Source organism: Bos grunniens, chromosome 26 (assembly GCF_055505025.1).
Source record: "Bos grunniens cultivar Pamir isolate PY7600 chromosome 26, Bosgru_T2T1.0, whole genome shotgun sequence".
Taxonomy (NCBI): Eukaryota; Metazoa; Chordata; class Mammalia; order Artiodactyla; family Bovidae; genus Bos; species Bos grunniens.
Genome location: NC_141190.1, coordinates 22,217,314 through 22,471,841, shown reverse-complemented (window position 1 = coordinate 22,471,841; position 254,528 = coordinate 22,217,314). Strand labels below are relative to the sequence as shown.

At 41.2% G+C, this 254,528-nt stretch overlaps 1 protein-coding gene, 2 long non-coding RNA genes and 1 pseudogene across 31 annotated transcripts; all 4 read right to left on the bottom strand.

Moving 5' to 3' along the window:
* Window positions 1-11,943: 11,943 nt before the first annotated feature.
* BTRC (beta-transducin repeat containing E3 ubiquitin protein ligase) lies at window positions 11,944-182,314 on the bottom strand. Of its 29 annotated transcripts, none has more exons than XM_086377338.1 (17): window positions 182,142-182,314; window positions 177,116-177,223; window positions 125,271-125,378; window positions 106,363-106,424; window positions 88,118-88,195; window positions 70,207-70,296; window positions 35,945-36,176; window positions 30,160-30,346; window positions 25,183-25,279; window positions 24,397-24,534; window positions 23,802-23,920; window positions 21,877-22,126; window positions 21,272-21,390; window positions 19,954-20,064; window positions 18,475-18,553; window positions 14,174-14,366; window positions 11,944-12,277 (listed from the first exon to the last, which is right to left on the bottom strand). In XM_086377338.1, exons 4-16 carry the CDS (start codon window positions 106,384-106,386, stop codon window positions 14,205-14,207), a joined length of 1,686 nt encoding a protein of 561 aa, XP_086233464.1. In that variant the 5' UTR covers window positions 106,387-106,424; window positions 125,271-125,378; window positions 177,116-177,223; window positions 182,142-182,314; the 3' UTR covers window positions 11,944-12,277; window positions 14,174-14,204. The 29 variants fall into 29 exon arrangements, with proteins under 29 accessions (XP_086233464.1, XP_086233460.1, XP_086233465.1 ...); XM_086377334.1 differs by lacking the exon at window positions 182,142-182,314 and adding an exon at window positions 181,756-181,850; XM_086377339.1 differs by lacking the exon at window positions 177,116-177,223 and having other exon boundaries at window positions 181,979-182,314.
* On the bottom strand, window positions 41,146-41,975 carry LOC147344202 (large ribosomal subunit protein uL6 pseudogene; annotated as a pseudogene).
* A 32,213-nt stretch (window positions 182,315-214,527) lies between the features above and the next one.
* LOC147344200 (uncharacterized) lies at window positions 214,528-226,768 on the bottom strand. Its single transcript, XR_015155209.1, has 4 exons — window positions 226,636-226,768; window positions 225,521-225,607; window positions 216,996-217,142; window positions 214,528-215,638 (listed from the first exon to the last, which is right to left on the bottom strand). It is a non-coding gene; the product is annotated as an uncharacterized LOC147344200 (long non-coding RNA).
* A 12,321-nt stretch (window positions 226,769-239,089) lies between these two features.
* On the bottom strand, window positions 239,090-240,297 carry LOC147344199 (uncharacterized). Its single transcript, XR_015155208.1, has 2 exons — window positions 240,032-240,297; window positions 239,090-239,573 (listed from the first exon to the last, which is right to left on the bottom strand). It is a non-coding gene; the product is annotated as an uncharacterized LOC147344199 (long non-coding RNA).
* Window positions 240,298-254,528: the final 14,231 nt, after the last annotated feature.

The following is a 254,528-nucleotide window of genomic DNA, read 5'->3' as shown; positions in this document are numbered from 1 at the left end:
CACTCCTGCACATACACACAGGCACACCGAACCTGGGGAGACACATGTCCCTGTGTGTGGATTGAGGCTCCCTGGAGACGGACACACAGGCAGACACACGCTCAGAACAGCCTCATCTGTCAAGCAGATACTCCCAGCTGGAGATCCTCTTCCCCACTTGAGGAGGCGAGTGCTGGGGGGAGGGGCTGGTGTTCGTGGTTAATGGCAGCTCGAGTGCAGGTGGCCCTCTGCCAGCTCCCTGCGTGCACACGTGTGAAAGGAGCCACCAACATTTATCGAGCCCCCACAGGCTCTACAGGCTTACATGTGACTGTGCGTCCCAGTGGCAGAGTGTAGAGCGCAGGGAAAGCCAAATGGTCACACTCAGGCCTCCCAGGCCTCTCAGACACGGGACCTTGAGCAAGTCAGCAGGGCTGAGTGGTGGGGTCATGGGGTGGTAAGGGTGGTGAGTAGTGGGGTGATGAGTAGTGATCCCCACCATGCCTGCCTCCCAACCTTCCAGAGACAGTGTAGCCTGGGAATCTCCCTTCCACTCCTGACCCTACTCAGGCTCTGAGCCCAGGATGATCTGAAGCAAGAGGGACTCAGGAAAGACTTCAGAAAGAACTTCCTGCCTGGAAAGAGTATGAAGCAATTTGGGGTAGGGATGGCACTAGTAGCCAAGAGGGGAACTTGGAAGAAAGAGAAGATCCCTTGTTAGTGGAGTGTCCTGAGCCCCTTGGGCTGAGCGAGGTACCAGCCCCCCCGGGGCATGCATGACATGTCTTCCTGATGTTGCTTTCCAGCACATTCACTTCAGATGGCAAAGGGGACTCCGGTAGCCCTTATTATGGAGGAAGATCCCCCCAGCCCCACCCCGCTCAATCTGTTTATGGCTATCTGGCACTTATTAGGTGCTCAATAAATAACTGTTGAATGAATAAATGATTGATGACAGGGTGTGTGGAGGAGGGACAGGGTGGGTCTTTCTAGTCCCTCCCTGAACGGCCATCAGCCACTGATGGCCCAGATCTCTTGTCCTCCCCCAACTCCCTTCCTTCCTCCTTTGTAGTCCCCCAAATTCCTCTTCTCCCCCAGCCTCTCCCTCCTGGGCTGAGGGGGGATGGGTGGGGGAAGGTCCCCTGGCAGAGCGGGGCTCGCTTGTTCCTTGTAAATGAAGACCATAATTAACATTAAATTAAGGTAATACAAATGAAGGCAACATAGAGGCTGACAAGATGAGCGTTTGGGGAGGCAGTGGGGAGAAGTGATTCATATTTTTAATTTACTGTACGGATGGGCCGTGTGGCTGGGGAGCGGGCGGCTTGCATGGAGGGGGTGTCGCCCCGCGATGTTTGCTGGGCTCTGAGCGAGCACACAATGACTATTAAACTCAACTGTCCATATAATGGGACAGATTTGACATGACGCCCACCAGAGCACCAGGAGCTTGGCCGGCCAGGCTGTAAATCCTGTCCACACAGCACCCGCCTGCCCACCTGCCCAGCTAGTCCATTTGGTCTAGGACTAGGGTAGGGTAGGCACAATCCCCAAGGGGTCCATGAAGAGCCTTGGACTTCGGAAATGGGGGGCAACAAGAGGGTCCAGGCTTTTTGCCGCAGCTGAGCTCAGGATTGGGGGCCTTTGGAAGGTCAGGTCTCACACATGTAAGGGTGAGACGGGTCCTGGTCAGTGCAGGACCTCGGTACCAAGATAAGGAACTCTGTGACCCCACGTGTGGTGTGTTCTAGGAGTTGAAGACACTGGTGTCCCATTCCAAAGAGGGGACTGTCATCTTCATCATCATCACAGCTCCCACTTACCAAGGACTTGCTCTACACCAGACCCCACTTGTGACCCATTAAACTGAGTCCTCACAACGAGCCTAGGAGGAAGCTATTATCATCCCCATTTGCAGATGGGGAAACTGAAGCTAAAAGATAGGGAGTAGCTTGGTCACAGAGCTTGTAAGGGTATAGTGATCCACCCCGCTTCCATGCCCCAGGGCCTGGGGTGACCCCTTGATCCTATAAACTCTGTACATGAAATGAAGGGCCAGCACCCCAGGTGGCCTTCACACACTGGACCCTGAAGCCTTAGACACAAAGTTCTCTAGGGAACTTGGTGTATGTGTGTGTGTGCATGTACAGGCATGCGTGTGTACATCCTCGCTCCCTCCCTCCAATCTAAGAAAGGTGCCAACAAATCCCAGGCAGGCAGGGAGGGATCCCTGCTTACTCACTCTGCAATTGGAGCCGAAAGATGCTCATCCCTGGGATGAGAGACGCAAGTGTAATTTAGGTTTTGATATTATGAAAGTCTCGCTGCTCTAAAACAGCAGGGCACTCGGTGCCTCATTAATAAAGGATAAACTTGGAGTCTATTTACAAGGCGCTTTTTGGGGTTATTTACTCTCCAATATACATATGTAATGTTGCGCATACTTACCGCTAGGTACGGCTCATCCTTTCAGCCTGGGCCTTGGAGTCACCCTGGGGAAGGTGGGCCCGGTAGGGTGGAGAGGGTCACTGGGGAAGAGGGAATGCAGACGAGGTGAGCCCTGGAAGTGGGGAAGCTCTGTGGGAGATGACAGGGCCCCAAGGGGGGATCATAGAATTTTAGAGCTAAAAGGTAGAAGGGATAGAGGCCCCACCCTAGCTGTCTCCCATTTCCACCTTTCTGAAGCGCAGTTCCCTTAAAGATTAGGTACAGGCTAAGCTCCCCTGCTGGGCCTGCAGTCTCAGCCTCTCTGGCTATCAGGCTCTGAAAGGAGGTCAGCCAGTTCCTATCAGTATGCATGTCCTGTGAAACTACCGGGCACCTAATCTTACACCAGCCTCCTCACAGCCCTGCCCACCCCCGCCATTGTGCCCAACAGTGCCTGGAATGGGCAAGGCCTTCCTCAAACCAAGATGGAGGCGACCTCCCAGCTCCCAGTGCCGTTAGCCTGCCACAGTCAAGAGGGGTTCCCCTCAGCTGCTCAGCCCCTACCTTTCCCTGCAGCTGCCACCACCTTATCCCGGGCTCTTCACTTTACATGCAGTGTCTCTGGGAATCCGCAGACATCACACGAGGTAGGTACCACCCTCATATCTGTTCTATAAATGAGGAAACTGAGACTTAAGTGAGGAGACTCACCCCATGTCATACAGTCAGTCAGGAGGTGCCAAGCTGGGATTTGAACCCACATAAGGGTCTTACCCATAAGGCTTCCTAGAGGGTCCTGGGCCTTCACTGTCCATGCTGGCCCCTCTGCTCACCAAGGACTCCCACCAGCCCATGGCCTCCAGTGAGGAGCTCTGAGCCCCACCCTCTCAGAGCACATCTCCCTTCACTGATGGACCTGTTCATTCACTGAACACTGTCATGGAACAGCCACCACATGCGGATTTGGACCTGGGCCTGCAGCCTGAGTGGGTGCAAGTGTATGGGAGTGGAGATCTTGCCAGAGACCCTGGTTAATGCACCGGGAGCTTGGAGTTAGGGCCGCCCACTCAGACGTCGTACACTTAAAGTTGTGAGATTTTCTGTGCTTGTCAGCTCCTTGGATGAGGAGTGTGTGGCTCAGGGCCCAGCTTGGGGTGGTGATGGTGGCATGTGTGTGTATGGGGGCAACATTGGCCTGCCCGCCCTCCCCCTCCCCCAGCCACTTTGGGCCAAGGAGACATCTGGTGGTCCCTAGGAGAGGGCAGGTTCTTGTGCATCCTTCTCGGCCCCAGCACTGGGGGAGAGCTGACCTGGAGGGTGCTGGACAGAGGGAGGAAGGCAAGCAGGAGGATCTGATCCATCATTGTTGGTGAACAATGAGCCATCATCACCCTAATTAAAGATGTAATTACAGCAAATACATTCTGGGCTGAGAATGAATGACGGATAACAGGAAGGCACCTTGTAGGCATCAGTGAGGAGATGATGCTCTCTAAAGTTCCCACTCGGAGCTGGGGAACCCAGCATCCGGTCACAGGGCGCCTTGGTGCCTCCCAATAGGATGGTGACAGACAGGCGCTGGGCCTGTGGGGGCAGCAAAGGGCCAGGGCCTGAGGCTTTGCTGGAGGAAAGGGTGGGAAGGAGGCAGGGAGGCCAGAGTAAGAAGGACGGGCTGTTGTGTCTGTGTCAGGCGGGGGAGCAGGGCCAGTACAGAGTAGGTATCCCTGTGACTATATCACCAGAGCACAAGGCAAGGTTTCATAATACAACTGCTTTGGGAGTAACCAGGCTCCTGTGAAGGCCAGGACTGACTGACCTTTGGCCATAGAGGGTGAGTACAAGGGCCAGGCTGAGGTAGCTCAGTCTGCAGAGGGTAACCATAGCAGGCGTCTGGTGGAGATATGGGCTTTTAGGCCTGGCTCAGGCTCCAGGGATTGGGATTGTCCTGAGCGCTGGTTTGTCTTTACCTGGGGATTAGGGTACATGGCAGGGCACCGACCACATGAAGGGAAGAGAGATGGACCCTTCCCACCACCCTGGCTTCTGCTGCTCCCGCCTTCAGCAGGAAAGGCTCTCAGCCACCCCCATCCCTGTCCTGGACCCCCTCAAAGGTTGTGGGCTCTGGTTGTTCAGGGAGGCCTGAGCTTGGGACATCTTCCTCTACTTGAGATCTGAGCATCTGGATTCCAAGGACTGTTTGCCAGGGGCCCCCACCTCCACTTACCTTCAGAGACTAGGAAACCCTGAGCACAGCGTCAGGTCACTCTGAGGCCAGCCTGAGCTGTGATAATTCCAGGGCCAAGGCAAGAAGGCGAGCCTGGATGGGGAGCTTGGTGGCCTTAGCCTCTTGGCTTCATCTGCCATGGTGGCCTCTGGTGGTCCCTCAGGGTGTATGGGATGACCCCAGGGGAGAGAGGGCTGGGTGAGGGGCGGTGGGGAGCCCAGGCAGGCAGGCAGAGGGGAGGGAGGGAAGGCTACTGACAGCAGAACAAATGCTTGTAATTTTATAACCAATCTCAGTGTGTCCATGGGGGGCCGTTTGTGCCTCCACTCAGGACCAATCAGCCTGACAGAGCTATGAGTCTGCCTGAGTGAATGTGAGCAGCTCCCCTCCACCCCCAGCACCACTTACTGCAATCTCATTACCCACCCAGCCCAAGACCAGCCAGAGCTGAGGTGCTGCAACGAAAGAAGACTCAGCCCACGCTGAAGACGACCCAGGCCAGAACCAGGGCTGGGCTTGTGGCCAGGAGGGCAGCATGGGCACACCTTAGAGACTCAGGGACTCAGATGGAGGAGGCAAGGAGATGGGCCCAAAAAACGATAAACATTAAGCACCCTGGTTGCTAGGCATGCTGGATACAGGTAGGACACAAACCCCTGCCCTCAAGAGGCTTGTGGTCTGCTAGGGGCCAACAGAAAGGTTGCAGAGGGATGGGCCCTTGGGAAGGCAGAGGAAATAAATGTGATTGGAGGTGAGGAGGGGCAGAGCCCCAGAGCTGAGCTGGAGGGGTGGGAAGGAGAGGGTAAGAAATGCAGGGAGAATGAACCAGAGAAACCTCTGGAGTACATTTAGAGCCTGGGCAGGGAGATACAGGGCATGGGAGAGAAACACCCAACAGGGGAGAGAGGAGGGTGACCAGGGAAGGGCTGGCTGGCCAGTGGTGGATATTAAAGGATGGCCTTGCTGGATATCTGGCTCTGGGGATGGCTATGTGCCCATTAGTCTCTCTAATTGTCAAAAATCTAATTTAGTGTCTGAAGCCCGGGCAGGCCTGGGGTTAAATGGAAGGAGGCAGGCCCAGCCATAAATCTGCCCTCCCAGCTGAGGCTCGTGCTAATTCTGCAGTTAAGTGAGGGGGTGAGGAGGGCAGCAAGATGGGACAGGGAAGGTCCTGGCTAGGGGGTAACTCTGACCCTGCACACCAGCCCCTAGGTGCTAAGTCATAGCCAGGCCCTCCTCCTTTACTGGAGGAAGGAGACTTTCCTGGCACTGAGCTGGGCCAGGCAGGGTTAAGTGTCTCAGACCAGGAGTCTCAGGGTCTGCATGGCTAGGCTGGAAAAATCCTCAGCCCCTCTTCCTGGACCCACTCTGGGTCTAAGTGGGCTCAGCACTTGCAAAGTGATAGGAAGGTCACATTTCCTAGCCACCTGCTGAGACTTTGGTGAGGAAGAGGGCATAGAGAGTCACACCATGTGACCAAGTTAGCAGTAGTCTTGAGTGATGGGGACCCACGGGCCACTCCTCAGTGGGGAGAACAAACACAATCTGTGGGCTTCTCCTTTCTTGGGCCCTGACTCCAAAGCACCAAAGGAGGTACACAGGCACGTGGGGACTGGGACAGCCTCCCCTACCCAAGGCCTATTTGGCCTGAGGCAGGGGAGGGCTCTCCACCTGGGCTTGGTAATGACCTCACTCCCCTCAGAGCCACTAATTGAAAGCAAAGGGTGTGGCGGGCGCAGCGGGAGAGGCTGGGGGACCGAGAGGGTTCCCTGAGAGGCTCTGCTTCCGTCGGGGTGGGGAGGAAAAACGATTTCTCCTGGCTTCTGCTTCGTCTCACCAGGCACCCACCCGGCCTCTCCTGCTGCTAACAAAGTACCTTTAATTAGCAGCCTAAAAAAACGCTCTTAATTGGCAAGAGCCAATCAGGATGAAGAGAGGTCTCCTCTCTAGTCATTGCTGATGGTGGCAGAGCTTTACGTTTTGAAGGGGAGAGGGAGTCCAGACCCAGCACTGCTTTAGGAAACTGTGATTTCAGGGTGTTTTCCAAAGTGTGCCCTAGACCCGTCTTCCTGTGGGGAATGATCTGACACTGGCTTTCAGGGTGAGACCCATAATCCTCGAGGCCCAGCCTCTGCCTAATTCTGGGCTCAGAAGTCCAGCCTACAAGCGACCACTGAGCCAATGCCAGTGGCCCCAGTGGTCTCTGCTGACTCCTCCCCTTCTCTCTTCACCCTCAGGGAGGAGACTCCAGTGTGGTCTCGGCAGTGTGGAGAGCCCCTTTTCTTGTTCCTCACATTCCTCATCTGCACAATGTCAAGGTGCACCTGATGCTCTGTTCTAGCTCCTGACGTGCTCCTGTTCTAGCAAGGATAGTTCGGCACCAGGGTCCTGTCATCTAACAGCCCGAGAAGGCTGTAATGACCGCAGCTGTCAATCCAGGGACCACAAGCCAGGGAGCCTGGTCAGGCAGGAAGGATCACTACTAAGAGCCCATAGATAGCAAACAAGGATGGGTTAATTTTGCCAAGGTTCTTGCTTGTGACACCAGAAGGGAGGGGTCTAGTTGCAACCTGGTACCCACTCCCCTAGGTTTGATTCAAGCAGGGAAGAAGGGTGAGTTTCCTCCCTTCATTTTTATAGCTTGTTGGAATCTCTCTGGAAATTGGTCCCAAATGTGAGCTCTCCCATCTCAAAATTGATCAAATGGGATGCAGGGGAAACCCAAGTCTTTTCACCTGATAAGGAGGCAGAAGAAAACTTAAGCTCTGGGCTCAGGTTGGTTGGGCAAGGCTATGGTGACCAGTTCCCAAATTAGACATCACCTTGGCTTTAATTCAACATGGAACACTTAATTGTACGCCTGGGTCCCCACATTTACTCATATCATTTGGCCCTGACTCTTCTCAATGTTGTTTTTTCATATCAGATTTTCTTTAAAAGGTCTCTGTTTACTCCCTCAATTTCTATATTGAAAAAGTCATTGTCCTCTTGATGTTGGGGTAAAGAGACAAGACACCCAGAAAATTCACTTTAATCTTATATTTGTAATTAAGTTACCTTTTTTTTCTGAACAGTTAAAAAAAAACACACTATATTATCATGATTCTAGGTTGTGAACATATCGGTACATTGACTACACATCACCATGACATAATCACAAAAGTCAAAGCAGTCGTTACTGAAGAGTCTAGAGAACAAAGGCTGAGCAAAAGCTCTCAGGGAGGCTCCCACTTGTTGCCAGGCCTGCCCCACAGCTGGAGTCAAGTGAACATCCCTCAGAACAGTCTGCATTGGGCTTGAGTGATCACTGATTTGGGAAAGTGTTAGTGTCCTTAGTACCCAGAGATCTAACCTTGTATTTCCGCCCCCCCCCCCATCAACGTTCAAGAAAGGGAAAGGGACAGAGGGGAGGTGATGCTTTATAATGCTGTTTACTGCACTGACCTTTGAACACACAACCACAGAACCAATCGGAAGCTAAGGGTGGGCTGGAGAGATGCTGGCAGATGTCATCCACCTCCAGGAAACTTTAGATCATAGGTACTCAATTTCCAACAGAAGAGGTTTCTGGATATCAATGCATTAAGTTCCACCTGAAATCAGGTAGCCATAATCACACTTTTTTGGTTTCTCTCCTCAATTTCAAGGATTCTGAAGTCACAAATGAACTACAGGTAAAAACAACAAGAAGCAAAACTCAGCTTTATTCTACTAAGAGACGGCTGTCTTTTTGGCACAGATTATGTTGAGTCTATGGATAATGGAAGGGGCTTGTGGTCTGTCAGCGATCAGCTGTGTGGATGAAGTCTGGGGAGATGAACTCAGCCTGCAGGTTTGGGTACATTTGATAGAAGTGAGGGTTACTCTAGAAGGGAAGAGAGGAAGGCAAAGAAAAGCAAGGGCACCCTTTCATGTTGTCCAGATCGTGGGAAGTCTGTTGAACTCAGAGAAATGGAGGAGGAGATCAGAAATGTGGATTAAAGTCATATGGCAAACCTGATCATCAGACAGGTGGTGGGCATCTAAACAGCCCCTTTTACACCTGAAGTACCTTGGATTCCTCCAGAACCAAGTTTGCAGCCTAGCCTCTCTGGCCTGCACTATTCTAGGCAGGAAGGTGTTACCATGTAAGATGCCAAGAAGTTCAGCAGTACCAAAGTGTATAATTCTAGGGAAGAAAACGTTGCCCTAGTTATTAATATTCTATCTCCCCGACCACTCCACCCAAAGCCCTGAATTTCCACATATGACCAAGTGCTAAGTAACCACAGCTGTTCAGACCAGTGGGTACCAGGAAATGGCAGAGTGCATATTTTCTTCTCTTCAACTTTTGGTTTTACAAAATAAAAATAAAAAGGAGTTTTCTTACTCAAGCAGAAAACAGAATGATTTAGGGGTCCCAGGATCCTTCCCCAAAACAAGTTATGAGGGCCAGACTTTATTACTTGTCAGTAGAATTCCAGAGAGTCTGTCTCTGAAATTTCTGGTAAAGAGTCGTTGGAAAGAATTTTGCTAAGAGACAAGTGTAAAAGGCCTCCCATTCACAATTCATGTCCACTTTCAAACTGCACATAGGGAAGTAAAAGGATGTTCTCAGCAGTGGAAATACACACACGTAGCAAGGCATGCTGGTTTTGTCCAAGAAGCCCCAGTGTGAACAGAGAACTCACAAGTGCCCATAGAGCAACCGGGTGCAGGGGCATGCACATGCTCCTCACCTGCTTTTGAACACGATTCCTCTATCTTTATGAAATGTTTCTGGCAGGCCCACACTGGAATTTTAGTGAGAAGAGACTAATCTACAATGGGGAAGAGCCCAGAGACACCTTCACTTCCTTTTCTACCATTTCTTTGGAGGTGTTAAGACTTCTTTGTTTCTCTTTTCTTTTTAAAAAGGTCAAACTTTACATTTATTCTAGCCCAGTTGGGGATTAGTGATAATCAATTCCCACTGAAATCATGCAGAGATGGTAAGTGGGATTTACCTTCTCTGGAAATGAACTTCTACTTACCTGATTATTTCTTCTACAATGAACTGGTAAATGACCCCCAGAGCTGAGAAATGTGACTGACTCAAGTTTTTCAGACCACTTAACTCCATTCCCATTTCCAACAGGAGCAGAGGACAACTTGCAGAATATCCTTGATGGAGCTGATGGGCTTCAGACTGCAGGGTCCACTCTTGATCTCATTTATGATGTACTGGACAAGCTCTCAAAATGGTCTTAGAAACAACACAGCTTACACTGAACCTCTAGGGGCGAGCAAAACCCCGGGCACCAATGACTATTCTGCAGTTCCACTTCTGAATAGCAGCATATAAGAGAAGGGCTGGTAAAGTTATGGCTACTGGACAATATTTTGAAACAGTTCAAAATCCATTGCCTCTTTAGTGCCTGACCTGGGTGTTTTTCAGGGTGGTCAACCCTCTGCCTCATCTATAGAAAATCCTTAACCAATCAAAATCCATTAAGTCAAGACAATAGACAAGGAACCCTGATAGTGGCTAAATAGAAGACATTTCTCTAGCATGTGGGTAGTTGGTAAGGGTATTATACTCAGAAAATATTTCCCTGGCAATGACATATCATTACATTGGAAAATATTTTCTCTCTATAACCTGTTACTAAAAGCTTAAAAGCACTCATAAAGCAGGAAAGGACAAATGCATATGCACAGTCTGCCTCTCACTACACAAAAACATTCAGTCTGAGCACATTTTGGAAAGAGGATTCCTTCTGGCAAAGCAGAGGGAAGAGTGAGGATGGCTTTCTCTCTCCCCACCTCCCTTGCTGAACTAAAGTGGCCTGGCTTTGAGGTCACCTGCTACAGGCTCCCACTGAAATTTTACACCAGCTGGTTAAGAGAGGCTTTTCTTTTACTCAACTGCGTTGATTAGTATGGAAACAATGGGCCTGTCAACTCAGCTTCCAAGGGACCCTTGAGACTGCCCTGGGCCTTGCGGCTACTGATGGGTGTGTCTGTGTCCCATGAGATGGCTGGTGCAGGCCCACTCCTGACCTGGAAAACAAGTGGGGCACACGTGGATAGTACTCCCTGTGCTCCCAGGTTGGGGCACACATGCCCTCACCTGAAGCTCCTACTGGTCAGCCTTGGCCCTTGCTGAAGTTCATTTGTTTATGTTGTTCACCAACTGCCAGAGAAATTTTATTGGCTGGGGAGAGTGGAGAGTAAAATAAGGCCAGGAGGAGGAAGAAAAATAAAGAGAAGGCAGTTTCTGCACCATTAATAAACCCTGTATGCCAAACTTCACCCTGATTCTCTCTCTCTGGCAGCTTTGCCTTTTATATATACCAGGTTTGGAAAAGCAGAAGGAAAGTTCTGCAGTGCAAGGCTGAGATGATTAGCTTGGTTTTTGAGGGACGATATTTACTGGCCTAAGTGAAAAAGACATCACCTTTTAGTCCTGACCACCTGGTAAGCTAGTCTGATCATGGTCTTGGCAAAGAGACAGGTGCTTTGGGTACTCGCAGGCCCTGATGAAGAAATCAGAGACGCGAACCATTATGCAAAGTACCGAGCAACTGGCTCCGGCCATTTCAGTTCTTTCTGTAGGCTGAGCCTTAGCAGTGATTTAAGATGAAGTACAATGCTTTTTATTACACATCTAATTGTTAATGAGAGGAAATGCAATCAGCAACTCCTTTCCACACTCTACATGGAATCCAGGAGACTGCTGAGTCCAGAAAAGATGTGGCCATTGATGGAGCCCAGGAAATTTCTGCCGCCTCCCTTCTGGGGGTAGGGGTGGGCTGTGTAACAAGGGGAAGAGAGAAGAGTTGCAAATATGATGAGTCCCATGTTTGAGAATCCATTGCTGCCACAAAGGGTCACTTGCGGCCAAAGCCTAGGTTTGAAATTTTGACTGAAGAGGATTTTAACTCTTCTAAGTATTGCATTTCCTCATTTGCCTCATGATAACTGAGGATACTTTCTTCATAGTTGTTCTTCTCAGGTGGAGCAGAGAAACATGTTGAAGGCGAGTGGGGCAGCAAGGGGCAAGAGGGACAGAAACAGAGAAAGAGATGGAAGGAAAGAGGCCCAGATCTTCCAGGGCATATATTCTTGTTTTCTTTCTTTCTTGCCCCAGAGGCTAAACAGACAGTTGCCTCCTCCTAAGCACAGTGGGGCTGGGGCAGGTCCTGCTGGGTGCTGGGCATGCCTGCAGTTTACAGGGAGACACTGGGTGCTGTCTGGCTTGAAGCTGCGTTTCCTGTCCCCTAGAAGTGGCTCTCTCCCAGTAGGCTACACAGGGAAACTAGTTCTTCTGCTTAACAGCAAAGCAAGAGAGATTCTGGCAAAACACTAAATATATTTATAAGTCATCTTTGTCTGGAACCAAATGAGGAAAAAACAGGTGTGGAGGGGAGAGGAGGAGGGGAGGTGAGGTTTAAAAGTTCCAATCATTCACAAAAGATAAAAGACATCTTCTGATAGCAGCACGGAAGCAGTCAGCTGTGCTGAGTAGACCATCCTGGGTCGACTGCAGACCAACTGTGTCCCAATAGGAGTCTTAAAGCCCCGCTCCTCGGCTAGTCCGGGGAAAGTGGGTGGTGGTTTGATTGTTACTGTTGTTGCTCATCCTGGTATTGGCAGATATGTTAAATACCGCAACTTTAATGAGTCCTGTGTGAAAACAGAGCACAGAGTCATTAGTCCCTTTTCCTGTATTTCTCACTTTCTCTAAGAGAATATTAAAATAGCTGTCAATTGGGAGAAAGGCTCAGAGGTCCTTCCTAATACCTGCTCTCTGTCCATGCCACACAGGAGTTTCTGTCAAAGGCTACATGGCCTGTTTGGGGGCTCAGCAGGGCTCACTGACATGCTTAGGACTCTAAGTGCTCATGCAGAGTGACTCTGATGTCTAGAGATTAACAATGACTATGGTGGGTGTAGCACTGAGCTTTCACCTGATTCTTATAATGGTAGAGCAGGTGAGGACAGCTCTGAGTTTCTGGCCTTAGTGGCCATGAAAGCAGTATGCCACTGAAAAAAAGTGAGGGAGTAGGGGGAGGCTCTCTGGCTGCTTGGCTGGAGGGCACTGGTAGTGTAGATGAGGGGAGAGCCTGAGTGTTAAATGTGTGCTCCAGAAGAGCCCCTGGTACCGTCAAGGACAGGTGTGTAGGGAGTGATTGGAAATGTGGCCTAGAGATTAAGGCAGAGGTTGGGACTACACATACAAATTGGAGATGAGAGCTGAAGCTTTGGGGAGAGATAAGGAAGCCAAAGAAAGGAACTCAGATAAGGAAGAAAAGCCTGAGACAGACTCTTAGTGGATGTCTAAGTTTCAGGAGTGAGACAAAGAAGAAAATGTAAACAATCAGAGAGCCAAAATGCCATTGAAATCTGAGGAGGACAACATTTTGGCAAAAGGAGGGGATACCTATATGACAATTTCAATATTGATACTAATTAATGGTTACTTTTTTTTTATTGAGGGTCTGTTATGTGCTAGGCGCTGTGCTAAGCACTAAGATTTCTACGCATAACGTTTGATTCTCACAACAGCTCTGCGTCGTAGGTATTACAATTCTCAAAGAAACTAAGGCTCGGGGAAGTTGTTTGCCCAAGGGCACATGGCTAGGATTCTCATCAAGCCTGTCTCTGTGCCTTGGCTGAGGAAGCAGCACATCCTCTGTGAGAGAAGTGAGTGCTGAAGCTTGCCCAACAACACCCTATTCAGAAGAACCACTGCAGAAAGATACGCAGAAGAGTGTACCGAATGTGTGCTCCTGCCACAAGAACAGAGGCAAGTATAGGAAATGAGAAATCACAATAATGGCAATATTTCCCAGTAGCTGGTACAGTTTTTCCAAACTAGTGTTGACCTATATCTGATCTGCTCAGGACCATCAGGTATGATCTGAGTATCCCAGGGATATAGGTTAAGATGAATATTAGGATCTTCTTCTGCCCTAGAGACAGGATGGAGATTTGAGTGGGAGGGTATCGGAGTTCTCACCAACTCGAGCTACTTTCAAGGTCAAAAAACAGTTGGAGGGGGCAGGGAATGCAGATAAGGGGGACAGAGAAAAGCTACCTTTTATAATCAAATGATACTGATAAGAGCTATGAGAATGCAGCCTTGTGTGCTATTTTGCCAAGAGATTTTTTTCTTTCCAACATCAGATTATCTACTTGGGTTAAAGGGTCTCCATTGTAGGTACTAGTTTGATCTGGGAATTACAAAGCCACAGGCTTTGGGGTCAATACTCTTAGTTTTGAAACTGATTTAAATCTCATTTCCTTAACAATCCGACTAGGTGACTGAGGCAGGAATATTAGTTCTACTACACAAGGATCATCGAGACCTAGCTCAAGAATTATCTAAGGACTGAGGCTGGTTACCTCAGTCAAGGGCAGCATCCAGGGTGCAGCCCAGCCCTGTCTCGTGGTGTAAGTTTCTGTATCACAGGACTTGGAGTTATAAAGGGCATGAGAAGGCTCCATGAACTCACAATACCTTACCACCAGTGTTCCATCGCTTACCCTCAGTGCTATGTACACAATTCTTTTTCATACCTGGGTGAGTCTGAGGTCAGTGTATGAGTATTTATCTGGAGATATAGGTGTATGTTCGAGAAGGGGAGTGGGGGGGTTCAGCTTGGGCAGCTGGATCATTTAGGAAGTCCCAGATGAGGATTGTGTCATCATGTGAACTACTGACAATCTGGAATTCATCAAACTGGAGTCGGAAAACTCTTCCAGAATGCTCCTAAAGAAGCAGAAACAGAACTTTTGAACTATTCAAAATCAAAAGAACACAAATTCAGCAACATGTCAAAAGGACTCTATGGAAAGGCTAAAGCTGATAGTCTTCTTGACCATTTCAAGAATACAGATAAAAATCTTAATCTGGATTAAAGGCAGGATATAAAAGCCAAATAATGGGTAGTTGATTTCATATACAGTCAAAGTAATATTCCCCGGAGCTGACACATGTCAAACAGTACACGAGTTTCTCATTGCTAACTCTCCTAGACTTAGCCTCAATGAGAACATTCCTCAGTACCTCTCAGGCTTTATCCTCTTCTATGTATCTCTAGGATTCTATTACAATCATAGGCCAAGGGCTGATGAGCAATAAGCAGTACTGTGCTGGTATATATTTATCAATTAACTATCCCCAATTTGTAAAAGCATTTCCACATTTTATAGTTTAAAATTTTCTATCCTAGCCAATTTCAAGCTATCCATCTGAGTTCAACCAGCTTGCAGAATTCATGAAAATCTAACAACTGGTTCTAAAAAGCAGGTATAAACCTGTTTCACTTAAATAATGTCAAGTTTCATCTATGTTGTAGTGTGTGACAGCATTTCCTTTCTTTTAAGCCTGGATAATATTCTATTCTATTCTATTCTCTCTCCTCTCTCTCTCTCTCTCTCTCTCTCTATATATATATATATATACACATACACACACACACAGGAACTGGGCTTCCCTGGTGGCTCAAATAGTAAAGAATCTGCCTGCAATGCAAGAGACCCAGGTTCGATCCCTGGGTTGGGAAGATCCCCTGCAGAAGGGAATGGCTACCCACTCCAGTATTCCTGCCTGGAGAAGCCCATGGACAGAGGAGCCTGGTGAGCTATATAGTCCATGGGGTCACAAAGAGTCGGACACGACTGAGCCACTAAGCATACATACACATACTGTTTTCCATTGAGGCTGCACTATTTTACATTCTTTACAAGATGTAAATGAGCTCATTAGATACATGATCATCTGTGTTCATAAGACATATTGGTAGACATATCTGTAGTTTTCTTATCTTTGTTTGGTTTCAGGATTACTGTAATGCCAGCCTCACATAATTAGGTAGGAAATATTCACACCGCTTTTATCTTCTGGAGGAAAGGATAGAGCATTGGTATAATTTCTTCCTTAAACATTTGGTAGAATTCATCAGTGAGCCCATATGGGCTTGGTGCTTCCTGTTTTGGACAGTTATTAATTATTTATTCTATTTCTTTAATAAGGTTAGGTCTATTCAGAATGTTTATTTCTTCCTAAGTTGTGGAATATTGTATCTTTCAAGGGATTGGTCCATTTCATCTGGGTTATCAGTTTGGAAGGCACAGAATTGTTCATAGCATTCCTTTATTATAATCCTTTTAATGTCTATGGGATCTGTACAGTTTAATATTCAAAACTCAATGTATTCAAAAACATAACAATTAACAGAATAAAGGTGAAAACCACACTGACCAACTTGACAGATGCAGATAAGAGCATTTAACTAAACCCTAATAAAAGCTCTCTATTCTAGGAACTGAAAGGAATCTCCTAATCCTAGCTAACATGTATCTATATAAAATGGTAAAAGACCAATAAGGATATCCATTCTTACCAACTGTTTTGAGCACTGTACTGATGGTCAGTACAACAAAATAAAAAAGAAAAAAGAAAAGTATGCAGATTGGAAAAGAAGTGTATCTATATATCTTGCAATGAACAATCCAGAAATGAAAAATCTTAAATATAATTTATAATAGCATTAAAAATAAGAAATACTTATGGATAAATATGACAGAAGACATATAAAATCTTTACATTGAAAGCTATAAAACATTGCTGAGAAATTTAAAAAGGCCTAAATAAGTGGTCTTTATTTAGAAGAAGATTCAGTGTTGTTAAGGGAAGGAGGGATTACTATGTAATTGTGGGCATGAGGATATAGTCACTCTTTGGTTGGCATGATGTCGCTGTTTTGTATATATGTCAAAATTTATTAAGTTGCATTTTACTTTAAATATGTCCATGTTATTGTATGTCAATTATATCACAATTAATCTATTAAAAAAAACAGACAATTCAATAAATAAATGAGGATGAGATTTGAAGACACTTCAAAAGAAGATAAGCACAGGAAACGATGTTCTATACCATTAGGTATCACAGAAATTCAAATTAAAACTACATACCCACCCAAGTAGCTGTAATGTTTTTAAAAACAGATAAAACCAAGTCCTGTCAGGGATGTGGAAAAATAGGTCATTCACACATTGTTAGTGGAAATGTGAAATGGGTTTACATTTGCAAACTCCCCAAGTGCTACTTTGGGAAATAGCTTGGTAGTTCCTTTTAAATTTCAATGTATATTCAGAAATCATACTTCTAGGTATTCACCCAAGAGAAATGAAAGAAAAAAATGTACACACAAAAGCCTATATTGGGATGTTTTCAGTATCACAAAGACTGAAAACATTCCAAAAATGTCCTTAAACTGGTAAATGAAGAAAGAAACTGGTTCATCTACACAAGGGAATACCACTCAGCAATAAAAAGGAACAAAGTATTAGCACATGCAACAATGTGAATCAATCTCAAAAGAAGTGAAAAAAAAAAAGAAAAATGCAAAAAGCTACATAAATATGGGCTTCCCTGGTAGCTCAGCAGGAAAGAATCCACCTGCCAATGTAGGAGACATGGGTTTGATCCCTGGTCTAGGAGATCCTACCTGCGGTGGAGCTACTAAGCCTGTGTGCTGCAACCACTGAGTCTGTGCCCTAGGGCCTGGGATCCGCAACTACTGAGCCTGCGCATGGCGACTACTGAAGCCCACCTGCCTAGAGTCCATGCTCCACACAAGAGAATCCACAGCAATGAGAAGCCTGAGCACCGCAACTGGAGAGCAGCCCCACTCGCTGCAACTAGAGAAAAAGCCCACGCAGCAGTGAAGACCCAGCACAGCCAAGATTAAATATAAATAGAAGTTTTTTCAAAAGCTACATTAATATAATTTTATATGACACTTATAAAACAGCAAAACTACAGGGATAGTAGCTAGGGGTTGAGGAGAGGGGATTAATATGAAGGGGTATCATTTTTAAGGTGATGAAACTGTTCTATATCTTGAGTGTGGGGTTTACAAAACTGCAAATTTCTATGCAAAATATATAGAAGTACATGAAAAAAAGGAACAAATTTTCCTGTATGTAAATTATAGTTCATATACATTAAAAAAAACCGTGTGTGAAACATGCAGGTAAAACAGGTCTAGAGCTAAAAGAATGAGCTTTACATCCAACAAGGAAGACAAAAGTACAGCTCTCTTCTCCAGAGCAGAGGCTGCCTAAAGTGCTGAGAGGCAGGATTCAGGATAGGCTTCAAATCCTTGCTCTCATCTTTTCCTGAGATGTGCAGAAGATTCTGTCCTCCATGATACCCCACCTACCTTTCTGTCATGGAAGCAGCTTTCAAACCTTTGGGCCATTTTCTGATCTGGGCCTTTGGCTAACACCATGATAAAGAATTTGGTGCTTTCGAGATGACATTCTTCCTTCTAAGTCATGTCTTTCCCCAAATGTCAAGATGTTTGGGCCACGGGGTATAACAGAATAAAAGAGACAGGATTCGAATTGCTGGAGGCAGCATTCCTTAAATAGGAAGCGAACTCAGGGGCGGAGCAGGGGGTTCATGCAGGCTCCCGTGGCACTTTTTGCAGGCACAGGTGTGCAGGTCCTCAGATTCTGGACAGGTTCCAATTTGAGTCATTATGTTCTCTCTCCCCAAGTACCCCCTACTGTTTCTAGTGGATACAGAATTCTTATTCACTTCCTGTACTAAACTGTTGTGTAGAGTTGCTGTGCAGCTGCTGAACAGCTGCCACATTCTTCTCCATATACAGTCTCTAAAGCACTTTTGGATGAAAGGCAGCTATATAAACATATTTTATTGTCAAGTACTGGTTGCCTTTCCACTTAGTAGTAGACTTTGTGAGGTTCTAACTATCAAATCCAGATCTGTATTCCACAGCACATCAATGTTAATTTCTTCCCCTTCCTGCTCCTCAAACCCCTCTAAACAATAAGGCTCTTACCACAAGGGTCCGTAGACAAAGAGTTCCTGCAGGCGCACGAGGGTCCAAGGCAGCTACAAGATCCCACACTTTAATTTTTCTAAAGATCAAAAAGGGGACCAAAATCTTAGTAAAAAGCAAAATTAAGGGGACACAAGAAAAATAGCAAGAAGTCACGGTAATAAATATATATGGTGTAGATAGTTTTATGATAAATGCAGCTCACAAGATATATAAAAACGTTTTTGATTTGGAGACTCAGTTCATGTATTCATCCTTGGGTAGAGGTTATTAGTCTTAAAAGGGGAAAATGTATGTGATTAACCTAAAAACAAGAAATAGGTTAGCTTTAAACAAACTGAAGAGAGTGAACAGTGAAGTCACACCATACGTTGGGGTCAAAAGGGGTTCTTATATATTAGAACTCTTAATGGTAGATGAGATCACTTAGACCTAGAAACCTGTAACTCTGAGGCATTTTTTTTCTGGTCAATTCTGACAGTGGCGCAGGTCACACATATCAGAGGACTGGGGTCCATGTAAGACTCTGAGTTTATATAAACAATATTTAAATAAGAAAAGTTTAGCCCTTCTATGAATCAATTGTATGTCCTGTCTCCTCAAGGTAAGTAACAGACAAAACCCAAGAAAAGGGTACATCAAAACCAGGGCAGTAAGAAAAATACAACCTTGGACTTAGCTGAAACATGTCGTCATACCCCCAACAACTTCCCAAGGGTCTGACAGTGATGGGTGACTCAAAGCAGAGGAAATGGGTCTGTTAACACTTACTGCTGCTTGAGTTGTCTTAATGAATCAAGTACAGCCAGCTCGTAAACTAAGAAAAAGTTGTAAGTTAGTTTCTCATATTTTTAAAAAGTTGCCAATATTTGAACTATGGCCTTCCCGTCCTCCACATCAGGCACCCTGATGAGAAGAAATGGCAGAGAGAATTTCATAAGCGAGTTCACTCTTGTAAGAATATACGATGTGCTTATTAGCGTCACTGGATGTGGGATCCATCCACAACATGAACGGAGTCTGTAACCACTGGAAAGTAGACTGAAGGAAAGTAAAGATTATTTAACGCACTGTGACTGAAATGCCAACAGTGAAGACAAGACCCTCCCATACTAAGCCCCCTCCAAAGATACTATCCTCCAACATTTCAATTTTATTAACAAGTCACTATTTTATATCCATATCCTGATATACTAGGGTTTATCCAGTTCTCTGCTTTATAGGGAAAAAATAAATATATGAACAAAAATCCAAAATACTAATGAAAATCATGAGCAAACAAGTATAATTAAATGACTGGAAGATTATTTGGAAAAGGGTGAACAAAAGAGATGTGAATATATGGATTAGACACAAGAATACTGTATCAGATTCTTTCTGTGATATCTATAATCTTATGGAGACAAGGAAAAGCTATGTTTAACATTCTAAGGCAGGGGGGATTAAGAGAACTTTTAAAAACCCTGTCAGCACGCTCACCCATCATAGGCTCCACTGACTATCCTCTTGTTATCAAATCGAATACAGCGCACCAATTCCTCATGGCCTTCTAACACTCGTAAGCATGCACCACATTCTATGTCCCATAATCTGAAAGAGAACATTGAGTTGAGTGAATTTCCATGCATTCTTTCCTAAGCTTGGAATGTTATAACATATATCATATGTCTTTTAAAATATCCAAAATATAAAAACCAATCAACACTCATATACAAATGTATTACTTTCAGTGTAATTTATTTACTTTCTGCCATATAAGCAGAAAAATGTACGATTTAAGTTCAAATATGTTGTGAATATTTTTAAAGCATCAAGCTTCATATAAACCTGTAATCAGGGTCACCAAGGAATATAAAAGATGAATTTAATGTACACAGTTGCCTAAGAAGGAAAGGGCCAAGCCAAGAAACACAATGTTTTCGGAAACCACAATTGAGTAAGAATGAGATGCAGGAACGGTGACATCCTGCTCTCACAAAATATGTGTACCTCTGTCACTGAGGACACCCTCAGCTTTCACCCCACTGTTCCGGACAGTTTTCTCATATAATAGAAATGCAAAGTAAGTTCTCAAACATTTTTATATACTAATTTGAATTATGTATGCCTTCTGACTAATCCACATGATTTCTAGGAATGCTAATCTTAGATATGACAATATCTGTCTGTCGTTATTTCAATGGCTTTTTCATTCCTTTAGTACTTGCTTTGAAGGAGGGGAGAGGGTTGATAAATCTTTCAAATTCTATGCATTTGTGCATCATTCATTTTCATGAAGGGAAAACACAACAAAAAGTACTTCAATTTATGGATTCTTCATAATTTGTTCATAATTTCAAAGACTGGTAGCTCCCTGGCCCATTATGTAATGCTAAAAAACCCAAAATTGTACAACTTCTAGTAGGGGAACAAATCTTTTTTCTTTTTTTTAAAACACTGGCAAAGAGAAAAGCCCTTTAGCTATTTATTAGCACTTATCAACTGCAGACAGGAGAAATTTAGGGAAGAGCCTTCAACCTCCATTTTTATTTCTCTCGCTCACTTCCTCATTCAAGCAGTTCATTTTAAATAGGTCTATCTGGTGATAAAACTATTACAGGAAGGAAACACATCAACAAAAGACTTTGCTGTGCTGTCTCTCTGCTTGGGGCAAACTTTTAACCTGTAAGAAGCCACAGAAAACTAAAAAATGTTTTATTATAAACAGAACACAGTCGACAATTCGTTTGGTCTGTGCACAAACAATAAACGGCAGGATAACAGTGATCCCTTCTGGGCAAGGGCACCTGCTGCTCACCTGATTGTGTTGTCAGATGAGCCACTCACGACCAGCCTGTCTCTGTACTGCAAACAGGCGATTCCACGTTTGTGTCCGTTTAAGGTCCGTACAAATTCACAAGTACTTGTGTTCCACACCTGAAACAGAAATGGCATTGGCTGTTGATTTGGTGCTTTTATTAGTAAAATCTATGGCAAGTGCAGTTTTAGGGAAGCAGGAAATGGGACTGAACTAGTAGGGGAAATTCAACGTCTTAAACCAATCCAAATCAAACCCCAAATGACAAGTTTAATTCACAGTAATATAGGGCTAATTTATAGCTGGTTGCTATCATATGAGAAATCCTCAGATTGATGTACTCTTATGGGGTTAGTCTCGCCTTGCAGACAAATCTTGAACCTAAAATTACCCCTGCCTTTTTCATACTCACCATTATTTACAGGAATAAAAACCTAACCCAAATTGTCACATGATCTATCTCATTCATTACATAAACTAGTATCTGATTTAAATAAATATTAAGTATTCTACAGTGAGGGTTAAATATAAAATTGTCCTTGAGAAGATATCCATATGAACTCCCCTATTCTAAGGTGGGGACTTACTGAAAAATGCCTCATTACCTTTATAGTCCTATCCCCAGATGCAGAAACGATGTACTTATCATCAAAGTCTACAACATTGACTGCAGCTCGGTGTCCGACAAGCACCCTGCGGAGGGTGATGTCAGTTGGGGAGGCCATATCCCATACTGCAATGGAACGGTCTTTGGAGCAGGTCACCATCATGCCATTATTGAAACGCAAGTGCAGAACTGCTTCACAATGGTGAATCAATGTGTTCAGCATTTCACCTGTATTTACATCCCACACCCTGGAACAAAAATATTACGGTTATCTGAGATTGTGGTGAAATTCATGCTACAATCTATTTTAAGTACTGGATTACCTCACTGCCCACCCCTTCCACCCTATTTCTCACAGTTAATGGTATACCTTACTCTCCTTTTGTAGCTCTAAAGTTGAGCTGAGGTAAAGTCTACTGATGGGCCATGGGGAAGTGGTAGTTAGAGGACTGGACTGGGAAAGCAGGAAGAGGAAGGGGATGGGATACTGCCAGTATGCCATCCTTAAGACACAGAACTTGAAATCTGGGCTAGTTGCAGGGTGCTGAAATGAGGGTGCAGCGACCATCACCAGCAAATTGGTCCCAAACTGCAAGATTATCATAAACCTTCTGACATTTAATCTGATACATTTTAAACCGGTGGGAATTTTGCTAATAACTGCAGCGTTGGTGGTCCCACAGATAGCCCTCGGGTCCTAGAACTGATTCAGGCCAAGAATTTTCTGTAATAGACTGACTTAGTACTGTGGATTTGAGCTTGATGATCTTGGGCCTTAGTATTCACCACACAGATCAAGGCGTAAAATTACCTAGACTCTAAACATAAGGCCCGATTTCTGTGCTCTGAATGAGTGTAGGGATCAAGACCAGCCACCCCAATATAAATACGGGCTTCACAGCAGAGTGCAGGACCCTTAGATAGCTTGAGAAATTTTTGTGAAGGTGTATTTTACTTTCATCACTCATTTTGTATACTTACTTTGTTTTTTTACAACATATTTTATTTTTTTCCAATTTAACCCTCTCTCTTTAAAAATAATTTTTTCCCTTGTCCAATAAATGATATTAGCCTCTACAATCTTTAAGCTTCCTTGAGGCACTCCACAAGCACCAATAAATGTTAAATGCTGATAACTCTATGAACTGAATTTGCTATGTCTTTAAGTCAAAAGACAAGAAAACGCGAATAGCCTTTTCTATTCACAGAGGATAATTCGGAATGGTAAACATTTAACTTCAGAGAATCTAACAATGCAGTTAACTGCTTTTTTTCTCCCTATTTTTTTAAAGTTACTTTTGATGCATTATGTTTGCTAAATCCTTTAGCTCAAGGCAAAATTCCTAACAGAGGTTTCCAGCAGTTCTGCTGGTACCCAGAACTCAAGCTACACTGGACTCCAGCAGCATAATGGCTGTGTCATCAAATCACTAACGCCTCTGGAAATTGAAGGCCCCTCCCAGAGTGAAGCTTGCAATTAAAAACTGCAGGGACAGCAGGGGAGGGGCTGGCAAGAGAAAGTATTGCTCACCTGTACACATTTTAAAGGAGATAATGCATGCCTGTACTACAGTTATAACCACCTGAAAGGAAGGCTTCATTCCATTCATGTCATTCCCCTGTGAGGTAGTTTTTGTAAAAAATGCAAAGTTTACCAAGTTTCTATAATACATAATTCCCCCAAACTAAAACAGAATATGTAGTTTCTTAAATGTACAAAAATGTAAACTTACCATAACCATTCCTAAATCAAGTCTTCCAGTTCTAGACTGACACAGTGATGGGGGGAGCTGATTGCTTATTCTTCTTTGGTTATGAAGTTTCATAATTGTGTTCATGCAGATACAAACAAAATCACTATCTAAGGCAGAACAGAGTGAATCTGATATTTCAGAGTTCAAAAGATCATTTGAAAGTTTCTACCTGACCGTGGAATCCGACGACCCAGTTATGATCACTCTCTCGTCATACTGGAGACACAGGACAGAACCTGTGTGGCCTGTGAGAATCCGCTTGCATTCCAGTGTGCTTTTATCCCAGATCTAGGATGGCAAACAAGATCCTTTTGATCACCATGATAATGGGGTGGTGCAGAGACTTGCAGGCCCTATTATGTATTTGATTCCCCCAAAGAATCAAAGCCCAGAGTAGTGTGGAATGCACTCTTTTCTGCAGGTAGAGCTAAACACTTCTACATATGTGGCTTCAGTATAATGCAGACTTGATCCTTTTCATTCAGGAACAGGGTTGGCCTATAATTATGTGAGGGCCCAAAAGAGTAACAGCCCATTCAGTGCACTTCAAGGAGAGAATTTAACCCTAGCACTATCCATATGTATGAGCTTCTGGGGAGAAGCAGGCATTTTTCTCTTAAGGAAATGATTTTGGCTTTCGGACTAGAAACAATCTAAAACTTTCACTTTCTGGAAATATCGTTTAGAGTTTTTGCTTTGGGTTGCTTTACACTGTGGTCATCCTTACCCCTTCAGCTACCTCCCCATAACTGAAGAGACCTCACCTTGATTGTGTTGTCTCGAAGGCCGCTTACTATCTTCTGATCATCATACTGTAAACAGTAAACTCCTTTGCTTGTTTCACTTCGGCAGTGGATTCTCTGTAAGCTATGTCTTCCACATCTCCAATTAGATTCTATTGTCTGAGAAGAAGGAATGGTAAAGAAGTAGTAATTAGGAAAGGACTAGAACTAAACTCTTTTCTGATTTTCATGGCAACCAATGATAAATGCTCAGTGCTTTACTGGATAAACAGAACTTAAGGCATTTTTTTAAAAAAGCTTCTATTTAATGTTTTAAAACATTTTTTCATTTGCAAAGTAATTAAAGATTTATTTCCTAGAACTCTCCTGTATGTAACTCGTTCGACTAAATAATAAACCTTCTGGAGAGAGACTGTTCACCAACAGAGGAGAAGCTATGAACCACATGAGGTTACCTACTCAGTGCTCATCTTACATCTGAGGTGGCATTTCTACCAGTGAACTTCCACAGAGACTCAATTCAGAAGATATTTGAATAATGGTTTATAAGTGCAACTTTTAAACATTTCCACTTCTGTTATCATATTTTCTCTCTTACCTATTTATCTATCAATAAACAATTTTCAAAAGCTTTAAATTTCTTTGCCTGGTTATTTACTATATTTTACCTACCCTATTCACTTGTAAAGAAATTGATTTTTAACCCACATCAATAAACCCTAATGGATTTGTTGTAACAATGCTGTTACTGAAGAATGTTGATGATTCTCTAGTATTTGGCAAATACCCAAATATACAGATTCTTACCTCAATGTCTTGTATAATTTTAGGATAAAGTGCTCTATAAAAAGAGTTGGGAGGCGCATTTCCATCAGGAGGTTTGTTTTTGAACAAATACTGTCTCCTAAAAAATAACAAATATTTCTCAGTAAAAATCATATCCAACCCCCCCCCAATACATTTACAAGGAACCTCCTATTTCTTCAAAGCATTTTCACAATTACCATTCCATATAATCTCCATAACTAGCCTAGAGAAGTGCGAAGTTAAACCTGATTTCAGGAGCAACTCCCTGAAAGTTGCTCCCATGTTAACGAGCAACTTTCTGGGCTAAACGAATTCTGCCAACACTGATTTGCTTTTGAGTAAAACATGATGATTTCTAGTGTAGGACATCAAAGTGTCAGGCCTTCAGGAATATTATGTCAATAGACAAATGGAATGTGTATAGTCACAATTCTGACTAACTGACTAACAGACCTCTGCAGAGACAGACTTATTGGCCTTACCTTATGAAAATTTTGTTAGTGGTGATAACTACAAACTCTGAACTAGGCACATGCCCCACAGACTTCCCTTCATTGAGTAAAGCTGTGCCAGTGTAGTGGAGCCTAGCATTGTGGGCAGCAGGAATGCCTCTGTCACAGAGTTAACTTTTACCAGTCTCCAGTTATATGTGGAAAGGTGTATTGGCGACTCAGGCACCCAGGCTGCTGGTATGTTTTAAAAGGAGCAATTTCAACAGAAAACAAAGGGATCACAGGAGTGTCCAGCAGCAAGTACGAAAGCAGAAAAAAAAAATAAAAGAAATGCCTGACAGCACTGTGCTGTCAAATCTAAGGCATAAAATCGACTTTCACAGGTGTGTTCCTGGCTATGTACATACATACATGGATTTTATTGCCTTTCCTTGACTCCAGTGAGCAACATTTGTTAGGATCTCCTTCCTTATGACAGCACATCTCTGGAATACTCATATCCCAAGCTAGATCTTTACTACAAAAAAAAAATCAGTAAATGGCAATCACTTCCTGCTGGGTAAAAAATTTAATTCCTCATCCTGAAGTTAAGAACCCACCAAACACGGTGTGGAAGCTAGTAAACCCCACTATGGGTGTACTAACTGCTGTTCTCACTGGCACTGTGCCTTGCAAAGTGGAGACAGGCAGAAATGCCTCTGAGTGTAATCCTGGCACCAGAGAAATCATGTTTTCTCTGGGCCAGTCATCCACGCCTCCCTCTATAGCTCCATTACAATATAATTAATTGTTCAATGTCTCCAGGAGCACTTCTCCCCTGCCCTCTTCCTATTATACACCTTGAAAATTAGTTGAGAAAATTTCCTATCAGGAAGGTAGCTGGCTCTGACTTCTGTGTTGATACAGAAAGGGAAATCCACAGCAGAGAGGCTAAAATAACTGTCTTTTTAAAGGGACTATAATAGGAGCAAGAAGCATGATACACCAACACAAAGAAAGGGACAAACAAGACACATTTGGAAATAATTCGGGCTTAAAGATACAGTTTTCTAAACAATAATTATTCTATAAATACATTGTAGGCAAACAAATTTTCAATGAAGAGGTCCTAAATCTGGTTATTAGGGAACTCCTTGGTGGTCTAGTGGTTAGGACTCAGTGCTTCCACAGCCAGAGGCCCAGGTTCAATCCCTGGACAGGGAACTAAGATCCCATAAGCCACCATAGCAAGGCCCCCCCCCGCTCCCCCAAAAGATCTGGTTAATAATTAAATTTAATAGTTTCAATGTTGACATCCTTTAATGAGGTTAGGAATAACTATATTCATTTGGCAGGTGAAGAAATCAAATGTCAGGGAAGCTAAGCAACTTGTCCAAGGTCACACAGCTAGTGAGAAGACCTAGGGTTTGAATCTAAGTCTGACTTCAGAGGTCACACTCTTAACTACTGTATTGTCTCTCAAAGCTCACCATTCCTCATTCTTATCCTCTTTTTAACCTCTGGCAATTGCACACAGGGACCCCAGGACTTTTTTTTCCACATACAATGAAACTATCTCTACATTCTAAGGAAAGAGAAATCATGTAAACCTCTGATCTCATTTTCTATCCCACAGTATTTATCTTGCCATGCTAAAGCATCTGAATTTCTTCAAGTTACAGGTGCTACAAAAAAGGATGGCTAAGTGTTGAAAACTGGTTTTTCAGTCTGTATCTATTTTATAAGTCAAAACCTTTCACGATAGAAGCTCTCTGACAACAGGGACCACTTCTATGTGAAATGCCTAGTACTTTTAAGAGTGTGAGGACATGATAAATGCTAAATATTAAATTCAGAATGTTATCATAAAATGTGATCTGCTGATTAAGAAAATGGACTTATCCCAAGTGGTCTTTTATTACACTTTAAGAGTTACCATTACTAAGCGGAGAGAGCATCTTCAGTATTATTCAAGAGAGAAAATAAGAGTTCATGTCCTAGGGGCAGACTGTCAAATTCATCTAGATATAAAATACAACTGTAGAGTGGAAATTAAACTCAAAGCTTTTTTAGAAAACTGTATTTATTTATTTTTGGTTGAAGGAAATGGAAGAAGTTCTCAAAGACAGCATTTGGGGAGAGGCAGTATAACAGAAAGGCTTTATTGACAAAGGAGACTTAGTAAGACAACTTGCAAGAGAAAAATGAAAAAGTGATTACAGACTATTGTTTTTTAAAGTGAGGAAGAACTACTAACACAGGAAGAAAGGCAACACGTAAACATAAGCAGCCACATACTGTCAAGGGGATAATAAAGGCAGTCTTCATGGGGTGAACAAATATTTGAAATCTCAGGGATCTGTATCAAGCTAAGGTGATATATATGGCCAAAGACAAAGGAATACAGTCAGAACTCTAAAGGATACTCAAAAGGGCAGGAATGGGTTTCTGTAGTTGAAGAAATAGGAGAAAGAGTGATAATTAGTGCTGATCCTAAATTATTTCTCAGCTATACCTTCACATACCCTTTTAAAAGGCCAAGAAGCCACCTGTTCGATGATCTTTTTTTTTTCTTCTGTGTAACTAATACAAGAGATCTTTAACCCTCTTTAAGGATTTAAACCCTCTTTTAGGGTTTAATTAACCCTAAGCATAATTCTGGAGCCTTTTATCTTTGGTATTTTCATACATATCTGTCAAGATTTGCCCATCTACTTCTTACTCTCCCTGCCTTCAAAAAGAGACTGTAAAGTCCCAACATCTGATAAAGGTTTATTGTCATTTACAGTCCAAATGGGAACAAAGTACATTTTAACAGGGAACAAAACCTTTATAAGCTATGAGAATGCATCTCTACAAGTGAAATTTTGGGTCAGGAGTTATTTGGAGAAGATTTTCTTTTCTTTTTCCCCCCCCTGAAGGGTAGAGGAATATTCCTAGCTGCCCTAAAATTTTCCCAAGCAAGCAACTGCCTCCTCTATTTCTAAGGCTAGTCCTAACATGCTTAAGAAAATGATGGACTTTGAATTCCATATATCTATATAATCTTTTACTTTATTATACAATATAGTTTATTTCCAAAGTATGAAATAAGTTATCAAAGATCAGGTTTCCATTCTTCCATACAGTGAAATTAGTGAAAGTAAGGGAAACATACTTGGAAGAAGAAATAATAATATATTTTCATTTATGCAATTTTTTATAGCCAAAAATTCCCTGGTATTTGCTTCCTAATTTAATTGAATTTGGGAGAAATTTTAAAGACCTTCTAATAGCCAGAATAACAGAAATCTCTTGAGTTGCTTGGTATAATATTTGGAGGTCATTATATTTATTGTACATTAATGAATTGAAAAGATGCAAAAAAAGGGAGCCAACTATGCTTTTATGAAAAATTGTTAAGAAAAGCTGATCCTCCATTCTTAACTGTTCTGTATCTCTTCATGATCCAAGAAAAATGATTCATGAAATTAATTGCTCAGGATATCACTGAGCATACACATGCCTGCTGGTGCATCACTATCAACTAAAATATTTAATATGTCACCACCTTTATTTTATTTATGAAGTATTCACACCCAACTTTTTAAAAATGACATTATAGAGAATCATCCAAGAGAAAATTATATATAGAAGACCTCTTCCAGATGTTCTAAAGAAATGGTACCATTACATTAAAAGAATAAGAACAAAACTGGTAAATTCTGTTGCTCTCAGGCTGGTAACTACATAATGTCTTACAGGATTCAGGATTAAGCAGTAAAAAAATCTTGAGAAAATTTTAGAGTCTTAAAAAGAAACAATGATTTATACTAAATTCCAATTTCTTCTCTTTCTGAAGGCTTGAGTTCTTATTCTAGATGGGCATAAAAATAATTTTGATTAAAAAGTTGATAGAACACCACAGGCTAAGGCTAAAGACAAAAAAATCTGAAAAAGAAAATAGTCAAAGAGGAGGGCTGGTAGTATTTTTTTTTAATCATTGTTTGCAAAGCAGCATTAACACATTATTATATCACTTATGCAAGGAGATCCAACCAGTCCATTCTGAAGGAGATCAGCCCTGGGATTTCTTTGGAAGGAATGATGCTAAAGCTGAAACTCCAGTACTTTGGCCACCTCATGCGAAGAGGTGACTCATTGGAAAAGACTCTGATGCTGGGAGGGATTGGGGGCAGGAGGAGAAGGGGACGACAGAGGATGAGATGGCTGGATGGCATCACTGACTCGATGGACGTGACTCTGAGTGAACTCTGGGAGTTGGTGATGGACAGGGAGGCCTGACGTGCTGAGATTCATGGGGTCGCAAAGAGTCGGACACGACTGAGCGACTGAACTGAACTGAACTGGTATCACTTATGAGTGAGTGGTCAGAAGAAAAACTGCCAAGTACATGAACAACTATTTAACACTTTTTGCTATAAAAGAGCAAAATCAGTGTATCAAAAGATAAGTGGTCTTGCTGGTTCCCAATAATACTGTATTCCAGAGAGTGAAAGGCCAGATCCTGCAGCTCTCTAAAGAGTTAGAATGTTAAAAGGCTCACCAGCCTCTTCGTTCTGCCAGGCCTCTCCACAGAGAATCTGTCCTGACCATTCTTTCAATGAGCTTCTTCCATAACATGCCATCAGACGTCACTCGGTACCATTCTTTGCACACAAGTTCAGCAGCACATAGTGATCTGGCATCCAAGTATGACAGGATGTTCTCAGCAATGTGATCTAAACCCCGAGCTTTTGGTGGGGAGAGGAGGCAAAGAAAAAAAAAAAAAAGACATGGATGGTGGTGAATGATTTTTTTTTTTAACAGAAAGTCCTTTAAACAGGAACAGCATTTATTCCGCTATGAAGGCACATCACTGTCCCTAGTGTGGTCCAGTTTCTTTTTCAAACAGACTTGGCTAAAATGAGTGTCAATAATTTTTCTATAAGGTTACAGAAATGAACAGTATTTTCCATCTTCCTTTAGATAAGGAAGTGAAAACTAACAACCAGCAAACCCCCCAAGACATTAAAAATAAAAAGGATTCCAGAAAACAATTCACATCTATCTATATGGATTTCAGCACTAGGGGATGTTCTATGGATGGCATCTCAAACTCTGTGATTCAGACCCCCCCATCTCTACCCCAATTCTTTATATTAGGTCCATTTCTCATTCTGTTTCTATTACTGCTGCAGTTCCAAAGCTGTTCGGTAAAAGAAATATCCTTTAAATGTACTGTGGGAGAGGCACTAAGTCAGAATGTTCTGGACTATAGAATTCTGGGCATGCAGAAAGGAGAGAAAAAGAAAATATAGGTTGGTATAGGAACATCCCAAGAGGAATGACTGAGAGGTATATTCAAGTTCGAGTTTAATTTTAGATGTTTAAAAAAGTATATTTGAGAACAGTTGCGGCTATAAAGCCTAAATGACAGTTGGCCAAAAATGAAAAAAAACAAAACAAAACAAAACAAACCCCAGACCAATAGACAACTTAGAATTTCAGAGACTATTTTTGTAGGATATACAGAGAAAAACAGGGTAAGTAGATCTTGGATTGTGTAAACTGGGTGGGCTTCCCAATTAAAATTCTCTATCACCCAAATCTGTACTGGGGCCTCAGAGGAACAGATCCCATAAAATAGGATGTTCATATTAACAGACCTTTTGGCTGCTGTTTTAATTCACAGTGAGACAAAAAATATTCAAAGTCATTTCTCTTTACAGGTAACGTATCAGAGATTTGCTAAAGACTTAAATAGTGCAGAAAGATTCCTTGATACTCTGATTACCTTAGGCACAAACTTAACAAGCAAGAGAGATAATATCACATTTCATTTTGTTTCTTTCCCCTGAATCATACAAAGATACATTTGGACGCCATTAGCAACAATCTAAATGTGCTTAAACATTATTTTAATTATAAAAATTATATGGATGTCAGTCACATTCTTCAACAGATTTGGAAAAGAAAGCATTAAATGGATCTTGTTTGGCTGGCATCACATGTTCATATTTAAGCACAAGCAGATGGAGGCATTCATCACCTAATTCTTATTAAAGAAACATGACTATAAGCCAATTAAAGATATAATAATTAGTTTGTCATACAAAGTACAGTAATGGTTCAATTTCTCCATCTTTATACTGAACTTTCTATACTATCAGAAGTTCCCAAAATGCATTCCTGTGTTTTTAGTGGCCAGCATCAAATTGCTCCTGATCTTTCACTATGTCCCTATAATAAGTCTTTGGAAGTAATTTCACCTAACACTCCAAACAAACCCATTACATTAATGGATTACAGGCATTTTTTGAAGTAGTTTGGTTTACTAAATGTAGCCAGATGGTGTAGGTTCATAAGTTAAAGTGGCCATAAAGCATTAGACTGATGATTTAGTATCTTATAAAGTGGTCAGCAGATATACATCAGAGATCAGTATTAGGCAAAGAATACACAAGTCTAATCATCTCCTGCTCAATTCTTAGTGGTATATGCTAGAGATTGTAACATGTCTCAGTGATTGGGGAGAGCACAATAATGAGGTACACACAGATTGCACAAAGAAAACTGCTTGCCTATGGCTAAAATAAAATCCAATGAGTGAAGAATGGGCAGAAATCTATTCTATTTAACAAAAGATGTAAGTACAAATTCAGCTTAAAAATGTTTATTTCAAAGATATAAATAGGCATTTCTTTTGTTTTAAAGGGCAATTTAAATTCCAATTTTGGAAAAACAAATTTTTAAAAAGATATAATTGGCAAAGATTAAAAAAAGTGGTAAAATGCTTTGAGGGAGGGTTTAAGTTGGTATAGTTTTCTTAGAGGACAGTGTAGCACATGTATTAGAAGCCTTAAAAATGTTCGTAATTCTTTAACATAGGAATCCCACTTGTGGTATTTTTTTTCCTAGAATGCCCAAAAGATGAATAAGAATGTCCACTGCTGCTGCTGCTGCTAAGTCGCTTCAGTCGTGTCCAACTCTGTGCGACCCCACAGATGGCAGCCCACCAGGCTCCTCTGTCCCTGGGATTCTCCAGGCAAGAACACCACCACAGCATAGTTTATAATGGAAAAAACATTTTAAACTACCTAAATGCTCCAAAATCAGATTGATTATATTCTTTGCAGCCAAAGATGGAGACTGTATAGAGCAGTCTCCATACAGTCAGCAAAAACAAGACCAGGAGCTGACTGTGGCTCAGATCATGAACGCCCTATTGCCAAATTCAGGCTGAAAATGAAGAAAGTGGAGAAAACCACTAGACCATTCAGGTATGATCTAAATCAGATCCCTTATGACTATACAGTGGAAGTGAGAAATAGATTTAAGGGACTAGATCTGATAGACAGAGTGCCTGATGAACTATGGACGGAGGTTCGTGACACTGTACAGGAGACAGGAATCAAGACCATTCCCAATAAAAAGAAATGCAAAAAAGCAAAATGGCTGTCTGAGGAGGCCTTACAAATAGCTGTGAAAAGAAGAGAAGCAAAAAGCAAGGGAGAAAAGGAAAGATATACCCATTTGAATGCAGAGTTGCAAAGAATAGCAAGGAGAGATAAGAAAGCCTTCCTCAGCGATCAATGCAAAGAAATAGAGGAAAACAACAGAATGGGAAAGACTAGATATCTCTTCAAGAAAGTTAGAGATGCCAAGGGAACACTGTATGCTCAATAAAGAACAGAAATGGTAGGGACCTAAAAGAAGCAGAAGATATTAAGAAGAGGTGGCAAGAATAAAAAGAACTGTACAAAAAAGATCTTCATGACCCGGATAATCATGATGGTGTGATCACTCACCTAGAGCCAGACATCCTGGAATGTGAAGTCAAGTGGGCCTTAGAAAGCATCACTACGAACAAAGCTAGTGGAGGTGATGGAATTCCAGTTGAGCTATTTCAAATCCTGAAAGATGATGCTGTGAAAGTGCTGCACTCAATATGCCAGCAAATTTGGAAAACTCAGCAGTGGCCACAGGACTGGAAAAGGTCAATTTTCATTCCAATCCCAAAGAATGCTCAAACTACCGCACAATTGCACTCATCTCACACGCTAGTAAAGTAACGCTCAAAATTCTCCAAGCCAGGCTTCAGCAATACGTGAACCGTGAAATTCCAGATGTTCAAGCTGGTTTTAGAAAAGGCAGACGAACCAGAGATCAAATTGCCAACATCCGCTGGATCATGGAAAAAGCAAGAGAGTTCCAGAAAAACATCTATTTCTGCTTTATTGACTATGCCAAAGCCTTCGACTGTGTGGATCACCATAAACTGTGGAAAATTCTGAAAGAGATGGGAATACCAGACCACCTGACCTGCCTCTTGAGAAATCTGTATGCAGGTCAGGAAGTAACAGAACTGGACATGGAACAACACACTGGTTCCAAATTGGAAAAGGAGTATTTCAAGGCTGTACATTGTCACCCTGCTTATTTAACTTCTATGCAGAGTACATCATGAGAAACGCTGGGCTGGATGAAGCACAAGATGGAATCAAGATTGCCGGGAGAAATATCAATAACCTCAGATATGCAGATGACACCACTCTTATGGCAGAAAGTGAAGAAGAACTAAAAAGCCTCTTGATGAAAGTGAAAGAGGAGAGTGAAAAAGTTGGCTTAAAGCTCAACATTCAGAAAACTAGGATCATGGCATCCGGTCCCATCATTTCATGGCAAATAGATGGGGAAACAGTGGTAACAGTAGCTGACTTTATTTTTCTGGGCTCCAAAATCACTGCAGATGGTGACTGCAGCCATGAAATTAAAAGATGCTTACTCCTTGGAAGGAAAGTTATGACCAACCTACACAGCATATTAAAAAGTAGAGACATTACTTTGCCAACAAAGGTCCATCTAGTCAAGGCTATGGTTTTTCCAGTGGTCATGTCTGGATGTGAAAGTTGGACTATAAAGAAAGCTGAGTGCAGAAGAATGATGCATTTGAACTGTGATGTTGGAGAAGACTCTTGAGAGTCCCTTGGACTGCAAGGAGATCCAACCAGTCCATCCTAAAGGAGACCAGTCCTGGGTGTTCATTGGAAGGACTGATGTTGAAGCTGATACTCCAATACTTTGGCCACCTGATGCAAAGAGCTGACTCATTGGAAAAGACCCTGATGCTGGGAAGGATTGAGGGCAGAAGAAGGGGACGACAGAGGATGAGATGGTTGGATGGCATCACCAACTCAACGGACATGGGTTTGGGCGGACTCTGGGAGTTGGTGGCGTGCTGCAGTTCATGGGGTCGCAAAGAGTTGGACACGACTGAGTGACTGAACTGAACTGTTCAATAAAGGGTTTAAATAATATGTGTTTCAACCATCATAAATAATATACAATACTATAAAAAATTGTTTTTTAAAAGAACCAACACTTAGGAAAACACATTAAGAGGATATAGTAAGAATAAAAATGTTGCAAACACTTATGAGGGAAATATATACACCTAGGAAAAATATTAAGAACACACTAGTAGTTCTCTCTGAATGGCAGGGTTCTGGAAAATGTTTTTACATTTTGAACATTTTTGAATTTTATAAATTTCTGGTAAGTGCTACAATCAGGAAACTACTGAAAAAAAAAAAAAAGATAGACTATATTTTAGAAATTCACTCATTTTTGTACTACTTTTTTAAAAAACCAGACTTTTAACATGGGTGAGAATCTTGTATTTTCCTGATACATCATTTTCCCCAAATACTGATGCCTACGGAGTATCCCAAATCACCATTAAGCATTCAGTGAAACAACCACGGCACTCTCAAAAGTGTGTGTGTGTGTGTGTGTGTGTGTGTGTATGCACAAATACATTTTAAAAAACATACAATAAAAAATATGCAATAGTTTATAACAGCTATTTAGTTACTGAGCAGTGAGATTGTAAAGCCTGGAATTTACATACTTAATATCACAACAAGGCTCCTGAGATACACTTCTTTCTAAAATATTCAATAAAAAATGCTTCTTATTCATTCATGCAAAGTAAATATTCTATTGATAAATTCCCAAAGAAATTCAAATATGTTAACATACCTTAAAACTAAGACACTATAAAAGACACATCTCAAACCAGATAACACCTCAGAAAAGATGTTATTTAAACCTACATGTGAGTAAAAATAGGGTGAATAGAGACAGGGAGAAGAAAGGGGGAAAAGGAGTCTCTTTACAGACTTGGATTTTTTTGTACTTATATCCCAAGAAGGTATGATTAAAATAGTTCATAAAAATCAAGCCAACAAAGATTTTTTAAAGAGAAACAGAACTGAAGATTCAGTATGATTACTAGTGTAACATATCTTTCAGGCAAATTAACGCCTTACAAACACCTGTACACATACCTGGCAGAGCAGTTATGAAATCCCTCTGCAACATAGGTTTAAGATATGAGTTTATGTGCCCATGTTGGTAATGACACATTTGGGATATAAGATGTTCCACAAATTCCACTTGATCGGATTCTGACCACTGCTCAAAATATTTGACACACAGTTCCTTTTCCTTCTCATAGCTTGCTGAGAGTTTCCGTTGCTTGGGCACAATCATACTGGAAGTGCCATTGGCAAGTTTTGTCTGCAGAAGAGGTGGATTGAAAGAAACATATAACAGTCAGTATTGAAATAAGGGAAATTATATGATTTTCCAGTCTGGCATGCTATGTTATGTATGTCTGTTTGATGGAGCTCACTCTGTTATTTTATTAGTAACTGGATGTTTGCAAACAGCAATTATATGGAAAAAGCCACAGAAATAACCACAGTAAATTGGTAAATCAGGAATACTGTTGGATGACAAGGCATCCATTTCCAAAAGTTCATAGGAAAACATTATTTGGAGATATATAGATGAAAACCAATGAAAGCATGTTATGACTAGCAAGCAAAAAAGCTAATTTGCTTATCTTGTATATACCCGTTACTGTGCATTTATACAATTACTTACTCACAACTTATTTTTTAATAGTTAAGTAAGAAATCCTCCATGCAAAGAAAAGCCAATGAATAATTTGAGACCCGGGTACCTTTAGAGATAAAGCTTAAATAACATCAATACTCAACATACCCTTTTCTTCTCCCCACTCCTCCCAAATCCTGTTGTCATCAAAATTATATGCCATAAAGTCTTTAATATTAACTGGTTCATTCAATAAATATTAGTTGAGCATCTATAATGTTCTAAACATTGTCCCAGGTGCTAGGAATACAACACTTAACAAAAATAACATAGTTTCTACCACCAGTTATTCACAATACAGTAGGTATAGCAAGCTAAAAACATTACCATACAAATAATGAAGAAAAATAACACAGGAAAAAGGGATAGAAAAGATAATGCCATTTTGACAGGCAAAGAAATTCTTCTCTGTTATTCAAACCAAACATGTAGGTACTGCTGTGATTTAATTAAGGTCCCAAATCAGGACCTTAAGAGGGAGATTACCCCAGTGGGCGTGACCTAATGATATCAGTCCTTTAAAAGCAGACTTTTTTTTTTTCCCCACAATTGGTTGCAGAAGAGAAGGGGACCACCAGACTAGGAATTCGATCACCCTTAGGGGCTGAGAGCATCTCCCAGCAGACAGCCAACAAGAAAATGGTGACCTCAATCCTACAAAGGCAAGGAGCTGAATTTGCCAACAACAACCTGAGATTTCTTTCCCTAAATGAGAACTCAGCTCAGACCAACACATTGATTTCCGCCTTGTGATATTCTGAGCAGAGAACCCAGTCTTGCTATATCAGATTTCTGACCTAGAGAACAGTGAGCTAATGAACAGGTATTATTTTAAATTGTTAAGTTTGTGGTAATTTGTTATGTAGCACTTAAAAAAACCACAATGTAACAATTTGGTCACAAAGGACTCCATTCCTCCCTGAACATGAATTCTGTTTCTACCCCCATCAAGAAATAGTTTGTCCCAGCCTTTGAATCTGGGCTTTGACTAAAAGAATGCAGAGAAAGTTAACATTCTGGGACTTCTAGGCTTAGGCAACTTCTGCTTACTCTGCCTTAGACCCTTGAGCCACTGTGTAAAAACTGAGGCTACTCTCCTGGAGACGATGAGAAGCTATGCAGGAAGAGATCACATGGAGAAGCGCCTAGAAGCCTGAGCATTTTATGATCTGAAACCTTTTAAAAGGATCATTGCTATGTGGAGAACAGACTGTAGAGGACATGAATAGAAATCAGGAGACTAATTAATTACCTGGCTACGTCACAGTAGTCCACGGAAGAGACAACAATCTTTTGGACTAAGTGGTAGCTATAGATGTGGTGAGAAATAATTGGGATTCAATGTATATTTTGAAGGCAGAGTCAAGTGAATTTGCTGATCAACTGGATATATAGGGTATGAGGTTGGGGTGGGGGGAGAGACAAAGATTATATTCAAGTTTGAAGCTGGGGAACACTAGGAGAAGATTCAGAAATCAACTGAAAATTTTGCTACTCTAAAGAAAGTTGATTTTCTTTAGAGGATAACCACAAAGTGGCAGGTACAGCTAGGTACTTATACTTTTCAAACTAACTTGATGGATCTTTGGCATATTTGTCTGAAGAAGTCCCAATGTGGCAAGAAGACCTGAGTTACTAGGGAGTTCTTGCCATATTGAATATGCCATCAAACTGTACCAAATTTGGAGAATCAACTTCTGCTATTAAAGGCACAGATTTGGTTTAATTTCTACAGGTTAACTCCTACACGTAGGCCTCTCTACAAATGATTCCCAATATATAGCTGAAAGTATATTTCCTTTTTTGGGGGGTCTAGATTATATTACTGATATATTTTAATAAACCACAAAGAACCACCACAGATTCTAGAAGCTGTCTGTCTGTGCTTAAATAAACATCTCCTGTAGCATCTGTTTTATTTTTAAATTTATTTATTTTTAATAAAAAACTTTTTTTTTTAAATTGGGATACAGCCAGTTGACAATATTGTGATAGTTCAGTTGAAAGTATATTTTCAAGAATGGCATTAGCAGGATTTCCCCGGTGGTTAAGTGGTTAAGACTCCACATTCCCAATGCAAGGGGCCCAGGTTCAATCCCTGGTCAGGGAACTAGATACGACATGTTGCAACCAAGAGTTCCCATGCCGCAACTAACGATGCTATACACTGCAACAAAGATTGAAGATCTCTGAGTGCCACAACTAAGGCCCAGCCCAGCCAAATAAATAGAAAAATGTCTTTTTAAAAAAGGAATGGCATGAGCCATTCTATTTATACAGAAGGAACAGACACTATGAACAGCAAGCCCTGGTGTAGACAGAGCTGGATGTTTTCTAGCATAAATACCATTTTTATCTATGATATAAGACCAAAAATGATTAATAACAACCTTGTTGGACACAGGCATTGGGGGACTTCTGGGCTGTTTTGTGTAGGCTATTTGTTTGCATCTCAGAAAAGGAAAACTTGACCAAACACCACTTCTCATTCCAACAACCAAAACTTCTCATCATCTTTTATATATTTGTCTTTTAAAGGAAGAAATAGACTGGAGTTGGATGCCAGAGTATTGTATCCTGGATAAAGACCAGAAATGTCAGTCACAGAGAACAATAATCAAAAAGGTAATGAAAGTGTTCTATTTATACTGTAAACAAATCAGATATTACTAAAATAAGGGGATTCAGGCTTTGATCAGTGGCTATTAGACTATTAACAGATAAAAGTGCTGAAGGATTTCACAAATTGATTATCCCACTGCAGGAGTTAAAGCTCAGTCAAGACTTTCTCATACTTTCAATGATTCAATCATATACAGGAGATAAAACACTATTAGAAATGAACCATAAACTGAGAGTTCATGTATTTGCAAACTGTCCACTGGTAATACACTCCAGTCACCACCCCTCAAAACAGAGTATTTCATTGCAGGCAGGCATATACCTTAGATCCATCATCACTTCAAATGAGTTACCCTTTACCACTACACCATACCACATTGTTTTAAGAGCACTGGCCTTAGAGTAGAAAGACGTGGCTTCAATTTAGCTCCCCAATTACCAGTTATGTGACATAGAGTAAATAACTTGATTTTTTCTCTGAGTCTCTGTTTCACTCATCTGTAAAGTGGGGCTAATTACAGAATCTATTCCATTGGGATTTTGTGAAGTTCAAAATCATCTACGAAAAGTAAGCTTAGTTCACCACATGGCACAGAGTAAAGTGCTCAGTAAATCGACACTCTTCATGAATTTATGACACTGCTGGACTTATGCTTTCTCTTTTTTGAAAATATATCATTCTATTTCACTGGGTAGTATATCTTTTCTATTTTAATTTTCAGTGAAGTATAATATATAATATACATAGAAGTACATAACCTTAAGTGTATAGCTTGATGAATTTCCACAAGGTGAGCATACTGTGTAACTAGTGCCTTGGTCACAAACTCTGCCTTGTGCTCCTTTTTTCAAGTCACTAGCCCCTCTAAGGGTAGCCACTATACTAATTTCATTAATATATATATATATTTTAAAAAACTGCCTATACAATTTATAGTAGCATTAAAAAATGTGTAATTCTCAGGAATAAATCTGACAACATACGTGTTGCTGCTGCTGTTGTTCAGTCGCTCAGTTGTGTCCAATTCTTTGCAACCCCATGAACTGGAGCATGCCAAGCTTCCCTGTCCTTCACTATCTCCTGGAGTTTGCTCAAACTCATGTCGCAAAGAGTCAGACATGACTGAGCGACTGAACTGAACTGAATGTCCATTGAATCCATGATGCCATCCAACCATCTCATCCTCTGTTGTCCCCTTCTCCTCCTGCCTTCAACATATCCCAGCATCAGGGTCTTTTCCAATGAGTCGGCTCTTTGCATCAGCTTCAGCATGGGTCCTTCCAATGAATATTCAGGGTTGATTCCTTTAGGACTGACTGGTTTGATCTCCTTGCTGTCCAAGGGACTCTCAAGAGTCTTCTCCAACACCACAGTTTAAAAGCATCAATTTTTCAGTGCTCTGCCTTCTTTATAGTCCAACTCTCACATCTGTACATGACTACTGGAAAAACCATAACTTTGACGATATGGACCTTTGTCAGCAAAGTAATGTCTCTGCTTTTTAATACACTGTCTACGTTTCTCACAGCTTTTCTTCCAAGGAGCAAGCATCTTCTAATTTCATAGTTGCAGTCACTGTCCTCAGTGATTTTGAAGCCCAAGGAAGTAAAAGTCTGTCACTATTTCCATTGTTTTCCCATCTATTTGCCAGAAAGTGATGGGACTGGATGCCAGTTTTCTGAATGTTGAGTTTTAAGCCTGCTTTTTCACTCTCCTTTTTCACCTGCATCAAGAGGCTCTTTAGGTCCTCTTCGCTTTCTGCCATTAGGGTGGTGTCATCTGCATATCTGAAGTTATTGCTGTTTCTCCCATCAATCTTGATTCTACCTTGAGCTTCACCCAGGCTGGCATTTCGCATGATGTACTCTGCATATAAGTTAAATAAGTAGGGTGACAATATACAGCCTTGATGTCCTCTTTTCCCAATTTGGAACCAGTCAGTTGTTCCATGTCTGGTTCTAACTCTTTTTTTTTCTTTTTCCAAATCAAGAGTTTTTATTGCCTCTTTAAAATATCACAACGGAGTCCACAGAACCATTTGCCATCTTTGTGGTTTCTGCAGCAGGATCACTGAGATCTTATTCATCAGCCTGCTGAACTGTTCCTTTTTCAGAAACATAGACACCATCCAAAATTTTTCTGATATCCTTGTTTTTAACTGTGGTGGCTTGCTGAATCAAAGCAGCTGAATTTGACACAAATGCAATGTCATTTCCTTCAAGAATCAACTCATCTTTCTGGGCTTGAGATACTGAATAGGCAACCCCTGATCTCATTCAAACCCTGCGTATGTATTTTTCACCCCCAAAATTTTGGATTTCCAAAAGAGAACCGTTTTCCTGAACAACAACATCGATGGGGAAGTGGGCATACACCGACCTCATCTTGTAACGGAAGCCCAGTGTAACACCTTGATCATGTTCTGTACGTGACTACAGATTGTGCGAACAGTGGCCAGTTCCTTTCTGTTTCCCCACCGTTTGTCAACATGGAGCCTCTTCTTTTTCTTTCCAAGGAGACTGAGTTCTACATTGATGTGATTGAAGTCCCCCTGCAGGGTGCCTCTGGGGCCCTTCACAATAATTGTCCGTCCCTTCAAGGTAATGTCAACATTTTCTGGGATGTCAACAGTCCGATTGCTGAGAATGGTCTTCATTCTCACAGTTGACGTGGCAAAGACTGGTTCTAACTCTTGCTTCTTGACCTCTATACAGGTTTCTCAGAAGGCAGGTAAGGTGGTCTGGTATCCCCATCTCTTTAAGAATTTTCCACAGTTTGTTGTGATCCATACAGTCAAAGGCTTTAGCGTAGTAAAAGAAGCAGATGTTTTTTCTGGAATTCCCTTGCTTTTTCTATTATCCAACAAATGTTGGAAATTTGATCTCTGGTTCCTCTGCCTTTTCTAAATCCAGCTTGAATCTGGAAGTTCTTGGTTCACATATTGTTGAAGCCTAGCTTGAAGAATTTTCAGCATGACATTGCAAGCATGTGAAATGAGAGCACCTGTGTGATAATGCCACACAATTCTCTGCCAACATTCTTTGGCAATGCCCTTCTTTGGGATTGGAATGAAAATTGACTTTTTCCAGTCTGTGACCACTCCTGAGTTTTCCAAAGTTGTTGACATATTAAGTACAACACTTCAACAGCATCATCTTTTAGGATCTTAAATAGCTCAACTAGAATTCTGTCACCTCCACTAGCTTTGCTCATAGTAATGCTTCCCACAGCCCACTTGACTTCACAATCCAGGATGTCCAGTTCTAGGTAAGTGACCACACATCTGTGGTTACCTGGGCCATTAAGACCTTTTCTATATAGTTCTGTGTATTCTTACCACCTCTTCTTCATGTCTTCTGCTTCTGTTAGGTCCTTACCATTTCTATCTTTATCATGCCCATTCTTGCATGAAATGCTCCCTTGATACCTCCAATTTTCTCAAAGCGATCTATAGTCTTTCCTATTCTACTGTTTTCCTCTATTTCTTTGCATTATTCATTTAAGAAGTCCTTCTTATCTCTCCCTGCTACTCTCTGGAACTCCGCATTCAGTTGAGTGTATCTTTCCCTTTCTCCCTTGCCTTTTACTTCTCTACTTTCCTCAGCTATTTGTAAAGCCTCCTGAGACAACCACTTTGCTTTCTTGCACTTCTTTTTGTCTGGGATAGTTTTGGTCACTGCCTCCCATACAATATTATGAACCTTCGTCCACAGTTCTTCAGGCACTCTACCACATCTAATCCCATGAATCTATTCGTCACCTCCACTGTATAATCATAAAGGATTTAATTTAGCTCATACCTGAAAGGCTTAGTGGTTTTCCCTACTTCCTTCAATTTAAGCCTGAATTCTGCAGTAAGGAGCTCATGATCTGAGTCACAGTCAGCTCCAGGTATTGTTTTTGCTGACTGTATAGAGCTTCTCCATCTTCTGCTGCAAAGAATATAATCATTCTGATTTTGGTACTGACTCTGATTTTGCTACTGACTCTACGGATGTCCACGTGTACAGGCATCCCTTGTGTTGTTGGAAAAGGGTATTTGCTCTAACCAGTTTGTTCTCTTAACAAAACTCTGTTGGCCTTTGCCCTGCTTCATTTTGTACTCCAAGGCCTAACTTGCCTGTTACTCTGGGTATCTCTTGACTTCCTACTTTTATATTCCAATCCCCTGGGATCAAAAGGAAATCTTATTGTGTGTGTGTGTGTTAGTTCTAGACAGTGTTCTATGTCTTCATAGAATCAGTCAGCTTCAGTTTCTTTAGCATCAGTGGCTGGGACTGATAGACTTAAGGATTACTATAATGTTGAATGGTTTGTCTTGGAAACAACTCTGAGATCATTCTGTCGCTTTTGTGGCTGCACCCAAGTACTGCATTTCAGACTCTCTTGTTGACTATGAGGGTTAGTTAGTTAGTTAAGTCGCTCAGTCGTGTCCGACTCTTTGCGACCCCATGGACTGTAGCCCACCAGGCTCCTCCGTCCATGGGATTCTCCAGGCAAGGATACTGGAGTGGGTTGCCATTTCCTTCTCCAGGGAATCTTCCCGACCCAGGGATCGAACCCAGGTCTCCCACATGAGAGGCAGACGCTTTAACCTCTGAGCCACCAGGGAAGCCCATGAGGGTTACTCCATTTCTTCTAAAAGATCCTTGCCCACAGTAATAAATATACTGGTCATCTGAATTAAATCTGCCCATTCCCATCCATTATAGTTCAGTTTAATTCAGTTCAGTTGCTCAGTTGTGTCCGACTCTCTGTGACCCCATGGACTACAGCACGCCAGGCTTCCCTGTCTGTCACCAGCTCCCAGAGCTTGCTCAAACCCATGTCCATTGAGTCGGTGATGCCATCCAACCATCTCATCCTCTGCTGTCCCCTCCTCCTCCTGCCTTCAATCTTTCCCAGCATCAGGGTCTTTTCTAATGAGTCAGCTCTTTGCATCAGGTGGCCAAAGTATTGAAGCTTCAGCTTCAGCATCAATCCTTTCAATTAATATTCAGGACTGATTTCCTTCAGTATTGACTAGTTTGATGTCCTTGCAGTCCAAGGGACTCTCAAGAGTCTTCTCCAAAACCACAGTTCAAAAGCATCAATTCTTCGGCATTCAGCTTTCATTATAGTTCACTGATTCCTAAAGATGTCAGTGTTCAATCTTGCCATCTCCTGCTTGACCACGGCCAATTTACCTTGATTCATGGACCTAACATTCCAGGTTCCTTTGCAATATTGCTCTTTACAGCATCGGACTTTACTTTTACCACCAGATACATCTACCATCAGATACATCCACAACTGAGCATCATTTCTGTTTTCATCCAGCCACTTCATTCTTTTTGGAGCTATTAATAATTGCCCTCTGCTCTTCCCCAGTAACATATTGGACACCTTTCCTGGGGGGCTCATCTTTTGGTGTCATATCTTTTTGCCTTTTTGTGCTGCCCATGGGGTTCTCCAGGCCAGAATACTGGAGTGGGGTTGCCATTTCCTCCTCCAGAGGACCATGTTTTGTCAGAACTCTTCACTCTGACCCATCAGTCTCGGGTGTCCCTGCGTGGCGTGGCTCGTAGTTTCACTGAGTTACACAAGCCCCTTCATCAGGACAAGGCTGTGATCCATGAAGGGGACAAAGGAACAGTACTCAATGATAAAAGGAGCAAACTACAGATATACCAAATGACAAGGATGTATCTCAAAAACATGCTGAATGAAAGAAATCAGACACAAAAAGAGTATATACTTTACATTTCTACTTATATGAAACTCTAGGATTAACAAACCTAATTTATAATGATAAAAACAGAACAGTGGTTGCTTGGGACTGGATTTGGGGATGGGATTGACTGGGTAACGGCACCAGTAAAGTTTTGAATGGAATGAAAATGTTCCATAGATTGACTGTTACACAGGTGTATACATTCACCAAAATTCATCAAACTGATTATTTAATATGAAAATAGACTTTTAAAACTTCTAAGTATAGGGTATTCCTAAGGATAAATGCCATTGTAATATTAACTTAATTCATAATGAAGGTATTATATTTGTAGAGAATTCTGGAGATAAAGGCCTTTGTTATCAAGCCTCCTCTCTCTCTATCACTCTCCCTTACAGATTTTTCTACTAATGCCTAAAGTAAATGCAGCAAAATTTCAATTTGGGAACCTCAGAAAATCCACAAGGGTACAGTGAAAAAGTTCAATTATTAAAAAATCAAAAGGTTGTATATTAGAGTGGGAGAGAGGGCAATGGTTACTTGTGGCAATAGAATTGATTTGGCTTTCCCAGCAAAAGCCTGATGACTCAACCACTACTGTTCAAATGTCTAAGAAAGCTGACAAACAATCTCAGTTTAATGGTAATACTAACTTTCTGCCAACCCTGCACATCTCCTGTTCTGCTATTCTGTTCACAATGAACAGTTATCTCCAAAAGAAAGAAAGAAAGAAGCTGTCAGGTGACAAGCACACAAAATGAAAGGACTTAAGTATTTATACGACTGTTCTCAGCTTAGTCCTCAAAGGCCAAGGGCTAACATTTCCTTCCCTGAAAATATATTAAAGCATCACTTTCAAAATTACCATGAATTTCTCTGAAGCTTCTGCCTGGGCCAGGAAGGAAAAATACACACTTGCAGATACCAACTAGCCTAACCACTGCCTTGGCAACATTAAGTGTGCTGACTTTGCTAACTGCACTGGGTGTGTGCTGGAAGATACAGCAGACTGGCTGAACTTAATGGTAAGATGACAGATGTTTTTAGTTTGCATGTAAACTAAACTGCTTTAATCACAAGGGAGGGTGTATATTAAGTAGAGAAAAGAAAATGTTTCAGTTATAGGACAACATTTGGAATTGTGGGTACAAGGACTAGATAAAGAGAATAACATTGACGACTAGAGAGATGCAAATGATATTTAAGGATTCTGTTTGGTCTTCAGAAGGACTCCAAGGACAGACTCTGGTATTGAAACCCTGGGAACCCTGGGTGGAGGGGTGGGTGGAGTGAGGGAGGGATATAATGATTAAGATGATGAATGAATGAATATAAGTATAAAGTGGGCAACAGTTGTGCTTGGGTTCAGGCTATAGCCTAAGAGGGACAGGACAAGAATTTTGACTAAGGCTGGAACTTCAGAGTTATCAATCAATCAACAACCTTTAAAAAAACAAAAACAAAAACAGAAAATGTTTAAAATTTATTGCTTTACACTTAAAACATAAAGAACAGAGTACCGTACTAGAGTTCCCTGTGCTATATGGTTAGGTCCTTATTAGTAATCTATTTTATATATAGTAGTATGCATGTATCGATCCCAATCTTGCAATTTATCTCTTTCCTCCTTTACCCCCCAATAACCGTAATTTAAACAACCATTTATTGGGTGACTGGTCTGTGCTGGGCACTTTTCTAGGTGCTAGCAAAACCAGTGAACAGGTAGACAAAATTTTTCTTTACTTTCTCTGGCAAGAAGTAGAGGGAGAATATGTAATACATATTTTAATCTTGAAACCAGTTAGTATTGTGAAGAAAACAAAACAAAGTAACAAAAAATACCCTAACTGAGGTGTTTATGCAATGACACTGAAGTAGGTAATGTCTGAACTGTGATTTGAAAGATGAGAGTCAAATCTTACGAAGATATAGGGAAAAAACCTTCCAGACAGAAGGAAGAACAAGTCAATGGTGTGTTCAAATGAAAGAAAGAAAGGCAGCTGGTATGGATGGGACAAACTGAATGAGGGAGAAAGTGGTGGGAAATGAGGTTAGTGAGGTGACCTGGGGCCAGATCATGTAAGGACTTCTGGGTCACAGGTAAGGAGTTTGGACTTCTTGTTAAGTGTAAAGGAGAGCCCCTGGCAGTTTTGAGGTAGTTAAATATGGCATCATCTGATTTACCCTTTAGAAATACACTTGGAGAAGGCAATGGCAACCCACTCCAGTACTCTTGCCTGGAAAATCCCACGGGCAGAGGAGCCTGGTAGGCTGCAGTTCATGGGGTTGCTAAGAGTTGGACGTGACTGAGCGACTTCACTTTCACTTTTCACTTTCACGCATTGGAGAAGGAAATGGCAACCCACTCCAGTATTCTTGCCTGGAGAATCCCAGAGACGGAGGAGCCTGGTGGGCTGCCGTCTATGGGGTCGCACAGAGTCGGACACGACTGAAGCGACTTAGCAGCAGCAGGTACCACACAGAGAAGGGGGCGGGGCATCTGGGGCAGTGAGGAGAGACTAAGAAGAGCAAGTTGAAAGCAGAGGAAGGAAGACCAATTAGAGCTGATAACATAATCAAGGCAAGAAGCAGTCATGGCTAAGGTTAGAAAAGGCAGATTAGGAAGTGCTTAGAAGAAAGCTATTTTACCCTTACAAGAGAGGAAGAAGGAGAAAAGCCCTGTTGAGAATTATAAATCTGGGTTATAATACACATTTACTTCAGTATAGTGATTTACTTCTTCAGTAGGGCCAATCCTTCAAATATTTAATCTGGTACATCAACCTGGATAGGAACAAAACCAGGGTTCTTGCTCCTTGTGGGCAGAAGAAACAAGATAAAAATAAAATAAATTCAAGAGTTTTGCAGGGGATGGTGGAGAGCGGGGGAGGATTTTTTTTTTTTTAAAGATCTATACTATTCTCTATTGGCTATTGCCAGGCTTTAGTTAATAAGGATATAAAAACATTGGTTTAAAGTTCTTTTTCTTATTGTTTTCCCTTGATTTCTCTGTAAAAACAGCTCTTAAAAAAGTCAACACTGTCTTGGTTAAGTTAAGAGGAAATGATATTGTCTACATTTTGATTAGAACTGAAAGAATAAGTAAGTATACCTAAGGATGGAGATGGTGACAACACAGAGATCCACAACAGTTCTAGAATTTACAAAGAGCTAGGGTAGAAAACAGAAAGGGACCCTTAGAAGGCTCAGTAGAGCTCTCTGGCACTTGAGCATCTTTTAACAAAGAGTTTCAAGTGAAACGGAGAGAATCTGGCCATAAATTGAACATGCAGAGTAAAAGATAATGAATGCTCAAAAGTAGAACCATCACTTTGAACATTTCCACTTAAAAAAAAAAATCTCTATAACTTTCAGTGACCAAAGAAGTAGTCTACTATCTTTTGGGGCAAGGGGTAAGAGTGCAAATGAAAAGAAAATGGTGACTATAGGTACAGAATGGGACAAACATTTCAGCAGGAGTAAACATCACATTTCTCAGTAGGATTATTGCATTAATACTTTAACAGCTTCTACTAAATATGATTACATATTGGGTGAACTCATAAATATGTCAGATCTGATTAGTGAACATGGAAGACAGGAAGGGGCAGATTTGTCAGCAGAAGGAAGTTCACATTATGAATTCGACTGGTTTCTAATAACCAACAAGAAAAGCTTGCAATCACTCCAATTCTTTTAAATAAAACTCACCAGAAAATGAACTCACAAATGCCCCAGTATAAACGATTAAAGACTGGACACTTAGCAGTCTTTTTTTTCCCTATTAATTATAGGAAAAGCCATATAAAAAAATCTACCAAAACCACAACAAAGCCATTTTTATTATTTCTGGATTTCTGAGGAAGTTAAAGGGATAGGATAGTCACTTAACATCTTTAGGTTTCAAACAGGGGCTCTTGTTTCTGCAGTGGGTTCTCTCATGGAACTTCATAGCTTCCAGGGTGATAGGTTCTTTTGTTCTAAACCAAGAAGCTCACAGCAGTTTAATTTACAGCTGCATTATTATAGCTACTAACTACGCACACCTCCAAGGCTGGTAAACCCACTGATGTAGATAGTGCCACCTTAAAAGGATTTTTGGATGGGTCTTAGTGATGAGAGGGAAAAAAGGACATAATGTTTAATTATAAGAAATGATTGAAATAGGCACAGACATACCCCGGGTGCCTCTGCACTGCAGCAAGCTCTAAACTTGTTATCGTTAATGGTTTAAATTTCACTGTGCTAATCATTTCAGGACACAAGCCTTTCTTGATAATCTAATGAATTATTCCAACATCCTTCAGCAAAAAAAAAAAAAAAACCTCCATGACAGCACTAATTACAAGACGTTTTCCCAGTGCTTATGTAAAATATGACAGAGCAGCAGCTTAGGGAATTGCAGAAAACTGCTTCTAATTTCCACTGAGAAACTGACAAACACCTCTCTTTCATCTCTCCCAGCTCTCAAGTAAGATTTAACTTTCTCATTTAGTTAATTACCGAGTGAGGATCATCATTTCCCCGGATCGGAGCGGCACAGAGCCTTTATCGTGTTAACTTGTGAACTTGATCGATGGCTGCTGCTAAAACTTAATAACTTCACCCCCTGGCAAATTGTAAGATAAATATAATAGGAGAAACTCTGACAGTAAAAACCTGCCAGAAATGAGCGCTGTGTTTATGTTTCTTCGCAGGCAGCAAAAAAAAAAAAAAAAAACCCACAACAACCGACAGCTTATTACTGGTTGCGTGTTACTTATATTTAAAAGACTCCAGGCAGTTAACTTTCTACATACTGTTAAAACTTTGCTCACAAGATGGGGAAAAATGAGAAAAAGCCCCAGTGATGCAGACTTGGGGAAATGAGGAAAGAAGAAAAAAATAGGGAGAAGGGCAAAGCAAGGGAATATACTGTGTAAAATCTTTTAAAATGTCATGTTTATCATATAAAATGTTCAACCAGCACAAATAGGCATAAAATTCTTAAAAAATAATAAAACACTATATGAACTATATCTAGGAGCAAAGCGAGAGAATTTCATTCACTCAAATTTTTTCAATGACCATAAGTCCATGCCTGAAGAATCCAATTAACTGTAGAATTCCTAGATCTCTTCTCAAAAACCCCTGCAGCTAGAAAACCATTTACTAAATACACCATTTAACCCTTTCTGAAACAAGTACACTATAGCTAGGAAATGCATAACTCTGTCTAGAGCACTTCATCTAGTCTTATTCACCTTCCATACCTCAGCTAGCCAATTGAGAAGCAAACAGTCTGGATTTTTTTTTCCCCTTTTGGTCCAGTTTGAATTTGAATTTGGAATTTTAACATTTAACTGAGCAAATTGGTACCATGGCCTAGTACAGTATGAATTTTAAGCCTTTTATAACCAACAGTAGCAAGGAAAATAGACAAGGTATAACAATGAGGTATAACAATAATAGAATACCTGCTCATGAATGTCAGTCCCCTCTATCCCTCAAGACTGAAAACAAATCTGTATGTAAATTGCTAAGTCTATTATACTGACCACCCTCACATTACAAAAATATTACCAATAAAACAAAATATGAACTAAATTCTGGGAAAAGTAGAGAAAGGCACAAAAGGTCTTATAGAACTTATGAGTTTAAGCCTAACTTGTGAGATAGTTTTTAAAATCCATTATCTGATATGTTATCGCCAAGAGTTGAAGGCTACATGCTGCAATCAAGGGGCCACCATTTTGAAAGTTGAAAGGAAGACTGACATTAAAACGGCAAATTCACATTCAGCAGAGGATCAAATTTGATTCCTTTTTTTTTTTTGGTTTTTACTTTCTTTAAATAAGGATTATTGGGGTCAAGCAAAGAAAGACTGATTTTTTTTTAAAAAACAGCATTTATAACAACTTTAGAAAATATGAAAAATACAGAAGCACAGAGAACATAAAAACTGCCTATAGTTTCCATCATCAACAAATAAACAATATGCACATTTTGGTGGGTATGTATCTTTTCAGTCTAAAAAATTATTAGTGCATTATTTGATTGAGAGAGTGTTTCTATGTCACCTAGAGAATTCTTTGTCTATAACATCAAATCAATCAGAGTAGGCAAAATTTATCTCCTTTGCTGAACACCTCAGAGAAGTCAAGATCTGATCCCATAGGATACAGAATTGTAGTGACTACAAGTGTGGGAAGCAGGGGAGAGGAGAAAGAGGAGGCGAGAGGAGGGAGGGGTGAGGAGGAGTGAGAAGGATGGGGAAGGGTGAGAAGAAAGGGAAGGGAAGGAGGGAGACGAGCAAGCAAGGAAGAGAGGAAAGGTGAGAAAGGAGAGGAATGAAAGTGACTGGGGATGGGTAGAGAGTGGGTAGGAGAGAGGAAAGAAAAGGAAAGGTTAGGCATGGGTAGGAAGAAATGGCTAAGGGGAAAGAGATGAGGGGCTAGGGAAGATGGAGGGAGAGATGGAAGGTAGGGATGAGATGAAGAGAGATGAGGGGAAAAGGAATGAATATAACTAAATGCAAAAGGGGCCTAGCATTACCAAGTTCACCTGCCCTAAGAAAAACAATATGTCTATCAGGCAAAAAGGTCCTCTCCCACACAATAAAAATCAAGAGGCAGAGGGGATGAAAAACTATTTTTCTAAACCGCTACTTAATGTTTCAGGCAGAGTAATAAAGTTTAACTGTCTGGAATCTTGTTGCTCTTTCTGTAAACTTCCTCAGATAGAGGTTGCTTATCTGGATGTTAAATAATGTTAATAGTACCAAAACAAAATTTATGTGATGGAGAAAGTTTTAACTAAGAGTCTTCTCCCTGACTTTCCCCTCATATCCTCCCTTTATTTTAGCATCAGAAAGCTAAGTTCTACCAATAAATAACAGGGAATGACAGAGGCACTGGCTGCCAGAGAGAAACACAGAAACACACTTAAAATGCAATTAAAAAGGACACAGGGAAATACAGTTAATTTAAAATAAAGAAGAAAAAACTATCCTCCTCCTCTTTGTGCACTAATCCTTACATTTTTTTTGTCCAATAAAAAGGTCTCAATGACTTGGTAAAACTTGCTCCTGAAGAAAGCCTTTGAGAAGCTACATCTAAAACCTGGATTAAGAAAATACAAGGCTTTTGGGGATAGGATCTCAAGAAGCCAACTCAGCTTTCTAGAAGAAATTCAACTCCTTCCAAATGCTTGTTAATGCACGTTAAATGCAGCAAGAAATAATCCTATGAGGCAGCAGCACAGGCCTCTCTTAGCTGCAGTGAATGAAGTAAATGACTTGTAACTTCTGGAAGTCTTGGTTATCTGCAGGTAAAACTTTAATAACCCTTGGAGCATCAAGGGACAAAAGACATTTCTCTCTGGAATATGTGGGTAATTGTCTTCTTAATTTATCCAGAAAAAGCTTAGTTTGGATGTAGCATCTGCTTTTTTTTTTTTTAAGCAGAGGTGATCAAAATAACTTGCTCAAATTCACAGAAGTTATTAGATTTCAGATCAGACTGCAAAATGCAGTTGTTAAGTGTATAGTTTTTCTAAACTGATATTTTGGACCTGCTCTTACCAATAAGAATGCTACTATCACTACACTGATGCTTTGCTGTAAGTACTCTAACTTTAATCCACTATTTTCTAAGATTAGTTTCAATATTTTTAATGTAAAAAAATACATAAAATATAACTGTAAAAATTCAAGAATGAGAGTAAAATTGAACTTACAATGAGTGACATTTAACAATTGGAGAAGACTGGAAAGAGCAAAGGAAAGACTTCGAAATATGTTTCATGATATGAAATAAAAGACATTTGAACATTTGACTTTTTTTTTCATTTTCAATCTTTCAGAGCAATTGCCAAAACATACTCCCACAACACTCAAATCTAGTGAGGGAAAAACAATAAGGAAGTTATTAGCATGGTAACAAGATTCTCAACACAGTACCCTAATTTTGAAAATCCACTTTTCTGATTTTTAAATACAGGATGATTCCTCCAATCTGTAAAGTATAGAGTACATTTTGCTTCCTTCAGACTTTGTACTTCATTTTAGTTATCAGCAAAGGCAGGGCAGAAACCAGATTGAAATTCCAGCTGTCATCAGCATTCACCCTCCTTTTCTTTCAAAAATTAGCAGAAAAACAATTACTCTTGTGATTTTGTCTGAAGGTTATTTATATTTCTCCCACATGGGCACTATTTTTATGGTGTTTCATGGGCCAGAGACTGCAGACTTTTGGTGTTCTGGAGAAAATACTGAATCTTGAGTGTCCCAAAAAATTCTCTTTTTCTAAATGGAACAACCCTCTACCAGGAATTTTGTGTTTGTTTACTAAGAGTGAAGGTGGGATGAGAAAATGAAAATCAGGAAGATAGTTACTTCCATACTGTTTACGAGCTTGTTTAAGAAATAGAACTGTGGTCTTTTCTTCGCAGAACTTGGCTTTTCTTAAAGGATGAAACAGTTTCTGTAAAGACACTTCCTGGTTTACTACCCAGTTTTTCACTTCACCTAGGTGTGGCTTAAGCTCACATGTAGCACCATAAATATGAAAACAACTTTTTACAGTGAAGTTTTCCTATGAGCCAAATACACTCTACTTCCATTTTCTGTTTAAGGAATAAACAGAGGCTTTGGAAATTTCATGCTTTGGAAACAAACCACTACAAAAAGTTCTCTTATAGTTGAGTCACATGTAAACAGCTCTACAGCAAAAGTTAGACAGCACGGTGGCCTAGTCCCATCACTAATTAGCTATGTAATCTTGGCTAAGTCTCTACTATTTGGGATCTCCTCTATAAAATGAGTGGGTGGATGGAATAATCTGAGGCTCAGTCTGGCTTTTATATTTTGAGTTTATGGTTCAGTTCCATGTAAATTAAAATAGAGCTGAGGGAATACATTTACAAAGAGAATCATTCTCCACATTTTCTTACTAGAAAATGAACATATTAGAGTTTAAGAAAACACACCTCAAGCAAAAAGAAGTATTTTTCATAATATTATTTGGTCAAGCAATATATTCCAAAATCCCAAGAGTAAGTCAAATTTTCCTGCAACAATTGAGCTTTTAATGCAAAGAAATGCTATCATTCTGACTGTAACTGTTACACAGGTAACATTACTATTCTTTTACTTTACTTAACCATAGTTAAGAATTTAAAACTTTATGGTATAACTTTTCTCAGGGCTGACACAGATCTGAAGACTTAATGATACCGTGACACTTTGTGTCTCAATGTGCCTCACTTCTTTCATAATTTACTCTCGTATTTCCCCATCCATCTTCCTCTATGCTGCTGCTAAGTCGCTTCAGTTGTGTCCGACTCTGTGCGACCCCACAGACGGCAGCCCTCCAGGCTCCTCTGTCCCTGGGATTCTCCAGGCAAGAACACTGGAGCGGGTTGCCATTTCCTTCTCCACTGCATGCATGCATGCTGAGTTGCTTCAGTTGTGTCCGACTCTGTGCGACCCCATGGACAGCAGCTCACCAGGCTCCTCTGATCCCGGGATTCTCCAGGCAAGAATACTGGAATGGGTTGCCATTTCCTTCTCCATCTTCCTCTATAGTTCCCGGTATTTACGGTGTTCAAGAAAATTGTAAATAAATAAATGTATCTATTAAAAATTCCTTTATTTCACAAGGAGATAAAATCGTTTATCAATTTAATATATCAATTTGTCTTATTTAGGGCCAAATCAAAATAGTAGGGCTACATGAAGAGTCTGCAAATAGATATGAAAAAATTACTGGGATCCTCTTAATGCTTTCTATCCAGATTATAGTGGTCATGATCTGATGGCTGCTGCTCTCTGCTGGTTTAATTTTCACCCTTATAGCCCACAGCCAGTTCTATCTTAGAGACCTTTTTCTGTTGGATTCCAAAGGCCATCAAGTGTCCTCAAGGACAAAGTGATATATTAGCTACTGTAATAAAGGAGACTATGTATAAAACACTAAGCACAGGGTCTGGTACATAAACGCCTAATAAAGGTAATCATTATCATTTGCTGGTATGTAGAAACCATCTCAGCAATTCAGCCTGTATCAGGACCCGCCCATTAAACTTTCAAAGTAAAATTTTAACTGAAACTCCATACCAAATTCCCCAGGAAAGGGAAATATGAATAAGAATATTTTAAAATATGCTAACTTGTCTGGCCACCATTAGCTGATGTGATTGGGGATAGAACTGTGAAGAAAAAAAAGAAAATTTAAGATGTGATTAGACTGTAAGAACAGCTCAAAGGCTCTGGGTGAGAAAACTACAACTTAGGGAATTTTTGTGTGTACTGAGTTATCTCATTTAAACAAATATATTGAGGACTTCCTATGTGTAAGTGCCTAACGGAACTCTCATTAACTGCTGGAGAGAATATAAATTGGTACCACCAGTCAGGAAATTCTAATTTCCCTACTAGTGACACATGCAACAGAATACATGTATTCATTGCACATACTGACCAAAAGATATACACCAAAAAATTTTGTAGTTATCAAAATCTGAATGGACATATATATTTGGTATATTTACATAATGACATACTACACATCAATGAAAATAAATAAATTACAGCTATAAGCAATAATATGATTCTCAAAAACATTATGTTGAGGGAAGTAAGTTAGATAGCAAAGAATATACACTGTATGATTCCATTCACACAAAGCTCAAAGCCAGGCAAAACTAACACATGATGTTAAGCAGTGAGGAGAATGGCTAGCCTTGGGAGGGGAATGACAAAGAAGGCAGGAGTGGGTTTCTGGTATGGGTTTTTTCCTTTCCTCCTCCTTTTTTTAATCTTGCTAGTGGTTACACAGATACATTCACTTTGTGAAAATTAGCTGAGCCAAACTCAGGGTCTCCTGAATACTGTATTGGAAACAGCTTATTGTATTCATAAAAAGAGAAATAAGAGTGGATAAAGTCCTGTTTGGTTACAGATACATAGTCCTAACCCTTATTTTCTGATGTAAAGGAAACAGGGAGTTCTATAAAAAAGATTTAAAATTTTGCCACGGCACAGCTTTAGCCTCTATTTTCACTTACGACCCTTTGGCCACATACAGACAACTGTTCCCATATGCCACTACTCTGAACAAGGTTAGAGCTCCCTCTAGCACTTTTAACTAAGTAAACATCACAGGCCCTTACAGAGCTGACACAGTTTGGTGCTGCCCACGGTTAAATGCAATATGGCGATTTTTATTTTTAATTTGCTTTAATTGTTGCTATGGTATGAATAATTAATAGGCTGCCTAAGCCAGTTTTGTAAAGTTCACAATACAGAAAGCCAGGAGAGAAATATCTACTTAGAAAGGAGGCTTAAAAATGGTTATAACTGCTATAATATTAGAGAATTTGGAGCATTTATTCATAATTTGTGGCAACATTTATGTCTCACCAACAAAGAAGCATGCTACCAAGCACTTCCTACTAAAAAATTCTTCTAATTTTCATCAATTTTTCTCTTCATGGCTTCACAACCATTGTATGTATAGTACCAAATAAGAGCAAAGTAGGTCAGTGTTAGGAGAACCTTGCTCTTCAGTGGAGGAGAAGAGTAAACAGAGTAAACAGTAAAAAGAGTTAAGTGTAAACACTTAACCTAGTTCCATCCATTCTAAAACAAGTATTTATTAGCATTAAATAACCCCCTGGACAATAGAGGCTATTCAAATTAGCCTGTATTCTTTTCCCATGCTTGTAAATTCCCTTCTCCACTGAGACCTTAACCAATGGAAATTATGTTATCAATGTTTCCACTCAGGAATGTCTGTTTCATGTTTGGATATGCCAGAAAGTATAATTTAGTTATGATGTTGCAATCCTACACATTTCAGGAGGAATTTGAGCAGTCTCTGAAAGTTCAATGATTATAATACACACCATCTGGGAATGTAGCCAGAAATAAAAGGGGCTTCGTTTTTCATTGTTGGATTTTAAATCTTCCCCTCCCTGAAAGAAACACTGCTTATCAACACTCTGGTTAAAATTAATACACATATAAAACCAGTTAATAAGTTCCTTGAATCAAGGACAGAGAATTAAAAAGAAGAGAATATAAAGAATTAGAGTAAACTCATTTTAGCCAAGACTATTATGTGTTATTCATTATTTTGCATACTAAAGTTAAGAAATAACATTTTTGAGCTATAATAAATAAATATTTCCTAGCAACCTTTTTTTAGCATACAGATCCCTCAAAAAGTATGTCTAAAGTCATAGGAAACTTTAGCAATTTCCAAGGGAAATTTTTATCATTTTTTTGGTTAGCATTTTAAATGGAGATTAATACAAGTCAGTACGACTTCCTCTCTCATGCTCTGGTTACACACAAGCACTGCTCTGCCAAAGACAGTAGTGCGGCATGGATGTCAGCACTGGATCTTTCCTGCACATACCACCACAAAGCCACGATGCCAAGTTACCACTTACTTTGGTTTTGCATCATGTCTGCTGGTCACATAACACGGCCACATTCACTCCAAGGGCAGCTCAAACTAGGGGTGAAATATTATCTGAAAACAGTGATTCATTAAGCTACTGAGAGCTTCAATCATGAGTTGTGTTTTTCCTAAGATAGGATCCACTACTGCTTCTCTTTTAATTCACCTAGTATCTGCTGGGAGCCATGTATCATGAACTAGAACAAGAATGACAGATCTAAATTAACACAACAGAAAAGCTATTTGATGCTGCCTCCTGGTTTCTGTGCTTCACTCTCTTTCGTGGCATCCAAAGGCTTCAGAACCCTGGCATTAATTAAGCCACAGTTTTATTACACACAATCAAAAGCCTGAAAAGAAAAGCTCAGATAGTAAGAGGAGATTACAAGGTTCACTTAATAGTTTTATTTTTTTTGTGGTTGCTAATTGATGTATTTTAAATTTTTATCTCATATGGAATGCTGAAAAGGAAAGTATCAGTACTGTAAGTGTAAGAGGAGAACACAAACCTAAAATGTATTACCGTATCATGATTTTACAGAACCAATTTGCATAGTTGTGTTTTCCAAATCATGGCTACTTGCTAATAAATTGCTAATACTTAGTAGGCACCACAGAGAACTTTTTAGAAAATCCCCACACATTTGCTTCATCTGGCCTAATTTCTATGTACTAAAACGCTAAACACAGTGACTGAAAACACACAGATATGGGGTCAGATAGTCTGGGTTCAAATTCTAGTTTTGCAACATATCTTGGGCAAATTGCTTAATACCGCTCAGTTATAGTTAATCTGTATATAAAATGGGGTTGTGTATGCTTAATGAGATCGTCATCTGGATTTGAGTTAGAGTGTATATAAAACCCTTAACCCTTAGTGTCTGGCACATCGTAAACATTCAATAAACAATGGTGCAAAAGGCTGTCAAATCTGACGACATAATATCTGGATTTTAATACTTTAAATAATATATATCAGACTCAACAAATATAAGTTGAGAATCTACCTTCCGCAAGTTAAAATTAGTTCTACTCAAACTCTACACCGATGGCAATTGATTTTTGCATACAATTTGCCTTTTATAGGTAACTTCTACCATATATTTTCAACCGAGGAGAAGCAGAGTAAAAGCCCTAAAATTCAAACTTCTAAAGTTTCAAGAGAACTAAATAATAGCATTAATTGGAAACCAAGAGTAGCCTAAATAGCTGACTAAAAGATTATTTGCATAAGCAAACAATTATATATAGAATGAATAAACAAGGTCCTTCCATATAGCACAAGGAACTATATTCAGTATCCTGTGATAACCATAATGGAAAAGAATATGAAAAAGAATGTATATTTATGTATAACTGGATCACTTTGCTATCGAGCAGAAATGAACACAAACTTGTAAATAAACTGTACTTCAATAAAACAAATTTAAAATATTAGTTATATAAAGCTCTCACTTGGATCTACTTTTATTGCATGTTCTCATGTTATAATGTTGAGAAAGTGGCTCCTACAGTGTACAAGCTAGATGTATTCAAATTTACATTTCTCAGTACTCAAATCTTTGTAAAACATCCCATATCCTTTTATTATTGCAAATGGAATCTACTATAATCTGTAATATGATGTCTACACCTATTCCTTATCAAAATGTAAAACATAATAAATAGTTGTATTTCTTGGACTTATATTCAGAACCTACCTCTTCTCTAGAATTACCTAGAGGAAAAAGAAAATTCCTTCAACCTATCAAATTTAAAGTAAAAAAAACAAAAACAAAAAAACACTATACTAATCCTACCAAAAAAAAAGCCCCAAACCCACACATATTAAGATTCAAGGAAACTGTTTTTAAGTTCCCTAATCCATCAGGTTTTAAGTATGCCAACTATAAGAATAAGAAAAAATACACAAACTGGAAATGAACCTCACACATAGATGTAAATAAAGCCACTCTTTAGGTTGCCCATTAATCCACAAGTGGCATATTCATCTTATTTACAGTATTATACCCCCTGCCATGATATTCCATTACAGAGTCACGCTACACACTCCATAGTTAACACTGTAGGAACCATCTCTCTTTAAACACGGTTTTCTCTCTATATTTCCCTTTAGGCTTGCTCCCAAGTTTTGTTTCTTCCTTCTTTTAATCTTTACAATTAAATTTCTTATGTTACTCGATATTCCAAGAAAATGTGGATAAAGTTAAAGAAGTGCTGTCCGAGGTATAAAACATAATTAAATTTATGTTCATTCTTCTAAAAGTATTTCAACATTTCTGTTTATCATGGCCCTAGTGCTCCACGTGACCAAGTGCTTCTTATATATATTTATATGTCAATCTTAACTATCAAAAACTTCTATCCTTTCCATCAGAGAATACCTAGGGAGATTTTATATACACATACACACACAGAATAATAGTCACGTTTGTTTGCTTTTTGCTTCATTTGCTTTTGATGAACCTGTTTCTTAATTACTCACTGTCCCAAGCCTCCTCTTTACTGTCTGAAACATACAAGAGATTCAAAGTCCAACTATTAATTCATATACCCTCATCCTGTCTTTATAATCACCCAACTGTCTAAAAGCATGCATGCTTACAAAAAAAAATTTACTGAAGTATAATTACACAAAGCCTGGCTTTGAAGGGACATTTTTTTTCTAAAACTGATTAAACTAATTACCAAGTTTAACCAGGAAAAATAAGTTCTTGGTGTAAAAGGACTGCCAATATATGTTTACACTGTAAATCCTGACGCAGAGATTTGGATGAGATTTGTATTCCAAAACAACTTCTATTGATAAAACAATTACTAAGGTAAGGTTACCACCTTCAACTGATTGTATCGGACTCATACTAAGGTTACCACACCGATACTAAGTCCAATGACATGAGCTCATCTTCAGTCCTTTAAAGACCAGTATTTATAAGGTAGGTGATTATTACTGAGTAATAAGCATTTACATTTGCATAGAGTAGTACAAAAGTAAAAATATCTTCATTCTGAAGACATAAGAAAAAGAAAATGTATCTTTAAAAACTCCTTATGTAGGAATAAATCCCAAACTAATAACTGAGGGTGATGAGGAATTCAGAAAAGCTTATCGTAGCATCAGAGATACAACTGGTTCCATACATAAGAATTTTAAATAAGGGTGTATCAGGTGAGCTCCAAAGGACTAGACTAATGAAATTTTCTCTAAAGCAAACCCTACTGATGAGATTTGGGATTAGTAGAATTTAAGGTGACTTGGCAACTCTCTGTAAGGAAATTAAAAGAGAGTTTCTTGGTCATTCAGTCAGTTAGAAATTTCTGTTATTACCAGTATAAACAAACAAAACAAGATGCTCTCAAAAAAAAAAATCTATTTTAACACTGATCTTAAATAAATCTTACTGGAAAAGAGCTCTAACAACAAGAACAAATATGGCAAGATCATTAGGTCAGATGGAATTCCACAATTGTAGGAAAATGGAAAAATACAATTTAATTTTTGTAGAAACTTAGTACAGTCATTTAAATTCATAGCTCATTTGCCTTACAAGAAACTGAAGTCATGACACAAGAATAAAATTTTGCATGTATGAATACTGAGCTCATGAGTACTGGAAGGTTCAAAAGGAGAGCTCGAGTTTCACAAGCTTTATAAGTGATCTATTTACACCATATGACTAAGAACATACTTATTCATGGAGAGCTTATGAACCTAAGGCTTCTGGAACTGTCAAACTAGGAGAAAGGAGAATGAAAAGCCACAAAAATCCATAAAACTATAATAAAAATCTCTCTTCTAGATTAAGGAATGCAGAAAAGTTATCACGCAAAATTCTAACAAGTGGGCTGGACATGAGTCTGGGTGAACTCCGGGAGTTGGTGACGGACAGGGAGGCCTGCCGTGCTGCGATTCATGGGGTCGCAAAGAGTCGGACAGGACTGAGCGACTGAACTGAACTGAACTGAACTGATACAGAGTAGCAAAGATCTCTTAGACAGTGAAGGGGGGAAGTTCTAAAGACTATTTAAATATTAAGCGACTAATCCTAAAATACTGATACATTTAAGTCTTACTGAATATGTTCAGGAATAGCTCATTATTGGTTAAAAAAATAAAACAAAAAACCAAGTTTCTGACAGAATTGCAAGAGCAGTACTGAAGATTTTTAGAGGGGGAAAGAAGGTAGGGAGATGGGTACTAGGAGGAAGTGAAGGGCCTTGTTTCATGAGTTTTGCAAAGAAGTAGAATATCAGGGACTCATTCTGCAAGTACAGTATTACAGGGCTGCAATAATGAATTTCCATTAGTTATATATATATTTTTAAAAGTCCTATTAACTACGTCCTAAAAAAAATTGTTTACGCCTAACCTGAATATTTCATACTATAGGCTCTTTTCTGTAAATTCTATACTCAGACGGGTACCTGTTAACTTGTTAACTAGTTTTTACGTATTATTACTTTAAATAAATCCCTAAAACAACTGACTATTACTATCAAGAAAACAAATTTATGTATCTTTGGGAGATATCTGGATTCATCTATATCGACTATATTACTTGCTTTTTACAGTAAACCACTAAACTTAAGATACAAATTCTAAAATACTGCAAATCCTGGTTGCCTTGTTTATTTTCCCAAAGTCAAAGCCTACCAAAGGCGCCAAGAAAATGGGCGCTGATTTGGTAGAGAAAATATGGCTCATTAATGTCTTCTGTAGTCTTATACCATATTTCCTAATATTTCAGGGATGATTAGCAAGGTTACTATTTTAGTAAAAGTGAGAATTAAGTGGATGAACTAGCCTTTAGTTTCAGTTACTACCTGGATTTTTTTCTCCCTCTTCCTCTTATAAACACCATTCATTGATATTCAATTCTCAATTATATACATTGAAGTAACACAGTCCCCTACACGAAGATGTCAATGGCATAGTGAAAAAAACCAAATAGTGAATTTCCTAATAAACAGAATCAGGAAAGGAATAAAAATTTAAACATTCCATAGCTTACACCTGGATAAGGGTCCTCTCATAAACAATTAAAAATGACAAGTCCTCTAAATCAGAAAACCCATATGCTACTTGCAAAGAAAACTCTATATTGGAGGGGTGGAATGTTGGGAGGCTGACAAGGTAGACCTTTTAAGTTTTAATTTCTCTGGTTACTTGATTTTTTTTAAAAAAATCAAAGGTTAAAAGTCAGAGTGAAATGCCAGAGAAAGTGTACTGGTAATCAAAGTTCTCAACGACCCCTGATAGAATTACCATCTATAAATCATTAATATAGCAACCATATTTGTGACAATACTTTGGAAAGTAGGCAGCCTTTTCGTTCTTTCTTGGAGTTGAAGTAAAATTGGCATATACTATTATATTAGTTTCACATGTATAGGTAGTATTTCTTTAAGTTTGTAAACCAGCTCTAGAGTAGAAACACAACGCCTCTATATACTGCAACAAATGTGTGATGTAAAACCCAAAGTTTTTTTTTCATTTCCTCTTCAGGAATTGTGCCTGGCACTGTGAAGCTGTGGTGTTGCCTTCATCACTCCCTCGGTTTCCAGTCTTGCTAATTAAAAGGTTGATCACAGAACAATGCTCTTCTCATTAATTTCAGTGTTCCGATTGGGCAGGATCCCTGCTTACCCCACCTGATCTTTTCACACTGCTGAAGTTAATGTGACAGGAACCCGAAGATGGATTACCTGCTGCCATATTGCCCATCGCCTCCAATCAGGAGCTATCTGTGTAAACTGATTGTTCTAATTTGCTCTCATTATTTTTACAATATCAGGAGAAAATAACGCACACAGCTCACTGTCAAAGCCATGAAAATCAGCCATTAGTTAAACTCAGACACTGAGTGGCTTTATTAGAGGCACTGCAGTTTATTGATGTAGCTCCATTCAAACACGGCAGCATTTGCTTCACTAGAAGGAAGTGTTTATACTGAAAGTAAATATTTATTGTAATAATACCCACAGCAACATGATATTTTGAAGAATCCTGTACTTATTTCATAAGCTTGGTTTTGACACAAATTAACAACAGTGAAGAGTTGGGCTGGCACAAGAAAGTAGATAACATTTAATACACACACAGTATGAAAATCTATTAACTCGAATATGTGAGCACTCTTCACCCTCCTATACCCTGTATAATAAGAAACTCTATTCTGTGACTACAAATGCTCATCAATCAATAAATAATAGAGCTTCTACTTTGCACAACACAACAACAAATATTTTTCTAAAACAGTAATTTTATCACTTAGGAATCAAAATGATTTCTATAATGATCATCCAGGTATAGGTCTAAACAATAAAAACTATTCTTACACAATGTAAGTGTTCAACAAGAAAGATTACTAATCCTAGTATCACAGAAATTCACAATATATTTCAGAATTAGAAAATAAGAAGCATAATAAAGCCAGCTAAGCAAACAATTATCTGTGTTTTAAACCCTTCATTAAGAGATGTTTCTTAAAGCAGAAGACAGAATTCTGTACAAAGGTTTGATAGTCAATGAGATAATATCTTTAAAAGATTTGTCCTGGACATAAAGAAAATATATTTTCTGTTGTAAAGAAAATGCTAAACTCTAGAAGAAAATATATTTTAATTTGGCATTTCTAGGCTTGCCTAGCTAAGAACATTTTGTAAAAATGTTATCTAAATGCTGCCTGAAAGGCATTTGGTGGGGGGAGGTGCTAGAGAAGGAGCGTTTAAATAACAGAAACTGATGCCTTTTAAATAAAGGAATTTAATCCACACATTCTACCCCCCTCTCCCCCATTTAGTATTAGAAGGAAACATGGCCTCCTCCTGTTTTCTTTCTATACCAAGATTCCTAGGTAATGTGAAGGCAGGAGTATGCCCTTCTTGCTGCTCCCCTTTTAATGGCCACTTTTCTTTTTCTAAGAAGCGTGTGCCATGCTTTTCTCCTTAAAATTCCTGCACTAAAAGACTGCACCATACTGCACTCCGCAAAACGTGCTGATGGCGCCAATTACAAGCCCCCAGCCGAACGCTCCAGCCCCCACCATTCGGGCAGATTTATGCGGACTCTTGCCGACGTTATTACAAGTCAGAGTTTATTGGGAAATTGTTACATTATGCGGAGTGTCTAACAAATTGCTTATGCTGCTATAATTGGATTACAACAGCCGCTTGCTCCCACCGGTAAGATTAGGCAAGTAGGACTCCTGCCGATCTCTGAGCGTTAGCAGTAATTTTATTTGCCTTGCCTCTCTCTTTCCTAACAACATGCCTCTCTCCCTGCCAGCTGTCTGCTGAAAAGGCACAGGCTTGTTCCTTGGCCCTAACAATGCAATTACAGCCCCGCAGATCGCACTGTTTGTGCATTAAGTACAGAGCCAAAACGAGGCGAATTGATCGTTTGACTTTTGGAGAAGCCATGTGATCTCTCGGTGCGGGTGATCCGACATGCATCAGCAGGCAATACTGCAGTCAGTTCTTGATGAAAAACTTCCTTCCTTCCTCCTGCTCTCTCCCAACCTTTCCTTCTTCACTGAGGGAGACACTGACTGGGCTCATCTCATGCTAATCTAGATCAACCCACAAAGACAAACTCAATCTTATTAGCACCCTGGCTAGATAGAAATGTGAATACGTTCTAGCATCTTGAAGTGCCTCAGTCAGATATATCAGTGGTTCCCAACAGTTGAGCCACTGCTGCTATCTAAAAAATGGTTCATAAACAATTCACTGAAGGGAAAAAGTTTACAGAAACACTCTACTTCAAAAGAACTACAGAAAGCTTAAGTTCTGGCAAACAAAACTGCCTTGGAAAAGCTCTGTTATAAGTTCTGTCTATTCAAGGAGCCATCAAGAAATCGGCTCTTGAAACCCCTATCCTGCTTTTCTCTGCAGCTCTGCTCTGCTGAAGATGCTGGTGGCCGATGTGCAGAATCAACGCCTCTGCCTTCAGGCTTAAAAACAATCAGGCTGATCCACAGTCAGGGCAAAGTTTAACATATTTTGTTGACAGCTTTCAGTTTCTTTTTCTTGTGTGTGTAACAATGAGTCCAGGTAGCAAGTAGCTACTGTTACTCTAGACCATAATGCATGAAGATTCTCACTGGGGTCTTGACTTTTTTTCTTAATTAACTTTCTTGAAATGGTTGAAAATGACTTAGAATTTTACCAATTTTAATACAGATCAGGATTCCTGTTTACAGTTTCTCCTCCAGTGGCATATGCTACTTAGGATTCCTAAAGCTGATTACACAGCAAATGCGCAGTCAATCTGCTGATCCATTTTGGTGCCCTCTGTTTGTATTCTTAAATATCATGCACATCTAGAAGGTTACATATTCTCATATCTTTAGTCAGACCAAATACACACACTCTTTATCTATAATGAGGGTCCTTGATATCATTATTACTTCAAAGTGAGCTTGGAAAAGTCACTGTACTAGTATTTCTCAGCACTTCTCTGTCACCCCCATTAGCATTCATTAAGTTCATATAAATATTTAAAGACAAAAAAATATTACTTCTGAACATAATTCCTGCCTCTTTAAAACAGCAATGAGCCTAATGTGTAATGCTTATCCTTTACTTTATAATACTTCACTTATATGTATATCTTATACTTTTTCCAATCACATCAGCCTCAGTGATATGGTTAAATCTTAATATATTCTCCACAAAGCTACTCTTTAGACCCAACAGAGGAGCTTGTGCATAGAACAAACCATCTGACATGCTACTTGTGGAACAGTATATTAAAGAAGCCTGTTAACATGTAGTTTAAAACTCAAAAGAAACTCTGAACAGCTGAAATGCCTTATAAATAGCACAGACCCAGAGGAAGTGCAAACGTCTGCATTGTGAATTGTAGATCTTAATTACCGACAATGGCTGGTACAGCAAGTAGCACAGAAAAAAAGTGAAACAGTTGCACTGTTCATGGTTGGCAATAATTCTTCAGGAAAATATTTACTATCAATCAGTTATGAGAAAAGGGACTCGGTGCTCGTAAAACAGCACGTTGCTTCTCATACCAGGACCATTTTGCTTCAGCATAATCTGAATTTAAACAGCTTGTTTCCTGCGGATATAATTTTGGAAATAAATAAAACAAGTCTTCTATCAAAATCTGGAGTGAGTGGAAAGGAACATCACATTTTTCTGTCTCAGTCAGTTGCAAAAAGATTATTAGTCTGAAGTAAAAACAGTAACAAGAAACAACAACTACTATAATACAGAACACATCTACAAAGGACTGTGAAAGGGTTTATTTTCTAAATACAGAGGCAGAACTTCTCTGACCTAGGCAGAAATCTAGGCAGATGGTTCAAAACAATTCAGTTTTAACTGTATGTGTGTGTGGAAGGGTGTATTATGGAAAAGCCTGAAACCAAAAAATTTCAATAATTAAATAAAGTCAATAAAAAGATAAAAATTAATGCTCTTTATTTTTCCAGTCAGCTTTCTTTACCAATTAAAAAACACCACAAAGGCTGACAATTAGGTACAACATGATTATTGATTTTAAAGACTAAGTTGGCAGTCAATAATGACTGTCCATTTAAAGCTACAATAAATACAGAGCTTATCATGTTCCAAACACAAATCTCATGAACTACAGGGCTATAATTAGTAAGAAGGAAGGCTATGGAAGAAATAAAAAACATCTCAATGCCTCCAAATATTACTTGGATTGTTATACTATGAAATGTCTCTTTCCCCATTTTTATCTTAAAATATTTTCTTAAGACTCATTCTTAAGAGATTCAAAGATTATGATTAACCCAAAGTAGCTGTAGTTTGCCTTACAACTTTACTTTCTTGTATTCTAAAGAAGACTAAGGGTCTCTTTTCATAGACCTATTATAAAACATGTATTTTAAGATAGCCCTGGCAAAGAAGAGTCGCATACATAGGTTAGGTTAGGGGTCCAAACCTAACAGTATTGCTATATTTAAAGGGACTAACTGGTATTAATATCTTCTCTAAAACTCATATAAACAGTATTCAATAAGATCTTAGACTTCAATTACCATCTCCACCCAAACCAAAGTCACTCCTATCAGAATTAGTTGTTTTGAACTAGAGGACAAAAATGGTTAATATCACTGTGTTATAGCTGCTCTCCATGGAGATGACTGGACATTCAAGGCCACTGTGGAGCACAGTCTGAATCAATAATAGATACCAGTACCAAGTTAAAAACCACAGCCATATGAAGTACAGCAGGTGAAACTATCCAGTTAAGGGCTAAAGGTGAAGAGCATGAAATAGGGACAAGCTTACAGACCTACAAAAATAATGGTAACTCATTATTTTTCAAAGGGCAAGCAATAAATGAGGCCAAGAGCAGCAGCACAGAATCATGAGATACACATAATATATGTAAATAAAAAAGGGAAAACTCTTTTCCTATTCCCATGTTATTGCACCTCACTGGAAACTGCTGCAAGAAAGAAATTTTTTCAGCTACATGTTTTTATTTGCCTTGACCAACTGATTATTTGGTTCAAATCTGAAGCAATGAAACAAAAGATGAAGATGTGTGTCAATAAAAGGAACCAGAAAGTTAAGTGGGTTCCATCAGGAAATAAAGAAACCATTATTAAACCAGTATATTTAAGGAGATGATGAAAGGATATAGGTGGCAGAATAATGTTAAGAACAAGCAAGAATGGGATGAGAGGGTCACCATCTGGGAGCAACAAAAACAGACTGATGAGAAGCAATGAGCAAACTTATTTCCTCACCCAAGAGCATAGAAGAAATTATGCCATTGTGCCTATATGCACCACTGAAGTAGAGGATAGGAGTTGGGGGGAAAAACCATCATACAGACATACACCAACATAACTATGTAGCTTAGAGATCCTGGCTTACAAAGTAGTGAGAAAACAAAAGGAACAGATGCTCACTTGGCCAGCTCTCAATGAAACTCATTAAAATCATGACCCTGTCCTTGGATCATTGCTCATGCTAAGATTTTACCTTGTTTAGCCAGAAGTCACCCAGTTGTGATGAAAACTGAAAACACCATGGCCCAAAGATAAAAAGATTATTTTCAAAGGCCCAAATTATTGGTCCCCCATCTCAATGTACAAATGCTGGATATAAAACAGGGTCAATCAGCACTTGATGGCTGTGACTATATGACCAAAAAAATAAATATGTTAAACCGTAATATTCAGATTTTGAGGTAAATCATTAAGATGTTCTAATTTATGAACTTAACTGATTAATTCTACCTATTTCACCATAATTTTTAATAAATTTTGACATTTCTCTATGGATCATTCTCAAAGGTTATATTTTGTATGATATATTTCCAGTTGATAAAGTAGGTCCTTTACCAACTGAAACTACTTCATGTTTTAAGAAATAAAACAAAATAAAAAATATTGCCATCCTTCGAGTTTTGTAGCAAAGAATGCAGACACATGATACAAAGCCTGGCTCTAATAATAACAGTAACAGACAGCCTGAATGCGTAACACAATAGATTAAACTAGTTAAAGTTGGGAGTGTTGTAAAAGTGACAAATTCCTGAATAGTTATAAAAGGCAGTAATTTTGCAGATATACAGAGTAAAAGTCTGGAAACAGGGCCCATATGGGAATTTCACTTAACTTCTGGAATAAGCAAAATGGTTGATACCTAAATTTAGGTCAAAGTTCCTGAGTAATTAGAGATGGAAAACTTGAGGCAAAGTTGTTACAATTATTAGATTGTAAGATCTCTAATACCTAAGATTATTTTTTGTATCTAGTCTATTGATACAGCAAACATTTATACATGAGAAACAAGTGGTTCCATATGCATGATTAAACATACTTGTCCAGTCAGATCAAGACCTCCAAAGCAATATATTTATCAATAGCTACTCAATAAATATTAATAGTCAAATAAAATAACTAGATTTTCTATAGTATATTTCACAATCCTACAAAGGTATACTCTATACTCAATTACATTTTAAAACCACCAATGGACTTATGAAAATAATTGTATTTTTTTAAACACAAGTCTTTTTTTTTTTCTGGCCAAAGGTCCATCTAGTCAAAGCTATGGTTTTTCCAGTATTCATGTATGGATGTGAGAGGTGGACTATAAAGAAAGTTCAGTGCTGAAGAATTGATGCTTTTGAACTGTGGTGTTGGAGAAGACTCTTGAGAGTCCCTTGGACTGCAAGGAGATCCAACCAGTCCATCCTAAAGGAGATCAGTCCTAGGTGTTCATTGGAAGGACTGATGCTGAAGCTGAAACTCCAATACTTTGCCCACCCGATGTGAAGAGCTGACTCATTTGAAAAGACCCTGATGCTGGAAAAGACTGAAGGCAGGAGAAGGGGACGACAGAGGAGGAGATGGCTGGATGGCATCACTGACTCGATGGACGTGAGTTTGAGCGAGCTGCAGGAGTTGGTGACAGACAGGGAGGCCTGGTGTGCTGCAGTCCATGGGGTCTCAAAGAGTTGGACATGACTGAGTGACCAAACTGAACTGAACTGACACACAGAATGTTTAGTTCCCCAACTAGCGATCGAACCTGTGCCCCTTCAGTTGAAGCTTGGAGTCTTAAACACTGGACTGCTAGGGATATCCCACACAAATCTTATTTGTAATAAACCGTAATTAGTGTCAAGCAACAAATGTGAATTAGACTAAAGTGTGACCAGAGAACACAATCAAAAAATTCTGCTGCGACTGAAGAGATAGAAACTCCAACTTGCAATCTGCTTTGAACATAATGATGCCTGCTGTATTCTTTTTAACAATTCTATAATACTCTTTAGTTATTGAGTAAAGATATCTATAGATAAACCATTGTTATGATGTGACATAACATATATTAATGTGTAATATTACTTACTTTGGCCACACAATTTTCAGTCTTCATAGCAGTGCTTGCTAGACATACTGTCTCTTGATTTAAGCAGAGTCTGGCACAGCTGTTGTATGTCTGCAAAGAGAATTTTTTTGAAATAAGTTTAGGTACTGAAATACTGTCATGCAGTTTTCAAATTCTGCCCCATTTCTAAAAATCAACACACAAATAGATCCTATGTGTAAATTCTACATTTATGGGAGCTGAGGGACAAGGCAGACATGGGGAAGAAAGCGACAGCCCAAAAGTGCCACTGATGTGCCATGAACAAGTGTGTGAGCAGTAGTGACTTCACCGTATATATGAAAGGTAGAGGTGTCAACTATTCAGAATGGGCAAAGGACTTGAACAGAGATTGTGCTGTGCTTAGTCAGACCCCCATGGACTGTAGCCTACCAGGCTCCTCTGTCCATGGGGATTCTCCAGGCTAGAATACTAGAGTGGGTTGCCATGCCCCCCTCCAGGGGATCTTCCCAACCCAGAGATCAAACCCGGGTCTCCTGCATTGCAAGCAGATTCTTTACCATGTGAACCACCAGGGAAGCAAAATAGAGATTATCTGAGAAGATATACATATGGTTAAAAAGCACATGAAACGATGCTCAACATGACTGATCATGAGAGGAATGCAAATCAAAACTACAATATGTTACCACCTTATATCCATCAGGATAGTTACTAATAACAAAACAAAACCAGAAAACAAGTGTTAGTGAAAATGTGGAGAAACTGGAACCCCTGTGCACTGTTAGTGGGAATGCAAAATGGTATAGCCAAGGTGGAAAAAAAAAACAACAACAATACAGTAGCGATTCCTCAAAAAATTAAAAACAGAATTACCATATGATCCAGTAATTACAATTCTGGGTATATGAAGAACTGAAAGTGGAGTCTTTATGAGATATTTGTACACCCACATTCATGGCAGCATTATCCACAATAGCTAATATCCACAAATGTCCACTAACAGATAAATGCATAAGCAAAATGTGGTACATACATATAGTGGAACAGTATTCAGTCTTAAAAAGAAATTCTGACATACACTATAACATGGATGAAACCTAAGGACAGTATGCTATGTGAAATAACCCAGTCACAAAAAGACAAATACTGCATGATTCCACTTAGTCAAAATCATAGAGACAGAAAGTAAAATAGTGGTTTCAACTAGCTGGGAGAAGGAGGGAATAAGGAGTTACTGTTTAGTGAGTACAGCATTTCAGTTTTACAAGATGTTAAAAGTTATGAGGATGGGTGGTGCTGGCTATTATACAACAATGTGAATGTATTTAATACCGTGAACTGCATATTTAAAACTAATTAAAGTGGTAAATGTTACATGTAGTTTACCATAATTAAAAAAAAGCAAAAACGTTGGTTAGCAAAGCTTCAATAGTACATGAACCGAAAACTTTCAGATGTTCAAGCTGGACTTAGAAAAGGCAGAGGAACCAGAGATCAAATTGCCAACATCCGTTGGGTCATAGAAAAAAACGAGAGTTCCAGAAAGACATCTACTTCTGCTTTATTGACTATGCCAAAGCTTTTGACTATGTGGATCATAACAAACTGTGGAATATTCTTAAAAGAGGTGGGAATACCAGACCATCTTACCTGTCTCCTGAGAAATTTGTATGCAGGTCAAGAAGCAAGTTAGAACTGGACATGGAACGATGGACTGGTTCCAAATAGGGAAAGGAGTATGTCAAGACTGTATATTGTTACCCTGCTTATTTAACTTATATGCAGAATACACCATGTGAAATGCCGGGCTGGATGAAGCACAAGCTGGAATCAAGATTGCCGGGAGAAATATCAATAACCTCAGAAATGCAGATGACACCACCTTTATGGCAGAAACCAAAGAGGAACTGAAGAGCCTCTTGATGAAAATGATAGAGGAAAGTGAAAAAAACTGGCTTAAAATTCAACATTCAAAAAATGAAGATCATGGCATCTGGTCCCATCACATCATGGCAAATAGATGGGGAAACAACGGAAACAGTGAGAGACCTTTTTTCTTGGGCTCCAAAATCACTGCAGATGGTGACTGCAGCCATGAAATTAAAAGACGCTTGCCCCTTGGAAGAAAAGCTATGACCAACCTAGACAGCATATTAAAAAGCAGAGACATTACTTTGCTGACAAAGGTCCGTCTGGTCAAAGCTATGGTTTTTCCAGTAGTCATGTATGGATGTGAGAATTGGACCATAAAGAAGGCTGAGCACCAAAGAACTGATGCTTTTGAACTGTGGTGATGGAAAGGATTTTTGAGAGTCCCCTGGACTGCAGGGAGATCCAACCAGTTCATCCTAAAGGAAATTAGTCCTGAGTATTCATTGGAAGGACTGATGTTGAAGCTGAAACTCCAATACTTTAGCCATCTGATGCAAAGAACTGACTCATTGGAAAAGACCCTGATGCTGGGAAAGATTGAAGGCAGGAAAAGAAGACGACGACAGAGGATGAGATGGTTGGATGGCATCACTGATTCAATGAACATTAGTTTGAGCAAGCTCCGGGAGTGGTGATGGACAGGGAGGTCTGGCATGCTGCAGTCCATGGGGTCTAAAAGAGTTGGACAGGACTGAGCAACTGAATTGAACTGATACTTTATTGTAATACAACTGGCCAATATATTGATTAAAATGTTTCCTTCTAGTCTTATGTTTTTACTGAAAGTATAAGTCACAGCTCTCAAACATTAGTGCCCATGGGAATCATCTGGAGGACTTCTTAAAATACAGATTGCCGGGTCCCATCCCCGGAGCTTCTGAGAACTTGCATTTTTAACAAGTCCCCAGCTGATGTTAACGTTACTGGTCTAAGAATACTCTTTGAGAACTCTTGATATACACATATGTGTTGAAATTAAAGAGAAAAGTCTTAAGACACAGGTGATCTCATAACCAATAATAAGAAAATATCAATTTTCTAAAATTCTAGATTTATAGAACAGTTGCAAAATAGATATGAGTTCCTGTACAGCCTTTCCCAGCTTCCCTTTACATTGAAGACTTACACAACCAGAGAATATTTATCAAAATAAACCAATTAACCTTGGTACAATACAAAGTTAAGAACTTACTTGACTTTCACCAGTTTTTTCACTAACATTCTTCTTCCGTTCAGGATCTAATTCAAGATCCCATATTGCATTTAGTTGCCAGGTATCCTTAGTCTCCTCTAATCTGTGACAATTTCCCCGTCTTTGTTTATCTTTCATGATTCTGACACTGCTGAAGAGTACTGATTAATCTATAGAATGTCCCTCAGTTTGGGCTTGTCTCATGTTTCCTCAAGATCAGAATGAGGTTGTACATTATTGGGAAGGATACCATAGAGGTGAGGTACTGTTCTCAATGCACCAAACTGCTGAGTATTCAGAAATACTGATGTTAACCTTGACCATTTGCCTAAGATTGTGTCTAACAAGATTCTCTATCATTAGCTTAACATTTTTCGTCTAGAAATTACTAAATATACTGAGGAAAATACTTTAAGACTATGCAAATATTTTGCTTCAATTTTTGCTGCTTCAATTTTTGCATACTAATATTAGCATATTGTTAGATCTTGCCTATGGTCATTTTTACTGTTGCGTCCTAATGGTGTTCTCTTTCCTTCTACATTAATTAATTGGGATTCTTCTGAAGGGAGAGCTATGAGTTCTTCCGTTTATCTGCTTATTCATTTATGTACTTATTTATATTTGCAATGGACACAGATATTTTAAATAATTCATTTTTGGTCAACTATCATTCTTTGGAAAAGAGCAGATAGATAAGAATAAAATTTAAGAAAATAGAGAAAATGACATTATAAATTTGAGTTTCCATTTAAACAAGTTAAATTTTTAAAAATTTATCCACTTAATTGTTTTATTCTTATATTATTTAAGTTGAAATTATTTCAAACACATATTTTAAAAGAATAAACTGGATCATTTGACATTAGTGTACAGGCACTATTGGCACATGTACATCTGGACTCAGGGTTCAGTACTTTTTCACAATTGCTAATACCACAAACTATTCATGTACAGACAATACAATTTTTAAACTGTGTTCTTAAGACATTTATGAAGCAATTGGTATATACTAAATAAAATAAAACTTTAAGCCAAAGAGTACTAGTTCCAATAATGGCAGAGATGTTTGTTTGTATTAAATTAACTCTTCTCAGATAACAATTATAAACCATGGAAAAAATATTCAAAAAAAAACAAAAACAAAAAACAAAAGCACTACAGGTTCACCAAAAGTAGGCAGAAATTGGGGGAAGAATAGGACTGAGAAAGAGGAGAATCACACTTAGTAAGATCCATGTTTACGTGCTTTTTCCATGAGGGTACTCACTAGGCTATTTGATGCAGGATGGCTAAAACTTCAATTAGAAAGACAGTCTATTGGCTTGGGGAGTTCAGGGCAGCCGCAGTGGCTCGAAATTGAGAAGAAAAATAGAAAACAGAAAGAGCCAGTCCTTCCTCTGGCAAGGAGGAAGCATCAAAACATGCATATAAATTTCTCTCAAATCTACGGCTAACCTTCAAATTACTTACACGAATGAGAGACTCCAAATATTCCAAAATAAAGTAATAGCTAGAAGACTGAAAGATATGAAAAGAGATTCCAGCTGCTGCCCATGAGGAGACACAGGGTTTTGAATGTGAGTTTAGAGGAGCTTCATAAGCACATCAAACTTTCTAATGAAAGCTTAGAAAGACCCTGCATTCAGACTAAAGAGTAAGTCTTGAGGACTAAGGGATAATGCCTCAGGACTAAGGGCAAAACCAAAACACACCTGCCCTAACAAACATAAAACCAGACTCTATGAAGTCACAGTGATCAGCCAGTAAGATAAACAGAGGAAGATAAAAGAAACCAGAGTCTCCACAATGTATTGTTTATAATGTCCGGTAAACAATAAAAACTACTAGACATGAGAAGAAGAAAAGGGAGCCATAGTAAAGAGAAAAAGAAATCAACAGAAAATGACCACGAGATGATCTAGTGATGGCAATCAGTTCATAAAGGTTCTACAGAAGCTATAACAAATATGTTCAACAACTTAAGGAAAAATACAATCACAGTGAGTAAACAGATGGAAATTTTCACCATTAAAATAAAATAAAATAAGCCAAACAAATTCTAGAATGGATGAATATGTTACCTGAAATTAAAAATTTACTGGATGAGCTTAAAAGCAGGTTGGAGATGGCACAAAAAAAGGCCAATGAACTTAAAAAACAGATCAACTGAAATAATGTGAAGCATAGAAAGGGTAAAAGCAAAAAAAAGAACAGAGTCTCAGTCACCTGTGGGGCAATTTTCAATGATCTAATATCATGGAATTGGAGACCCAGAAGAGAGGCAAAAATGGGGCACAGAAAGTTATAAAAATAGTGACCAACTATTTCTCAAATTTTGGTGAAAACCATTGGCTTGCTACTATAAGAACAGTAAACCCCAAAAGATTAAATACAAAAACCCCTAAATATCAGAAAATAAAACCTAGGTCCAAGACAGTCAAAACTGCTGAAAATCAGTAACAAAAACAAAACCTTAAAAGCAGCCAAAGAAAAAGGGGATGCCATATATATGGGAGCAACAATGTAAATAATGGCAGATTTTTCACCCAAAACAGTGAAGTCTAGAAGACAAAGGAATAAATTTTTTTTTTTTTTGCAGGGGGTGCTGCACCTCGTGGCAGGGATTGAACTGAACCCTTGGCAGTGAAAGTGCCAAGTGCTAACCACTGGACCACCAGGGAGCTCCCAAGGAACAGGATTTTTTAAAGTGCTAAGAGGAAAAAACTCAAACCGGGTTTCTTATCATTAAAGGAGAATTACAAATATGAAAAGGGAAAAACCTAAAACAAACCCTGTTGACACTGTATTGGAACTGGAGCTATCAATGTGAACTCATGATTTTCAAAATATATAATACAGATATAAAATAAAAGTTAACATTTAAATCCTGGCTTCTAAATACAATTCTGCACTACAAGGAGCCATAGCTCCCTGGAGAAATGGTTGATTACTGGAATGGACAGAATAAATACAAAACAAACCTGGAAATACTCAGGAAACGATGGACATATATCATAGGGGCACAGATGCCAGCCTAAATGGGCTCTCATTTGACAAAATGGATGAGTATTAAAATAAAATAAAAGATATTAATAGATTACAATCTGTTGAATAAAATAGGATACATTTCTTGAAAGATACAAATGACCAAAACTGACAGAATAAGAAACAGAAAATCTAGACAGTTCTATAGGGGCTTCCCTGGTGGCTCACTGGTAAAGACTCTGCCTACCAATGCAGGAGACGCAGTTCAATCCCTGGGTCAGGAAGATCCCCTGGGGAAGGAAATGGCAACCCACTCCAGTCACAGACAGAGGAACCTAGTGGGCTATGGGGTTGTAAAAGAGTTGGACATGACTTAGCGACTAAATTAACAACAGACAGCTCTATAACTATTAAGGAAGTTGAAATTATTAGAAACTATTACACATAAATGGCTTCCCTGGTGGCTCAGGCAGTAAAGAATCAGCCTGCAATGTGGGAGTCCTGGGTTTGATTCCTGGCTTGGGAAGATCCCAAGGAGGAGGGCATGGCAACCCATTCCAGCATTCTTACCTGGAGAATCCCCGTGGACATAGGAGCCTGACAGACTGTAGTCCATGGTGTTGCAAAGAGCTGGACATGACTGAGCAATTAAGCACAGTACACTACACATAAAATTTAAAAAAAAAAATCTTCCCACAAAGAAAACTTCTGGGCCAGACAGTGTTACTGGTGAATTCTATTAAACAGTAAGGAAGAAGAACATCACAACAAAGATATCAGAAAAAAAAACAAAAAAACTACAAACTAATATCCCTTATGGACAGAGACACAAAACTTCTTAACAAAGTCAACTGATGTCATTCTCCATATTAACAGAATGGGAGGTGCATTTAACAAAATTAAACACCAATTTATAATTAAAAAAAAAATACCTCAGCAAGCTAGAAATAAATGGGAACTTCTTCAATCCCATAAAGGGCATGTAAAAAATTTCAACTAACATCATTCTTAGTGGTGAAAGACTATTTAAAACTCTCACGCCTGGGAACAAAGCAAAGATGTCCTTTACCACATCTATTTGACATTATATGGAGGCCTTAGCAATTCAAATAAAGAAAAAAGAAACAAAAGGCAAGTTGGAAAAGAAAAAAATTCTCTTTATTCATAAATGATAGGAAACAAAGACAACTGTCAAAAACCAACTGCATTTATATACTCTAACAACAATCAGAGAACGAGAAAAGTTTATAATAGCACTGAAAAACATTAAATACTTAGGAATAAATCTAACAAACTACATACACAAAATGTACACTGAAAACCGAAAAAAAAAGGCTTAGAAAAATTTTAAAAGACAAATGGAGATACAGACCATGTCTGCACACTGGAAGACTCTTATTATTGAGCAGTTAATTCTATGCAAATAGATATTTGAGTTTCAAAAAAAATCCAAATCAACACCCCACAGACTTCTTTTTAATAGAAATTCTAACGATTCTAAAATTTATATAGAAGTGTAAAGTAACTATAGCCAAAACCATATTAAAAATAAAAATGTGGAGGACTCACACTACCTGATTCCAACAAAGCTACAATAATCAAGACAGTGCAGAGTTCAGTGCAAGGATAGACACCTCTAAAAAACAGAAGACCTTGAACTCATCTTCTGTGTCAAGCAGGGACATGAAGTAGGAGTTGGTCAGGGCCTCAGCCACTGATACCCTTTGCTCTGCATACAGCAGCAAGCAGCCTCCTTTCCAGGAGGTTCAGAAATAGACTACATTTGTTCAGCCAACTGATTTCTGACAAAGGCACCCATGTAATTCAATGGAGGAAAGGAAAGTCTTTTCAACAATGGTTCCAAAACAAGTGAATAAAAAAAGTATGGGGATTGTACAACACAGGGAATATAGCCAAAATTTTATAGTAAGTATAAATGTAGTATAACCTTTAAAAACTGTGAATCACTATACTGTACACCTGTAACTTATTATAGTATGGTATGAAATACATCAACTGTATTTTAATAAAAATATAAATAATAATTAAACAAATAAATACTAAAATCACTAGCCAAGCAAACAAATCAGAAAGTAAGTACACTAAAATGTTAATAATAAACTGAAGGAAGAAATAAACTATCTTAATAATTTTCAGTCCAAAAAAAGTATGGGAAAATAATGAGCCTCAAACTTTATCTCACAGCACACTTAAGAATTAATTTGAAATGGGCCAGAATTCAAGGTAAAAGCTAAATTTTATAAAGCTTCTGGAGTAAAATCTAGAAGGTACGGGTTAACTGACTGAACTTCATTCAAAAATCAGAAACTTCTCATCAAAAACACACCATGAATAAACAGGCAACATACAGATTGTGAGAAGATATTCAGAACACATATCTGACAAAGGTCTGTTATCTAGAACTAAGATAGACAAAAAAGATCTTCATGACCCAGATAATCACGATGGTTTGAACCTAGAGCCAGACATCCTGGAATGCGAAGTCAAGTGGGCCTAAGAAGCATCACTACAAACAAAGCTAGTGGAGGTGATGGAATTCCAAGTTGAACTATTTCAAATCCTAAAAGATGATGCTGTGAAAATGCAGCACTCAATATGCCAGCAAATTTGGAAAACTCAGCAGTGTCCACAGGACTGGAAAAGGTCATTTTTCACTCCAATCCCAAAGAAAGGCAATGCCAAAGAATGCTCAACTGCTACTGCTGCTAAGTCGCTTCAGTCGTGTGCAACTCTGTGCGACCCCATAGATGGCAGCCCACCAGACTCCTGTCCCTGGGATTCTCCAGGCAAGAATACTGGAGTGGGTTGCCATTTCCTTCTCCAATGCGTGAAAGTGAAAGCGAAGTCACTCAGTCATGTCCAACTCTTCGCAACCCCGTAGACTGTAACCTAACCAAGCTCCTCCATCCATGGGACTTCCCAGGCAAGAGTACTGGAGTGGGTTGCCATTGCCTTTTCTGAAGAATGCTCAAACTACAGCACAATAGCACTCATCTCACACGCTAGCAAAGTAATGCTCAAAATTCTCCAAGCTAGGCTTCAACAGTACGTGAACTGTGAACTTTCAGGTGTTCAAGCTGGTTTTAGAAAGGGCAGAGGAACCAGAGATCAAATTGCCAACATCCGCTGGATCATCGAAAAAGCAAGAGAATTCCAGAAAAACATCTATTTCTGCTTTATTGACTATGCCAAAGCTTTTGACTGTGTGGATCACCATAAACTATGGAAAATTCTTAAAGAGATGGGAATATCAGACTACCTGACCTGCCTCTTGAGAAACCTATACGCAGATCAGGAAGCAAATTAGAACTGGACATGGAACAAGAGACTGGCTCCAAATCAGGAAAGGAGTATGTCAAGGCTGTATATTGTCACCCTGCTTATTTAACTTATATGCAGAGTACATCATGAGAAACACTGGGCTGGATGAAGCACAAGCTGGAATCAAGATTGCAGGGAGAAACATCAATAACCTCAGATATGCAGATGACACCACACTTATGGCAGAAAGCGAAGAACTAAAGAGCCTCTTGATGAAAGTGAAAGAGGAGAGTGAAAAAGCTGGCTTAAAGCTCAATATTCAGAAAACTAAGATCATGGCATCTGGTCCCATCACATCATGGCAAATAGATGGGGAAATGATGCAAACAGTGACAGATTTTACTCTTGGGGGGTCCAAAATCACTGCAGATGGTGACTGCAGCCATGAAATTAAAAGACGTTTACTCCTTGGAAGGAAAGTTATGACCAACCTAGATGGCATATTAAAAAGCAGAGACATTACTTTGCCAACAAAGGTCCATCTAGTTAAGGTTATGGTTTTTCCAGTAGTCACGTATAGATGTGAGAGTTGGACTATAAAGAAAGCTGAGCACTGAAGAACTGATGCTTTTGAACTGTGGTGTTGGATAAGACTCTTGAGAGTCCCTTGGACTGCAAGGAGATCCAACCAGACCATCCTAAAGGAAATCATTCCTGAATATTCATTGGAAGGATTGATGTTGAAGCTGAAACTCCAGTATTTTGGCCACCTGATGCGAAGAACTGACTCATTGGAAAAGACCCTGATTCTGGGAAAGTTTGAAGGCGGAGGAGAAGGGGACGACAGAGGATGAGATGGTTGGATGGCATCACCCACTCAATCAATGGACATGAGTTTGAGCAAGCTCTGGGAGTTGGTGATGGACAGGGAGGCCTGGTGTGCTGCAGTCCGTGGGGTCACAAAGAGTCAGACACAACTGAGCAACTGAAGACAGACAATGCAATTTGTTTAATGCAAAAAAACCCCCAGATACTTAAGAAAATATATTAATAGCCAATAAATACATGAAAAAGTATTTAACACATGCTCACCAAAAAAACTTAAAGGACATTCATAACAACTTCATTTTAAAAAAATGAAAATAGCTCAAGTGTCTATCAAACGAAGAAAACAAAGTGTAGTATATTTATTCAATGGAATATATTGTACAGTAAAAGAGAATGAACAACTGGATAAACACAGCAGTATAGTGAATCTCATAAACATTATGCTGAGTGAGAGTGAGACCCCAACATGTATGATTCTATTATACACAATTCAAGCAAGGTGAAACTAATCTATGACAGGAAGCTGATCAATGTTTGATTCATTGTGGACAGGGAAACTGGTTGGAAAGGAGAATGAGGGAACTTTCTTGGGTAATGAAAATGTCCTATAGCTTGATTGGGGTGGTGGTTACATAGTTGAAAAGATGTCAAAAATTCAGTGACTTATGCAATTAATATATATGTAATTCTCTGTATGACATCTTTATTTCAATGAAAATATAAAAGTATGCAGTTAACATTTCGGGGATAAAGCACCAGAGGTTTGAACAGTTAATAAAAATGTTATTTTATTTTTCTGAAGAAGAAAAAAAAAAAGTCATGGCAGGTAGAAAACGAATTTTTCTCCAAAATTTTTTTACCCTCAGAAATGAGTATAATACAACTCAGGGGAACATTAGTTAGATTCAGGAACTTGTAGGAGTTTCCAGAGTAGGGATGTGCATGCATGCTAAGTCGCTTCAGTCATGTCTTACTCTATGCGACCGTATGGATTGTAGCCTGAGAGATTCCTTTGTCCATGGGATTCTCCAGGCAAGAATACTGGAATCTTCCTACTTCAGGGAATCTTCCCAACCCAGGGATTGAACCCATGTCTCTTAAGTCTCCTTCACTGGCAGGCAGGTTCTTTACCACTAGCGCGACCTGGGAAGCCCAAGGATATATACAGGTTTTTATTTTTTAGACATTTCATCTGTAAAATGGGTATATGATCTTCTTTTTCTCCAAAGGAAGTCACCTAGATTAGTAAACTAAAACTGGTCAGAGTCCTTAGATCAGTATGAAACAAAAAGGCCAAAGAATCAAATATTTTACTTTCAGTATTTTACTATTGTAAGACTCCTTTCAGCTAAAACAAACTAGTAAGTATAACAGCCACAGGCAAGATAGGTTCTATCTCCACACAACATCTGAAAAGGTAGCTTCATTGCTAAACCAGAGGCAGAGAGCTTTGCGTTGGAGTACTTTAATACGTTTTTATATAGCATATAAAGCACATAAGCATAAACCAGTAAGATGCCTTGCTGAAAACTACCTGCTTTGTAAAAGCAGGCTGTAATTCTGAACAAGTTTTCAATTTTCACACTGCTGCTAGGGTAAAACATTTTAAAGAGTTTAATTTTTTACAATGGATTCAATGACATAGGATTATCTAACAAAGTAATGGCTAATCAATAGAAGGTTTAGTTGTCAGGTGAAACATATAACACACTAAAAGGGATTGATTGCCAGACTTCTCCTTATTTACTAGAAGGTATATATTTAAAATGACACAAACTTGTTACCAGGCTGCATTTTTTTTAACCTTGCAAAAAGCTGCTTAAGAAATCTGTTCAGCAGCCCTATAGCAAAACAAGATATACTATAATGAACATGGCTAGTGACTGGGGGGTGGGAAGGAGTATACAGGGACCTTCAGATATATATATAGAAATATATATATATATATAGCACAGAGAAAGCAAACTAAAAGCAACATCTAGGAAAGGTGAAACTGAGCTTTAAAAATGCCACAATGATGCTATCAAATCTCATTCAATAGATGCAAAGCTGTATCTGATCTCATTCCATGTTGCTCTTATGGCAGATTTTTTTTTAAGGACTCATGCAACTGGGTACAATAGCCCCTCCTACCTTTTTAATGGTACATCCAGATTAAGCACTGAACACAAAATAAATTGGGCCCATATGGACTTCAACCAGCATATAAACTGTTTCCTTTATAATTTATTCACAGTATCTTATGTCTCTATATGAAAATATACTTTTTATGGTCATTGCAACCCAGGAGTTCAATAATATTTTTTCTACTAAGTCAGTGATTACACAATTTATCAAAGAATGATTACACTGAAATAAAAATAAAACAAAATGCCAACCCCCTATACAGTCTTCCTTCCTCAAAGTAATTTTAAGACTGCTGATTATTAAATTGCTTCTTTTTGAAAACGGGTTTTTGTAGCGAGACACAAATTGCAAAAGCCATGTTTAAAAAACAAAAAAGTTATTAGACTCTAAAGGATTCAGCCAAAGTGGGAAGTTAAATAAACAAATCACTTCATCAGACTTGGAAAGATGACTTTTGTCTTACTTAAGAGACCTACATTAATTACCTTTAAGGTCTTTTACATGGACTATTTAAAAGAAGTACAATTTATTTATTTATTTCAAATGAGGTGCTTCTTCTGAAGTATTAAATAATGTCTACAAATGCAAAAGCATTTTTATAAATAGGTAATTAAAACAGATGACTAAAATTAAGTCAAGCTGCAAAACATTACCCAGGATGCACTATGTTTTTGTGTTGTTTTTTTTTAATAAACATCTCAGGCAATTTTTTTCCATCCGAAGCCCAAAGCACTTCAGGAGAAAAAAAAGAAGTAGGAATTTCATAGGGGAAAAAACATACATATATAATGAAATAATGCCAAACCCCAAACTAAAGTATTTACAAGATAGTCCCTGAAGCACAGTTTGTCATATTGCAATTACACCTTGCCTACTGCCAAGCCAAAGTGCTTACTATTTCCACTAGGGGGAGAAATATCTTAACACAAAACAGCGGCAGATATGGAATGGGTTTTCTTGAGCAATTATCAGAACAAAGCTCCCTTGGCTGTGTGTACCTTCTAATTACTCAATACAATTAAAATGACTAACCTAAAACAAATAGGAAAAAAAAACCTGCCAGCCTGATATGGGGGACTTCATTAAACCTTTCCCCCTCATCAATCAAATCAGAAAGAAGGGAATGCCATTACATATTATACAAACACTACAGAGCTATTAAAGGAAGTAAATTCAGTGAGTTTCTCTCTCTTTTTTTTTTATAAAGGAAGTGGCTCTCTCGAAAAAGAAATGTCGTGGTATTTACCCATCTGGATGCTGCTTGAAAACAAATTGTCCTCCTAAGAGCAGAAATACAGTATGTTTTCTCTCAGTTCACTGGCTTATGAATGACTTTTTGTTGTTGTTGTTGTTTTGTTCAAACACATGATAATGTCATTTTCTGTGTCAGTGATGTGCTTGTTCCTCCTACTCATCCAACTGTATAAAGGAGCTATGCCAATCAGACCTCCATGCTTACACTGGATTGTTTTAAGTTCTTTACCGCTGGTTTCTGTGCATCTACTCCAAGTTAATGTTTAGAACAGCATAGGAATTTAGGGGAGGGGTGGGGTGGTAGGAAAGGAAAACAGCTACTTATTCCTTCTAAAAGGCTTATGCAGTTCCTTTTATAAGGCCCAGTCATTAACAGAAAATGACAACAGAGTCATTTTTCTTCAGCTGACAATTGCGACATTTTTCCAGCAGCATGCAAGGTGTTGAAAACCTGGCAGCTGTTACCTCCTGGGATGAAGATACTTTTTTATCCTCCCTTGACAGTTTAACTCAGTGGGTCAGCACCTTTAAAGACTGCAAAGTATCCTTGAAGAGGATGGAAGCTTGAATTACTGCTCCCTCCCTAATCAATGTAAACCCTCACTGCAGGTGAAGCCTCCATCTATAGAGGTGCATGGGGGAGGAAAATGTAATGCCCTGAGCCAGATGGTTTTTATCTTGTTTTTAAAGAATAAAGGAACAAGCTAACAAGGGAGACAGCTACTTTGTTAGCTTCTTGGCCTCTCTCATGGCTTTGCATCCCCAGGGTTCCAGCTACACAAGAGAAAGAATACCGAAAAACGTAAACACTTAAAGAAATATAACTAGAGGGCTGGCATCATGCTGCTTTCAAAGAGTTGAGACGGCTCTACTCAATGCTTTATTTATCACTACCCACGTTCTCAGGATGGTAAGTGGACACATACACAAAAGGAATGGGGGATGGGGGAGGGATTAGACCGAGGTCACAATTTACTCAATTACAGAGAAAGGCAGGGTTGACAGATCCTATTAGCACCAATGTGAAGCTAAGAAGGAGTATGCATGTTGTAAGGCTATGTTTTCAAAAAGCAATGAGTACTTTCATGTATCCTCTCAGGCCTTTGCCCTTGTTTGCAGATATGGGTACTATGAACACAGTTGCTATGGTTTTCTGGGCTTCACATTCTAGGAATAAAAGTAAAAAGAAAATTGTAGCTACTCTGTACAACTTTTAAATAAAAGTTTACACTTAAAAATAACAAGAGATCAGAAGATTATTCAGAAATTTAGAAAATTAAAAGAATAATTACATCCCCCCACCCACCCCCCCACCTCCCAACTCTACTGCCTTCTGATGTTGGATATAAAATGGAAAAGCAGGTATACAAAACAACTTGGTGACACAGGGAGTAATGTCTTCCGACTTTCTCTTTCAATATTTTTTCTGCTAATGTCTTTCTCAAGTCTTAGAATTACGGTTATGGTAACCTCATAATACAAGTCAGGGAGTGTTCTTTTCTACTCTGTTTTCTATTTTGGTGTTATTTATTCCTTAAATGTTTGATAGAGTTCACCAGAAAACTATGTGGGCCTTTTGATAATTCAGTTTTTTCAACAGACATAGGGCTCTTCAAATTTTGTTTCACCTTGTTTTGGTATCAGTAAGTTGTGTTTTTCAAGGAATTGGTCCATATCATCAAAGATGCCAAATTTTTGGTATAAAGCTATTTATAATATTCCCTTTTACCTTTTTAATTTAAGAACTGTAGTGATAATACTTCTTCCAGTTCCTCTAACAGTTAAATAACTCTAAATTAACAGGCGTGTTCATATCCTATCAACAATGATTAAACTATACTTTAGAATATATAAGCTCTAAAATTAGTTTAAAACAACACTAAATTTATTAGAACATAACAGTATTTTAAAATCAGTGGTTAAAGAGTGGTAAACCCCATTAGAAATAGTATGCAAAAGAATGTCACGTTAAGGGACTAGGCCACATGATGCAAATCCTGCTTATATAGACCTGAGGTAAAAGGCAGCTCTGACATCTTTTTATCTATATAACTTGACTAAAGGTGGGGTAGGGAGAGCAAATGGCATTTCATTATTGTCCTATGCATGGAGAAAAGAGGGTGTTTAAACAGCTTCTATACTATACCCTACATTAAAAAACTCGGTGATGGGGTAATCAAGTTCAGAGTAGTCCTGGACAGCTGCCCTGTGACCCGCTTGTATTGACCCCTGTTATTCATCACTCATCCCTAAGATTGAGAGGGCAAGCTCCTAGGGAGTGACCACCACAATAGACAGACACAAGCCAACAGTAATCTGGTTCCAGCAAAAAACCAGATGGCACTGCAATAAATTTACAAATCTGCATTCATGGGGCTGTTAAAACACCCAGAAGCTAAAAGACTCTGAGGGCCCCAGGAGGATCTCTTACTTCCCCATTTCTAAAGGCCATTTCTCTTTCCAAGAACAGAGTTCATGCTCTTCACAAAGAGAATAGAGATAAAACCCTTTACAAAGAAAGAAGGGGGGAAAGCCTCATGACCTAATTAATCTCCAGAGCTTGGATCTCAACACTGAATGACATATATTAGAAAAATAATTTTGGAGTACTAGGAGGATAAAAACAAACCTAAAAAACGGTTGTTAAATTAAAGCAGATGGGGTAAAGAGAACCTGCTAAAAAAGCAATGAAAAAAAAATTAATTTTTTTTCAAACACTGCACAAAACAGATCTTGCAAGTAGAAAATGATTCAATAATGTATGCATTTATTTTTTAAATGAATCAGATTAGTCCCATGTGTGACCTGCTGGTCCATCTGTATGTGCTGGACTTAATAGGCACGATTCTCTCTCTTGCTTCAGTTTGAAGTATGAGAGAGATAAATTTAGTTTAATTTTCAACAGATCAGCCTATCCATTTTCCAAATGGACCATCTGGATCAGCCTATTAAAATTAATTTATAACTTTGCAGAGTGAAAATTCGTTTGTTAGCTTAAATAAAGTTGCCAAAACTTTTTGTCATGTCATTGTTTTCTGACAGTTGTTTCTGTATAGTGGGCAGAGTGTTTCCACTTCCAAATTTATCTTATTCAGTTTCATCCTATATATTTAGATTTACAGATCAGGTGTTTATCTCCAAGAGTTAACGCTCTAACTAAACAATATCAATGCTTGATGATCATCTGGCTATTTACCAAGGCTTCCTGAACTGATTCAATTCTACTTACAATTATTTTTATAAAAAAATTTTGCATCCAAAATTGTTTTAACATAAATAAAAGAACGATGTGTCACGATTTCAAATACTTTTCCCCTAAATTTACATTGTCTACAGATTAGAGGTAGAGGGCTGAAGTAAAAATGCTTTGGCAACACTGAGATCTTTCAAATCACTGACTTGCTAATTAAACAAGTCATCAAATCTTTCTCGGCCTCCATTTTCTTCATCTATAAACTGGAACTCATATCTAGCAACTTTACACGGTTCTTGCGAGGGTTAAGTAAAATTAAGTATCAGGTTCACAGTGGGCACGCAACAAATATTCAATCTCTTCTTTTTCTTAGAATAATGCCATAGATGCAAGTAAATTAAAACTATTTTTACTACTGCTGGTGCTCATCTACTCCAATTTTATATTTAAAATAAATATTTGTGCATACCTATTCTTTGGCAACACTATAAGAACTTGTTTTTGCTGCCAGTGGGAGATGGAAGATGTTAGAGGTTGCTACAGGCAGTGAGAAGAACCTATTTTTTGACCAAATGTTTTTTAACATTTTAGTTTTTAAAAACAGAGCACCACAGAATTGAACTTTCAAAGAATGTATGACCTTTGAGGAGTCGGGGCACTGTGGTGAGTAAAAATTATTTTAAAGTTGTCATTAATATTGTCCTTTACTTCCAGAAAAAGCAAACAAATTTGCTCAGACTTTAGGAGCTAACTTAATTACCGGTAGATCCCTTTTGGTTTTTATTATTTTTTAGCGTATGAAGAATCTTAATAAAAAAGTAAGGTTTAAACTATCTACTATCTGCATTTAAGATACATTTCAAGTTATTTTTCCCTGAATAAGAAAACTTTCCTTTGATTTTGTTTTCACTATGTGTAAACAAATGACTGCCCTGTACTTGTACAACTAGGATATTTTTTAAATGACTGGGAAAACAATGTTAACTGATTGAAATTGATGGCTTGAGAGCCAGACCAACTTCAGAGTATTCTTAATTTAAGCTCCAGTACTTAACAAATGGCAAATTGAGGGTTTCCTGTCTTTTGTTTTGTTGTTGGTAGCTTTTTATTTTAAGTAAGACTGAATTTCATACCTGTCTAAGTGAATTCTTCTCTGGTATTATCTTCCTAGGGGGTTCGCCATTATTACAGTCTTCTCTCTCTGAGGAATTCTGTGAAAGAAAGTAAGCTTTAATTCAGTTCTCATTATCTTCAATCTTATTCTGTGGGAGTAAACTGAATTACATTTCTAATTCTGTAAGCTAGAATACCGTGTATATTTATGTATTTGTTCATATGAAGATTTATATACATATAGACATACACTTATGTAAAGGAAAACATATGCCCATGTATATAAATAAATGTATGTAGGGACCTAGGTGGGAAAGTATTTCATCTATATTTAAGCACTGCCCAGCAGATCATATTCATTATAAGTCTAGTTTATCGTTCTTTAGAAATGCAGGTTGGCACTGGACACAAAAAAGCTCCAGAGGGTAAAGCATCTGCCTGCAATCCCGGAGACCTGGGTTTTATCCCTGGGTCAGGAAGACTCCCTGGAAAAGGAAATGGCAACCCACTCTAGTACTCTTGTCTGGAAAATTCCATGGACGGAGAAGCCTGGTAGGCTACAGTCCATGGGGTTGCAAAGAGTCGGACACGACTGGGTGACTTCACTCATACTTAGCTGGTAACAACTTAAGCCAGGATTACTGCCTCCTCTTAATTAGTTTTAAACCATAGTAAAGTTTGATTGATCCAAGTTCTCAAAGTCAGATCCTAGAAAAAATTTAGTTATTTCTCTTCCTCTCTTCTCAGATTTGATTTTATTAAAAATAGTGCTTAGTTAGCTCAAAGCAATAAAATTTAATCAGGGTTTAACAGTTAAAATCCACTCTTGCCACTATAAACTCAAAAAGCAGTTAGAAGACCCTAAAATGTCAATGAGATGTTTAATACTTAAAAAGAGGGAAATAGATGCACGATACTGATACTGGATGCTTGGGGCTGGTGCACTGGGACGACCTAGAGGGAGGGTATGGGGAGAGAGGAGGGAGGAGGGTTCAGGATGGGGAACACAGGTATACGTGTGGCAGATTCATTTCGATATTTGGCAAAACTAATACAATATTGTAAAGTTTAAAAATAAAATAAAATTAAAAAAATTTTTTTTATTTAGTTCTAAGTATTTAAAAAAAAAAGAGGGAAATACTAATTCAGTTAGAAGCAAGTTCAGAGTTCTAAATATCAACAGAGTAAAAAGGCAACCCATAAAATGGGGCGAAGATTGCAAATTATTTATCTGATAAGGAATTAACATCCAGAATATAGACAGATGTTGTAAAAACTCAACAACAAAAAACAGAACCACCTGATTCAAAAGTGGATGAAGGACTTGAATAGACATTTACCCAAGAATATATACAAATGGTCAACAAGCACATGAAAGGATGTTCAGTATCACTACTCATTTCATAAATGAACAGCAAAACTACAAGGTACCATACATTCATTAGGTAGGCTACTATCAAAAACAAACAAGCAAAAAAACAGGTATTGATGAGGCTGTTGAAAAACTGGAACTTTTGTGCATCTCTGGGGGGAATGTAAAATGGTATATCTGCTATGGGAAACATTATGGTTTCTCAAAGAATTAAAAAAGGAATTACTACATGATCCAACAATTCCATCTCTGAGTACATACTCAAAAGAACTGAAAGGGGAGTTTTAAAGAGATATTTGTACATCTGTGTTTGTGGCAGCATTATCCACAACAGCTAAAACATGGAAGCAATGCAAGTGTATGCTGATGGATGAATGGTTAAGTAAAATGCAGTATATACTTACAATGGAATAATATTCAGCCTTAAAAAGGAAGGAAATTCTGACACATATCACAAAATTGTTGAATCTTTAAGACATTATACTAAGTGAAATAAGCTAGTCATAAAAAGATAAATACAGTATGATTCCACTGACATAACACACTTAGGAGTATTCAAAATCATACATACAGAAGATACAATGTTGGTTACCAGGGCTATGAGAAGGAAGGAATGAGGAATTATTGTTCAATGGGTAGAGTTTCAGTTTAACCAGATGAAAAGAGTTATGGAGATGAATGGGGGTGATGGTTGCACAACATTATGAATGTATTTAATATCACTGAACTCTATACTTTTAAAATGGTTAAGATGATAAATTTTATGTGTATTTTACCACATTAAAAAACAACTGAAAAAAATCTGGTAATCAACACATGTAAATCACTATCTGCAAGGCAAAATACAGAAAACTGAAATACACACTATTTGGGCTCTATTTTCCACAATTACATGTATGAGTGTGTGCTAAGTCACTTCAGTCATGTCTGACTGTTTGTGACCCTGTGGACATAGCCCGCCTGGCTCCTCTGTCCATGGGATTCTCCAGACAAGAATACTGGAGTGGGTTGCCATACTCTCATCCAGTTACGTGTGTAATGTTAGTATTTTAGAAAGTGCAGCTGATTTACTCATTATATTACATATATTCATCATATTCTAACTGAGGAGTTACTTTCAGATCCAAAAATTATATCCAACATGAGTTTATCTGAAAAATTTCATACAAGTATGAAATTGAATACAGGATCATAATGGTGTTTTAAACTTAGATAGTATACATTTTTTGCATTTTGTATCAAGAAGCCCTCTATGGCTAACATCTGTGTGCCTTCTGTGTCACACCTTGATAGGCCAGCACACTAAGGTGTTCCTTCTGGCCAGAAATCTCCCATGAGGTTTAACTTGATATTTTACATTTGTAATGATCACTTTACATTTAAGGTCCCTAAAATCAATACAAAGAAAAAGAAAAAAAATGTTATGTTACAAGCTAGGGATAGAGGCTCAATAACTTCAGAATTCTAACTGCTTTAACTCTCCTATACAAATGAACTGTATTCAATTAAGCCAGTATTCAATTTTAAACTTATAATCTGTTAAGTAATTACTTCCCAGTCCATGAAGTTACACACCCTCCTTTAAATAAAATACCATTTCAGATAACCTAAACCTGTTTAATTCAACGTAAGGTCCTATATTTAAAATTAATTTTTTTTTTAAATGTCATCATAATAAAGTTGGAAGCTTAATTACTTTCTGGTGAAAGTCTGTTATACTGAAGACATTATAAATCACATTTTTACTCTACAGGTGCTTTGGATGAAACAAAATTGATGGCAAACTCTCTACACTAAATTACATAGCAAAAAAACCTGTGATCTTAACCTAATACGATGAGTCAGTTCAGTTCAGTTGCTCAGTTGTGTCCGACTCTCTGAGATCCCACAGACTGCAGGACGCCAGGCTTCCCTGTCCATCAGTGAAGCCATCCAACCATCTCATCCTTTGTCGTCCCCTTTTCCTCCTGCCTTCAATCTTTCCCAGCATCCGGGTTTTTTCCAAGGAGTCAGTTCTTCCAATCAGGTGGCCAAAGTATTGGAGCTTCAGCTTCAGCATAGTCCTTCCAATGGATATTCAGGACTGATTTCCTTTAGGATTGACTGGTTGGATCTCCTTGCAGGCCAAGGGACTCCCAAGAGTACTGTCCAACACCACAGTTCAAAAGCATCAATTCTTCAGTGCTCAGTGGCTATCTAGCCCAAATCAGCAATTTTCTTCCTCCTGACCCTCTATTTTTTTTCTGATTTAGATGGGAAACTATTGAGTGAGCATTATAAGAATGTCTAAGGTATTAAAAGATAAAGGGAGCTAAAGGATGATTACTACCTTAGAGCAGAACACAGAGCTGAAGAGGAGCTCCTTTCCCTTCTCCATTCAATCAGGGCAAAGGATATACATATTATTTATTTTGTTGTCTAAAAAAAAAGGTAACTTTAACATTAACAAGCAAGAAAAGGAGAAAAACACTGTTACAGCTAGTTCTTTTTTACATAGTTTAATAACCCAACATTTTTTGCTCTTTTTCCCGACTTCTTTTAATCATTTTTTACTTTTACTAGACCATCCACCATGAGAAAACAAATCAACTGAATTCAGTCAATTCAAAAAATTCAATTATGTTGTTGCTTAAAACAGAGGTAGTGACATTAAACAGTCATGTTATCAGGAGCAAGGAGTAAGGTACCCTCCTCAAAGTGAAGAGGAGAGCCAGAAAGCCAGTGAATAAGAAATTAATATCTCTACAGTCTTGAGGATGGCCGGGAATGATTAAACAGCCAACATACCTGATAGTCACTTTGGTGGTTCTCAAAGACTGTGCTCTCCAACACCACCCAGTTCAGTAGCACAGTTATTCCTTGTATCTTTAACTATGATGCATTCCAATAAGCAATATTCACAACTGCCCTTGGTCATATCAAGCTAAATTATGTCCAATTCTAAATTATGTCCAAGTGTAAATTATGTCCAATCAAGCTAAATTAAGTTCTACTTATGGGTAACTAAAAGATGTGGGTAAGACTCATGATACAAATTCAGTTCAGTTCAGTTCAGTCGCTCAGTCGTGTCCGACTCTGTGACCCCATGAATCGCAGCACGCCAGGCCTCCCTGTCCATCACCAACTCCCGGAGTTTACCCAAACTCGATGATGCCATCCAGCCATCTCATCCTCTGTCGCCCTTCTCCTCCTGCCCCCAATCCCTCCCAGCATCAGGGTTTTTTCCAATGAGTCAACTCTTTGCATGAGGTGGCCAAAGTATTGGAGTTTCAGCTTCAGCATCAGCCCTTCCAATGAACACCCAGGACTGATCTCCTTTAGGATAGACTGGTTGAATCTCCTTGCAGTCCAAGGGACTCTCAAGAGTCTTCTCCAACACCACAGTTCAAAAGCATAATTCTTCAGTGTTCAGCTTTCTTCACAGTCCAACTCTCACCTTGCCCAAAACATATAACCTCAATCTGCTCATGAGAAACAACAGACTAGCCGGAATTGAGGGAAATCTTAGAAAATTTCTAGTCTGTACCTAACAAAAAAGCGTCAAGGTCATAAAATACAAAGAGAGACTAAGAAACTGTTACAGGTTAAAGAAAACTAAACAGACAAAACTGAATGCAGCCTGTGATCTGAAGTTATTTGGTGGGGGGAGGAGCTGAAACAAAATTGATGGTAAACTCCTCTGCACTGAATTATATAGTGAAAAATAAGTGATCTGAGCCTAACGGGGTAAGGACTATCGAGCCCATATCCACAATTTTCTTCTCCACCCTTTACTTCATCTGTTCTTGATAGGCAATTATTGAGTGGGCATTATGATATAAGGTTTGTATAAAGAACAATATCAGAATTATTGGAAAAATTTGAAACAAGTCTATAGATGAACTAATAACATTGTATCAATGTTAATTTCCTGACTGTTTCTCTACTTTTAAAATTAACATGTGGAAAAACAAATTTTTGGGAGGGTATAGTTCTATTGAGTTTTGAGAAAACCATAAAGTTATATAACCACTACCACAATCAAGATGTAAAGCAGTTACATTACCTTCCAAAATTCCCCTTGATAGAGTAAACTCCTTTCCCTAGGGATCACTGATTTATTTTTTGTCTCAATAATTCTGTCTTTTCTAAGGCGTCATACAATGAATCATATAGTATGTAACCGTTTGAGTCTGTCTTCTCATCTAACATAAAAAATACATTCATTTGTGAGATTCATTTGTGTTCTTTCGTATTTCAGCAGTTCTTTCCTTTTTATTGGCAAGTAGTAGCACTGTATGGATGTACCAAAGTCTATTTATACACTCAACTTCCTGACTTCGACAGTCTGTACTGGGTTTTTTTTTTTTTTTTTTAAACTGAAGTATAGTTCATTTACAGTGTTTCAGGTATACAGCAAAGTGATTCAGCTATACATTTATATTTACTCTTTTTCAGATTCTTTTCCATTACAAGTTATTATAAGATATTAACTATAGTTCCTTGTGCTATATAGTAGGTCCTTATGTTTATCTATTGTATATACGGTAGTAGTGTTAATCCCAAATTCCAAATTTACCCCTCCCCCTTTCCCCTTTGGTAACCCTAGGTTAGGTTTGTTTTCTATGTCTGTGAGTTTATTTTTGTCTTGTAAATAAGTTCATTTGTGTCATTTGTACTGTGGTTATTTAAAAGAATGTCCTTGGTCTTAGAAACATACAATGAAAATATTTAGGGGTAAAAGGACATGTGTCTGCAACTAACTTTAAAAGAGCTCAGAAAAAGTAATAAATAAATTGATGTTAATATATAAATGTGCATGCTAAGTTGTTTCAGTCGTGTTTGACTCTTTGGAACCCTATGGACTGTAGCCTGCCAAGTTCCTCTGTCCATGGGATTTAGCAGGCAAGAATACTGGAGTGAGCTGCCATGCCGTCGTCCAGGGGATCTTCCCAACTCAGGGGTTGAACCTGCACCTCCTGCATTGCAGGCAAATTCTTTGCCACTGAGCCATCGGGAAGCCCGTTAATATATATGTGTATGCCTGCAATGGACTGCAAGGAGATCCAACCAGTCCATCCTAAAGGAGATCAGTCCTGGGTGTTCATTGGAAGGACTGATGCTGAAGCTGAAACTCCAATACTTTGGCCACCTGATGCAGAGAGCTGACTCATTTGAAAAGATCCTGATGTTTGGAAAGATTGAAGGCAGGAGGAGAAGGGGATGACAGAAGAGGAGATGGATGGCATCACCAACACAATGGACATGGGTTTGGGTGGACTCCGGGAGTTGGTGATGGACAGGGAGGCCTGGCTTGCTGAGGTTCATGGAGTCACAAAGAGTCAGACACAACTGAGCGACTGAACTGAACTGATTGCCTGAAATGTGGGAGACCTGGGTTCAATCCCTAGGCTGGGAAGATCCACTGGAGAAGGGGTTACCCACTCCAGTATGCCTGGAAAATTTCATGGACTGTATAGACCATGGGGTCGCAAAGAGTCAGACACGACTGAGTGACTTTCACTTTACTTCACTTTATGTATAAACAGAGATCAAGCAAATGTGTTGACATATGGAGAATCTATGTAGAGTATAAGGGGATTTTATTTATTTATTTTTACTATTCTTTTAACTTTCTGTACATCTGAAATTATGTCAAAATAAAAATTAACCAAACAGATGAAATCCAGAAGAAAATATGTTAATAAATGGAAAAACAGAAGTCAGATAAATGAAAAATAAACTGAGGGAAAAAATTCCTTCAATAAAAATAAAAGTTGTATTTTACCACTTAAGCTTGAGCCAACTAGAAAAACCTGAATGCTCAAAACAACTCATTCACAACACTCAGATGGAACATTTCGTTATAGTAAATTATTTGCAGAATGTATGTGTAGTCCTGGAGTAACAATAGTGTATAAATATTAGCATTAAAATATTTCTACTACATAACTTGTTACCTTTTATATTAACTTGAATATTTATGCCTTAACCCAGCATTCACTAGTTTAGAATTTTTAAGGGCAGAATAAAAGCCTCACTGACAACTTTGGATTTAACTTCAAACTGGAAGCATTAGAGTTATAACAGCTGCAGACAAGCAGACTTAGTAACAGAAAGGGTAGGTAAAACAGACTTGGTAGGTAAAAGTCAAATGAAATACTACTAAAGCTCATGTGTTAGATCTCAGGGATGTTATGTATTTTGGATAAAATGTTTCCAGAAGTAACCCGGAGGTGAATAAAAAAGAAAAAAGGAATCACATTAAAAAAAAACTGTCTCAAAATCAACATATCCAAATTTAAAGCACTCTTTACCATCCTCACCCATTTTAGGCTAGCTCTTTCCTTCTCAACTTTCTATCCCAGACTTAAATCCTCAGAGTCAATTTTACTCATCCCTCCCATCCCCACCTTTTCTTTTTTTTTCTTTAAATAGATTGAAGCCAATTTTAGGTCTTCAATTTTTCCTTTGAGTCATGTATTTTAATAGATCTAACCTTAGTTTTGCATTTTACTCTAATCTAGACCACCAATACCTCTTATCAGTGTTACTACTGTTGAGATCGTCTTCTGACCTCCTTGCCTAAATCTGTATCTGCTCCATTTCATATACTACTGTCGGAATCATTGTTCTAAAAAGACTACTCCTCTGCTAAAAACCTTTTATGACTCTCTGTCATCTACAGGATAAATCCAAACTTCTTAGTACAGATAGCATCCACAATTAGGCCAATTTCCATTAAAGTCTCCTGCACCATTTACATGTTATTTAGCATTCTTCAAAATAAGAAAAGCACTCAAATTAGCACTTTACTTCTATTTGGAAACACTGTTTCATTTCTCTGTTTTATCTCCATATGAACAAGCTTCCACCCCAGCCTTGCAGTGTAGGTTTCTTCGGGGCAGGGCCAGTTGCTTTTCCCCCTTCACTTTCCAGTAGTTGTTGTTCAGCTGCTAAGTCATATCTGACTCTTAGTGACTCCGTGGACTGTGAAGCATGTCAGGCTCCCCTGTCCTTCATTATCTCCCGGAATTTGCTCAGATTCATGTCTGTTGAGTTAGTGATGCTAGTCTAACCATCTCATCCTCTGCCACCCTCTTCTCCTTTGCCTTCAATCTTTCCCACAAAGCTTGAGAGCATAATATGAGTTTTTAAATGTTTATTAGATTGAGTACTATTGCCAGATTAATCTTTCTTAATCACCACTAATTTTTTCTTCAAAAATGTATAGTGGCTCTTGGTTTCCATGAAATCAAATATAAAGTTCTAGGCCTGGTTTTCAAGATCTTCCAGAATTTTCTGCTACATTATATCAAGTTATTTCCCTCAACGTACTTTTTTTTTTTCTGCCCTAGTTAAGCAAGTCTCTTCATAGTCTCATAAACATGATTTGGTCTTGAAATTTCCAAGCTAGAAGGATCTTTATTAACGCTAGTCTAGAATTATAAACACAATTACTTAATCAATTCAAGTCCTACCCATTCTTAAAATGAGTTTCAACTTCTTCTCCTCTAAGAAAGTATACAACTATTCCATCTTATCTTACTGGAAATTTCTTAACATTTTTATTTGGTCCACACAGTTTGGCACTTAAATAGATGAATGTTTGTATCTACTCTCAAGTACCCAATAAGACTGAAAGCTTACTGGACAGTCTTTGTGGTTCCCTCTACCTCCCAACACATTACATAATATACAGATAATAAGGTCTTAATAAATAACTGAAACCCTATACCCACAGCATCCAGATAGCTTTAAAAATGGTTTCCACAGCAGAGAAACTTCAAAGTGAAAGCCAACTACAGTGTTATCATTCTATCAATTTAATGCCAGTATAATTTACAGGAGGAGACTGTAAGCCCCTGCTCTAAATAAAGTTTTATTGAAACTTGCTGCTGCTGCTGCTGCTGCTAAGTCGCTTTAGTCGTGTCTGACTCTGTGCGACCCCACAGACGGCAGCCCACCAGGCTCCCCCGTCCCTGGGATTCTCCAGGCAAGAACACTGGAGTGGGTTGCTGTTTCCTTCTCCAATGCATGAAAGTGAAAAGTCAAAGTGAAGTCGTTCAGTCGTGTCTGACTCTTAGCGACCCCATGGACTGCAGCTTACCAGGCTCCTCCATCCATGGGATTTTCCAGGCAAGAGTTCTGGGGTGGGGTGCCACTGCCTTCTCTGTTATTGAAACTAAGCCATCCTCATTTATTACCATTTATCTGTGGCTGCTTTTACACTGCAATGGCAGAGGTGGGTGGTCAGGACAGAGATCCTATGGACTACAAAACCTCAAATGTTTATTATCTGGTCCTTTACAAATAAAGTTTGCCAACCCTTCATTAAAAAGGAAAAGTTCTTTGGTTGGTAAAGTATTCCTAGCTTTTCAGAGGTTTATGGATGGAGCAATATTCTCCACTACCTAGTAAGTGGCTTATTTACTGTTTTCAGTTATCTATTCGAACACACAACTCCTGATGACATGGATAATTAAGAGTTGATTATATAATCAAATAAAAAACTAAACTAATTTACACAGTGATGAAAAGTCAAGCCACTCATAATGACTCATAATAATCTTTGAGTAAGCATCTTGCTCAAGGTTGGATGGTGCAACAGCCTAAGCCTGTTTGAAAAGACATCTGCTATAAATAAAATAACCAGCTCTAAAACTAGAAGTAATGTTTTCCACCTATGCCACAACTCTTCACTGGGAGAATTAAATGGTCTCTGTAGCCAGGAAAAATTGTATCATTTTAGCAAAGCAGGCAAATTGTGGTGAATTAAAACTCTGATTTTGAATCAGTTGTTTATCATTATATAAAATGACAACCCATGTAAAGAGAAAAATCTTGAGGCCAATTTCTATAGCTAGTTGCAAACATCATATTATGCATGGGCTTGATCTGTAAATCAGTAATTGGATTCATATTTTTCTCATTACCTTATTATATGATTTGGAGCTAATTATAACCTCCAAAAATATATATGACCTGCAATTTTCAAAAATAGGAACAATTATTATTCTGCAAGTTTAAAAGGTGAGTTAGTTACACGGATAAAAATCTTTCAAACTATTCAATGAAAGGTGACAAAAAAGTGTGTCTGGGGGTGGGGGGAGTAGTGTGTATACTGTGTGTTTAAACAAATTTTAATTAATTCTTCTAGGATACAATGGAGAAAACTTAGGTCAAGTTCAGAAGTTGAAGAATACTATTCTAGGATCAGTTTTAGGGAGGGCCTCAAGTGTCCTCATAAGATAATATTCTCTGGCATGTTCTCACGCACACTGCTTCTCCAGCATGTTTATCATTTGACATATTCTATTAAACCACAGCCACCTCAAAGCCTCCCTATATTGCTCAACTTCAACAAGATCCACCAGTTAAAGTTTCCCAGAAGTGATATTTTCTAGTAATACACCAATCCAAGCACAGTATTAGGAACTGGATGGAATGGAAAGCACTCTCGGGGGCAACCAAACACAGAACTTCCATTAGTACCACCTTACTCCCTGTGACAAAAGTCCAAAAGACACCAAGTAGGTTTTCCCCTCTGCTACACTGTCCAACACTAATTATAAAACACAGATGCAGCCTTTTTCAAAATGCAAAGGGATTGTGTATATTTGCAAAGAACAACTATTTTTTTATGCTTCCAAATTCTTAATCCTGTTTGGAGCTGTCAGTGGGGGTTAATGGAAGCCTTGGATAGGAGAATTCCAATCTGGTTGGCAGATGGATAGGTTGGTTATAGCTGCATAACTATGTCTTGCCTGCAGGCACAATTCAAAACACTGTTAAAGCAATATAAAGTCTCTGTCAAGCTGAACCATTTGGATCAGTGGCAAGGAGAAATAATAATAAAAAAGAAGTTCATTTCTGGGCCTTGTGCATTTATGCTACTATGCAGAAACTGATTAATTGTCATAGTGTGCTGGTCTTCTATACCTCAGATTTCTACTTCTGGAGTAGATTTTGCATGCTAATATAATCATTCTCCCTCTTGAGACATTAGCAAATAATCAAATGAAAAACAGGATCATAATTTACTGAGATTCGAGCAATTCTCTATGCAAATTTGACTTGTTATTGCTGCTGCCTCGTTAATCTGAATGCCTTTGACAAACTCCTTTGATTTATGAACTCGTGACAACTCCAATGTGTATATATTTTGCTAGATTGACATTATCATTAAGAGTGGGTGGACTGAGCTCACATGAATGGCTGATTTTATTCGCTGGTGTCTGCTGCTCAACAGCTGAGCATCTCCTCCTCACAAAGCCCCTGAGCGTCAGGCTCTTCCCATCTTCCCATCCATTCATCATCTCGATGTTAATTGGCCCAGGCTTTAAGCAAATTTTCAACACGATTTAAAGGCACGATGACACTGATTACTGACCCTCTGCCATACGGTGCCTATTGATTAACCTGACAGAGATGATGAGCTTGAGGGAGACTAGGTGTGCGGGTACCTCAAGGGGAAAAATATATTGTCTATGCAGGCAAACACTTGTCATTACCTCACAAGCTAGAATTTGCACAGCTCACATTCTTAAAACACACTACTGCTTCAACACCTACAGCTAACGCAAAAAGTGCTTTCTGTATTCAGATGTTACAGATATGTCTTGTCAAAGCACATGACACATTCAGTATTTAGAAGAACTCCTCAGATAGATGGCTGCCTTTCAACCAATTATGCTTGTGCTGGCTGATATATGTATATTTTAGGTAAAATGCAAAGAAAGGGCCGGGTAGCCTGGCAATGCTGTATCATATGAGAAATGAATTAGAACAGGGAAACAAACTAGGTTCTTGAAAACAGATAGATAGAGGAAGGAGAAAAGGAAGGAGTAAACTGTCTGCGGCCATTCCACCACTACTACAATAAGCTGCCATTCTATCGCTGTTACAATGTAAGGTACTCTTAAAAAGAGAATAACCACCTGATTTTACAAATTTTATTTTTCGTTCTTTAAATACTGCTACCTGATTCCAACCATCAAACAATCTCTGGCACAGAAATTACCAAGAACTGAATATTTTAAAATAAAACTATATAATATTTAAGTCTAATAAACATACCCCTTAAATTCTTGCTTGCCCATTTTCAACAATTGCTGCACAAACTGCTGTACTTAGGGAAAGTGTGCAGGATTATTTCAAGTTAAGCTTCATGAGAAAACTAAATGCTTCATTATTTGAGAAAAATATTAAAGTTCATAATTAATAGTTACTGAGCACACACATTAAAAACCAAAAAAGATCTGTTTAAAGATACACAAATTTACAAAAGCAAAGTCATGCCACACTATCAGGGACCAGACAAAAACCACCTTTAAGATAGGGAAAGTTCTTATTTAAAACAAAGCTAACAAAATATGTTGCCTCTGGCCACACACATCACCTTGTTTACTTACGAGTCCTGGAGGGACAGCCAATATATAATTTTAAACACGGAGATTTTGGAGCAGTTCTAACAGTTATTTCAAAGCTAAAATAATAGAAAACTGAACAACAGCCCAGCTGTAGTCCTATTACAGTGACATGGGCTGTTAATGTAAGAGATCAAATGTTTTTCAAGTCAAACAGCATTGGTGCCTGTTATACTGGAACATGCAGCTTTTACTCCCTAAAAGCCTGCCTCCTGCTCTTTTAAGATAAACAAGCTCAACTAAGCACTGAGATACTCTGATAAGAAGGATGGAAGAGAGAACTGCACCAGGGAGTGACAAGGCAAGGAGATGAAGGAGCAGAGCTGCTTTTGTTAACTTTCAAGTTACAGAATGTATCATAATACAGCATTTTAATATTTCACCATTAAAAGAATAGCTAGTATAGGAGGAGAGGTTTCTATCAATAAATGAGAAACAGGAAAAAAAAAAAACCAGAACAGTCCTGTTTTGTGAACAGGAGAGATATTACACAGCTGTCTGAACACATTCAGCTTTGTGACTTCTTAATCAAAGGTTTGAACGTTAACTTAGCAATAACTATGAGTACTATATAAAAGAGTCTGTAATTATGTTAATATGCTCCACATCAGAAGCAATAGTCCATTTAAACTCTAAAGGATTTTTTGACTCTAAAGGCCTGATTTAAAAACAAACAGAAAAACTTCATACCTTGCCTTTTCAAGTGATTTTTTTATACTTTATTCTGCTTAACATGCAGTCATCAAACCACATCTATTTCTAACAATGCGGCTTAATATTTTTAAAATCCCAATAGGCTTGCTAAGGGTGCATTTATATACTACTGCAACCAAGATGACTATCATTTGTTCAGAAAAAAATGAGTTTCATGCATATGTTTTTACTGTTTAAAACACAATGAAAAGGTACAAAGTAGCTAAACAAGTACAGTAAAATGAATAAAAATTCAGCAGGGGTATTTGGCATAGAAAGGCATATAATAATAATAATAATAATAATAATAATAATAATAAACAACCCCACCTATCATGGTGAACAAAAGTATAAACAGTTTAATTTACTTCTCTTACTTTTAAATCTACATGAATCTGAAAGAATTTTTTTTCCTTTTCAAGATAGAACCTTTATGCTTATATGTTTAGGACAGATACTTTCATGCCACAATTTTCTTTGCTGCCATATTTACACAACATTTCATCCAGAGACCCTATGCATATACTTTTGTGTGAATTAAGAGGCAAACATTTGCTTCTACTAATAAGGACATCTGGTTATTTTTGTAACTCAAGGACATCTGCATTCCGCAGATCTTTCTGATTTCTCAAAATGGGATTGAGAACTATAGAACCCTTACGATGTATGCCAAAATCCCTCTCTCTGCAAAGTTATTTCTGTCATTCCTGTTCCTGAGTTTTTTTCCTGCTAAATGACTTTCATCACCTTGGATGTCTTCCCTGTTTTAGTATATTCTCATTTTATTACAATTCAACAATACTGTAAAACAAATTTAGGGCTCCTTTAAAGTTGATAAACTGTAATATCCCCAAATGTCTATCCATTTTGGAGTGAAAATAAAACCATCCCAAGTAAATAAGTAAATCTGTGGAAACCACAATGGGCTAGGTTAAGATTTATATTTAGGTGTATATTTCTATTGTGCATTGTCCCTTATTTAATCACTCTTTTTTCCCTTATTATTAAGAAATTATTATTATGTGGGTTTGTTATGTTGTGGGCTTTTCCACTAATTATACGAATGAATGTTCAGGTCTTTAAAATTACAAATATCATCTCCACTCATTGACTTATATAGATTTTTGGTTTCCAACGGTGAATAACATGGTTCAGCACAGGTCCTGAAGGGTATGCCTTAAAGAACAGAAACTAACCAATAAGAAATCAAACATCACATTTTGCTTTATAGCCCTTGCTTTCCTTTTAAAATGCCAAGTAGACAAACTATACTCCTTATTCGGATACTTGAGTTTAAGCTCTAACTTTTGTTTTAACTGTAAATTCTGCTTTTCATTTTCTGCTCATCTCCATTACAGGAATATATATATACACACACACATATATTAATATATAATGAGGAAAAATGTTTTTAAACAGAAAAAAACTAATATAATTTACAACAACTACCTTCGTACAGGTCTTTAGCCAGACACCAAGGCAGTATTGGTCTAAAGGATTTAAAATTTAAGTGAGAAGGCTTCTATTTCTGAAGGGTCAAAGGTTATAAACATCAATTCATGTCTCAGTTTTTTATTTGTTAATATTACCAAACAACAAAATAAAAAGCTGATTAACCTGGAGTGAGTACATGATAAATTTGGGAAGATAGCAAATTTTACTACCCCAGGGACAAACACATATATATATTGTTGAATTGTTATTGTTAGTGTTGTTGTTTTAAACAATGCTCTTTGATGTCTAACAAAATTTTAAAGATTTTTCTTTTTCTCCAATAGAAAACTATTCCTATAACAATGCAAATGTTCTCTACTTAAAGGATATGGTTATATGTTATTCTAACAAAATTATTTTCTCTTAAGCCTACGGAATGTTAGAGAATGGGGGAAAAAAAAAAAAGTCAGAAACATTCATCTAAATGTTCCAGAATTATTCTGTCTTGGATCAGCATCTAAATTTTAAAAATCAGATAATCACTTAAGCATGATTTTTTTTAATTGAAGAGCAGTTGACTTACAATGTTGTTAGTCTCACAGTACAGCAAAGTTCTTCAGATACAGCTATAGATATATAAATACACACATATAAATGTATAGATATATATTCTCAGATTATTTTCCATATAGTTTATTATAAGGTATTAGATATAGTTCCCTGTGCTATATACAGTAGATCCTTGTCATTTATCTATTTTATATATAGTAGTGTGTATCTGTTGATCCTGAACTCCCAATTTATCACCACCACCCTTTCCCTTTTGGTAACCATGAGTTTCTTTCTATATCAGTAAGTCTACTTTTGTTTCACAAATAAGCTCATTTGTATCTTTTTTTTTTTTTTTTTAGATTTCACATAGAAGCACGATTATTTAATTGAATAAATAATGATTAACCGATTCAGACCAGGCTAATTTAATCAATGGTCTCTTAAATCTGTTATTAGTATTGTCAATGGTATTTTGTCGAGCTATGGAATGAAAAAATCACCAGAACTTCGGAGTTTTGTAATGAATAATTGATTTGACAAATACTAAACATTAGTTTTAATACTGCAGTACTTGTTCTTGTAGTACAGAACCAGTACTACTCTGTAAACCATCATATTCTGTATACTGAATACCATCATAGCCAACTTTGGTATTAAAGTTTGCTTGCCACAATTGCCCTTTGTGGAAACCAATGTAACTCGTGCTCCTGCAGACAAGGAAGGAACAACAGACTTCAAAACCAGCTGCTGATCACTGACTGCAATACAAAGAATATTCTGGGCAGTGATTGGTAAAGAAAGCACAGCTATTTCTAAATCCCGGTAGCTCCCAGAATCTCTTTTCCTTTTGAGTGGTATAGTCTGCAAGCACTGACTGGTGGGTCATTCGACCCACGGGGGCCTGGAAAGGTTTCAGGAATAACAGAGGTCATGTAATTGCCAAAAGAGCATTAGCTACTCAATCATAATGGATAATTAAATGACCTACATGATTCCTGAAATAGCTGTTCTATATTTGGTCTATTACTTGTGTCCCTTAAGATAAGCTACTCGTCTGGTCTGTCTTGACCTGCAAAAGTCCAAACTGCGCCTGAAAACTAGCTGCATGCTTCTGTTGCTCAGTAAATCCCACCCCCCACCGCCAAGTAGTCATGCCCCAGACTATGCTTTCAAGAGGACACATACACACACAAAAATCAATCTTGTATCCTTCTCCCTATTGTGCTCTCTGGAATACAAATGACTAAAGCAAAGAAAAAAATTAGTAAATTCCTGGCTTAGATCTTCAGGGGATAGAAAGAGGATACATAAGAACTACAAAGAAGGAAAGTCATGATAAAATTTTTTTTAAGTTTTGCTCAATATGCCTCCAAAGAATTTTACATTGATTACAAAGCTAGTCAGGAATTTTTTGTGGGCAGCAAGTCATTAAAACTCCAATTGCCTGAACTGCATTTTTGATGTGTGGACTATCAGAATCCTTCTTGGCCTAGATTTTAGTCCATACAGAAAGCAAACTGCTTCTTAACAGATAAAACATACATGGAACCAACTGTTTTATAATAGCAGTAGCAAAGGGAACAAGAATCTATATGCTTCACATTTTCATCTCTTTAAATAGTTCAACAACCTCGCTATAATATTTGATCAGAAATATAACCAAATAGAACCCAACTGCATGAACGGCAAAAAATGTACTGGAGAATAAGCTTCTTTAGGAGCAAAAGGTCTGCCTGTGGCCCTAGAGGAAGCTGCACATGAGGCAAACACTGAAGACAGAGGCAAGAGACAAGTGACCAAAGACAACTCCACAATAATGGCAAGGGACAAGGGATGTAAGGGACAAAAGAGTTCACGTTTAGAATACCTTGGAGGCTACTAGGATTTTTCCGTTTCCATGGGAAATTATGTAGCTTGAGGCTACTGACTACCCTGGTCTCCTACTAGTACACGAATGGCTTATTAAACCTAGAACATATCTGTTTTAGTTAACTTCTGGGCAGGGGGGGTTAGAGTAGGAGAAGAGAACAAAATGTACTTAAATGCCGAATTTTTTCTCCAGGCTGAATGCCTTTCATCCAATAAGACATTCAAAGCAGTGACCCAGCAAATGGATTGAAAAAGCAATCTTCCATCCCAGTGCCACATTATCATTTCTATTCAGTATTCTCCATGAGATATCTCAATCAGCTGTGTGTAAGTGACAACGCAGCCCATTGCTGGGTTAATTAAACATTTGACTTTAACACCCTCCCCGTCATTAAGCAAATAAAAACAGATAATTCAAACTGCACTTCATCCTCAGGGTACACAACACACATGTCAAAATTAAGAGAGTCCAAGGCCTCTGGGGAATTCTGTTGGGGCTATAATCAGTTTAAATCTTATCTGGTTTATCAATTATTCTATTGATTAAACCAAAGCGGTTATACACAACTCCTCTGCCGCATGGGATTGATGTCAGCAGAGCAAGAAAATAACTCCAGGAGGTTCCAAACTGATTTAAAAAGAGACCAACAGACAGACCAATAATAGTCGATTATTATGTACCAGTGATCCATATACTGAAGAGTTGATTCTTAGTTTCATGCGGGTGAAGTGAACTGTTTCCAATCACTATATCCTCCTGCTATATACCTCACCACTGGCTTGAGTAAATTTATGTCTTGGAAGATCAACATATTTTCTACTGATTTAAACAGAAGCTAGCATGCTCAGTGATTGAAATATTTTATAGATACAGACCCTAAACTGTAACAGAGTCTCAAACAGGGAAAATCAAATTTTTTTCCTAAAAAAATCTTACCTGTCTGCACATCACTGGGAACATGCAGGGATGAAAGGGGACATACTTGAGAACTGATTCTCCTAAAAATATGTAATCGCACAGTTACTACAATGTATTAAAACACCAAATTCTTGAAAAAGAGAATCTAAGAAATCTGAGATCTTACCATAGATTCAGACTCATGACTCCTTTTATCAATTCTAAGGGCAAACATCTTCAAAACCGTTAATAACAATGAAAATATAGTGCTCCATCTTCAAACAAAATGTTGATATTCAAGCTCTAACATGAAATTCCTATTGAATTTTTTAAAAACAATTCTGATACTCTCCTACTCAATTCATTGTATAGGAGACTTCAAATGTCCAGAACCCTTATCACCTCAAGGCCACGCTCTACAATAATACATATAAGAAAAGCACTAATAAAGCATACTAACAAAAATGGGGGGATGGTGGGTAAAACTACTCCTCACTTTATATTTGTACACACATAGCTGTGCTCTTCAGAAACAGAATTTTTTCACTGCTAATCCTGGCACCACGTGTGCAACCAACCGTAATTTAACTTACCTCCTTCAGATTTTTTGTTTTCAGGCAGACTAAGTAAGAAACCTGCATTAGCATGCTGTATTCTACACTCACCACTAGAAATACTGAGGGTGCTATTTGTAATTGTATTCTTTTTAAGAGGTTTGTTCTCTGCAGCTGTTTTCTGCTTGCAGTGTATTTTGTGTAATCAGCACATCATCATAAATACATTGGCTGTTCCCCTGAGGGTAGCTGTCAGTGTTTAATTTACAGAACAACCTGGCCAATGTGAATTTTAACACTACAGTACTAGGCAAGGAGTTACCACACTCTGTGAAAAACAGGCTTCTATGAATTTTTATATCAAGACCTGGTCCCAGGACAATTTAAGTTCTAGAAATAGACTGTTTAAAGAAGCACTTTATACCTTGTATGCAACAGACTCTTTCCCACTTAAGGGCCTTAGAAGAAGCCCTGAAGTAACCAAACCACAAGTGAGCACTACAAATTCTAGAGACAACAGGATTGAACATCTATGATCTACCAGCAGGAGGCACTGTTATAAATGTTACCCATCTCTTTTTAAAGCTACATGTAAAGCTATCAAAAACATCACTGCTCCCTTGGAAGGTGTGTAAAGGCAGAAGAGAAAATCATTTAAGATGTCTATTTTTGCTGACATGAGCTATATCTGATATGAAAATAGGTATACTGCTTCCTTAGAGCTGCTACTAAGCCAGACCTTATCTAGCTCAATGAATGAGAAAAATACATGAAACAAATGATTATTCATAGCAGTGCATGCCATTAAGTCGCTTCGATTGTGTCTGACTCTTTGCAATCCTATGGACTATAGTCAAGTTCCTCTGTCCATGGGATTCTCTAGGCAAGAATTCTGGAGTGGGATGCCATGCACTCCTCTACGGGATCTTCCTGACTCAGAGATCAAATCCAGTCTCGTACGTCTCCTGCATTGGGAGGTGGGTTCTTTACCACCAGTGCCACCTGGGAAGCAGCAGTAGTCCCCACAAATTATACGCATAGTGCCTGGTACATAAGCTCTCAATGAATGTCTAGTAAATAACTATAAGCTCCTTGAGGACAGGGTCTGAATCTTAATTTATGCCCAGCAATTTGCACAGTACCCAGCACACAGAAGGTATTCAATACATGAATTAAACTGAATTAAAGCTAGTTGTGAGTGGCAATGTTATTTGTAAAGATTTAGATCTACATGATGTCAAAATATATTTTCTAACTCAGTAAAATGCCCTTAAAAGCAGATATAGAGTGTCTATCATGTATTGTAGTCATTTTAATTAATGCTATTTGTATAGCTCAGAAACCTAAGTAGCTCAATCTTAGAGCTACTTCAATCTTAGCTCAATCTTACAATAAAACCAAGCTAGCCTACAAAATATTGGAACAGTAAAACTTACTTTTTGTTTTAATAATGAAGACCATATATAAGAGATTGAAACTTTTATATAGGAAACGTATCCAATAGCACTCTTCCACTGTTGAAGTGGCATTACAGGTACACATACACACTCTACAAATCAAGTGATCAAACATGTATTTCTGTGTGAGGCAAAATTGTATAAGTTAGAATGCCTAACAGAAATCAGTCCTGAATATTCACTGGACACTGAAACTCCAATACTTTGGCCACGTGATGCGAAGAACTGTCTCACTGAAAAAGATTCTGATGCTGAGAAAGATTGAAGGCAGGAGGAGAAGGGAACGACAGAAGATGAGATGGTTGGATGGCATCACCAACTCAATGGACATGAATCTGAGCAAGCTCCAGGAGTTGGTGATGGACAGGGAAGCCTGGCGTGCTGCAGTCCATGGGGTCGCAAAGAGTTGGACACAACTGAGCGACTGAACTGACTGATGCCTCAAGTTACACTGAATCAAAATACAGTTCATTCTTGCAGAGGTCTCCCCCGTGTATTTGCTTTATATAGTTGTGAAGAATTATATTTTCATGATGTTTTACAAAAATTAAATTGTGATTAATGAGTTCTTTGTTTTTAAAAAGGAAGAGAATTGCCTATTTCACTTCTGAGAATTTCAAACTTGCCCAAATTTATAATAAAGTTAAAATTTAAACAACTAACTAGAGCAGCACAAATTTGAAGAACTTACTCTGAAACTACAATTAAAATATTTCCTATAATAATTTTAAAATTTTATGTAAGCATAATTATATATAGTAAAATTTGATAACACCCTTAAATTGACTGACCTCAGTATTCTGACAACTGTAAAGAAGTTTTATTTAAGAACACAAGCCCTATTCATTACTTTCTATAATGCTTTGTGTGTGCTCAGTTGTTCAGTTGTGTCCAACTCTTTGCGACCCCATGGGCTACAGCCCTCCAGGCTCCTCTGTCTGTGGAATTTTCCAGGCAAGAATACTAGAGCAGATTGCCATTTTCTTCTCCAGGGATCTTCTTGACCCAGGGATCAAACCTGCATCTCTTGTGTCTCTAGTATTGGCAGGTGGATTCTTTACTACTGTGCACTGTACCACCGGGGAAGCTCCTCTGTTATGCTAAGACATTTTTAAAAGGTAATTCTTTTTTACATTTATGTCACATGAAAGGCAAACTGAGAAAGAACATGACCCACTGACTCAGGACGTTTGGATTTGTTTCACCAATTATATTAGCTTTTAATTCAATTGAATATTTGAGATAATATTTTGTAAAACAAACAAACAAACAAACTTTATGCCTAACAAATATATCTTAATTCTTAATAGGTTAATTAATCACATCCTTTCTTCTTAGATTAAGAACTACAAAAATACATCCTGGGACCTTCTGAACTAAACTGGATGGGGTTAGACTAAGGTCACGCTAGATCAGATGACTGCATTCTGTCTTCCCTGGAGACCATGTAGTAGTTCCATGTATTGCCATTAGATAGCAGCACAGTACACACCATCAGTCATATCTCACAGTCTCTTCCGTTAAGGTTGGAATTATCTTGGCTACACACACACACACACACACACACACACACACACACACACACACACGGATTCTAATTCAATTAGTGCAGTCGGCAACTCCAGAAAAAAGTAATTCAATTAGTGCATTGTGGAGCTCTACAATACCTCTAAGCAGATGTTCACCATCTTCAGGAACTGGAGCTAGGTTTAAAATACCTGTATCACTCAGATATGCCACTACATTATGTCATTTGTCAAAGAGCTTACATATGCTTTTCTGACTTCAAAGAAAAGGTGAGGAAACACACTCAGGCTAAGTTCCTAGAGATTTTTCCATTATCTACACCAAAGAAGTATATTCAATTTTAGGCTGCAGTAATTAAATTACATAATCCAAATTATGTTCAAACTGTATACTACACTATTACTTATTTTTGCAGTGCTGTCTCTAGTTATGCATGCCACACTGTTACGAGGACACTGTCAAGGTGGAATGCATTCACAAGGAGGGACAATCAGAATGATTAACACCCTCCCCATCAAAATACAGGGTTATGAAAATGGCAGGAATGATTATTAGCATTTTCCAAAGAAATGCTATCAGAACTGGGAATATTCACTCTGAGAACAGCAAACATAAGCAACATGATAGCTATCCTCAAACACAGAAATACATGAAGGAAAAAACACAGAAATACATGAAAAAAAAAACACAGAAATACATGAAAAAGAAAACACAGAAATACATGAAAAAGAAAACAATTACTTTATATTATACAAAAGGTAAAATTAGAATCAGCAGGTGAACAAGAAGTTTGACTCCTTGAGAGAAAATTTTCTAACAGAACCAACAGTGAAGAAGAAAGCAAGATGACTCAAGAAATTCAGCTTGCCAATAATGGCAGTGATCAAGCAGAGATTAGATGACCCTTTGCCAAAAAAACTTCATAAAGGAGTCCTGTATGTGACTGGATGGTTTCCTGACCTCACTTTCAACAGTGAAATTCCATGGTTCTATGAATATACTGATTTTTGCTCATAAGGGAAACCTGGACTTTAAGTAATAAAGATAATCATTAAGGAGGAATGGCTATACAAAAGCCCATGGGCTGTGAGGCATTTTGATAGTGACTGCTGCATAATAATACATGGAAGGAAGAAGAAATTTGTTGTACTTTCTCTCTGCTAAGATTTAGGAGGTGCCATAATGTACATATTTCTAGTCTTATTTCTTAGCTAAGCACTTGCACTTCTCTTGCTCTTTCAAGACTGGAAAGAATGGTTTGTTTTTACTTATCCTCAGGAAATCAGCCAATGAGAAATCAATTTCTAGAAGACTGATTTTTTAAAAAATCCTCCATTGAGTCAAGATATTGGGTTCTCATAGCTTAAATGAAAATCTACATCAATATTTATGCTTTAAAAATACAGAACAATACTTAAAACAACAGTAAGTAATTCTCAATATCCCTCCCTTTTGTCTTGCTCTCTCTGCCCTGTACCTTGTGAAGACATAATTTTGGGTACAAGGGAGCAGGACATTATTTTACAAATATTATCTCCTCTCTTTTAAGCATGACCTCAAAGCAGGGAATTAAGAAATGTCAGGAATGATTGCCACCATTTTTCCAGAGCATTTCACTATGTATTCATGATAGAGAATAGCTCCTGCCTTTCACATCTGCATAGGGAGAGGACTAAGCTAAATGGCTGTGCTTTAAAAGCATCAATGAATTAATTCAAGTACTTTCCACACAAACTCCTACTTTTTCATATTCCACAAGAATTTCAAAAGGTCATTCTCACTTAAAACCTTACCTGTAAGGTCTATGTCCCCAAAACAAATTAAGATAAAATCACATCATGTATCTGTCAAAAGAGCTGCTTTTGTAGAATGAAAAAAAAACTTGTTTCTGTAAAATGTTATTTTAAGATATACTGCAACTTAAATAGCAATAGGAAACTTTCTATTAATAGAAAATATTTTCCAAGAAATCTATGGTTTGGCTTTTTCAACGAAAATTTTCTTTTCATGTGCCACTAACTTATTCTAATACAAATGTAATGGGCTCTTCCATATTATCCATTCATGAATTCTGCACTTAAAAAAAAAGAAAAGTATTTTCTTCTTCCCAAAAGTTTAAGGCTTCCATTAATGAACAAAAACTTCGGATAAACAGAGCAATAAATAACATAGCTGGGTTAATTTTTATTTGACCAGCAGTACTGCCATACAGTGGGCTATCAGCCTAACAAGCTATGTCACTCCATTTCTTATCTTTACACTACTACCTTCCAAACTTCCTGCCTCCACAAAAACAGAACCAGGACCTAAGCTGATTCCTCCTTAGAACTTAGTACATTCCATAAACCTCCAAATTAGTTAACTAACCCAACTCTAGTCTCCTTTGTCCACACCTCACAGCCTGCATTTATGTTCTAGTGTTAAGTTTATTTGTTGGCTCCATCAGCACCACTTCTCTTTAACATTGTCCCTTTTCATGCATTTAAGGCAACTACTTCCAACCCTATCAATGAAAACAGACAAATGGGGGATAAAGGAATGAACTGCAAACACCTCAAACAAGAAAGGTTGCTTAAAAAACCAAGTGTCACATTCTGACAGTTCAATATTTCATAGCCAATACAAGGAATGTGCAACGACACTGCAACTTTAAATCTTTTCCTCCTATGTCAGTCTCTCTTTCTCTCATTGTAATGCCAAAGGGAACAGCAATCAGAGTGGAGATGTTCAACGTGATAGAGGTCAGGACACCATCGGATCAACGTACCAGAAACACGACCTTGTTTATTTTTTTTTCCACAGTATTATTGTTTACAGGGTGCTTTGCTCATGTACCTTGTGGTTCTTAGCTAAAAGATGAAATTACAGCCCAGGATGAAGCGCTCAGGCACACATCCAATTTGTGTTTCCATCTCAGAAAACAAAAAGCTTCTAAGGCCCTCAGGCTGCCATTCAAACTTGGAGGCTGACATTTTTAACAGCATGAACCAGAGACTGGCAGAGAGAATGATCTAATGCATTTCTGACTTGTCAATCAAAGATCTCACCTCTGCTGTCTTGTAAACAGTTGGGGGCCATCTAACTACATTCATAAACCTAGGGAGAGCTTACTGCCAGCTGGGGTGCTGGAGCCACATGCTCTGGCTTCTATTCACCAAAATCATGATTCAGTTTTATAATCTCACTGTAAATAGTCCATAGGCACATTTCCAAGACTCCTGGAATAGAACCAGAATGGGGAATACAAAAGAGATATTGGTCAAATACTGTGTTATTTTCAAGCTGTTGGAATCCTGTACCCATTTTATCCTCATTTTACCAATTCTCCCCAAAGGACTACACTATTCTGCAACTAAAATGCTTAAAAAAATTAATGACCTGACAATGTAAAAGTCTAGAGGAAATATACTAATTTATACCAGAAATTTCCCTTGTGTTTTATTACCAGTAAAGAAACAGGCTCCCTAAACACAGCTCATGCAAAGGACAGAAACTGGAGTAAACAATAGCAACTATATTTTAGTAAAACTAATCATGTGCTTTCTTTCCAATATAAAATTTCTCATGTTCATATGCAAAAGCTTTGTATAAACTAGTTTAAAATACTGAAATGTATATTTGTGTATATGAAACATGAGAAGAGTAGTTATCCCTCTACTCCTTCTGTTTATGATTTCCAACATCCACAAAAATTAGACCAAATCAGGCTAAAACATGAACTTTTTGCTAAAGGATCACATATAAAAATAAATTTACTCTTTTTTATGCCAATTTTACTGCATACAGAATTCCAATTTAATTCATACCAAGCCACACATACTAGATTTGCAAGAAAGGTCTTGAGAATTTGAATGGTACACCTGAGAATGTTCAAAGGCAAGTGACAGATAACCTAGCTGGGGAAGGTACAATGCAAAATCCCATTTCTTGATGATCTACAACATCCTAGGCCCAAATAACTATTTCAAAATATAGACTTGGTTTCCAGAGGACTGGGCCAGAGAATATAGAAAAGCTCACAGCTACTGAACATCATTCTTAGGAAAAACAGAACTCATGGGTGTCACCGCCCATGAAGAAAGCACTGCAATTCTTAGAGGCCTGAGCAGCTAAATAGTCAAGAGATTGGTCTTTTTTTCCCCCAATGAGGCCAACACAAAATGACAAAGAAAAGAGTTTCTTAAATGATGCCTATCTACCAAGATTCCATATCCTGACAGTCTACACAAAATAGCAAACCTAGAAATTAACACAGGGAAGGACAGCAAGACAATAAAACACTACCACATAAAAAAAGCACAATGGTAAAAGAAGGTACAAATGGCTGTGCAGTCACAAAACCACCAACAATGATTCCTAAATAACATATAAAGAACTCCTATGGTACTTTGGCCTCTACTCAGCACAAAGATTGCAGGAACAAGAAAGTAATCTTGGAATATAAAGAAAGTAATATGTACCTCTCCAGAGGATACAGGTGAACCTTAACTGCCCACAGGAAGAATTTCTCTGGTAAGGACAGTACCTCCATAAAGGCTCCCATCACCCGTAGAAGTTTTCATCAATTTGATGACATGATCCTCTACACAGAAAACCCTAAAGACACCACCAGAAAATCAGTAGAGCTAATCAATGAATATAGTAAAGTTGCAGGATATAAAATTAATACACAGAAATCCCTTGCATTCCTATACACTAACAATGAAAAAAACAGAAAGAGAAATTGAACCATTCACCTTTGCAACAAAAAGAATAAAACACTTAGGAGTAAATTTACTTAAAGAAACAAAAGACCTACATATAGAAAACTATAGAACACTGATGAAAGAAATCAAAGATGACACAAATAGATGGAGAAATATACCATGTTTATGGATTGGAAGAATCAATATAGTGAAAACGAGTATACTACCCAAAACCATCTATAAATTCAACACAATCTCTATCAAGCTACCAACAGTAATTTTCAGAGAACTAGAACAAATAATTTCACAATTTGTATGGAAACACAAAAAACCTCAAATAGCCAAAGCAATCTTGAGAAAGAAGAATGGAACTGGAGGAATCAACCTTTCTGACTTCAGACTATACTACAAAGCAACAGTCATCCAGACAGTATGGTACTGGCACAAACACAGAAATATAGATCAATGGAACAAAATAGAGAGCCCAGAGATAAAATTCATGCACTTACGGACACCTTATCTTTGACAAAGGAGGCAAAAATATACAATGGAGAAAAGACAATCTCTTTAACAAGTGGTGCTAGGAAAATGGTCAACTACCAACTAAAAGAATGAAATGAACACTTTCTAACACCAGACACAAAAATAAACTCAAAATGGATTAAAGAGCTAAATGTAAGACCAAAAACTATAAAACTCTTAGAAGAAAACATAGGCAGAACACTCCCTGACATAAATCACAGCAAGATTCTCTATGACCCACCTCCCAGAGTAATGGAAATAAAAACAAAAATAAACACATAGGACCTAATTAAACTTAAAAGCTTTTTCACAATGAAGGAAACTATAAGCAAGGTGAAAAGGCAGCCTTCAGAACAGGAGAAAATAATCAAATGAAACAACTGACAAAGAATTAATCTCCAACATATACAAGCAGCTCATGCAGCTCAATACCAGAAAAATAAATGACCCAATCAAAAAGTGGGCCAAAGAACTAAATGGACATTTCTCCAAAGAAGACATACCTATGGCTAACAAATACATGAAAAGATGCTCAGCATCACTCATTATCAGAGAAATGCAAATCAAAACCACGATGAGGTACCATCTCACACCAGTCAGAATGGCTGCCATCAAAAAGTCTACAAACAATAAATGCTAGAGAGGGTGTGGAGAAAAGGGAACCCTCTTATTACTGTTGGCAGAAATGCAAACTAGTACAGCTACTATGGAGAACAGTATGGAGATTCCTCAAAAAACTGGAAATAGAACTGCCATATGACCTTGCAATCCCACTGCTGGGCACACAGACCAAAGAAACAGAACTGAAAGAGACACATGTACCCCAATGTTCACTGCAGCACTGTTTACAACACCATAAAACAGGAGACTATTATACAGAGTGAATTAAGTCAGAAAGAAAAACACCAATACAGTATATTAACGCATATATATGGAATTTAGAAAGACAGTAACAATGACCCTATATGTAAGACAGCAAAAGAGACACAGATGTAAAGAACAGACTTTTGGACCACGCAGGAAAAGGTAAGGGTGGGATGATTTGAAAGAACAGCATTGAAACATATATATTACCATATATACAACAGATGACCAGTGCAAGTTTGATGCATGAAGCAGGGCACTCAAAGCTGGTACTCTGGGACAACCCAGAGGGATGGGGTGGGGAGGGAAGTCGTACTGGGGTTCAGGATGGGGGGACATGTGTACACCCATGGCTGATTCATGTCAACGTATGGCAAAAACCACCACAATATTGTGAAGTAATTAGACTCCAATTAAAATAAATTAATTTTTAAAAATTAAAAATAAAAAGCAAAAAACAAACCTAATATTCAGGTGAACTAGGTCACTAACATGCGAAGAGTTGACTCATTGGAAAAGACTCTGATGTTGGGAGGGACTGCGGGCAGGAGGAGAAAGGGACGACAGAGGATGAGATGGCTGGATGGCACCACTGACTCGATGGACATGAGTCTGGGTGAACTCCGGGAGTTGGTGATGGACAGGGAGACCTGGTGTGCTGCAATTCATGGGGCTGCAAAGAGTCGGACACGACTGAGTGACTGAACTGAGGTCACTAACCTTGATACACCCTAGTTTCCACTTTAGGAAAAGGCAAATGTAAATATCTACCTCAAACACTGTTAGAAGGCTGGAAAGAAAAATATTTCTTAGTAGGGTATTCTACATATATCTTTCACTTTGGTACAGATTTATGTGACATATACTACTTACAATGAGTGAATTAAGGTTCAACTTAAAAAAAAGTTATCACTTTTTTTTTTGGCTAAAGGACAGAGGAGACTGGTAGGCTATAGTTCATGGGGTCGCAAAGAGTCGGACACAACTGAACAACTTCACTTTCAATAGAAATATTTGAAGGTACAGAAAACTCCACAAATCCCATTTGCTTTAAATCCATGTGCCCAGAGACTACATATAAAGCATTTTAATGTTTATCCTTGGACAATTCTTTGTATACTTACATTTGAAAAACAAAACTCTATGAAATTAAAACAAAAAAAAGTTTTCATCAACTTGATTTTTCCAGTCTGTGTTACTTATATTGGGGTGACCCCAGGCCTCCTTGGGTACCTATATTCTCCCTTGTGCCATGGGGTCATGTTGAAGTCAGGGCAATTAGGTAAAATCCAACATTATTCAACATAAAAGCAATAAGCCCTTTTGGTGGAATGAAAAGTTTAATTTTTCAGATGCATCAGGAAAAAAAAATTTTTTTAAGGAAATCTGATCATCTCACAATCAGATGATCTGGATTAGATCCCTGGAGTAGGAAATGGCAACCCACTCCAGTATTCTTGCCTGGATAATTCCACAGACAGAGGAGCCTGACAGGCTACAGTCCATGGGGGTCTCAAAGAGTCGGACACGACTGAGTAACTGAGCATGCACACATGCAAATACTAGACAATGCTGTGCATTAGCCTGTAAATGAACATTACCTGCATCACAAACATGTCAAAATACTTAGCAATGGAAGAATCCATTATTCTTGAAACAGAATATTAAAACAAACTTGAAACAGAATATTAAAAACAATCAAGTAAGCATCTTGAAAGACAAATCAGTCCTAATGGTGTCATTCTTCCCAAGATAGACTTTCTAGCATAAAGTAAAATACACCAAATTCAGGTCATCTATAACTTTTCTGAGTTATATATATATATATATAAATTGAAAGGGCAGAAGGTGAACAATGAATTTCAAGGTCAGCTAAAATGTTTTAAAATTCATAATTGTACTTTCTTTTAAATAAATGAGCTTCAATAATATATAGTATAATAAATATCCAACAGTTTGCACATACACTTTAATTTGTTCCTAATCAAGACTAAAGGGTCACTTTCAGTATTATCTCTAATGATTTCTATCCTTTCTGTAAACTATTGTTAATCCCTAACTATCATTTTAATTTTCCCTGTGTCTATTCTGGTATAGAATAAGGGTAAAATGCAATAAAATAGCCAAACAATTGTACAAACCCACACTGCTGTGAAGATAAAGATGCTGACATCACTGAAACTGAGCTCAGCTGGCTGGCAGTGCCAGTATTTAATAGCCTGAAATGTGCATTTTTGTCCATCAACAAGAGTCCAAATTCAGTATACAAAATCTAATTCAGAAGGGATCATCATAGTGTGAGTCATGTAAAAGTCAAATGTATAAAATCTGAGGCCTGCCCATAAATCAGATTCAACAAATTTTCCTTTATTCTGTGTAAATATGTAGTCTTTGGAATGACTGTTTAATTATCATAACTTCTTTTTGAATATAGAAAACTCGTGTGTATGTATGTACAGGTACTCTGAGCAATTCAAGGCTTTCTCTTTCCCATCCTATCAATGTTAGTTAATCTTTTACATTTCAAGTGCCAAGCACTTGATACTGTGCTTGACACTGGAAATGTAAAAATGAACAAAAACATAGTTGTACTCTCAAGAAACTGAACAATTACAATAGCATATCAGTGTTTATGACAGAGGTATCTATTGCATGTCCTTGGTACATATGCTCTGACTAGGTTAAGGGAGTGGGGAGGGGTAAAAAGATCAGTAAGGGCCTTTATTCTAGAGGTGAAACAACTTAAGCAGAACTGTGGAATTTAGGAATTAGCCAGGTTAGATAAAAGTGGGAGGCAAGGGGAAAGGGATGATAGGTGTTTTCAGTAGTAGCATTCTCCAGGTAGAGAAAGGATATGCCAAGACACAGAGCATGACACAGTACTGCTGGAGAACTATGAATTTGAAATGGCTAAAAATTATATGGAGTAAAGAGGGATAACGGAGAAGGCAATGGTACCCCACTCCAGTACTCTTGCCTGAAAAGTCCCATGGATGGAGGAGCCTGGTGGGCTGCAGTCCATGGGGTCGCTAGGAGTCGGACACGATTGAGCGACTTCACTTTCACTTTTCACTTTCATGCATTGGAGAAGGAAATGGCAGCCCACTCCAGTGTTCTTGCCTGGAGAATCCCAGAGACGGGGGAGCCTGGTGGGCTGCTGTCTATGGGGTCGCACAGAGTCGGACACGACTGAAGCGACTTAGCAGCAGCAGCAGCAGCAGCAAAGAGGGATAAAAATTGATATGACCAGGTGACAAACATAGAATTTAATAAAGCATAGAACAGAGCTGAAAATCAGAAAGTAACAGTATCAGTAAAATAGTAATATCTGAGAGGACATTTAAAATAGATCCTTTCTTTTTCTATTTCTCTATATTTTTTATAATTATTAAATTTTTACTTTTATAATTTTATAATAAAGTGGTAATAATAAATATATTTTAAAACAAAATTATATTTGTCTGGGCATGTCTATGTGTGTGTGTGTATGCATGCATGAATGGATAAGTCATTCTAGACTGAAGGAACTAGCATGTTGATTTATGATTATCGCAGGAATATGAGTAATACTTTTTTGTTTACATATTTACCAAATAATTTATATATTCTACTACAAACAATTAGTTTTATTAGCAGACAAAAATGTAGGGTTCCCCCCCCACCAAACAAAAACATTTTTGATTTGTCACTATATGCAAATTCCTTATGTAAAGGGTATAGCTAGGATAAACATAGGTCATATGTCAACATATGCACTGAAAACAAAATCTTATTGTAGTTGATTTAGAATGTTGTATTAATTTCTTCTGTACAGCAAAGTGACTCAGTTATGCATATATATATTATTTTTCATATTCTTTTTCATTATGATTTGTCACAAGATACTGAATATAGTTACTTGTGCTATACAGTAGAACCTTCTTATTTATTCACCCATATCTGTAGTTTGCCTCTGCTAATCTCAAACTCCCATTCCTTCCCTCCCCTACCTACACTTCCTGGCAACCACAAGCCTGTTCTCTATACCTATGAATATGTTTTGCTTCACAGATACGTTGATTTGTATTATATTTTAATTTTACATATAAGTGATATCATATGGTATTTCTCTTTCTCTTTCTGACTTACTTTGCTTAGTATGATAATCTATAGGTCCATTCATGTTGTTGTATATGGCATTATTTCATTCTTTGTGATGGTTGAGTAACCTTCCAGTGTGTGTATATAATATATATATATATATTCTTATATACCACATCTTCTTACAATTCATCTGTCAATGGACATTTAGGTTATTTCCACACTTGGCAATTATAAACAGTGCTGCTATGAACAAAGGGGTACGTGTATCTTTTTGAATAATAGTTTTGTCTGGGTATATGCCCAAGGGTGGGATGGCTAGATCACATGACAATTCTATTTTTGGTTTTTTGAGGACCCTCATACTGTTTTCCATAGTGGCTGTACCAATTTACAATCCCACCAACAGTGTAAGAACATTCCCTCTTTGGCATTTGTCATTTGTAAATATTTTAATGGTGGCCATTAAATGTGAGGTGGTACCTCATTTTAGTTTGATTTGCATTTCTCTAATAATTAGCGATATTTTCAGCTTTTCACCATTCACTCAAATACTGGCTGTCGATTTGTCATAAATGGCTTTTATTATGTTGAGACATGTTCTCTCTACACCAATTTTCATTAGAGTTTTTACCTAAATGGATGTGATTTATCAAAGGCAAATTTTTCTGTGTCTATTGAGATGATCATGTGGTTTCTATCCTTTCTTTTGTTGATGTGGTGTACCCACTGATTGATCAGTGTATGCTGAACCATCCTTATGACCCTCGGATGAATCCAACTTGGTTGTGGTTTTATGCATTGTTGGATTTGGCTTCCTAATATTCTGTTGAGAATTTTCGTGTCTATGGTCATCAAAGATACTGGCCTGTAATTTTCTTTTTTGATACTCTGTGTGGTTTTGGTATCAGGGTGATGATACCACAGAATGTCTTTGGGAGTGTTCAAAAGGAACTGAACTTTTTATTAAACAAAAATTGCACACTACTGAGATGATTTGTATATAATGGGGGGCATTAGTTATGATTTGATAAGTGAGCATTTTTGACATGGGGTAATTTTCCTATGGTAGTGTTTTGTAAAAAAAATTTGTGTGCTCATTTACATTCAGTGTGATAATCCATATTCCTCTAAAACCTCAAATGTAAAATAAATCTTCCATATGTATATATACCTATACTCTGAATAATGCTTAACTTCCCTAGCATTCTTCCATGTTAACACTTCACATAATAGATGGTAAGATTTAGTAGACTTCAAGTATTTTTCTTTTTAACTTTACTAAAGAATAATTGATTTACAATGTTGTGTTAATTTCTGCTATACATCAAAGTGACTCAGTTATGCACGCATGCATATATATATATATATTCTTTTCCATTATGGCTTCTCATAGGATATTAAATATAGTTCCCTGACATCATTAAGTATTCTTAAACAGTAAAACACATTACATTATCTCTCTTGAAGTCAACTCTCAACAATTTCAACCTTTGGACACTAGATTTCAAATAATGGACACTAGATTAATATTAAAATATTACATGGTTCAAGCTCAAAAATTCCTTAAAATTACTAGCTATACGTAACACCAAAAACATTCTAAGGTCATATAAATCTACCTAAATTATTATTGTCAGAATTTCTCTTCTTCTTTAATGTCTAAAGAAAATAAAGGATCCGAATTACTCAGCTATTTTTAAACACTTGCTATTGCTCAGTCTCATTTAATAGTACAGATTATAAGACTACCAGGTGCTGAGGACAAACATGATTCCACAAAATACACCCACTGTTAATCAACAGAAATCCTCTTAATTACCTATAGACTTTCCAGGACAAAGCAAAATGATGAAAATGAAAATATGTTCAAACTATAAACAAGTCCTCAAAGAATCTACTGTATTTAAACAATATTTAGAGCATCTTTTCTGTAGTAATTTGAAATGTGTGGATTGGAAAAGTCAATAATCAAACCATATCAATGTTGCCATTTCCATCTGAGTTACTGAGGATAATCCAACAAATTAAGCAACAGCTCTTCCTTTTATATTGTCAAAGAATTTTGATTTTGAAGCTGCTTCAAATTTGCTAAAGGAATGCAATAATTTCAAAGAAAAAAATGTCATGAAGCTATTACTAAGTCACCTCCTCAAAGATGTTTGGCAACATAAGTAGAAATAAGTATTCCTACTGGGCAACCACTTTGAAGAATTACTTGAAATGCATCTCTTAAAGTTAAAAATACTCTACGACCCAAGCAATTCCACTCTTAGGTATTAAGCCAAGAGAAATAAACACCCATGTCCACAAAAAGATGCACAAACTGTACACCAAAGCTTTAGCCATAGTAGACAAAAATGGGAATAATCCAAATGTCTACCAATAGACGAATGGAAAAACTGTGGTATATTAGTACAATGGAATTTATTTAGCAATAAAAAAAGAATAAGTTACAGATAAACATAACAAAATGGATAAATCTCAAAAACATTAGCTGATCAAAACAGAACAGATATAAAAAATGTATACTATATGACTACATTTATATGAGGCTCAAGTACAGGCAAAACTGATCTTTGGTGGCAAATCAGAACAGTAATTGCATATGGGATATGGGTGATAACTGGAAGGGGGTACAAAGGAACTTTCTCAGATTGTGGAAGTGCTCTATATTTTGAAAGTGAGGTTACACAAATGTTTACAGTTATCAAATTCATCTAAGAGTACACAAGATGTGTACATTTTACTGCATGTAATTTTTACATAAACAAAAATCTAAATAAGCAAATAAGGTAAAACCCAAACCAGAAAAATGCAAATGTACTGAGATTGTTATAGTTCTAGTAGTGAAAACAGGAAAGACTAGACTTAAGTCTATATCTGCCAATTAGTCAATCAGCAATTTGGAGCACCTGTGTATAATGAACCTGACGGAAAAAAACCACTGAATTAACAGAATGCCAGCAGATAACCCCATTTTTTTCCATTTTTACTACATAAAACTTAATGATTTTTCTGAAGATAAGAAAAGAAAAATAAACATTCATACTTATAGCAATACTGGGGAAAGCAAATTTCATCAATACCTGAACCCAGAGTAGGCTTTGCTATGATACAGAATTTGGTTAAGGCATGAAAAAAAAGTAAGATTTCATTTCACAGTGTAATGTTATATAGCAAGGTGAAACAGTATTTGCTGAAAGTTTCCAAACCTAGTCCTTCGGGCATGTTTCTGATAATATAGAACCTATTAATCTGCCAGACCCTGTTCAAAGTGAAACAAGAAGGAAAGGGGGGCAGGACACAGCCTTTATAAGAATGACAGATATTAGGACATGACCAAAACTGATTAGAACTAACTAGATCCAAGATGGTGGAAGATCTGGTTCCCTCCAGATTTTTGTTCTATATGTCCCTTTTTTGGATAATTTTAACCTGTATCTCTTCCTTGTAATAAACCTTGAATATAATAGCTTTCAGTGAGTTCTACTGAGTCCTTTCTAGTGAATTATCAAATCTGAGGAGAGGAGCAGAGGGGGAGGTGTCCTTACAACTGGTATCTGATGTGACAGCAGTCTTATAGGGACTGTTCTCTCAGACTGCACTCTGGTGAAACTCACTGCAACTCCAAAAAGGTTTAAAAAAAGAATATGAGTTTCTTGAGAGCTGAAAGTTCATCAATGATACATAGTAAAAAAGAAAAAATATTTGAAATAGATACTCAGGATATTAATATTTTCTAACATTAACAGCAATAATGTTAATGATGATGAAGATAATAAAAACAGCAACTATTTACTGCATGCCCTAACTATAGTCTCCATTTATAGATGAATTTAGAATGAAATGACTTGCTTAAGATCATACCACTAGTGACAAACAGTATGTGAGTCCTGATTTAACTAATTTTAAAGCCTGTACAGCATCATATTGTATCTCATAAGACAAAGAAGTTTAATATATTTTGCAAAGGACAAACAAATATCCAGTAACTTCATCACTAAAATAGTATCATTAAAGGTAAGTAACTGTTTGTTAGCACTGGTCAGGAATGTAGAATACTTAAGTTCTCCAACCTTTAACTAAGACTCAGTCATAAGCATTCTGATACTTACAACTTGTCTTTGAAATTATTAATAGAACATGAGCTACATAAGTTAAAAACAAATTTAAATCACTAGTTTATTACATATTACTAAGTAAATGTTCATTGCTCAACTATGTCTGACTCATTGCAAGCCCATGGACTGTATCCCACTAGGCTCCTCTGTCCATGGAATTCTTCAGGCAAAAATACTGGGGTGGGTAACCATTCCCTTCTCCAGGGGATCATGTCAACCCGGGAATCGAACCAGGATCTCCTGCACTGCAGGCAGATTCTTTACCATCTGAGCCACCAGGGAAGCCCAAATGCTAGATACAAATTCCAAATACCTAAGGTAGATAAATGACACTTCTACCAAGAAAATCACCATGTATCATACCCTAATCTGTAAAGAATGGGCATCGAGCTCTGTCTTACATATTTCTCTACAAGTTTTCCTCTTTCCTTCTATAGTTTTCTCTCACATCCTGGAACTGCCCTAGTGGCCTCTAAGAAAGGCCAAAGGGAACTAGGATCTGATGGTCCAAGCAAGACCAGCTGGACTGTCTCAAGCTGAACACTATACTCAAAGGTCATGAAGGCCTTTCCACCTTGAAACTAGACCTTTTAATCAGGATATAAATAAACACAGTTCTTATATATGTAAAATACACACATACAGATACATAAACATATACATACACCCACACATAAATAATAGTATAGTAGCAAGGAGACACTCTGAATTGAGCACTTTATGTTTTTAGTAATCATAAGAAAAACATAAGAAAGTGCCCAGGCAACTGGTTGCAATTGATTGATTGATTATATTAATTGGTTTTATGTAGGTCCAGAGCAAACATTACATATTGAATGCTATTTATTGAGATTACTTTAAAACTCATTATCATACTTCTACTAAACATGAAAACCAACAAATCAAGTTGTGCTCTGTCAATTTTGGCAAACCAATCATAACAAAAATGTCTCAAGAGTGGATCAGTGTGGATCTACATTAAAAATTAAAGGAGAACTGAGTGACGTGAAATACAGGCAACACGAAGGAGAAAAGCGAACTTAAGTAAAGGATGGGAAAGAAGGAGAGACACACTAATGAACTAACACACACATACTAATGCCCACAAATAACCCACAGAGACAGAGAAAGTACCTGGAAAGCTGTGAGTGCGCCAGTCCCTGGGTTATACAGGCATCGCAGCGAAGGCATGCTGTCCGCCAGGCTGGAGCAGCCCAGCCACAGAGACCTGGGCATAGAGCACTGCAGAGAGAGGACAACTATGAGATGGGACAGCATGAGACAGGATGACACAGATTACAGGAATTCTCAAAGCTTGGCTAAATACAATATTCCAGTTGCAGCTTGCCTTTATGACAGAAACATCTTCAAGAAAATACTATTTACTAGTTCTAACCCCAGATGGAAACTCAAAAGGAGCACTAGTGCCCAAAAAAGGAAGAAAAAAAAGTTATAGGTCAAAAAGCAAAATATTTAATTTAAAAATTTATTCCTGTTCTTCTGTGTATGAAACTAAAGGAAATCTACTTCTTATTCCAATTAATCAATTCTTTTCCTCTACGCACCTCAACTCATCTCCCATAAACTCACCACAAAAGTGAAATATTGTGCAGACTAAGCAGAAAAAAGAAATCATTCATAGTAGCACTTCAACACTAGAAACGGTAAATTAGAAAACAAAATATCACAGGAAACTTAAAAGGATTTTAAGAAGGTGGGAAGAAGGAAAAGAAAAAGTATTATACCCCTACAGTTTGACAGCAACTAATGCCGCAAAATTTGCATACGTTTTATGTATCTTGTTAGTCTGCTATTCATTAACCAAAATGCATAAGTTACCATAGCAGCTGCCTCTTTATCTTTCCAGATGGATTTAGGGGGATGTGGGGGATGGCAGGAGGAGGCAAGAAACAATCCAAACAGAAGGGAAAACAACAACAAAGCAAGGAGAGACAGGGACAGAAAAAGAGGACCCCAAAAAGCTGCTGGTCCTAAAACCTTGTAAATAAACAAACAAGTAACGTGTAAGTGTAAATATACATACAGTATATTCAAAACAAAACAAAACAAAAGGTAGAACTTATGAGTTTTAGTATTACTAATTAAACAGTATTAGTGGTACTGCTCCTGTACCTTATAAACACTATATCTTTTAGAAGAATTTTTACAATCTTTAGATTTCCCTAAATGTATCCCAGGTTGAATCTTTGTCCATCAACTTGGGTGCTATTACAGTCTAGTAATACTAAAAAACTAAATACCTGATCATAGCACATATAAAAACAGAAAAACATTTTAAAGCACAACAGTCAGTGCACATAATACTAAACTTTGAATTATAAGCTTTGAACTATTTATTATCATCATGGGACTTTTTTCTTCTTAAAACACTTTAGTTGGGGAAATATTAAGGAAACAAAATATGGTATTCACTGTTCACTATCTATAACTGATACAAGGATGGTATACTGGAAAGGCCTTCAAAAATTGGTTTAGACTCCAGCTTTCAGATCATTATTTTCTTATTTTTTAGTTAAGGTGATTGATGCCCAGAAGAAATTAAGCATTTATCCATGATCATAGAATTTAGAAAGTAGAGAAGTAAGAACTAGAATCCTGGCCTACTGCTTTTCAGTTCAGAACTCTTCTTGCCTCTATCCTCCCCTAGGTCATAAAGTGGAAGCATTAGACTTCAAAAACAGGTATCTACTAAAGGCATCACTGGATAACTTAACAACCAAAACAGCTAAACTGCTTTGAACTACTACAACAATCACGTAATTTTTTTGTTTCAACGTTTCTTCTCCTCAAACTACAATCCATTTTACAAACAGCCACTAAACAGAATTGTCTTCACTTTGTGATCGTGTCACTCTCGTCAATAATTCACAAGGCTCCCTAGAAATTCAAGCACTCTATTAATCTGACCTTTCCCCACTGCCTACATCAACTCACCCTCTCTGTCCTTCCAGTTGGCCCTGGAACTCTAATGAATTACCTTGATATTTTGTTCAAATATACATCTTACCCCCATACTTTTGAACTTGTAATTTCCTTCTTCCTTTCACCCTAACCATACACGTGCATGCTTTCATCTACCATTTACTTATTTGTCTCCTAAGAATTTTGGGGCTTTCCAGGTGGCACTAGTGGTAAAGAATCCACCTGCCAATGCAGGAGATGCAAGAGACTCAGTTTGATCCCTGGGTCAGGAAGATCCCCTTGAGTAGGAAACGGTAACTTGCTCCAGTAATCTTGCCTGGAAATTTCTATAGACAGAAGAGCCTGGCAGGCTACAGTCCATGGGGCTGCAAAGAGCCAGGCATGACTGAGCATGAACTCCTAAGAATTATTTAATTTCAGTCTCATCCAGTGGTTCTCAGTAGCAGATATTCTCATTTTGTGAGAAGGCAGCTGGGAGAAGAGGACAAGGAAGAGCAGGATAAAAAAAAAAAAGTTTCTTTCCCCTTGAGAACCACTGTTCTATTAATATGACTCTATACTGCTGCTGCTGCTAAGTCACTTCAGTCGTGTCCGACTCTCTGCAAGCCCATAGACGGCAGCCCACCAGGCTCCCCCGTCCCTGGGATTTTCCAGGCAAGAACACCAGAGTGGGTTGCCATTTCCTTCTCCAATGCATGAAAGTGAAAAGTCAAAGTGAAGTTGCTCAGTCGTGTCTGACTCTTAGCGACCTCATGGACTACAGCCTACCAGGCTCCTCTGTCCATGGGATTTTCCAGGCAACAGTACAAGAGTGGGGTGCCACTGGCTTCTCTGGACCCTATACTGGAAGCACCAAATTCTTAGCCAAAATAATTTTTGTTAGGAAGATGACATTAAAAGTTTCTAAATCTAATGTTTTGGCCATTTATCTGACAAGTACTTGTTGAGTATCTTCTTTGTGCTGGGCACTGTCCTAGGCACTAGGGATAGAACAATGAACAAAAGAAACAAAAATACTTTATATTCTGGTGATAAGTCTCTCAGCCATAAATTCTTCTATATTTAAAATCTTTAATGGAAAAGAAATTCACTGGTAGTGACTTTCTCTCATTGTTAATGAGACAACCTATATGATTAATCAAGTGGTTAAAAGTTCTGTGTATCCTGGGTAGAACAATGTTCACGCTGAAGGGACTGAATTTGAGAAAAGAGAGAAATAAAGCGAGAATTTTTAAAAGCCAAAATGAAAACAGGGAAAGAAAATGGAGTAGGCACTGAAAAATAGCCTGTCACTTTTCTGACTTCCCTTCAGAAGAGGTAGATGGCTCATATACTTTTGGCAATAACTAAGTGCATGATCTCCACTTTTTAATTAAAATATACATTTTTATTTATATTTATGACTGCTCCCTGGTAAGCTTTTAAGGCATTCCTCTTTTGAATGTTTTGTCTCCTTCATTTTATATTAGGTTCTGCGTTATTTTTGCAGTATGTACTTGGTTAATCATTATCTAACTGTCCTTTCTGTTACTCATTCTAATGCCCTTCTCCTCATTCATTCATTCCTATCGTCCATCAAAACTCCTAAAAACTAAGAATTTGAAAGGGCTTTATCCCACCTCCCTAAACTAAAATTCCCAAATAAAACTATAATCAATAATAAGCCACATACACCCAGGAAAGTCACTAGATATACTGGTGTGATTTCTAAAATAGCATTAAATTGCAAACACCACACAGAGGATGCATTCCCGATTATTACAAGACAATTGGTGTGGGTATGATAACCACACTTGAATATAGTCTGATCTGCACATTACCATAAGATTTTATATATTATAGCTCAATTTAAAAACCAATTTTCAAATTGGTTTGTATTGTAACAATTAATCTTACCCATACTGGTAAATGCCACTTTAAAACACTGAGGAAAAAAGATATAATTACAAAATTAATGGAATAGGCTATAATTTCTAACTCTACCTCTTTCCCTTCTATCTTCACATTTAGCAGCATTTTCTAAATGAAAAAGGAAATCAAAAGAAATTTAGGCAATAAGCAACAGAGTGGAAAAGGGTGCCACTGCGGTTACTGTTCCTTATGTAGTCTAAACATTTCAGGGTCATCCTGATTGGTCAGTTTTCTGACAAAAATGTATGACTTTCTCTGTCCTTCAACAATGAACAAATAATCCTCCTTAAGATGCCCAAAACCCACGTAAGTTTTCTACTAAAAGTTGAGACAGTAAAAGTTTGTTTCTCCTTGCAAACTAATATGGGAATTCCTAAGACTTTCCTTCTACACTTAAAACAATTTTTTAATAAAAGTAGGTTCCAAACTAAACTGCAATCTAGCAACTATATTCTCACTTTTAAATATTTAACTTCCATTATCTGTTAAAGAACTTGTGAAGGACCTATTCCTTAAGTATTTCTCCTCTGCAATCTCAAAAGCTACAATGAAGTTTGAATCACACATGGGTCTCCCTCTAACAGAAATCTAGCCTTACATAGCACAGGTTTATTTCTTCAGCTCACTTTCTACTTAACCTCACCCCAAATGGCTCTCCACTGCAACTCTCAAAATAAGGTTGAAAACTACAATAATTTATTACAACTGAAGTTTGTTACTCAACTGAATGAGTTTACCAGCTTTTAAAAAACATACACAGCATTTTTTTAAATGCTTAAAACATGTTTTCTACTACTTGAAAGAATCAAGAAAAATCAAAGAAAAAGAGATTGAAACGCTGCACAAGGGGCCTGCAGTGCTTTGAGGAGGAAGTGTCTAAGGTCCATCAGGTTCAACAGCACAAACTCATTTTCACAGAGAACACTGAAAATCTTGACTCTTCCCCTTATTTGGCTGCCTGGAAAAAGCCACAGTTTCTCTTCACTGATAGAACGCCCTGCAGGCAAAGGGCTGGCCTTAGCATTTACTATATGAAAGCTGAATGACAAAACCCCTTAAACTCAGGTCCCTGGTTGGTCAACTTCTAGGAGTAATAGAAGCTATAATAATCAACAGTAAAAAGATTGCTGCATTGAGAGTTTATGTATCCTTAAGCCATGAAATAGAATTCCCTTTTCACAACTATATCAACTAAAAAATTCAGGCCAAGAGAACTATAGTATTCCATAGATCATGTATATTCAGTCTCTACCTATACAAATTCATTGACCTGCCACTTAAGAATCCCAATTTAGTTCACTTACCAAAGTGTCATATATGATAATCATATCTGCCTACCCTTAATGCACAAGGTTTTGGTAAAGTTAAAATAAGGGATCTAAAACTTCAAGTACGAAAGAAAAAATATAAAGTGCATCATTACCAAGAACAGGATTCCATGAATGCCACTTGCATTTCAAAATGTTCTGAGAAGCCATTAAGAAGTGTAGATCATGGAATCAATAAGTTCACAAACAGTAACTACAAGGAAAAATACAATAATGTACTAAATTGTGTCACACAATTGCTGCTATATAAGTTTAAAGTTCTAATTTTTAGAAAAGTTCAGACACAGGCTTTAATTTTTTTGTAGAACTTGTTACTGTATGTAAATTTATTACGTTTGCCTCCTCTATCAGACTGTATTTCTTAGATATGAGTCATGTCTTTTTTTTTTTTAACTCTCCACTGTCTGATCAGAGTAGATGCTCAATAAAAGTGCTTTTAATGTCAAGAGATCAGCAAAAGCTACCTATCATAAAGAGAGAAGTAAGGAAACAGTTTTTGCTTATACAACAGTGAGAATACCGGTAAAATAACACTGGTTACTTTACTGAGATTGATCTTACCAGGCTGGAAGGTATGTGTGTTGGAAAAATCTCTTTCATAATTTATCATCTTACTCACCTGTAAGACAATCTAGTCAGCAAGTAAGATCCAGAGAGGTTAAATAAATTACTGAAAGTGAATGGGTATCACACAAGTGGTAAATATAGGATTCAAAGCTAGATACTCTACTAGGATGATGCCACACAAAAATGGCATTTAAAAAGTCAGACATGAAGTTATCTCATTTATTAAGAAATACAGAGCCAAAGGTGGGTTTCAGGGCACTGAAACTAAAGAAAAGGAGTCCCATCCAAGAGGCCATGGTAAGTAACAATGTGGTGGCCCCAACTTATATAAAGCAGAAGATCAACAGGACTTAACAACTAATGAAAGGAACGAAGAAAGTAAGTCAGAAATAAGCCCCTAGATTTCAAAGGAATGACTCGAAGAAGGATGGTAGCACTGACAGACACACATAAACTAAAAATGCTCTGTGGGTTCTGGGGTATTGGGCTGGGAATGGAGTAGGTAAGGTCAGAAATCGTAAATATAACATGAAAATAAACCTCTTATATGTGAGTGAAAATATGGCATGGGCAGAAAGCTGTAAGTGCTACACAAATACAGCATCACTGGCTTCTGCATAAATTATAATCCACTAGGTTGCAAGCATTTGTTGTAAAAATACTAGTGAGACTTTTTTAATTTAAAAAATAAATTGATTCCTCTTACCCCTCAACTCCCTTCCTACCTGAAAAACTCAGTTCGACAGACATTGAGTGAGTACAAGCCAAGTGGGCATCAAACTGATTGGTATAAATTAAATGGCAACAATGGCCCAATACAGGTTTTTGGAGTCCAAGTGCGTGTGAGAGAGGTGTCCCTGAGGGGTAAGAGAGTTTCATAGTCCAAGTAGAATGAGGGAAAAAAACTTTACAAGAGACGGGCCTGTCATGGAGTTCTATAGCTCGAGTTGAGTGAGGAGAGCTTCTACATGGGGGACTGAAGTGGCAGTGAGCAAGATGATGACGTGTCCACATGACGGGGAAGGGCAGGGTAGTAAGAGTTCCCAAAGCAAACAGAAGAAGACATTCACAGAGTAGAGGGACAGTGGCCCAGCAAAGAGTTTCTGACTCAATGGGGAGAAAGGGTAGAAGGGGCAGTCCAGTGCAAATAGATTCCAAAAGGTTGGGGAAAGCATCCATACAGAGTATTGGGTGAGAAATGGAGACAGAGCTATGTCACCAATGGGAGATGAGTTATATGGGAAGATTCACTGAATCAAGTGGGTAGAGCAAATATTAAGGATAATAAGAGCAAATATTAAGGATAATAAAAAACCCAAACTTCTCATCAGAGAAGAGTTACAGATAAAGAAATGAAGAAAGCTAGAGTGAATACTATGCTGCTGAACTAGATATTATGAATCCAAAGCTTTGTATCAGAGACAGAGACAATTCTAGGTTAAGTGATGTATGTATAGGTATATACACATACATACAAACAAACATACCCCCTGGCTCTATCAAATGACAGGGTGTAGTAACAGTAACACCTTAATAGTAATGAGTACACTGATCACACACACACACATTTAGTGATTCTAAATATCACCCTCCACTAAAAAGAAATCAGAGCTCCTTAGAACAATGGCTAATTCCAGAACTTGGGCAGGAAAAGTTTCAGATAAGTGCAGAGTACCTTATTGTGGTACTCAAAGAAAGATGGAGACATGGCAAGATGATACAGGGGCCAGTGCAAAGGCTCTCACAGGCTAATTCCAGGACAAACTGAACATCAGAACAAATAATGATGATAATGGATTATAATACTGGCAGATAATACCAGTATTACAACATGCCCCTCAATGATTCCTAACTCCTGATATTCATGAAACTTGTAAGTAATCCTGTCTCCTTGAGTGTGGAATAGCCTAATACCTTGCGTCTAGGTTATATAAGACTGTAACTTCTATCTTGCTAAGAGACTCCACTGTCTCCTTGGCTTGCATACTCTGATGAAGCAAGTAGTCACACTGGAGAGGTTCACATGGCAAGGAACTGAGGGTGGCCTCCAGTCAACAGCCAGCTAGGAACTGGGTCTCCAGTAACTCCCGAGGAAAGGAATTCTGCCAAAAACCATGTAAACTTGAAGTGGCTCTTTCCCCAATCAAGCCTTCAAACAGGACCTCAGCCCTGGCCAATACCTTCATTATAGTCTTGTAACGGATCAGATCAGGCATGCCCAGACTCCCGAACCAAAGAAATCATGTGATAATAAATGTGTGCTCTATGCCACTAAATTTGTGGTAATTTAGTATGCCACAAAAACTAATATAACAACACACTGAGTAAAACAGAAATCCAAATTAATAATACACAAAATAAACTGAAGAGTGTGATGGGGAATATGATACTTAAATGGTCTCAAAATATTTTCCCATATAATACTTATTTCAAAAGGGAAAACAGTAATTTTACAGTAGAAAAACCTAACACCTTAATCAAGTGATAATTATTGTTACCAATAATGAAACAAATTAAAATAATGTGTCACCTGATAGACTGCAATAAGAACACAGCATCACCTCTGTGATATTTCTGCCAGTGATATACAGCCTATATCTAATTATAAGAAAACATCAGAAAAACCCAAACTGAAAAATAATCCACAAAATAACTGTCCTGTAATCCTCAAGAATGTCAATGTTAGGGAAGTCAAGGAAAGACTAAAGAATTGTTCCCTTCTGAAGGGAGACTAAAGAAGACATGATAACTAAATCCAACATGTCATTCTGGACTAGATCCTTATGTATAAAAGGTCATTTATTGCAGTTGATAGAAAAACTTGGGAGTCTGTGGATTAGCTGGCAGTCATGTATCAATACTAATTTCCTTATTTTTATGGTTATTATTGGGTTCTACAGGAGGATGTAGATTTAGAAAAGGCAGAGGAACCAGAGATCAAATTGCTAACATCTGTAGGATCATCGAAAAAGCAAGAGAGTTCCAGAAAAACATCTACTTCTGCTTTATTGACTATGCCAAAGCCTTTGACTGTGTGGATCACAACAAACTGTGGAAAACTCTTTAAGAGATGGGAATACCAGACCACCTGATTTGCCTCCTTGATCTGTATGTAGGTCAAGAAGCAACAGTTAGAACTGGACATGGAACAACAGACTGGTTCCAAATTAGGAAAGGAGTACGTCAAGGCTGCATATTGTCACCCTGCTGATTTAACCTATATGCAGAGTACATCATGTGAAATGCTGGGGTGGATGAAGCACAAGCTGGAATCAAGATTGCCTATCAATAACCTCAGATATGCAGATGACACCACCCTTATGGCAGAAAGCGAAGAGCTAAAGAGCCTCTTGGTGAAAGTGAAGAAGCAAAGTGAAAAAGTTGGCTTAAAACTCAACATTCAGAAAACTAAGATCATGGCATCCGGTCCCATCACTTGAGGCAATTAGATGGGGAAACAATGGAAAAAGTGAGAGATTTTATTCTGCTGCTGCTGCTGCTCAGTCACTTCAGTCGTGTCCAACTCTGTGCGACAGTGGGGTGACTTTATTCTATTGGGCTCCAAAATCACTGCAGATGGTGACTGCAGCCACGAAGTTAAAAGACGCTTGCTCCTTGGAAGAAAAGCTGTGACCAACCTGGACAGCATATTAAAAAGCAGAAACATTAATTACTTTGCCAACAAAGGTCCGTCTAGTCAAAGCTCTGGTTTTTCCAGTAGTGATGTATGGAGGTGAGAGTTGGACCATAAAGAAAGCTGAGCGTGGAAGACTTGATGCTTTTGAACTGTGGTGTTGGAGAAGACTCTTGAGAGTCCCTTGGACTGCAGGGAGATCCAACCAGTCCATCCTAAAGGAAATCAGTCCTGAATATTCATTGGAAGGACTGATGCTGAAGCTGAAACTCCAGTACTTTGGCCACCTGATGTGAAGAGCTGACTCTTTTGAAAAGACCCTGATGCTGGGAAAGATTGAAGGCAAGGGGAGAAGGGAACGACAGAGGATGAGATGGTTGGATGGCATCACTGACTCAATGGACATGAGTTTGAGTAAACTCGGGGAATTGGCAATGTAAAGGGAAGCCTGGCATGCTACAGTCCAAGGGGGTGGCAAAGAGTTGGACACGCTGAGCAACTCAACTGAAATGAACTGACAGGAAGATGTTCTTGTCTATAGGAAACAAATCAAAAAATTTAGGAATGATTAGACATCATGTCAGTATCTCACTCTCAAACGATCTATGGAAAAAATGATATTTGCATTTTACTTGCAACTTTTCCTTAAGCTTTGAGAATGCTTAAAATAATATGAAAAATTAGTTAATGAAAATTATATTGGGATTTTTGCCTTTGACAATGATGTGGTAATTGCCAGACTAAATTCCATGCAGAAAAAGACAACTATAAAAGCTACGTAAATACATTAATAAATAAAATTTTAAAAACCTGAATACAATAGAGAAAATGATTTGACAGCATCAAAAACAGCAAATGCAGCCAAGAGTTTAGGGGCCCAAATTTTGAGCAGGAGAAAAATGTGGTTAACCTGACTCACGATTCCCCTTGAGGCATTTGCTGATTCCTAGGGTTTGCAATGCAAAGAGCCAGATACTGAAAAACCAAGTTGAAAGCACATTTTGGCAATCTCATGGAGCTAAGGAGCCAAAAATTGGAATACAAACCCCTTCAAGGACAAGGTGCCCTGGTTAAACAACAACAAAAAAAATTAGGCTTTCAGTCAATACCAAGAAGGGCAGCAGAAACAGACCTGCTTCAGTTGAATCAAAGGGATATACCCATGAAAAGAATATTAAACCCTCTCTGAAGGAAGATATCATCTAAATTCTGTATGATTCTCATTTTTAAAAATGTCTAGCATTCAATAAAAATAATTAAGAATTCCAGTAAAAAAGATCAAATGTCCCCAAGACAGGAGGGTGGGGGGAAAGACCCAAACAGCCAAAAAACCAGAAATAACTCAAGTGTAGTAATCAAATTCAATCGGGGGTGGAAGTGGGAGGGTGTTGTTTAATGAGCACAGAGTTTCAATTCTGTAAGATGAAAAAGTTCTGGGGACTTCTCTGGTGGTCCAGTAGCTAAGACCCCTGTGCTCCCCCGTGCAGGGGGCCCAGGTTTGATCTCTGGTTGGGGAAGTAGATCCTCCATGCCACAACTAAAGATCTCACATGCCACAACTAAGAACCCGGCGTAGCCAAGTAAATAAATATTTTTTTATAAAAGAATTATTCACATTGGTTTAGAGCAGATTAGACAATGGCACCCCACTCCAGTATTCCTGCCTGGAAAATCCCATGGACGGAGGAGCCTGGAAGGCTGCAGTCCATGGGGTCGCTGAGGGTCGGACACGACTGAGCGACTTCACTTTCACTTTTCACTTTCATGCATTGGAGAAGGAAATGGCAACCCACTCCATTGTTCTTGCCTGGAGAATCCCAGGGACAGGGGAGCCTGGTGGGCTGCCATCTATGGGGTCACACAGAGTTAGACACGACTGAAGTGACTTGGCAGCAGCAGAGCAGATTAGAAACTCCAGTACTGTTGCCTGGAAAATCCATGGACGGAGGAGCCTGGTGGGCTGCTGTCCATGGGGTCGCTAAGAGTCGGACACGACTGAGCAACTTCACTTTCACGCATCGGAGAAGGAAATGGCAACCCACTCCAGTGTTCTTGCCTGGAGAATCCCAGGGACGGGGGAGCCTGGTGGGCTGCCGTCTATGGTGTCGCACAGAGTCAGACATGACTGAAGCGACTTAGCAGCAGCAGAGCAGATTAGAAACAAAGCAAGTGAAAATTAGTGAACAGGAAGATAGGTCAGTAGAAAATCACAGAATTAAAGCAGAGATAAAGGACAGAAAAATACCAAAATAAGGTCAGAGATATAAGTGACAGAGTAAACATACATGTGTTTGGACTCCCAGAAGGAAAAAGAAAAAATGAGGCAAAAGCAACCTTAAAGAAATATTAAAATTTTTCAAAAACTGATACAAATCATCAAGCCACAGAATTCAAGAATTTCTACAAACATACAAAGCAAGCATCTTTTCTATGCCTGTCACTCTAAGTTTGGATCAGTTTTATCCTTTGCACTTTCAATGTTGTGAAATATGTCTGAAAGTTCCTTTAATGTAAACTTCTTTGCCCTTCATGTGAAGTTTTTCTCCTAGGACATCTTCATCTTTTTTGGCACAACTACCTTCCTCATTTATGTTGATAAGTCCACTTTCGCTATGTTCCTCTGGCTGCATATCTAGAGTTTATCAAATGGTGTCAATATCAACATTTCTACAGTCAGCTATTTCTTCTATGACTCCATTTACCTTCAACTCAAATTTCAACTAATGTCCAGGTTTCAGGAAGATGGAAAAAGCACACTCTTTCCTCTTATCTCCCACTGAATTTAACTACTAAAAATGGACAGAATGGATAGTGCAGCTATTTGAGGACTCCTTGAAAAGTAAACAGGAGTAGGCAGACTGGGGAAGATGACTTCATCAAGCACCGATCTCAACAATGAATTTTCCTTTAAAAATTTTTATTTCTCCAGTATCCATGAGCCTAGATTGCGTTCTGAAAACCAAAAGTAGGTTATTATTAGTGTAGACAAAGAAAGACCCAGGAGAAGCACTCTAGGTCTGGTCCAATAAGTATAGAAGGGCTATCCTAATACTCAGGGAGAGTAGTGGAAATCTTCCATTCTTCTTTCTTTACAGTTCTGTTCTCTCCAAGCAATACGATGATGAAAACCACAGGAGAAGCAGGGCCCCATAGTAGTCTAAAGTTGAGTTAAGAAAACTCTTTTTGATCAGAGGAGTTTTGATCCTAAAAGACTGAGAAAAAAACCTCACTGCTCCCCGACCCTACCACCTCCATCCTCATCAGTTAGGTTCAGATGCAGTAACATACTCAGGTAGAGAAGCTTAAATGAAGCTCCAGCTTTCTGGCAGGAGGACTGAAAAAGGAAATCCCAGAGAACCAGATAGTACCAGGGAGATAATGGAGAGGGGGCAGCTCAGAAAAACAAGCCCATAAAGTGCTTTACGAACTCCTGTGCTCACCTGCAAGCTTCACATACATGGACATGTGACCAAAACAGCAAGCCACAGACTCTAAGAAATGAACTGCAAGACAGACTATCATCCAGATCCCAGACTGGCCACTGAGTGAGTGGCACACGCATGGAACAGATTTTAAGAACAGTGTAAAAGCTTTAAAAATGGAAGAGATATTGAACTCACGACCCTTAATATGGCTATTTGAACTAGTAGGCTGAACTGAACAGGGTTGAGAGTCTGATAAAACAAAAATATCAATATTAGGATTTAAATAAACTCAGAGTCTTATAATATTAAAAATGTCCAAGATACAACCCCCAAATTACTAGGCATACAAAGAAGAGTGTGGAGGATCTCAATGCACATCAACAGATGCCAATAATAAACGACACAGTTGTTGAATTACCTTTAAAGACAAAGACTTTACATAGTATAAAAATGTTTCAACAACTCACTGCAAACACTAGAAAGAAATGGAAAGACAGAAAGTATCAGCAAAAAAAAATACATATAAAGAAGAACCAAATGGAAATATAAGAACTGAAAATAATAAAAATTTTAACTCATTGTATAGACTCAGTAAAAGAATGGCTATTAGCAGACCAGTATTTTCCAAGAAGGGTTTCCCTGGTGCTAAGCAGCAAAGAATCTGCCTGCCAATGCACAAGACTGGAGTTCCATCCCTGGGTCAGGAAGATTCCCTGGAGAAGGAAAAGGCAACCCACTCCAGTGTTCTTGCCTGGGAAATCCCATGGACAGAGGAGCCTGCAGGGCTACAGTCCATGGGCCGCAAAGTGCTAGACATGACTTAGCAACGAAACAACAAATTTCTCATGAATATATAGGCAAAAATCCTAAACAAAATACTAGCAAATAAAATCCAGCAACATATAAAAAGGACTAACATCATGCCAAGTGAAATTTATCCCAGGAGTACAAAGTGGCTGCCTTGAGCCCTAAAAGTGTTTCAACACTGGCTCCATATCCTTGTTGCACTTTATTCCCGTGAGCTATCTCTGTACCCTTAAAATAGGTCCTCCTTCTTGCTTAAGGACAAAAAGAGACAAGTTGTTACTGGAAACCAAAACTATCCAATGAAGACAAAAATCGATGTCTAAAATGAGTATTATCCCCAGAATAAACACCATGGGAAGCCACAGTTATTTCAACAATGCCATCAGTGCTCAAAAAATAATGTTTTTTTAATTTAAGCCTTCTAAAATGAAACTGGATTAACGTTATGAAAAGTGAATCCCTGCCTTAAAGGAGATTATAATCTAGTAGAAAATTTAGATTTAAGTGCTTAGGCACTTTTAAACATTTATAAACATTGAAAAACACTACATAAATCAGAATTTAAATGTAAAGTATTACTAGTCTGATATCATTATTGCTAGCCCATATAAACTCACAATATTCTCATAGTCTTTGGATACCAAGTCCACTGCCGAGTCCAACAGAAGTGTTCAAGAAATCCCTGGTGAAGTGAACTGTTGAATTATCGTAACAACTGAGAACAGGTGTGACACTAACTGAGGAATTAAGACATGAATCCAGAAGAAGGTGCAGATTCATCATCAAATCAATTGTAAGATCCTGAGCAGTTCACTTAATTTCCATGTGCCTCACTCAGTGTCTCCACTGGTAAAATGGAGTAGATTAAAATATTTCTACCGATACCTTGCAGCAACAAAATTCTAAAAAATTCTTTTATTCAAATCCATCTGCAACACATCTAAATATGGATTTTTTAAAAAAGAAATTATTAGTTTCACCACAAAATGTGGCCTAAAGGGATGGAAATTCCTTTAAACAATATGGTGAAGGGGGAAAGAATAAAGCGGCTTTGATGCTTATTTAGAACTATTAGGATTCAAATCTGGCTGCTTTCTAAAATAAATTTTATTCATTATTATTTATTAAGTATGCAATTACTCAAATATAACACTCTGATACACTAGAATTTTGAACAAACAAATGCTTTAAAATTCTAATAACTATGCATAAGCAGTAAATTAGTCTTACTTGAATTTCTACTGCTGTGTAGCGCAGGGTTACTAAGTACGTAATTACATAAGAGAGCCACCCAACTTCCAAAGGAGCCATTCCAGTGAATTGTGTAAATAATATGCTTTAAAAAAACATAACCTCCTCACATATGAATTTAGATTCACCAGATATGGAGTAGCTGTGTACCTGTGAGACTAGAACACAGTCTTTAAAAGGCCTTCCTAATTATGAATTTACCAGAGAGATTAGAATGACCCAAAGCAAATTAATACATACTTTTTTCTTCATAACTTTCTATAAAAACATTTTCACTATTCTGCTTCACTACAGAAAACAAAAGATCTTAAAAGCCACTGATTTGAGATAAGATCTCCAGAGTACAAGACTATGATCAAATTTCTAACATTGACATTCTGGTTTTCCTAATTACCAAATGCTTGTGTTGTGTTTTTCTTTCATTTGTATCAACATAAGTCCTAAATATTTGGTCTATGGCTCACTTAACCATAAGATTATTGAATTTGAATAAGGAAATTTTCTTTTTAAAAAAATCACACAAAATATTCAACATTAGCAGGCAGCATGCTGCTGCTGCTGCTGCTAAGTTGCTTCAGTCGTGTCCAACTCTGTGCGACCCCATAGACGGCAGCATAGCCTCATAATAATACCTAGATACCACATGTTTTCTGTACCAGAAAAGTCATTTTTAATACCCATTACAGAAAATCAACCAACTTAGTAAACAAATTTATGCATACAGCCAGGTGGTATTTTTATTCTCCCCATAACAGTACAAAAAGTAAGGTTGTTTGCCTACATTTTCTTTGCTACATTATTAAAAATCACCTTATGCTAAGTAAGGAGAATTCCTACATTTTTGAAGTGCTCATTTATTCAGTAAGAATAAAACTGCAATTTTCTCAGATCAGGTTTTACAAACTCAATCTCCTATACCTGTACTTAAAGACCTTTTAAATCATGCCACAAAGAAATTATTTGGCTATACTGGAATTTTATTTTATTAAAATCAAGTCAAATCCCACTGCAATAAACTCAAAGGTACTGTCCAAATTCCTTTATTGCACTAGAATTTATTGCATTAAATATTATTTGAAATAACTAGGCCACCAACTAAGGCCTGGGAATCACACACAACAATTTTTGATGATATGGGGTTGGCCTATACAACGACTTCAAATGAGCAGAGTCCTCATTGGGAGTATTAGATTTTATGTATTTCTGAAAAAGGGAGGGAGGGAGAAAGAGAAAAGAGAGGAAAAAGAAAAAAAAAGCTTGGTTGCAACTAGAGGAGTAAAGAGAAGTTGAAGCAGTCTTCCGTTTTGATGAAAGGCATTTGCAACATTTTTTTCAATAGGAATTTATACATGTGTTCATAGCAGTTGCTATGACTCAACAGAGGCCAGTATCATGTCAATAATCCATATATTAGGGCAGACTGGCTACCATTTGACCAATCCAGTCTAACCTCTCCCTTGCTAGGCAAAAACAGCAAAAGCAGCCACAAAGTAAAATCGTTTGAATGGGAAGTAGGGGGAGAGGAGACAAATCTTCACACTGGACTTCTGGAACGTCCCCTTCTCTACAGATGTGTCTGCTATAGCAATGAAATCAGGAGGGAGTGCTATCTGGAGCTTTCTTCTTAAATGAGAGGGAAACTCTTCATGAAAAGATCCCCTGATATCAAATGGTATTTCAACTACTACAAACCAAGTATCACAGCCCTCCTTGCTGCTACTGCTGCTAAGCCGCTTCAGTCGTGTCCGACTCTGTGTGACCCCATAGACGGCAGCCCACCAGGCTCCCCCGTCCCTGGGATTCTCCAGGTAAGAACACTGGAGTGGGTTGCCATTTCCTCCTCCAATGCATGAAAGTGAAAAGTGAAAGTGAAGTCACTTAGTCATGTCCAACTTTTATCGACCCCATGGACTGTAGCCTACCAGGCTCCTCCGTCAATGGGATTCTCCAGGCAAGAGTACTGGAGTGGGTTGCCATTACCTTCTCCAATAAAAACCTCTAGTAAAGAGCAAAAGGGCAATGGCATTCGTGTACTCATGCTCAGATAGTGTTCAACTATTTGCAATTAAGTGTGGAAGAAATACGGGAATTTCAACAGCACAGTTTTTAGATCAACCTCTCAGTTTTATGGATATTTTAGCACGTGTCCAATCTTGCAGAACTCCATCTTCCTCTACTTTATTTGTAATATACACTGCTCTTAAACCACTTTAACACATTGTTACTGAGATACTTCTCTTACACAGTACCTACCAAGCAGTAGATCAATATTCTTCACACAGAGAGGCTGATTCCATTGCCACAAAAACCTGTGCAAACAGCCAGATGCTGAACAAAGAGCACAGCTTTCATTCCTAACATGTCTCCACTCCCCTGGGAGGAAATATTTTGCTACGGTGGGCAAGTAGAAGTTGAGAAAGAAATAATGGCATTTAAAATAATTAAGAAGCTTTGATTAGAGAGAAAGTTTGAAGGATATAGCTAAAATAAATTTCACCTACAAGATGCTTATCATTCATCAAACCCATGTGTTCACCTGCAGTCACAATGCTACATTTGATGCTTTACAAACTGCCATGCTGCTGCTGCTGCTAAGTCGCTTCAGTCGTGTCCAACTCTCTATGACCCCATAGACGGCCTCCTACCAGGCTCCCCTGTCCCTGGGATTCTCCAGGCAAGAACACTGGAGTGGGTTGCCATTTCCTTCTCCAATGCATGAGAGTGAAAAGTGAAAGGGAAGTCGCTCAGTCGTGTCCGACTCAGCAACCTCATGGACTATAGCCCACCAGGCTCCTCTGTCCATGGGATATTCCAGGCAAGAGTACTGGAGTCGGGTGCCATTGCCTTCTCCGACAAACTGCCATAACATTAGGTATTTATGTTGCACTTCAACACTTAAGACTAAAATGATACAGAAACAAAATAAAGAATTGGGTGAAAAATGAAGGAGAGGAGAAAACTGAAATATTCTACTGTTCCTTTAAAGCCACTTTCAGTTAACAAAATTTTGTGACTTCAATTTCTTCTTAAATGTACACCAAAAAAACCCTTTATTCACAAGCTTTTCATATGGTTATTTCATTTCTCTCTCCTTCATACTATTGTTATGATCTGAGGCAATAAAACTGAGTTGAAACATAATTAGAAAGGACAGAGATCTGTCTACATGCAGTGAGTGATACTAGCAACTTATGGCACCAGAGGGATTTAACTTTTGTCTAATATCAGTTCTCCCTGTCCTTTCTCACACTACTTACTTCCGATGGATTAGGCTGCAATACATCCTTTCTAGACCAGCTTTAATCATTTTCACAACTATGGCTGCTATGACAACAGGATGCAGCTTATCTGTGCTGTTTTCATTTTCTCCATTTGAGTTGCCATAACAACACAATCATTCTGCCTTTCTCCAGTATGTAACAACTTTCTCTAAGGATTGTATTCTTTTTTTTTTTTAATTTTATTTTATTTTTAAACTTTACATAATTGTATTAGTTTTGCCAAATATCAAATAAGGATTGTATTCTTAAGGACACTGGATTTCCCTATAAAGAAACTAAGCAACAGAATTTACATAAAAATGCTATTTAAACAATAAAACTCCAATTTTAAAACCTTTTGAGGGAAGAGTTATTTTTGATAGGAACTTTCATCATACAAAAAATAAACTTAACCCCCCCTCAAAAAAAAAAAAAACCCCGATACCTGAAACCTGAAATCCAAAAACTATCTACCATTAGCAGTGACTTACTTTTATACAGACTTACCGAAGCAAAAGATAGCAATATCATCATAATTATGAGCTACAGTAAAGTGTCCATTAATACCTGTCCCAAGTAGAACAATCAAGAATGAATACAGTTCTATACTGAATACTTTGCCATAGTAATCCAACATCATTTGTTAGGAATACCAGAGCTGGGAGTAGTGAGCTTTATATTAGGCAAACGCCATTTAAAAATTTAACCTTCAATTCAAGGCTTTCTATGCTAATAGAATCCTGAAGAAGTTCATACAGTTCAAATTCTCTTATAGTATAAATTGTGTATTTATAAAAACTGATATCCATAGAAAAGATCAAAGAAAAGCATTTATTGTTCTAAACAGCAACATAAAAATTTTTTAAAGTATTTTGGCTAGTGGATCACCATATCCATTACTAGGAACATCATGCCAGGACATAAGTGTGTTTTTAAAAAAAAAACTATCAACTGTTACTACTCCTCGTTGTACCAGCATTTGCAATAACAGGACTCTGTATATTCAAAAGGTTATCTTAACTTAATAGATTAAATAACTAAATTCAGATCTTTTAAGTCCTTTGATCAGCTGACTAAGCTACATTAAAATTTTTCACATAGTGGGGATTCCCTGGTGGTTCAGTGGTTCAGACTCTGCACTTCTACTGCAAGGGCACACGTTTGATCCCTGGTTAGGAAACTAAGATTCCCGCAAGCTGTGCAGCAGTGCAACTAAAAAAAAAAAAACTCGCCCATAATATAAATATCCATGAATACATATACATATTTATTGCTTACAAACAAAATATGGAAATATTACTATTTGAGGGGAAAATATGCAAATGTTAGTAAGTTCCCCCTTAGTTCCCTACAGGCATATAAAAGATTATTTATAATATTGTGGTATTTTTACAGGATTGAACTAATTTTCACATATTAGTGTAACGAGACACACTTTAATTTTAATCACAGTTGAGATAATTCAATAAATTTTGTAGTTTGCAGTGAACTGAAAAAGATGATTTATTTAACCAAACCTGAAGATCATAGCATGATTGTTTTCTTAAAATCCACTCTACCAAATTCTGAAATAACAGCTTAACAATTTAGTTTTTAGTCAGTTTTTTTTTAAGACTAAAGAGGAGAGGGTTGGCAAATATAAAGAGCTAAAATAATGACAGAATCAAGATCTTTTCTTTAGAATCTTTTCCACACAGGAAAATGAGAAACCCAAAACAATGATAATTTTTTTTAAAAGCAGCTAGAGCAAAAGGGTGGTTACACTATTTTTAGAGGAGGGATGAGAGAGGGGGAATGGCAACATAAAAGGTATGGACAGAGAAGAAGAGAATCTAGGACCAAATGGATTCCAATCCTGGGCAACCTGGATAGACACTCAAGTGAAAATGAAACCAACAAATGGGCTAAAATCATACACAAAAGCCCATCTCTAACTCTGCTTTCTTCTTTCCATAGTATTGGTTGCTGTTGTTCAGTCACTAAGTCGTGTCTAACTCTTTGTGACCCCAAGGACTACAGCGCTCCAGGTTTCCCTGTCCTTCACTATCTCCTGCAGTTTGCTCAAATTCATATCCACTGAGTCAGTGATGCTGTCTAACCATCTCATCCTCTGCCTCCCACCTCTTCTTTTGCCTTCAATCTTTCCCAGCATCAGGGTTTTTTACAATGAGGCTTCTGTTTGCATTAGGTGGTCAAAGTATAGAGCTTTAGCATCAGTCTTTCCAATGAATATTCAGGGTTGATTTCCTCTGGACTGACTAGTTTGATCTCCCTGCTGTCCAAAGGAATCTCAAGAGTCTTCTCCAGCACCACAGTTAAAAAGCATCAATTCTTCTGTGCTCAGCCTTCCTTATGGTCCAACTCTCATATCTGTTCATGACTACTGGAAAAACTATAGCTTTGACAGTATGAACCTCTGTTGGCAAAGTGACGTCTCTGCTTTTTAAAATGTTGTCGAGGTTTGTCATAGCTTTCCTTCCAAGGAACAAGCATCTTTTAATTTCATGGCTGAAGTCACCGTCCACAGTGATTTTAGAGTCTAAGAAAATAAAATCTGTCACTGCTTCCACTTTTTCCCCTTCTATTTGCCACAAAATGATGGGACTGGATGCCATGATCTTAGTTTTTTTAATGTTGAGTTTTAAGCCAACTTTTTTCCACTCCCTTCTTTTACCTTCATCAAGAGGCTCTTTTTTCCTCTTCACTTTATGCCATTAGAGAGGTATCAAATCTGCATATCTGAGGTTGTTGATATTTCTCCCAGCAATCTTGATTCCAGTTTGTGATTCATTCAGCCCAGCATTAGGGAACCTCGAGAAAATGCTCCTTTCTAAGGCCTGAAAAGGTGAAAGTGAAGTCACTGAGTCATGTCCGACTCCTTGCGACCCCATGGACTGTAGCCTACCAGGCTCCTTTCCAGGCAAGAATACTGGAGTGGGTTGCCATTTCCTTCTCCAGGAGAACTTCCCGACCCAGGGATTGAACCTGGGTCTCCTGCATTGTAGACAGACACTTTACCATCTGAGCCACCAGGGAAGATCTTCTAAGGCTTAAACTCCCAAGAAATTGCTACCTTGCAATGACTCCTCAATTAGCTGAAGCCACTAGGTCCTAGGCTGTAAGCAAGATGATATAATTTTATTATAGAGCAAAATGTGAATTTAGGAGCTAATGCTGTTGGAATCATGGAATCTTGAGACTGAATTTTTGTGATGCCCTTTGTTGACAGGACTGGTGAATTACCGGTGCATGTGTGGCCTAGCATTCTTGTTAACAGCTATGAGTCATCCAGAATACCCTTCAAAAGAGAGCCTCTGGCCTCATCATCAGGACAGTCTGTTGTGAGCCGACATGCACTCAGATCTATGCTATTGATGTCACATCTGCTGGAACTCACTGGTGGAACTACTATTCCTGCCCTCATCTGACATGTTTAGCCACACACTCCATTAGGGACTTGCAGGCTACTGGAACAAGCCCCTACCAACTCTTCTCAAGAGTATGTTACATCCTGTCCAAAATGATTGATTTTTAGGGTAAGAGTTTTATATATACACAAGAGAATTAAATGTACTTCTACACTCCAAGGTATAATGTACTAATTTTTAAAGATTGATTATATCAGTCATTGGTAATTAGATATGAAAGTTCCAATTACCAAAACTTTAAAATAATTTTATTGCTATTTGAACCATTTCAAGTTGAAAGAAAACATTATAAAAAAAAAAGTTATCAAAGAATCACTTTCTTTAGTAAGAAATTATAATGTATCTTTAGTCATCAATCTCCACCTCTAGCCCTACAAGAATATTAATTTTCCACAGAGAACTGACATGGAACTATTTGCCAACTAAACAATCCATACTTTATAAAGCCTTTAATTTAGCTACTAAAACCTTGGGATAAAGGAAGACCTAGGTATGGATTCCAGGGCATACATTTAGTTTTAGAAAAATATGATATACAGTATAAGAAGTCTGCACTACACTGGCTATGCTTGTTTTAAAGATTAGTTTTCTTATGTAGATGCCTTTCAATGATGTATGAAATCTGAAGAGAATGTGAAAAAAAGGCAAAGAACTCAATTCTACCAAAGGGCATCTTACTCCTATGTTAGACCAGTTGGTTTCCAAAGTGGGATGTAGGTATTACGCCAGGAGGTAGGTAAGATGATCCTTTGGAATGCCAGGAAAAAAATTAAACTTTTATTAAAATTAATTTCAAAAAGAAATTAATGTTTTCTGATTTTTATAATATAGATAAACACTGGTTCCCTCATTAAAAAACAAGTTCATTTCTATCTTTTTTTTAGATTCCACATATAAGTGGTATCATATATCTATCTTTCTCTGACTTACTTAGTATGGTAATTCCCAGGTCTATCCTTGCTGCAAATGGCATTATTTCCTTCTTTTAGTGGCTCATATTCCATTGCATATGTGTACCACATCTTCTGTATCCATGCATCTGTTGATGGACATTTAGGCTGCTTCCATGTCTTGGCTATTGTAAACACTGCTGCAATGGTACATTCCATGTATCCTTTTGGACCATGTTTTTCTCTGGATAAATGCCCAGGAGTGGGATTGCTGGATCATGTGGTAGCTCTATTCTTAGTTTTTTAAGGAACTCCATATTCTTCTCCATAGTGGCTGTACCAGTTTACATTCCCACCAACAATGTAGGAGGGTTCCTTTTTCTCCACACCCTCTACAGCATTTACTTTGGTAGATTTTTAAAATATGTATTTATTTGGCTGTGCCAGGTCTCAGGTGTGGCATGGGGATCTTTAATCTCTAGTTGCAGCATGAGGGATCTTTTAGGCATGCAGGATCTTTTAGCTGTGGCATGCAGGATCTAGTTCCCTAATCAGAGACTGAACCTGGGACCCCTGAATTGGGAGCGCTGAGTCTTAGCCAGTAGACCACCAGGGAAGTCCCTTGTTTGTAAGTTTTTTGATGATGACTATTCTGACTGTTGTGAGGTGATATCTCAATGTAGTTGTGATTTGCACTTCTCTAATAATTAGTGATGTTGAGCATCTTTTCATGTGCCTCTTGGCCATCTGCTTTGGAGAAATGTCTATTTAGGTCTTCTGCTCATTTTTTCATTGGGTTGTTTATTTTCTGGATATTGAGCTGCATGAGCTGTTTGTAAATTCTGAAGACTAATCTCCTATCAGTTGCATCATTTGAGACTATCTTCTCCCATTCTGTGGGTTGTCTTTTGTTAGTAGTTTCCTTTGCTGTGTAAAAGCTTTTAAGTTTAACTAGGTCTCATTTGTTAATCTTTATTTTTATTTAAACTACTCTGGGAGATGGATCAAAAAAGATATTGCTGTGATTTATGTCAAAGAGTGTTCTGCTTATGTTTTCCCCTAAGAGTTTTATAGTATCCAGTCATATGTAGGTCTTTAATCCATTTTGAGTTAATTTTTGTGTATGGTGTTAAAGAATAACTCCCAAGACTGAACCAGGACAAAATAGAAAATATGAACAGACCAATCATAAGTACTGAAATTGAAACTGTGATTAAAAAACCCCCAACAAACAAAAGTCCAGGACCAGATGGCTTCACAGGCGAATTCTATCAAACACTTAGAGAAGAGTCAACACCTATCCTTCTGAAACTACTCCAAAAAAGTACAGAGGAAGGAAAAGTCCTAAACTCATTCTATGAGGATACCATCACTATGATACAAAAGTCAGACAAAGATACCACACAAAAAAGAAAACTACAGGCCAATATCACTGATGAACATGCAAAAATCCTCAACAAAATACGAGCAATCCAAATTCAACAATACATTAAAAGGATCATACAGGTGGGATTTATCCCAGGAATGCAAGAATTTTTCAATATTCACACATCAGTGTGATACACCACATCAACAAACTGAAGAATAAAAACCATATGATCATTTCAAAATTCAACACCCATTTATGATACAAACTCTCCAGCAAGTAGGCATAGAGGGAACATACCTCAACATAACAAAAGCCACATAAGACAAATGTATAGCTAACATCAAACTCAATGGTGAAAAACTGAAAGCATTTTCTTTCTCTAATTCAGGAAAAAGATAAGGATACCCACTCTGGCTACTTTTATTCAACATAGTTTTGGAAGTTACAGCCACAGCAATCAGAGAAGGAAAACATAGAAAAGGAATCCAAATTTGAAAAGAATAAGTAAAACTGATGACATGATATACACAGAAAATCCTAAAGATGGTACCAGAAAACTACTAGAGCTCATCAATGAATCTGCAAGTTGTAGGATACAAAATTAATACACAGGAATCTGTTGCATTCCTATATACTAACAACAGAAACAGAAATTAAAGAAGCAATCCCATTTACCACTGCATCAAAAAGAATAAAATACCAAGGAATAAACCTACCAAATGAGACTAAGAAATTCCCTGGTGACTCAGCGGTAAAGAATATGCCTATCAATACAAGAGACTGAGGTTCGATCCCTGGAGAAAATCCCCTGGAAAAGGAAATGGCAACTCACTCTATTATTCTTGCCTGGGAAATCCCATGGACAGAGGAGCCTGGCGGACTACAGTCCATGGGGTCTCAAGAGTTGGACACGACATGGTGACTCAATAACAACAACAAGGAAACAAGAGACTTGTATTCCGAAAACTGCAAGATGCTAATGAAAGAAATCGAAGATGATATAAACAGATGGGGAAGATATACCATATTCTTGGATTAAAAGAATCTACATGGTTAAAATGACTATACTACCCAAGGCAATCTATAAATTCAACGCAATGTCCTTATCAAATTACCAATGGCACTGTTCACAGAACTAAATCAAAAAATCTTAAAATTTGTATGTAGACACTATAGACCTCAAACTGACTTGATGAAGTAGGATGTGTGATTTATCATTACCCTCATTTTACAAGGTGAGAAATAGGAAGAAAGTGCAGACAAGAAACAGAACTAAAGGCTAAAAAAACTCCAGCATTTGTCTAAGAATCAAATGCTTATTAAATTATCTGGCTCAAGAGAGTGCTCTTTCATTATACACTACTTACTGCCTCTTAACATTAAAAACAAAAAAAAAAACATAAAAAAACAGAAACCAAAATCATTTTCCCTAGCCAAAGGTTTTCAAATTTTAGTATTTAATCCATGGTAGGTGTCTTCTTGGTGGGTCCTAGAAAAACTCTTTAAAGTATCTAATTTAAACTAATCTCCAAGAAATAAGAAAAAGTGGTGGCCTCTGGGGAGGGAAAATAAATGCTAAAAAGACGGATAAAAGAGATTTCTTTATATATACCCTTTTGTATTTTTTTAAACTTTGTACTGTGCTACATGTTTTACATATTCAAAAACAAATACTTTAAAAATAACCCCATGTTTTGATTTCTATCAAGAGTTAAATACTATATATCAAGGCTTATTATAGAGCTATGTGACTAAGGCTGCATGGTACTGATACAGGGATAAAGAGAACAATATACAGAATAATGTACCCAAAATCAAACCAACGCACGTAAGGACAGGATTTATGATGGAGGCAGCCCTGCAGATCAGAGAAGAATACATAATCTTTCAGTAGATGATGCTGGGGGACACTGGAAGTCCATACGGAAAAAAATGAAATGAAATTCCATCCTCACAAACACAAAAATCAATCCTAAAGTGAGGGAGACTAACATTCTAAAATGTAAAAGGCAAAACAATCAAGCTTCTAGTGGAAAACATGAGACTATTTTCATAAACTTAGGACAGAAAAGGCTTTCTTAAAAAAAGTCATTGGAATATTGAATATTCATTGGAAGGACTGATACTGCAGCTGAAGCTCCAATACTTTAGCCACCTGATGTGAAGAGCCAACTCACTGGAAAAGACCCTGATGCTGGGAAAGATTGAGGGCAGGAAGAGAAGGGAGCAATAGAGGATGAGATAGTTGGATGGCATCATCGACTAAATGGACATGAGTGTGAGCAAACTCTGGAAGATAGTGAAGGACCCCCTGGTGTCCATGGGGTCACAAAGAGTTGGACACAACTGAGCAACTGAACAACAACAAAGTCATAGATTAAACACACAAACACACTTCAATTTATCTATCAATCACATCAAATGGAAGAAACATAAGCTCAGCCACAAACAAAACAAAGAGTCAAAAGAGTACCAACTGGGGTTTGAATAGGGAAATGTGGGCTCTAGTCAACTGTAACCTTGAACAAGTTACATGACCTCTTTTAGTCTCAGTTTGCTCATTTATAAAAGCAAGAAGTCAGACTACAATCCAAACAAGGTCTTTTGCCCAAAGTGTATGACTACTAAAGTGACTGCAAACCACTGTTTCTTGAATGAGCTAAGTAGGCAGACAGATATCTGGTGTTGATACTTAAAAGGATGAAGAAAAAGGGAAAATGATATTTCCCAGCCCTCTGAGAACTGCAGAGTATAAATAACTAAACATGCTGACAGTGTTTAAGGTCCACCTTGATAGAAAAGAGTGTATTCCAAATCTACATGTAACGTGCACTTTCTAGGGCACACTGACCTTGCTGGGAATTTGCTTGGTCATGATATTTCTTTAAGAAAACTGATAAAAGTAGAAAGAGCCTGGGAACATCAGTAGGATAGCAATTAAAAGATTTAAGTATATCTATCCATATATCCTTGACAGGTAAAATTCCATCATCATAGACAAGGATAAATTGTCACTGCTTGTCTGGGTGGTTGGGGGAATAAGAAAATTAAGAACAGGAAATTCCAGTAGGATTTTTGATAACCACCAGTCAAGTCATTTCTGTACCATTTTTCCTAACACTACCAAATACTATACTCGATATTTCATTAGCTTCTCAAAATGACATTTTATGATGAAGCTCAGACCTGACAGTCACATCCTTATTAAAAGTCACAACTAGTTATGTTTAAATGATAATCAACAACAAATTTTAAATTAAAATACATTATGTAAAAATTAAAATAAGTCTAGATCAGGACACATGGATAGGATTCAAGGATGTCTGAACCTCTTGAAATCATGTAGAAAAGGTATATACATGTGTATGTCCAGGGGACTATCTCATGACATACAAAAGATTTTCAGTGAGATCCATGAACAAGAAAAGTTATGAAGCTTTCAGTCATATGACCCCTCCAGACACAAAGCCCACACAAATTTAGTGATATCTCAGCTAAAGCAAATAACTGAGCCACTTATTAAAAAGTAGAACTTTGCCTCCTTCTGACTGATGGCATTTTTTCTTAATCAAAGTTTAATAAAAGTCTCACTTTAAAATAAAAATATTTTAACTTAATGGCCTCAATTAAGCAGTTAAAAATTCAGTTCAATAGTGCCTTCCAATTTTAAAACTCAAATGTTAACTACAATATATTCTATTTCTCAATACAAAAGAGAATTTTTCTTCTTTACTCTTTTACACCAGGAATCACTCTTTCAAGATTCTGGGCACATTTTCACATCAACTGAAAATAAGATCTCACTCTTTCTAACCAGTTTACATAATTAATTAGAATTGTTAGTCCAAATTCATCAACCCTTCAGTTTTCGAAAAAAACTACTAGTCAAATCCTAATCTGGCCAAAGTTTGTTGACTGATTCCTACTCCTTCTTCATAAGCACATACTGAAAACACACACACACACACACACACAAAACATACTAATAAGAACTATAATTTACTACCAACTACTCATAAGAAATTATAGCTCTGCTGACTGGCAAGTAATTTGCAAAAGCAGATCAGTTTAGCTGCACATCTACCTGCATGTACTAGCACTAATCAGGGCGTGAAATTAAACTTTTTATTTGGAAGGAAATAACTGCTTCAAGGCTGTGATTTAGTCTGGGAAGCAAATATTAAGGTCATCCTTTTATTAAGCTGACGTTTATAGTATTTCTAATAGGGGAAGAAAGGGAGGAGGACCATCTGGCCAAATTCTGTAGAAGCAACACTATCTCTATGACATACGAATGTGCCACTTGCTTTACTAATTGCACAGACTTAACAGGACCAAGTTGATGAAACGTATGGAGGGATCACTTGAGTCCTGAAAGCCCAAAATGACCATGATGGACATTTCATTCAGTCAGAACTAAGGAATCAGCGTTTCATTAAGTGAAGTGAAGAAAATTCCTACAAACATAAATGCCACAGTAAGTTTTAAAACAGCCTATAGCCATTTTCATTATAACACAATTTTGGATAAGTCAGATTAATGAGATCCTATTCAGTAAGATCACACTAGGACCACAGCCTTGTCTAACTCAATGAAGCCATGCCTGTGGGGCAACCCAATATGGGCGGGTCATGGTGGAGAGATCTGACAGAACGTGGTCCACTGGAGAAGGGAATGGCAAACCACTTCAGTATTCTTGCCTTGAGAACCCCATGAACAGTATGAAAAGGCAAAACGATAGGATACTGAAAGACAAACTCCCCAGGTCAGTAGGTGCCCAATATGCTACTGGAGATCAGTGGAGAAATAACTCCAGAAAGAATGAAGGGATGGAGCCAAAGCAAAAAGAATACCCAGCTGTGGATGTGACTGGTGATAGAAGCAAGGTCCGATGCTGTAAAGAGCAATATTGAATAGGAACCTGGAATGTCAGGTCCATGAATCAAGGCAAATTGGAAGTGGTCAAACAAGAGATGGCAAGAGTGAATGTCGACATTCTAGGAATCAGCGAACTGAAATGGGCTGGAATGGGTGAATTTAACTCAGATGACCATTATATCTACTACAGCGAGCAGGAATCCCTCAGAAGAAATGGAGTGGCCATCATGGTCAACAAAAGAGTCCGAAATACAGTACTTGGATGCAATCTCAAAAATGACAGAATGATCTCTGTTCGTTTTCAAGGCAAACCATTCAATATCACAGTAATCCAAGTCTATGCCCCAACCAGTAACGCTGAAGAAGCGGAAGTTGAACGGTTCTATGAAGACCTACACTAACACCCAAAAAAGATGTCCTTTTCATTATAGGGGACTGGAATGCAAAAGTAGGAAGTCAAGAAACACCTGGAGTAACAGGCAAATTTGGCCTTGGAATACGGAATGAAGCAGGGCAAAGACTAATAGAGTTTGCCAAGAAAATGCACTGGTCATAACAAACACCCTCTTCCAACAACACAAGAGAAGACTCTATACATGGACATCACCAGATGGTTAACACCGAAATCAGACTGATTATATTCTTTGCAGCCAAAGATGGAGAAGCTCTATACAGTCAGCAAAAACAAGACCAGGAGCTGACTGTGGCTCAGACCATGAACTCCTGATTGCCAAATTCAGACTTAAATTGAAGAAAGTAGGAAAAACCACTAGACTATTCAGGTATGACCTAAATCAAATCCCTTATGATTATACAGTGGAAGTGAGAAATAGATTTAAGGGCCTAGATCTGATAGATAGAGTGCCTGATGAACTATGGAATGAGGTTCGTGACACTGTACAGGAGACAGGGATCAAGACCATTCCCATGGAAAAGAAATGCAAAAAAGCAAAATGCCTGCCTGGGGAGGCCTTACAAATAGCTGTGAAAAGAAGAGAAGTGAAAAGCAAAGGAGAAAAGGAAAGACATAAACATCTGAATGCACAGTTCCAAAGAATAGCAAGAAGAGATAAGAAAGCCTTCTTCAGCGATCAATGCAAAGAAATAGAGGAAAACAACAGAATGGGAAAGACTAGGGATCTCTTCAAGAAAATCAGAGATACCAAAGGAACATTTCATGCAAAGATGAGCTCAATAAAAGACAGAAATGGTATGGACCTAACAGAAGCAGAAGATATTAAGAGGAGATGGCAAGAATACACAGAAGACCTGTACAAAAAAGATCTTCATGACCCAGATAATCACGATGGTGTGATCACTGACCTAGAGCCAGACATCCTGGAATGTGAAGTCAAGTGGGCCTTAGAAAGCATCACTACGAACAAAGCTAGTGGAGGTGATGGAATTCCAGTTGAGCTATTCCAAATCCTGAAAGATGATGCTGTGAAAGTGCTGCACTCAATATGCCAGCAAATTTGGAAAACTCAGCAGTGGCCACAGGACTGGAAAAGGTCAGTTTTCATTCCAATCCCAAAGAAAGGCAATGCCAAAGAATGCTCAAACGACTGCACAGTTGCACATGGGGTCGTAAAGTAATGCTCAAAATTCTCCAAGCCAGGCTTCAGCAATATGTGAACCTTGAACTTCCTGATGTTCAAGCTGGTTTGAGAAAAGGCAGAGGAACCAGAGATCAAATTGCCAACATCCGCTGGATCATGGGAAAAGCAAAAGAGTTCCAGAAAAACATCTATTTCTGCTTTATTGACTATGCCAAAGCCTTCGACTGTGTGGATCACAATTAACTGTGGAAAATTCTTCAAGAGATGGGAATACCAGACCACCTGACCTGCCTCTTGAGAAATTTGTATGCCGGTCAGGAAGCAACAGTTAGAACTGGCAATGGAACAACAGACTGGTTCCAAATAGGAAAAGGAGTTTGTCAAGGCTGTATATTGTCATCCTGTTTATTTAACTTATATGCAGAGTACATCATGAGAAACACTGGACTGGAAGAAACACAAGCTGGAATCAAGATTGCCGGGAGAAGTATCAATAACCTCAGATATGCAGATGACACCACCCTTATGGCAGAAAGTGAAGAGGAACTAAAAAGCCTCTTGATGAAAGTGAAAGTGGAGAGTGAAAAAGTTGGCTTAAAGCTCAACATTCAGAAAACGAAGATCATGGCATCCAGTCCCATCACTTCATGGGAAATAGATGGGGAAACAGTGGAAACAGTGTCAGACTTTATTTTTGGGGGCTCCAAAATCACTGCAGATGGTGGCTGCAGCCATGAAATTAAAAGACACTTACTCCTTGGAAGGAAAGTTATGACCAACCTAGATAGCATATTCAAAATCAGAGACATTACTTTGCCAACAAAAGTTCGTCTAGTCAAGGCTGTGGTTTTTCCTGTGGTCATGTATGGATGTGAGAGTTGGGCTGTGAAGAAGGCTGAGTGCCGAAGAATTGATGCTTTTGAACCGTGGTGTTGGAGAAGACTCTTGAGAGTCCCTTGGACTGCAAGGAGATCCAACCAGTCCATTCTGAAGGAGATCAGCCCTGGGATTTCTTTGGAAGGAATGATGCTAAAGCTGAAACTCCAGTACTTTGGCCACCTCATGCGAAGAGTTGACTCATTGGAAAAGACTCTGATGCTGGGAGGGATTGGGGGCAAGAGGAGAAGGGGACGACAGAGGATGAGATGGCTGGATGGCATCACTGACTCGATGGACGTGAGTCTGGGTGAACTCTGGGAGTTGGTGATGGACAGGGAGGCCTGGCTGCTGTGATTCATGGGGTCGCAAAGAGTCTGACATGACTGAGCGACTGATCTGATTCAGTAAGTTAGCCAATTCCCACAATTTTTCCAACATTAACCAAAATCAACTAAAACAAACTTCAAATAACTCCACTATTCTATATTCACACTACTCTCATGTCTACCAGAGAAAGCAAACAAGTGGGGGGAAGCCCAAATAATTACAAGCAAATTGCCGAGAAAGGCCTAAAGAAGCCACACACAGAAGTTGCTCAGTCATGTCCGACTTGTAGCCCACCAGGCTCCTTGGTCCATGGGATTTTCCAGGCATGAATACTGGAGTGGGCTGCCGTTTCCTTTCTCAACCTGTGATTCCAGAACCAGACGCATCATCTGAAACTAGTGAGAAATGCAAATTTTCAGTCTCTACCCCAGACCTATGGAATGGAAAATACAGGCCCTCCAGGAACTTCTGATACAGCTTTTATACCACAAGCCTTTAAAAATTAAACCCAATTATTTAAGCAGCTTTGGCAATGTTTTCCACTAAAGATAAAAATTACAAAGTATATAACCTATAAATTAGAACGTTAAAAGTATGTTTTAATTAGTCTAGGTTCAAAAGCAAAAATAAAATGACAAAGTTTACCCAACATCTTCTCAAAACAGGAAACGGTCACCATTTCAAACTCAAGAAGGAAAAAAAACCACTTAGATCTGCCTAAAAATAAATGGGCAGATTTTAAAACTTCTACAGAACAATCATCATCGGTAGATGCCATAACTATTGGGGGAAACAATATTGGAAAACAAGTTATTTACAAAATTTCCAAGTTTCGCTCCACTGGGCATTTATTAATTTCAAATACACCATTACAATGGAAAAATCTGGTGATTTCATAATAAAATGATCAAACAGCAACACCAATAAAGGAACAAAATGACATTGTTAGGTAGGTAGAATAGGGAAAAGGAGTCCAAAATGGCGGTAACACTTATTTGCCTATGAGTTGTAGCACAGTTTGTCCAAGACCTGAGAGCTGTGACAGGCCGAGGGTTTTAACGTCTGTCACTCCAAATCTTTGTTGTGACAAGACAAAGAAATGAGGAACATATACTCGCGTGACAACATCATGTACTTTCTGATGTAATGCAATGAGAAAGAAACCACATGTATTTCCTGCCAATTTTTTTTAACCTGAATCTAATCATGGATAACAATCAGACAAATCCAAATGAGAAACATTCTGTAAAACTAGCCTGGACTCTCCCAAAATGTTAATTTCAAGAATAAAAAGACAATTATACTCCAATTTAAAAAAAAGTTAAAACTTTTGAAAAAGAATAAAAAGACTAAGGAACTATTGTAAATTAAGAGACTTAAGAGATATAACTATATGTAACATGTGATTGGATCATGGATTTTAAAAAAGGAGGCTATAAAAAATGCTACTGAGACAGTGGGGGAAATTTGAACATAATATACTGACGGTAAAAGCAGAAGGGGGCGACAGAGGATGAGATGGTTGGATGGCATCACTGACTCAATGGAAATGAGTTTCAGTAAGCTGCAGAAGAGAGTGAAGGACAGGGAAGTCTGGAGTGCTGGAGGTCATGGGGTTGCAAAGGGTCAGACACGACTTTGTGAAGGAACAACAGCAAATATATTGAATAACAAAATGTTAAACTGTTAAATCACCTCAGTAGGGTGTTGCTAAGGTGCATTGTGGTCATGAAAGATAAATACTGTGTTCCAAGGAAATACAAGCACAGTAGCGACGAAATATCATGATGATATCTACAAGTATAGCTGTACAGAGAAGCAAAAAATGTGGCAAATGTTAACACCTGGTCAATCCAGGTGAAGGATATATGGAGGATCATTACGCTTTTCTCAATTTTTCTATGGATTTGAAAAAAGATTGATACCACTCATTCTACTCTTCAAAGCCATATTTCTCCAACTGTATGCTATTAGTTCAGTTCAGTCGCTCAGTTGTATCTGACTCTGTGACCCCATGGACTGCAGCACATCAGGCTTCCCTGTCCATCACCAACTCCCGAAATTGAGTAAAACTACTTAGCAGCAGCAGCAGCAGCATGTCCATTGAGTCGCTGATGCCATCCAACCATTTCATCCTCTGTCATCCCTTTCTCTTGCCTTCAATCTTTCCCAGCATCAGGGTCTTTTCAAATGAGTCAGCTCTTCACATCAGGTGGCCAAAGTACTGGAGTTTCAGCTTCAGCATCAGTCCTTCCAATGAATATTCAGGACTGATTTCCTTTAGGATGGACTGGTTGGATCTCCATGCTGTCCAAGGGACTCTCAAGAGTCTTCTCCAACACCACAGTTCAAAAGCATCAATTCTTTGGCACTCAGCTTTCTTTATAGTCCAACTCTCACATCCATATATCACTACTGGAAAAACCAGAGCTTTGACTACATGGACCTTTGTTGGCAAAGTAATGTCTCTGCTTTTTAATATGCCATCTAGGTTGGTCACAGCTTTTCTTCCAAGGAGCAAGCGTCTTTTAACTTCATGGCTCCAGTCACCATCTGCAGTGATTTTGGAGCCCCCAAAAACATAAAGTCTGTCAGTGTTTGCATCTTTTCCCTATCTATTTGCCATGAAGTGATGGGACCAGATGCCGTGATCTTAGTTTTCTGAATGTTGAGTTTTAAGCCAACTTTTTCACTTTCCTCTTTCACTTTCATCAAGAGCCTTGATTCATGGATCTAACATTCCAGGTTCCTACGCAGTATTGCTTTTTTACAGCATTGGACTTTACTTCCATCACCAGTTACATCCACGGCTGGGCGTTGTTTTTGCTTTGGATCCATCTCTTCATTCCTTCTGGAGTTATTTCTCCACTGATCTCCAGCATAAATTGGGCACCTACTGACCTGGGGAGTTCATCTTTCAGTGTCCTATCTTTTTGCCTTTTCATACTGTTTATGGGGTTCTCAAGGCAAAAATACTGTCAACCAAAAAAAGATGTACAACTTGAGAGTTGTGAGTTAAGTTTTATTTGGGGTAAAATGAGGACTGCAGCCCAGGAGACAGCATCTCAGATAGCTCTGGGAGACTGCTCCAAAGCGGCAGTGGGGGAAAGTCAATATATAAGGTTTCAGTGAAGAGGGAGTTCAATACCATGAAGCACTCATTTTACAAAGGTTTTTTGTTAGTCATGAGGATCTAATGTCACCATGAAGGGATTTAGTGCTTCTCTAGATATGAGGACATGAAAGGACTGAGATCATAAAATCTGTTTCTAAAAACATCCAACTATCTAAAGACCTGTCCCACCAGATTCCCTGGAGCAGAGTGCCTCACTCTACCCTGAACTCCCTCAGGGATTGTTGAAGGTCAACAGCTATAGCAGCATGGGGTTCAGTCTCCACAGAAAGTGAAAGTGAAAGTTGCTCAGTCCTTGTCTGACTCTTTTCGACCCCATGGACTACACAGTCCATGGAATTCTCCAGGCCAGAATACTGGAGTGGGTTGCCATTTCCTTCTCCAGGGGGTCTTCCCAACTCAGAGATTGAACCCAGGTCTCCTGCACTGCAGGCAGATTCTTTTAACAACTGAGCTATAAGGGACGGGTGCATTTCCATAGAGGCAGACGGAAAATGCCTTTGCTGTTCAGTCATTGGCAATGCTCTTGGTAAGTGCCAATTCGTAGTTGACAATACTTAAGTGGTTTGCCATTCCCTTCTTCAATAGACCACGTTTTATCAGAACTCTCCACCATGACCCATCCATCTTGGGTGGCCCTACACAGCATGGCTCATAGTTTCATTGAGTTAGACAAGGCTGCAGTCCATGTGATCAGTTTGATTAGTTTTCTGTGATTGTGGTTTTCATTCTGACTGCCCTCTGATGGAGAAGCATAAGAGGCTTATGGACGCTTCCTGATGGGCGAGACTGATTGAGCAGGAAACTGGGTCTTGTTCTGATGGGCAGGGCCATGCTCAGTAAATCTTTAATCCAATTTTCTGTTAATGGGCAGGGCTGTGTTCCCTCCCTGTCATTTGACCTGAGGCCAAACTATGGTGGAGATAACGAAGATAATTGTGACCTCCTTCAAAAGGTCCCATGCATGTACTGCTGCACTCAGTGCCCCCAACCTGCAGCAGGCCACCGCCCACCCACACTTCCACCAAAGACTCCTGGACACTCACGGGCAAGCCTGGGTCAGTCTCTTGTGGTGTCATTGCTTTTTCTTGGGTCCTGGTGCACACAAGGTTTTGTTTGTATGCTCTTAACAAAATAATTTAACATCTCTGTGTCTCAGTTTGCAGGTATATAAATCAGGGATAATAACAATACATACTTAATAAGGTGAGAGGATCAAATGAGTTAATGTATGTTAATGCTGAGTGCCTAGAATTGTACATTGTACATACTGAGCTCTAAGTGTTTTCTACCATTGTTGTTATTTTACTATTACTATTAATAGTACTACCAGAACTGTTAAAGAGATTAAGAAAGGTAGCTTGAATGTTCACAGTCTTATATATAACTTCCAAAAATTTTCACTGTGTGTAATTTCACCTAGTCCTCACAACAGCTTTTTGAAGCAGGAAGAGAATTATTATCACTAATTTCCAGATGAGGAAAATAAGACTCAGAAGTTAAGTAACTTGCCCAAATTTTTTCTGACTTCTAGAAAGTAGTATAAGTGAGATGAGAACTAGGTCTTGTTTTCACTATTGCACAATATAAAATTTACATCCCCATCTTAACTGATTAGAATGTATTTCAAAGAAAGCACACAAAGAAGACAGGTAGAACTCCTGTATTATCAGTTAGAAACAAAAGAAGTTCTCACTAGTCCATTCAGCAAAACAGATGTCACTTTGCAGAGCTTTCCTTAAATACCCTTGAAAACAAGGATCAAAAAATATGAACTCTTATAAAAAGAGATTTATTGTATTTTTATAGCTTATTACATACCTTGTAACAATCATTTTGTTAAATGTGAATGTCAGTTTTATCTTCTGTCCCTTTTTTCCTGGCTATTTACAAGCTTTGTAAGAATCGTTCCTTAATTAAGTCTAAACATAGTTTTATATAAATGGATTCCTGGAAATAAAACGTTCAGACTTAAGAAATGATTGTTACAGAGACTGTAACAGGCCGTAAAAAAAGAATGCCACTTTAAACAAAGATTTCTCATTTTAATTAAAAAGATAATCATCAGAACATTCCTACACTTAACAAAACCATTTAAAGAAGCTTCTTTGGGAAAAAAAACAGTATGTAGTATCTTATGCAGGCTTCCATATACAATTTGTAATATACTTAAATCAAAGTCTCAGTTGATCCTATTGTATGAATTCTTATTCATACCTACACTTTAAAGATACACTGAAAGAGAATGAGTTCCAAATGAGATAAATATCCGTTTCTAATTCTTTTTAGCATGAATGCTGTCAAAAGATTATGAGTATTTTTCCATAAAATACTGGTAAAAATATTTAAGAATATTTAAGAAACAATTCTTAACATGACCACATACAAACACATCAAGGATCACACAATTTATTGATGCAGCTGGTATGCATCAAGTAGAGGAAGATATCCAGAAGACTACCATATAATCAAAGATGATACATACCTGCATAAAAGGAGTTTCTATTCTCAAACTCTGATAAAAAATGAAACAATCATTCTTATTTTCAAAATGTCACACCTGAACATGATTGGACGGTATGAAAAACCTTTAGAAGCATGATTTGATAAGGCAAGATTCTTTTCATTTAATTCATCTAACTTTTATACTGTCCATTTCTAACCTAAATCATGTAAAATTTGTAAAGTTAAGCAAGATTCCAGGAGACAATGAAGTAGATCTTATAAGCTGTCACTATAATTAACTGCAATTTGAAAAAACAGATGTATCAATGTCCCTCTACTTAAGTCATCTTTTCTCAGTTACACTCAACACTAAATCTGAGTCACTACTTGACTATTTTTGCAGCATATATTACTAGAAACTGCTTGCAAGTGGACTATATTTTCCTAGGAAAACAAGTTCTAATCAGGAGGCTATTTCCTAACTGAGGATTTGGTATCAAAGTAAAGTACTGACTCACCTAGTATCAAAACAAAGATTCAATAATTATAAACATATATGGTCATTAAAAAAATAAAGAAATTACATTCCAGCTTCATAAAATGGGAGTGGCATGTCAATGATCAGTAAGTATGTGTTCAAAGTGTAAATAAAGTAACTCTTCCACATTTACTCATTAAACAAATTTGACCTTAAGCTAATAACTAACGAAAACACTAAACATTTTGGGACTTCCCTGGTGGTACAGTGGATAAGAATCTGCCTGCCAATGCAGGGGACATGGATTCGAGCCCTGGTCCAGGAAGATTCTGCATGCCATAGAGCAACTCAGCATGGGCTCTAGAGCCTACAATTGCAACTACCAAGCCCACATGTTGCAATTACTGAAGCCCGGATACCTAGAGCCTGTGCTCCACAATAAGAGAGGCCACCACAATGAGAAGCCTGAGCAGCGCAATGAAGGTTAGCTGCAACTAGAGAAAAGCCTAGGCGCAGCAACGAAGACCCAGTGTAACCAAAAATAATACATAAATAAAATTATTAAAATACTAAACATTTAACTAGCAATCATCTGCTTTGCTTCTTATAATACAAATTTCTGCTTGCGATGATTTATGAAAAAGGGAGAAAAAAAGTAGAAGGGGGCCAAACAAATACATTACTAAGGAAATGACCTTCTTTCCACTATCTAAATTATTTCCCTGAATAAGCAAGTTTTTCAAAATTATACCAAGAACAAGAGATCAGTAAATCTCTTTACTGATAATGACTGATAATGATCATGATCATCATGACTGTTTATCACTTACTTTGCTTTATTTTTTAAAAGTATATGGGGAGGGAGGTGGGAGGGGGATTCAGGATGGGGAATACGTATACACCCGTGGCAGATGCATGTTGATGTATGGCAAAACCAATACAATACTGTAAAGTAAAAAAAAAATAATAATAATAAATAAATAAGTATAGGGTAGGGATGTCTCTGGTGTTCCTACCCTAGACTCCACACTTTCACTGCAAGGGGCACAAGTTGGCTCCTGGTTGGGAACTAAGATCCTGCATGCCACAACTAAGACCTGACACAGCCAAATAAATAAATATTAAAAAAAAAAAAAAAAGAACTGAGGCATGCACTAGGGAAATGTAAATTAAAACCACAGTAAGATACTACTATATACCTGTCGGAATGGTTAAAACAAAAAATATTAACAATCCCAAATGCTGGCAAGGATGCAGAGCTAGAATTCTTATATACTGCTTGTGGTATTGCAAAATGGTACAGCCACTCTGGAAAACAGCTTGGCAGTTTCTTACAAAGTTAAACAAACACTAACCATATGACCCAGCAATTCCCCTCCAAATTTACCCCAGACAAATTAAAATTTATGTTCAAAAAATTAACAGCAGCTCTATTTATAATAATCAAAACCTGGAAACAACCCAAATGTCCTTCAACAGATGGATCAACAAAATATGGTACAATCCATTCAATGAACTACTACTAACCAATAAAAAGAAATGAACTATTGATACATACAACAGCCTAGATGAATCATCAAAAAGGCATTATGCTGAGTAAAAGAAGTCAGTACCAGAAGATTATATATTGTATGATTCCAATTAAATGGCATTCTCAGAAAAATAAAACTAAAATGAGGTAGAACAGATTACAGTTTCCAGAAATTAGGGAGATGGGGAGATAATACAGGGAGTTTTGGGGGAAATGATGGAGCTGTTGTATATCCTGAATGGATATACAATTGTTATGGATATACAGTGGTTATATGAATATGTATGAATCTACATGTGTTCAAATTTTGAGACCTGTACACTAAAAAAAAAGTTAATTTTACTAAGTGTTAATTTTTTTAAAGAAAGAACTAAGACCAAAAATGTTCTTTGGTCATACACAGCAGACATGAAAATATACATGTTTAAACAGTAAAATGGTATGGGGTAGAATGTATAGTCAACAAACCTTGGGAGTCTGTGTGAATTATTGTGTTAGAGTTTTGTGGTAAAAGTATCACTACCACCATATCCTTAAGGCCTAGAAAGTCCCTTCACATTTACTCCTTTACTTGTATCCAATTACACATCTTCCTCTATTTTAAAGATGCTGTGGCTGATGGTGCTTATAATCCAAGGGATGAAGATAAAAGGACATTTTTAGACAGAATTCCTCACTACTCAGCAAGCCTGTGGCTCTGTCCTCAGCCTGAGGACCCTGCTCAAAAGAATAACTCTGATCTATGTAACTGTACAAGAGACTAATGTTTCATCATAAATCTCCCTACCATTCAGTTATGTCTATTGCTTTAAGGAACACTTCAGTGATTCCTCAAATTTCTTCCTTCATTCCTTGACATTACCTCAAGATGTTATCTTAAGAACTGTATAAAACAGTTGTTGAAGTAGTCTGTTGTCATTTATCTTCACATGTGACAGGGTCATAGGATATTAACAATGAAAGTAATGTTAGAACGATCTACAACCAGTTTATTGTGATGTGATTTTAACATGCCTAGAACAGCCACGTTTGAGGATGTTGCTATTGTTCTTCTACTAGATATAACTCTTATAAACGGTATTATCTTGCTAATTTTTCTTCCCTTATGGTTCACCAACTACTCCAGCTGCAAACAGTACCCAGAAGTAAATTCTTTTTAGAAGCCAACTTAATACTAATCAATTAGAATTCAAAAAGATTTCAAGCCTCTACCATGAAGTTTGTCTCATTCTGTCTTCACTCTTTTTTTCCAGCTTTATTGAGATTTAATTGACATAACTAGAAAAGGTCAGTTTTCATTCCAATCCCAAAGAAAGGCAATACCAAAGAATGCTCAAACTACTGCACAACTGCACTCATCTCACACACTAGTGAAGTAATGCTCAAAATTCTCCAAGCTAGGCTTCAATAGTACATGAACTGTGAACTTCCAGATGTTCAAGCTGGATTTAGAAAAGGCAGAAGAACCGGAGATCAGGTTGCCAACATCCGCTGGATTATCGAAAAAGCAAGAGAATTCCAGAAAAATATCTATTTCTACTTTATTGACTACATCAAAGCTTTTGACTGTGTGGATCATCACAAACTGTGGAAAATTCTTAAAGAGATGAGAATACCAGACCACCTGACCTGCCTCTTGAGAAATCTGTATGCAGGTCAGGAAGCAACAGTTAGAACTGGACATGGAACAACAGACTGGTTCCAAATCAGGAAAGGAGTATGTCAAGGCTGTATATTGTCATCCTGTTTATTTAACCTATATGCAGGGTACATCATGAGAAATGCTGGATTGGATAAAGCACAAGCTGGAATCAAGATTGCTGGGAGGAATATCAATAACCTCAGATATACAGATGACACTATACTTATGGCAGAAAGCAAAGAAGAACTAAAGACCTTCTTGATGAAAGTGAAAGAGGAGAGTGAAAAAGTTGGCTTAAAACTCAACATTCAGAAAACTAAGATCATGGCATCTGGTCCCATCACTTCATGGCAAATAGATGTGGAAAAGATGCAAACAGTAACAGACTTTATTTTGGGGGGGGTCCAAAATCACTGCAGATGGTGACTGCAGCCATGAAGTTAAAAGACCCTTGCTCTTTGGAAGGAAAGCTGTGACCAACCTAGACAGCATATTAAAAAGCAGAGACATTACTTTGCCAACAAAGGTCCATCTAGTCAAAGCTCTGGTTTTTCAGTGATGTATGGATGTGAGAGTTTGAACTATAAAGAAAGCTGAGTGCCGAAGAATTGATGCTTTTGAACTGTGGTTTTGGAGAAGACTCTTGAGAATCCCTTGGACAGCAAGGAGTTCCAACCAGTCCATCCTAAAGGAAATCAGTCCTGAATATTCATTGGAAGGACTGATGCTGAAGCTGAAACTTCAATACTTTGGCCACCTGATGCAAAGAACTGACTCATTTGAAAAGACCCTGATTCTGGGAAAGATTGAAGGCAGGAGGAGAAGGGGACAACAGAGGATGAGATGGTTGGATGGTATCACTGACTCAATGAACATGAGTTTGAGCAAGCTCCAGGAGCTGGTGATGGACAAGGAGGCCTGGCATGCTACAGTCCATGGGGTGGCAAAGAGTCAGACACCACTGAGCAACGGAACTGAACTACAGAATAATTACCAGCTGCCTCCACACTTGAATTCAGTTAGCTCAGGTGCTTCCTGCTACGTTCCCCATGTACAAGGCTTCACCTTTTACGCTGGTTGTAGTCACAACATTTCCCCTACTGCCTCTGTGTTGATACACTGGACAGGACACAGTGGTCTGGACGTTTTGTCAAAACGTGATCAGAGAAATATCTCTATCAGAAACACCGAGATGCGTGTTAAACATGCAGATTCTTGAGGCCTACAAAAGTGGATGGAAGAGGAGCTGAGAATTTGCAATACATATTAACATACTCTCCAAATAATTCTTACACTTAATAAAGTATAGTGCTACTGCAGTGGGCACTAATGAGTAGGCCAACTTCTTCAGTTCCTTGCTGGGTATTCCAGTTCTATTTTTGAGCCCAAGCTTGAAAGGGGGGACTTGCTGCCTCTTTTCAGTACTCACTGATGCTGTCTGCCTATCTGGATCTCCCCAGACTATCTGTACCCAGATTCCTTGTCACTATTCTCTCCCTCTGAAATTACATCCTGCCCTTATAAACTTCCCTGGGTCCCCAGATCTGCTTCAATTGCCCACAGATACCATGTTCCATGTGTCTGGCTAAATTTCCTTTCCTCAGCTCCTAGCTATATCCAAGCACTTGGCCTACCTCAACAAGTAAAGCTTCCGTAGCTTTGTGCCTCCTTATCTGGCTGACTTTGATTTAAAATGTTATTCTCAGTACAACAGGCAATGATTATGAACTTACACGACATTTAGATGAATCCTGATCTTTCTATCATATAGGAATTTGAGAGGTGGTCCAGAGAACTTCAGTTCTATTTAGATACATCTTTCTTTTCTAACTTCTTCTTATGGAAAATTTCATATACTCAGAAAAGTATAGAACAGCATCAAGTAAACCCCATCATTCAACTTTCTACCTTCTAAATCCCAGAAATCGTATTATTTTGCCCATTTTTATCTATGTGAATATCTTAAATTTAGTCTCATTATTAAAAAGTGAAGGGCTACTCCAATATTTTTACCCACCAAAATAGCTGTTTTGCCATACCTACTGCTATGACAAGTCAAAGTGTTAGTTGCTCAGTTGTGTCTGCCAGGCTCCTCTGTCCATGGGATTCTCCAGGCAAAGAATATTGGAGTGGGTTGCTATTTCCTTGTCCAGGGGATCTTCTCGACCGAGGTATCAAACCCAGGTTTCCTGCATTGCAGGCAGACTGTTTACTGTCTGAGCCACCAGGGAAACCCAACCTTCCCTTTAACTAATCGCCCTAAATATACCTGAAATGAGGGCTTCCCTAGTGGCTCAGACGGTAAAGAATCCGCCTGCAGTGCAGGAGACCCGGGTTCAATCCCTTAATCGGGAAGATCCCCTGAAGAAAGGAATGGCTACCCACTCCAGTATTCTTGCCTGGAGAATTCCATGGACTGAGGAGCCTAGCAGGATACAGTCCATGGGGTCGCAAAGAGGAGCACAAAACTGAGCAACTAACACTGCCTGAAACAAGTCTTATTTTACTCTTCTCTTTTTATTCTTTTCTCCTATCCTACTCCAGGCAACCTTATTCAGTCTATCTCCAGAATATTCCTTGAATATCTTTCCTTCTTTCCATATTGACTGCCCCGGCTTAAGCCCACATAGCTTCTTGCCTAGACTATTACATAGCCTTTAAGTAGCCTCCTTGCCTGTTTGCTCTGTGTTCCTAGTCTGCTGCTGCTACTGCTGCTAAGTCGCTTCAGTCGTGTCCGACTCTGTGAGACCCCATAGACGGCAGCCCACCAGGCTCCCTCATCCCTGGGATTTTCCAGGCAAGAATACTGGAGTGGGTTGCCATTTCCTTCTCCAATGGAGGAAAGTGAAAAGTGAAAGTGAAGTCGCTCAGTCGTGTCCGACTCTTAGGGACCCCATGAACTGCAGCCTACCAGGCTCCTCCATCCATGGGATTTTCCAGGCAAGAGTACTGGAGTGGGGTGCCATTGCCTCCTCCTAGTCTAATCTACTCTAAGTCAAATAACTAAAGTGGTCTTCTAATTTTCTTTGCTGTATTACCCCCAGTAGGAATCAGATTCAGATGTAAAGTATAGACCTTTCAGAAAAAAGTACTCCCATGTGTTTATATTGAATGGAGGCCATGGACTTCAGATTTAAAAAAATTTTATACTCAGCAAAAACAGAAAATTAAATTTAAAAAATAGCATCTAAAAACACCAAATACCTAGGAATATGTCTAACAAAAGATGTATAAAGACCCCGACAGAGAAATTACAGATCCCCAAAATAGAAAGATATACCATTTTCATGGATTATAAAACTCAATAATGTTAAGATCTCAATTCTCCCCAAACTTATATACAGATTCAGTGAAATTCCAATGAAAGTCACAGGAGGATGTTTTGGATATTATGTTGATTCCAATATAGATGGACATGCAAAAGCTGAGGGACATTCCGTATCCAATATTAAGAACTGATATCAAAACAGAGTAATTAAGGAAGTATGATACTGGCAGAAGGATAATTAGACCATTGGAGCCGAAAAGTCCTGGAAACAGCCCACACACATATATAGACAGGTGATATATGACAAAAGTAACCCTGCAATACAACAGAGGAAAAACAAAATAAAACAGAATTCTATCTTCTACCTCATACCAAACACAAATATTCCAGACAGACTGTAGATCTAAATGTAAAAGGTAAAATAAAGCATTTCAGGGTCTTGAAAAGGTATTTGTAGACCCATGTTCACGGCAGTATTATTCACAGATAGCCAAAGGGTGAAAGTATGCCAAGTATTTGACAAAAGATAAATGGACAAACAAAATGTGATGTATACATACAATGGAATATTATTCAGCCTTAAAAAGGAAGGAAATTCTGACACATGCCTTAACATGTATGAACCTTGAGGATATTATGCTAAAAAAAATAAACCATTCACAAAAAGGCAAATGCTGTATGGTTCCACATAAATGAGGTATCTAGAATAGTGAAATTCACAGAAACAAAGTAGAATGGTGATTGCCACGAACTGGAGGAAAGGGAAATGGAGAGCTGTTTAATGGGTACAGAGTTTCAGTTTTGCAAAATGAAAAATCTGTATTCAGTTTAGTTAGGTTCATAAGATGTGATGGTGGAATCTGTAGTGACCTACAGAAGGATGTCAGAACCCCAGCAAGATAAAGAAAATGTCTACACAGGAATATGGCAGCTTTGGTAGCCCTGCACAGGGTGCTAGAGTCCAAATGGAGTGAGGAGAGCAACTTAGTGCATAGTACCAGAGCCTGAAATGAGAAAGGTGTTCAAACAGGGAGCTAGGGACAGCAGCCTAATATAGAATCTTGGAGCCTGATAAGGTAAGGATGGCATTCACATGATGGGTGTCAGTAACAGCAGCAACAGAAGAGATTGGTCACATACAGGGGAGATTAAGAAAATATGTTGAGGATAATGAGAGCCAACTTACTATCAGAAAAGGGAGTTACAATTATAGAAAGGAAATTATTGAATGAACCCTGTTGTGTTAGACTAAAATTGGAGATATCCACGTGAACTCATGGTTTTAAATATATAAACTTTAAAAAGCAATATAAATGTGTGTGCACATGTGTGTGTATGCATGTTTACACATACATATATTCCCTACCTCTGTCCAGTGAGAGGACTTGGAAGCAGTGACATTCCCACAGCAGTGTATATACCTAACACCCAGATACTGACTTCTGTATATCATTCTCTACTAAAAGAAACCAGGGGGAAAGAAGAGAGAAAACACTGATTTCAGGGCTGGGGCAAAAAAAAGTACAAGGTAAGCCTAAAATATCTTATATCAGAAAACAATGACATGCTCAAAGAATGATAGAATTATATCAAAAAGACAAAGAAAATAGTTTGAAAGCACTCTCACTGGCCAAACAGGGAACAATTTGTCAAAAGAAATAATGATAGTATTATAACCCATCAAATAAAACAGGAATTCATAAACCCATTCTGTTAGAAATAAATAGGTTGAAAATCTGATGAATAAGATAGTTACATGGTTTCAAAGTACTTTTCCCATAATATGCTTAATACAAAGAGAAAAACATTATCTTTAAAGAAGAAACTGCCAGAAGCCACTTTAATCAAGTAAAAAAAGTCAGAAGACAAACAAACGTTATGTGTCACCTGCAAGGAGGCCATCAGTAAAACAAAGCAACACTTCTGTGGTATTTCTGACAGAAATACAGGACCCAAATTTAATAATAAGGAAACAGCATCAGATAAACCCAAATTGAGGAATCATTCTACAAAATAGCCTATAATCTTCAAAAGTGCCATAGTCATGGAAGGTAAAGACGACAGGAACTGTTCCAAGACTGAAGGAGACTAAGACATGACAACTAATTTCAGTATGTGACTCTGGATCAGATCCTTTTGTTACAAAGAACATTATTAGAACAACTGGCAAAGTTTGAATGGGTCTAAGGGGTTAGATCTGCAATTAATTCAGAAATATATTAATTTCTGAATTTTGATGGTTGTGTTATAAAGAATGTCCTTGTTTGCAGAAAATATACATTAAGCATTTGGTGATGATGATGTGACAACTTACTCTCAAATGGTTCAGGAAATGTCATTTGTGTTGTACTTTAAACTTTTCGTAATTCTGAGTTGATTCAAAATAAAATATTAGGAGAAAGAGAATGAACTGCACTGGTAGTTAGCAAACACTAAAAATAAAGATAGTGGTATTATATATATGTATACATACATACTCTTGCCTGGAAAATCCCATGGACGGAGGGGCCTGGTAGGCTGCCGTCCATGGGGTCGCTGGGAGTCGGACACAACTGAGCGACTTCACTTTCACTTTTCACCTTCACGCATCGGAGAAGGAAATGGCAACCCACTCCAGTGTTCTTGCCTGGAGAATCCCAGGGATGGGGGAGCCTGGTGGGCTGCCGTCTATGGGGTTGCACAAAGTCGGACACGACTGAAGCAACTTAGCAGTAGCAGCATACATATATGGAGTGTGTATACACACACTCCAATTAGGGTAACTATCAAAGATGTATTCGTTTGCCGTGTGTGTATGTTTGTGTGTATGTTCGCACATGCGCACACTTAGTCGCTCAGTTGTGTCTGACTCTTTGTGACGCCATGAACTGTAGTTCACAGCTCTGTCCATGGGACTTTTTGAGCAAGAATAATGGAGTGTGTTGCCATTTCCTCCTCCTGGGGATCTTCCTGACCCAGGATTGAACCAGTGACTCCTGCACTGCAGGCAGATTCTTTAACCGCTGCACCATCAGGGAAGCTCCATTAGTTCGCCATGGCTGCAGTAAAAAATTACCACACACTGAGTGGCTTACTGATGCTGCTGCTAAATCACTTCAGTCATGTCCGACTCTGTGCGACCCCACAGACGGCAGCCCACCAGGCTTCCCCGTCCCTGGGATTCTCCAGGCAAGAACACTGGAGTGGGTTGCCATTTCCTTCTCCAATGTATGAAAGTGAAAAGTGAAAGGGAAGTCGCTAGCAACCCCGTGGACTGCAGCCTACCAGGCTCCTCCGTCCATGGGATTTTCTAGGCAAAAGTACTGGAGTGGGGTGCCATTGCCTTCTCCGTGAGTGGCTTAAAGCAACAGTAATTTTTTATTTGACAGTCCTATAGTTTTGAAGTCTGAAATGGGTCTCTGAGCCAAAAATCAAGGCCTCAGCAGGCCTATGTTCTTGTCTGGAGGCTTATCCTTTCCTGCTTCAAGAGGCTGCTCACATTCCTTGGCTCATGGTTCTCTTCCCTCCTCTTCAAAATCAGCAACAATGGATTGTGTTCTCACATATCATCACTCTGACCTCTTCTTCAGCCTCCCTCTTACATATTTAGGATCCCTTGTCATTACACTGGGTCCAATCTGGATTATCCAGGATAATCTCCCTGTTTTAAAGTCAGCTGAGGGACTTCCCTGGCAGTCCAGTGGTTAAGAGTCTTACTTCCACTGCAGGTGGGAGCACAGGTTGGATCCCTGGTCCAGGAACTGAACTAAGATCCTGCATGCCACATGGTATTGCAAAAAAATTAAATCAGCTGATTAGCAACCAAATTTCATCTGTTAAATCCCCTTTGCCCTGTAATTTAACATATTCACAGGTTCTTGGGATTCAACTGTTGTGAATGGGGGCTCAGGGGATGGGGCATTATTCTCCCTACCTCAGAGAGTTTCCTTTACTCTGAGATTATGTGTTTTCTATTTCTATGGCATTAAAAAGCTCCTTTTTTCATTTATAAAATGATGGTGCTGACAGTGGTGCAACTTTTTCAAGCACTGGTGGTACAGCGAAAAAAATTGGTAATTCTATAAATCCTGTGTAGATACTTTGTAGCCACAAAATCTTGTGACTACTTTTTCTTTTTTTTTTACTGATTCCTTAAATGAAAAAATTTGAAAACAAAACACATTGTTTTCCCACAAAAGAACCATATATTTGATGAAAGATCCGTACTGTATTTTCCAGAATATAGGGAATAGATCAATAAGAAAAAGGCAATTAAAAAGAAAAAATTAGACCAAGCCCTGAATAGACAGACCCAAAAGAGGATATCTGAACAGCCAATAAACTTAAAAAAGTTAAGAACCTTCTTAAATAATTTTTTAGGTACTTGACTACAGCAGCTATTAAAGAAATGCAAATTAAAAGTCTGACAATATCATTCACCTACTAGTATGGCTAAAGTGGAGAGAGACAACAGCAAGTGAATGTTACAAGAATGTACAGCAACTGCAACTGTCATATGGTGCTGCAGAAAGTATCAAATGGAAAAAATTCACAGAATCTAGTAAAGATAAAAATACCCTATGATCCAGCAATTCCACTTCTAGGTATATACCCAACAGAAATATGTACATATTTTCAAGAAAAGACATGTACAAGATTACTCACAGTAGCCAAAAACTGGAAATAACCCAAACGTCCATCAACAAGAGAATGGCTAAATAACTGAACTGAATTAACACAGCAGAACACTACAGAGCAACAAGAATGAACACACTACACTTAAGGTAACCTGAATGAATCTTCTTATGAGGGACAAAAGATGCCAGACTAGTATATACACTGGAAAGATTCTACTTATATGAAGTTAAATATCAGTAAAGGCAAAAACTAATCTATAGGTATTAGATAATTGTTATGCAGAAGTGACCACTGTGTAAAAATTCAATGGACTGTATTCTTATGATTTCTTTAAAAAGTGTATTTATTTTACTTCAGCAAAACCTTATACAGACATATACCAAGTACACTAGAATATTATTCTTGACTACAAACTGGATTCAATCGAAACTCCCTAGCCTCCCAGTTTATCTTTTCCTTCTTGTCTGCTATGCACCTTATGTTCAAATCACGTGTATCTACTCACTGTGCTGACCATCTCCTGATCTTCTGGCCTTTACCCAAACTACTCCCTGTTCTTGGAACAGCCACTTCAGAAACAAGTCTGCAAAATCTATATATTCCACAAGACCCAATATGAAGCTTTCTTCTTCAAACCTTCCAAAGCTCTTTCCAGTTAAGGCTAATTTCCCCTCCCTTAAATTCTATAGCACTTTGCGCCTCTACTTTGGCACTTACCAAAGTGTGCCTTAAGAGAGATTTATAAATGCTTGTCTTCTCAACCAACTGTGAAGTTCTAGAGAAGACAGACGTTTTACTTAACTTTGTGTCTTCATCTCCTCCTGCCCCCATAACCACCTCCCTCCACACGTAACATAATGTTTTGCACTCAGATTATGTTTATATTTTTATCAAGTCATGGTGCAGGCCAACTACCATGGCCTCATTTCCAGTTGTCAACTTTTTGCCAAGTACTTCTAAACAGGAAAATGCAGTGCTTCAACACAGTTGAGAACCACAGAGTTCTAAACTTCCAGTGAAAACTTTAGATACATACAGTGGTTTAAGTAATATAATTTATCAATTGTGTTAACATATTCATGGAAGTTTACAATTTAAAATGAGCTTGGGGGTATGGAATGGGAGAGAGAAAGATCCTTATTAAGTAGGCAAGTCCAACAGTTAAGACTTTTCAGTTAACAAAATGAGGTGAGTGAGATGTCTATTCAAGCCATCACTGCCAGTCCACTGGCCAGTACACCTGCTACACTGCGCTCCATGACAAAGTGCAGGTCTTCGTTTGGGGTACTTGTTTTATAAACATATACATTTTTTAAAGTTTAAACATAAACATTAAATATATTAAGTTTTAATTTATCTGATTAAAAACAATACATATTCACTGTCAAAATGTAGAAAACATTAAGGAACGTAGGAAAAAGAAAAACAACTAAGTAATGCTTTTTGTGCTGTGTGTTTCCTAATAGATCTTCAGATGCCATTAAATATTTTGAAATATTACCCATAATCCACCATTTCACAAGTAACCACATTAACAGTTTAGTGTCATACTTCCTGAGAGGTACAAGGATTTATGCATCCATGCTGCAAAAACATTATCCACACGCTACAACTCTGTTTCCACAATTTTTCAGAGAAAGCCTGAAAGTCTTCCAGACATCAGAAAATATCCTTGCTCCCCTAAGAGTAGGTGCAGAGAAGGGGTTATTAAGAGCTCTAAACCTAGCACCAAGGGAGTTGCTAAGGCGCTATGTATGACCTTGGTTCAAATTCTGTTACAGTTCAACTTCTGTTACAAATGCTGTTGGAGCCACATCAACCTTATCTTTCCCAAGTACAGAAAAATAGTATTGTGATACTGATGAACTTTTCAGGTTATCACTGTGGATTAAAGTCAAGATTCTGATTACTTCTTTTTTTTTTTTTTTCCCAGTCTCTGCTTTATTACAAACTCGGGCTGCGTGGTAGACAATACACTGGACACCGGGAAGAGCCTAGGCCGAGGAAGGGACAGGGCTCGAGGGGTGCGGGAGAGCATTCTGGGCCAAAGGCGAGGGGCTCAAGGGGAGGGCCTTGGCCAAAGGTGTGGTTGGGTTGCAAGAGTGAAGTGAAGTTGCTCAGTGGTGTCTGACTCTTAGCTACCCCATGGACTGCAGCCTACTAGGCTCCTCCGTCCATGGGATTTTCCAGGCAAGAGTACTGGAGTGGGGTGCCACTGCCTTCTGATTATTTCTTTTAACACTTTTTTTTTCTACATAACATAATACAGAGAGACACACTACATTAGGTGTCATTCGGCAACCAAAATGAGAAAGTGCTAGTCAGAATAGCACCAGCACAGTAGTTGTAAGAGTAAGCATTTTACCATTCTTCTACAAATCGAGTATATTAGATTATTATAGACTATTATTACCATAGTAGATTATTGTGCAAGTTGCTCTCTCTTCCACTCCTTCTATGGGCAACGTATACTTTCCCACCTCCTCACTTGACCCTGTGACTTACTTTGGTTAATGGAATATCAGCAGGTACCATACAACCAATGACTGAAAGGAATCTGAACCAGTGGTCTTGCTCTCTTGCGCCTCTACTATAGCTATGAGGACAGCTCAGCCTGGGAAGTCACTGTCTCTTCAGTCTCAGTCTCAGAAAAATATGTGAAACAGTCCTGAGTGAGCAGCCAAATCCAGAGAAACCCAACAAAATTCAGCCTATGTCATCCAATGTTCAGCAAACCCACATGTTCTTGAGAATAAATATCTATCATTATACTGCCATGACATATTGTGGGGTTTTATCACTCAGCAATAGCAATCGATACAATGATACTGTGGCAACTTCATTTCCTAATAATTCAAATCATCAGAAAATCTGTATATAAATCCGGACAGTAATTCTCCACTCTGGCCCATTTGGCCAGGAAAGAAATATGCCATCATATTCCACGGTTTCTCTGAGCCTCAAGGATGAAATACAGTGTAGGTCTCAAGTCAGACTGCCAGGATTTGATCTCAGGCTTCTTGCTAAGCAGAGTGACTTTGCACAAGTTACTTAACCTCTCTGGAATCAGTTTCCTTATCCAAATATGGGAGCAACAATAGTACTGAATCTACCTTACAGAATTATTGGGAGGATTAAATTAAACAACAGTATATGTAAAGAATTTAGAACAGCAACTAGTAAACACTAAATAAATACATATTAGCTATTCATAGCTGATCATATTTTTCAAAAACAAAGAAAAATAAACAAACAAAACCCTCCCATTTCTACCATGTTTATCCTATAATCGACACAGACAGAATCAGGTCACAAGCCTGGGAATAGGAAGACAAATGTACCTGAAGGGAGAGCCAAATCTCAGAAAGGAGAAAGAAATCAAGAAAAAATTCCAACTCAAAATGTTTACCTTAAGCAGCCAGGAATTCTCTCCCAGTTCTGTGACTTTTGCTCCTCTGCTCCTCATCCCCACCCTGGCCACGTACAAAGGCAATCCAGGAACTATGGTGGTATGGTACTGCCCCAGAGAACAAATCACATTCTTAGTTCAACATTACTCTCAGTATCTAGTCCACTGTTGCTATCTCTGAGTCTTCTATAAAATGTTCTAGTTTAGTTTCAATCAGACTTCAGAAAACTAAAGGAAATTATCCAGTGATAATTCCCTCAGCACAAGGTGAATCTAGTAGAATACTAGTTGAAGTGGTAAGATCAGGTGGACCTCTCCCATAGAGATGGTCTCCCTCCTCCACTGCTGATGTTAGGATGATGGATTTGATTTATGAAGAAGGCAGTTTTCTTTATAGTGACCAAGACTGTTAAACACTGGCAAATATTTACTACTTCATCCACAATGAATTCTTATTATAAACATTTAGAAAGCACTTTCATGCTATATTAAAATACTGCTAGAAAGCACATGGTATCTTAAAATATTTTATACCACAAAGATTATTTTTTCTTTATTTCTTCTTTTTATAAATTGTAATGCCATTTACCACAAATAATTTTATCTATACATGATCAAAATCTTACATCATGTCTCATTTCCCTTTAGAAAGGGAAAAAAATTCTTAACTGCTTCCTTCCTTAAGGATTTAAACAATACATAAATAATATAGAATAATAAGTAGTCTCCTTTGAAAGTTCACTTTCTAATTTAGCAATAAAAAATTTCTGGCATTCATTCAAAGTAGAAATTTTACTCCACATTTAGTAATTCACTTCCAGTAACTTACTATGTACATCTATCATAAACATGAATCAAGAAAATGAGCACAAAGAATTATCATTAATTTGTAATTTCATACTCCAATGCCTATATAAGAGTATTCAGAAAAGAAACTGAAGGCTAATTTAAATTGAGAACAGGTAAGAATCCACTTGGCAATGCAAGCGACACAGGAGAGGCAAGCTTGATCCCTAGGCCAAGAAGATCCCCTGGAGTAGGAAATGGCAACCCATTCCAGGCTTCTTTCCTGGAAAATTTCATGGACAGAAAATACTGGTGGGCTGAAGTCCATGGGGTCGCAAAGAATTGCTGAGCATACATGCAAGAGAGATTAATATACAGAAACTCTGACAAACTAAGAACTAGCTTCAAATGTTATCCAACCAGCTGGTAATCAATCTGATTTAAAAAAAAGTCCATCACAGTGAAAAATCTGAATACTTATTTTAAAATGCAATTTCTTGTTTTTAGATATATATAGTTCTCAAGCAAATAAAAGTTCCTGAATCATATCAATTCATCCAGTATTATCTCTACAGTAACATTATTAAGACAAGTCATGCAGGAGATCACAATAGTTTTTTAGGAAATTAATCTCAAAAATGAGATGTCTCCAAAGCATTCCAAGTGTTAATAGCCACAAATGTGGCTGATCCCATCTGTATTTTCAGCCTGAGCATCCAACTAGAACAGCATCTATGGTAGCCAGACTCAAAAGGTCCTGGCCCCCAGCAATTTCCTTCTCTCTGTTCCTGCATGCTACTCTTTTTGTCTACAGGGAGAGATTATTTTCCCTCCTTCTGACTCTGGGCCAGCCTTTACTGTCTCTGACCATAACAACATTCTCAACTTCCAAACCTAGGACTTAAGAGAATTGGCTGGCTTCTATTTCTTATCTCCTGGAATGCTCCCCTTCTTAGAACCCAGACACCATGCTTTAAGGAAATCCAAAAGAAGGCCATGTGGAGAAAGGAGGACAAGAAGGCCTTGGTGCTAGCTGAACTTGCAGACAGTGGCCAACGTGAGAAACTGGCCATTTTGGGCCAGCCATGAGAGACTGTGGCCATTTTGAACATTCCAGCCAACACCAAGCGAAACAGAAAATGCACCAATCAATGAAAGATTTATGTTTGTTACACAGCAAGTTAACCTTTACACTGTTTCACTTATCTATCAATAAAAAAAACTATTCTATACATCCTGAAATTATTTCATCCATGTGTCAAATTTCCCTAGTTCTAAGATCCTGAGACCAGTTTATCCTGTCCACTTAAAAATAAATTTCAAATCCATCCTTCAACTTGTCATATAAATAGATAAAATACAGAAGGATAGACAGATATAGATATAGTACAGATAGTCAAAGATAAAGTTTAAGTCTAGACCATGTGTGAATTATGGTCAAATCTGAATCGGTCTCACTGATAAGGTTTTATTATAAAAATTAATCAAATTACTACATCAATACAGTAATGAGCAAAATTCATAAAAGAGAATATCCATTTCATGTTATTTTAAACAAAATTTTATATTTTCTTAAACTGTAGAAATCAGGGCATCCTATACAAAAATTGTCATTCACACCTCAGAATTGAGGGAAAGGATAGGACAAAATAAAGCCAAATACTATATAAAAATTTCAATATGATTAAAAGGATAGTCTTTTCCATGTGTACTGTGCATTAATTACCAGGTGCAAGCACAAATAAAATATCTTCCTATCTCAAATGACTAAGTAAACAAACATAACAGGGTAAATGGGACCAAAGGCAGGTTGTGACTTAGATTCATAATAAGACTGTTACTGAGGTGAAAAGCGCTTCCCTGGTGGCTCAGATGGTAAAGGATCCGCCTGCAATGCGGGAGACCTGGGTTCAATCCCTGAGTTGAGAAGATCCTCTGGAGAAGGAAATGGCAACCCACTTCAGAATTCTTGCCTGGAGAATCCCCATGGACAGAGGAGCCTGGGGGACTATAATCCATGGAGTCTCAAAGAATCGGATACAACTGAGCAACTAAGCACAGCACTGAGCTGAAAAAGAACACCAAATCTTTAACTCTCCATTCCGTTTCAGTTATTAAGGTGTCATTCTTGGTGACCCTTTTCCAGTTGGCCTTCTCGCAAACAGCAGCCATTAACAGCAGGCAAGGTCAAAAATGAAAGTAACTAAAATTGAAGAAAAATTGGTTTCTCCTTATGGAAACTGACTCAACATTTAATAATGTGTGGTGTCCCAAAAGCTTCAAACTACTCATGGCCATCTCTAGCTCTAACTTTAACTCAATCAGGAGACCATTATCAAAACAACTCACTGGTACAAAGCAGAGATCAATTGGTTGAAAATGTTCCTAGGCTGAGGTCTATCAGGGAGTAAAGAAGATGATCTCATAAGGTCCCTTTATGATCTGTTAAAACCACATTATTCCATAAATCTGACATGTGTCAAGATTAGGATTGAGTCAACCTCTAAGCAGAAAAACAAAAATAAGCAGCTGTCACTTTTCTTACTTAAATCTAGAAGGTGGCTGTACATACAAAGCAACTTCGTCTCACTTCTGAAGTCCAAAACAATTTCGAAGCCTCTTAATATTTTAGAATTTCAACACTGGGCAGAAACTCAAGATCTTTCTTCAGGTCTAATAGTATTTTGTTAAAGATACACTTGAACGTTAGTTAGGCATTTTAGAAAGCACTAATACAAAATAAATAAAGTTATAGTAAATTTGACCAGACTCTTAAATTATATTCTTGTAAATGCAGCAGTTTAAACCCTAAATTCAATTAGGTTAGTGTTCATGGTTTGTTTACATTTGTTTTGGTATCTAAGGCAAGGACACAAAACAACTATCTAACAACAGAAATAAAGATTTGGAGTGACAGGTTACAATTACTTCTGAAAAAGCAAACAGACTGCAAATAATATCAATGGTCCCTATGGACACCAGTTAAGACAGAAAGAAGTCTATGCATCCCATCATTCTTTAGCTGTAACCACAAAGTCTGGTTTTACATCTGGGATATACAAATGAAGCATCAGATTAAATGCATCAAATAGCTATACAAATGTGCTAAACATACACATATCAAAAAAAGAAAAGCATGATACAAAGTTAAAGAACTAGACTCCCAAGGATTAAAACTTCAACCTAAAACTCCTAAGTAACTACTAACCCTGACATCTATTATTCTCCACTATCTGCATTCCCCCTTTTATCTCCTGAATTTCTCCAGTGATCTTATTACTTCTTATGGGTCTTTGGATGCTAATCTGCATAGCCTTTCCATTCCCAGAAAGTGATACTGCACCTGGTCTCCACATTTTACTGTCTCTACGATAATGCATTAAGCTTTGGTTTACACTATTAGATATTAATTTCGCCCCTAATCTCCTGTACCTGGATTTCCCTAACCAGTGAACCTCTTCTGTCTTCTTTCAAACTAGAGGATGTATACCCTTTCCTGATACCTGTAATTCTGGCATCTATTCAACCTTTTCCCTTTCCCAAAGACTGTCATCACAGCCCTAGATCCCTGTCCCCAGTCCTTTCCTTCCTAAGTAAGGCCTAGTTCTTCCCAGAGTTTGTCAACATTAGTTTGGCCAAGCTGGGATTGTACCCTGAAGTCAAAGGCTCTCTTTCCCATCTCACTCTACAAGACTGCAAGTCTCCCACCAGTCCTCTCTCTGCTCTACCTTAGATTCATCCGCATCCAGCCTTGCCCGTTTTGCCCACCCACCTCCCACTCCCAGTATCTTTCCTCCCACTGTCCAGCGTTCCCCTTCCCCACTACTGAATGAACCTCTTCTCCAGGGCCTCACCCGTAACCCTCACACCGGCAAGGCCCTGCCAGCGGCCTCACGGCGTCTCTCCTCCTGGCCTCCTCAGCTCTTCAGTAACTGTCCCTACGCCCCTTACTCTCCAGGGCCCCGCGCGCCCCAGAGACCCCTCCCCGATTAGGCTCCCGCTGTCACTTGGCCTCTCATCCACAAGATGGCGGAGCTGCTGCCCCCACCCCCGGGTCCTCTCCGCAACCCCTCCTACCTCCCAGAAGCTCCCGTCCCGTCCCTCCAGCCGCCCCCGCCGCCGGCCTCGGCCCAGGGTCTCGCTGCGCCCTCCTCCAACGGGCAGGCAGCCCAGGCCCGAGCCTCAGGGACGCCGCCAACGCACCGCCTCCACAGTTCCCCGGCCTGCACCTTCTCCTCACCATAAACTTGAGCGCTTTTTCCTGCAGCACCGCCTCGGCCGGGTCCATAATCGCCAGGGGCCACTGGGTCTGCACTCCGCCGGGGCCGCCCCCTTGGTGCCAGGCCGCAGCCAACGCAGCGCCCGGATCCCGCCTCCTCTTCCTTTCCTCCGCCCTCTTACCTCTCAGGAACTGGCAGGGGGGGGCCAGGGAAGACAAGGTGTCCTTTGCGCATGCGTGTTACCCGCTGGCTCACGGGATTTGTGGTTCTGGAGCTTCCTGAAGCAAAACGTGACGCCACACCGCGAACTGCAACTCCCGCGGTTCACTGCGGTAGGGTCGCGGTGTCTCCCAAGCCAAATCTAGACAACTGACCGTCAAGTAGAGACGATCAGCGTATGGGAATCGTAGTTTGCAGCCTCTAGAGCTGAGAAACGGGAGGGGCATCGGTGTCTCCGTGGTTACCGAGAGACGCCAGTGGCGACTTGCCGGGCAATTGATATCAAGATGGCGACCAGTGCCTCACCTGTAGCCCAAATACTGGAAAAAGCTGTGAGAGGACAGAGACGTTAGGGCCTCCCTAACTGTTGTTCTAGAGCACTGGACGCCCCCCAAATTCCTATGTCTGGCGTCTGAGGGACGGATTTCGACTGAGACGCTGGACCTATGGGCACCTAGCAGTAGCTTCATGCTGAATTGCAGAGTTTCAAGGTCCTCCTAAGTCATCGCGCCACACTTCCACCTTATTCTAACCCACTATAGGTCAGGGTCTAATAGAACTCGACTCAGAAAATTCTCGGGTGTTTAGCACTCAGAAACCATCGCCGGCTACTGCTAACCCTGAGATGTTAAATGGGTACTTCCAAAAGGTCTTTAATAGTGGGATATAATGGCCATCCAGCAAATAAAGCATGTAATATTTAGTTTGGCCTTAAAGGGGACTGTACGAATTTATTTTGGAAATCAGCTTACCGTAAAATGCGAAAACACTAGGGTTGTGCTAAAGATGACAGGCTTGTACAAAATATCTGAGTTCATAAAATAGGGAAATAGCTTTTCGTTTATAGGGAAATCTTCCACTGTAAATCTTATTCATTTGTTCATTCAACAAACAGCACATATAACCGTGTGCAGATAATTGTGCCCAAGAGATGGGGATTCAGTAGTGAACACAATAGACCTGGTCTCACGGAACTTACATTTCTAGTATGTTGATACTTTGTCCTACTCATTCCTATGTCCTCAGAACTCAGCACATTACCTAATATATAATAAAGTTAATTAAAAGTTTAACTCTGGAATTTTTTTTTTTTTAAGGGACTTCCCTGGTGGTCCAGTGGCTAAGACTCCCCACTCCCAGTGCACTGAGCCCAGTTACCATCCCTGGTCAGGGAACTAGATCCTAAATGCCCCAACTAAGAGTTCACATGCTGTAACGAAGATCAAAGATTCCAGGTGCCACAACTAAGACCCAGTGCAGCCAAATAAATAAATTAAAAAAAAAAAAATTTAAGTTCTACTACTACTATTGCAAAATGAAGACTCAAAATTTATTCATGTGAAAACTACCTGCAACTTTTCATAGGCAGTATGTGATATGGTTGCCGTAAAAGCTAAAGTTTGAAAGTTAGGCAGCTTGAAGAGAGTAGTGTCTGGGGAATACAGTTTTATGATTTTACTCTGTTTTGAAGCCCTAAGACCACACCTGGAGCACTTTGTTCAGTTATGGGCACCGTGTTCTGTAAACATCTTATGCAGGAGCGCAGCCAAGGACAAGATAACCAAATAAATGACTACTCTGAAAAAAGAGCACTTAGGAATAACATGGCAAATAAATTCAAGTATTTTAAAGTATTGAAGTGCTAAGTGCTAAGTCGCTTCAGTCGTGTCCGACTCTGAGCGACCCCATAGACGGCAGCCCATCAGGCTCCCCTGTCCCTGGGATTCTCCAGGCAAGAACACTGGAGTGGGTTGCCATTTCCTTCTCCAATGCATGAAAGTGAAAAGTGAAAGTGAAGTCGTTCAGTCATATCCGACTCTTAGCGACCCCATGGACTGCAGCCTACCAGGCTCCTCCATCCATGGGATTTTCCAGGCAAGAGTACTGGAGTGGGGTGCCACTGCCTTCTCCGTTAAAGTATTGAAAGGCATATGTATATAGCTCTATAGGGTAAAGTAGGCCCACTGGATGGGATAATAATAGTGATGGTGGTGATGATGATAACAGCTGTCACTTTATTAGCTCTTTGTGACTAGGTATCTTATATTCATAATTTCTAATATAGGGTAACTTTGTAAAGCAGGTATTATTATCCCTAATTTACAGATGAAGTAAGTGAGACTAAGAGGAGATAAGTAACTTGATCAAGTCACCCAGCAAATTACATCAGGATTCTAACCCCATCTGCTTGACTGCAAGGCCTGTGCTATTTTCAATGAACTACACTGTAATGACACAGGACTCAGATTCATGCTTTCTAGTAATCAGAGCTGTCTTGACAGAGGAAACAGAGGCAGGATGACCATGTTGTCTGAAAATATAGAGGCAGGATTGTCTAGGAGAGTTCAGTTTGGGTGGGAGGTTAACATCCTTTACTGTAAAATTCTGTTGAGAAGTCATTTGTTTTATTTTACTTTAGGTATTAGTTACTCAGTTGTGTCTGACTCTTTTATGACCCCATGGACTGTAGCCTGCCAGGCTCCTCTGTCCATGGAATTCTCCAGCAAGAATACTGGAGTGGGCAGCCATTCCCTTCTTCAGGTGATCTTTCCAAGTCAGGGATTGAACCCCAGGTCTCTTGCATTACAGGCAGATTCTTTACTAACTGAGCCACCAGGGAAGCCCTTGTTATCCATAGAGGAGTGTGAAAATATTGCCCAATGAGATTGTCATTCTTTTGGTTTGTACAGTTTTTGCAAAATAGATATTGTTTTGCATGTTAAATTTTAAATTCACAAATGTAATATTGTTATGTGTCTCATTGTGTTTCATACTTTCTTCACCCAGTACCTGTGGTTTTACAATCCATTTACATTGCTATGTACATCAAACATGATGCTTCTAACTGAATAGTCTAATGGTGTGTATTCCCCACATTCTACCCATTTACTCTTCCAGAAAAGACTCCAGTTCCCAGGACTTCCTTGGTGGTCCATTGGATAAAGCTCCATGCTCCTAATGCAGTGGGTCTGGGTTTGATCCCTGGTCAAGGAACTGGATCCCATATGCCACAACTAAAGAATTTACATGCTTCAGCTAAGACCCAGTGCAGCTAAATAAACAAATAAAAAGACTCCGTTCCCAATAACACTGCAGTGATCAACTTCCTACATTCTTCCATGAATGAGAATGTATTTGGGAATACGCACTTAAGACCGTATTTGCTGGTTCGTAGGCTATTAAGGACACTTAACTGGGCTGCTGCTACTGCTGCTAAGTCACGTCAGTCGTGTCCGACTCTGTGCGACCCCATAGACAGCAGCCCACCAGGCTCCCATCCCTGGGATTCTCCACAAAAGAATACTGGAGTGGGTTGCCATTTCCTTCTCTAATGCATGAAAGTGAAAAGTGAAAGTGAAGTCACTCAGTCGTATCTGACTCTTTGCAACCCCATGGACTGTAGCCTACCAGGCTCCTCCATCCATGGGATTTCCCAGGCAAGAGTACTGGAGTGGGTTGCCATTGCCTTCTCCATTAATTGGGCTATGTAGAGCCAAACTGCAGTACCGAAACACCAGGACAGTGTACACCTCATCACACTACCACACTCAGGGTTACCAAACTACCAGCCCCCCTTTTATTTTGCCAGTCTGTATATTTTACTTTGGGCAACCTCCAACCCATAAGGATCATGCCCTTAGTTAAACTACTCAGCCCTTCTAACCCTCTGCAGTCTGTACTTATAACACATAGCAGGACAGAGCTAGAAATAATCTACACATGTCTGTGCTTTCTGTTCATCCCATTGCCATTGCGCTCTCAACCCTAATTGCAAATAAGAGTCATTTGAGGAACTTTATAAAAAAATAATGGTGGCCAAGCTTTACCCTTAATTTAATAAGTCTGTGGATGTGGAGAGCTGACTCATTTGAAAAGACCCTGATGCTGGGAAAGATTGAGGGCGGGAGGAGAAGGGGATGACAGAAGATGAGATGGCTGGATGGCATCACCAACACAATGGACATGGGTTTGGGTGGACTCTGGGAGTTGGTGATGGACAGGGAAGCCTGGTGTGCTGCAGTTCATGGGGTCCCAAAGAGTCGGACACGACTGAGCAACTGAACTGAACTGAACTGAAGCCCTTGGCAATGGTAATTTTAGAAGGTCCCCAGGTGGTTCTGATCTGCAGCCAGATTTGAGACGGCTGCCTTGGAGTCTGGATGCTTGCTCAGTGCCTTCTTGCTGACCTCTGCTATCCAGATTCCCCTCTAAGCCTACCTTGCCTTCCAAAATCTAGAATTACTCAACAATTCCCCCCCCATCACCACCACAATCCTCTGTTTTCCAAGGTTCCTCTGTCCATGGGATTCTTCAGGCAAGAATACTAGAGTGGGTTGCCATTTCCTTCTCCAGGGGATCTTTCCCAACCAGGAATCAAACCGAGGTCTCCTGCATTGCAGGCAGATTCTTTACCAACTGAGCTACAAGGGAATCCCTAAGAACAGCCAATCAAAGCTCAAAGCTGAATGGAAGCAAAGTGATCAACTGACTAAATATCCATCAACTACTTGAATATCTGATAGGCTTAATCCTAGGTCAAGAGGTCCTGTGGAGGTGGGAAGGTTATTTGTATTTCAGTTGGCAGGAAAGATACTGTTTTAGCTTGGAGCTAAATAAAGAATGTCCCCTTCCTGTCTCCACCATCATCTTACTTCCTTGTCCTCATAAAAGATCAACAATCAGTTCTCTATTTAGGAAAGTTTGCTAACCCCACTGAGGCTATATGCTTTTGTGCCTAAATAGAAGGAATCATTAAGAGTGTGGGTTCCCTCAACAGACATGCCCACTGCCACAGGCCAAAGCCATTCTTTTCTGGATAGAGCAGTCAATCCCTTTCAGGGCAGCTCTGTGGAGTGGGGATGGGGTGGGGTGATGGTAAAGCTGCTAAAAAGAGCATTTCAGGCAAAGTTGCATTTTTTTTAATTTTTATTTATTATTTATTTTTGGCCATTCTGGGTCTTCCTTGCTGCACACAGGCTTTCTCTAGTTGCAGCAAGTAGGGGCTACTCTTTGTTGTGATGCTCCGGCTTCTGATTGCAGTGACTTTTCTTGTTATGGAGCAGGGGCTCTAGCTTCAGTAGTTGTGGCACATGAGCTCCGTAGTTTCGGCTCCCCATCTACAACACAGGCACAATAGTTGCGATATGTGGGCTTAGTTGCTCCAAACCATGTGGGATCTTCCCGGACCAGGGATCAAACCCATGTCTCCTGCACTGGCAGGCAGATTCTTTATCATTGAGCCACCAGGGAAGCCCTGGCAGGTGGATTTTTAACCACTGGACCATCAGGGAAGTCTCAAGTTGCATTTGATGATGCAGTCTGAGAACCAAAACAAGATTAGGGTGGCTTAGAAGAAGAGTGGCACTAGACGAGAGTGCAGAAGACAATAGCACGGGGCTCCGTAGGCGAGCTGTTCAGCCAACAGACACTGCCAGGTGAACCGGCTGAGATCCTTTCTAACTGGGGTCAGTGCCTGTGCCTTAGCAACTATAAAATATCTTGACTTTCACTCCAGGTTAGATGCCAGATTAAGGAATTTGGACTTCATTGTGAGGGCTGCAAGAAACTACTGAACATTTTTTTAAGCAGGGCTGCAGCATGGCCCGATTTGTAATTTTAGAAAATCTCTTGTAGCTGGAGACTGGAAAAAGAATCATGAGGTTGCTGAAATCTTCCTGGGAGGAATGATGGAGGTCTGATGATGGAGGTGATGAAAAAAGAAAGCAGATAGATTCCAGGGATGTTGAAGAGATAGAATCTGTAGGACATAATGGAGATATGTCGTGGATGATGTTAAAAGGATGTGTCAAAGATGACTTCTAGGTATCTGGTTCAGGAAACAGGATGAATGAGGAGTGCTATTTTTTGAGACAGGGAACAGAAAAGAAGGAACAACAGTTAGTGGAAAGATAATCAGTTTTTATGTTTTTTTTTCTTTTTTTAGACAGATTGCTTCAAGATACCTGTGAGACTTCTACATGGATTCAAACATCAAATAGCCAGTTGGATATTCAGAACTGACACTGGAAAGAAAGTCCTGGACTATAGATAGGGATCTTCAACATATAGGTGGCAATTGAAGGAAAGGATGAAGTCATGCAGGAAAACTGCAAGCAGTGTGAAGAATAGTAGGTCCAGGATGAAATTCTGAAGAACGTTAAGATTTACAGGATGAGCAGAAGAAGAGCCAGCAATAAGAGCCCAAGAAGTGACCAGAGAGACAGGAGGAAAACCTGGCAAGTGTGGATCATGGGGGGAGGCAGATGCCACACTGCAGTGAGCTGAAGAGGAAAGGTGAGGAAATGGAGACTGCTGAGTCTCTTCTTGCAAGATATATGGCTATCCAGGGAAGAAGAGGAGAGATAGCACTGTGGTCAGAGGTAGAAATAGGAGGGTCTAAGAAGATATAGTGAAATCCAGATGCAAGGATTATCCTTCAGTGACAGAAATGGAGGGAGAGAGTATGGGTACAAAAGCAGGTGGGGTACAGAGCTGGAGGAGAAAGGTTGAAGAAATGTCTTTATAATGGATGTTGGAATAGGCAACCAGCAATCTCTGCCACACAGAGAAAAGAGACTTCTTTATGCCCTTCTGGATTACGTTTATCCCCTTTCTTTCATTCATTAGCACAAACAATCAAGAAGCAGCTTTACTTAGATTCAATTACTGTTTTTCTAGACCAGTGGTTCTCAGCTGGGGGCAATTTGTCCCCAGAGGATATCTAGCAGTACAGTATCTGTGTTCCAGGCCTACATCAGGGAAATGCTGTGAAGGACACAGGATACCTCCTCCTTTTTAAGGATATGTTCTAGAAGTCCAGTAACCATGTGACCTTGGGCAATTACTTAACCTCTTTATTCCTTACCAGCAAAATGGGGACCATAATAGTTCCTATCTCATTGGGCTGGCCTGAGGATTCATGGAAAATCCTTAGAACATCACCTGGCATGTAGTAAGTACTCAATAAATGTTAACAATTAATAGCTCTAAATTTCATATAATTTGCATATACAATCAAGATGGGCTCAGTTTGGACCTTCTTCCTGAACAATTTAGTCTTAAAACTATTACACAGGACAGAACAAAGTTGGTGTCTATGCTGAGAGATGATCTGGCATGGGGTGTTGGAGCCCAACTGATATGGTAAGGGCTTCCATGTGGAGGAAGAAGCTAGTAGCAGTGAAGGGAGACATTGTATACACACATCCCTAGCTCTGCCCACTGTGAGGGTCTTGGAGCAACAATGCTGCTGTGTTGTGCTTAGTTGCTCAGTCATGTCCTACTCTTTGCGACCCCATGGTCGGTAGCCCAGCAGGCTGCTCTGGTCATGGGGATTCTCCAGGCAAGAATACTGGAGTGGGTTACCATGCCCTCCTCCAGGAGATCTTCCCAACTCAGGAATCAAACCAGGGTCTCCCGAATTGGAGGTGGATTCTTTACCAACTGAGCCACCAGGGAAGCCCAAGAATACTGGAGTGTGTTGCCATGCCCTCCTCCAGGGGATCTTCCCAACCCAGGAATCGAACCAGGGTCTCCTGCATTGCAAGCAGATTCATTACTATTTGAGCTACCAGGGAAGCCCTGGAGCAGCAATACCCAATAATAGTAACTAGACTTAGCATCCAGATCTTCGCTTCTAAATACCATTCTCCACTAAAAGGAATTAGTGTTCCTTGGGGAAATAGCTAATTCCAGGGCTAGGACAAGGTAAAATCAACATGAAGCTAGAAAATTTTGTGCCAGAACACAAGGAAGTACTCAAAGAATAATGGAGATATGACTCCCGATATACTTAATGATTCGAAAAAGAAAAGAGTAACTTCACAGTGGGGAAGTCAGGCAGACATAAAGCAAGCGATCAAGGTGAACATCAAGAATTCTCTGGCCATCCAGTGGTTCAGACTCCACACTTCCAATGCAGGGGGCACAGGTTTGACCCCTGATGGGCGAACTAAGATCCTGCACAAGACATAGTATCCCCCCCCCCAAAAAAAAACCCAGTGAGCATCATCAGGAATGGGGCAAATTGTAATTGTGTGCCCCTGATAGTGATAGGGATAAAATAGGATAGATATTCAGATAGCTGTAGAAGGCTCAGTAGGAGTCTATAAATAGAGAGGGAAACCTGGGAAACTTTGGGAGACCATTGTAAATTAATCACTCAAGAAAGTTATTGGAACCTCGTGGAATGAAGCAAGCTTGTCTAACTATAGAGGGGCTTCCGTGGTGGCTCAGATGGTAAAGAATCTGCCCGAAATGCAGGAGACCTGGAAGCAATCCCTGGGTCAGGAAGGTCCTCTGGAGAAGGAAATGGCAACCCACTCCAGTATTCTTGCCTTGGAAATCCCATGGACAGAAGAGCCTACCAGGCTACAGTCCATGGGGTCACAAAAGAGTCAGACATGACTTAGCAACTAAACAACAACAGCAGCAATATGACAGTCCTCATTTGACCTCATAGAGTCAGACGTTCTCCTGCCTGATACAGAGGAAGAGCTAGTGATGTAAGCCTGATATCTACTCGAAAAAGGCAGTCTTTTCCCCTCTCCCTTTCCTTTGACTATTAAACTGTAGCCCACTTAATCCTCAAGGTAGAGCTTCCTCACCTGCCTGCTTGCATTTCTTGTAAGAATGCTATATTAATAAATCTATTTCTTGCTTCTCACTTTGCCTCTAACTGAATTCCTTCTGTGCTGAGACACATAGAATCTGAGCCTCAGTAAGTCCAGACATCAGGTAAGTGATTCTAATTAAAAGACTGTGGGCTAGAGTCTCCAGTAAGGTTTTGACTGGGTTTGAGTCCTGACACCCATGGGTTCAAGTCCCAGTCTGAAGTGAATGGTTTAAATAGAACGCTGTGAGAACAAAGGTATGGTGGTGACTACCTCCAAGATGACCCCCAATAATTCTTGCCTCCTGGTATTCACACCCCTCCTATAATGAATAGGACTGATTTATGTAACCAATGAGATATTGCAGAAATGATGGAGGGTGACTCCCAAGGCTAGGTTATACAAAATACTGTGGGTCTGCCTTACTCACTTGGAGTACTTGCTCTGGGATAAATAAGGCATTTAATTATAAGGAACCCCAGGCAGCCCTATGGAGAGGTCCATAGAGCAAGAAACTGAAGCCTTCTGCCAACAGTCAGCACCAAATAGCCAATAACATTTGCAAGCCGTCTTAGAGCAGATCCAACAGTCACAGTTAAGCTTTCAGGTTATTGCAAACCTAGCCCACATCTTGAACACAACCTCATGAGATGCTGGGTAGAGCACTCAGATAAACTGTTCAAATTCCTGACCCCTATGAGATAATAAATAATTACTGTTACTTTAAGCTGTTAAATTGGAGAGTTATTTGTTATGTGGCAATAGATAACTAATACAGATTCTCCTGCAGGTAGTCTAACCCACAGTCTAAATGCATTTATTAACAGTTCAGTTCAGTCACTCAGTCATATCCAACTCTTTGCGACCCCATGGACTGCAGCACGCCAGGCTTCCCTGTCCATCACCAACTCCCGGAGTTTACCCAAACTCATGTCCATTGAGTCGGCGATGCCACCCAACCATCTCATCCTCTGTCTTCCCCTTCTCCTCCTGCCTTCAATCTTTCCCAGCATCAGGGTTTTTCCAATGAGTCAGTTCTTTGAATCAGGTAGCCAAAGCATTGGAGTTTCAGCTTCAACATCAGTCCTTCCAATGAACATTCAGGACTGATCTCCTTGCAGTCTAAGGGACTCTCAGGAATCTTCTCCAACACCACAGTTCAGAAGCATCAATTCTTCAGTCCTCAGCTTTCTTTATAGTTCAACTCTCACATCCATACATGACTACTGGAAAAACCAGAGCTTTGACTAGATGGACCTTTGTTGGCAAAGTAATGTCTCTGATTTTGAATATGCTGTCTAGGTTGGTCATATCTTTCCTTCCAAGGAGTAAGCGTCTTTTAATTTCATGGCTGCAGTCACCATCTGCAGTGATTTTGGAGCCCCCCAAAATAAAATCTGCCACTGTTTCCCCATCTATTTGCTATGAAGTGATGGGACCAGATGCCATGATCTTAGTTTTCTGAATGTTAAGTTTTTAAGCCAACTTTTTCACTCTTCTCTTTCACTTTCATCAAGAGGCTCTTTAGTTCTTCTTCGCTTTCTGCCATAAGTGTAGTGTCATCTGCATATCTGAGGTTATTGATATTTCTCCTGGAAATCTTGATTCCAGCTTGTGCTTCATCCAGCCCAACATTTCTCATGATGTACTCTGCATATAAGTTAAATAAGCAGGGTGACAATATACAGCCTCGACGTACTCCTTTTCCTATTTGGAACCAGTCTGTTGTTCCATGTCCAGTTCTAACTGTTGCTTGCTTCCTGACCTGCATACAGATTTCTCAAGGGGCAGGTCAGGTGGCCTGGTATTTACTAACAATAGTATCCAAATCAGGAACCTTTGTCCAGAACAGACAAAAAGAGTATTCATTTGGTTATAAGAAGATAGTGTATGTGTTTATTGAATATTTTTCCCAGCTTCAGATATTAATCAGATTTTCATGCTGTAATTCCTTTATTTCTTTGCTTAAATTTGTTAGACACTATTTGACCCTCCCTCGTTTTATAGATTTTAAGGTTTGTATGGGTTGTTTTCTCTTCAACTGGCCTTTGTCCAGATCCCATCACTACCATTCCTTCGAGCAGATGATGTCTTTATCTGGCTGCTGTCATTTCCCAGAGGTGGGAATTCCACTATCCCAAGCTAATATCTTCCTCGTAGTTGTTAAGTGGACACATGACCAAATGCTACTACTCTCCAGTGTCTGTCAGAAAACTGTCCCAATCATGTCCCAAGCGTCAGAGGGCAAGGCATCTAAACTTTATCCCCCAGTTCCCTGGTTCTCCCTGCTGGTGCCAGTGCTAGTCTGAGGGTCTGCCTCATTCATAGCCCTGGAGGTTGACCCTGAGAATCACTGTCACGGTCAGGCTTAGCAGTCCAGGTTTAGTGGGACCAGGAGGAAAAGATGCACATAAAGCAGTTTGCCCAGGCCCTAGCTTATGATAGGAACTCGGTCAGTGTTAGATGGTGGTGATAATGATGATAAAAACTGGACAGGATTTTGTCAAGGACTGGAACACAAAGAGGACATAAAAAATGTGTATACCAAGACTTGGCTTTGAGGCCTTAACTTGGATCTCTGTATGGAAGAACAGTTTTTTGTTTGTTTTTCATTTAACTCACCTTCTCCAGGACATTGAAGTTAACAGAAGGAGGTGCTCTATCACACAATACTGGAGAAGCGAAAAGGTCTGTAAAGCTGGGCTTTTGAAAGATCTAATTACTTTGTTATGAGGGCTCACCTCCCAACATTCTCCCCACTTCAGTCACCTGTCAGCGAGTCTGACTGAGGGAGTCCTTCAAAGATGAGTCTCCCAGTGATAACTGAGAGATCATGGCAGGCAGGATTGTAAGAGGATCTGAGGATAGGCTGGGGGGTGGAGGTGGAAAAGGAGAGAAGAGACTAGAAGAAGGACTTGCTCTGCCTCCCTCTAGGGTCAGAGGGTGCAGAGGCCTCACACTGACATGGGCAGGAAGAAAGCAGACGACAGAGCCAGAGGGCTGCTCTGGAATCCTCAGGTTTCTTTGTGCTTGTAACACTCTCATTCGAGTCATCGTTGTTAGAAGGGCTCGCAACCAAATCGTTTGGGGCACAGTCTGTACTGCCCCCTGCCTTTAATGCTAGGGCTATCGTTGATGGCAGCGTTAGCTCAGAAACAAAACAGTGTAGCTGCCAAAACTACTGATGAGACTTCTTGATTCTAAACCTCTGAGTTCCTGAACAGAACTCCTCTGTGACTCTCCCAGAGATAACTGTGAGAAACCAGAGAAAGGAGGCAACTCAGAGGCTTCCTGTAGACTTAGTTCAGGGACAACAGGATGACTGCGAGTTGATTCCAAAGAGTAGGTGGATAAATCCTGTTCAAACATTTCTGGAACCAGAAAAAGAAAAAAAAAATTGAAGTTCAAGTTCACATTCTTCCCCCCTTCTCTACGTCACTAAACAGTCAGGGTTTGGGTTGATGAACACTTATTATGCTATAAGAGAGAAAATGGTAGATTGTTCCTATAAAAAGAGGCAGACAAGGTAGAAAGCTTCTGGTGGAAAAGAAGAGATTTGTAAAGATGGGAGGAGAGAGCTGGAGAGGTCACCAAGAGAAAGGAAAGAATTCCTGCCCTGATCCAAGGTGTGTCCCACCTCAGGGCCTTTGCCCTTGCCTTCACATTCTGCCCTTTTCATTCATAGTTTGTTCAGAAACTCCTCTTTCCTCCTCCCCTGCCTCACCTCCTCACCCTCCAGGCACCAGAGCACCCAGTTAATCCCTTCAGAGCAATTGTCGCAATTTATAATGTTTTAAATTAATGTACATTTTCTTTATTATTTTCGGCCGCTCAGGGTCTCTGCAGCTGCACACAGGCCTTCTCTAGTTGAGTGAGTAGGGGCTCCTCTCTGATTGTGGTGCGTGGGTTTCTCCTTGCAGTGGCTTCTCGTGTTGCAGAGTTCAGGCTCCAGGGCAAGCGGGCTTCAGTAGTTGCAGCCCACGGGCTTAGTTGCCCCATGGTATGTGGCATCTTCCCAGACCGGGGATCAAACCGGTGTCCTCTGCATTGGCAGGCAGATTCTTAACCACTTCCCTGGACCGCCAGGGAAGTCCACAATTTATTGTTTCCTTTCTGTGTCTCATTTGTCTCCCTTGTGAGACTTTTAGTGCCATGAAAGCAGGACCCAGGGATATCTTGTTCATCATTATGGACCCAGCACATAATATGGTAGGTGCCAAATAAATACTTGTGAAAGGAAGGGAAGAAGGCAGAGAGATTTTGGTGGTGAGAAGCTTCTACAATCAGGTTTTAAGGAATGATATATGGTGGAATTTCCCTTTCCTGCTGTCCCTTTAAGAGACTAAAGACTTAAATTACCCTTCAGTGCTATTTAGAGTCAAATTTGTGTTTAAAAAGAGAGAGAAAGACTTCATGCTGGCTACACGGGTATATACACTTTGGAAAAATTCATTGAGCTGTAACCTTATTATCCTGAGCACTTTTCTGTATGTATAATACACTTAAATAAAAATTACATTTAAAAGAGAGAAAGGAAGAAGCCAAAGCAGGCCAGGGGCAGGTGTAAAACCCAAACACAGGTGAGGAGAGGAGGGGAGAGCACAGATGAGGTCAGGGACCAGGGTGGATTAGAATAAAGACAGGAGGAAGAAATGTAGTTGGCAGGTATTAAAGACTGAAGGTAGAGGGAGAGTGAAGGAGCTGAGGGCTGCTTACAGTCAGATTAGTGGCCTGGATGCCAGGGCACAGGGCTTGGCATGTATTTGAGGGCAATGTTCATAGTTCATGTCAATGGTTTTCCTTGCTTGGATGCATAATAATCATCTGGAGACCTTGTTAAATAGCAGCCTCACAAGCCCCCTATTCAGAGATTCTGATCAAGAAGATTGGGTGGGGCCCATGAATCTGCATTTTTAACAAGTTTCTCAAATGATTTCCTGGAGAAGGAAATGGCAACCCACTCCAGTACTCTTGCCTAGAAAATCCCATGGACGGAGGAGCCTGGTATCCATGGGGTCGCAAAGAGTCCGGCACGACTGAGCGACTTCACTTTCACTTCACTTTCACATGATTTAGTTTAAGATTATCCTCTGTTTCTCATAATTGAAGAAATAGAACACTCTCACTGTCCCATTTGTCCCAGGAGACTGGGTTCTTGTCAGATGTTTGTTTTTTATTATCTCTTTATTTAGCTGTTCCTGGTCTTAGTTGCAGCATACAGGATCTAGTTCCCTGACCAGGGAGCAAACCCAAGCTCCCTGCATTGGGAACATGGAGCCTTAGCCACTGGACCACCAGAGAGGTCCCATATATTTGTTGATTTTGATGAAGATCAAACATTGTATCAAAGGGAGTATGACTTTGAGGTTAGATGTCCTGTTTCTAATTTAGATCAGAATTTAGATTCTGCTGGGCCTTCCTCAGTGGTCCAGGGGTTAGGACTCTGAGCTTGCCCAGGTTCAACCCCTGGTTACGGACTAATATCCCACAAGCTTCGAGACCTGGCCAAAAATAATAATAATAATAATTTAGATTCTGCTACAGAAATATATTTTCTGTATTTGTAATTGTTCAGCAGTTTTCACTGGTTTTGTGGCAAAAAGCATAGACAAGCTCTGGAACCAAATCAGATCAGATCAGATCAGTTGCTCAGTCGTGAACCCCATGAATCGCAGCACGCCAGGCCTCCCTGTAAACCTGGGTTCAATTCCTGAACTGCTATTTAACTTCTCCAGGCCTCGATTTCTTCAGCTGTAAAATGGGGGTCTACTTCATAGGATTATTATGAAGATTATATAAATTACTGAGTGAAAGCACTGACCACAGTGATTGGCTCATGGTAAACTCTCATTAAATGGTAACAATGACCTTTATTCCCTTTGTAGACCTCCTCTCCTAGCCCTTTCTCCTGCTGTCTTCTTCTCCAAACTTGAGTAATAGAAATATCCAGAGAAGTAATTGGGCCTTAGCTTTGTAGACAGGAGCCAAAGCATCTTGCAGCCTGCTATTGTTTCCAATGCCCAGGCAACCTGGCGTGCTGAAGTCTAGCCTCCATAGACCTCAAGCAGCATCTGTGTGGGAGAGGGTTTTCATTGAGACTTGGGCCTATCCCCAGATTTTATTAGTGCTGGGTCTAGTTTATATTAGGCCCTGGATTTGTGACTCTGACTTAGTTAATGAGTTAATGTAGTTGTGCCTCACGAGAATATAGGTCTCCTTACCTTGGATTTTCTTTAGCAGGATGTTGATAGATCAGTGGAAACAAGGAAAATTCTTCAAAAGTGTAAGGAGGGCCAGAGTCAGGATTATCATCTTTTTAAAAAACAAAACCAACAAGCTTCACTCATTGCCCCCTCATCCGTGAGCTAGAGTGCCAGGGCCCTAGCGTGTTGGAAATCACAGGCTGGACCTGACAAGCAGGCAATGGCTAGACAATTACTTAGCGGCAGAACAACTCTTGCTTGCCATGGCAGGGCTTCAGCTAGCAGATCTGGCACTTTATTTGTCAATATTATTTGTTGTTAGCTTAATTGTAGGAAAATTGAAAAGTGTACTGCATAGCCGTGAAACCCTTAAGGCTGGTTATTCTCTTTGGATTGTAACCAAAGTAATTTTTATTAGCTGATCTCATCTTGATTGTAATATGCAGAGCCCTGGAAAAGTTGCTGAAGGCTCCAAGTCATGGTGTGCACAGGAAACCAACAGTCTCCATCATCTGCATTTTCTGCCAAGGAGCAAAAAGGGCAGAGGGGGCTGGATGAAAAGAGTTGGGTTTGAACTCAACAACAGATAAAGCAAACAACACAGTCGAAAAGTGGGCAGAAAACCTAAAGAGACCAGAGAAGAAGTACAGATGACTGAGAGGCACATGAAAAGATGCTTAACATTGCTAATAATTAGAGAAATCCAAATCAAAACTACAATGAGGTATCACCTCATGCTGATCAGAATGGCCATCATTAAAAAGTCTACAAATAAATGCTGGCGAGGGTGTGGAGAAAAGGGAACCCTCCTACACTGTTGGTGGGAATGTAAGTTGGTACAGCCACTGTGGAAAACAGTATGGAGCCACCTCAGAAAACTAAAAATAGAATTACCATATGATCCAACAATCCCACTCCTGGGCATATACACAGACAGAACTATAATTCAAAAAGATACATGCACCCCTGTGTTCATAGCAGCACTGTTCACAGTAGCCAAGACATGGAAGCAACCTAAATGTCCATCAACACATGAATGGATAAAGAAGATGTATACAATAGAATACTACTCAGCCATAAAAAAAGAAAACAATGCCATTTTCAGCAACATGGATGTAACTAGAGATTATCATATGAAGTCAGAAAGAGAAAGACAAATACCCTATGATGTCACTTATATGTGGCATCTAAAACATGACACAAATGAACCTATCTATGAAACAGAAGCCGAAATACAGACATAGAGAAGAGACTGGTGGTTGCTAGGGTGGTGGGGGAAGGGGAGCAGAGAGGAATGAATTAGGACTTTGGATTAGCAGATGCAAGCTGGTGTAAGTAGAATGGGCTTCCCTGGTGGCTCAGAGGTAAAGAATTCACCTGCCAATGCAGAAGACACGAGTTCAATCCCTGGGTCAGGAAGATCCCCTGGAGAAGGAAAGCAACCCACTCCAGTATTCTTGCCTGGGAAATTCCATGGACAGTGAAACCTAGCAGGCTTCAGTCCATAGGGTCGCAAAGGAGCTGGACACAACTTAGTGACTAAAGAACAGCATATATAGAAAGGTTAAACAACAAGGTCCTACTGTATAGCACGGGGAACTATATTCAATAGCCCATGATAAATCATAATGAAAAGAATATGAAAAAGAATGTGTGTATATATATATACACATATAACTGAATCACTTTGCTGTACAGCAGCAATCAACGCAACATTATAAATCAACTGTACTTCAATTAAAAAAAAGAATTGGGTTTGAGATACAAGTGGGGAGAGGAGAGCAGCCTCCAGGATGGACATGGAAATGATCCTGGCAACCCCTAAGGCCAAGCTGCGTTAGGTCCTGTGCCTTGTATGCTGGAGGTGTCAGGCCCAGGAGTGCACTGCAAAAAGCATTTGAATAAGGACTGTGGTTCAGAATTAGGATCCAATAGAGAAAATAGAGACAAATCCAAGAAGCCAAAAAGAACACCTGTTCTTTCCATCAGCATTGGTTTATTTGTGATTATTTGGAGAAACTCTATTCTTCAGTTTTACAGTTCAGATATGGTGGTGCCAAGAATTGGAATTATATCTGCAGTTTAAAATTTGTGAGGTATGATTCTAAACAGTCTCTGATCCTTCTCTAGACTTTCATTTTTCTGCACCAGAGACAGAGGAACACGTTCTCATCTGCTCTACTTTCTCACTGATACGTGAGGAGTCCTCCGTGTCTGCTTTGACATATCCAGGGAAGGAAGGGGCTTTGCTTTCTCTTGGGTATCTCTGAATACCCAATCCAGCAATGAGGCTTTTCAAAGGGTGAAGTTGGGGCCAGAAACACTAGAATTCTACTGACATTTGACTGATGCCTTTGACCCCCAACCATACACCCCAGCAAATGAGCCAGCAGCTTATTCTAGACAAATGGGGAGCCTAGAGGCAGCATGTGGGCTTTTTTCCCCCATAGCCCTTTTATGAATATAAATATTTAGTGCATGGTGTTTTGCAGAATTAAATCCTGAGCCTAGATTAGCCTGGTAATATCATTATGTAGATGCCAGGGATGAGCTACCTGTGACTGCTGTGTGTCTTCTCATTGAACGATGCCTGTGATGACTTGATGTACTTTCATTTGCCAGGGCAATCATTAATTGCATATGAAACAGTTGGTGTTTGGCTTTAAGGGAAGCTGATTGGGTCAGTCACCGAGAGTTTGGCTCAATGATCTACAGCTGGCTCTCCGCTCCTGCAAGCCTGCTTTCTTCTCAAAGCATTCTTACTCAGTGTTTCAGGGACCCCCTGAGGAAAAGGCTGTGAAACATAGGGGGTTTTAATCTGTGTTTTCCTTTGGGCATTATAGCTTTAATTTTAATATTTTGGATAATAAAGAATGATTTTAAATTAAATTTGCGAGCCGGCCATCTGTGATTGTTTGGACTTTTTCCTCCTCTCTGGCAGGTTTCTTACTTAATTCTTTCTGAACATTAGTAAGAGTGGGTTGAGAGCTGGAGAAGCAAAGGGGAGCAGAGTGCATAAGCCCATGGAACTTGGAGAAAAAGAAAAGGCTTTGATGTCTGACCTTTTACCATGGGGGTGGGTGGAAAAAACTTGATGACCTGAGTCAAAATCATAAAAGTTAATTTGGATGCAATTGTAATGTCCTGTCATTTCCTCTTGATTTGACTTGAGAAAGTGATTTGCCAAGGTTAGGCCTCAGTTTGCCCATCTGTTAAACAAAGAGGTGATTTTCCCCACGGGGGTGCCACTATAGTTTGGGGACAGTTCTTCATCAGAGGACAGCTAATGGAACACAAGGCATCATCATCCACCGAAGGCTGAAAGGGTCTGAGAGCTTATGTTTGTTTCCAAATCTAAATCCAAGAAACCTACCTAGAAATATGTCCTTCATCTAGTCAGTGAAATCCAGGATGAAGAATTTTCAACCTTCCCAGGGAAGTGAGGACACACCATCACCACCACTGCGGACCACAGCATAATGAGTCAGACAGACAGCGCCACTGAACACACAGACAAATGCTGAGCGAATGCCAGAATAAAATGAAAAAGTACCTGCCAGCAGACGAGTTGGTGTGATGAGTAGTTTAGCTAGGGAAGGCGGCAGGGGGAGGTTACACGGCCAGGCACTCCCTCTCCTCTAGAGAGTGGAAGGAGGCTTCTTGAAGGGGTCAAAATTTGCATTTCAGGAAATAGGGGCAGTTTGAGGAGCTGTGCAGGGAGAGTATTCCTGGCAGAGCGCGTGGGCCCTCTGAGCTGACTGCAGCAATCGGGGCCTGGAGGGGCTAAGAGGGTGAGTGGAGGGAGGTAGACCAGGGGATGGAGATACAGCAGGCAGGGGCAGGAAAGCCACCTTAAATGCTCTCTGGAACCAGAATGGGTTGGAAACAAAAACCCCAGGAAATTGCTGAAGGCCTGAAGCTGCGCGTGGGTCACAGCCTTTGTTAGCATCAAAATGGTTCCCTTTATATCTGCTCATTCCCCATGTCTCTGGTCTCTCACCCCGCATTCTGCTTTGATCAAATCAGGGTGGGGATCCGAGGCACCTCCCTATACAGAGAAGGGCCAGAGTCATTGCTGCATAGGTCAGAGGGCAAAGGTTATGAAATGACCTTGAAAGTATGCGAGGCAATATTCATGGCTCTGAGCAGGATAGAAGCTCAGGTGAACAAGTATTTATCATGTTTTTAAGACTTCACATGAGCACCCTTTGTCCCACATCACTCCTAGACTAAGAGATAAGCTTAGAATCTCCATCAATCTTTCCCTCTCTCTCTCTCTCTCTCTCACACACACACACACACACATACACAGATTCCCTCTCCTTCCCCTCTTCTATCCTCTTTAAAATCTCTGGTTCACCTAAATACAACCTTGGGTATCCCCCCAGTAGTAGAAAACAACCCCAACAAGTGCCTATGAAGAAAGCCTTTAAGACTCATGAATATTTAGCTCGTCCTCATGTAAAATATATGACTTTGTGTAAGGATCAGGCGAACGAGGTGCATGATTTTTTTCTGATTTATGGGCCTGGAGACGGATTATTCATAGCAGAGCAGCTGTGTGGAAAGATTCATCCGCTGCAAAATGTGATTGTACATCAGGCAGTGTGTGGGAACGGAGCTATGACTAATGGCTGCTTTACATATAAATGAGAAGGTTTGTGCTAGGAACTGTAAAAAAATACAATCACTCAGCTGACGGGCCGGCTCCTTATCGTGGGTGCAGGAGAGGGACCACAGGAAAAGACAGGCACGTGAATGCCTTGCCCCCAAAAGCTGAGCCCGTTGGGGGTTCGAGTCAGGGAGCAGCTGGGTGACAGTTTGGAGGGAATTTAGAGAAACGGCAGCTCTCCTAACTCAGGCCATCATCAGTTCCTGTATTTGTAACTTTCAGGCTTCACTATGACCAGAGAGCCCATCAGGGACAGAAAGGTGGCCCAGAGGAAGTGGTTGCATTCCCAACCCACTCAGGGATGATGGTCAGTTCCTGAACCCTCCAGAGCTTGGTGTTAGCTTCTGAAGAGTCAGATCCATTTCAGAAGCCAGCACGGCAGTCATTTGGGCAAACCTCTGCAGAGAAAAATTATGTGATTCTGAGATTTCCCTCTGCCACTCCTCATGTCTCCCTCACTTTCCCTCGTTCGTCTCTTCCCGTCTCTCCCCTCTCTTGTAGCTGAGACAGGCTGTCTAGACATTGCAGATGTGGACAGATGTTGGGTCTGTAATTTATAACAATGGCCTCCAGAAGGCAATTCCAATTTGTTTCGGTAAGGCTTTGAGTTACAGGCAGAAAAAATACCCTGTAAATACCGTTGACTTACATGGTAACTACACCAAGGGTTTACTTAGTGAACAATCACTAACTACAGCATAATTACACATCCCCGAAGATTACCAGAGAATTTAATGACACTGAGCAGGGAATGACCACCAAATAAAGTTTCTGGTATTGGGAGGGCCTGGAGAGCAAAAGAGTTGAGCCATACTTAATAGAATTTATGTCTATTTCTTCATCAATTAGTCTCCTTTCTGAGGGCCTTTGAGTTTTATCTACATACTAGACATCTCCTTGCTGTCATACTGAACTCCAAGCAGGTTGGATGCAGTGGTTACTTTGGGCTGACATAGCTTTTTGGTTCTGGGGACATGCCACGTGGCCTGTGGGGTCTTAGGTCTCTGATCAGGGATTGAACCTAGACTCTCATGGGTGAATGCCCAGATTCCTAATCACTGGCTGCTGCTGCTGCTGCTGCTAAGTCACTTTAGTCGTGTCCGACTCTGTGCGACCCCATAGACCGCAGCCCACTAGGCTGACAGTTTTGAACCATATGGTATCTGGAGGAACACACAAAGCCCTCAGACAAGCCAGGAAGCTGGACAATTATCTTCGCTGTTATCACAATGTCACAATGGGTTTTGCACCCAGCAATAGGGCTGAGCTGCACCCACCCACTTGCACTCTCTCCCGCTGGCTGGTGACTAAACAGCTGTCCAGGCCAACAGAGAAGAGGACTGGCCCACCCAAGATCCTGCTAATCCTCATGGGGACTACATTCTGATCTGGTAATTATAAGGGGAAACACAAAGGTGAATTTCTAGAATCGTTTTTCAAGAAATTCAGGATGCTTCTTGCTATCACCTGAGGTGGGGTGTGTGGAGAGGGGAGGAGGAGGCTAAGGCCAGTACCCAGAGAAGCTAAGTGATCTGTCATGATCAGAGTCTGTTGGTAGCAAAAGCCAAATTTGCACTTAGGGTCTGCCATCCCTGAGAACTTGACCAGCTGGCCTCTCTGGGTTTAGAGGATCAGAGCCGGCCAGCAGCTGGGATGCTCAGGCTTCCCTGGATATATAAGGTTGCAGTTGAAATAGCCATCAGGGTTTCATTTATGTCAGTCTGGGGGAAGGGGAAGAAGAGTGGGAATAAAAGGGGGGAGGAAAATGTGGAAATCAAATAAACACATTGACAGGGTTGGATTCCAATTTTTAATCCATCACCAACCTCCTCTAGTTTATGTGTTCCATAGAATCTTCCTTTCCCCTCTTGCTTGTACAAAAACAATCAAATAAGCCTTAATTCACTTCTGGTACAGACCCCTGGGTTTCATGGACCCTGAAAAGAATGTCTGATGCCAATTTAAGGGCAGATGATGTCCGGCAAATCCTGATTCTTTAGGATAGTTGAGTTCTCTTTCATCCCCACCCTTTCCAGCCTCTGCTACTGAATGCTCTGTATCCATCCAACTTGAATGATATCTTGCTTCACCTGAAGAAGTGAGTCTGGTTTAGAATGTCAACCCCTGGCAGAGCCACAAAACAGATCACTAGCTGGAAGGATAGGCCACTTGGGCCAAAGGAAAGGAGTTCAGGTTATCAGGTGTTATGATTACAACTGCTCCTCTCTGGTGGGCACTGGCCAGTGGGTCTGGCTTCAGGTCCAGTTTAGGAGGAAAGATGTCAACTGCAGGAAGATGGATGCAGGAAACAATTTGAGTCTTAGAAATTTAAGGTTTTGAGTTTTCCTGGCGGTCTAGTGGTTAAGACTCCGTGTTGCCATTGCAGGAGGTACAGGTTCCATCTCTTGTGGGAGAACAAAGATCCCACATACCAGGCAGTGCAGCAAAAGACTTAAAAAAAAAAAAAAAAGTTTAAGGTTTTGGGTGCGATGTCTAAAGATACTCTTGAAACTTATTTTATAGAAACTTAAAAATATGATTGAGTCCTGCCTGCCAGGGGTGTGTGAGATTTTTGTCCTACTGAGAGATATAGATGACAATGGCCTGGAGCCCTCTCACCCCATGAGGTCTTTGTAAGTGCACCAAGCCTCACACAGCTCCCTGGAAGGAATGGATATGGTTACTTGTACTTCCAGCCCTAGGAGGGCTGCGGGGAGAAGGAGGGACGCCCTCTGGTCAGGGAGGACAAATGAGCTATAATAATGTTAATAGCTAACATGAATCGAGAGATTACTGTGTGCCAGGCATATATTATCTCTTTGATGATACATCCATGCATTAGCTCTTTGATAAGAGATATTTACCCACTGCCAAGGAGCAGAACTTTCCTCAAAATAAGAGGAAACAAATGTCACACAATCCCACTCTGTGGCCTGCCATCAGCAGCTGGAAGGTCATGTACAATTTTCAGGAGTGGCAGCTAGAAGCAAGAGGGAAAGACAGCTTCAGGGACCCATATTCCCAGATGTCTTTTGGGGAGGGAACTTCAGGTTACAGACTCAGGTGTCTTCAAACAGAACAGATATCACTGGGATATGAGAGAGCTAATGAAAGAATGAGTTTACTGATACATGTGTATACATACATGAACACAGGTCCACACGCAACATCCCACATAGATATATATCATCTGGTGGGTAAATATCTCGGAATCAATGGAAAAGACAACACAGCTTAGGCACAAGAGAGAGAGAATAAGATGCGGTTGATATGTACACACAAGAATGACGTTTTAGCTTCCACAAAGATCCCTTCCTAGACTTTGTTTTGATCATACTGTTTCAAGGCTTTTTTTTTGGCCCCACCAGGTGGCTTGCAGGATCTCAGTTCCCCAACCAGGGCTTGAACCTGGGGCGCCCGGAATCCCAACCAGGAGGCCACAAGGGAACTCCCTCTTCCCAGACTTCTTGATAAGCTAACCTAAGCCTGTTGGAGGAAGACAGGGCAGGATCGGGAAAGGTTCACCTTTTGAGCATTTCCCTAGAGTCAGTAAGGTCTGGTCTTCTCTAAACCTAATCTTCCTGCCATGGCCGAGCCTGGTATCTGGTGTCATGTGTATCTGTAGGAAGGCCATGGATGTTTGGACTAGGGTCTGGGTCAGAAGGAAGCATAGATTCAGAGTCCAACCTCAGATTATTTCTCTAACACTGACCAGAGACTGATAGCCCCCAAATTTTGTCGCCTGAAATAAATAATAAAAAGCCCACGGGTTTCGGAGCCAGAAAGCCTAGGTTTAACACCTGTCCTTTCTACCTATTAACTTCTCATTCATTCGTACACTCAATAAATATTTGTTAAGCATTAACTGTGTGCCAGGTGTGTGACCTTCTACGGCAAGTTACTTATATCAATTGGCTTCAGTTTCCTCATCTGTGAATCAGGGATAATAATCCGTAGGAGTCACAGTCATTGTGAGGACTACATAAGATGACGTGCTTGGCACATAATTAATAAATGCTTCTTGTTGTTATTAGCACTGGTAAGAGAAATCCAGTTATGCCTCTTTAATAAATTTGTTTTCTTTTGAGGTTTTTTTTCCGCATAGATGTCTGAGCTGTGTCTAGGGGAAGTTTGGGAGAATTTTGTATAGCCCAGGAAGATCAACCCCTCCTCATGGGGGCTCTGATGTGGGCCCAGGACATGGTTGTCTCTGGAGTAAAGCAACACAGGACATGTTTAGCACCCTGGTTGCTTTCTGTTCTTGCCTGTCCCCCTCCCTGGACTGTGAGCTCCTCAGAGGCAGAGATTGTCTCTTCACTGGTTTAGCCTAGTGACCACAGTGCCTCTGACAGTGCCTGGCACTCAGGAGACATTCAGTACATATTTGCTGAATGAATGGAAGAAGGAAGGAACAGCGATTCTAGCCTGTAATGGTTGTGCAGGCCCCATATGCCTTCATTCTACAATACTTATCGAGCGGCTACAGTGTCCCTGGATGCTGTACCAGGTGATGGAAGCATAAGGGTCTCTGCCCTCATGGAGCTCAGAGTCCAGGCTGTAATCAGATGGTCACACAAGGAATCTTCTCTTTACGGTACACAGTCTGTATTGTACAGGAAGGAAATGATGCTAGGAAAGCCAAGCTGACCAAGTGTGGGTAGTCACGGGAGGCTTCCTCCAGGTCCCAACATTTTGACTGACATCTGAAGTGAAAGTGGGAGTTAAAGTCATGCAGGGGTGGTGCTGCAGCCACTGATGGGCATCTTCCAAGGAGAGGAAGCCTGTGCACGGCCCCAGTGGCTGGTTAGAACGCGGCACACTCAGACTATAGGAAGAGACAAATGTGGCTGGAGCACAGCGTGAAACTGAGAGTGTAGGGCAAAGTCAGAGACGTGGGTTCTAGTCTTTGTCCTAAGAGCAAGGGGACACCATAGTGGGGTTTCAAGTTGAGGGACAATAGTAGTGAGATGACCACTACCTGGCTGAGTTGAGGGGGCAAGAGGGCACGGGGGGAGACCAGTAAGTGGGGTGTTGAGTTAGGTAGGCAACAGATGGCAGTGGCTTTGGACTGGGGTGGTGGGGACAGAGAGAAAAGGATGGATGGGTGAAACACTTTAGAGTGGAGGTGAGAGCACTGGCTACTGGTCTTGTCCTGCAGTGCACATAAGAAGCCCAAGGGGCCATGAATGACTCCTAAGTTTGCAAACTTGCCTCTGCTGTCTGTCTGCTACTTGCTTACCTCTATTAAAGGTCTCCTTTCTCACAAACCAAGAGTCTGATTCTGACAGCCTTCAGAAGTGGATGGATTTCCACCTCGAGAGAATGAGAGACTACTAGGGGCCCTGCAGTATCTGGGAGGCACCGGAGGGCCATTTTCCCAATGAACCATGTCTCTTTGCAAAGTCACCCAAACACACACATACTCGCTCAGATTCTCTGGCTCCCCAGACTCACACAGACTTCCAAACACTCCCCACAGACCACTCCATCCTACCCTTATTTAGCCCTGTCTCCCCCAAAGCCCTCCATTGGCCCCCTTTCCCACTCTCCTCCCTAGCCTACCTCTGCCCCACCTCCCTCTGCCTTCACTTCACCCTATTAAGAAACAGCCACCCCTAGAACCCCTGCCCCTGGCTGCTGCTCCCTGAGCCCCGCCCGCCCTCCCTCCTCCTGCTCCTCTCCCTGACAGATGCCTCAGAGCCCCGGGCCGCAGTTAAGGTGACGAGATGCAGCAATTCTTTATGAACATTTCATTCCTGCTCGCTACACGACGTAAATTAGATGGTGTGTTACATTCGGGCAATAAGAGAGATATGTCACCACGACGCTGGCCCATTGGATGGAGAGGGTAATCCTGCCGTGAATTTCATTACTGCTTTTATATAGACAGAATTAGCTCGGTGACAGCGAGCCTGATTGTCTTTCACTAGGGGTTTGGCGAAGAGCTGAAAGGATTTCACCCTGATGTGCACACTACTGAGTGACCCGCTCACCAGCGGCTCCGCTGATTGCTTTGCACCTTGCAGACCTGCGATTGGCTCAGCCTCTCTGCCGGCTCGCCTCCCTCCCTGGTCCCCAGCCCTCCCTGCCTGGCTTTTTCTTGAAGCAAGAAGAAAGGAGACCTAATGGAGGAGTCACAAGGTCATGAAGGGAAATGTGTGGGGGAAGGGCGAGGTGACAGAGTTTTTTAAGAAAAAAAATCAAGTCCCTTTCCGAACAGTCTCCTGGACAGAACTGTGACCGTTCACTCTTGCCTCCCAGAAAAGCAAGAATGACCAGGTCCTGGGGGCACATGCCCATGGCCCTCAGGGCAAAGAGCAACTGGGGACAGGCTGGCAGATCTTCGTGAGCGTCCCTGGCAGAAACTCCCAAGCTGCCATCAGCTTCCCGTCCCTTTGCCTCTTGCATCTCTGGGTCTTTCCAGTGATGGCTCAGGGCTCTTTCCCACCTCCTAGCCAGGGACACTTGTGAGAAACCATTGTCACTCACAGCCCGAAGACCCCTCAGTTCAAGTGTGCAGGTAAGGGAGGGGTGTGGGCTCCCTTCACTCTACTTCCTACACTCACCTGATCCTGTCACGGCCCCACCCCAACCACACGTATTCATAACACTCTTCAGAGACTTCCAGAATCCTCAGTGGAATCTAGATGGCCCAGCCCAGGGACTGCATTCCTTCACCTTGGTTCTGTCAGGATGGCTGGTTCTGAAAGTCAGTCCCCTCTGTTCTCTCCGCCTCGGTATCTCTCACCTTCTGTCACCTTGCCCACTCGTTTCCTCACCACTGTCAATCCCTCAGCAAACAAATGTCTTCTGCCAGGCTTTCCTGATACAGCTGGTTGGTCCTGGGGCTGAGGTTGACCATGACTCGACCCCTACTGACTGTTCTGTCCCCTTCTAGAAGCCCCCAGGGAGACCCTCAGAGATTCCATTCCTTGAGGGCCCAGAGACCAGGCATCAAGCAGACAGAATAATATTCTCAAAGCCCCATTTGTTTCTAGCAGCTCAACACAACTATCAGGAAGTTTCTCTCACAGCCCAAATCAGCCAGGTCTGTGACTTCTGTGCTAAGAAGCACAGCCTCCCCTTTCCAGGGGCTTCCCATGTGGCAGAGTGGGAAAGAATCCATCTGCCAATGCAGGAGATGCAAGAGACATGGATTCAACCCCTGGGTCAGGAAGATCCCCTGGAGAAGGAAATGGCAACCCACTCCAGTATTCTTGCCTGGAAAATCCCATGGACAGAGAAGCCTAGTGGGCTACCAGTCCAATGGGGTTGCAAAGAGTTGGACGTGAATGAGCACACTCAAGAGAGAGCTGCCCTTTCCAGAGAGGGAGGAAGCTACCCAGACCCCGGCAGAGCTGAGACCTGGCTCAGGATCTGTCTGCATCCTGACTCTGTCTGCCCAAGGACATTGCGGAGAGCTTTCCCTTTAGCCTCCCACTTCAGGAACCCTTAGCTCCAGTGGCCTGTCCTCCACGGTGCTCAGCGAGAGATTCCCTTAATGATTTGCTCCTGCAGTCATACAGAGGAGTTTTACACTGACATTTCTTCTCCATAAAGCCAAGACTAAGTCTACGGGGCTGAAACTAAACTCCAACCCTACCTGTACAACAGCAGTATGACTAGGCAGGTCATAACATCTCTCTTAACTTCCCTTTCCTCATTTTCAAAAGGAAAAGTGGTCATTGCTGTGGTGGAGGCCATGCTGCAACACCACACTTTCCTCAGTCCTCAAGGACTGTCTCCAGGTGCCTCCCTGGCCTGTCAGCTTTCCTCGGAGTTGTCTCTGCCAAAGAAAGCTGTCTCGCTTAAGGTCATGCCCTTCCCTGGGCAGCCTGCGTCCAGTGCCTGGTCACCCCAGCCATATGAAGGGCCAGCCCCCTCTCTCTACTCCAGACAGTTCTGAAGGGCCTTGCAGCCTCAGAGCCCTCCATGTGGTCGACTAAGGCCTTTTCTGAGTATCACGACCCAACTTCTCCTCCAGTTCAGTCCTGCTTCTTTCCAGTTCCTTCCCTGCACCGGTGATAATCCCAAGGGCTCCCCAGTGAAGGCCCTGCACAGCCATCTCCACCCCAGAGTCCAGTTTCAGACCCAACCTACAGACAATTCAACTTCTGCCTACCTGCCAACTGGCCTACCACAAGGAGGAAAATGTCAAGTGCCCTGAGAAACACAGCTGCTGCTGTTTGCCATCATCATCATCGTCGTCGTCCTCTTCATCATCTCCACAGCAGAGCCTGCCCAGCTGGTGTGATGAGGTTCACTTACTTCGGCCAGAAAGTCCAGTAAATGAACACCCAGCCTTCTTTTTTCTCCTAAGGACAAGGTCCTTTGCATTCTTTCTTTATATCTTCTGATTTGAATGAACTTCCCAAACAGACCAGACTCCCTCAGAAAGCTAGTCATGGTCCTAAGGATCTAAGAGGCTTAAATTGCTGTAGCTCTGTTACGTCTCATTCTCTGCACCAAGACTCAGAGAGCTAAGTGCCCACTGAATTCTTTCTCTGACACTCTCTAGGTGCCTTCATAGCTGGGCTCCTTCCTCTTTTATTTAAAAAAAAAAATGTTTTTTTGGCTGCATTGTGTGGTTTGTGGGATCTTAGTTCCCCGACCAGGAACTAGTGCCTCTGCAGTGGAAGCTTGGAGTCTTAACCACAGGACCACCAGGGAAGTCCCTACTCTTATTACAAGTATGTACTTTCCTCCTGTAGACCAAAGCATCCATCCCTAGGGTATGATGACAGGTCTACTACAACCGAGACTTCCTTCCCTCTACGTCATGTTTACTTGTTTACAGCCCCCTTATAAAGAGAGCCTGGATCCCTCTCTCCCAAGAGACAGGCAATGGTCCCAGATCATTGTTAGCCTTCCAAGTATGCCCACACTGTCTCACTACTGGGCCCCCAGCCTTGCCAGCATTTTGGAGTGGAATGGCAGGTAGGGACACTGCCAGGTGAGTCAGATCTCCAAATCAGTCCCTATTTCTGGGCCCTGCCTGACCCAGAATCTGTGCTCCTCAGGAGTGTGGTGTACTTCATCTCTTCTGGAGCTTTCCCTGCAAGGCTGCAAGACTCTGAGCAGGGAGCCAGGGACATGGGGGATGGAGGTTTCTCACCCCATCCCCCATTCTGACATCACAGCCCTCATTTTCTGACACTAACTGGTTGCCATGGAAACAAGTTCCTTAAAGTGCACGATGACTTGAGTTGGGAGGGAGGGCCATAGGAGCCAGTCGTACCATGAGGAATCCGCAGAGCCCCTCAGAATCAAGTGGCCCGGAGTCCCTATCCTCTGCTGGTACATTCTCCTCACATATAGGAGAAAAGTCTATCTTGCCTTTGAGTAGGGAGATCTTGCTGCAAAATCAGAGATAGTGTAGACCAAAAAAAGCCAGCCACTTACCCTGGAACAAATGGATATTAGATGTGATGTGGGCCCCTCTCTTTCAGTCCTAGAGCAGAAGTCATCTATTTTAAGAAACTGTCCTTAACTATTCAATCTCCCAGCCCCATTCCCAATTCCATCACACACACACACACACACTCCCCTTACTACTTACTCACACTAGTGTTTACACCTTCTTTCAGTCATTCATTCATCAGGTACTGATGAGCCTCTGGTGTGTGGTAAACCCAGTGCCAGGCCCTAGGGATACAGCCAGGAGCTGACAGGGCCCTGTCTTATGGGGCTTCCTGTCAACATCTTATACCACATCTTGTCCTTCTCACATGCTCATTCCTTTAATAAGCACCTCTGGGTTTTCTTTTTTCATTCCAGTTCCCCAAATGTGGTGTGCTCTCTGGTTGTTGGTAGGGTGGAGTACAATTTGCTCGTTATCCTGTTGTACTCACGGGCTTTCCAAGAGTGGAGACCTTAAACCTATGAATGTATTGATACATCCTTGCCTAACACTAAACTCAAGATTTGGGGCCCCTCAGTCTCTCATGTTACCCCACTGTTCCCAGTACCAGCCTTCCAAGGAGCTTGGATTCTTCAATTATCTTTCAAAGCAAAGGAGCTTTGAATGAATAGGACTTGATAGGAGCAGAAAGCTGTGTTTGCCGTGTGCCCACTGGAGCATATACAAAGGCCCCAGATACACGACTGGGCTTTCATGCACCTGTGTCCTGCCATCACACACGTGTGCTTATGTTGGCCCATATCTGTGACTTCTCCTAAATTGGCCAGTGCAGGGTATGAGCATGTGTGTGATTCCACTTATGAGCGTGAGTGACCATGTGTTCAGGGGAAGGGGAATTTAGGGATATGTCTCTATGTGTTTTTTCCAAATGCTTGGCTTTTTTCAAAATGGCTTAGAGCACTACTGTCATTTATGGGGTTTAAAATGTCAGAACAGGGCCCTCGAGGAGGCAGGGGAGATTAAACTGCAAACAGTGAAGGTTATAGATGACGTTTCTGATAGGCTGACAGGCAGACTCAAATGATGCCACACTTTAGCAATCATTTAAACACATACATTTGTGCGTGTGTGCACATGCACACACACACACACCCCCAGATCAATGCTCCATATTTTAATGGCATATTCTGAAGGCTAAAAACATAAAAGGCCAAGTCTAGAGAACCACAGTTCTGCTTTCAGAGCCCAACCAACTGCTGTCTGTCGTATGCGCGCGTGTGTGTATGTGTTCTCACTCAAGTGCCCCTAGTGTGCTAAGTGAACACCTGCATCTATTTGTGTCTATATAGGTTAATTCCACCTCACTTTTATATAATGCCCTATATAATTAACAAAATATACTACATTCAACAGTCTACCTGAGCAACATAACAATTTGTATAATGTAGGCAGGGTCAAGTTACTACTCCCATTTTATAGATGGGAAACTAAGGCTCAAAGAGGTCTGATGGACTATCCAAGATCACCAGCTACGAAATGATAAAGTGAGAGTTAGAAGCACTGTCTTGTTATACTTATCCAGAGCTCTTTTCTTGACGTTGTGGTTCTCAATTCTGGCTACACTGAAATCCCCTGGGGACCTTTTTAAATCTATCAGCGCCTGGGTCCTATCCCTGGAGATTCCAGTTGTTCAGAAGGTGGTCCTTGCAGTATGTTTTGATATTTTAACATGCAGGCTGGTTGAGAACCACTGCCTCCAGGCCTGGGGGAATCAGGCAGGAGCTGTGCAGAGGGGTGTCCCAGGTGTCTGACGAGGCTGATATTCCCTCCATGTGAACGTGGATTCCAGGCTCTTTTCCTCCTTAGTACCTATCACAGTATCAACTCCCCAGAAAGACTTACTTCCCAGGACTGTCAGAGCCTTTATTTCTTCTGTATCACCCCAACTCCCCACCCTCTTCCAGACTGTGAAGACCTCAAAAGGATGCTCAGCTCAGCATGATGAATGAAGAGGCTACCGGCCATGTGCTCACGGTTGTAGCCACCCAGTTAGGGGCAGACAGTGTGGTCTCACCAACAAAGAGGAGAACCAGCTCTACCTGGCCTGTCAGCCAGGGCAAGGCCAGAGAGACAAAGGGCAGCTGCCTTAGTGATGTAGGGAGGGATGAAAAAGGGAAAGAGAGAAAGACAGAAAGAGGGGAAGAGAGAAGAGAACAGTGGGCCCCTTGGAAGGCTATATGGACCAGCTAAGGGCTAGAACCCGGCAGTGCTCACCTCACTTCACCCTTGGCGGGAAAGGTGGGCTAGCAGTTAGGAGCACAGACTCAGTAGGCAGCTACCTGGGCTTGAATCCTGGTTTCTGGTTACTAGTAGTGTGACTCTGGGCAAGTACTTAACATCCCTGTGCCTTGGTTTCCTTATCTCTAAAACGGCGATGATAATATTAGCACCTGCCTCATCAAGCCTCTGGGAGTATTCAGTGAGTTCATGTCAAGGCCCCGACAGAGCATGAGTGCCAGGTAGGGTTCACCTGCTGTTATTCTGCATCATCTGATGCTTTGGAACTCTCCCTCCTCAAAATCCTTTCTGAATATTCCTTCTCAGTCTTTGCCAGGCGTGTTCCTCTGCCCTCCCAGTCACTGGTTCGCTCCATTTTAGAATCACCTGAGGGACTTTTGGGCTTCCCAGGTGGCGCTGGTGATAAAGAATCTGCCTGCCAAGGCATGAGACCAGAAGACCCAGGTTTGATCCCTAGATTGGGAAGATCCCCTGGAGGAGGGCATGGCCACCCACTCCAGTATCCTTGCCTGGAGAATCTCATGGACAGAGGAGCTTGGTGGGCTACCGTCCATAGGGTCACAAAGAGTCCGATAGGACTGAAGCAACTTAGCACGCATGCATGACGAATTTTACAGCTCATCCCCAGAGTTTCAGATCTAGTTAGTTGTTCTGGGGTGGGGCCCAGACACTGGTGCTTTTCAAATTCCCTGGCTCATCAAAATGTGCTGCCAAGGTTGAAAACCACACACTCCTCTAAGTGTTGATACTCCCCAAGACTATTCTTGGCCCTCTTCTCTTCTCATGTCTTTCCCAAGTAGCTGACCTCCTTCCCATGGTTGTAATACACATCCATATACTGGTGACTCTCAAATCCATATATCCTGACAAGGCTTCTCTCTTGAATTCCACACACCCATTTCCAACTCCGTACCAGACATCTTCATTTCCAAATGTATGGACATAAAATTATTCTTAATAGCCTTATAACTTCCAGGGTATCTTTGCTGAGATGTACTCTGGATCCCCCAAGTGGGTACATGTCCCAGTCAGAACTCAGCATTTTTTTTTATTTTATTATTTTTTATTTATTTATTTTTTAGAACTTAGTACTTTGCCTTCGCCCCAAACCCCTTCCACTCCTTCTGTTCCCCACCTCCATCACTCCCAATCATTCACCCAAGGATGTCATCCAGGAATCCTCTCCCCCATCACATCCCACCTCCAACCAGTGGACAAAATCCTGTCCATGCCCTTGTAAGGCTCTCCCCAGTCTCAGGACCCCCAACCCCACTGCCACAGCTCGGGTCCTCTTTGTCTCTCGCCTGCACAGTTGTAGGAGCCTCCTTACTGACCTCCCAGCCTCCAGTGTTTCTGGCTACATTCCCATCTTCGTTCTCTTCATCTTCTTCAGAGCTAGTTATCTGAAATGCAAGTCATTCCCCTACTAATGCCCTCCCCTATAAAAGCACAACTGCCCACGGCCCTTTACTATCTGTCCCCTGCCCCCGGCCTCCCCCAGAGTGACCTCTCCACCCCACCCTCTGTACAGCAGGTCTCCAAATGAGCCATGCTGTTCGATGCCCCAAGGCTTTTGTATATGCCATTCCCCTTGCCTTATGGGCCCTTCCTTCCCTTCCCCCTTCTATTCTGCCCATATTTACAAATTAGCTGAAGCACCAGCTCCTCTAGGAAGTGTTAGGTTGAACTGACCCCTGTTCTGTTTTTTGTCCTCACTGCAGCCTGTCGTTGTCTCTCACTCCTGTTTTACTTTCTTATTTTCATGCCCCCACTGGATTGTGACCATATGGATGGGATGGACTATGTCTTTTTTGTCTTTGAGAAGTGGGGTGAGGAGGGAGGAGACCAGACTCTTAAGCTCAAGTTCCCTTGGCTGAAACACTTGTTTAAGACTGCTTTGGCTTATGGCTCTGGATCTTGAAGGGTAGCTTCCTTCCTCCGGGAGCCAAGCAAAGAGGCTAGGTTTGAGCAAAGAGATCCAAATAACCCACTGGCCAGACATTGTGGTCCTAGGTTCCTCCTCTGGCTCTGCCTTTCCAGGCCCCAGAGCTGGGAGCTCTGATTGTCTCGCCTTCAGGGCCCAACGGAGGTGAGCAGAGTCTTCGTTCCCTTCTTGCATTTGAGATCAGGCTGGGAATGCCTCCATAGAAATCTTCAGGGAGAAACCAAAAATAAATAAATAAATTAAACAAAGATATGGATCCATAAACACTTAGAAACACAGAAATGGACAGAATGCAGATGTCCGATTCTAATTTGTCACCCCTTCCTTAAGGAGCGCGTCCCAGAGTTGCCTTCTGGACACTGTCACCCTTGCCTAAGACAGAGCATTCAAAAGCCCCTTCTCTCACCACTCTTACCTAGCAAAGGGGCTAAGCAGGAATTCTAGTCCCACTCCTCTGCTAGGTGGGCAGCCGAAAAGGTGCAAAATTTAACAGCCAGGGAAATTAAAGCAAACCCTCAACCTCCACAGAAGTGAAAGATCAAGACCATCAATGGTCTTGAGCAATAGAAAAGGTCAGGGCCCAGAGAATAAGCCACAGAACAACCACAGTGTTTGCCTCATTCATGGCTAGATGTGCCATGTCTGACCCTTAATCACTAATCCTTCTAGAGCCTGTGGATTACGTCAGCACTGTGCCAAGCACTAGATTAGCCCGAGTAACCCTTACAACAACACTATGAAGAAGGGACTATTATTACTGCTGTTACAGATGAGGAAACTGAGTCTCAGAGAGGCTAAGCGACTTTTCTAAGGTCACAGAGCTGGTAAGTGCCTAAGCTAGAACCCAAATTCAGTCTGACTCTAAAAACCCAGGCTCATAATTTCTATGATGTACTGCTTTATATATGTGGCATTATCCAGTAGTTTCTAATAGTAATAATAATAGCTAACATTTATTGAACAATGTGCCAAATACTGTGTTAAGCACTTTATACACATTATTTTGTTCACTAGATAGGTACTATAATTAGTCTCACTTTATAGATGAGGACACTGAAGCTTAGAGAAGTTAAGAGCATTGTTCATGGCCTCAAAGCTAGTAGGTGAAAGAACTGGAATACAAACCCAGGGGGATGGATAAAGGAACCACCAGCACAGACAACCCCCTAACTAGCACTACCACCATCCTAGAGAATGTCCACGAAGGCAAGAGAAGGCCTTTCCAGGAGCTCTGACAGGGTGGCTGACACCTTGATAAAAACTGTCTGTGGACTTTTTTTTTTTTACTTTTTGGCCACACCCTGTGGCAAGTGGGATCTTAGTTCCCCCGACCAAGGATTGAACCCACATCCCCTGTATTAGAAGGCAGAAGACTCTTAACCACTGGACCACTGGGGAAGTCCCCTGTCTGAGGACTTTTAACACATGTCCTGCAAAGGCAGCACTAGCCTGAATAGCCAAGTGCATGGCACAGGGTACTCAGAAGTAGCCCTAGAAGGTTGGGCAGGTTCTTCTTTTCCCCAGGGCTCTCTAGAGTATCCTCTCACCAGCTGGATGTACTTACAATAGTCTGGCACTTGGAACCTGATTGGGTTTGGGGCCCCCAGTATCCAGAAGACCGCCAGGACTCTCCTAAGAAGGCAGTTTTCAGCTCTCCTTGCTGGATGCTTCAGTTCCTGATGGGAATTCTCACAGACAGCCTTCCTGTTACCTAAGGAAAGAGAAAGAGAGAGAAGGGAGACAGCCAAGTCCTGGCCTCCCCTCCCCATCTCATCACCTTCCCAAAGCCTTGTAGGCCACCGCCACCACGTCCGATCCCACAGACTTTCTCACCTTCAGGCAAAGGCAGATGATGGCAGAGCTGGGGAACAGAACTTTACCGAGTCCCAGGAGGACTGCACATCCCTGTCTTTGGTATTTAGGGAAGGTGAGTCCCAGAGGAGAAGGAAGGAGAGACTGGGAGAGGAAGGCCGAGATGCTCAGAGATGCAGAGATACAGATGGAGACTGACACCAGGAGGGGTTTCAGAGAGAGACAGAAGAGGCGGGCGCCAGGGAGGGAAAGAGACTGAGGAGGGTGGGAGAGAGGCAGAGAAAGGGGGGAGGGAGGAGAGAGACAGAAAGAGCCAGTTGCTTTATTCATGGCTGGTGATATTATAGACTGAGTGAAAATCACATTATCGTAATGGGAAAGTTAGAGTTGCTGAGATGATGCCCTGAAGCCTCAGCGCTGATTGGGGTGTGATTGCTATCTGTATTTATATGTAGAAAGCAAAGTTCACTGCCAGTTCAAGATGGTGGCGGCTGCTTTATGCAACATAATTCTTCAGTAGGGAGACGCCCCGAGCAAGCGGAACCAGCCGTGCCGGGAGTGGGAGCCCGAGCCTGAACCGGAGCTGACGCCTGAGCGAGCGCTGGAGCAGGCGGTGGAGCCTGGGGTGGAGCCGCGCGGAGCTCAGCCTGCGGAGGAGGGCGGACCCCAACCGGAGTGGAAGCCCGGGCAGGACCAGCGTGTGGTCCCAGAATGGGGTCTGATGGAAGGTGGGAGGAGAGCGGGGCGCGAGAGCCTGGGATGCGGGCCAGGAGTCGCTCCCACATCCTTCATCCGCCAGGCCAGCCCAGAGCTAGGCCCGCCCTGGAGGGAGGGCTGGGCTAGACCTTCAGAGGCTGGAAACCTTGGACGGGCTCTCCAGTGGACCCCACCCCGCCCCCCATTGTATAATTCAGTGCGAAACCGGACGATAAATGTGAGGAGTTTTAATTTTTCCCGTGATGACTGCTTAAGCGCCTTTTTGCCGTCTCACATTTCTTGACATTTTAAATTTTAAATTTCTTTCATGGTTCCCGGCTGTGCAGACCTGTGGTCTGCCGCTTCCTACTGAGCAACCCATCAATTGATGAACGGGTGTGACCTCTGACACCCCCAGTGCAGAGCGGGTTGGGAGTGGGGCGGGGCAGAAGGTGAGCCCAGACTCCAAGCCCTGCCCTGCTCTGTGAGGCATCAGCGACAATCAGCAAGAAAGAAAAGGGCTGTCTTTGCAGCCTAAGCAGTCTATTAAGCTTAGACCACCATTTGCTGCTGTTGTTTAGTTGCTAAGTCGAGTCTGAATCCTTTGCAGACCCCTTGGACTAGAGCCTCCAGGCTCCTCTGTCCACGGCATTTCCTTTTACTTCAGGCCTGTTTCCCTCAGGGCTTCCTGGGGGACTGTTGCAGGTCCTAGAATTGCCAGAGAAAATGCTGGGTGCTCCATCAAATTTGAATTCAAATACACAACAAATTTAGCAAAAGTGTACCCATGCTTTCTTGGGTATTTATGCTTAAAACAAAAACAAAAACTACTGTTTATTTGAAATTCAAATTTAATCAGATTCACCACATAATAGCTGTGTGGCTTTTAACTTCCTAGATCTTCAGTTTCTTTTATCTGAGTACTAAGATAAAGTAAGTAATACATTCCTCAGAGGATGATTGAGATATAGTATGTAAAATACTCAACCCAATATCTGGCACAAAATAAATGCTCAATAAATAACTACAAAATACTTACTCCCTTACATAACCTCTAAGGCACCCTTTAGTCCCTCCCCATTTCTATCCTAGGCTTCTTGGAAGTCAAATGAAAGGCTTGTATCAGGATTCCTACTCTGGAAGCTGCTAGTTGAATGGGGGATCCCAAGGGTAGATCTGATGCTACTTTGGTCCCCCCAGGGGCCTTACCCTATAGGATCCACTGAGAGTTCTGGAAGGCTGATTACCAAGGTGGAGCAGGAACAAAGAGCAAGTCCTAACCCCAGACCCAAATCAAGCCTCACACATTCCCAGCTACCTCTTCTAAGCTTCGAGAACAAAAAAGAGTCTACCCTTCTTTAGGTCCCCAAGTTTGCCTGTCTCCCAGAAAGATGGAGGATGGAGCAGGGTAGTGATATGATACTGGACAGGAAGGGGGCCCTGCCTTCCTGTGAGGCCACAGAATGGGCTGTTTGAGCAATCAGTCTCCCCAACAACCATCCCATCAGGGTGTCATCTCAAACCCCCTCCATCCTCTGGCAGAGGCCCATGTCCAGGGCACACCAGCTTGAAATGAGTCCCTCAGGGTCTCTGTGTTTTTTTCTCCCTCGGCCTCTCTCATATCTCAGCTCTACCTCAGCTCAGAACTGACTTGGAAAAGGGAAGAGGCAGTGTGCAAAGAGTCCCACTGATGCAGCCTGGGTTCCAATCCCACCTATATAATTTTGAACCTCTCTCTCGTAGAAAGATGAGACTTGTTTCCTTCCCTCAATAAAGGTGTTCCTGACTCTGAAAAGAAAAAAAAAAACAAGTGGTTCCCGGTAACCCTCATTTCCAGGAAATCTGGTGGTAGTTGGATTCCAACCTTTGTCTCTGAAGGAGACTAATTATTCAGGAGACAATTCATGGACCAATAGTAGCATATCTCCTTCCTTTCAAGTGGTCACAGACTCAAGACTGCAGTACCAGGCAGATTATATTAATGTGAAGCAACCAGTGGAAAGCAATAGGGAGTGGTGGGATCTATGGCTCAAAGGCACTGCCTCTCCTAAAGGCATTCAATTTCATGTTTCAAATACTGTGCTCAGGAAATCCAAGGAAGTCTGATTTTGATCTATTGCATAACTCCCTAGTTTCTTGATCTTTCTGGTGACACACTTATCCCTAGCCATAGGGTCACAAAGTATTGACACAAGAGTAGAGAGACAACACATACAGAGACACACTAAGCTACAAAGATACATGGAGCCTTCTGTGTAAACACCACCATCAGGCCCAAAGGAGCAGAGCATAGGACACTCACAGAGGAGCTGCTCATCCTCAGCTTGCTTTCCTGCCCACCTCTTGCCAATCTCCCACTCTCTGCCTTCTCCTTGTTTTGCCCACTGGGACCCAAGTCTGTTGCTCACCCCGTTGCGCCCACTTCCCTCTCTCCCTGATGGTGCTGCTGCTGCTGCTGCTGCTAAGTCGCTTCAGTCGTGTCAGACTCTGTGCGACCCCATAGACGGCAGCCCACCAGGCTCCCCCGTCCCTGGGATTCTCCAGGCAAGAACACTGGAGTGGGTTGCCATTTCCTTCTCCAATGCATGAAAGTGAAAAGTGAAAGTGAAGTCGCTCAGTTGTATCCAACTCTTAGTGACCCCATGGACTGCAGCCTACCCGGCTCCTCTGCTCATGGGATTTTCCAGGCAAGAGTCTGGAGTGGGGTGCCATTGGATACACTGTAAAGCCCAAAGGGTGTAAATGGAAATGGTGGGGGAGCACACCACACAGTTGACCCCTATGGTAGAGCCAACACACATGTATCCAGGGCCCCTGGAACATCCCTCTTGCTTTTGACACTCACAGCAGGCCTATATCGGGGCTGAGGATTGACAAGCAGTGTCCACATACTCCTTGGCCTTGATATCAGGATGATGAATTACAATCCCAGTGGTTTAGGTCCCTGCTTGTTATGAACTCAATCAGTATACGTGGTGGCTCTCTCCCAAAGACCACTCAGCAGCTCTAAGCCTTCCTAGATCCCTCCGCTGGGGACTCAGCCATAAACCAGAGGCTCCCGGCACTCAGGCCATTAACCCTGGAAGGGTTCTGAGAGGAGATGCCAAGTCTGGGACTTTTCCACACTCCTCTAGTCCATTACATCTTTGGCCATCGGTGCCAGAACCTAGGCAACCTCTTCCTGGGCTCAGTTATTTCAGCAAAACAGACTATCGATCCATTGTAATAAAGAAAATAAATTAAAATCAAGTGCTCCTTCAAAGATTCTTGAGAACTGATTTTCAGATGATTCACTGGAGGGAATTGTCTGTGCTCCTGTCTCCTTCCCTTTCAGGATTATAAATAACATTGATCATCACCAGCATCTTATCAAAGCTGGGATGTCCACATCTTTGGGAACAATTACCCAAATCACAGAAGAGGCAGGAGAGGACTTACTGAATAAGCTTTTGTCATCTTAGAGGTACAGGGGCAGTGGGGAGGGGGGAGTCCAAAGAGATGACCTCTGTCCTGTCTTAGAGGATGAAAGTGAGATATCTCCCAGGGCAGGAAGCTTGGCTGGCAGTTCATTTATTCAGCTTCCTCTGAGGTTCCTATTTTACATCCCTCTGGGCTTGTGTTTAAGGAGCTATGTTGAGATTTGCACATATGTCCCTGATCCCTAGAATGACCCAGCAAGAGGAACTGAGGTTTGGCAGAGGACATTCTGCTTGTGGTAGAGGGAAGAGAAATGAGGCACCTGCCCCAGAAACCATGCGCCCTCCCCCCTTATCAAGGAATAAAGCAGAAAATCAAGCAGTACCCCTGGGACAGTGAAAGGGGCTAATCTGCTCAGAAGCTGGAGGCCGGATAAAATGACCCTTGCCTGAAATGGATGTCAGAGGAATGTCTCTAAGGAAATGTCATTCTACTCTCCTTGGAGGGCACTAGATGTAGCTGGTAATCCACCCCACTCCCCCCACTCCTGACCCCTCTACACACACACACACACACACACACACACACACACATAAATCTTAATTGTGTCCGGGACTTTTTACAGCTCTAATTAATCATATTTAGGGCTGTTTCCAGCTGTTGCTGAGGGAAAGAAGGTCCCACACGCCTGTGACTTAGGGTAAATCCAATCAGATGGAGGAATTCTTTGATTCCGAAGAAGCTGAGCATGGGAAAGACCCCTCTAATCCCAGAGCCTCTCAGACCCTGCCTGCCACCTCTTCTCCCCCACATCTGTCCTTGGAAGCTGATCTGGGCTGGGGAAGGGGAGGGGCTAGGGGTGGAGGGGAGGGACCAAGGAGATGGGTGAGGGAGGCACCCCACTTGAGATGGGTTGACTGGAATCAGGACCTAGGCCCAGTGCCTCGCTGACTTGGAGCTTCTGCCCTGTACTTAGGCCATTTAGTGGGCTCAGGGGACCCACGAGTTACTACAGGAGACTGGGCCTGGACTAGTCAGACTAGTGGGTGGGCAGCACTGACCTAATTACAGCTCTGTGTAGCCAGCGTGGCCTGAAAAAGGGCCTCACCCAGGCCTTCTGCTTTCCTGTGCCTTCTCCCCAAGCCCCAGAGGCATCTCTGTCAGCTCCCTTAGGCTCTCATACGTCTCTCCTTTTCTGGGTGTGTTTCTCTCTCTTCTTAGGGCTGCATGGCATGATTTCAATGTCTTTCCCTGATGCCTGTTTCTTTTTTTGGCTGTGATCTCTGAACTCCTAGGCCACACTACCTCAGATCTTCACAGAGATGCGCTGAAAGATAGACATCTTAAGGGGAGAGGGTCAGAGCCTGGCTGCTGCTAATACCTCTTCTTTGGTTTACGCTGGTAGTCCATTAGGTACACAGGTGGAGCCAATATGGATGGAATGAGAGATAGGGAAGGTGGGATGGAGGGAGAAAACCTGCTGCTGAGTAGTGGGTGGACAGCAAGGGGCTACCCCACCCCTTAGAGACCCAGATGGGAGAGGAAGCCTTCCCCGGGGTGGAAAGTGAGGGTGCAAGGCTATAAGAAGGCCAGACAGAGACGAAGTAGTGGTGACCCTATTCTCCCTGCTATGATGACCCCACCTCTGCCTGCCCCCTTGTTGAGGCTTTCTGGGTCCTGGCCTAACTGGGCCTAAATAACTGAGAAGCCCGTTACAGCCTTGCTGTTTCCTCACTGTCAAGTGTAAACGCTGCACTGGTCGGTGGGGAAATGGGGCTAATTTGAATTGATAATAGAAACGCAGGGAAAAGTCATCTATAGTGAGTGAGGAGCGAGCGATCCCCGAGCAGATGCTAAATCTTGTATAATGAAAGAATCTGCCGATGTCAATTATGTACGAGCGTCTTTGCAGTGGTTGGAGGCGGTGGGCGGGCGAGGGAACGGAGGGCTGGGTGCATCCCATAAACCCAAACACCCATCAAAGGCTCATACATATGGAGCGGCGGAGATTACGGCATAAATTTGAATGTTATGAATGTGCATGAGGGACAGGCAGGAAGCCTACCTCATAAGAGGGAAGGAAAGGGACTGTTTTTCAGTGCGTGTGTACAAGGGAGCTTTTGTCCTTTGGGTCCCTCAGCTGGGTCTCCTCTATCTTAGCTGTGTCCCCTCTAAACCCAGTTATGTCCCAGGATGAGAAAAAATGTCAGAGTCTAAGGGTGCTGGGGCAGGGTAAGGTCTGCTATTCTTTGGAGGCTTTGGGTCTAGCTGCCCTTGACCCAGAGTGTTGCCAGGATGGGATCTAGAGACTGATGCAGCCAGAGACCCAGAAGGCTATTTTGAAATATCTGTGATGTGAACATAGCTTCCGCTCCTGCCTAATGGAAGATACAGGAGAGATAGCGATGCTCACCATGGAATGGGTGGGGTGATCCTGGAAGACAGCCTGGAGGAAGAGGTCACAAGCTGTGCTATAAAGGGGGCCAACAGCTTAGAATGACAACACCAAGGACACATCTTCCTGTTCCTGGGTACAAATCCACAGCACAGATAGAAGTGTGTGCTTGTGAGTGCACACACATGTGTGTGCATATACACACACGCATGCACACACACACACACACATACAGGTGGTAACAGGGCCCAGACCCCTCCATCAGTTCCCAACCTGCAGTTGCTCCCTGAGCAGACTCTGTGATTTGTGGTACAGGCCACCCAGGGACTTTAATCTTCACCGTGACAAATGCAATAAAAGGAACAATTTGGAGATCAGAGCTAAGGAAGACACATTTACAAACCCTTCCCCAAAGGTTGGATGGGGCTGTCACCATGTGATTTGTGCTGGAGATGAAGCAGGGAGGGGTAGAGGGGGAGGCAGAGAGCTGGAGAAGGCAGACTGGGGAAGAGGAAGCCTCACCACCTCCTCCTTACCCTCTCTGCTGGATCCCAGTGGGGTGGGCTAAGGCAGCCTGTGCATGGTGGGAGGAGGCCTGGACCGCAGGCAGCCACTCCACCCCACCCCCATCACGACCAGGGACCACAACTCAATTACCAGGAACACAGGCCAGAACCACGAGCTTCAGAGATTCATCTCAGCAGTTCAGGGGCTCTATCTAGGGGAGGGATTGGTGGGGTAGTGGGCGGGGGGAGAGAAGGTAGGAGAAGAGAGAAAGGAGGAGAGGCAGAGGCAGAGTGGGCAAGACATTTTAACATGTCAAGCTGCAGAGGGAGCCCCAAAGAAGCCCCAGTCTGGAAGAGGAATGAGAAGGGAGATTTCCCAACCAGGGCTCCTTGCTCAGCCAGACGTGGAAGGATCTGGCTTCCTAAACCTAAAGCAGCAGTGGGGTGGGTGGGGCAGGGGGCACCCACCCACCCATTTGATCTGGGAACAAATCTATGGGAAGGTAGATCAGCCTGGGGTTCCACCGGATAAGTTTATCTGGGGTCTAAGAACAAAGCTGGTAGATGGCCAAGCAGGACTGAAGACACTGGTACAGTCTGGGAACTAGGGCCTCCCTTTCCTCTCTGAGCTTCTCCTTCCCTGTCTGAACAACAGGTCTAGGCTAGGAGATCTGTAAGGTGCCAGCTGCCTTATATCATGGGCGCTCTGAGCCCCAGGTTTCCTAGAACCAACAACAGGAGACTGGGTGAGAGAGAAAAGTGCCATTCTGCCACACCCCCACTTTGCCTCTCTGTTGCTGGACTGGTTTACAAACACATGCGCTCCTGTTGGATCCCAGCTCCACTTCCCAGAGTTCAGGTCTTCAATTCTCTCAGGCACCCATACCCCAGAATAAGGGTTCAAAAGTAACTCTTTGGCCCTCTTTCTTCTTGAAAAACCTGGTCAGTCTTACCTTCCTTTTGGATAAGACCATCCTCAAACCAAGGCCATTTTGTCTCTAGCTCCTTCTACCCCATGCCCAAGTGGCCCCTTAGGAGATGTTTTCTCTGCCCCAGGGTGTAACTTTGAGGCCTCTGGGTTCCTTCTAGTTCCCTAACTTTAAGCTCCCAGCAACTGAGATGTTAGTTTCCTTGATCAGTGCCCTCCCCACCCATCGGTGCTCTGTCCCCTGCCCCCAGCTTCCAACCAGGCTGAGAGATGCCATGCTGGCAGGAGGTTCTAGCCTGGGAGGCTTTGGTTTTTCATCTCACTCAAGGTCACACCTGAGATTTCCTCCACTTAGCTGCTGCCCTTGTGCATCTCCAGGTTGACTTGGTTCTCATATACAGGTAAGTGGGCCTGGTGAGTACCTAAATGTGGGTAGGAGAAAAGAGACTTTAGGAGTGTGTGGGCCTGACCCTCATTCAAAACTCCCTAGGGAAGACTGACACTCAGACTGGAACATCTGGTCATGGCCCAGCAGGCTCAGAGAAGTTCCCTCAGCTAGACTGGGCCTCTTCAGGGTGGTGACTCAGGGCTGGATCTTGGTCTCCAAGGGCGGTAGGGAATTGGGGAGGTTGAGGAGGTGGAGGAATGAACAAAGGTATTTTTTCTAAGCTCTAGACAAGGAGGAGAGGATTCCCTGCTTAGGAATGAATAGAGGGGCTTGTGGGCACCAAATCAAAAACAGGCTGACATCCCCAAATCTCTCTCCAGCAGAAGGGCATAGACTGGAATTGTACAAACTCCATCTGAATGAGTCCCTTGGAATAGGGTCCATGATGGACAGGAGACACAAAGGGAACTGAACTGCTGATTGCTGGTTGGGGTAATTCCCATGGTCCTCTGCTGCCTCCCTCTGGGAGAGGGCAAGAGGACGAGCCCTGTCCTCCTCCCAGCTCCTCCTCCTAGCTCCTCTCCACTGAACCCCATATCCCCACCCAGGTCCCTGATTTCTCCCCGGGTCCTTGGACACTGTCCTCACCCCCGACCTCCATCTCCCAGACTCCCCCACCCTCACCCCACAGAAGGCATGAGAGAAAAAGGGGACTAATAGGTGAGCAAAAAGGGACTCTCTGGAATCTCTTCCATTCCCTGACTCCCCTCTTCAGAGGAAGAAAGGACATGACTTGGTTCACTCATTCACATCCCCCGTGGGCTGCAATGGGAAAGGAGGACAGAGGAACAGGTCTGAGAATTGGCCCATACCCCAGGACATCTTCTTTTCCCTGGAGTCTTACTTTACCCAGAGACCAATCCTTCTCTGAGGCCAAAACCAAGGCCAGGCCCAGGCGGGAGTGAGTCCACATTAACTGATGGTTCATTATCTTTCAATGCCCCTCCCACTGCTGGTGGGTTGATCCCAGCTGGGCAACCCCTGACCCCCAGCTCTGCTTACCTCCCACCAGGTTTAGTCCAGTCCTGAGGCAGCTGAGCCCCGAAAGGGTGGTGGGGAGGGGAAGGCCAAAGCAGGATCAGAAATGGCCACAGGGTCACATGGGCTCTAAGGAGGCACTTCCCCTCTGAAAGCCCTCAGATTTATCCAGCAGACCAGAGATTGATGAGGAAATAACAAAACAGTTGAGGAGAAGGTCATTTTGGGTCTCTCTTCTCCTTCATGTTCATACCCATTCGGCCTATGATTTGCGACTGTCCACTTACCCAGGACATCCTTATACTCACACACACATGCACACACATGCACACACACAGAGCTGAGCTATGTCCAGCCTCCATACTTCTGTGATAAATCATGGGGTGAAGACTAGTGCAAAGGGCTTGAGGGGGAGGGCACATCAGGAGGCTGGGATAGCAGAGGGAGCAGGGTTGGCAAGCACAGTGTGGGGTACTTTTAGGGGACGCAGTGGGGGGAGAACACATGGTGGGGCTGGGTATCAGGCAATGGAGAGAGACAAGAAGTAGACGGTCAGCCAGAGGCTAAGTAGTGGTTGCCTCTAAAGGGAAGGCTTCAGGCCATTCTGCTTGAGCAGAATCTCATGGTGATCAGAGGCCCAGGTGCTGGTAGACCAGCATATCCTGTCCTCAGTGAGAGGTGGGCTGGCTCAGGCCTTCCAAGGCCTTCCCAGAAGGAAGCCAGTGGCCAGGAATAACTCTGAAAGTGTTAGTCACTCAGCTGTGTCTGACTCTTTGGGACCCCATGGGCTGTAGCCCGCCAGCCTCCTCTGTCCATGGAATTCTCCAGGCAAGAATACTGGAGTGGGTTGCCATGTCCTTCTCCAGGGGATCTTCCCAACCCAGGGATCGAACTCACATTTCAGGCAAATTCTTTACTGTCTGAGCCATCAGGATTTTTCTTCTCTTCTGATGTTAAGAGGATGGGCAGGTGAGAGTTGGGTGGCAGAGCTCCTTTCTCCCCTCCCTCCCAGAAGGCTAGATTCAGCCACTCTCTCCAAAATCAGTCATCCCCTGATGAGATCCACCCTCCTATCCAGAGCTTCCCAACGACCTCCCAAAGGGAAAACCAAACCAAACAGGTCCTCTCTAACTTGCTTGCAATCCTAAACTGAACCAGCTCAGGGTAGGAAGAGGCAAAGAGGTGACTGTGTCTTTCCACGCATGGCTTCTTTGCCTGAGCCTAGTCTTATGACCTCTTGCTCTTTAGTGGAGTGTAAGGTCAACAGGGTTGGGAGGGTGGCCATTTTGACCTTGAGAGGCCTGCCCCTGTCTTTATCCATGCCCTGCCAGCATCCAGTGCCCTTTGGAGGTTTATAGTCACATAAATTGCAGAGTCCCATGCCGGGCTTGGAGCCTGCAACTATAAATAGGCACGAGGTAAACAAGGTGGCAGATGCAGGGGCTTGGGACTAGACAGAAAATCTGCCCCCCTTTGCCTGGGCTGGGGCCAAGGCACATCCGTGGAAAGGGATATCTTTCCTCCCCTCTTCTCTCTCCTCCCCTGCCTGCTGGCTCCTAGCTTCCTGTGCTCTGGGCTTCTAGTCTTTTCCCCCTGGGGATTATCTTCTAAAGCGCCTTTCTGCTGCAAAGCTTCCCAGGTCACCTGTCCTGTTTCTTCCGAGTCAAGACGGGAGGGGGCTGGTGGTGTATCCGTTACTTATAGTGCCCCCCACCGCCTCTTTCCAGTTGCTTCACTTTGCCTGCAGCCTCTGCACCGTCTTGAAGCGGTACTGCTGCTGCCAATCACCAAGCTCTGCCACTAGGGGCGCCCTGATCCCTTCTCTATCCTAAGCTCGTGCGTGCCTGCGTGCTAAGTCCCTTCAGTCGTGTCCGAGTCCTTGCGCTGTAGCCCGCCACGCTTCTCCGTCCATGGGATTCTCCAGGCAAGAATACTGGAGTGGGTTGCCATTCCCTTCTCCAGGGGATCTTTCCGATTCCGGGATCGAACCCGCGTCTCCTGTGTATCATCTGTTGGCCGGCGGGTTCTTTACCGTGACGCTCTAACAACATTTTTCAACTAGGAAACTTCATAGTCTCAGAGAAACTATGTAACTCCAGAGAAACAAACTAACCCTTTACCCTCTAAAGTACAAAACATAAAAGAGTGCACAGATTCCTGTCATTTGAATTAATAGCTTCCAGGTTACTTGGATCTCTGGGCTGTACCAGCTGATTTCTAAGCAGAGAATTGGCTTGAGACAAATTTAGGGGGCATTGCTTTCTGGATCTATCCCTGCCTCCCCTCTGCCCAAACCTGGTCCACTTTCCTGCTCTGTACTTGTCTTGGCTCCAACAGATTCTCAACCCCCAAAGAGTTTTCTGAGCAATTTCAGACCACTGGCTCCACAATTATCTTTCATTATCCCTTTTGTAAGTCTCAGTCTTTAACTGTGAACTTCCTTCTTTCATCCCAAGTTGGGCTTTCCAAACATATTCATTCACCACTTTAGAATCAGAAGTTATAGCTGAAATGGACACCCCCATTTTTTTTAACCAATGGGAGATCTGAATTCCAGAGGGTTTAGGTGATTCTCATCACAGTCGCATAGCTAACACTGGCTTTGTTGCTAAGGCTGGAAACGCACTTTTGTGAAGCCTGGCTTCTCCAACCAGACCTCCTCCTTCCAGCTCCTAATGGCTTCCTTTGCCCCCTGGAAACAGGCTTTCTCTTTTTCGAAGGTCCATTCTCCTTTGAGCCCTGTCTCCAGCTGCCTTCTCACATAGGGAGAAGGAATGGACAGGCTCTGAATCACAATGAGTGGCTGAGTCTTTACATGGCTATTTCCAGTACCTTCTTCCCTCCCTCCACCCCATGTCACTGGGTCCTCTCTGATGGCTTACTGAGTAAATGATCATGGAAGAATGACTTCCCAGAATCTCATTTGAATAAGGCATGCAGGACTGAGAGGCATCCTTCCTGCTGTGGGAGGTTACTTCCCTGGTTGTTCCTTCATTTTCCTTATGCATGTCAGTTCCCTAATTTGGAAGGCAGGGTGGTACCAAGTCCTGCTCCATGAATGATGTCCCCTGTGCCCTGGGCATGCAATGACCAAGTGAGCACAGGTACATGCACACACACACCCCCTCATATTCTCATCACCAACCTATTCAAGGGTTTCTAGACTAGGAGTAAGACCAGAATCTCAGGACACAGAATCTTTTGTCAAATGAGTCACAAGCAAGGGAAGACAAAACCAGGATCAGATCTGCGGGGTGGAGACATGAGTTCGTGTGGTTCTCTGAGACCAGAGGTGAGGAGGAGGTATAAGTAGTGCTGGTAAGTGGGAGCAGCCTGGCTTCCTGATAGCTGGGAAGGGTGTCTGACTCAAGGCTGTCAGAGTGAATGTAATCCACAGGAGAGAGGAAAGAGGCTAATAGAAGTCAGACAGGAAGTGCAGTTACCCCAGAGTACTCCCATCCTAGAGTTGGACTGGAGCTCCCAGATGCCATGTGGAAGTGTCTAGGATGTGTGTGGGGCAGCTGGAGGGATGGCCATGATCTATCCAGCACCTGTCCTGCCCCTGCAGGCTGATGATGTAACAGTAGAACAATGTGGCTGCGGAGAAGAAGGGGGGCTTTGGAATCTGGGGGAGGACTGGTCCAGTTCTCAGCGGTGTGGCTGGGATAAGGCAGCTGTCGTCTCTGCTCTGAGCCCTGAAGGATCCCTTGGCCCGTTGGTGATCATTTAGCCTGGTTATACTCACCTTAATACCAGTTCTTCAATCATGGGTTGGCTCATGAGCTCTTCTTTCAAGAAATGAAAATGATTTGGGCTACAGCTGTCAACCACATAGACTCTAATCAGAGATCAGACCAGGCACAGAAAAGACCCTGCCCATGACTGAAAACAGGGGCCTTCCTATGGGGACTGGGGCATTCAAACACTGGAGGATTCCTTATTCAAGGCCTCCAAGCATCTACTCCCTCCTTCCCACACCCACATCTCACCTCCCTTGTTGTCTGATGCCCACCCCCCCACCACCACTGGCTTATGTACCTTCAATTTAGGTCTCCCACAAAGGGTTTCTCACTCAGGCCCTCTTCATGCCTTGCAGCTGGTCTCTCTGGAAGGCCTCACCTTGCTCCTTGATGATCTATCACCCTAGCCCTCTGAAGGATTTCATCAGATTTCCTGCAAACATTTTGGATGTGAACTTGCCTATAGATTTGGTGACTACAGTTGTCTAAAATGTTCCCAGAAACTCTGCTGACCAGCCCAGGACAGACAGACTGGAGAGCTGGTAGGACTCTCCATCCCCCAGCTTGACCCGCTTCCCTTCTGCTTCTTCATCCAGGCTTCTCAGGTGATTGGATGATCAGAGAAGTGATCTCAGTACCCACTTCCACACCTTTCCCCTTCCTTGTCCCTAACCTGAAACCCCAGGTTGTCATTCTCCAAACTGTCCTTGAAATCAGCAGCCATGTCTAACATACTCATGTGCCCCAAACACAATTTCACAACTTAAGGGTTCAATAAATATTTACTGAATCAGTCCTCAAACTTCTTGAGTATATTTCCTTCTTTTCTCAGTACATGGTGCTGTCAACAATTACACACTTTTAAAATTCCCAAGGCAGTTTTTGAGGAGCTGTTCAGAGGCATTAACCTCTTTTAGTCTCAGATGCTGAGGAGGAAATGCGCGGATGTCCAGGTCTGGGACCCAGAGCTGAGCACATGGCCTGTCTGCCTCCCCTGAGCCTCCAGGCCCCAGGCGGGATTGTCTCGCCTCACTCATCCTTGCCGCCAAGGCCTCCTCGGCTGTATTTATATACACTAAAGCCTCTGCCCGAATAAAACATCCATGTAAAATCCAATTTCCTCAGAATCTCTTTTGGAGCCTGGGCCTGAGATGGAGTAGGTAACCCCGGCCGTAACTGCCTGAACCACTCCTGCTGGCTGCAAAGGTGAGGCCCATTTTTCAATTATCTATCTGCTCTGACAGCAGCGGTCCAACCACCCAGCCAGGGAAGGGGGAGGGGGAGGCAGAGCTGGGGAGAAGGGAGAAAGAGGGCAAGGGCACGGTTGGGAAGAAAGAGAGAAACCTAGAGACAGGCGCGCGGGAGAGACCCTGCACGTGGCACCCAGTAGGTGCTCAAGAATTATTTGGAAAATGAGCGTCTGGAAGAGTGAATTGGGAGGGTGGGGGAGAGGCGAGGAGAGAGACAGTGGGTGGAGAGAGGGAGAGAAGGCGAGGGAGGGGGAGGAGGAGGGGGAGGGGAGGCGAGCGTGGATGGAGCCAACAAGAGGCTCCTGTGTCAATCCGTGGAAACGGGAGGCAGAGTGATGCGGTCACAGCTCCTGCCATCAATATCCTCTAATATAAATGTCAGTGATGCTATTTTCCGCGCAGTCATTTCGCACACTGCTGATTACATTAACGTATAATGGAGGGGCGCCGGCTCCACTGCTTTCTCCCCTAACCCTCCCCCCGGTGATGTGTCAATAGCCGCCTCCATGAACAAGTCAATTTTCTGCAGGCTTGGCAGCGGAATAAATCTGCCCGGCTATGGGGAGAGCTGGAGATATTTATATACCCGGCTCTTGCCTCCCGTGTGCGCGCGTGCGTGTGCGCGGCGGGCGCGGGCGCGGGCTTGCGGCGGGCTATGGGGTGGGGAGGGTGGGGGCGCGCCGCCGAACTGAATGATTTCCAGCCCGGACTCAATAAGAGGAGAATTTAGAGCGGTCCCTGAGCTGGGCTCCCAGAAACAGCCTTACACGTTTATTTTCCTTAGCTGAACAGGAAAGGCGAGAATTATATGTGGATTTATAGGGCAGGCGCAGCTCAAGCCAAATGCTCCCGCTCCGGGGGGCGGGGAGCGTGGGGGCGGGAGGGAGACGGCGGGCAGGGGGCGGACCGCTGAGACCCCGGCTCCAGCCTGTGCGGGTAGGGGCTCACCCCCCTCGCTAGTCGCGTTAATTACATTTGTTCTTGTCCTTCGTGAGGGCGAGACTTCGGCGCAGCTCGCGTGGGGGTTTGAGTGGAGGGGAAGGCACAGGCCAGGACCGCCTGGAGTTGGAGGGGGGGCGGACAGGAATGGGGACGAGGAGAGAACGGGAAGGGGGTGGGGGGCTGTCAGCTTCAGCTCAGAAGCGGATCAATAGTACGAGATCTAATGGGCTAACTGCCAAGCGGGCGCACCCAGGCGCTGCCCCGCGGGGGCGGGAAGGGGCGGGCGAAGGACGAGAGAAAGGAAGGGGGGTGGGTAGGAGAGGGGGTGAGGACGGGAGGGGGAAGGGCAGGAAGAGTGGGCGAGATGGGGGGAGAAGGAAGAGAGATAAAAATCGAGAAAGGGACAGAGGCAGAGCGGAAGTGAGGGAGGACAGGACAGTCTTCGTGGGGGCGTCTTTTCAACATCCTTCCCCCGCTCGTCTCTGGAAACAAGGAACCTGTCCCGGAGCGGCCAGACCCCCGCTGCCGCCCGCCCCTAGCCTCAACTCTGCCACTGAGCCGCCAGGGGGCGGCGCGACCCTGTGCTGTCCCCGCAGATCTCCGCGCCACCTCGCAGGGGCTCAAGTGACCCGCCGCCTCCGACGCACGGTCCCCGCGCGTTGCCCTCTGTCCTTTCCCGGAGGCCTCCCTGCGAGGCCGGGTTGGGAGTAGGGCAGCTCGGCCCTTCCCGGGGCCCCGAACAGAAGCAACTTTCTGATTTTTACAGTGCCCAGCATGGCACGGGGAAGTGCCTCGGGGGCTGATCACCGGACCAGGGGCTAACCAGGGTTCCCCAAAGATACCCAAGGCTGCAGCTGACACGGCTTCGGAGGCGGTGTGGGATTTTTGGGTCTTCGCAACCCAACGGCGCAGCGCAGGCGAGTCTCTGGGACAGTCCCCGCGCGAAGGGTCCTTCTGTGTGTGCTGTGCGGGCGCTAACGAGGCCAGCCAAGGTCGCCGGGATCAATGCCCAGTTTTAACTCTTTCAGTTCCTGGCCACTGTTTGGCCCCTAATCTTCCGGCTATAGGCGAATTCTTTTCTCAGCTCCTGCCTGTCCCTTCCCAAACTGAGAAAATAAAATACAGCCTCACACCCCTACTGGCAAATTCTGCCACCCAGTAGAGGGGAGCCTGGTTCAATGGTTCTAAACCTGGGGGCATATCAGAATTCCTTGAGGGAGGTTTTCATCGTAAACCTGTGGATCCACATGTACTCATATTGTAAGGGGTGTGTACGGGCCTGCACGGGTTCCTGGAAACAAGCACTTTGTTAAAGCTCTCCAGGTAATTCTGATATATTCCCATAGGGGCATTGCCCGAAGAAAGGAATGACTATTGAACATTTTTTTCCTGTTTGGTGTGGTAGCTCAGCCTGGGCTCTTTGCCCTCATCAAAATGTCTCTATGTGTCTCACTGTGTGTGTTTGTCGTTGGGTGCCTGTGTCATCGGTAAGCATTGTTTTCATGTATCTCTTTGTGCGTCCTCTATGTGTAGATGTCACGTGTTGTCCTGTGTGTCATTGATGGTATCCTCAGCGTTGAGAGCCCCTGTTGTGTGTGTGTTGTCGTACATGCCTGTCCTGATGAGAGCAAGCGTGGGTCTCGTGATTTGTGTTGAGGACATCTCTGTGGGCTCCATTGTGGGGCACAGCCATTGTCTCCACGTCATTGACAGTGTGGGCTGGCAAGAGCTCCTGACACAAATGGAACGAAGCTGATCTGCCCCAGAAGCAAAGGCAGCAATGACCTTCTTTTTCCAATTATATCCTGGTCAGAGGTGAGCGACCTCTCCCCACTGAGGCCGCTTCTTGTCATGCAAACTGAGCAGAAGGATGGAGATTAGAGGAATGTGACCGAGTCACGTGTGAAAACAATCAGCTATCAATGAACCCCGATCAATGCCCCAGATTACAGATGAGCCCAGGGCCAGCAGCCACTTCAGAGTTTTTCCCAAGGAGAAGAGAAAGTGTAGTACACAATAGCCATTCCCAGAACACTGTCACACACAAGTCCCACACCCAGAGAGACACCCAGGCATTTATACAGTCTGAGTACAGGTAGGAAATGCCTTGGGGAAAGCTGAGCAAATGAATGGCCATAGGTGCTGAATTGGTGGGCAACTATTGTTAGTAATAGGCGGTTATTGTTTTTGCTAAGGACATAGCCTTTATTCAGCTGGTAGCGGGAAGTGTACAAAGCTTGTGTTGAGTGTTTTCTATTTTAAGTCTGGAGAGTTAGGATTCTAAGTGGGTCACGGGAGGCAGTGTGGGGATTTGGAGGAAATGCTCACGTCAGGAACAGAGCAATAGAGGGCTGTGTTGAGGGGGTGGCAAAGGAAAGTCTTTGGTCAGCTGTGGGCAGGGGGCAGGTGTGCGGCGGATGGGCTCCTGGGACCAGGGCATCTGTCCTTAGGACAGCTTGAAACCAGGCTGCGGTGTGAAGGAGCTAAGCTTCCCAAGGGCAGGGCCAACCCTCACCACAAATATGCTCCAGAACAAAAGGCAGAATGGAGAGAACTGGGCAAAGGGAGCCAAAACTTCTGAAGGTCAGGGCCATGAAGGGTCCTCATGACTAGTCTTTGGAGGGAGGTAGAGGCAGGAATTTGGGGGACTGTGCGGACTTAGAAGCCAAGACTAGGTCAGTATCTAGAGAGTCAAGGGAGACCAGTGAGGCAACGGGAAGGGTTACGGAAAGGCCTGAAGACCTCGTCAGACCTGGCTCTCCTATTGGCTCAGCCTACCTCTGACTGGGAAGGCAGCGTGGCTGATCTAGCACCCAGGACAGCCAAGGTTGAGAGCATCAGGCCATCTCCCTGTGGGGTGTGACAGGCAGTCCTCATGGCCTTTAATTTTCTTAGAATTCCTTGGGTGCACTTTTGTGGAGGTCCCAGTATGTTTAGGGTTTCCTGGGTGACCCTAGTGGTAAAGAATCCTCCTGCCAATCCAGGAGACATAAGAGACACAGGTTTGAAGATCCCCTGGAATAGGAAATGGCACCCCACTCCAGTATTCTTGCCTGGAAAATTCCATGGACAGAGGAGCCTGACAGGCTACAGTCCATGGGGTTGCAAATAGTTGGACATGACTGAGCATACATGCACGTGTACCCTATGTTTTACCCTATTATAAGAATGTAAAGATGGGCAAGAATGCCCTTAGGGAACTTACAGTCCAATGCAGAATAAAGCATTTGAAGATTTTCTTTTTTGGGGGGAAAAAGTAGTGTTACAAAAGGGCAAACTGCCTAGATTCAAATCCCAGCTATGTCATTTCCCAGCTTCAGTTTATGAGTTACCAGGCCCTCCTTCCCTCCCTCTGTAGAACAGGGGTACCTATCTCTAAGGATTGTTGTGCAAGTTTTAGGCAAAGTCCATAGAACAGTGCCTAGACATAATAGTTAGTTTTTCTCATCTTTCTTTCAGTTTTCTGGTATAGTGCCTTTGAAAAAGTTCTGTTCTTATGTCAGTAGAATTAAAGTGAAAAATGACAAGGTAAGTGGACAGTCAGAAGACTCTGAGAGGGATTTCCTTGGTAGTCCAGTGGCTGAGACTCCAAGTTCCCAATGCAGGAGGTCCAAGTTCAATCCTTGGTCAGGAAACGAGATCCCATATGCCAAGCAACTGAGTTCACGTGATGCAATGAAGCCTGAAGATCCCACTTGGTGCGACTAAGACCCAGTGCAGCCAAATAAATAAATATTTTTAAAAAAGAAGAAGATGCTGAGAGGCTGGAGTGTGTTGGGGTGGGGCAGTGGGGCCTGCTAGGGGATATGGGTATCCTGCTGTAGGGTGGATGGAGTAGCTGAGATTCTCTTTCTAGAATACTCATAGGGCAGAAAGACAAGGAGGGGAGGTCCTCTGTGTAGAGCTCCACAGTTAGGACAGTTCAGCAGGGCTAACTCTGCCCCTCCCCCTCCCCTGGGAAGGGCACCCTGTGCTGAGGCAGCTGGCCCATAGACATTGCAGGGGGCAGGGGGCACGGGGAGCCCTGTGGAACACTTTTTTGCTTTCCTGGGATAGGCACTTCCAGCTTCCCTCTCCCGCACTTGACCTCAACTACAGCAGCCCCCTCTGCTGGCCTCAGCAGGCCTAGACCTGGGTCCTGCCTTCGCTGATCTCCATTCCTTTCAGTGAGATTGAAGCCAGAAGATTCCTGAACTGAGCCTACTTGTCTACCCAGACTCCAGTAGCACTGGGAAAAGGTCCAGGCAGAAAGCTCAGCCAGATGGTTAAGTTGTAGGCTCTGAAAAAAGAGTCTGGAGTAGAAGTTTGAAGCTTGATTCTGCCACTTACTAGCTGAGATGAACTTGGGCAAGTCATTTCATTTTAGTCTCAGTTTCTTCATCTGAAAAATAGGAGCAAAAATGCCTACAGGTGTGGTTGTTGCGAGGATCAAATAAAGTAGTGCACTTTATAAAGCGTTTGACACACATCGCTAAGTAAGTGATCAACCAATTCTCCAGCAGTTTGCCCAAGAAGTACTTCTTGTTCATGGTAACACTGGCTTCTAGGGGTCTTAGTCCTTCTTAACTGTGGGCTTCTGGGGACCTCACTGTCTCAGATTTGTTTTTTCAAACCCCAAAGCACTAAATGGCTAAACAGTTGCCAGGAGCTGCTGCTTCTTTATAGGATGGGGTCTGGGAATTCTGGTTCAGTGCAGGGGATAAAGGGTTAAGGCGGGTGGGGGGCTGCTGGCGTGGGAGTGGGTCACCCCTCCCCTTCCATTGATTATTCTCCTCTCCAGGTGTTTTTGTGGCTTTTTTCCCTCCCTTGGGTGGGAGTGGGGGCTGCTGGGTCCACTTCGGGCTTAGTTATTGTTTTAATTTTGGTGCTGGCTCCCTGGTGCCCAGAGCGGATAATGAAAGAGGAAAAGAGAGGTCAGGGTGGTGCCCAGGCAGCAGATTTCTGCCCGTCAGACTGGGCCTGGTCGGGTGGGGAAGTGGGGGATGTGTTAAGTTAGTATCAATAAAGCAACTGGAGTCTCAGAAGTGAGGAGCTGCAGAGCCAAGCACAATATCTTTGTGCTCTGGGAGCCTAAAGGGGCGCTTTGCCTGTACACAGCAGCTCCTCAGAATGAGGCTGGCCATGGGGGTGAGGGGACAGTGAGCACGCAGGCTGGACAGGTACAGCAGGGAGTGACAGTGGAAAGAGTGAGGACCTGGGCAGAGAATGAGAGTCTCAACTCTGGCTTTTCCTTCCCCATTGTCCTGTGCATGTGTGTGTGCTAAGTCACTTCAGTCGTCTCCAACTCTGCAACCCTATGGACTGCAGCATGCCAGACTCCTCTGTCCGTGGGATTCTCCCGGCAGGAATACTCAAGTGGGCTGCTATGCCCTCCTCCAGGGGATCTTCCTGACCCAGGGACTGAACCTGTGTCTTTACCACTAGCGCCACTGGGAAGCCATTGTCCTACTATATGTCTGATCTTGGGAGTGAGCTTGGGTGGGGGAGGGAGTTGTATGTGCTGTGGGTGCTACTGGAGATGGAGACAAATACAGAAGAGAAAGGAAGCAGCAACGTGTAGAGGCCAAGAGGATAAGCTTTGCTGTCAGACAGACCTGAATTCCTGGCCAAGTTCTGCTTGCTGCCTGTGAACTTCAGTAACTTGCTGGCAAGTTACTGAATCTCTTGAGCCTCAGTTTCCTCCTCTGTAAAATGGCACCAGTAGTGTTGCTAACCTCAGAGGGTCACTGACATGATATGTAGAAAACTCCAACCAGGGTCTGGAGGACAGTGAGTACTCAGTACATGCTAGCTGTCCTAAGCAAGCCTGTTTTCCTCAGCTGTAAAATGGGGATATCAGCTGTAACTTCCCTATAGAGGCCTTCTGGGGAACAAATTAGATAAAGCCTGTAAAGTGCTTAGCACAATGTCTGGTACATAAATAAGCCTTCAATACATGTTAGCTGTTGTTATTGTATTATTTTTATCTTTATTATCCCCTGCTGCCTTGGCACTGGTGATTTAGTTGAGGAGACTGAGGCCAGGCCACTCCCTTAGCCACCTGAGGTATTTGGCTCCTTTCACAAGGGCTTTTGAAGCCCAGCCCTCTTGGAGAACCCTTCTGGTTTGTCTTTTATAATTCAGGTAGACAGACAGAAGGTTGCCAGGAGCTGAGATGATTGCCGGACTTGCAAGAGAACAAGACCGCCTTGACCATGTCTGCCCCCAGGGGAAGCCTGTCAGCAACTGTGGCCGTTTGTGGGAGGGCTGACTGCAGCCTTACTCCTGTCCCCCTGAAGCTCAAGAGGCGTGTGGGCTGGAGGAGGGTGCTCACCTGTTTCCATCTGGGAGACTCTGGGGGAGAACACAGGTCTCAGAACACCCCTATCCCTCTCCCATCCATGCTCCTCCAATTCCTCTCCATCTCTGGAGGTGGGGGTGAGGGGTAAGCAGATCAAAAAAAGAGGGTAGTTAATGTTTCCCACTTGACCTTTCTTTCCCCAACCCCCCTACCCCTGCCCCCAGCGGGCGGGCAGGCTGAGGGGATGAATGGAGTAGAGGGCACGATTTTCACATTAATGGCAGCATATGTTGTGTTTATTGACACCGCAGGGTCCGTGCTTGTGGTTGTGTTGGGGGGGTGCTCCTAGGAGGCCAGTGGCAGGAGGGGCTAGGGGGAAGAGGAGATGGAGGGGAAGGCTGCCTGCGGGTGGGGAGGGGGAGAGAGAGGGGAGCCTGGGGCCTGGAGGGAGGGAGGCAGGAACAATATTGTTGCAGGAGCACACCAGGTGCTCGCTGTCAGCCCGAACAAAAAGGAAGAGTCAGCAACTCTGGGGGTGGGGGGGGGGGGCGGGAGCCACCGCCTGCTCCAGTCTTGCAGCCTCTCCCTGTTAACCCCTACTCTGCCACGCTGCTGAAGAGGGGAGGGGCTTCCGGGGTCTCCCCTCAGCTCAGGTCTATTCAGAGATACCACATTCCTGTTGGTTCTCTGGGAGACATGGTTCCCTCTGCGGTTGGTAGTGGCAGGTCCTTCCTTTCCCTTCCTCAAAGCCTGAAGGGAAAAAAATCCCCCTGTCTGTTCCACTCTTTCCATAATGGGGGCGAGGAGGGGAGGGTGCATGATATACTCCTTGGGAAGTCAGTAAACTGAAGTGGCAGGAGTCAATGACCTTGGGCTTCTGAAAGCAGCTGCAGGTGGGGGCTGTGTGAAAAAGGGATTTAAAAAGGGGATGATGGACCCTCCGATGGAGAAAGCAAGGCCCCCCACAGTTCCCCTCTCCCTGCCATGGTGGCAGATTCCTTGCCTCCTGGAAGTCTTCCCAGGGTTGTCTGGCCTTGGGCTGGGGGAGCAGGAGGAGAAGGGGACTTGGCCTGTTCTGTGAAAATGGCCTGTTCTGTGAAGATGGCTCTCAGTTAGCTAGGAAGACTGGGCTTGCTCACTCCTTAGTCTGAAAAGCACTGGGGCTCATCCTGGAAATCCCTGGATGGTAAATAGCAAAACGGACTCACCACCCTGGACCCCGTTCTGGAGGTGTGGGAAGGGCTCCCAGGTCCCCAGCCGGGGATTAGAGGTACAAGTGCTTCACTGCTCCCTTGCCTCTGTTCCCATTCCTGCAAAGCCCAAGGGAAGCAAGGTGCTTAGTTAGGGATGCTGGGGCTCCGCTTTCAACATGCTCATTGCTTGGGGCCCTCCCCTAGGGTTGGCAGCGGAGGGGAGGTTGCCAGTCATCTCCTGAATTCTGGCTGGTGTCCTCCAGTCTGTGACCTAACATTCTGGAACCTTCCTTCTAGATGGTAATTCTCGTCCTGGCTGTTCTCTTCCAGAGACCGCGTCTTGGTCACTTTGGATGAGTCCTAGATCCCCAGGCACTGGAGCAGGGGGATGGGAGGCACTAGAGGAGAAGGGTGTCCTTTCATGTTCCCACCTTCTGGCCCCACCGCTGTCCGTCACCAGGGGTCTCAGAATATAGGTGCATAGGCCTCTGGGGATGTTCCCCCACCCCCACCCCCGCCGCCTCCCCGGGGATGTCCCCCACCCCCACTCCCCGTCCCAGGGCTGCACTTGAGGCGGACACTCCGGCCTGGTACCCTCCTCGCCACCTGCCCCTTGCAGACAAGCAGCTCCAGTCCTCGCAGCTCGCGCTCCACGACACCCTCTCCCGCGCGGCCGGCACCAAGGCCAGCGCAGAGGTAGCCGCGCGCAACACTCGCCCTCTCGCACCCCTGCTTCTCCCGGGGGCTCCAGGCCCGGTCCGCGCCCCCCTCCCCGGCCCTCTCGCCGGGCTCCAGCTGCGCGTGGAGCGGTCCCGGCTCGGCTCCAGCTCCTCAACGGCCCCGCTCCCCCATTACCCTGATGTCGGCCCCTCTCCCCCTCGGCTTTATCGGCTCTCAGCCGGCTCCGCCAGGGTAATGAGGGCCCTCCTAATTACCATCGCACAAACTCCACTTACATTAACAGCTCCATCCGAGGAGCGGCAACATCTGCTGTGCGCAGGCAGGCGCCCCTCCCCCGCCCCGCGCTCCCCTTCCCTCGCCGCTCCCCTCTTTCCGGGTCCTCTCCCCCTGACCCTGTTCTCCACCCTCGCTGGCCTCCTTGCCCATACCCAGCTCTTCTAATCTCTTCTCTCTGCATGTTCTCCCCACCACTCTGCCAGCCAGGCCCTTTTCAACTTCGGCATCCCAGGAGCAGAGAGAGATCCAGGCAGCGGCAGGGCCCCAGAGGTTCTGAGCGATGGAGACACTCACAGAGGCGGGGCCGGGCTCCAAGAGACCCATAAACACAGGGTCCCAGAAACACAACCAGGAAGCCCAGGAACAAGTAGAAAGTGGAAGTAACAGAGATTGTGAAAGAGATGGGGTGTGGGGTGGGCCAGACTATCTATGTGGAGCGCCGGCGGGGGCTGTCTTGTCCGGGGGCAAAGGTATGTGACATTATGCACACATGTGGACACGTGTCATGCACTGTGCATGCTCATTTTATTCAGCATCATGACTGAGTATATGTGCACATGTCAGTGTATGTGTGTGCATCTGTATGCATTCATGAGTATGTCTATTAACCTATTATGCATCAAGTATGTAATTATACTTGCCTAGATGTATCTCGGTGTTTGTTTTTGCGACTGTGTATGTGCATATATTTGTCTATCATATATGTGATGTTGCATGCACACATGTTTGTATGGCTTGTATACATGTAGGATCCATGTTCAAAGTCAGGTGTGGATTCGGGTGAGATGCCTGTGTGCCGCTGGGTGTGTTTGCATCTCTGCATGCATGCCTATGCATGTGTGTATCATCTGTGTAATTATTTGATGAGAGTGGGAGCATGTGTGTGTTTCTGCTCCATGGGGGATGACAGGCAGTTGGGAAGACGCTGAGCCCATTTTATCTGAGGTTAACAGGGGTCACATTTCACTCCTGGAAGTCCCCCACCCTCCCCCCACCCCATACAATTAAGCCTCAGTGTGGTGGAAAGACTGCCAGCAGACATTAAGAAAGGTCAACAATATTATCAGCTCCTAATCCAATTAGTTACTGTTTATTTGGGAATCCAGCTCCAGGTCAGCTTCTGGGGAGGAGGCCTGGGAGAGAGGAGGGCATGGGATGGGTACAGGCTGAAAGAGACTATTGAAGGTGGCCAGGGCTGTATCCTTGTGGTTGGATGCTGGAGTGGGGGACAGGATCCCCCAAACACTGCCAAATAATGTACCTTCCACTGGCTACTTGGAAGCTGGTGGTTCTGGGGAAGGACCTGCACTGCACAGGAGGGGCTGAGACCCCAATCTCATTTACAGAGATTGGGGTGTAAGAGAAGAGAGGTTGTCTCTGTCATCTGAGAGGCTGTCTGCCTCTTTCCAGCCTTGGGATCCCTAAAAGGTGCACTGGGAGCCAGACAGCCTGCCTCAGAGCTGTGGCCAGTTTCCTCCTGGATGGGAGTCAGAGGAGGAGATGTTGGTAAATGCACTATTAGCTCTTGAAGCCACTTCATTAATCCTGCCCTCTGTTTTATTTCCTCTTTTCTCTCCCACATCCTTCTCTGAGCCTAAGCAGGACCTCCTCTCCCTCCCACCCCAGGATAAGCAGGGCCAGTAGCTTGGGCCCATGGGGTCCCCAGGGTCCCTCTCCTGAGTATAAATAGTGGAAGAAACCCAAAATGTGGACTGCTTGCCTTGGACAGGGAGCAGGTCAATGGGACTGAGGGCCCTAGGCAGGAGCAGAGTAGGAGAGGTGGTTTTCGCCTTGCTCTGACCCTCTCTTACCACTCAAGTATGGACAATATCCTGGGTGCACAGGATATGCAGAGGACTAACAGGAAGAAGGATGGCTGCTGGATTCCAGGCTAGATTCCAGGCCTCCCCAGCTCGGCGGTCAGGGGCAGGCAGGGCTGACACTGTGGCCAAACAGGGTGATACTCAGACCCCAGCTGTGGCCAAATTAGGGTGACAGGAACAGCCAAGCCCCAGGCTTGGCTCCTTTTTGCTTGTTTCTTAAGGATAGAAGTCCATGGGCCTGAGCACCCCTGAACTTGACTGATTCTTCCTCCTGTCCCTAGTGCCCTCCTCTCAATATAGAAACCCTGCATGATTGGTTTTCTCCTTACTGCCCTTTCCAGGCATATAGTCTTAAAAACACATGCACACCCTAATATACACCCTCACAAACCTGCCTTTAAGACTCCAGACTAGAGATGGCCAGGGTATAAAGACACTGACAGTGTTCCTCATCTAAGGACTTAAAATGGATCACTGTGCTTTACAGAAGACTCTTCTGAAAGGAGTCTCCCCATTTCCACCCTCCAAAAGAGAATAATAATAATAATAATGCATATGTTTACCCTGGCAATTTTTATCCTTAGCCAAGCCCTGGAGTCACCCAGAGAAGCTCTTAAAAAAATGTATATGCCCAGCCTCCACCCTGGATCAAGCCAATTTGTATCTCCACAGTTGAATCCTAAGTATCCATGTATTTTATAAAGCCCCATAGATGACGGCTATGATTTAAAATTTCTATCAATTTTTAACATTGCAGTTTACAAACACAATACCCTACCTCTTGTTCTCTCACTAGCCAGAGCAGTATTATTATCTCCACTCTATAGATGAGGAAACTGTGGCCCAAGTTGATTAAAGGTAGTGATTTTTCCTTCCTTCTTCCCTCTTTCCTTTGCTTCTTTCCTTCCTTCCATTTTCCCTCTCTCTCTCTTCCTTCCTCTCTCCCTCCCCTCTTCGCTCCTTCTTTCTCTGTCTCTCTCTTTTATCAGGGAACTAGGTTTCCTGACTCCAAGGGCAGCCTGTCAGATTCCAACAGAATCCGATCAGTCACTGGAGTTTAGAACACCTAGATGGCTCTTCCCTAATGCAAGAGCTCCACCTCTTCCTGCACATCAGTTCCTTTAATTTAACAATCCCTTATTAAGCTCTTACTTGGGCACTACAGAGCACATCTCTTTGTAGTCTTGCTCTCTATTATGTGGCAGAAGAGAAGCAACATGATGTATCTGGACCACGGGGACTTTGGTGTCAAGTAGTTCTGCATTTGTATTCTGTTTCTCCTGTGGGTCATCCCTGTCATTTTGTTCAACTCCTAAGCCACTCAGAGCCTCATCTGTAAAATGGTGATAATAATACCAGCTTTCTAGAGTTGTTCTATCTAATCAATAGATGGTAAATATGATTACTGTTATTTGAAATATAAAAATATAAGTATAATACCTGCCTGAATAGCTATAATTAAAAATGTTGACAATCCTAGAGCAACTAGAACTCACATAGATTTTTGGGAGTGTAAGTTAGTAAAATCACTTTAGACTAATGTTTGACTGTACCTGCTGAAGCTATGTATATCCTCAGTCAGTTCAGTTGCTCAGGCCTGTCCAACTTTTTGCGACCCGATGGACTGCAGCACACCAGGCTTCCCTGCCCATCACCAACTCCCAGAGCTTACTCAAATTCATGTCCATTGAGTTGGTGATGCCATCCAACCATCTTGTCCTCTGTCATCCCCTTCTCCTCCCGTCTTCAGTCTTTCTCAGCATCAGGGTCTTTTCCAATGAGTCAGTTCTTTACATCAGGTGGCCAAAGTATTTGAGTTTCAGCTTCAGCATCAGTCCTTCCAATGAATATTCAGGACTGATTTCCTTTAGGATGGACTGGTTGGAACTCCTTGCAGTCCAAGAGATGAAGTCCAAGGCCAAGGGATGTATATCCTACAACTCTGCAAATCTACTCTTGGGTGTATGCCCTTGAGAAATAAATGCTATGTTATGTAAATGTTATGTACATGAATGTTCACAGCAGCTGATTTTGTCCCAAATGGGAACAACCCAAATGTCCATCCACGAGAGAACAGGTAAATAAATTTGATACCATCACACAATGGAATACTACAAAGCAAGGAAAAAGAATAGACTACTGAAACATTCACAGATGTAGATAAACCTCACAGGTACAATATCGAATAAGTTGGACACAAAAGAGTTTATGATGTACGGTTCAGTGAAATAAGGTTTAACAACAAACAAAATTATTCTAGGATGATAGAAGTTAGGATAGGAAGTACTAGGGAATGGGGCACAAAGGATTCCTTTGGAGTGCTAGAAATGTGCTATATCTTGATCTTAAAGTTTACGTGTGTGTATTTGTTTGGGTGTGTGTATGTAAAAATTCATTTAAAATTCACTTAAGATTACTACACTTGACTGTATATAAGTTAGACTTCAATTAAAAATAGTTATGCTGTCAGGCTGCCTAAGATCAATGTTTTGAGAGGAATAAAAAGGACTATGGAACTCAAAGGAAGAGACAGATCCAATGGTCATCGTGCTTAGGAAAGCAGTCAGGAAAGATGTGTAAGAAGAAGCATATATTATGGGACTTGAAGAAAAGATGGTGCATTGGTAGGTGGAGAAGGAAAGAGCTGTTGAAAAAAAGACATTTTCCCAGTTGGGATGTTCTCATGTGAAGGGTGAGCTGGACGAAGAAGGCTGCAGAGACAGTTTGAGATTAGATCAGCAAGACCCTCCCTGAACGCCAACCAAGAACTTTGTACCTAACTGGGCGCCACAGTGTTTGAACAGTAAGGGACTTAACAAAGTGTGCTTCAATAAGGTTCATCTGACCACAGGTGGATTGGCTGAATGGAGGGAGAGAGGCAAGGTGTCCTGGCAAAGTGGCCTGTGGGCCTGCTGCAGCCCCAAGGGCTGTGGGGTTCTGCTCTTCGGGTGGCAGGGCTGTGCCCTGAGAGGAGCCACTGTGTGGTGATGGGAGTCAGGAGAAGTGGGCATGAAGAGATGGCTCAGCTGAGGCAGAGTCCTCCTCCCCAAGCCCCCGCTGGCCATCTGCTCCTCCTTCCTCTGTATTCCTTTGCCACTGGCCCCAGAACACTGAGCTCTGGCCTTTGTCCTGTGGAACTACTGGAAGCTGGGCCTAGAAAATGCTCCTCTGTGCTGTCTCCTGTCTTCCAGCAGACCCCAGCACTGTGCCAGATATGGAGAAGATAGTAAAACATTTGTAAACTGAAGGCCAGAGTCTGGTTCAATGAAGACTGCAGAAATGTCCTCAGAAAATGGACAAGAATAGAAGGAAGGTATAGTTTGCCTGAGTTTGCATTCTCCGTGGATCACTTACCAGTGGTGTAATCTTGAATCAGTTACCTTCTGTGACTTGGCTTCTTCTAGGCAGTAGGGACAATAATTGTGCCTGTTTCCCAGAGTTATTGTGAAGATGAAATGAAATAAAGCATCCAAAGCAATTGGTATAAGGCCTGATAGCACTGGAGAAACATTAGTGATTTGTATCTTTGCTTCTGATGGTGGGATTAAAGGTTTTCTTACTCTTGTTTCTTTATGTTTACTTTCCACAATAACCATGGATTACTTGGCTAAGCAGAGAAAAAATTAAGTGAAACAGGGAAGAAAAAAGGAACCGGTGACAGAAATATGCTTGAAGGGGCATCCAGAGAAACAAACACTTACTTAGAAACATTTTTCCAGCCAAGAGCAAGGAGAAGGGGCTGCCTCCGTAGGCCTGGCTCAGCTCAGAGGCTTGAATACAGAAGGAGGTTGTGTTTGAATCTTAAAGAGTAGGAGAGGTTTAGATTGATTGGCATGTAGATAACTCAGCTCTACAAACAAATCCAACATCTTTAGTAAAAAGTCATTATTCACTGAGTGCTTACTAGGTCCCAGAGTTTTTATATATTGTACCAATCATCACCACCACCTTGCAAGGTAAATATTATTACCCCAGTTTTTAACACCCCTCTGAGAAGTAACTTGCCCAAGGTCCTACTTCAAAGTTTGAGATTTGAATCCAAAGTTGAGATGACTTCTTTCCACTAAACTTCCAGGCCATATTCCACATATGAGATGCAGGAAATACCTCTAAAAGAGAGCATGCTGGGTGGCCAGGCCCTCAGGCAGGCCTGGCTCCCCCACCCCAAGCAGGACTGGCCTGGACTGGGTATATTCCCTCTCCCATCTATTCTCCTCGTCCAGCTTATCGCAGAGAACTGCCAGTCTTTGGGCTTGTCCCCAGACCTCCTCCCTAAAGACAGGCACTGGTCCCTGTCCCCAGTCCAGTCCACATTGCCTCAGTCTCCCACCCTCCCAGATGGCTGACTCCCCTTCCCCTGACACCCTCTTCTCCCATACCAGGACTCCCCTCCACTCCTCCTCCAATCTCTCCGTTGCTGGACACCCGCTCCCCTCCCCTCCTGCCAACACCATCCATCAGCAGCACTTGCAGCTCTGCCACAGCCCCTCGAAGTTGCTAATCCCCTATTTGGTTTAGTTCCACTCCAGCTTCCTGCACAGAGGGACTCGATGGGATGTGGGGAAATTATACATGTAATAAAGAGCTGATGTGCTCTGATAATTCTGATAACGATACACACCTCACACCTCCCCATACGCACACATTGCCATCCATATACACATCCACATAGCATACCCCACACTTCCCAATCCACATACCCACCCAAACACATGCCAAGCTGTGGATGAGCAGCTCACTTCCGGGAGACACTCCCCTGACCAGCATCTATATTCACCCCACTAAGGTACCCACTCCATTCTCTGGAAGTGCTCTGGGGCAGCTCTCCTCTTCCAGCTCCCATATACACTGCACACCTTCATCATGGCATTTACTGCCTCTGTCCTGAGGCCTGTCTCCTCTGAAGCCCATTAGACTGTGAGCAGGAGTAGCATCTGTGGCTTATTATTAAGCAAGCACACTGCTTGGGAAACATGGTGGCTCCCTCATAACCTTGTTGAGTGAATGACTGACTGAATGAATAAATGATAATGAATGAATGAATAAATGAATCACTACATTCATCCCCTCAGAAACACAGATCACATTTGGAATATCCCCCATCCTTACCCCCCATCACTCCTCTTGAGTTGCATCTTTTACTTACAACAACACGCACACCAAACACTATGAAGGCATTCACTTGTGCTAATGGGTGCTGGTGACACACACCCCAGCTGTCTGTGGTGGGGAAGAAGGGGGAAAGGATGTGTGTATATATGTGAATGAATGTGCAAGTGAGTGAGTGTACACATGTGTGTACGTGCATGCACGGGCACCCAAGCCTTGAATTCCCCACACTTACTTTATTCCCCATCTTCTTAAAAATCTTGACAAGAATCATGGGGCTCTTGTTCAGGTTTCCTTTTCTCCCTCCCTCACCTAAAGTCTGGCTCCTTTTGGAGAGAAATTTTCTCCTCAGTTTCCCTGTTTTTCTGCAATTCAAGGAGGCTTAGAAAGGATGAGGGAATGAGGGCTTAAGATGAAGGGGTCTCACTTCAGGTCAGCTCTACTACTGCTGTGATCCCTGCTTCCACCTGCCCTCCACCTCCACTTCCTGCCCCCATTCGTATCTAGGAGAAAGCAAAAGCCAAAACACAACAGCCTCTGCTGTCTGAGGACTGGCAAGCCCACAGCCCCCAGAGCCCTCCAGGCTTACTTATTGCTCACACTGCTTGGGGCCACCTTTCTGTCCCCACTCATGAATCCTGGCCACTGTGGCTCTGTGCTCTTCCTGGTCCCTTCCTTGCTTCTAACATGGTTAGGTTAGGCTCAACCATCACCAGCCAGCCAGCCCCCAACCACCGTCCCTGGCTCCCATTCCTCCAACTGAGGCAAGGGACCCCCATGCCCCACCCTTGCACGGCTTCTCTAGGGAACCTCAGAGATCCTCGGAACCATGGAGATGCAGCCATTTTCCCAAGGTGGAGCCCTCTCCTGGGGAAACATAGTCACTGCAGCAGCTTTCCGCTTCTGAGGGTGACTTCAGCCAAGCTCCGGCCTCTCCCTTCACTGGCTTCTGGCCCCTCTCCATGCCGCCTCCCCCAATCATGCAGGTGTCCTTTGGCCCCTCCCGGACTTATCTCCATTTGATCCTCACAGTCACTGCCTCCCCCTTGGTACTCCTTCACCACCAACCCGGGCTCCCTTCAGCCTCCTGCAGCTCTCCTTACAGAGCCTCCTAAAACCCGGGGGCTGGAGGGCTCTGGGGCTGGCTCTGAGAGGGACACTCAGAGTCAGCCTGTCTTCCTCACATGTACCAGAATGTTTGATTTTCTTTCCTTTTTGAAGAAAAAAAAAGCACTGATGCAGTCATGTCACAGCCCTGTCGATGGCTCCCTATTCTTTTAGGATAAAGGTCCCAAGTCTTCCTAAAAGCTGCTGGTCTCTGACATAGCCTGGCCTCTCGGTCTCTCATCTTCCTCTTCAGCATGTTCTCCTCACCCTGAGACCCGGCCACAATGACTTTCCTCATGAGCTTTCCACTCCTGGGACTCTCCAGGCTTCCTCTGCAAGCCACAGGGCTTCAGACATGTTGCTTACTCTGTCTGAAGTGTTTTTCCCTTTTCTCTTTACCTATTCAACTCCTTCTCATCCTTCTAGCATCAACTCAGATATCACTTCCTCCGAACAGCCTTGCCCTGCCTCTTAAACCAGGTAAGCCTTTCCCTACTACATGTACATGAGGAACACCTGCTTCGTTGGGTTAACTACATTTTTAATTTTACATTTATTTATGTGATTATTTCTTCAATGTCTGGATCATCCACTAGAACTCTGGAGAATAAAGAGTATGTTTCTGTGTATCACTGAATCCACAGGGTGGTATTGGGTGCGTGAGAGGCCTTTGATAAATATTTGAGGTATAAATGACTTAATCAGCAGTCTCTGGATGGACAAAGGAGTTTCACCAAAAATCTGGTAGTACCTGCTCGGGGTCTGAGTCATGTCATCATGTCACTTACCCACTCAAGAACTTTCTATGGCTCCCTGTTACCCCACAAACTTAGGTCTAAAGTCCTCTTTGGATTTCTCAGACTTTAATAATCTAGCCTCCTCCACTCAATCCAAATTTATTGTCTTTATTTTCTATCACTATTCTTTGCTTCTACCAAGCAAACTCAGTAGCCTGTCATTTCTTTTTAATCTTCACTTAAATCTTATTCATTTTTTAAGGCCAAGATCACACCCCAGTTCTTACACAAAGCCTTCCCTGACCATTCCAGCACTCACTGAGCTCCCATGGCCTATACTCTCTGTATATCCAGAATATCAGAAACTGTCAGCCTTAGAAGAGCCACAGAGATCACAGGTTCAACCAAACTCTGATCAACCTCTAAAATCATATTTTCCAAGCTTCAGCATTCAAGTACCAGCTTCACAATTCACTCCATATCCATATACCCCCAATAATGTTATTTACTTGATATTTTTCTTTAAATCAATTTATGATTTTTTTACTTGAGTATGTTTATTTAAAAAAAAAAAACCCTAGAGCACTATAACAACTGGAAAACCAATCATTAGTTGTCAAAAATAGAAAGTAATTATAAAAATTAGTAAAATAAAAAACAATGAAATTCAATTCTAGCTGGCTACCACTGCCTGCCGAGAACTCTTAAGCCTAGGGTCTCCTCTCTCTTTGTTAAAAAGGAAGGGAGAGAAACACATGTCACAGAAGTATTGAAGACACACCAGCACCAAACTGAGACTTTCTCTTTGATAAAACTGGAATAATCAGACAACCCAAATGTCCATCAATGGGAAAGCAGTATCTTTGTGTGTGTGTATGGTAAAATGTACGTAATATAAAGCATTATTTTTGTTTGTTTGTTTTGGCTGCGCAGCTCAGTTTATGGGATTTTAGTTCCCCAACCAGGGATCAAACCCAGGCCCTTGGCAACGGGAGTGAGGAGTTCTAACCACTGGACTGCCAGGGAATTGCCAAAACATTACCATTAAGAACATGGCTATAAGGAGAGTGATATCTTCACAACAATCTATAGTATCCTCACATAATGGAATGTTATTATTTTTAACTTTTTTGCCTGTACTGCATGACTTGTGGGATCTTAGTTCGCTGACCAGGGATTGAACCTGGGCCCAGGGCAGTGCAAGCACCGAGTCTTAACCACTGGACCCTCATGGAATTCCCACAGAGAGTGGAATTTTATACTGTAGCCAAAACAAAGGAACTTAAGTGACATGAAACAGTTGGTATAGATGACTCATTCAATACAATATGTAAGATGGTCCAAGAAAATTATATACTATATAGTCTGATACTATTTTTTAATAAAATTAAAAACAGTTTAAAATTTAAATATACTTTTCAGGAATACATTTAGGTATAAATATATTAAACTATATTTACTATACTAAAAGGGAAGCAAGAAATGATGAATATGGGATTCAGAATGTCATTTGCCTCAGGTCAGAGGCAGGGAAGGGAACACAGGGACCATTTAGTTAGTACTGTCAAGGCTTGAGATTTTGTTTTGAGTGAAAAATTCATGGGGTGTCTATAATATTATTTAAAAGCAACTAATTAAAAAGCTAACTAAATATATATAATATGGTGGTCTATGCAAGGACTAAGATGAGATTATGTCATGAACAGAGGAATGTGATTAACCTAGTTCTGTGAACCCAGGATCTAATGGAAAAGAGAGGAAAAGAAAGTAACTCTCTCACTATGGGATTCAGTATGATTTAATGTCTTGTCAATGCACCATTGAAAGCACCTGGCATTCCACCAGAGGTCTACTTTCTGCACTTGCAGAAACAGCTCTAGAATATCTCTATCATGAGGCTGCTTGCTTCCTCTGCCCTTTTGCTTACCTCCAGCTTGAGGGAGCTTCATGGACTTCCAGAGAGACTTACCTGGACAGATCCTTTTGTCTGGAAATATTCCCTGGTATGGAGAGAATTCAGCCTCCCTGCAATCCTGCCCACTGTCTTGTTCTCACCTTGGTGCCTGGCATGGGCTGGGCACATAGGAACCCAGAGTTTCCATATTGATTGCTTCATGCTTGAGCCTCCAGCCTTGGAGAAGGAGCCAAGTCAATGTTTCCAACTGTAAGATGAAAAGACACCAAACCTTTCTGTAAGAGAGCCTTTTTGCTCAATATAATCCATTTGCAGGGGCGGGGGTGGGGGTGGGGAGAAAACAGCATTCTGAATAAAAACACTCAAACTTTTCTGATAAATTTTAAGCAGATGCAGATTTCTTCTTAGAAGTCAGTTTCCCATCTACCTCTACGGTTGTCAGTGAGAGTTTGATGCATTTTATCCACGACATCATTTTTGTATGTCCATTTAAACAATGATGCTAACCACTCCTCTTTCCTCTAAATATGTCTACCAAGAGGTAATCCTTGAATTGGCCTCTTAAAGGTCTCCTCACTTGCAGCAAGACTGAAATAAAACTTTGACACATGCTCATAAATAAATGGTCTAAAAAGCCTTTTTTATGTGGGTTTTTTTTTTTTTTTTTTTTTCTTTAACACAACTGAATAGTTGAAGGTAGGCTAGAATTTCTTAGCCATATTTTTACTAATCCCCCAGGCTTGGATTAACTGAGACTCTTTGGTCCAAAACCCCTCAGCCAGATTCTGTGGGGCCCCCTCCCAGCTTTAACCTGCCATTCTTTTCCCCAGACAGAGTCCATGGCCTTGGGAATCCAGAAGCAGGAGGGAGCTGAAGCCAGGGAAAGGGGTGAATATAGGCCTGAATGTATGTCCATAAATCCAGGTTCTCACTGAACCTCAGAACCACAGATGAGGCTCCTTTAATCCCTTCTCATATAGCTGAAAGCCAGGCACTGGAGTAGGGAGTGGAGACCCTTGGGCAAAGGCTGAAAAGGAGTTATGAATTACTGGTGCCTCAGGTAGCTGATTGGCAAGTTTGGTCCCTAAAACCTGGCTCCTGTCCAGCTCGGAAATGAGCCCCCCTTCCCCCCTCCACCCTATCCCATTGGACACGGGATTGTCTCCAAGCACAGCTGACTCCCAGCTGCTGGGCCTCAGCCCCTCCCCCATGGGCTGCCATAAAAGAAGCCGGCCCAGGATCACCAAAGAAGACCCAGGGAGCAGGCAAAGGGCTGCCAAATTCTGGGTCTGCATTTGGGGTGCCAGCTTGACTTCAGAGTCATCTTCTTAATCTTTTTCGTAACTTCTGAATTATAAATGTATATGTTGGTGGTAGAAATTTGGAAACTATAGAGAAATATAAAGAAAATCAAATCACACGTATTCTTACCACCTAGAAACCATCACCGTCTCTACTTTTGCTTGTTTTATTCTCATCATTTTGTTTAATCTATAAAATTTTTTTTGCTGCATAAATGGGATTATTCTGTACCTAATACTTTGTATTCTATTTTTTTGCTTATCATCATCTCCTGTGAATATTCTTTGTGCAACTTAAAGTTCCTTGAAAATCTGATTTTAGTGGGTATGGGTTAGCATAAAGTCTACAAGCTCCTGTCTCCTCCAACCATAATCCCCTCTTCACTCCCCAGTTTTCAAGAGGTCCTAATACATGGTCTGTGCAATTATAACTGTGGTAACTTTTCTAGGCAGGGGCTTAGGACCTCTCTGGGGGCAAGAAGAGGACTAGGCTGGGTCACAGGGATTCTCAGACCCCTTCTGGGGGTCCTTTAGCTCTGGACCCTGCCAAACCCACTTACCACTCCCCACACACACCAAGCACAGAGAATTGGAGAGGAAATTTTGCTTTGGGCTCACCCTCAACCCTAGTCATGCTGGAAGTCAATACTCTGTCTCCCCTCACCTCTTATTGCCCTTAGAAGTGAGTGTCCAGGGCTTCTGAGGGTGCAGGCCACTCCTGGTCACTCTGAATAGCTTCAACAATCTCAAAGCACCTCCCTACCTCCCCTGGGTTCAGGCAGCCCTGGGCCTGGGCTCCCTTCTCCTGAGAACACTCAGTGGGAGGTTGAGCGGAAAGGAATTGTGGGCGAGGACCAGAAGACAAAAGAGGACCTGGAGCTAATATTTGACATTTGGAGTTACACCACCCACACCTGGAAAGTGTCCAGGAGCCTCAGAATGGCCCTGCAGTGACGCCAGGGAGCAGAGGGTTCGCTAAGGCCTGGGGAGAAATGGACTGTTCTTGGTGCCTGAACTTGATCCAGCAGGGACAAGGGGTCCCCGCCCTTCCCCTCCCCTTGAGAGATGACTCCTCTCCCAGCCCCCTAACCAGCCCAAAGGCTCTCCCAGGATCCCTCCACCTTGTGGAGCCTTGGGACACCGGGGCAGCGAAGGACCAGCACAAGCTTTCTCCTCCATGAGGGAGTCTTGAAGCCCAAACTCCAGAGGCAGGTCCAGCGACAGATCCCCAGCCTCAGGCTTAATGTAACCTGGTTCAGCAACATCACAAAATGCTGAGAGTTGTCCCTGGGTCTTCTCACCCTGACCAGCCCGGTAAAAAATTCTATCAGTAGCTCACTTCGTGCAGTACTTTAAACTGGGCGTGTTCACATACACCTTCTCATTCAGTCTGCTTACACTGCTATCAGGTAAGTAGGACTGGTCTTATTTTCCTCACTTATAGATGAAAAAACTGAGGCCTGAGGTCAGACCGTTGGGGATATCAGAACTTAGGCCCCCTGATTTGTGGACCACCCTCCTCCCCGACCCCACCAAGGCCTCCTTCCTCTCTGCTCAGCTCTC

Coding starts and splice junctions, on each gene's coding strand:
- BTRC (XM_086377315.1), bottom strand. CDS start 182,189: ATGGACCCGGCCGAGGCGGTGCTGCAGGAAAAAGCGCTCAAGTTTATG. Junction 70,297..88,117: donor AGAAGAATTCACTTAGACAG/GTATGAAATTCA, acceptor TTCTCTTTGCAG/ACATACAACAGCTGTGCCAG. Junction 36,177..70,206: donor CTGAAAATTGTGTGGCCAAA/GTAAGTAATATT, acceptor CCTCTTCTGCAG/ACAAAACTTGCCAATGGCAC.